Source organism: Delphinus delphis, chromosome 2 (assembly GCF_949987515.2).
Source record: "Delphinus delphis chromosome 2, mDelDel1.2, whole genome shotgun sequence".
Taxonomy (NCBI): Eukaryota; Metazoa; Chordata; class Mammalia; order Artiodactyla; family Delphinidae; genus Delphinus; species Delphinus delphis.
Genome location: NC_082684.1, coordinates 173,490,105 through 173,734,277, shown reverse-complemented (window position 1 = coordinate 173,734,277; position 244,173 = coordinate 173,490,105). Strand labels below are relative to the sequence as shown.

General features: G+C 39.8%; 3 protein-coding genes across 3 annotated transcripts in view; 2 read left to right on the top strand and 1 right to left on the bottom strand.

The window, feature by feature from the left end:
- Window positions 1–22,288: 22,288 nt before the first annotated feature.
- STAM (signal transducing adaptor molecule) lies at window positions 22,289–94,095 on the bottom strand. The gene is made up of 14 exons (XM_060006314.1): window positions 93,886–94,095; window positions 77,745–77,829; window positions 61,381–61,456; window positions 61,204–61,299; window positions 59,607–59,753; window positions 54,799–54,889; window positions 52,742–52,934; window positions 50,593–50,687; window positions 47,167–47,255; window positions 45,075–45,162; window positions 44,549–44,603; window positions 43,827–43,980; window positions 41,826–41,998; window positions 22,289–28,116 (listed from the first exon to the last, which is right to left on the bottom strand). The coding sequence occupies exons 1-14, from the start codon at window positions 93,923–93,925 to the stop codon at window positions 27,918–27,920; spliced, it is 1,581 nt and encodes a 526-aa protein (XP_059862297.1). The 5' UTR covers window positions 93,926–94,095; the 3' UTR covers window positions 22,289–27,917.
- A 16,038-nt stretch (window positions 94,096–110,133) lies between these two features.
- HACD1 (3-hydroxyacyl-CoA dehydratase 1) lies at window positions 110,134–132,151 on the top strand. Its single transcript, XM_060003787.1, is given in 8 exon segments — window positions 110,134–110,197; window positions 110,200–110,392; window positions 119,368–119,485; window positions 119,672–119,690; window positions 119,767–119,855; window positions 122,450–122,571; window positions 127,561–127,739; window positions 130,361–132,151. Coding segments are annotated over 8 exon segments (867 nt in total). The 3' UTR covers window positions 130,444–132,151.
- A 111,922-nt stretch (window positions 132,152–244,073) lies between these two features.
- The window catches only part of ST8SIA6 (ST8 alpha-N-acetyl-neuraminide alpha-2,8-sialyltransferase 6), a 142,597-nt gene continuing 142,497 nt past the window's right edge, over window positions 244,074–244,173 (top strand). The window contains exon 1 of the mRNA XM_060003786.1: window positions 244,074–244,171. Coding sequence (XP_059859769.1) covers window positions 244,074–244,171 — 98 coding nt within the window. The remainder of the gene's footprint in view (window positions 244,172–244,173) is intronic.

Sequence of the window (244,173 nt, the reverse complement as noted above, 5' to 3'; positions counted from 1 at the left end):
CCGGGGCATGAACCCGTGTCCCCTGCATCGGCAGGCGGACCCTCAACCACCGCGCCACCAGGGAAGCCCCCAATCCCCTATTTTTATATCTAAGCAAATTCAGGCAAAGAGAAAAACCCAAAATCTGAGTCTTCATCTAGGAGAATGACCCCTCATTTTTCTTCCAAGTGCTTGAAAAGGGAGTTTGGATTCACTTTGCCAGTCTCCTAACAAGACTTCTTCCTGGTACTTGAAATATTTGTTTGTTCTTGCACATTGATTGCTATGCAACACAGACCAGCATTATTTTTATTTTGCGGGTCAGGAAGCTAACATGGCGATACGAGGAACTGGTTGTCAGGACCGACACATGCAGAGTTATCTATATCTAGTCCAAAAGCAAATATCAAATATTTAAAAGACAACAGTGGTCCCCATGAATATCCCTCCTTTGCAAACCGCTTTGGAACAGCTGTGATGAGCACTCTGCTGGGTGTGGGTTGCAACAGTGAATGAGGGACAAAGGTTCCTGCCTTGAAAACGCTCACAATCCATGGAGGAAACAAACCTACGGCAACAAAAAATTAACTGAGGTCAGAAGTATAGCCTAAATGCCATGGTACCCCAGAGAACTCCCTCTCTGGGCTGTGGGAAGGGGAGGGAAAGATGATGATGAGGCCCGAAGGTGGGTGTTGGGGTGTCAGTGACATTTCAGGCAGGCAAAGAAGCAAGGAGGGAGGAATGGTGGTGAGTCCGGTGTGTATGGCAGGACCCAAGGGAAAGTGATGCTAGAAAAATCGTCTGGGGTCAGAACGTCCACGTCCCATGAAGGATTTGGGGCGTGTGTGTGTGCGTGTGTGCACACGTGTGTGTGTTAAAAAGCATTTTCTGAACAGAGGAGTCACTTGAACACCTGGAAAGGAGGGATGGTGCTGATGTGAAGGGAAGGCAGGAATGGTATTAACCTAGAGACAGGGAAGCCACCTGGGCGCCACAGAGGAGCCTGATACAGCAAGTGCAGGAGCGACGAGGAGAGTCCGGCACCCACACACGCTGACCCAACCCCTCCTACCTGCTGGCTTTGTGTCAGATGCCACCCCACCTCACCACCCGACCCCCGCGTGCATTTCTCTCAGCTTCTCTCCCCCAAGGCCCTTCGCAGAAGGGACCCCGGGGCTGCCTGGCTCTCGGGATGCACCCAGGATTCTGGGGGTGGCCCCGAGGAGTCACACCTCCTGCCCTCCCACTGCAGGGTAATCAGACAGGTGGCTCCTCCAGTGGTCAAGTTACCCTCTTTGACCTCGAATCCACTGACGTGGAACAGAAGCCCTCACAAATGAAAGAAGAGACTTGGAAGGACAGCAAGAATACGAAAGGATGGGGCAGAAAACCATCTGAGCAGCGGTTCTGTCAAGGCAACTATTTCTAATAGCATGCCATTGACATCAGTTCTCTGTATCATCCCTGACAAAATTTCTGTTTAAATGATACTAGATACAAACTAGATTTTAACCTCCTAACCCTCGGTCTTGAGTCATCTAGTGCTACAATGTATTATAATTTCTTCCACAAATTTTGCGTTTTAATAGGAATTGTGATCTGAGTAACTGAAGACAGGTGTCGAGTAAAAACAGCCTGGATCTTACCTGGACTGTAATTCCATTTATTTCCATGTACGGGAATTTGAAACTGAGACTCACTTTATATTTCTCGCCTCTAATCTTCCTCCAGTTCCTATTTTCTCTTCACCTTTACCTTCAAAGATAAGGCCAAGAGTGTTACATTCACGTGATGGGACCAGCTGTTCTCCACCACAGGGAACGCCCTGATACTAGCTGTGCTTTCCTTGAGTGGCAGGGAGTTTATGACTGTTGTCCTCTGCCCACAACGAGCCCAACTCCATGTAAAGGAAAGACTGATTGTATTACCCCTGTAACATCATGGTAGATCATGGTAGAGGCTTAGTGAGTGACTTACGCTTTGGTAGGGAGATGACACAGACACACAGGTAGGACCTAAGAAGGTGTACGGAGTGAGTTGGACAGCCCTACCCTGCCCAGGCCTCCACCCCCCTCCTCTAGCCACATCTGGATGAACAGGCATGGGGCTACAGAAGGTCCAGCCGTCTAAACGTGGCCTGGCATAACCTAGGCCAATCACTTTCTCACCCACAGGAATTTGAACTAAAAAACATGGAGAATTTGACAAGTGGAGTTAAAGGAGGCCATGATTTTGAGTCAGGATCAGAGCGGCTCAAACTGTATGTGCTAGAACCACCCCTGACATGTGGTCAAACTCAGTAACTAGCTGAATGAATGAGTGAGTGAATGAATGAATGAGTGAATGAACGAATGAGTGAATGAATGAATGAACAAATGGAAGCCAAATGGTGAGGGAATAGAGGTCAATCCAGAGAGTGAGCTGACTGGGACAGATCGATGGGGCGATACAAGCACACAAAGAAAACCAGTCCCCCAGCTGCTCGACTCTCCAGGTCACCTGTATTCTTACAAAACAGGGCTTCCATTCTTTGCAACCAAAGGGCTTGAATATAAGACAAAAAAAAAAAAGAAAAATGTGTTTATGAGCAGGGGTCAAATATCATACAGATACAATATGTAAAACTACTGGATGATTCAGAGGAGAGGATTGAAAAAAAATCAAAGTCAAGTTGATTAGAGGTGAATTTTGACCTGCATTGATTTTTCTTTTCTTTTCTTTCCTCTTTTTTTTTTTTTTTTTTTTGGTTTCACAGGGGAATTCTAAGAAACCTTTACTTTTAAAAAAAATTTTTATTGCCAGATAGTTGATTTACAATGTTGTGTTACCTTCTGCTGTACAGGAAAGTGAATCAGTTACGCATATATGTACATCCACTCTTTTTTAGATTCTTTCCCATGATATCATTTATATATGGAATCTAAAAAAAAAATGGCACAAATGAACTTATGTATCGATTTTTCTGTTGACTCAAAGCAAGATCTATATATTGTCACAGCAATCTTCTTTATATAGTATAATTGTATTTTCTCTGAAAAATAATTTTAAGAATTTTCATGATGCAGTGAGGTGGGGAGAGGGGTGGGAGAGAGAAGAAATGGATGTTTGTTCTGAAATACTATAGTTGTAGATTTAAATGTAAATTTAAGATCCAGAAAGATAGTCCACCAAACTGTTAAGAGTGATATCCCTGGGGAATGGGTGAGTTGGGGCAGAGGGGTTTTTGCGTTGTTTTTTAAATTAATATTTGCATAGTTGGAATATTTCACAAGCATAAAAATTAGAAAATAATTTTAGACTAATAAAAGTCAATTGGGGGAGCTTCCCTGGTGGCACAGTGCTTGAGAATCTGCCTGCTAATGCAGGGGACACGGGTTCGAGCCCTGGTCTGGGAGGATCCCACATGCCACGGAGCAGCTAGGCCCGTGAACCACAACTACTGAGCCTGCGCGTCTGGAGCCTGTGCTCCACAATAAGAGAGGCCGCGATAGTGAGAGGCCCACGCACCGCGATGAAGAGTGGCCCCCACTTGCCACAACTGGAGAAAGTCCTCGCACAGAAATGAAGACCCAACACAGCAAAAATAAATAAATAAGTTAATAAACTCCTACCCCCAACATCTTAAAAAAAAAAAATCAAAAAGTCAATTGGGGCTTCCCCGGTGGCACAGTTGTTGACAGTCCGCCTGCCGATGCAGGGGACGTGGGTTTGTGCCCCGGTCCGGGAAGATCCCACGTGCCGTGGAGCGGCTGGGCCCATAGCCATGGCCGCTGAGCCTGCACGTCTGGAGCCTGTGCTCCGCAACAGGAGAGGCCACAACAGTGAGAGGCCCGCGTACCACAAAAAAAAAAAAAAGTCAATTGAACAAAGAAATCCCAGCTTAATAAAAATGTTGTGCTCTATCTTTTAGAATCTTCCTTCCACAAATTTGTTTTCCCTCACTTCCAAGCAAAATGAACAAATTTCACTCCCACTTATCCCTGCAGTGGCTGTAGTTAATAGCAGTGAAATAGCCAAGAGGCAAGCAGGAGATGGGGGAATGCCCTGAAGAACTGTTTCCTCCCTGGGCAGTTAGGGTTGAATTTGAATGTCTTCTCCTGACCTCACAGGACAGTGTGAATAAGTGTAGTCTTCACCCTTCAGCCCCAGATTAAGGGTTTTAGCCTCTGTGAAACCTTTCCTTACTCTCCTTCTCCAAGTAGAAGCGAGTATTTCCTCCTGTATGTAAAATAGCTTTCAAATACTCCCACTGGAGCACTTGTCTCCCTACAATGTTTGCACACTGGTTTCCCTACAAAACTGCAAGCTCCTTGAAGGCAGAGAACATCTGCTTTCATCTTTGTACCATCATTTCTCAGCACAATGCCTGGCACACAATAGGCCCTTAGTACATACTTGGGAAAGGAAGGAATGAACAGATGAAGGGTAAGAGAAGTGGTGGGCAGCGGGGAGAATGTGCTAGGCTGTGAAAATGGCTAACTCGTCTTTCATTCCAAGAGAATGCAGTTCCTACACTGACCCTTCAGAAGGAGAAGTCATGTACTACCTGTCCCAATACAATCTGTTCACTCAGCTCATGAGTTTCAATGTCCTTGAGTGGTCCCAATGACAGCCGCCATGTCTCCTTCCTAGATAGCCATGGCTCCAAGGGATTGCAGAGCTTGTTAATCTCACGATGCGTGTTCAGAAAAGACTATGCCCCTTACAAGCATTCACAAAGACTTTATAGGTCCCAATGTTACAATGTCTTTCCCAACATTTTCCAACCCACATGCCCTCAAGAATGCATATCCATGATGAATTTGCATCGTTAATGAAGGACGTTGGAGAGGACTGTCTGGTAATTGTCTGGTCCGAGGCATAGCCTTTAATCATTTCAGGGTCCTCAGCCCTTCCAAAGTATCATTTGTCTAAATTTTCCAGAACAGAATGGGAGGCAGGGAAGTTTCCTTCATGAGGGATAGAGTAACTAGTGAGCTTGCCAAAGAAAAAGAAAGCCATGATGCCAGCATTAAGCTACTGGGGAAAAAATAATGCCACACCCCTGACTCGGAGACAAAGACAAAGGGATACAAGAGAGGGTTTACGATCACCTACCCCTTCAGCTGGGACCAGTTTATGCCAATCCTGATTCCTTCCCTTCTAAGTCCCCTGATGAGTCCACCATGCAATTGCACTGCCAGTAATTAGAAGGACACGGAGGGGGACATTTTCAAACCACCCAAATTCTTTACTTGGATTTGCACAAGACTGATTTGAAGAAATCTGTCCCTGAGTCTGCTCTTTAATGCTGGCTTTAACAACTTCCTGGTAGGAAACAGATTTGGTTTTCTGAAGCTGGGTCTGTGGTGGAAAGACTGAGTCTTGCGGTTAGAACTCACTTCCACACAGGAGTGTTGATGCAGTGTTTTTTATTTTAGTAAGCAGAAGATATCATGCTGTCCAGGGTAGCACCTGTTCTCCACACTTCCAACTGTCATTTCCTTCCTGCAGGCAGGAAGTCAAAAATTGAAAGTCTCTTAAATTGTTAGTAAGATCATTTGTAATCTCAAGTTTTGCTCATTGTTTTCGGCATTTCATTCTGTGAAACAAAATGTACAAACTGCCAGGAATGTTCTGGCATATCCGTGGCTTGTTTCCTGTGATCACGTGGTGTTGATATGCAAAAAGGCAGGGTCTGGTGGCAGTGAAACTGCTCTCGGGATCAAGCTGGATCTACGAAGAGCCCAGGGAAGAGGCAAAAGTGTGTCCCTACACTTAATTTACTGATTATTTATCATTTCCAAAGAGTATTTCCAAAATATATTACCGATCCTCATAAGATGATGTCATCAAATAAATCACCTGAAGTAAACTCAGTAAGATTATGTTACCATGTGATATAAGCCCCTTTACTAATGTTATGCTGTCATAGTCCAGACTATACAAATTCATATTATAGGGAAAGGATTAATTTCATCTCTCTGGCTATTTATAAATAAACAACTCTGTAAGAGCAAAGACGACAGCATATTCACTCTTGTAACCCTTTTAATATCTGGTATCTAGTGACTTTATGCTTCAAATTAACAAAGTGTATAGAATGTCCTTACTTTTTTTTTTTTAATAAATTTATTTATTTATTTTTGGCTTCGTTGGGTCTTTGTTGCTGCACGCGGGCTTTCTCTAGTTGTGGTGAGTGGGGGTTGCTCTTCATTGCGGTGTGTGGGCTTCTCATTGTGGCAGAGCATGGGATCTAGGCATGCGGGCTTCAGTAGTTATGGGGTGTGGGCTCAGTAGTTGTGGTGCACGGGCTTAGTTGCTCTGCGGCATGTGGGATCTTCCCGGACCAGGGCTTGAACCCATGTCCCCTGCATTGGCAGGCGGATTCTTAACCACTGCACCACCAGGGAAGCCCTAGAATGTCCTTACTTTTTAAAAGTAATGGTGCTCTCTTGTAAAATTTTTTCTATCATAATTGTCCAGATCTCAAGAAAGCAGGAAAGAAAGGAAGAACTAAAACTTCCCACTCCTGCTATATAAACACAAATTGTGTGTAGTGGTATATAAATGGGACCTAAGAATTAGAATATTAAAGAGGGGCAGGAAGTCACTTCATTCTTTACAGTAATTCTCAGCTTTTATTTTTTAAGGGACTACAATAATCTAGTTGACCTTTGAGTATTCCAAAGTGACAAATTTAAGCAAAGAAATAAAATCCATTTGAGTGTAGATATAGCCCTAATTAACTACCGCATATTCATCCCAAAGTTCACAAGAATGATTTAACCTAAATTTCCCAAATCTTCATGGTTAAGGATATGATGGTAGGTTTGCAGCACTCCAACTGTTCCTTACTTAAGATAAAATAACTTGAGAACAATGTGAGTAGATATACCCATATCTTCAGAAAGTATGCAGAAGTGACAATTATCCAGTTATTTTGGTTAATCTAGCTAGAACAAAATCTCTAAGTGGTTGGCCTAAATGCAACGTTCCCTAAATCCATTGCACGGTGCAGGTTTGTTTTGGTTTGTTTTAAGAGGATAGTTTTAAAGATATTGTGGGTTTGGAATCTTCTGACCTAAATTACCATTTAGACTATAAATGTACATAATTAATATGTCTTCTTGGACTATTTAGTTTGATAAACATTAAATGAAGTAAGTCAGCTGATCTCTTCTCTGTCAAAAGCCCCCCATTGGCTTCTCATCTCATTTAGAGTAAAAGCCCAAGGCTTTACCAGAATTTTCAAGGCCCTACCACTCAGTACATTTCTCTCTGACTTCATTTCCTATTACTCTCTCTCAATATTCTTCAAACACGCCAGGCGTCAAGGCTTCACCCAGCCCTCCTCCTTGCTGCTGTCTCCTGCAGATATCCAAAGAGCCAACTACCTCATTTTCTTTAGGTCTTTACTTAAATGACACTTTCTCAGTGAGACTGCTTATCCAAAACTCCAGTATTCTCCCTCTTCAATTTCTTATCCTTCTCCCCACTTTTTCTTTTTACTTATTAATAGCATAACGTTTATTTGACTTATTTATTACGTTAATTGTCTGTTCCCCCAACTAGAAGGTAAGTTTCTTTAGGGCAGGAATTTTTACCAGTTTTGCTCTCTGTTATATACTCATACTAGACTAGTGCTTAGCACATAGTAAGATCTCAATAATTATTCATTGAATGAGTGACATAATGAATTCACAAATGAACTGAGTGGACTCTCTATGCTAGCTACTATGCTAATGCAAGGATACAAAGATGACCAAGACATGATGCTCTCTGCCCTTACAGGCTTACGATCTGGTTGAAGAGACGGATAGAGCCACGAATCATTTCAGTACGAGTGCAATGAGAGATGCGTGTCCGAGTCATCTTCAGTGCAGAGAGGAAGGGGACGTGGTCAACCCAGAGGTTCAGATAAAGTTTCCTGAATAAAAGCAGGCACATTCTCGAGCTCAAGAAACTAGTCTAGCTAGAGAAATAGAAGATTCCTTCAAAGGTCTTAATAGAATAGACTTTTAAGTTTGCTCCAAGGTGTGACATCTGCAAGATGGTGGAATGGGAAGTCCCCAGCCCTAGTCTCCCAACAGAAACACCAGTTTAGCAACTATCCATGGACAAGAATGCCTTTGTGAGAATTCCAGAACCCAGGGAAGAGGCTACAGCACCCCAGTAGAGCATGAAAACTAAGAAAAATCACATTTAAAAGGATAAGAAGAACAGTTTCACTTCGTCTGCATTGTCCCCCAACGCCCCCCAAGCCGGCACATCAACACCAAGAAGGATCCCCTTTGGCCCATGATTTCTCTAGTGGAGAAAAGAGAGACCAAGGTGCATATCCAACTTTCCCAGCATTTCAGGGCACTCCTCAGGAGGCCCACTTCTGTCTCACCTCATGCAGAAAACTGAAGAAATTGGCACAGCTAGACCACCTGCAGACGGTTAAGAAGTTAAAAACAAGTAGGGGTTTTCAGCGGCTAGTACACACAGATCTCAGAGACGGCACCGCAGCCACACAAACGACCCCACCTGACCACAGAGCTCCACCAGCCGGCCCCATTCAACTAGAGACCCCACTAGCCAGTCCTGCCCATCACAAACCCCACAAGCACTGTTGAACTACAGACCCCAAGGACCCTGGAAGTGAACCCTCCCTGCCTGTGGATGCCAAATACCAAAATACAGAATCCCAGGATCCCAGGCCAGGCTGAGTCACACTGATGAAGTCCTTTCCCTTCTGGAGCCAGCCTGTTGAGACGGTCTTGAAATTCACAGACACCAACAAAGGATACAAACATCACCAAGAATCAGGGAAACATAACACCACCAAAGGAAACATTTACTTCTAGTTACTGACCCTAAAGAAATGGAGTTCCACAGACGGACAAAGAATTCAAACTAATCATCTTAAAAAACCCCATGGACTACAAAGAACACAGATAAACAACTAAGCAAAATCAGGAGAACACAGGAACAAAATGGGATGGAGTAACATCAGCAAGACGGCAGTATTAGAATTTCCAGTGCCCATCCTCTCCCAGAAACATCCGCTGGAACAACTATCCACCTGTAAAAATACCTTCAGAGGAGCTAAGAGCTCCAGGTGAGGGATTACAGCACCTGGATGGAGCACAGAAATAAGAAAAGAGCATTGAAGATGGCAGGAAAGATAATCACATTATGTGAAGTTACCTAAACTTGGGCAGTCCATTGGGGAAACAGACATCCTTCCCGTGGCAGGAGAATGAAGTGAGCACCCAGCTTCACTGCAGAACCCAGCACTGCCAGCTTCCACAGCCCCAGGTGGCTCCTGTGGTGTCAGGCTTCCGGTGGGCTGCTGTAAACCCAGGATCCCAGCCCATCCCAGCACTGGCACCAGACTGGCCCCCATGAACCCAGGCTCCCGGCCAGGCCCAGTGCCAGGTCTGCTATCACAGACCCAGGCTCCCAACCCACCCCAGCACCATGTTAGCTCCATGAAGCCAGGTGCCCAGCCTAGCAGCAAGCCAACACTTGCAGACCCAGACACTGGGCTCACCCCAGGTTCACACCCCAGGTTTAGCTGGCTCTGTGGAGCCAGGATCCAGGCTTGACCACAAGGACTCAGGCACCAAGCCTGCCCATCTGCTGATCCAGGCACCAGAGCTGCCAGCCCAGGGCCTCCATCAGCAAGGCCAACCACAGACAACACCAGATGGTTCACCTGGAATGTCTCACTAGTAAAGGGCGTTCCCTGCTGAAGCCAATCTGTAAAGACCGGAAGAGGTGCCTACTTCCTCAAATGCACAGAAACCAACACAAAGCCACAGGATCACTAATAATCAAGGTAACATGATTAGCTCCAGTGACTGACCCTAAAGAAAGGGAGATCTATGAACAGTCTCATAAAGAATTCAAAATAACCCTCTTAAAGCAGGGACAACTAAAGAACACTAGGAAAACAATGCATGAACAATATAAGAAGTTCAACAAAGAAACAGAAACTATTAAAAAAAATCCTAGAGTTGAAGAATAAAATGAAGTGAATAACTCAACAGAGAGCCTTGATAGCAGACTTGATCACACAATAGAAAAAGTTAGTAAACTAGGATATAGGTCATATGAAATCCTTCAGTCAGAGCAGCCCAAGAAAAAAAAATGAAAAAGAGTCAACAAATCCTCCAAGAACTGTAGGACACCATTGAGAGAAACGATCTACATTGTTGGAGTCGCAGAAGAAAAGAGGGAGAAATGACAGAAAGCTCATTGAAAGGAATAATGGCTGAGAAGTTCTCAATCTGGAGGGAGACTTGGACACCCAAGTTCATGAGGCTAACAGGTCCCAAATTTTCAATTCAAAAAGATTTTCTCCAAGATACATTATAATAAAACAGCCTAAGATCAAAGAGACAATTAAAGAAAAAGGATAAATAAATTCGTCACATATAAGGGCCCACATAAGTCCATCAGCAGATTTCTCAGCAGAAATCTTGCCAGCCAAGAGAGGGTCAGATGATATATTCAGTGTGTTGGGGAAACAAACACACAAACACAAAAACCCTGCCAAACAAGAACACTTTACCCAACAAGGCTGTCTTTCAGAAATGAAGGAAAGATCCAGACTTTCTCAAAAAACAAAATCTGAACGATTCCATCACCATTAGATCTGCCCTATAAGAAATACTAAAAGTAGTTCTTCCAAGTTTTTTTTTCATCAAGGAAAGGATGCTAATCAGTAACTTGAAAACATGAAAAGATAAAACACTGGTAAAGTATATAGTCAAATTTGAAATACTCTAATACTGTAATATGGTAGTGTGTTAATCATTTATGCTAGTATAAAGGTTAAAGTACAAAAGTATTAAAAAGACAGAGAATTCCCTGGCAGTCCAGTGGTTAGGATGCTGCGCTTTCACTGCCATGGCCCGGGTTTGATCCCTCGTCAGGAACTAAGATCCCACAAGCTGCATGGCATGGCCAAAAAAAACCACAAAAAAACTGTAGACACAATAATTTGTTAATGTATACACAATATTAAAAGAGATAAACAGTGACATCAAAAACATAAAGTGGGGGGAAGTAAAAGGGTAGAATTTCTATAAGTGATCAAACTTATCAGCTTAAAATAGACTTTTATATTTTTAAGATGTTCTACCTCATGGTAACCACAAAGCAAAATCTAACAGTAGATACAAGAAAGCTAAAGAAGAGGGAAATCAAAGCATACCACTATGGAAAATCATCAGTTCACAAAGAAATACATCAAGACATATCATGACAGCAAAACCATAGGAGTAGGAGACTATGATACTGCATTTTCAACAATGGATGTACCTTTCAGATGGCAGATGAATAATTAAACAGCAGACTTGCACAACACAATAAACTAATTTGACTTAACAGCCTATACACAATATTCCAAACCAAGAGCAGTGGAATATATACTCTTTTCAAGCATACATGGAACATTTTCTGGGATAGATCACATGCTAAGTCACAAAACAAGTCACTGCAAATTTAAGAAGACTGAAATCTTTTTTACTTTATTTTATTGCATTCTTCCATGAAATAAAACTAGAAATCAGTAACAAAAGGAAATCAGGAAAACACACAAATACATGGAAATTAAACAACACACTCTTGAACAACCACTGGGTCAAAGAAGAAGTCAAAAGGGAAATTTAAAAATATCTTGACACAAATGAAAAAAAAGAACAAAATATACCAAAGCTTAGGGGATACAGCAAAAGCAGTACTGAGAAGGAAGTTTTTAGTAACACCTACACCTACCTATAAACACCTACATTAAGAAAGATCTCATGCAACCTAACTTTACACCTCAAGTAAACAGAAGAACTAAGCTCAAAATTAGCATAAAGAAGGAGATAATAAGGACTAGAGCGGAAACTGATGAAATGAAATAAAGAATAGAAAACAATACAAAAAACAGATAAAACTAGTTTATTTTTTGAAAAGATAAACATATCAACAAACCATTAGCTGAACTAACTGAAAAAAAAGGAGAGAAAATTCAAAATCAGAAATAAAAGAGGAGTCATTACAACTGATGCCACAGAAATTAAAAAAAAAAAGGGACTATTATGAACAATGATATATCAACAAATTGGATAACTTAGAAGAAACGTTAAAAACTACCACGACCGTGTCAAGAAAAAACAGAAAGACTGAACAGATCAATAACAAATAATGAGATTGGATCAATAATCAAGAATCTCCCAACAACCAAAAAAAAAGCCCAGTACCAGAGGGCTTCATAGGTAAATTCTATCATCGAAATTTAAGAAGAATTAATACCAATCCTTCTCAAACTCTTCTAAAAATAGAAGAGAGAACACATCCAAACTCCTTTTACTAGGCCAGCATCATCTTAATAGGAGAGCCAGACAAAAACACCACAAGAAAAAAACAAAAAACTACAGGCTAATATTCCTGATGAACATGGATATAAACAATCCTCAACAAAACATTAGCAAACTTAATTCAACAACACATTAAAAGGATCATAAAGCATGACCAAGTGGGACTTATCCCTAGGATGTAAGGATAGTTCAACATATGCAAATCGATGTGACAACATCACATTAACAGAATGAAGGACCAAAAAGTAATGTCATTATTTCAATACGTGCAGAAAAAAGTATTTGACAATATTCAACACTTTTTCATGGCACTCTAAAAATTATATCAAGTATAGAAGAACTTACTTCAACACAATAGAGGCCATATATGAAAAGTCCACAGCTAACATCATACTCAGTGTGAAAAAGCAAAATTTTTCCTCTCAAATCTAGAACAAGACAACACCTGTTGAGATAGCTATTATCCAAAAAAAAATAAAATAAAATAAAATAAGGGTTGGCGAGGAGAGATATGGAAAAATTGGAATCTTTGTTTTACACTGTTGGTGGGAATGTAAAACAGTACAGCTGCTATGGAAAATAGTATGGAGCATCCTCAAAATATTAAAAATACATCTACCAGATGACCCAGCAATCCCACTTCTGGGATGGAACTGAAATCAGGATCTTGAAGAGGTATCTTCACTCCTGCATTCATTGCAGCCTTATTCATAACAGCCAAGAAATGAAAATAACCCAAGTGTCCACTAGCACCAATGGATATGGAAATTGTGGTATATATATACAACGGAATACTATTCTGCCTTAAAAAAATGAAGGAAACCCTACTCTTTGCAACAACACTGAAGACATAATAAGTGAAATAAGTCAGTCACAGAAGGACAAATGTTGCGTGATTCCTTTTATATGAGGCATCTAATATAGCCAGACACACAGAAGTAGACAATATAATGGTGGTACCAGGAGATGGAGAAATGGGAAGTTGTTGTTCAATGGGCATAAAGCTAGTTATATGAGATGGGTAAGTTCCAGCGATGGGCTCTAAAACATTGTGCCAGTAGTTAATATTAAAGTATTATGCACTTAAAAGTTTAAGAGGGTAAATCTCATATTAAGTGTTCTCACCACAAAAACAAAACCAAGGGACACAAGGACAATTCGGAGATGATGGATATGGTTATCACCTTGATTGTGGTGATGGTAACACGAGTATATATACATACGCCCAAACTCACAAAAGGGTGCACGTTAATTACGTGGGTTTTTTTGTGTGCCGGTTATTACCACAATAAAATTGAAGAAAAACTTTTGCTCCAAAACACTGAAATGACTAAAGCCTGTGCAACTCCCGAGTTGCAATATTAGCCCTTATCTCTTCTTATAGTACTGAATGCCTTACCAAATTCTACCTCGTGCTGTAGTTTTAAAGTACGTTTTCTTTCCTTACACATTCGTGACCTCCTTTAAGGCAGTGACGGGATCTTGTTGTGTTGTAGGGATCCCAATGCCACCCGCAGTTTTGATGATTCACTAGGAGGCCTCTCGGAGCTCAGCATACTGTACCCATGGCTGTAATTTATTGCACTGAAAGAACTTGAAGCAAAACCAGCAAGGGGAAAAGGCACGTAGGGGGATGTCCAGGGAAACCAGGTACAAGCTTCTAAGAGTCCTTGGTCCAGAGTCACACAGGATGAGTTTAATTCCCCCAGAAACAAGCTGTGAAAACACATGTGTAATGTTGCCAACTAGGAAGGCTCTCTAGACTCAGTGCCTGGGGTTTTTACTGGGGCTGATCATGTAGGTACGCTCTACCTGACATGTCCCCAGATTCCAGACTCCCAGAGGAAAGCAGGTGTTCAGCATAAACCACATCATTTGTGCAAATAGCTTAGGCCCAGTGAGCCACTCTTGTCAGTTGTGAGAATGGTGGGAACCCTCCTCAAATCCAAGTTCCCAAATGCCAGCCAAGGGCCAACCTTGGAAACAGGACTTTCAAAAAAATGGCAGTCAGGCCTGCTATGCCAACTTTTTTTCTGTCCACTTAGTAGTTGTTAGATCCCCCTGGTGCTCAAACATCTGCTGAATTCCATCTTCAACTTTACACTATTGTTAAAATGAGATCAAGGGGGCTTCCCTGGTGGCGCAGTGGTTGGGAGTCTGCCTGCCGATGCAGGGGACACGGGTTCGAGTCCTGGTCTGGGAAGATCCCACGTGCCGCGGAGCAACTGGGCCCGTGAGCCACAATTACTGAGCCTGCGCGTCTGGAGCCTGTGCTCCGCAACAACAGAGGCCGTGATAGTGAGAGGCCTGCGCACCGTGATGAAGAGTGATCCCCGCTTGCCACAACTAGAGAAAGCCCTTGCACAGAAATGAAGACCCAACACGGCCATAAATAAATAAATACATTAAAAAAAACGAGATCATGGGAAATAAATAAATGAAAATCTCATATATACAAAGAACTAAGTTTACATTTTAAAACTCTGCATGTGTTTTTAAAAACTTTGTCTTGCCACTCAACATGAGTTATGGGTTTTTTTTCCCTATATTACTTAAGCTTGGATAAACCAATTTTACATAAACAGCTAGCTAATCATTATAATAAATATAGAAGTGAACACAATGTAGTGGTTAAATCACCATCACAGAGGTGATGGCCCAGATATGATTTCTATTTTTAATATCTATTTGGGATCTGACCTAAGATATTGGAATTAGTCTATAGACCTTCCTCTGTATTGATAATAATACTTTGAACTTATATTACAGTCAGTAGCAAACTGCTAAGTTGATTCAGACTAGTAACAAACCTGTTAGTCTCAATAATAAAAAGAAAACTTTGAGTGACTTGACAGCTCTGCTGGTAGAATCCAGGCCTGGTGATGCCAAAGGAAGTTTTGGAAAAAGACTGAAGAAGCCTGACGTGAACCCTCATGCTTCACCACAGTGCTGCCAGAACACACTTCCCTGTGGTACGCCATGGCCCTAAAATTATGCTCTAAATAAAAGGCTTGTCTTTGAGTCTAGAAAAAAGTGGCTTAACAGGTCAACGCAATCTCCTTTACCATTTTTTTTTCCTGGAAGATGTCAATGATGCAAAATATGAAATCCTGCCTACATCATTTCCTCAATAGACTGTATTCTGTAGTATGAAGAACTCACACAGGCTGTACAGAAACCATACGGGTTCTTTGATTTCAATTTTTCCATTATGGTCAAGAACATAATCTATAAAATCTTTTCATCTTCACACCTCCTGAGCTATGATGGAAATAATGGGGCAAAAGGGTCCATCAGTGGGGTGGGCCGAGGTTAGGGGAAGCCTCGATATCTAGACTGAGGAGTTTTAAACTTATTCTATAGGACAGGGGTTCATAAAATAGCCTCTATAGATGGACTATAAATATCTATGAAGGACTTCCCTGGAGGTCCAGCGGTTAAGACTTGCCTTCCAATGCAGGGGGTGCAGGTTCGATCCCTGTTCAGGGAGCTAAAATCCCACATGCCTCGCGGCCAAAAAACCAAAACATAAAACAGAGGCAATATTGTAACAGATTCAAAAAAGACTTTAAAAAAAAAGTCCACATCAAATAAATAAATATAAATAAATAAATAAGTAAATATCTCTGAAACACCTGAAATTATATGTAACACTCTAGGTGGGAGAATTTTTCTGGGGAGAAGGTCCACAGCTTTCTTCACCTTTTCAAAGGTGACTGCGACCCCAGAACGTTTGTGAAAACTCAGGCCGAGTGTATAAGGAAACGTAGGCCAGAAGAAGGCGGCTGCAAAATGTTGTCAGCATTTTCCAAACCAGTGTGACCACAAGGACTGCTGGGGGCACTTGTTAAATTGCATGTAATTCTCTTCTCCAGGAAATTAAAATCGAACCATTTAAAAAATCTTGATGCACATTTTGATTCATTGCTTACATCTCAAAGCAATGAATCATGAAGGCAATAGTTAATCCCCAGTGTAGCATGTCAGAAAATGATCTATAACATGCCTATCCTTCAGATTCTGTGGAGACACATCCACTGCTGCTCTTTTGTTGGGCAAATCCAGAATATTCCACATATTAAGTAAATCAAAATTCTAAAAATCAATGCTTTTCAGATGTCATGGAAAACAATAAATCAGAAATTGACGGCTCTGTCACATTCTTTCCCACATAACCTGTCTGAACCCTAATCTTTCAGTTAAGTGTCTGTTATAGATTTTTCTGGATTCAATCTCAGCAGCACCACCTACTGATAATTTATTTTATTTATTTTTGGCTGCATTGGGTCTTCATTGCTGCGTGCGGGCTTTTTCCAGTTGCAGCAACCAGGGCGAACGGGAGCTACTCTTTGTTGCGGTGCGCGGGCTTCTCACTGCGGTGGCTTCTCTTGTTGTGGAGCACGGGCTCTAGGTGCGCGGGCTTCAGTAGTTGTGGCACACGGGCTCAGTAGCTGTGGCACGCTGGCTCAGTAGCTGTGGCTCGTGGGCTCTAGAGCGCAGGCTCAGTAGTTGTGGTGCACGGGCTTAGTTGCTCCGCGGCATGTGGGATCTTCCTGGACCAGGGCTCAAACCCGTGTCCCCTGCGTTGGCAGGCGGATTCTTAACCATTGCACCACCAGGGAAGCCCACCTACTGATAATTTAAATTCAGTACTTTATGTAAACTCTTAGCAATGTGACTATTAAACGATTAACTGGAAAACACCTAGAACATGTCTGGCTTTTCATAAAATATGTGATAATACAATTGATAGAGGAAAATTTTTAATATTTTTGCAAGCAGTGAATCAAATTGCATTCAATGACAATGCACGCTTCAATCATGCTATAGATCGAATACTTATGTCCCCGCAAAATTCATGTTGAAATTCGAAGCCCCAGTGTGATGGTGTCTGGAGGTGGGGTCTTTGGAAGCGATTAGGTCATGAGGGCAGAGCTCTCATGAATGGGATTAGTGCCCTTATAAGAGAGACCCCAAGGAGCTGCCTACCTCCTTCCTTCTGCCGTTAGAGGTTATAGTGAGAAGACAGCTATGAACCAGGAAGCAGGCCCTCATAAACTGAATCTGCCAGCGTCTTGACCTTGGACTTCCCAGCTTCCAGAACTGTGAGAAATAAATTTCTGTTACTTATAAGGCACCTGGTCTATGGCGTTCTGTGATAGCAGCCTGAATGGACTGAGACACATCCAGATATGTTTCTCCCATGCTGGCTGTTCTCCATTTGTCCCCCCACATGGATGTCCCCATCATTCTGTATTCCAGTTGGGTTCAGCCAATGAGCGGCCCAGCAGGAGATCCGAGGGCAGCAGGGGACACCAGGGTATTCACTCCCCTTGCGCCTCTTTCCTGCTGCTGTGCCAGTCACAGCTCTGTCCGTCTGTCCCTCCTCCAATGAGTCCAGCTCTCACTGGGCTCCGTGCATTGCTATGGAGCACTTACCCCTTTTGACTCAGGGGTCCTGACGGTAGAGGATGCCTCAACTTCCCTTGCTCATTCCCTTAGTCTTCAGTAAGTAGTTCTTTCACGAAAGTTTGTGCAGTTGACCTCCTGAGTGTAATTCGACTTCCTGGCAGGTCCCTGACAGACACAGAGCTCTCTGCAGAATCATCTTGCACACTGTAAAACTGAATTGATCATTCACTCAACACTTAAATGAATACAGTAGGAAAAATATTATTCTAGGTACAATACAGATAAAAAGATGAAAAAGATTCCATTCCGATCCTCAAGAAGCTCATATTAACATACATACAGGGGATTTGGTTTGACTAAGAACTTTTAAGGTAAATGATTCAGCATAACTATTTTAATTTCTACACATATCATTAATCTTAGGTATCAATTAAGTAGGCCTTTTGACTATCGTGTCTCCATAGTCCCCTGAAAGAATCTCACCTAGTTTACCACCATCAGATTAGAACCCTGTGGTTTATTTAAGCCATCTTAAATAAACCAGTTAGAAACATGGAACCAATTACTTCACCTGAAAATGTCTATTTGTACATTCTAATGTGGTAGTCTCACAGATATCTACCTTGGAGTCCTTATGTGGGATACACACACTCACACACACACGAGTACAAAATCCTCCCTTAGTGAGAAGACTCTGGAGAGCAGGGGCCTGCCTCATTCTCCACAGCTGCATCCAGAGTTTCCACACGGTACAGAGTGAATCAATGTTTCAATGACAAACTGATGGACAAGAGTGCAACCTTTACCTAGGTTTGATCCCCCGCTTCGCCTTCACCTGGCTGGGTGACCTTGAGCAAATTACCAAACTCTCCGCCTCAGTTTCCTCACCTCCAACGTCACCCTAGTTTAAATGAGTTATCTGAAAAGCACTTAGAGTGGTACCCATCCCACAGTAAGAACGACACAAGTGCTTGTTAAATAAATAAAATTAAAGCGATGCTGTTTTTCACATCACCTGGAGGAAGTGCAGCTGGAACAGAACTTAAGAGACATAACTCACTTTATAGATGATTAAACTGAGGACCAGGAAAAGTGAATGCAATAAGCCAGTGTAGATGTGACCAACACGGATAACCTCAACCCTAGGAAGACTCGCTCATTTACACAGTATGCTTTAGAAATAAATGGAGGAATTTTGTCCAACAAAACAAAAATCTGTTGATGTCAAAATGAACATGTAAATAACCTGTATTCATATTTTCTGATTTGTAAAAGTACTTCTACTATATTTAGTGCTGCGAAATAGGTAAAAATTTAGAAATCAGTTAGTAAACCTTGAAAACCTGGTACACATTCAAAAGTCAGCCAACTGAAGGACAAATTAATAGTTAATTTTAAAAATCAATGGAAATAATGGCATGATGGCTATGCCCACTTAACTCAGAATACAATGGTTTTCCTTAATTTTCCTTTCTTTTTTGGAAGGAGAGGGCAAGGTTGTAGGGCATATATTCTCACTATAATAAAGCAAAACGCATAATTCTTTGAATTTGAATGTGCTCACATGCTCAACTGGGATCCTTTCTGATCTAGTAGGGGGAAAGAAAGCTTTGTATCCTAGATATCCATAATTCTTATCAATCGCTTAAAAGTATAAAAGGTATTTTTTTAAGTTAGAAGTTAATAGTGACTAGCCACTCATTCTCCATCTCTAAATGACTTTGAGAGTCAGTTTTGATATAATGACTGTTTGGAAAACAAAGCTTGCTGCAGGAGAGAACACTGAGGAACAATGTGAACGAAATGCAAACTCCAGTTTGCGTGGCTTCGTGCAGGAGAAATGGTGGGGGGAAGTGCACCCGGCTAAACTGAACGCACAAAACACATGCAGGAATAGGCAAAACACACACGCGTGCACACCTCACACCACCAGCGCCCTCAGCTCACCCAGGTCTGGTGTCGCAACCTGCCCTCCGACACCAGCGGGCCCTCCGCCCACCTTCAGTCAATCCACAAACACAACCCTTCCCACACCCACTCCCACAGGCATGCCTCAGGTCTCTTTAAAGGCAAAGTGCCATATTTATTGTAATATTCATGGATCTAGAAACCATTTAACATGTAAAACAGTTAATACTGTTTATATTAGAGTTTTCTTTTTTTTGGCCATGCTGCACTGCCTGCAGGATCTTAGCTCCCCAACCAGGGATCGAACCCGTGTCCCCTGCAGTGCAAGCTCGGAGTTCAAACCACTGGACCACCAGGGAAATCCCTAAATTAGGTTCTTATTTTTACTCTTTAGTATGTCATTGCTGAAGTTTAACCAGTTTTCCCCACAAAACCTAAGGCTTTTTTAGTTTGCAGTTATGCACAGCACAGTGATTTTTAGAGCACATACGTGAATGACAGAATTTCCTGTATTCTATTATGAGCTCCAGGTCACCAAAATTACAACCATTCAAGTCCAATATACAGGAGTTATCTGCTAGACAACGTTAAGGTTGCCCTTGAATTGATTTCAAACATTATGTATAGAATCTTACATTTCTCAGACAATAGCTCTTGCTGTAAATACCCAGAAAAAAAATGAGTTATACACAGCATTTGATTAATAAGCTGTGAATTACTAGATAAAAAGAATATTTAGAAATATGACTTTCAGAACATACTACACACAGTAATTTAGATCATGCTAGTCAATTTTAATTTAATGACGCTTACCTCTTCGTCAAAAATGGAAAATAATACTTCAAAGTTTTTAATCTTAAAGTGTTTTTGACAAAACTGTTAAAAACAAATATGTTTTATGCCTAAACTCAGCTCCTTTAGCTATTAATCTATGCTTCTCTGCTTAATTTTTGAGAACAATTTCCCTGACCACTGTGAAGTATAACATACATAAAACAAACATTTAGTATAAACTGGACACTTACCCAATGTTAATGTTCCCCACTGAAAGCATAAACAGAGTCATGTTGCAAATAAAATAAAATTTGGGGGTATTTTTTTGCTTTTCAAATAGGTCCTCATAGTTAAATATATACAAGTGCTGGAAAAGAGTTAAAATAAACAATAAAATAAACTCCCGGAGTTATTCTTGAAAAAATTAGCAAGAGACAGCAAAAAAGATTCTGAAGTCAGTGACTATTCCTGCTTACAAAGGGAGAATATGACACAACCAGTGATAACAATTGGAAATTGTCTTCCCCCCCCCGAAAAAGCTTATCATCTACCTTACTGAATACTTGATATAAGCCTTTTTTATCAGATTCAGCATAAACTAATTTAGGAAAGAATTTTCTTTAATGCCAGCAGGGTATGTAATTGCCTAAAGTGCAAACAAGAAAACTAAAAAATATATATTTTACCCTTGGAATTGTTTTATATAACTATATAAAATAACAGACACATGTAACTGATTGACATACAAGAAAAAAGTTGACTAGAAAAAAACCTTTAACGGCTAATATTTATGTGTATTAACATTAATAACTTGTAACAATGTATAACGACATTTTTCTAGGCCAAATATTTGTGATGTAAAAACATGCCGTTGCTGATTGTGTACCTTATTTGGAATATTAGAAAAAGACTCACTTGGCCAGCCTCAAAGATGGAAACTGCTACTTTCCATAGTTCTCTAACATTTCAGGTAATCTGCTTACTTACTAAATAAAAGAGCCAAAGGATGGCAAGTATATAGTATGTTGGCTTCATCATCATTTTCACGTCAATAAACCCAACTCTGCCTACAAGAACATCAAAAACGGTAAAATTTCATATAGTCCAATGCTACCTCTCTCCTTCAGCTCGAAGATATGAAAACAGTATATGCTTCAGTCGTAATTATTTAATTCTTCCCCCAATGAAAGTGAAAGTACTATCAAATGAAAGTGCTTCTACTCAAAGTGCAGATGTTCCTGGTGGGGTCACTCAAACATCAACAAAAGGCTCAGGAGTTTACTAATGAACATCAGGTATCCCCAGATTACTCACAGGGAGTATACTGTTATGACCGTGTGCTGGAAACATGTTCCTGAGTTTCAGTACCTTTTCCTTTTCTGAGCTATGAGGTAACTGCAGTGGCACAGATGAGTTATCCAGGCTGAATGGCAGGGAGGCTGAGGATCTGAAGCACAAAATTTCTGCAAGCTTCAAAGGATCATGTAACAGTTACACTAACACTACAATTTATAAATAAGTAGAAGGCCCAAGAGATTGACGGAACTGCCAGGATCACATATCTAGCAAGATATTCTTTTGAGAAAAGATATATCTGGGTTAAAATCTAAATTCCTAGGGCAATGAACTGAAATTTCCACTTCATAGCAGAATAGAACTCCAATAAACTCCCATAACATAATTTAGTTCTTATTCTTTTCTTCAACCAAAAGTATTACCACATCCTTTACAAAAAACCCATGTGGTCAAAACGGACATTTTACAATGCAAATACTGAAATCTTTCATTTTATCCTGTGCCGTCTGCCATTTATAGAAATGGACTTGTTATAATGAAGCTTCTTTGGTAATTATTAAATGAATTTACCTGTATTCTTCACTACAACTTCTTCAGTCATGTTTCACAACTAAGTGTTATCATTGTATTTTTAAATTACAGAATATCAAAGATATTAAATTGAAACTTATTTTTCTCTGAGGGAAAAGGAACAAAATCCAAAACCAGTACATAGGTATTTTTTGTGTGTTTTTAGTTCTGAGGAAAATAATCATGCCGTATGGACGTTTCACATTCGGCATCTTAAATGCCTGACATAATATTACACATAATTAATCAAAAACATTCTCAATTGTTTACATATCTCTTTTTAAAGTAACAAGATATTTAATTATCCTGCACTTAAGAAACTTCATATATCCTGCCACAGAAACAATGGATTCCAAACATTTATTCTATTTTTTTAAAAGCCATTAACCAACTGAAATAATGTAAGGGCTTAAACAAGCTATTTCACAACCTGATAGTGTACATTATTGTAACTTGCATGTGTTTCTAACTTGACTGTGGGTATAAATTTTAGTTGGCCTGATTCCAATTTGGCAACCAATTCGAGGAAAATAAGTAAAAACTAGAACTTTTAAAAAGAAAGGATTTCCTTTCCTCTGAAGTGATTTCAATATCTTAATAGAAGATATGACTAAAAGGTAAAGAGAAGTCTTTTTAAACAAACATGCCAAAACGTACACATCCCAAAACAAAGTGCTATAATTGTTGATGACATTTCTAAAATACCTAAAAGCCATCCAGAGTGAATCAGGTACATTCACAAGCTTCAGAAAAGCTCATTTGGTTTTGAATGGTGGACAAGGGGAGCCAATTATTTTTTTCAAGGGCACAAATTTTCTTCAGGTACTCTGAACGCAATTTGAAAGGGAGAACACAAAACTGTACTGAGCCACGGTAGCATCAATGGCCTGAGCACACCGCCTCTTATACAGAATAACCATACTTTAGGCTAACAATGTTCATTTATATGTACAGTTTTCTGATACGAGCTTTAAAAATTTAGATTCATCCCCTGTAACCATAAGTCACATAGTTCTGACTGCAATTTGGGGGGATTAATTAATAATAAAGAGTACTATAATGAGAACAGTGCATCAAGTTAATTAAATAACATCATAAAGAAAGAAGAGGTAAATCCAGAATGTGGGACACACTATGAGACAACTGGTGTAGATCTTTAAAAAGGCGGGGAAAAAAAGAAGAGATCAATCCAGATTAATAGAGAATAAATGGACATTAAAAATGTGATATATTTCCTGGATTTTTAAAAAACTGTCCCTATAAAACAGTTTGGGGATGTTTGGTAAGAATAATATTACAGAATTACTGTTAATTTTCTTAGATGTGACAACGGTTTAGGTTATGAAGGAATATGTACTTATCCTTACAAAATACAAGATGAAATGCTTAGGTGTCTAGTTTAGTGCGAAGTCTGTAACTTTGTCTATTCACACAATAAAGTATATGTGCATATGCACATACAGACACACCTATGCACAAACATGGACACACACACACACGTATATATAAACATACATAAAGAGATAAAGCAAATGTGACAAAATGTTAATGATTAGTCAATCAGGACGAAGTGTACTCAGGTGTTCAATTCATTATTTCAATCTTTCTGTAAGTCTGAAAATTCTCAACATAAGAGTTGCTGGGAAAAGCACCACCTGTAGTATCAGATACTGACTTCAAAGGGCCAACTTAGTAACATCGTACTCCCCTCTGCTTAATCTTAACCTCTGAAACAGTGGTCTCCAAATCGGGCATATACATCCTAGGGCACAGACTAAATGAACCAGAGATACGGGAAGAAAATATTAGAATTTCTATTAATAATTTATCTCTGGCCCTGTAAGATTTCTGTTTTTGGTGTGTTTCATAATGTGCTATATGTATTAGTAGTATATGTTATTGTAGTACTAATACATATAGTATATACTATATATATACTATATACTAATACTATTAGTACTATATGTATTAGTTCTACTACAGTAGAACTTCTATAATTTGTAAATACATAGACACATTTTGAGGCTATAAACTCAAAAGGTATTTGTTACTGATGAGGGCAGCAGATCAATGAATTTGTATATACTCTTTTCTAAAACAGACATAACTTTTTTTTAAGTCTCTGAACATCAAACGATTATTAGAATCAGTTGCTTTCGTGTTTATACAAGGGCTTACCGACACAATAATTTAATCTGCAATCTTTATCAGAAACTCTTGACTCTAAAAGAAGCAGGAAACAGAGAATAATGGCAGAGGGAAGTATTAACATAAAGCTAGGGAGTTGAAAAATCAACAAAGAACAAACAATATGACCACAAGTTATCACCAATAAAATGTTAGGTTTTGTTCAATAAGGAAACCTAATATTTTAAACACTGAGATTTAAAATGCTCTAGAATATTATAAGGAAAAAATATTGCTGAAGCTAGAAAAACTTCAGGGAAAAAAATTACTAAGTATTATAATTTCAAAGGAAGACCACACTAAAAAAGAATACATAAAACTCAAGGCAGCTTTGCTTAAAAACCAGGGGGGCATGTAATTATAAACAGCATAGAAAATAATCTAGATATTTGACTAGAACACTTGATCGAACCATGATTCTAAAATAAAAGATAACTGAACATAACGTCTTTGAGAAAATATTTAGGTAAGTTTCTTTTATATATTTATTCTAAAGGGTACAAGGATTCATCAACAATGAAAAAAATTTTTTAATTAGAAAATGATATGAGTGAAGAATTTAAACTATAATTTTGTTATTAAATATTTAAAGAGTTATATAACAGGATGCTACATAATTGTTAATACAATCAGTAAGATGAGAAAAAGAAAACTAATTTTAATGTATTAAAGAAGTAAAAATTTGACCAATTATACCAATGGACCTCATTTTAGAAAATAATTATATAGTTTTTGCAGTTGCATGGTTTATCATATAGGACACTAACTTATCTTGTATAAACTTGAAGCTTGGGACTAAAGATAGTTTCATGCTAAATTATACACATGTCATATATGAAAATTGTATCTATCAGAAAAGAATGTTAGGGGTCTATTAAGCATTCTAATTACAAAAATTAAGAGGTATAGAAACAAGGTCCAGAAGTTTTTAATATAAAGAAGGGAATCTCTGGGCACAGGAAAAGGTTCATCACTGAGTAGGAGAGACAGGTAACAGTGAAGCAGGACCAGGGAGTTAGAAAAGACTGTAAAATCATGGTAAGGACATACTACATATTATTCCTACTAGGTAGGTTTAGGGCACTGATATATTGTCCATCCAACTGACTGTGGGGTTTGTTGGCTACTCAAGCTAGTAGTATATAACTGGGCTGAATTTTTCCATTCAAATGTCACTGGCTTATGGATACACAAACTTTATAAAGGAAATAAACTGAGAAGTAAAATTTGCTTCACAGAAATTCACATTATAGTTAGTTCTTTTTATAAATAATCCTTTTCCTTTTAAAAAGGGACAGCTATCTTTTAAAGAAAGATTTTACGCAAGTGCAACACATACCCTGGTTGCAGAACAAAATCACTGTGCTCCTAACTGGTCCTTTCCTATTTCCGTCCTTGCCATGTCATCTGAAAGATGGAAAATACAGTGGTTCCTTTTCAGTGGAATTTTTTCCGTCTGCTATTTTTATACCTAATAAGTGAAAACTGCAAACTAATATAGTATCAGTTTTAAGTATTCATCATTTAAATCTTTATAAAGGTAAAGAAACTTGCATATGCACTGTAATAAAGGGAGTCTTTTTTCACTTCACCATTCTTTGACTTTTACAGGGCAAAACACATACTAGAGAATATATCATTAATTTTACATCATGAAGCATATCAAAATAAAATGGGAAAAATGATACATTTGCCATTGGTAAACAGGAATTCATCAAAAGACAAAGAGAAAAATACAATATGACTTGAGACGAAGTGTATCACTTAAACTAGAGTATTCAAATTGGAATGTGAAAGAGTACAAGGTTTTGACAATGTTCATCAAAAAACAACGTATTAAAAAAATTTTAATGTAAAGTTTGAATTCAAATTTTAAAATTACTACTTGAGGGCAACGTACTCTAAACTCAGGAAAACACAACACTAGGGTGAAACACCCTAAGTTGAAGATGAGGATTTAAATTTGAACCTACCTTGCCAAAGATGGAATCATTTGCCAAAAGGAAAGCAAGTACCTGATCATAATAGTCTCAGAAAATATAAATTAAATCTTCATTTATGGTGTGACACCTGTTACTAAATCAATTCATTTACTACGATGCTCAACTCAATTTTTCAGTTGTTTAAATAATAGCACAAAACTAGGGAAATTATAAATATTTAAGGAGATTAAAATGTCAGTAGAAAACGTATTACATATGGATTAAAAGAAAAGCATTCATTCAAACTACTCCTGAATAAGAAGCCAAAATAATTCCAGTTAGAACTTTAAGAGAGAGAGCAGCCCATAAATCCCGTTTGAAAGACAAGAATAAATAAACAAACTGTTAAGCAAAGCCAGGAATCTAGATGACTTTGAAACATCCACTTACATCCATTTTAATGAAGAATTGAAGGATACACTGTGTTAAAGACATATTTAAAAGACTAGCAGTGGAATAAGACAGATGAATCAAATTTTGTTATAGCCTAAATAATTACAAGAGACTTTGAAAACGTAGTGTAATTCATGTTTTCTTTCCAGTTTCAAAGCTTCTATCCATTGCCTCTATCTTTGGTGTCACTGCCACCAATAAACACAGTATACAGCTTAGAAACCTAATTACTATCTTCAACTAGGAAAAAGTAAATTAACATTATTTCTTTAAAAGTAAGATATAAAGAATGTGGTCCAACTTAATTTTGTCTCATGGTCCCACAGTATTCTGAAATATCATGCCAAAATGTAAAAGTTTAAAAGGGAACATCATCATTTCCTATAAATGCACCAAAAATTTAGCTACTGTACGCTGGTGTGATGACAGCTAGTAGTATGCAGAGGCCACACAACGACATAACATACGTGTGTTCAGCGCACAATTACTCCAAGGAAGGTTCAGTTTAATGGGAAACTGAAACATGGACAACATAATGCCTTCATGTACATATGCTACAGCATTGTTCTCTTGCAGTTCAAAAGGACAGTGTAATTCTCTTAAATTTACACAAAACATTATGAAACATGGTAGTTGCTCATGATTAAAATAAAACAGCAATGTCAATTAAGTTAACAGTGTTAAATATATTCACATGATCACCACCGTGGTTCAAAGTGGCCACGAGTGAAGTTACACAGCGATCTATGCACACATCTGCCACAACGGTGCTTGCCAGTTTGACTTTCTGCAGACCAGGTAATTTTACGAGACAAATAATCTTGCACTGATTCTTTCATATTACGAAAGGAATTAGATGTTGTAAGTAGTTTCATTCCTCTGGGGGAGGGGGAGGGGAGGACCTCTAAAAAGTCAGTGCAAATTGAAGAGAGGTCTCCCTTCTTGAATATTGGAACTTGCTGACCAAGATACGATTCCTATAAGCTGAGGATAAACAAATCTTAAGATATCAAAGAATCTCGTAACATTGTCATCGGCGTTTAGCAGGTATTTGCCACAAAGAGGAATCCCAGCCCTACAGCAGGGCCTTCGGAGAGTACGGCTGCTGGGGCGGAGGTGGCTGGGGCAGCGCCGATGGTAAAGTATAGTTCGGCACCTGGGACAGGCTGCTCCCTGCGTTCTGGTATATGGTGACGTCGGGGGCGGCAGGAGGAGGACTATACACTGAAGCCTGGCTGGGATACGTGCCTCCTTGAACGGAAGTGCCCATCGTGCTGTGGAAGGGAAAGAACACTCGGTTAGGTCAACACTGACTTACCCAGCCGTTTAGAGATGAACAGGAAAGCTGTTCATGAAACAGTTACTCATTCATGCAACGCATTCAATAAATACTTAGTAAATAGCTTAACGTGCCAAACGCTGTTATTTGAGGCACTGGGATATCATCAAGAAGGAAGGGGGAAACGTCCCTATCATCATGGAGCTTACATTCTAACAGGATAAAAAAGATGATAAAAAAATGTATAATATGTCAAGAGGTAGTAACAAGAGGTGGTATGAAGAAACGTAAAGCATCGTGGGAGAACCCCCGAGTTCCCGGGACAAGAGATTCCTGGGTATCCAGGGTGGTCCCGGAGGCTGCTCAGACACAGCTACACTGAAGCAGAGACCTGGAAAGAGGGGGAGGGAGTGACACCGATTAGCTAGGAAAACAGGCTTTCAGGCAAGGAGAAAAGCAGGCCCTTGAGAAGAGAAAAGGCCTGGCATGTTCAAGGAGCTACAAGGAGGCCTGGACAGCCAGAGTGACGCGGCAGAAGCAGGGAGGAGGAGCCGCAGATGCAGGGCCGTGCAGACTCTGGCGTGTACTGGAGTGGGACGGAGACACACTGGCTGCTTGTGGACACAGGAGCGATGCGATGTGACTTGGCTTTAACAGGCTCACCGGGCCCAGGACAGAAGCCAGGTGACCTGACTGGGGGGCTGCTGGAATCGTCCCTGTGAGAGCCCGTCGGGCGGCTGGCGAGAGCCATGGAGGAAAGGGGAGGGAAGGGTCCAATTTTGAAGGAACTTCCATCAAAGGAAGTTTACATCATGTCTGAGGTAAAATCTTAGAACTAAGTCCTACTCTACTCTGGTACAGTAGCCATTCACTGAAAAGGAAAAGACTACAGATAAGGGCCACGGCAGATTTGGGGAGGGAGAATCAAGCACAGTTTTGGACATGTCAAGTGAGATACCTAGGAGACTGCCAAGAAATGCCAGTGAGCAGGTGGTCAGCTATGCGGGTCTGGAGCCCAGCAGAGAGGTAAGGGCTCGGAGCTCGAATTCGGGGGTCATCGGCACACACAAGCGGCGTTCAGGGTCAGGGACCTGAATGACATCCCCCAGGGAGCGACTGCAGACAGAGGAAAAAGCACTCTGCGTTTTGAGCTCTAGAGCTAGAAGTCAGGGAGATAAAGAGGCACTGGCAAAGAAGGCTGAAGAGTGGCAATAAGGCAGAAGGAAAACTAAGAGAGCACGGTCATGGCCAAGTGAAGAAAGTATTTCAAAAAGGAAGTGACCACTGGGTCTGGCCGCACGGAAATGGCTGGTCCCTAAGAGCAGTGCTGGAAGACTAGGGGAGATGAAGACCTGATATCCTCCTTTGTCTTATTCCCTGAAAACAGAGAAGCAAACAACAGAGACCTTCTATCTACTCCCACTAACACATTTACCCACTGTCTGCACCCACGGCTACATCCTGCCTCGCCTCCTGCTGGGACCGACCACCTGCCAGTGTGCTCCTGTGCAAGGTGCCCCCCACTGTGCATGGATTCCCATCCCACCGACCAGAACTCCTTCGAGCTGTCTTGATTCATGTCTCGGCTTCCTCTCTTCCCATCCCCAACCTGACAGTCGAGTTTCCACTATGTGTAAGACACCAGGATACAAAGAGAAATACGAAGAGCTTTAACAAGCAGATTTCCCCCCCACCTCTCTGTGAAAAATGTAAAACAAGCTATACAATGGGCAATTGCCTAAAATTTTCAAAATACTGCCTATTTTTAAACTTTTCTTCAATTCCTAGATTGTTTATAAATCAATGTTGGTAAATCCAATACTCTTGTACTTTGCACAAATTAAACCAATTCACTATTATAACAGATAGTCATTTGCTACTATATTCCACCAACTAATGTAACCACGTAAGTCATGCTTAAAGGCATCACCCATTATCATTCCACAAGTGTTGTGTTGTGAAATATAAAGTATTACAAGAACTCAGGTTTCACGCTATTGGTCACATCGATAAGGGTCACAACAATGCTATTGTTATCATGTTGAGACTAAGTGCTAAGCTCTGGTGCCAAAATGCCTAGTTTTGTATCTTAGCTAAATGGGACCTTAGCCGTTGCTCCCTGCCTCAATTTTCTCATCTATAAAGTGGGGATAATAGTGTAGCTACTTCATGGGTTATTACCGTCAATGAGTTAATACACATAAAGCATACAGCACGACACCTAGTGCTTACTACCCCATAAATGTTAGCTATCACTGTAATCATTCCCACTTTGTACTATATTCCTTATCTCAACTTAAAAGTTCTACCATCCACCCAGTTGTTCAAAGGTTAAAACCCAGCAATTCTCTCATATCTCTGCTCTGCACTATCTCCCCACCGTGTTACCCATAGGCAATCGTTTGCTCATCTCTAAATAACCCTTTTCTCATCCCTATCTTGTAGTTAGACACTCATCATTTCTTGCCTAATATACTAGCCCACCAGCTCCTAATCTAGTCCCTATGAATCCATCAACACTATCACCATCTGAAGCTCTTTACGGGCTTTCCCAGACAAGACCCAAGCTCCTTAACACGGTATCTCGGACCATCCATTATCCTTGTCAATAAGTCCAAGCGTCTCTCTCACCTCTCCCCCAGAGACTTTAACCCTTTAGTAACACTGCACCACTGGTAACGCCCAACATGCACCGTGCGTTTTCACTGCTCCCCATTTCATCCATTCCATGGGTACCATGCATTTCACAGCATGTCAGGTAAACAAAAGCATGAGACCCACATCTTTGTCCATGACAGACAATCATTCTTACTTTTTCCTCCAGTCTTAAGAGCATATTTTTCTTGGAAGTCTTCCCTGAACCCTGAGGCTCCTCAAGCACTCTGCACATACCTTTATTTGTAATTTGTGTTGTAACAACATACTTTGTGTGTGTTTGCCTCCATTAGCCCCTAAGAGCCTTGAGGCTCAGAAACTCCAAATCAATGGTCAACTAGTATCTGCCAAGGGAGCCAAGAATACTCAGTGGGGAAAGGATAGTCTCCTCAACAAACGGCGCTGGGAGAACCGGATAACCACACGCAGAGGAATGAAAAAGGTCCCCTGTCTTACACCGCACACGAAAATAAACTTGAAATGGAATAAAAACTTAAATTTAAGACCTGAAACTGTAAAAATCCTAGAAGAAAAGACAGGGGAAAAAGGTTGTTGAGACTAGTCTCGGCTGCGGTTTCCTGAATACACAGCAAAAACACAAGCAACAAAAGCAAAAATCAGTAAGTGGGACTACATCAAACTAAAACGCTTCTGCACAGCAAAGAAAACCATCAACAAAACCAAAAGGCAACCTATGAAATGGGAGAAAATATTTGCAAATCACATTATCTGGTAAGGAGTAAATATCCAAAATACATAAAGAACTCATACAATTCAATGGCAAAAAAACCAAAAATCCATCGCTTAAATAAATCATCACTTTGTTTTCTTGACCTCCCCCTCTGTCTCTGAATTCTTTCTGCCACAAGAAACTACCCTGGGAACCATCCTTGTTGGAGCCATCCAGGAGAATTCAGGAGGACCTTCAAGATGGCGGAGGAGTAAGACGTGGACATCACCTTCCTCCCCACAAATACATCAGAAATACACCTACATGTGAAACAACTCCTACAGAACATCTACTGAACGCTGGTAGAAGACCTCAGACCTCCCAAAAGGCAACCAACTCCCCACATACCTGGGTAGGGCAGAAGAAAAAAGAATAAACAGAGACAAAAGAATAGGGACGGGACCTGCACCACTGGGAGGGAGCTGTGAAGGAGGAAAAGTTTCCACACACTAGAAGCCCCTTCTCTGGTGGAGATGGGGGCTGGGGAGGGAGGAAGCTTCGGAGCCGCGGAGGAGAGCGCAGCCACAGGGGTGCGGAGGGCAAAGCGGAGAGATTCCCGCACAGAGGATCGGTGCCGACCAGCACTCACCAGCCGGAGAGGCTTGTCTGCTCCCCCGCCGGGGCGGGCGGGGCTGGGAGCTGAGGCTCCAGCTTCGGAGGGCAGATCTCAGGGAGAGGATTGGGGTTGGGTGCGTGAGCACAGCCTGAAGGGGGCTAGTGCGCCACAGCTAGCAGGGAGGGACTCTGGAAAAAGTCTGGAACTGCCTAAGAGGCAAGAGACCATTGTTTCGGGGTGCACAAGGGGAGGGGAATTCAGAGCACCGCCTAAACGAGCTCCAGAGATGAGCGCGAGCTGCGGCGATCAGCACAGACCCCAGAGACGGGCATGAGACGCTAAGGCTGCTGCTGCCGCCACCAAGAAGCCTGTGTGCGAGCACAGGTCAGTATCCACACCTCCCTCCCAGGAGCCTGTGCAGCCCGCCACTGCCAGGGTCCCGTGATCCAGGGACAACTTCCCCGGGAGACCACACGGCGCGCCTTAGGCTGGTGCAACGTCACGCTGGCCTCTGCCGCCGCAGGCTCGCCCCGCACTCCGTGCCCCTCCCTCCCCCCGGCCTGAGTGAGCCAGAGCCCCCAAATCAGCGGCTCCTTTAACCCCGTCCTGTCTGAGCGAAGAACAGACGACCTCCAGTGACCTACACACAGAGGTGGGACCAAATCCAAAGCTGAGTCCCAGGAGCTGTGCGAACAAAGAAGAGAAAGGGAAATCTCTGCCAGCAGCCTCAGGAGCAGCGGATTAAAATTCCACGATCAACCTGATGTACCTGCATCTGTGGAATACCTGAACAGACAACGAACCATCCCAAATTGAGGCAATGGACTTTGGGAGAAACTGCAGACTTGGGGTTTGCTGTATGCAACTGACTAGTTTCTGATTTATATGTTTATTTTAGTTTACTTTTTAGTGTTTGTTATGATTGGTGGATTTGTTTATTGGTTTGGGGGCTCTCTTCCTTTCTTTTTTATTACTTTATTTCTTTATTTTAATATTTTTTTTATTTTAATAACTTTATTTATTGTAATTTTTTTTCCTTCTTTCTTTTTTTTCCTCCCTTTTCTTCTGAGCCATGTGGCTGACAGGGTCTTGGTGTTCCAGCCGGGTGTCAGGCCTAAGCCTCTGAGGTGGGAGAGCTGAGTTCAGGAGATTGGTCCACCAGAGACCCCCCAGCCCCACGTAATGTCAACCAGTGAGAGCTCTCCCAGAGATCTCCATCTCAACATTAAGACCCAGATGCACTCAAGGACCAGCAAGCTTCAGTGCTGGACACCCCTATGCCAAACAACTAGCAAGACAGGAACATAACCCCATCCATTAGCAGAGAGGCTGCCTAAAATCATACTGAGTTCACAGACACCCAAAAACACACCACCAGATGTGGACCTGCCCACCAGAAAGACAATATCAGCCTCATCCTGCAGAACACAGGCACCAGGCCCCTCCACCAGGAAGCCTACACAAGCCACTGAACCAACCTTACCCACTGGGGGCAGACACCAAAAACAATGGGAACTACAAACCTGCAGCCTGTGAAAAGGAGACCCCAAACACAGTAAGTTAAGCAAAATGGGGAGACAAGAAATATGAAGCAGATGAAGGACCGATGTAAAAAACCACCAGACCAAACAAATGAAGAGGGAATATGCAGTCTACCTGAAAAAGAATTCAGAGTAATGATAGTAAATATGATCCAAAATCTTGGAAATAGAATGGAGAAAGTACAAGAAACATTTAACAAGGACCTAGGAGAACGAAACAGCAAACAATGATGAATAACACAATAAATGAAATTAAAAATCCTCTAGAAGGAATCAATAGCAGAATAACTGAGGCAGAAGGACGGATAAGTGACCTGGAAGATAAAATAGTGGAAATAACACTGCCACAGAGCAGAATAAAGAAAAAAGATTGAAAAGAATTAAGGACAGTCTCAGAGACCTCTGGAACAACATTAAATGCACCAACATTCAAATTACAGGGGTCCCAGAAGAAGAAGAGAAAGAGAAAGGGACTGAGAAAATATTTGAAAACATTATAGTTGAAAACTACCCTAATATGGCAGAGGAAATAGTCAATCAAGTCCAGGAAGTGCAGAGAGTCCCATACAGGATAAATCCAAGGAGAAACACACCAAGACACATACTAATCAAACTATCAAAAATTAAATACAAAGAAAAAATATTAAAAGCAGCAAGGGAAAAACAACAACATATAAGGGAATCCCCATAAGGTTAACAGCTGATCTTTCAGCAGAAACTCTGAAAGCCAGAAGGGAGTGGCAGGGCATATTTACAGTGATGAAAGGGAAGAACCTACACCAAGATTACTCTACCCAGCAAGGATCTCATTCAGATTCGAAGGAGAAATTAAAACCTTTCCAGACAAGCAAAAGAAGAGAATTCAGCACCACCAAACCAGCTTTAAAACAAATCTAAAGGAACTTCTCTAGGCAGGAAACACAAGAGAAGGAAAAGACCTACAATAACAAACCCAAAACAATTAAGAAAACAGTAATAGGAAGAAAACATATTGATAATTACCTTAAATGTAAATGGATTACATACTCCAACCAAAAGACATAGACTGGCTGAATGGATCCAAAAATAAGACCCATATATATGCTGTCTACAAGAGACCCACTTCAGACCTAGGGACACATACAGACTGAAAGTGAGGGGATGGAAAAAGATATTCCATGCAAATGGAAATCAAAAGAAAGCTGGAGTAGCAATTCTCATATCAGACAAAATAGATTTTAAAATAAAGACTATTACAAGAGACAGAGAAGGACACTACATAATGATCAAGGGATCAATGCAAGAAGATATAACAATTGTAAATATTTATGCACCCAACATGAGAGCACCTCAATACATAAGGCAAATGCTAACAGCCATAAAAGGGGAAATCGACAGTAACACAATCATAGTACGGGACTTTAACACCCTACTTTCACCAAGGGACAGATCAAACAAAATGAAAATAAATAAGGAAACACAAGATTTAAATGATACATTAAACAAGATGGACTTAATTGATATTTATAGGACATTCCATCCAAAAACTAACACACTTCCTTCCCAAGTGCTCATGGAACATTCTCCAGGATAGATCATAGCTTGGGTCACAAATCAAGCCTTGGTAAATTTAAGAAAAGTGAAATCGTATCAAGTGTTATTTCTGACCACAATGCTATGACCTTAGATATCAATTACAGGAAAAAAATCTGTAAAAAATACAAACACATGGAGGCTAAACAATACACGACTTAATAATGAAGTGATCACTGAAGAAATCAAAGAGGAAATCAAAATATACCTAGAAACAAATGATAATGAAAACATGACGGTCCAAAACCTATGGGATGCAGCAAAAGCAGTTCTATGAGGGATATTTATAGCAATACAGTCCTACCTCAAGAAACAAGAAACATCTCAAATAAACAATCTAACCTTACACCTAAAGCAATTAGAAAAGAACAAAAAAAACCCAAAGTCAGAAGAAGGAAAGAAATCACAAAGATCAGATCAGAAAAAAATGTAAAACAAATGAAGAAAACGATAACAAAGATCAATAAAACTAAAAGCTGGTTTTTGAGAAGATAAACAAAATTGATAAACCATTAGCCAGACTACCAAGATAAAAAGGCAGAAGACTCAAATCAACAGAATTAGGAATCAAAATGGAGAAATAACAACTGACACTGCAGAAATAGAAAGGATTATAAGAGCTTACTACAAGCAACTATATGCCAATAAAACAATCTGGAAGAAATGGACAAATTCTTAGAAAAGCACAACCTTCCGAGACTGAACCAGGAAGAAACAGAAAATATAAACAGACCAATCACAACCACTGAAATTGAAGCTGTGATTAAAAATCTTCCAACAAACTAATGCCCAGGACCAGATGGCTTCACAGGCGAATTCTATCAAACATTTAGAGAACAGCTAACAGCTATCCATCTCAAACTCTTCCAAAATATAGCAGAGGAAGGAACATTCCCAAACTCATTCTACAAGGCCATCATCACCCTGATACCAAAACCAGACAAAGATGTCACAAAAAAAGAAAACTACAGGCCAATATCTCTGATGAACATAGATGCAAAAATACTCAACAAAATACTAGCAAACAGAATCCAGCAGCACATTAAAAGGATCATACACCATGATCAAGTGGGGTTTATCCCAGGAATGCCAGGGTTCTTCAGTATATGCAAATCAATCAATGTGATACACCATATTAACAAACTGAAGGATAGAAACCATATGATCATCTCAATAGATGCAGAAGAAGCTTTTGACAAAATGCAGTACCTATTTATGATAAAAACTCTGCAGAAAGTAGGCATATAGGGAACGTACCTCAACATAATAAAGGCATATATGACAAACCCATAGGCAACATCATTCTCAGTGGTGAAAAACTGAAACCATTTCCACTAAGATTAGGAACAAGACAACGGTGCCCACTCTCACCACTGTTATTCAACATAGTTTTGGAAGTTTTAGCCACAGCAATCAGAAAAGAAAAAGAAATAAAAGGAATCCAAACTGGAAAAGAAGTAAAACTGTCACTGTTTTCAAATGAGATGGTAGTATACATAGAGAATCCTAAAGATGCTACCAGAAAACTACTAGAGCTAATCAATGAATTTGGTAGAATAGCAGAATACAAAATTAATGCACCAAAATCTCTTGCATTCCTATACACTAATGATGAAAAATCTGAAGGGAAATTAAGGAAACACTCCCATTTACCATTGCAATAAAAAGAATATAATACCTAGGAATAAACCTACCTAAGGAGACAAAAGACCTGTACTCAGAAAAGTATAAGACACTGATGAAAGAAATTAAAGATAATACAAACAGATGGAGAGATATAGCATGTTCTTGGATTGGAAGAATCAACATTGTGAAAATGAGTATACTAACCAAAGCAATTTACAGATTCAATGCAATCCCTATCAAACTACCAATGGCATTTTTCACAGAACTAGAACAAAAATTTCACAATTTGTATGGAAACACAAAAGGCCCCGAAGAGCCAAAGCAACCTTGAGAAAGAAAAACGGAGCTGCAAGTATCAGGCTCCCCGACTTCAATTACTATACTGCAAAGCTACAGTAATCAACGCAGTATGGTACTGGCACAATATAGATCAATGGAACAGAAAGTAAAGCCCAGAGATAAACCCACACACATATGGTCACCTTATCTTTGATAAAGGAGGCAAAAATATACAATGGAGAAAAGACAGCCTCTTCAATAAGTAGTGCTGGGAAAACTGGACAGCTACATGTAAAAGAATGAAAGTAGAACACTCCTTAACACCATACACAAAAATAAACTCAAAATGGATTAAAGACCTAAATATAAGGCCAGACACTATAAGACTCTTAGAGGAAAACATAGGCAGAACACTCTATGACATAAATCACAGCAAGATCCTTTTTGACCCACCTCGTAGAGAAATGGAAATAAAAACAAAAATAAACAAATGGGACCTAATGAAACTTAAAAGCTTTTGCACATGAAAGGAAACCATAACCAAGACAAAAAGACAACCCTCAGAATGGGAGAAAATATTTGTCAATGAAGCAACTGACAAAGAATTAATCCCTAAAATATACAAGCAGCTCATGCAGCTCAATATCAAAAAAACAAACAACCCAATCCAAAAATGGGCAGAAGACCTAAATAGACATTTCTCCAAAGAAGATATACAGATTGCCAACAAACACACGAAAGGATACTCAACATCACTAATTACTAGAGAAATGCAAATCAAAACTACAATGAGGTATCACCTCACACCGGTCAGAATGGCCATCACCAAAAATCTACAAACAATAAATGCTGGAGAGGGTGTAAAGAGAACCCTCTTGCACTGTTGGTGGGAATGTAAATTGATACAGCCACTATGGAGAACAGTATGGAGGTTCCTTAGAAAACTAAAAATAGAACTACCATATGACCCAGCAATCCCACTCCTGGGAATATACCGTGAGAAAACCATAATTCAAAAACAGCCATGTATCACTATGTTCATTGCAGCACTATTTACAATAGCTAGGACATGGAAGCAACCTAAGTGTCCATCAACAGATGAATGGATAAAGAAGATGTGGCACATGTATACAATGGAATATTGCTCAGCCATAAAAAGGGATGAAATTGAGTTATTTGTAGTGAGGTGGATGGACCTAGAGTCTGTCATACAGAGTGAAGTCAGAAAGAGAAAAACTAATACCGTATGCTAACACATATACGTGGAACCCTGAAAAAAAAAAAAGGTTCTAAAGAACCTAGGGGCAGGACAGGAATAAAGACGCAGACGTAGAGAATGGACTTGAGGGCATGGGGTGGGGGAAGGGTAAGCTGGGACGAAGTGAGAGAGTTGCATGGACATATATACACTACCAAATGTAAAATAGCTAATGGGAAGCAGCTGCATAGCACAGGAATATCAGCTCGGTGCTTTGTGACCACCCAGAGGTGTGGAATAGGGACAGTGGGAGGGAGATACAAGAGGGAGGGGATATGGGGATAGATGTATACTTATAGCTGATTCACTTTGTTATACAGCAGCAACTAACATAACAATGGAAAGCAATTATACTCCAATAAAGATGTTATAAGAAAACCAACTTAACAACCTGATTAAAAAATGGGCAGAGGACCTGAATAAACATTTTTCCAAAGAAGACATACAAATGGCCAACAGGCACATGAAAAGGCGCTCAACATCACTATCCACCAGAAAAATAAAATCAAAACCACACGGTATCACCTCACACCTGTTGCACTGGCTATGATCAAAAACACCGGAAGTAAGGACTGCTGGCGAAGATGTAGAGAAAAGAGAACATCTATGCAGTGTTGGTACAGTCAGTATGGAAAACAGTATGGAGGTTCCTCAAAAAATTAAAAATAGAGCTACCATATGATCCAGCAATGCTGCTTCTGGGCATATATCCAAAGGAACTGAAATCAGGATCTCAAAGAGGTATCTGCATTCCTATGTTCATTGCAGCATTACTCACAATAGCCAAGAAACGGGAAAAGTTAAGGGTCCGTCAAGGGATAAATGGGTAAAGAAGGTGTGAGGCAGAGGTAGAGATACACACACACATGAATAGTATTCAGCCGTGAGAAAGAAGGAAACCTTGCCCCTGTGACAGAGAAGGACAAATACCGTATGATCTCACTTATACCTACAACGTCAAACTCAGACACAGAAAACATCTGTTTAACAGATGTAAAATGAAATAACCAACAAGTAAATACGTAGCTTTGGTCACCTTAGTATCATCGTGGCCACCATCACTCAGGTAGGTCTAGAAAACTGTATCAGTACCACCATCCCCAGTTATCAGCAATATCACCCTAGGGTGACAGAAGTCTGGAAAAGTGACCACCCTAAAGCCAAAATTCTATGTAAAAGAATAAGAAATTGCCTCCTAGATACAAACTGAGGGACATGAAAAAACCTGCCTACCAAAAACGGCGGGGGGGAAAGAATTCCTCCTTGGGCTTCCCTGGTGGCGCAGTGGTTGAGAGTCCGCCTGCCGATGCAGGGGACACGGGTTCGTGCCCTGATCCGGGAAGATCCCACATGCTGCGGAGCGGCTGGGCCCGTGAGCCATGGCCGCTGAGCCTGAGCGTCCAGAGCCTGTGCTCCGCAACGGGAGAGGCCACAACAATGAGAGGCCCGCGTACCACAAAAAAAAAAAAAAAAAAAAAATTGCCTCAAAGCCTGTGTGAAGCCTTTTCAAGGTATTGAAACATATATCTCACTGGCCTAACACAGCCCTTGAAATTACCATCAAATATTTACTGAGTTCCTACCAGGTGTAAAACTCTGTGCTACATAGTGTGGCTCTAAAGGTGAAAGCTGCCACTCCAGCTCTCAAGATATGACAGTTTAGTGGAGATACAGAGGACGACACGATAACACGAGGTGCTGGGGGCCTGAGACAGCATCAGAGGAGGAACAGTGCTGGCGAGGTGCGAAGGCAAGACAAGCTTCTAGTAAAGACGAAGCTATGCTAAGAGCTGAAGAACAAGCAGCAATTAGCCCAGCGAAGAGGGCTACACGTTTCAAGGAAATGCTCTGCAAAAAGCACCTATTGAAATGTGCTCGTGTTTCTGGAGAGGTGACATTTACAGCTACAGCACGTCAGTAGCCAGGCCCTGGAACACAGCGCGGGTCCTGCACGGGGGTCTCGCATCCAAATGGCAGAAGAGGACAGAGCAGCCCCCAGCAAACAGGGGCAAGGTGCTCTGGCTCTACAGCACGTCACGGTTTAAGAACCTCCCAACAGAGAATCTCACTTACAAGGATAATTCCTCAAGGCTCTGAACTAAGAATGGATCCCAAGTAATCTCCAGTAATGAAACATCCAGAGCAGCATGTGACATGGTAACAGAGGACTAGCTGGGACAGAGGCGGCACTTCTGGCTAATACTAAAGTATCTGAGAGGTTCCTATACATACTACTCGAGTACACTGGCTAACTTCTCAGCAATACCTACCTCTACTCACTTTGATCTAATTTTAAAGCAGCATGTTATTCTCCTAATAGTTGCTCCCTACCAATTTCTATGTAAGGGTATTCGCTTTTTACCAAACTGAGACTTAAAAAAAAAGAAAAGAAAAGAAACAGAAGTCCTTGGACAGAGTTAGAGCTAACTTTTTCCTAAGCTACATGACCCAGTAGGGGGCGCTGTTTTCGTGTTGCTGCTGTTTGATGCCTGTAACAGGCTTCCGCATCACCATCCTTCTTAAGGTCACTTCAGAATACGAGATGTGACCACAAAATCATGTTTGACAATCCCCAAGCATCCCCAGAGTGTGACTCTTTGGAGGATGAACAATACAATAGTGAGGGCAGTATGGGAGCATTCTGGGCAACTCCAACATTGATAGAAAGGTCCCTAGAAATTGTACCTGTGCCACCAAGAAACTCCTGCTGTGAGTCAGAACATCATGACCTCTGGAGTTACACACTGCTGAATTCTTAAGCCTACCTATTCGATCCAAAGTGACGACTTCTGCTTAGATGCCCACTGAAGTAGAAAAGGCATTTATAAATTATGAATATATGATTATATAAATATAATCATTTACATGATAGGGGCATTCTAAGTAAATGACCAGAACAATGGGCCTGTCGTTTCATACTCAGCTACTCGCCCCATGAACCACAGGGGCGTACAGCTTCTTGTACTGTCTCTTTTCATGTGGTTTATCGTGCTGTGATATATACTAAATTCCCACACAGGGTAAAAAGAAGGGAATATTTGTCTTTAAGAGACAGCCCAGAACTATAAATTCTAAAATAATAACCACAGGAACATTCAGCTTTTATGTGAAATCTGTGTAAAGCATTAAATTATAGTTATCAAAATAAATTTAAGTTACATTGAAGTTCTTAACAAATATTATCACAGACTCAGATTAAAACAAAAGAAATTATGATGGAAGGAATATAAAAAACACAAAGCTAAAACCAGAATACAGCAGTTCAAGAACTCAATAGGACAGAGGGCTGGCATGCTGGCTAGGACTGCAGCACTGCAGGGGGTTCCTACAGAACCCACCTGCCACCACAGATGGGGCTGACCGTCTGGCATCAGTGATGACACCTACCCTGGATTTTTCTTATCCATTTTTTATGATTACAGACGACCAAGGGCACCTGAGAGTTTTAACAACACTAAAAGCAAACAAGAGCCAATGATCACATTACTTGGGGTAGGAAGCCTGAGCCTGCTGACTAGGAAGGGCTGGGCTGGCAGGCAGCACGGCTCCTTGGCTGAGAGAAGACAGCTGCTCTGGGGGAAGGCTGTAGCTCTGGGGCTGGCTCAGCTGCGCGCTCCCTGCGACCAGGTAGGCACCGCTTTGAGGAGGGCCCGGGTACACCTAGGACAGTCAGAGACAAAACACATTAGGGTCCCTCGGATTTCAACAGGCATGCATTCACTTACAAAAGAGCAACGATTACATCTCTGAAATGGTTTTCTGAGTTCCTTCTGGTGACAGGCATTTTATTTTATTTTTTTATGTAGATTTTATTTATTTATTTTTAATTGGGGTACAGTTGCTTTACGACAGGCGTTTTAAAAAGTGCTTTTCAGTGAAGTGGGCTTCTGATGATTTTTGTTTTTAGGGAAACATTAGCTAAACTCGTGTCTGTCTCCGTACAGAAGCAGTAAAGAAACTTACCTTGAAATTTTATACTAATATAATCCCTCTTTCCACGTTGATACTGTATCTCCCTAAAATGAACCCCCAAATGCTGAAGAAGTGTGTTTGAATTCACTGCATTACAGCAACAGTCTGCATTTGTTTCTAGGCATCTACACAGAGATGTATCTCCTAAGTTACAGCTTACTGAACATAGAGCAAGCTATCCTCCTAAAGCAAGGTCAGCAGACTTCTTTGTCCAGGGCCCAGACAGTAAATGGGGTGGGCTTTGTGGGCCATGTGCGCTCTGTTGAAACTACTGGGCTCTGCCCATAGAGAAAGCAGCCAGCAACGATGGAGAAACGAATGAGAACAGCTGTGTTCCAGTAAAAATTGATTTTAAAAAAGAGGTGGGAGGCTGGACTTTGCCCTTGGGCCACTGTTTGCGTACCCCTGCACCTAAAAACTATACTTGTTTTAAGCTAAAGAGATTAGTCTTAAGTGCCCCCCGAATCTTAAACACACATAATATTCTAATTTTCTGTAGTATCCATTAGATCCTTCCATTTCACATGTTTGAAAACAGAACTCCACTGTCCAGGGAGTGAGACTTGTAGCAGCTGTTAGGACAGTAACACACTCATCAGGAAACAAAACAACAATCATCTGAAGGCTGTGTTAAGCCACACGAGACTCACTACACACAGAATCCAAAAGGTCTTCATTATGGACGCAGCTAGTCCAGTCCTCACAAATACAACTGTTTGTACTTTGCGAATTGAACGTGAAGGGTTTCTCTTTGTCTGCTGGCTCACACTGGCATCAAGACTCATGGGTAGGTGTCATCCAGCCTCACGTTTCTCAGGCCTGGCTGCTCTTCTCCAGGGTTCTGGCCCCTCACTCCAGAAGTGGACTGCGTCAAAAAAAAATTCATCTGCACAAAGTTTATGCTACCCTACATGGATAAAATGTTGTGTCTAACTAACTACTCCCTATACCCTGAACTTAGTGAGTTTGTGGGAAATGGGCTCTTGAAATAGTTGCTGGGCATGACGAGAGGAAAAAGCGCTCTCTGTTGCATTACACACATTCTCATGTAAAGGAATGGAAAAAATGCAGATTAAAGAAAGTCACTATAAAACTGAAAATGGTAGATACTCACAAGAATTTAGTAATAATTAGAAATTTTACTCAGACAGACAAAAATTGTAGTTCTTAACTAGATAATTAGATATGAAGCTTTAAAAATATACAGATGTTTGGGCCTCATGCCTGGATTCAATAGGTCTGGGTAGAGTCAAAGTATCTGTTTTTTTTTTTTTAAAGCTTGACAGTGATTGATGTGCACCCCTGCAGAAAAATAATTTTTTAGAACAAGAACTATTATTATAGCTAGCATACTACAAATGTGTAGTATGTCAAGTGAAAAAATCTTTTTAACTTTATTTTTACTCCAAACATCACTTTTAGAAAGTTTCACTTTTTACAAAAACACAGCTATTCCAAATAATCTCAAATATATTTGAGAATTTAAAATGAAATACTTGCATTTTTAAAAGCTTACCTGAGAACCAGAAACACCAGATGACTGAATATAATACTGCTGATTCTGTAATTTTGCATACATGGAATACATTGGATCTTCATTCATTAACTTGGTGTACAAGGACAGGGCCTCCATCACTTTAACATTGAGCTCTGAGAGTTCTGAATGTTTTCTGAAATATACAATAATGTGACACATAACTGCTATTTAAATGATATAATGTTCTAAATAATAAGATGCATCAAAATAGCAAAAATGGCAAAGAGTGGTGTAAGTAGACATTATTAAAAATTTAACCTTGTAATGAAAAAAAAAATATCCTATAGTTTAGCTCCAAGGCAACCAAAACTGTTTCAGATTTAGGTGCTGTGCTGGAAGGACTCTAGCTTATTGTACTTGACTTTACCTCAAATATCCAGGTTTCCCTCATTAATAACAGATGGGTCATGTGTGGGCCCTGATGATGCCGCTTACAGCAAATATGATTATAATAGTTAACCCTTATTTTTAAAACAGACTAACATAATGAAAGTCAAATAAATCCTCATTTAAAAGCAGGAGTGGGGGCAGATGGGTCTAATTTTAATTCCCACATCAAGTAGAAAACAAGTGAATGAGAACGGGCATATCTTTAAAATGAAAATAAAATAAAATACAAGGCAGCTCTATTCCAATATGCAGTTTAGAGAGATCTGTGGAGAAGAAGGTACACAGTACAGACGGAGCGCATGTTCTTTTACCTGTCAATATCTTCCAGCTTCTCATCAATGAGAGGCCCCATCTGGTGACACATGGCTAAGATGACAAGATTTAAAGAAATATAAGAAAATGCAGCAAAAGAAAGCAACTCTCTGATGGATATTCATGTAGTTTAAGGAATAAAAGACCTAATTTGGAATAATAAAAATTCTATTAATTAATCTTAGCCCACAGAACCCAAGACTGATTTTCCTAGCTGTTTATAAAATCAATACTTTAGATTGACTGTATTGATCTCAGAAATTTTTAATACCAATTTTCATTTTATAACATTTTAAATGTTGAATAAAATATTTAATTTGGGTAGAAAAGTATATGAATTTGAATTCTACCAAAGGTTCAATTAAACTGCATATAAACGTGAGACTGGTCACAGAAGAGTCAGAAATGTTAACATTGTTTATATCATTTTCAATTTTATTTAAATATAAAACCACTCTGTAACAGAACACTAGATTTAATCCTAATTATTCTTTATTTGCAAGGGAAATGGAAAACAAGGTTTACCTTCAAGATGAAGTAACTCGGGAAGATCTGGTTGATCATCACTGGGATCCGTACTTTGCAACATCTGTAGCAGTTGGTCCATTTTATCCTACAGAAATTAAACTGTTACTATAAAAAGTAACAAATCATTATGCAACAATACCTTCTCACTTCATTCGTTAGATAGTGGCTAATCCTGTAATGCACAGATATGAAGACTTCAATTTCGCTTCTATGTATTTACTGTCCGTGTGTTCTCTTTACTATCATGTGAAGTCAGAGCCCTTTTGAAACGGCTACCAGAAATTCTCTTAGATGAGAAGAAATAGAGCAACATTTAAACTTACAACATGTGAGTTCTTTAATCTCTTAAGTCATGCTAGTGGACTTCTGTGTCACTTTGTTTAGGGGCAGCTGTAGTCTTGCCATGCTGACAGGTGTAACCTCTCTCTCAAGCTGGCAGTACTTGTGACTAACAGCTCCATTACTACTTCTCTACAAGGGAGAATACAGCAGCTGTTTCAGTAAGGCACAGCTCAGCTCTGGTACAGCTGTTCTTCTAAGTAGCACCAGAAGGATTTACTCTACATTCTCTTTCCACCAATGCTTCACTTTGTCATCAAAAAAAGGAGGAAGATTTATGGCTTCTCTATTCTCCTATGTGAAAGGCTGGAAGGCATCTCAAAGCAATGACTCAGATCTATTTCAGAATCTTTTGCTGTAAGACCAACAGAACTAATGAAGGCATCATTACATAAATACATCTATACATTACATTAGTAGAGATGTATCTATACGCAAGTTTTAAAAAACCAAAATATAGATCTCATGTACCAAAGAATATTACTGTAATAATTACAAACTTTTCTCCATTCATGGTTTTTACATGGTTATGCTACTGAGTATAGTTACTTAGGTAAATAATTTAAAGAGTACCAATTCTAAGCAAAGTAGTTATTTATACCAAAACAAAACTCTATACTCTGTACAGAAGGATAACAGTTTGAGAGATGAATTAATCACTAGAGAGTGAAAACGACACACGTATATTAATACACTCTTCTGAAGTCAAAAGAATTCCATATTTAGAAATGGGTATTATTTTTCAACGTAAAAGATTCACAATTTTCATTTTAAGTAGTCTAAAAAAGAAGGCACATGTCAGAAAAGTTTGCCTACAGCCAAAAAAAGGAGAGGGGAGTAAAATGAGAGTGAGGGTCAACTAATACATGGATAATTTCTCTTCTCTTTGTTTACAGAATTCTACAACCTATTTGAAATTGTCTACTATCAGAGAAATGAGGTTTCTAGATAGACCGCTAGCATGCATTTTCCAATGGAATGCTATAGCCAAACCTAACTTTCCCTGACTCCAGTACATTCTCTGGGGGCTCTCAGCACAGCTTCTACAACCCGTTTCGCTAAAACAGCGCTCTTCAAACTTTCTGCTTCTGGCTCCTCTAAAAAAAGGCTAAAAACCTACAAATCCCCTCACATAGTTTAAAGATGACATCTCATTTTTCATCATTAGTTTAAAATGTTACAAAGAATATAATTTCCAGAGCATTTAAAAATAAAAGTCACACACAACCTAGAGGGGTGGGATGGGGAGGGTGGGAGGAAGGCTCAAGAGGGAGGGGATATGGGGATATATGTATACGTATAGCTGATTCACTTTGTTATACAGCAGAAACTAACACAACATTGTAAAGCAATTATAATCTGATAAAGATGTAAAAAAAAAAGTCACACATTCTTTTGAATATACCCAAAAAGTCTCATTATGATAGTGTTTGTAATAGCAAAAAACACACAAAGAACTGAAAACAACCTAACCGTCCAACAACAGAATAATGAAGTCATGATAAGTCCATTCTACGGAATATTAAGCAGGAATTAAAATAATGAGGTACAACTATAAGCACTGACATGGTAAGAATGGGACTAGGGAGGAACTTTCCAGGAGAATCTTTGCTTCATCTGTATTTGAAGTTGTATAACAACAAAACACATGCATTAATCAAGTACTGAATTTTTTTTAAATAAGAGAAGAAAACCATTGCAACTTCAATGGTGAATTCAGTATGATGTTCTCAGGCAGGAAATCACTCACTTCATCAATGTAGGCTTGTTCCGGCTCTGGTTCTATCGTTTCTACCTGAACATCGTCACTAAATTGTACCGTCTTCTTCTCCGTTTTAACTGTAAAACATGTAACATTTATCGTTTCCTTATAAATTTAAAATTTTATTTAAAAGCACTTTAAGGAGAGAACTTGGATTTTTCTTGTATTCCCTTCAATCTGAGAAACTCAGTTTAAGGGATAATTCGGTTGCAGATTTAGGCAACCATGACAGAACATGACATTATGAAATTCTGTGAAGACTTCTTAATTTTTTCTTCTAAAGATTTTATGTTTTCCATAACAGATACTTCACTAAAAATAAGAACTGTATTTCTGGAACAAAGATTAATCACCTATTACATATGAGAGTTTAGTAAACTGCTGAACAGAAAGCAAAGTTTTACAATGGCATAAATGAATTCTGCTATTGAAAATAAATCCTCTTTTCAAATTACCAGTCCTTTCAAAGAAAAATCTCCACTTTTCCACAGGCCACGCTCTTTCAATGTAATGAATTGGGAAGTTAGCTATATATTCCCCTCACGCCACTCAGTCTTTTTTTTTAAACTAAGGGAATGACACCCAGGCCAGTGGAGAGCTTTACAAGTGGCCTTGGCAGGGATCTGAATTTTCCACTAAATCAGTCTGTATTTTTTAGTTACATTATTCTTGCAACTGAAAAGGTGGTTATTAGGGGATCTGCAAACCAGAAGCACGTATTTCTCTTGCTCAACAAAGCAATCTTTAAAAAGATTCAATGTAACATTAACCAGCAAGTATAAGGTTATGATTAACATAGTAATTAATCTTATCCAAAGTAATACTGAGAAACACATACAGCTTTAAAGGAATGAACTTCCTTTTGGGATTTTTTCATCCTGGTATCAATGTAGTCCATCAGTATTCATAAAAATTAAGAACCGGGGGATGGGAAAGGGGCAGAATTAAGGAAGGGAAATAATATTAATTAAACTATTAAATATGCTTAATGGAATATTGCATTTCCCCCAATGAAGCTCCAATACAATCCTATGAGATATGCCCATCTTGTAAATGAGGTTAGCAGTGGCTTAGAAAGATTAAGAACGCTTGCATAGGAGAAAGCTAATAAACGGCAAAGCCTGGATTTGAACGCCAATCATTCTAGCTCTATTAGCCCACACTACTGGAATCTGGCCTGTGATTTTACTCCGAGAACAAGAAGTCATATCACTTATGTATCCTATGCTATAGAATATAAATGGAAAATAGGTTAATTTCCAATATAAGGAATATAGTCATCCCACACAAGTCACCATAAAGTAAAACTCTACATACGAAACCAGTTTCAGCTGATTTCACTTTCTCATGGAAGAAAAAGAGCCATATGCTATACATATTTTTGCTTTCATATCTTGAGCTATTAACAAGCAGAAAGCTGGGACAGCACTGCATTGGCTGCTACCCATAAGAAACACATGGTAGACTTCACATCCTAACAGCTGACCATGCACAAGTTTGCAGTGCTTTTTCTCTCAGGGACTAATACTATTACTTTGTATGTATGTGTATGTTTGTGTGTATATTATGTGTATGTGTGTATAAATAATATTTTACACACACACACAGATGTGTTTATGCATATACATATATAAAATACAGTGCTTGCACGAAATCTTACTGCCTCTCCAAAACGAAAACAAGCTAAGTAGGTCAGGCACTTCTAATTGACACATTCAGTGAAATGGGCTTCTGTTTGCTGCTAAAGAACGATGCTACAAGGATCTTGCTAACACTCATTTTCCAAGCCTGAGAACTGTAACTCCACTGTATAAGCTCTGATGCTCTGGTTTCTCTTTTACATGGTCCAGAGTGAAACACATGAAAATAACTAGAATATTCATTTTAAGGCTACATTTCTATATAATGGGAAAAAAAGATGAGATGGCTACTTTATCTACCTGAGATCTTGGATCTCCTCTTGAATGGAAGTCCAAGACAATTCCATCCTTTCCAACAGCTATTTCAAGATTTTAAAAAAAACAAACCCAAACCCAAAAATCAAGCAAAATCCCCCACCACCATCAGCCCAGATTAAAAAGTTAGCACGTTATGCACTGCCATCTAAACAAGGTTCCACAGGACGTTTTCTGAGTTTACCAAAGAGAACTTTATTAAAGGAATGGGTATCACAATCTGTCTCTATAAAAGTGACACAAGACATCCCAACAATAACTAGGAGAGGGCATTACTTTATCAAAGATCTGTAACATCTGGTCTGTTATTAAAGCCTTCTCTTGAAAGAGAAGCATTTTTATGTTTTCAAAGAAAAGTGTATCTTTACTGTTAATACACAGACACTTGCACTTCATTTACTGTATAAACATTTACATAGTCTGTATTCTGGATGAGATTCAGTACAAAGAACTGTTGGAAATAAAAAGACAACTGAGACAAAGATCTTTTCTTAAAATTCCTGTAAACTAAAAATGACCAAAGCAGATCGTGATTTATAACTTTCTTTGATCTCTTCTACCTGGCATTATAGAAAGATGAGATATTTTGCCAAGATAACTGTAGCTTACCAACTTACTTACAAAAAAACTCTTAAAATTCTAACCATTTCAGTCGCTACAGAAATCTTTCTAGATTAGAACATATTTCTGTTTCCTTAAAAAGAGGAAGGTTGTGACTTAATCTTGATGCCACAAAATCATCATTATGAAGATTCATTACAGTATTGCCTAGAAATACAGTGAACCGCCTACCAATATTTCGATAGACTACTGGCAGTTACATGTCCTGCAATGATTACGCCTGCCAGTAATATCACTTTTCCTCCTTCGCCCCACTTTCTAGTCTGTTTCTCCTAGTCAGCAAAGGTTTGAAACTCAAAAAGTTATTGACATGATTCGTTATAGCTCCTTCTGAATATCTGACATGGTGGCTTAGGAAAGCTATTAAGTTGCTAAGAGGCCACTGCTTCCAAATTTGGGGCTGGACACTAGAGAAATGAGCTAACCTTTGAATAGGAAGAACTCTCTATAAGGTTACACTGCATTTGTCACCCTTTCATCAACTGATGATACCAAAAATACATAATGCATAAATTCTATAACACTTCTTAATCTGCATTTTTACAATGACATATGTATACATACATACATATATATATATGTGTGTATATATATATACATATATATATTTTTTTTTTTTCTTAAAGAAAAGTCCATAGTCTGTCTTAAGATAATCTTGGTAGACAGATGATTTCAATTCTTAGATGATTAGATGACTCCTCATAAATAATCTGACCGGGGAGCTGCATTTTTAATAAACACCTTGGCGGCACTAACTTTGGAGAGTCTCTGCTCCAGAAAGCTGAATTTTAGAGAGAACTGTGGATCATCATCCAGTGACAGGCTGGAAAATACTTACTCATTTCTGGTTCAGCAGTGAGATCCGCAGTCACAAAATTAGAGGGGAATAACCCCATGCCTTGATGGGTTTCACCCTTCCACCAGTTGGGGTCACTAAGAGAAACAAGAAAGAATGCTTTACTATAACAAAGAACTTTTATTTCTATGTATCTTTACCTTTTATAGTGTTTAACCTATATTATTACCAGATCTGAAGCTCACAACAATCCAGTGGAGGAAGTGAATGTATCATTATTACAAATTAGAGATGAGGCCTCAGAGAAGATAAGACGCTATTAAACACACAGTTCTTTCTCATATTCTGGAAGGCTGGCGAACGCTTCGAGGATCTAGTACAAGGCTCTGAACTCTCTCCCTCAAACAGAGGTCCCCACACTTGAAAACTGTCAACTTCGAATGGTTCATAGGCTCCCGCGTGAGAATCCTTTATAAGATAGACGGTAGGCTCTGAATCCAGACCTCCATTCCTAATCAGTGTTCTTTCTAGCACACATTAGGAAACTTTCCCCCCGACAAGAGAACACACATGACAGTAACACCATTTACAGCACAAAATGTTCACAAGGAACACACTCCCGGGTGCGTACCCACGCTAACCACTGGATCCCCAGCACCTAGGATAAGGAAAGCTAGCAAGTGCTCAATAAATACTTTTTGAATGAATGAATGATCAAGGTTTTGTGCAACTTCCAGCTAACCAGCTCAAACTTTACTTCATTTTCTTCCATTCAAGAAAACATATTAGTATGTAAGTGTGATACTATAAGAATAATCTTAAATGTATTTGAATTGATCTTTAAAAACCACATGCAGGGACTTCCCTGGTGGCACAGTGGATAAGACTCCATGCTCTCAATGCAGGGGGCCCAGGTTCAATCCCTGGTCAAGGAACTAGATTCCACATGCATGCCACAACCAAGAGTTCACACACCACAACTAAGGAGCCCATGTGCCGCAACTAAGAAGGCCTGGAGCCACAACTAAGGAGCCCGCCTGCCACAACTAAGGAGCCCGCGTGCTGCAACTAAGGAGCCAGTGAGCCACACTGAGGAGCCCGCCTGCTGCAACTAAGACCCGGTGCGACCAAATAAATAAATAAATAAATATTAAAACGAAAGAAACAAAAAAACCTAATGCATTTATCCAACCTCAAAAACAAAGATTTAGGCTTCCCTGGTGGTGCAGCGGTTAAGAATCCGCCTGCCAAGGCAGGAGAGACAGGTTCGAGCCCTGGTCTGGGAAGATCCCACATGCTGCACAGCAACTAAGCCCGTGCACCACAAGTACTGAGCCCGCGCGCTAGAGCCCATGAGACACAGCTACTGAGCCCGCGTGCCACAATTACTGAAGCCTGTGCACCTAGAGCCCATGCTCCGCAACAAGAGAAGCCACCGCAATGAGAAGCCCGCGCACCGCAATGAAGAGCAGCCCCTGCTTGCCACAACTAGAGAAAGCCCGCATGCAGCAACAAAGACCCAATGCAGCCAAAAATAAAAATAAACAAAATAAGTAAAAATTTATTTTAAAAAAAACTGCCAGGTCAGCTCTCCCTTTAAAAAAAATAAAGACTTAAAAAAAAAAACACTTGCAAATTTTAGCACTTCATTATGAGTAATAATCGTCAGTAACAACTAATTTTCAAGTAAACATAAAGCTGTAGTAGAAAAACAGATGCACTGTATCACCTCCCCTATGATATAACGTATATAACACCATGTAAAATGAACTTGTTCCACACTGATATGCTATTCTGTGCAAATAAATTAATTCAATATATTTTGTATTTCTTATAAATTCCATATATATACATATATATATATATTTGGTGTATTTTCTAAAATCTTAACCTTTTTTTTTTTTACTTATTTAACAATCTATATTATAAGATGGAACCAAAAATGAATAGAGTGAACTAGGCCTCCAAGACATATAAAACCCATTTAAATGATAGACGAGGAAAACTTAAGCTACAAAATACGAATCCAGACAGTATGACACAAGCAAAGCAACCGACCGTCCTACAGAAAAACTACCTGCATCAGTATTTGATTTTATTACGTTTGATAAGGCATTCAGCAAGAATAATATGAAACACAGAATATGTTATATATTTTCACATGAATGTTCAACTTAATAGTAACCATCACCTGTCATCAAGAACTGTAATAATTTCTCCAGCTTTAAAAGTAAGTTCGTTATCTTCAGCAGCTTCAAAGTCGTATATAGCACGAACTTTTCGGCCTTCGTGTTGGTGGTTAGTTAAGAGATTAGATGTACTTGGATACAAATTGGAAAGGGTGGTTGACTGCTGCCTTTGTTCCTTCAGCGACAATTCAATGGCTGGAAAATAATGGGTTTAAAAAGATCCCAAATGTTAATATACCCAGCAATCCTAAGAAGTACAAAAAGATATCTGAAGGTAAAAAGTATTCTTCTTCTAATAATGTAGAGGGAAACTACGACATATCCTGATATAATATTGAACAAAAATAATGTCATCAGTTTTATTCATTCATTCACACTGAGAGCTTAAAAAATAAACTAAAAAAAAAATGAACAGCATGATGACTATTTTTACTGAACAGGTACAATTTTAAATATTCTGGGTAATAAAAAGACATAAACTCAAATCAATTTTGTTTAATTTAGCTGCAGATATTTTATATTTTCTTTCATCTTTTCAATGTATTTCTGTAGCTTAAGTTTACCAAATAATAAACAAAATCACTTGGGAAGTCCAAAGTCCCAAGCTTGAGTCCTTCACTGGGGGCTTACTAAATAGGAGTCCCAAAGGAAGTATCTGAGAACCTACATTTTATTGTTCCAAAGGTCATTCTTAGGTAATTAGTCTAAGAACTGGAATTTGGAAATAACTATGGTAAAGTCTCACCTAACAAATCCCCCAAAATAGATTTCAAATGTGTCTGCTCTATCTCCTCCCCTAATACAGGCCATCACCATGAGTCACACAGGCTCTGTAACATAATCTTAATGAATTGACTACCCTGCTTTCAGTGCAACACATAACCCCGTCTTCCCTTCCATTTCTGTTCTAGATGAATAAAAGACCAGATGGGAAAACAAAACTTTAAAATTATCATAGAAAAATATCTTTCAGGATCCTGGGGGAGAGAAAAATATCTTAAGACATTAAAAAAAAAACCCAAAATCATAAAAGAAAAGGAAAAATTTTGACTACATGAAAATTTAAAACTTGTTTAATAAAACATGCCATTATCAAAGTTTAAATTGTAAGCCAAAACCCAAGAGTAGATATCTATAACAGGTATAACAGGCAAAAGATTAATATCCAAAATAAAGATGTTCTATACATCATTATTAGAAAAAAAAACAGAAAGAGAGACAATCAGAACAGCTAATAAATGTTCAAAAAAGGACTGAACCTCACTAGCAATCAAGAAAATAAAAATTTAAAACAATTAGGTATCATTTCAAACTCATCAGAGTCACAAAAATTAAACTCTGACAATAGCAAATGTCATGAGTCTAAAAAGAATAAGTGAATAATAAAAGCTTTCATACACTGCTGATGGAAAACGAAATACTATAACTATTTAGCAAAGTTAAAGATGTACCTACTCCATAAGCCAACAATACCACAAAACAAAATCTCTCTCTCTCACACACACACACACACACACACACACACACACAAGAGAAGGTGGACAAGGATACTCAGTGCAGCTTACTTGTTATAGTAAAAAAAAAAAATCAGAAAACCCAGCTGTCCATCAGTAGGAGGATAAATTACAGCAGATATTTATTAGTTCACTGGAATATTACACAGCAGTTAAAACAGATGAACTTGATATACATGTCTCATTATGAACAGATCTCAAACATATTGTTGCATGAAAAAAACAAGTTGTAGATGATACCTAGAGTACACTATTTATGAAAAAGAATTTGTTGGACACAAAAAAGTATTTGGTATTGTTTATGGACACATAGATAGTGTAGTAAAAACATTACAGAAACATAAACTGAACGGACATACATGATAGCAGTTGCCTCGGAAGAGGAGAGGAAAAAAGTGACACTGAAGAGAGGAACAAAGGAGAACAAGTAGATTTCAACTTTAGCTGTGAACTCCTATTTCTTTTATTTTTAAATATCTTGGGGGAAAATAAACATCAAGTAAGAGACCTATCTTCTTTCCATGATCAGGGACTTAAAAATGTACCTTTTGCTAAATCTTCTTCTTCTTTTTTGTTAGCCACAGTACCAGGATCCTTGGCTACCAGAGCTGGGCTTGCTTTTGCTTGTTCTGCAGCCTAACACACAAAAAAGGAAAATGATATTTGAAAGTTGTTCTCAAATTTTCCTACCCCCAACTAATCTAAGAACTCACAAGACCCTTCCCATCAATCCACCACAGACTTCTGAACAAGAAAGAAATCTGAACCTGAGCAGCCTCCTCTTTGAAAGGAGCCAGAGAACAGGTAGAACTGGAGAAAACAGACTGAGAGAGTTTGTTTTCTTAGGGTTAACAGTCTAGCCACACTCTCCCAGGTTTGTGTGAAGAGGTTAAACTAGAAGCAGACACTATACAAACCAGAGAAGACAGACTAGAGGAGATTTCAACAAAAAGGGGTTGAGAGTGGGAAGGAGGTGACTACTTTAAAAACAAGCAGTTTAAAAATTTTTTAAATATCTATTCAAGAGTTTTACTGTTTCCTTCCAGATCAAAAGTCAGGATGTTATCTTTAGGAATCCAGACTGATATACAGTAATACAAATGCTCATAAAATTATACTATTTTCGGGCTTCCCTGGTGGCGCAGTGGTTGAGAGTTCGCCTGCCGATGCAGAGGACACGGGTTCGTGCCCCGGTCCGGGAAGATCCCACATGCCGTGGAGCGGCTGGGCCCATGAGCCATGGCCGCTGAGCCTGCGCGTCCGGAGCCTGTGCTCCGCAATGGGAGAGGCCACAACAGTGAGAGACCCGCGTACCGCAAAAAAAATAATAATTATACTATTTTCTAAACCAAAATACTAGCAGTTAATTTTGACAATATATTACTCTACCTCTTAAACATATTTTGTATATAAGGTAGTGTACAAGTAAATAAATACATACATTGATTCACACTTACAGAATTACAAGCTTCTAAAGTCTTAATGGCTGCTGAGTTTTTGTGTGGCCATCGAGGCCAATGAGACTCCAGCCTCATTTTTCAACCACTCTATCAGTTACCAGAAACTGTTGGCGCACGCGCGCGCGCGCACACACACACACACACGCTGTGACACACGTTTGCTTCTACTCATGACGTCCTCCCCTCTGGCTCACTGTACTCCATCCACATTGTTTCCTAGTGAGATTCAACCCACCAGTCAGTGAACAGCTGAAAATCACTTTCTCAGTGAAACGTTCCTAAACCCTCTCATTAAGCCTTCCCTCCTCTGTGCCCCTCTGGTAACACTTTTAAACAAGGTATTATATGATTCGGGTAGTTAAGGACAGTTAAGGACGCAAGCTGGGGAATCAGGCTAATGGGGAGTCAGGCTAATGCGGTTCAAACCCCAGATGCACCACCTTCTAACACATGAACCCTGAGCGCCTAAAAGCCTCCTTTGGCCTCAAGTTCCTCATCTACGAAATGAGGACAACCATGGCCCACACACCACGGGCTGTCATGAGGATTAAATCAGCACACGTAGCTTCCAAAGTCAGATGCAATGAAGGCCATTCAGGGTTTAAATCACAGAGTATATAACGTTGTCTCCTGGGCTTAAAATGTATGCAGAGGTGATACATGCCATACATGTGATAACTACAGCACAAAGGGTGCTGAAGTAGGGAGTAAATAAACTCTCTACAGTTGCAAGGTTTCTACATTTTACGTGAAATAATTCGCTATTAACTCAAAATAGACTGTGACAAGTTACAAATGTATACTGTAATTCCCAAAGCCATCAATTAAGAAAAATGAAACTCTAAAAAATATTCAAATTACCAAATGCATAGCACTTAGATCACTGCCCAGTACATAGTAACAGGCAATAAATCTCAGCTCCTATTATAATTCTCTGCTTACATGTCTGTCTCCATAACCAGGCTGCATGTTCCTTGAGGGTATATGGAGCTAAATATTACAAGAGCTCATAAATGATTGTTGAGTAAATGAAAGGCAAAATATTCAACATTATAGTAAATACCGTGCTATAGTCCACTTAATATATTTATAATGTCAAACAAATACACAAGGCATTTATTTTTAGAAAAGCTGATTAGAAGAGAGCTTTTGTATTCAGTGAATAGAACTTCAAGCACTCTCAATCTGACCCACCTCTAGTTGTAAACTTCCTTAAATAAAAATGTTTTAATTATCATACACTTCTGAAAATTGAACGTATGCTTCATCAGAGGCAACCTTTATTGTTATATATGAATTTTTTTCACAATTTGTGAACTTCACAAAATAGACATATTGATCTTTTGTGGTCTGAGAAGGGATCTCTACTGGTCAAGTAGGAAGTGCAGAAACAAGCTATATTAAGCCCTACATTCCTGAACTGCTCTCTTTTCAAAGTTCCTTTCTATCATCAGGTTCCAAGTATAGCAACGCTACTTGTCTGATTAACCAGTCAAACAGTAGCAGTGCCAGCATCACTTCAACCTCAGTGTCCAAAGTCAGTGCTAAGAGAACCACAGCAGCAAGAGTTAGGTGACTCAAGTATCACTTTTCTTAATATTTTTATATTATTTTCTTCTGTACTTGGATGAAAAAATATACTTTAAAAAATTCTCGTTTCCAGAACCTTTTTTAAAAATATGCTAACAAAGGTCTAGTCTGATTAAAATGTAATAACAGCTTAAGCAACTAAGTGACTGTAAGATTTGGAGGGACTTCTGCAGTTGATCCCAGATGATAGATTTTTTTTTTAATTAAACATGAAGCTCTCTACAAATATGGTTTTCAACGAAAACCTCTTCAGAAACTACTATTAAAAACATCACCATTCTACCTCATCATAGGTTACTTTATACACATTTTACATATTTCTTGTGGTTGAAAGACAGCAACTATAACAAAATGAGCTTTCACATATTTTATAAAATCTAGATGCAAAAAAGAAAAGTAACTCTTAACTTTACTATTGCTGATCTACACCCTGAATCTTTTGAACAGGAGAGTAGTCTCACATCTACACCAATTAGTACGTAAACGCTCTTGCCAGTGTTCACTCCACTTCTTGTCCTTCGAAGCCTAGTCCGGACAGACACATATCTACTAACCTCAATATCAAACGGAAGGCAGGATCGTGTAGTGGAAGGAACACTGGACTGAGAGTCAGGAGGCCTGTGTCCTAGTTCCAGCTCTGTCAACTACTAGCTGTGGCCCTGGGCAAGTCACTTAACCATTCTGGGTCTCAGTATCCTCATCTGTAAAATGAGGGGATTAGATTAGAGGATCACTAGAGCTGTTCCCACAACTATCTGAGATTCTAGGTTAACCAAACAAAGCTACGTATCAAATGGATCAGTAACTCTTCTTCCTTCTCTTACAGGGACTGAAATGCAGTTTTGTTCCTTTGTGGACTGAAATGCAGTTTTCACCTGCACTGAAAGCTGTCCTCAAGAGTCGTGCTGCTCAAAACAGAGTCATCGGGGGGCTTGTTAAAATGGACACAATGAATCCACTGCTATGGAGGCACATTTCCACCCGTGAATGAGATGTTACAGTTCTCACCAGCTTCCAGGCGGTGATGATGATGGCCAACCAACCACACTGTAAGTAACAAGCTCTGGAACAGGTTCTCAGAATACAGAACCTGCCATTCCACTAAGCAACTACACTCTTTGGTTCTCCACAGTGAGTCTACTCTTCGATAATTAAACATTGCTTCTATTGTCAAGGATATCTTATTATAAGATATCTTGGATTATTCTGCATAAAATTATTCCTTAATTATACAGATTTAGAAATTATTCTGAGGTAGTAAAAATGAGCTATCAATTATGAATGACTACTTCTCAAAGATGTAATTTATCATTGTAAAACTATTCATAAGCCAAATTTTTTCAAATAAGAAGAAAAATATCCTCTCTTCCTTTATCTCCAAAATATATTTCTAGGTTTTCACATCTCAAGAGTACCTACATAAATTAGAAGTGCCTTGGGAAGAAAGTCTAGATAAGTCTGGATGAACCACTTCATAATTCCCTTGAAATGGTCAAAACCCTGAATGTGAGCCCTCTACAACTAAGAGTTTTCTGCTCATGCTTTCACATCACTCATTATATTCTACCCCAAGCCATACAATGGGGAAAGACAGTGCAGTAAGTTACCACACACTTTAAGCCTACTTAGTTAGCTGGGCATCCTAAAGGATGGTTACCGGAATAGAAAAGGAATAAAAGAGATAATCTTCCTTTTTTCCTCCTATATGACGTAAATTAGAGATTGAGCTCATTACATAAATAATTTTTTTTTAAGGCAAGTTAAGTCTTTCAGTCAATCATATTTATTAGGAAAAAGAAAGAAGACACGTACGTGCTGGTCAGCTCTTAAGGGGAATTTTTCTTCCCAATGACCCCCTTTTACCTCCCTACCATTTTTTAATACAGGTGCTCATAAATTTCATAATCCAAAGAACCTCTAAACACATCCTTAAATTTTAACGAAACCTGATTTTTGAGCTGTCATTCTTTGTAGATAAAATTACAGCACCAAGAGCATTTAACAAGAATGTCAGTATTACCTAATAAAGCAATTTTGTCTGTATTATTAAAATTATATTAAAAATTTTTTAATTGCAAAAACGTTAAATGAATTCATTAATAAAGAAGGAGAAACAGTGGGGAAATAGAAGTTGGAACACATTAACATTCCACTATATTTTTCTGGCAACTTTATATGCAAGATTATTAACAAAAATTCCTCTGGAGTATTAAAAACTACCTGGGTTTGGAGGAAAAACTCAAATAAACATAGCTACTTTAGAGAAACGAACTGTAGAACACACACAAATTTATATAAAATACCTGAGAGCCAATAGCTGGAAATGTAACACCTTGTTCCTTAAGGTTCTTAATCATTGCTGATATTAGACTAAGTTGTGGATCATTCTTAAATTCATCCGTCCATTCAACCATAAGAGCCTTTAATTTTTCACACACTTTAGGATGACCCTTAAAAACAGAGAAAAAAAATTAATAAAAAAGCACTAATTTCCTGGCAAATGATTTAATACAGATACCGTAAATATAAAACTTAAAAGTGTTGCAGATCTCTTTTTAAATCATAAATTATCCCTAGCTATAGATGACACATAAGAAAATACAGATAGTTACCAGAAATAAACTAGTTTTATTTCCACACTATGAAAAAAAATAGATGATACCATCACATACCTCATAACATATTAAGACATTAGATATATAGTAACTTATTCTGGAGGTCAGAAAGACAGGACTTTTCAGAGTATTTTGCAACTAAGCAAGTGTTGTCTATGAGGAAGACATAGAAAAGTTTGTTTTCTTTTTTTGCAGACCAATGAAAACTAAGTTGGAAAGAGAGAATAAATAGTACAATTCCTTTATTCCTAATTCCTGACTTTTAATGTGCATGGCTGTGTTTTTACCCAGTTACTTAATTATCTGAGGCCTGGCATGAGGTCTACTATATGCCGATATTCCTGGAAACTTCATTTCTTCAAAATAACATTTCCCCCTTAAGTATAAAATCAATATGTTCACTGTAAAATATTTGAAAAATAAAGAGTTCTTTCTCCTATACGCAACTGTTTGCTTTTTAAAGTTGTTCACGTTACTAAATACTGAGTACAAATCTTCAATTAAGGAAAATACTACATTAGAATCTCTTCATAAACCGTTGTACATTTTGATGGACATTCAGGACATCAAAAGAATGGTAAATAATTAGCACAAAATACCTAAATATAACTGAATAAAGCAGAACAGGCAAAAATTATCACATAACCATGTTCTAAAAGGAGTACAGAATTTTAAATACTTATTTATGTACTATTTCCTACTAAAATCTGGAAATACTCATTTTTTCCAAAAAACATGAAGCATTTTCCCTTTTAACACTTAAAACATTTTTTATATATAATTATCCCCCCCCAGAAAGGCCAGAAATAATTACCTTTAGAATGCATGAATTTTTACTGAGAAAACTCACATATTACTTAGTAAATTAAATTTTTTAAATTCCTTAAATTGCTGGATTTGAATTTTTAACTCTACATTCAGTTAAGTAGATGACCTCTGTGACTAAAAAAAAAAAATGGTTATAAAAACTGTGCCTAGAGTAAACTGGTACCTCTTATTCAGAGAAATACACATATTTTTCATCAGAAGAAAGGAATGGTGAAGAAAAGAGGTTAAATATATTCTAATTTGGCTTGGCCAAAACCAAATCTCCAAGTTACATAAATGTGTAGTCTCTTCAGCAAAACCTAACATGGACGTATACATGGACAGACGTAGCCTAGAAAGAGTTAAAAAAAAAAAAAAGCACAGACTAGTCCTTTGTGATTTAAAATGTGAAGAACTGAATAAAATATATGAAGAAAGAAGACAGTGCTAATTCATTTCTAGAAATAATGTGCCTTACCTTGTTTAATACGTTGCTTACTTCACTAGCAAAATCTCTTGAACATACTTCTAAGTGAAAAATTTTGCCACAATTTGATACACACGCTCCTAGAAGCTAAAAGAATAAAATAGGGAGTTAAAAGGGCTCAATTTCGGTAGACAATTTTGCGTTAGATCTTGAAATGAAACCACTCACAGTCAGAGCCTGCATAGCAACATGAGGATCTTTATGGTTCACCCTCCTCATAATAGACCGAAGACAATCTTTAGGTCTAAAAAATAAGAAATGTAACAATTAGTAGTACATTCTACTTTTTTTCCCCTTAACTATAAAAGGCAATAGACTATGATACAAAAGGGAGAATATGGTAGAGAAGTTTAATTCTTACTAATGACACAATTGAAAAACTGTACACTAAAAAGTTCCTTTAAATTTTTCAAACAAAATTAACAGGCTCTCTTCCTTAACGATCATAGATAAGGCATTCTGGGCCAATTCTAGATGGAAAGTTTTGAAAATAAAATGACAGACCAAGACTTCCACTTCCAGTCACGATGGAATAACTGGAACCAGACTTACACTCCTGTTGTAAATAATTAGAAAACTGGAAAAATATATTTAAAATACATTTGGGACATCAGGCCACAGGTAGCGCTGAATGATGATCTCTAAGAAAGAACACAAATTAGATAAACAGACGTCTGCCTCAGCTTTCTACCCAGGGGCACTTTCCAGGTAGCGAAATAGGCTTTCTGTCTAAAGGCAGTTTCTGGATCTCAGCACAGAGAAGCTGATCCCAGGAAGATGGTGGTGATCTTACTGAACTGAGGGGACAGAAATCAGAATTCCGGCAGGCTGTGGGAGCTAGAATTTGCAGGACAGAGTAGAGGAGCTATATGAAGAAAGAGTGCTAGATACCTGCATGGGTCCACTGAGGTCTGCTGCCCAACAGGCTGGACAAAAAGTGACTGAGAGCTCTACTTTGAAGGGTTCCCAAAACTCACACAGCTGTCAGAGCTCATACCAAAGTGGACAGTCCTTGCAGCAGAGCGTTTAGGCCTTGGTGATGGGGCTACACCATCCCAAAAGACTATCCTAAATCCATCCAATAACAGCTTAAAAAACAAGCCACAGAAGAATAAAATTGATCCAGGCCTAACCTCTAACAGAATCAAGTCCAATATTCTTTAACAGGAGTATGACAAAACCTGGCATTCAACAATATAAAATTCATAATACTAAGCATTCAATCAAAAATTACCAGATGTGACACGAAGTAGGAAGAAGTGACACTTAACTAGGAGAAAACTCAGTCAAATGAAAATGTGGAAATTATATAAGCTATTTTAAGTATGATCAAGGATGTACAAGGAATCATCAACATAGCAAAGGAAAGAAGTGGTATACAAAAAAGAACCCGATAAAATTTCCAGAGAAGAAAAAATATATAAAATGAACTAATTAACTAATTGGATGAAATTAACCTGATAGAAACGGAAGGATGTATCTAATAAGGGATTAATATCCAGAATATATAAAGGGGTCCTACCTCTCAACAACAAAAAAATGATAATCCAATTCAAAAATGGGCAAAAGACTCAAAACAGACATTTCTCCAAAGAAGGTATATAAATGGCCAGAAAGCACAAGAAAAACCGCTCAGCATCATTAGGGAGCTGCACATGAAATCACAGTGAGACACGATTTCACATTAAAAAGGAAGAGGCAACCAGCCGGGGATGTGGGGAAATGGGAACCTTTATGCACAGCGGTGCCCACGGCGATGCGAAACCAAACAACGTAGCCACCGTGGACAAGTCTGACAGCTTCTCACAAAGTCAGACATAAAACTGCCCCGTGACACAGGAACTCCACCACTATGTGCTGAATACGCAAATAAAAGAACTGAAAGCAGTAATTGAAGCAGACATCTGTACATCCATGCTCAGAGCAGCATTATTCACAACAGCCAAATCTCCACCAACAGACGAACGGATTAACAAAATACAATGGAATACTATTCAGCCTAAAAGAATGAAATTCTGACACATGCTACATGGGTGGACCTTGAAGACATACTTAGTGAAATAAGCCAGACACAAAAGGAGAAATATTACACGGTTCCACTTATACGTGGTACTCAAAACAGGCGAATTCATGGAGATACAAGTAAAATAGAAGTCACCAGTGGCTAAGAGAAGGGGGAAATGGACAGTTACTATTTAACTGCAGACATACAGAGCTTCCACTTGGGATGGAAGTTTAGGAAATGGACAGTTGGACACACACATACAAAAGAAAAAACAGTATCAAGTGATCTGAACAACACTGAGCCCTGGGAAAATTGGCCAGTAAGAATAATTGTCCTAAAAAATTTCTTTAAGGATTGAAAATGCAATTACTAATGATAAACAGGAAAAAAAGTCATTTTTAATAGGGAGATATTAGAATAAAAAATAAAATTTCTGTTTCTAAGGTTGTTTCACTGCCTGTTGGGAAGCTTTCCACCTAAAGAGCATGGAAAAAAGAGGGGGAAAAATTGTATTTATGGGATACCTATTATATGTCAAGCATTCAACTCATGATTCTGCAGCTCTTATTCTACTGATTTTGTATTAAAAGTGTCTAAAAGCATCATCATTAGACTGAAGAAATAATATAACATGATTTAGATTCTGCCTTTTTTACAGTTGGACTTATTTTAGGAGCCAGAATCTGTGACCTCATGCTAATTTTTGCAGTTGTGAAAAGCATGTTGACAAATACAAAATTATCATTTCAAAGCACTGGCAGAGGCCAAATTATCTAAATACCAAAATTCAAATCATTTAAAAATAATGATCCAAAGATGATTCAGCTCAGTGAATAAAACATTTTAGAAAATAATCCTCAATACTTGCTTTACCACCAAATTTTAAATGAAATTTCTGACGTATTGTTCATAAACCATACTTTTTTTTTTTTTAAAGAAAGAAATCTAAACTGTGGTGACTTTTGGAAAAGAGGATGGAGAAAGGGGCTTTGAAATGGAACTTTTTACTTTTTATTTCACTAATTTCTATACTGTTGAAATGTTTAACCACAGCCAATTTTAAAAACCAAGGCAAGGACATGTCTGGAACCAAAGCAAAGTTGGCTATTGCATCCATAAAAAGGATAATGCCCAAAAAAGCCAACTAGAATGTTTATAAGTCCTGACAAACACTTTATGTATGCCAACAAAGCAATATCTTTTTAGGTATAATAAGCTAAAAAAAAAAAAATCCCTTCAGAACTGTGTATAAAACTGGCGCTATTAAACAACAGAAGTGACCCACAAAAATCTAGTATTTAACGACCTCATTCTGTTCCGTGTTTTTTTTCAATTCAGCTTTTCAGTATTTCCACAAAACGATAAGTAAAATACAGATGTGAAAGTATATTTTTATATATTTCATTATAAATCTTACAATTCAACAAAAAATTATAGCTAAAATATTCTTTTTAAAAAGGTTTAAGAGTTATAATTGAATTTAAAGTAGGTGTCTATGGCTATTATCCTCTCAATGACAAATGAAAATGGACTACAAATATAGTGTCTGTATAATTTATCATCTATACGAGTGCCCCTCTGAGAGTGAAAGGGGGTGCTAACCAGGCGTAATACAAGAACAGCAGGCATAGAGTGAAACTATCCAAGGGAAATTGGAAGCATGGTCAGCCCAGCCAAAACTATGTTCATCCAAACATTATCTTTTTATGCATAGATCTCGGACACGTAGTTAATACAAGAGTGAGAAAAAAAGGCAGTACTTCCATCTAGTTGTGGCTTCTACTGTCTTTTCCTTGAATCCTAGACCAGACAAGAAAACAAGCTTTTCATGAATGGACACAGCTGCCTCGGCATATGTCAGCTCTGATGAACTAAAGCATCAAAGTCCGTTTCATTATTCACAACATTACTCCAGGCCACCTCAATACACTGTACTGTGGGCTTCCACGAAAAGAAAGCCTTAGGAGGGGGCTCTTCTCCACTAGACCCTCTCACTCCAGCTCCCCTCTCTCCACACCACTCTCCATCTTTCAGGTTCTATGTCTTCAACATGGCCGATGCTCAAGAAGTCATTGAACTAAATGGGAAAGACACGAATTTTCACTGTTGTACAATAATTAGTATTTAGAATAACTGAATAATCGTCATTATAAAGCTCTATTTGTTACCAACTTCTGCATCTTCCACTGAGTTTGCTTTCTATGTGGAAAATGTACATGCACTCGCAAAATCTATTTCTGAAAAATTACGTGATGAGGGGAAAATGCATAGTAAGTAGTGCTGGGAGGAGCACAGGATGTGAGGAAAGGGACTGTTGATACATACTAATGAAGCATTTTGTAAAATTACCTGCTAAGATAAAATCTGCATGTGCATTTAGAGGAGTCTACCAACAGTTTCCACCACCAACCTTTCGTAAAGGGTAGTCAAATCCTGATCTCTCTCAAAACCCTTCCCAAAACTCCATTTTGGTATTTTAAAACATTTTGTAAGACTCATCCTCTCTCTGCCTTATCTTGAGATTGGAAAACAAAAAGATAGGAGAGGTCAAGGATACAGACAAGAACAAGGAAAGAACTCTCTCTCACCCTTCCCAGTTTTCCAACCCCAAAATAACTCTCTTAACTTACTATGTGATAAATGACCATACCACAAATCACACCACTGTAAAATGTAATGGAATTGTACTGTTTGCTGAGTTTCCAAAGTAAGGATAATAAGGCAAAAATGGCAGTTAATCAATTTTCTTTGATTAGGGAGTTACTGTTGCAGAACATATTCTGCCATCTCCCAAATATGCTCAATACAGGCAATTTCTCCTCAATTACTGAAGCAAAACTGTTATGTTGAGCACCAGGTGAAGAAGATGGCTTGTATATTCAGGGCCATGTTGTTTAAAACATGTATACTCTGAGCAAGAGTCATACTCAGTGCAGGGAGATATACACACTCTGTAAGAGAAAGGGGAACTGGAATTTAAGACAGCACGTAGAGCTCACTAAATGGACAGAAGAACAAGTTTTGAAGAAAAATAAAATTGAGGGGGCTGCAAAAGAATACAGTTAAATTCAGAAAGTTAAACATGCATAGGATGTAGCTCAGATCTAGAGTTAAGAGGATCAAAGAAAACTAAAACTAATTTTGCATTCCTACAGTTCTCTTTTCAAAGAAAAATGAAATTTCAAATCTCTTTGAATAGCCCTGAGTACATTTCCAAAACTGTCACCACATTATTTACAAATGTCTATCTACTTGTAGGTATGTTGTTGTACAGTATGACAGATAAATAGCTCAGCATTCATCTCTAGTCACCAGTTAGTGAGATTACTGAAAACGTCTTTCCATTAATATATAAGGAGAAAGCCAAAAATATTCAATGATTTAGTTGGATAAAGGAGCCAATATTTGTGAGATCTTATGCTTTGTATGAGTTTTTAAAAGTTTCTTATTTAAAAATATGTCTCATCTCTACATCTTAATTGAAAAGTACTTTTGTATTATAAAGATAACAGGTTAAACTGTGATGAGATTTTATACGCTTGAGGAAATTATTACCATTGAAAAGGCAGTGAATTCAAATACTACTTATTGCACCTATTACTAAACCAATGATTTTAGATCAATCAACTTTTCAAAAAGAGGGTACCACCCCTTTATTATCCCCCTCACGGGGCCTGACAGAAGAACAATAGGACATTTTCTTTAAAGTATTGTAAATATAGAAGAAAAGCAATATAAAAAAAAGTAACAGAAATAACAGTGTATAGCACAGTTGATGAATGTGCTTGCACGGTTAACCTCTCCTCACCTTTGAGGCAGGACTGAAAAGGTACAAAGATACTAACAGTATGTTTCTAAATAGGGGCAGAAAAATTCCTGCAGTGCAAGACTATCTGGCGTATCACATCTCTGGTCCCCACCTAATCAATGTCAGTAGTAACCTCCTGTCATTGTGACAACCAAAACCATCCCTAAACCACCACTGGGCTGAGATCTACTGCTAGACAAAAGCAGCACTGTGATTCAGTAGAAAAAGATTTGAGGCTTGACAGACCTCATCTGTAAAAGGGGACTTTAATGCTTCCTGTTGAGTATGTTATTACATTACTCCCTGAATCATGCCAGGGACTTAGAGATGCTCAATGTTAGTTCTAGAAAGCACAAACATATTCTTCTGTCAAGTTACTTTTACAACATTAGCTTTCAAAGCTACTTTAGAGTGATTTAAACTTTACATTTTCTTTTTACATGCTATAAAAAGTGCTTTACTACAACTCACAATTCAGGGATATATGTGTAACTGTATTGTGGAGTGGGGAGGGGATATGTGTATGCATAACTTTTATAGGTCTTAGTACCCAGCAGGCACACACTAAAAGATATGGGACCTCAAATCTTTGTTGAACAAAGTAAAAAAAAATTTTAATTAACAGAGAATATAAACCCTCCTTGAACACTAAAGGGAGTCTAATATAGGGCGTGGTTTTCAAAAGCAAAAAGGCATTACATTAACTATAAAATAAGCTTAATATTATAAAATGTGAAAGAAATCAGAACTGAAATGAATAATAACTGTATATTCAATGGCATATTCAAAGTGCATATTTGGTTCATAATATAAATTACATAAAACACAGTCTACAGAGCGCAAGGGGGAAAAGGGCAAAACACTGAATACAAATATCAAATTCTGATTCTGAGCTTGTTAAATAGGTATTTCTTATGAGATAGCTGATGGAACATGAATATAGTCTACAAATTATGTTATTTGGCTATTTAAAGAACAAGTTCACGTGCCCGAAGGACTTCATCAGAAAAGGAGGTAAACTTCTACATACTAAATATTGAGGATTAATGGAAGTATAGATAACAGTCACTGAATACTTAAATTTAGTATGATATTTTGAGTTTCCCAGATCATATAAAACTGGAGTATATTTCAGTGAAACAGAATACAATGTAATATAACATATGGGAGAGAGAGGAATCACTAAAAACAATAAAATGGGTAATGTCTTGACTCATAATTTAAAAAAAAATTTTTTTAATAATTATTTATTTTTTGGCTGCATCGGGTCTCAGCTGTAGCACGAGGGATCTTTCATTGTGGCACGTGGGCTCTTCGTTGCAGTGCACAGGCTTCTGAAAAGGCTATACATACTATATGATCCTAATTGTATGACATTTTGGAAAAGGCGAAATTATAGAAATAGTAAAAAAAAAAAAAAAAAGAAATGAATGGTTGTCAGGGGTTCAGAGAGAGAAAGGAGAGGGATGAATTGGGGGAGTGCAGGACATTTTAAGGATGGTGAAACTACTCTGTGTGATACTGTAATAATGGATAAGTCATTATGGGCTTGTCAAAACCCATAAAACTGTATAATATAGAGTGAGCCAATGTAAACTATAGACTTTAGTTAATAATAATGTATCAATATTGGTTCATTATTTGTAACATATACCACACTAATGCAAGATGTTAATAATAGGGGAAACTGCATATAAGGGGTGGGAGCGGGTTATGGAATTCTTCGTACTATCTGCTCAATTTTTTTTTTTTTTTTTTTTTTTGCGGTACGCGGGCCTCTCACTGCTGTGGCCTCTCCCGTTGCGGAGCACAGGCTCCGGACGCACAGGCTCAGCGGCCATGGCTCACGGGCCCAGCCGCTCCGTGGCATGCGGGATCCTCCCGGACCGGGACACGAACCCGTGTCCCCTGCGTCGGCAGGCAAACTCTCAACCACTGCGCCACCAGGGAAGCCCTCAATTTTTTTCTAAACCTAAAATTGTATTAAAAAAACAGTCTATTAATTATAAAACAAAAAACGAAACCATAAAGAAAACATGAGATAATTCTACTAAAACCCTGGAGAAGGCAAGTCTCGTATAACTCAAAATTCTAAACACTGTAAGACTGATAAATTCAGCTATATAAAAATCAAAATTTTCTAAATGGAAAAAACAACAAAACAAAGTCAAAAGAATAATGGAAGGAGTTCCCTGGCGGTCCAGTGGTTAGGACTTGGCGCTTTCACTGCCAAGGCCTGGATTCGATCCCTGGTCGGGAACTAAGATCCCACAAGCTGTGTGGCGCAGCCAAAACAACAAAAAACAAAAAATAATGGAAAAATATACGCAATTCATAAAACAGACAAGATATGTCCCTAACACATCAAGGACTCCTAGAAATGAGGAAAGGATGGATACAGACAGTTCACAGAAAAGGAAGCACAAACAGCTCTTAAATACAGAAAAAGATGTTCATCCCAGAAAACGGTAAGAATGTACCTTTGACTCTGGAAGACCACCCACCTCAAGTCTCTTCACCTTTATGGAAAGGGGTCAAAGGGAGCCCCGACCACTCCTTCCCAGGACTCCAAGGTTCCTTCTGCAGAAGTCAAGACCAAGTCTTGGGCACCCAACTTTCTCTACGATCCAATAATTGAGAACTTGAGAACATATGCCTGTTATTCTTGTTTAGACAAGTCCCTACAAGAAGCTCCAGACTATCCTCTCCATCATTAAACAGCTCTGCATATCCATTACTCCCCAGCTTCTGCTATCTTTCCACTGGACCCTCTAGAAGTCACAGCCCATGATCAACAAAAGGCCCTACCCCTGGTCCTTTTGCTCTACAGAAAACTGGCTCTCCAAGGAAGATAACACTTCTCCTGCAGCCACCTCAAGTGGTAGCTTTCGGTCTTCCACGGCTCTTGTACCTCCTAAATGAAGGGTCCTCTTTGCTCCCTTTGCTACTTCAAAACCACTCTCCCTCCCTCTTTCCTAAAACAGCCGAGTTCAGATCTTCTCATTTAAAAAACCTCACTGTCCCCTCATCTTTCAATGATTTTAACTCCTGGCTCACTGCCACTCTCTCTAATGTTACTTCTGTCTTAACGGAAGTGATGCTCCCAACACCATTGGCTTTTTGACTCCACCTTATTATTAACCGTCAAGGTCTACAAACTCCATTTCATGGATTCCAACTATCATCTTCCATTTCTCTAACCCACTCACTCTCTTTATACCCACCTCTGTGCTTGCTCAGGGCGACTCACCTCTGCTCCGGCTAGCCCGTACCTTTCAAGTTCTTAGAAAGCGCCAAGTGTCCTCTACCCTGCAGCATTCACGTGAAGGCTGTTCCCTCTGCCTGGGACCTCTGCTTGCAGCTCTTTGTTTCTTCTCAACTTTAAAATCATAGTATAAATGTTATCCCTCACGCCTGTGCGTCCCTGAAAAACCTAAGTAGGTCTCCCTTTTATTCTCCACTGAAGCCCTCTGCTCACTATCTTCTTAGACCATTACCTGTTTATTTCTATCTTCCACTGGCAAACTGTTACCATAGCTGATGACAAAGGCTGTACCTGCTTTATTCACCACTCTAGACCCAAAGCATGATACCCAGCCAGTACTCACTGTTTGTCAAATAAAAGAAAAAACGACTGATACAAAAAGAATGAAATGAACTGAAGTAATTCTGTGACATTAAGAAAGTGAAAGAGACCAGGAAATCAAGATCACGCTTTACAAAAAAGCCTTTAATTTTATTCCTGCTATAACTCTTCCCCTAGTTTAAATTACATTTTAAAAAATCCTAAATATGAATCAGATTGTCATTTGTTAACTAGAAAAAACTAGAGTCCCTACAGCTGTTGTGATGATTAAATAAAATGTTTATAAGGCACTTAAACAAGAGCCGGCAGATAATAAGCAGTCAGTAAATGCTGGCTATTATCCTTAACAGACACTGAAAAGACTTTCAAGCCTAAGGCCAGTAAATGGAGGGTATGATCATTACAAGACATATGTTGGAAGAAATCTGTTTCTAGAACTGATGCTGCCCTTCCAACTTGAAGAAGTCTAGGTCAGAGATTACTCTTCCCTTAAAAAATCAGGACATATTCTATCAACCTCCAGCTAAAGGTCAGAAGTAGTCAAAGCCCGGGTCCAGGACAAGACAACATAAAGCCAATGAAAAATATTTTTAACAAACTCTTTCCCAAAGGCTTATATTTATATTTTTCACAAAATATCAGTAATGACTATCATTTTCTCCTTCTAATTCTGTACGAATAAATCAAAGACTTACTATCCAAATAGATCCCTTATCCAAGTAAAGAAAAAAGTTTATCACGTTGTCCACTCTCAGTCAACTATATTTTTGTCTAAAGCTAAACAAAGACAGTTAAGACATAAAATAATAGCACAAATTAATCTGGATGTCAATTACAGAGTTTTAACTTTAACTTTTTATTGTGGATAATCAACACCCACCCTCACATCTATTTTTTATATATGAAATTATAATCAAATCAATCAAAACTAATAGACAAAAGCTATTTATTATGGGAAGCTATGTATTATGTTAAAGAAAACTGCTACTATTATTCTGAAAGTTCTCTTGATTCTGAACAGAGACTTTTCAGTCCATCATATGACATCACTGGCTAAGTATTTTTCAGTACTTAGACGTTGGAAGAACCGCACACTAAAAATCACGTGAATATCTTTGGAAATCAGAAAAAAATTTTCAGAATTTTTAAGTCCAGCATATTCAAACATTTCAGGCTGACAGGATATGTTAGGGAATTAAGTAATTACAAATGCAGAATAGTGTATAATATGCTTATTGTCTATTACGGCAGGGAAAAGATATTCGTATTTGTGTAAAGAAACAATGGAAAGGTACAAAAGAAACAAAAGTGGTTACCTATAGAGGATGGAGGAGGAAAACAGGAACAGAAGTTAGACTTGTCAATGTTCATCTTTTTAAACTGTTTTAAATTTTGAGCCATGTGAGTATTTTTGAAACAAAAAAGTACATATTTCATAAGCATAAGTATTTCTTTAAATCAACAAACATAAATACACACGTACGTGTGGCTCAAAGAACAGTACGTTTTTTTTTAAAGAGGAAGAATTAAAGAGGGTTTTTCGAAATACTGCTGGAACCATGTTTCTGGGTCACAGTTCTCTGACCAAATGAAATTTCACAATAATTGGCTCTTCATTTCCCCTTAAAAATTGAGAATATTTCCCAAACAACCATAACTCCAAAACAGATGACTCGAAAAAAAGAAAGGAAGGGAGGGAGGGAGGGAAGAAGGAAGGAAGGAATTCTTTAAAAAGGGCCCAAAAGGATTTTTAAATATTATTTTCTTAGGGAAGAAAGACTTTAATATAAGTTACTTTATGCACTAAATAATTCTACAATATATTGCTGGTTACAAATCATTTTGTTTAAAAAAGAATCTTACTGAAATAGAAATGCTTTTCTTAAAGTTCCCTCAACTGTCCCTAAATCTGTCCTCTTAAATAGATCTGTACATTTTGTAAAATTACAGATTAATACCATATGGCAATGTTTTTTTTAAAAAAAAAAACCTAGACTGTTGCCTAGAATACAAGTAACCTGATGAACTGCATTCCCGTCCATAACGTGCCTCTACTTCAACCTGCCCTATCTACATTTGCCTCAGGAAAACTCATGTCCCCTTTTCCCTCTCACACCAATGACATGTCTCAGTCTTTTCTAAAGCACACCAGGTACCTAGAATACTTCACTGACAACCTACAATACTGGTTCAATATTCTCACGCTACCATCAGCAACCCATACTAAACATATGTATCTAGATTCCTAGACAACATAAACCAGATTTCCATGTTTTCCATATAACTAATTATGAAATAATTTTAAAAATTAAAACCAAACAGTAAGTGGTTACCAGGTTCTGGGGAAGGGGGAAATGGTAAGTTGTTTAACAGGCAGAGCTCACTTGGGGATATGATGAAAAATCTGGAGATGGACAGTGGTGATGATCCCACAACAATGTGACTGTGCTGAATGCCACAAACTTGGGTCAAAGAAAATGTTTTCATGTATGATAATGCACTTGCCTTTATAATAATGCAGTCATAAAATATTTTTATTACTTTTTTATGGAGAAAGGGAACCAGGAAGACAAAAGTACTGACGGCCCATGAAAGTCAAAATGTGGCCCTGATGCTTATTTCCTACTATGAAATCATCAAGGTACAGCAAGAAAGTGAAAATAATGAAAATACAACTGGATATGAATGTAAAACATTATTTTTAAAGAGAAATCACACACATAAGCAAATTTTGTGGGTTTGATTTTTTTAAACCCTAGTAATATTAGAATGGCATCTCAATTACTACACAATCCTTTTCAAACAATTCTTTATTAATAAGAGCTATAAAGAGATATCACATTTCCATAAACAAACAAATAAATACTTGGAAATTAACTTAATGAGAATTTAAAGGAACTAGAGAGCAAGTATTAAGGAAGAAAAAATAAGTGAAAAAGAAAAAAGGAAAAGAAGGGAAGAGGAAAGGAAAAAATATTGATTAAAAACAAACAGAGGGCTTCCCTGGTGGCTCAGTGGTTGGAAGTCCGCCTGCCAATGCAGGGGACGCGGGTTCGTGCCCCGGTCCGGGAGGATCCCACATGCCGTGGAGCGGCTGGGCCCGTGAGCCATGGCCGCTGAGCCTGCGCGCCCGGAGCCTGTGCTCTGCGGCGGGAGAGGCCACAGCAGTGAGGGGCCCGCATACCGCAAAAAAAAAAAAAACAGAACTACCTCTCATTATTTAAATTAGCAAAGCTGAAAACACTTCCTAAGTAAATTCATAGATTTAGCATAATGTCAATTTAAATCTCCAAAGTATAATGAAATACTAAGGAAAAATACTGAGAGAGAATATCTTGTCTAAAGTAAATTTGAAAAAATTAAAGAATGAGGATTATCTAAACCTACTGATACTAGATAACAACAAAAAGCAAATAGAAAACAATTACTTAAAGCTATAAATTAGTACATTTTAAGTACACAAGGACAACATGGATGGAACCTTGAAGGCATTATGCTAAGTGAAATCAGTCAGACAGAGAAAGACAAATACTATATGATCTCACTTATATATGGAATCTAATAAAATCAAACTCACAGAAACAGAGAACAGACTGGTGGTTGTCAGATGGGCAGAGGGGTGAGCAAAATGAATAAAATGGGTCAAAAGGTACAAACTTCCAGTTATAAGTAAGTTCTGAGGCTGTAATGTACAGCATGGAGAGTACAGTTACAATACTTTGTTGCACATATGAAAGTTGCTGAGAGAGTAGATCTGAACAGTTCTCATCACAGGAAAAGACAGGAAAAAAATAACAGATTATCATTTCTAGTATAATAATGTTAACATGAAGAAAAACAAATTGATCTCTTTAAATCTCCATGACACATCATACAGGATTTTTAGGTGGGTTACAACTTTATTTTTTAACTAGAAAAATATGGAATATTTCTAGTAATGAAAGGGAGTTTGTCCTTTCATTTCAAGCAATTAATCAAATTATTATAAAAAGTATCTACAAAATGAAGACTACCAAACTAAAGATAAAAAGAAAACTGATGGAGTGAAAAGAGAGAGGAGGGACTTTGCAACTGGAATGCTAGATAAAAGTTTTATCTCCAAAATACACAGGGATGGAGCTAGGTCGATACCTAGTCCTCAACAGACAAACTGTCACAAAATATCATTTTAATCAAAAAGAGGCAGGTTTGACATAAATACACTACTATGTGTAAAACTGATAGCTAGTGGGAACCTGCAGTATAGCACAGGAAGCTCAGGTCGGTGCTTTGTGATGACCTAGATGGGCAGGATGGGAGGGGATATATGTATACATATAGCTGATTCACTTCGTTGTACAGCAGAAACTAACACAACATTGTAAAGCCATTAAAAAAAAAAAAAAGAGGCAAAGGTGTATCCACTTAACCATGCACCAGATACTATTATAAACACTTTATATATATTAACTAATCTAACACTCACAACAAGCCCCCTATAAAAAGATACTTTTATTCTCTTGTAGCAAACTAGAAAAGAAAGTTACTATTTACCCACCAGTGACACAGCTAAGCAGTCAGAGCCAGGATCTGAACCCAGGCAGTCTCACTCCAAAGGCCATACTCTCAGCCGCTAAGCTATTTGCTTTCCTCTTCACAACAAAAATTCATAGACCTTTCATCCTACAAATCTAAGTCTACTAGATGTATATAAATTACTATTATACAAGGCAAAACACAAATAAGATTGGTTTTAATAGAGTGTTTTGAGGATTCAGGTTTTCGATAATGATTTTCAGTACTAGGGATACGGAAGGCCTTTGTGGAAGAAATAATATCCATAGTGGGTCTGGAAGGATATGAGACACAGAGATAGGAGATGGGAGAAGAGAATATTCGTCACTGAAGGAACACAATGACCAAAAGCATTACAATAAAGCAGAAAAGCACTGGCAGCTCAAATATTTGAGTTGAAAAGATTAGTAACTACAAAAGAAGTAAATGAAAAATAAATGATTCAGAGGCCTAAGGAGGTTACTAGACTTAACTCAGTATGGAAGACAGGGGAGTAACATGGTCAGAGTTGTCAAATGGCCACCGGCTATAAGAACTGGACAGAAAAGAGATGGAAACAGAAGGAAACGCCAGAAGGTTAATTCACTAGGCTAGGCGTGGTTAAGGATGGCTCAAGTAAAGTGGGGCCAATAGACGTAGAGAAGAAGGAACAGACACATAACACACAGTAAATACTCAAACATCAACTAAATTAAGGAACTAACCAGGCTGGAAAGGATGCAAAGACAACAAAGGGGATGGTCGAGGCCACAATCTTCGGAACCTGCCAGAGGGAGCACATTACGTACTAAAAAGGGCTTGAGTGACGGGGTGGAAAGGACTTAAACACAAACTGCCCCACCTGGTTTGACCAATGTTCAAGAACTTAACTAAGGAGACTCTATGGCATCAATATCGTGAGAGATATTATGGAGGCGTGCTGACAGAATTTGGTAAAAAGCTAAATGCAGAGGAGGGTCTGAGGCTTTAGGTGTGAATGAAAGAATAACCTTGTCATTAACAGAGACAGGGGACAAAGGAGGGAATGTAGGTTTAAAGCAAAAGGAGACATGAGTTCAGGATTCTAGATGTGAGGCCGCGGCTTATGTAGTGTGATGTTCAGAAATTATGCTGCATCCCCAATATTAGTGCTTGAGTTAGGGATTCAGAGCTAAAACTACAGATGTCACATAAAGAAATTTGAAAGCTGGGAGATTTCAAAAGAAAAAGTATCAGGTAAAAAAATGGATCAAAGAAAGTTTAAGGAACTATCTCTATTTAGAAGGGAAGGAAGAAGAGCCAGAGAAGGCACCATCAGAGAGTTAAAATTACCACCAGAAGAATCAAGCAGAATCCAGCAGTGCTCCCAAACATTCTTCACATGAAAGTACGTAAATAAAACAATATTTGTGTGGCACAAAGGGGTAAATGTGGCTACTAATAACTGGACGTTATTAGCCCAGGAATGAAGGAAACCATTACTCTGTACATCAGTAAATCCCTTTGCGGCACTGATGAGAAAGCCCTGTAGTACCAAAAAGTCTGTATGCCAGAAAGTTTACAATTCTATTTCCCTAAAACTGTCTCTCTTTCAACAGTCACTGATTAGTTGGGTCGAATGGGCACATGTGACAGAGAAGAAAAGAACACAGAAATAACCAAAAAACTTGGTAATTGAGAAATCACTGATGAATTTAAAAATCAGCGGGAATGAAAACAACCTAAATATCCATCAATAGATGAATGGATGAAGAAGATTTGGGGAATACACACACACACACACACACACACACACACACATACATATATATATATAATATTCCATTGGATATATATATCCATTGTGTGTGTGTACACACACACACACACACACACACAATGGAACACCACTCAGCCATAAAAAAGAATGAAATAACACCATTTGCGGCAACATGGATGGACCTAGAGATTATCATACTAAGTGAAGTCAGAAAGAGAAAGACAAATATCATACGATATCACTTATATGTGGAATCTAAAATATAACACTAATTAACATATCTACAAAACAGAAACAGACTCACAGACATAGAGCACAGACTTGAGTTTGCTAAGGGTGGGTGGGGGGAGGGAAGGACTAGGAGTTAGGGATGAGCAGATGTAAACTATTACATAGAGAATGGATAAGCAACAAGGTCCTCCTGTAGAACACAGGGAACTATAGTCAATACCCTGTGATAAACCACAATGGCAAAGAATATGAAAAAGAATATATGTATAACTGAATCACTTTGCTGTACAGCAGGAATTAACACAACATTGTAAATCAACTATACTTCAATAAAATTTTTTTTAAAAATCAGTGGGAAAAGTTAGATTTCAGAAGGCAATTATGGACAAGGGAGAATAATTAAAGTATCAACATTGTTACCAGTCATGTTGTTCCTCCTGGTTACAGGGAGTAACCTAAATGGGATGATTCCTCAAATCTCACTAGCAAAAACATTCTCTTTTTAAACTAAATTGTGATTGTAGTATGCTTTACCTTCTAACTCTTGTTTCATTCATGTTAATAAACAGGAAGAATAAATAAAAATCCTTTGAAACTTTGCAACACTTACCCAGTGCGAGACTGACCGACTTTATCACAAATATCCAAAATGAGGCCCCAATCCTCAGCAGTATTCATCTCACTGGTTGCTTTCTCTGTATATTATAAAAAGAAATCGCAGACACATTATTTTTAAAAATCTTTACGAGGTAAATGATTGCATTCAAATTACCAAACTGTAGTATAATCAAATATCAACAAATCACAATAGTTGTCAACACCTGGTTAATGAAATATTTAATTCCATCTTTAAAAGGAGGTAGGGCACCTTTATTACCTATCATAATTATTTTCCCCATTTATACTTCATTTGTTTGTTACTTAGTATCAAAAAAAATAGGCCACTGATTTTTTGTTATAAAAATACACCCGCAGGCGCGCACATACTCGCGTGCGCACAGATCTATCCCTTTCTGCACACAGAAAGACTAAAATAAGGAATACTTTCATTCAAATAATTCTTAGCTTTACTCGCCAGCAAAAGAGCATGACTAGGCACAGATCTCTAACAAAATGTTTCAGGTAATTAAATTAATTAACTATCTAGTTTTGCTGATTCTGTTGTTGCGGGGGGGGGGGGGGCGGTGCTGAGCAAAAGAAAACCAAGCTTTAACTGAATATGTTCCCTTAAATAAAAACTTGACAAGTTGAAAACAACAACAGAGGTATGGCAGATTGAACCAAATCACCTAATTTAATCCCTTTCTTAATTACAATAAAGGGACTTTTTTCTTCTTTAACACAAACACACAAGGATAAGGAAAACATGAGAAGCAATAACAGCAACAATATCTCAAAAGCTATAGGACAACATTGATACATGGCAAACTACTTAGAAGACCCAAGAAAGGTGAATCCTGTATTGGCAGTAAGAAAAAAAAGCTTAAGAACCAGCTCGGTGCTTTGGGACAACCTAGAAGGGTGGGATACGGAGGGTGGGAGGGAGACTCAAGATGGAGGGGATATGGGGATATATGTATGCATATGGCTGATTCACTCTAACACAGTATTGTAAAGCAATTATACCCCAGTAAAGATCTATTAAGTAAATAAATATTAAAAAATAAAAAAAGAACCAGTCTGTTGAATCCTCAGAAAATTCAAGTACTCATAGCAGAAAGAATGTCTGCAATTGAGAATGAAGAAGAAAAAGAGGACCTCCAAGTTAGCAAAATCGGTTAATGCTGTTTGAAATGTAGGTAGTCCCTACTTTGCTTCCTTACAGGCTCTAGCAATCACCTCTCCCCCTCGGAGCAAATGAGTGATGGTTTACTTTCTGCAGGTAAAGCAAATTTCTTTTCTAGACAAGGAGATACCAGGTATAGTTGAGACTTAGGCACCAAAAATAAGCAATTACTTCCATTTTCCAGTCCAGCATGTAAGGAGCTTGGAAGTATTCACTTCATCCTAACAAGTAAAACAGTAAACAAAGTGAAAAGTCAGCAACTCTTCTTAGATGCCTCAGAAGTGAGGTCACAGGGCAAACTGCTGCCCCCAAAATGAGACAAACAGATAGGTGGATATACAGAATCACAACTTAACAGAGCAGAAGCCCCTGAGCAGAAACATCTCCAGGAACCAGTACCAGGGCACAAAAATCTAAACTGAAACTGCCAAACTGCCAGAGGAGAAGTGTGCACAAGTCGGAGACTTAAAACTCCAGAGAAGCCTAGGCTTAGGGGAGCCCCACACTTTATTTATTTATTTATTTAGTTTTTTTTTTTTGCGGTACGCGGGCCTCTCACCGCTGCGGCTTCTCCCGCTGCGGAGCACAGGCTCCGGACGCGCAGGCTCAGCAGCCATGGCTCACGGGCGCAGCCGCTCCGCGGCACGTGGGACCCTCCCAGACCGGGGCACGAACCCGTGTTCCCTGCACTGGCAGGCGGACTCTCAACCACTGCGCCACCAGGGAAGCTCCCCCCACACTTTTGTGAGCTTTTTTTTTAAAATAAATTTATTTGTTTTATTCATTTATTTTTGGCTGCATTGGGTCTTCGTTGCTGCGCGTGGGCTTTCTGTAGTTGCCACGATCAGGGGCTACTCTTCATTGCTGTGCATGGGCTTCTCATTGTGGTGGCCTCTCTTGTTGCGGAGCAAGGCCTCTAGGCGTGCAGGCTTCAGTAGTTGTGGCACACAGGCTCAGTAGTTGTGGCTCGTGGGCTCTAGAGCACAGGCTCAGTAGTTGTGGTGCACGGGCTTAGGTGCTCCACAGCACATGGGATCTTCCCGGTGCAGGGCTCAAACCCTTGTCCCCTACACTGGCAGGCAGATTCTTAACCACTGCACTACCAGGGAAGCCCTTTTGTGAGTTCTACTTCCATGGGTTCTCCCAAGTTCTCAAGGTGAATATCACAGAAAATTTCTCCTATTTTTTCCAGCAGGGGGAGAGAAACTGATAATTTTGAAATACACCAGAGTATTCTCTTCTTAACAAGGCCTACTCTCAAGAGAAATAATTTTACCAGCCCCTAACTAACTAGAGTTTTATCAGAGATTAACCCACCTGGGTAAAGGGAAATCCCAACGCTAGCCTGCTCTAGCCTTCTACGTGGGAAAAGGGGAATATCCAACTCCAGCCCACTGTAGCCATCCCGTCCCAACTTAAGGGAGAGCAGCACATGAAAATTCACTCCCCGGGGCAGAGGCTCACTGAGCCCTAATCACAGGACTATCAGTACCTGATCCTCACACCACTAAAGGCTGGTGTCCCTTCATCTAGTACATCGTCTCCAGCTTCCAGCAAGCCACATTCTATAATGCAAAGACCACCGTTGGAAAAGACCAGACTAGCATCAGAACCAGACTCAGACATGACAAGGATGTTGGAATTATCAGACCAGAAATTTTAAAGACTATGATTAATATGCTAATAAGAGCTCTAATGGAAAAAGGAGGTAACATGCAAGAACAGATGGACAATGTAAGCAGAGATATGGAAATTCTAAAAAAGAATCAAAAAGAAATACTGGAGATCAAAAATAGTATAACAGAAACGAATGTCTTTGATGGGCTCATCAGCAGTCTGGACACGACTGAGGCAAGAATCTCTGAGCCTGAGGATATGTCAATAGAATTTCCAAAACTGAAAAGCAAAGAGAAAAAATGACTGGCAGGGGGGAAAAAAACTGGAACAGATTATCCAAGAATGTGGGAAACTATAAAAGCTGTAACAAAGGCATTATTGGAATACCAGAGAAGAAGGAGAAAAAGAAATAGAAGAAATATTTGAAGCAAGTATGACTCAGAATTTCCCCAAATTAATGTCAGACACCAAACCACAGGTCCAGGAAGCTCCAGGAACACCAAGCACAATACCTGTCAAACAAACCAACCTCTACACCTAGGCATATCACATTCAAACTGCAGAAAATCAAAGATAAAGAAAAAATTAAGAAGAAGCCAGCAGGAAAAAACACCTTTCCTATTCAGAAGTAAACATAATGGTTACACCTGACATCTCAGAAACTATGCAAACAAGGAGAGAATGGAATCAAACAGTGTGGAGAGAAAATAACCACCAACCTAGGATTATACACCCTGTGAAATTATTCACAAGGAAAGGAGAAATAAAGACTTTTTCATACTAAGAAACATTGAGGGAACCCGTTGATAGCAGACTGGCTTTGCAAGAAATGTTTTAAAAAGTTCTCCAAGGAGAGGATACAGGAGACATGTATACACGTGTGTGTGTATGTATTTGTGTGTGTGTGTGTGTGCAGGCGTGTGTATAAGTGAAATGAATCACAGCAAGGACACCAGGAACAAAAGAGAGAAATTAGGAATAGTTTGCTACTAGAAGGTGAGTTGTACTACCAGTGAAGTGGTACAATGTTATTTGCAAGTGGACTTGGACTAGTTGTAAATGTATATTGTAAATTCTGAAAGTAGAAAAAAAAGGATAACTGATATGCTAAAAAAGGAGAGAAAATGGAATCATATAAAATGCTCAGTTAAAACCACAAAAGGCAGGGGGGAAAGTGTAAGAAACAGGAACAAAGAACAAGGGCTACAACTAGAAAATTGTAACAGATATGGTAGATATTAGTTCAACAATATCAATAATCACTTTAAATGTTAATGGTCTAAATACAGACAGAGATTGTCAGAGTGATCAAAAGATGAAATCCAATTATATGTCATCTACAAGAACCCACTTTAAATATAAAGATACATATAGATTAAAAATAAAGGGATGGAGAAAGATATACCATGCTAACACTAATCACAAGGAAGTGGGAGTAGCTGTATTTCTGACAGAGCCAACCCTGGAGCAAGGAAAATTATCAGGGACAGAGGCATTACATAATAGTAAAGGGGTCAATTCTCAGAGAAGACAACAATCCTTAACATGCATGTGCCTAACTACAGACTGTCAAGATAACTGAAATAAAAAGTAATGGAACTGCAAAGAGAAACAGATGAAGCCACTATTATAGCTGGAGACTTCAACACCTCTCTGTCAGAAATGGACAGTTCCAGCAGACAGAAAATCAGTTTAAGGACATAGTTGAACTCAACACCACCATCAATCAACTGGATATAATTAACATCTGTAGACTATTTCATCCAACAACAGCAGAATACATTCTGCTCAAGTTCACCTGGAACGTAACAAAACAGACCATATTCTGGGCCATAAAACACACCATAACAAATTTTAAAAACTAGAAATCATACCATGTCTGCTAACAGGCTACAATGGAATTAAACTAGAAATCATTAACAAAAAGAGCTGGGAAATCCCCAAATATGTGAAGATTAAATAACACACACTTGTAAATAATACACAGGTCAAAAACCGGAGAAATATTAAAATATTATGAATTAAACAAAAATGAAAGTACAACCTATCAAATTTTGTGGGAGGCATTTGATATCAATGCTTAGTGGGAAATCTGAATTTATACATCAGAAAAGAGAATCTAAAATCTCTAACATAAACTTCCCCTTTAGGAAACTAGAAGAGGAAATTAAATCCAAAGTAAGCTAAAGGAAAAAATTTAGAGCAGAAATCAATGAAATTGAAAACAGAAAAGAGAGAAAAATCAGTACAATCAAAAATTGGTTGTTTGGAAAGATCAACGAAATTGATAGGGTAACCAAAAAAAGAATGAGAGAGAAAACACAAATTATTAACATCAGAAATGAAAGAGGGGACCTCACTACAGATTTCATGGACATAAAAAGGCTATTAAATGAATACTACTATGGGTGAAGAGCCATGAGAGAATCATGGGAGCCTCCAATCTACAGCCAGTCAGTCAGAAGCACAGGTAACCTCCTGGACTGGCACCTGAAGTGGGGAGTGAAGGCAGTCTTGTACGACTGAGCCCTTAACCTGTGGAATCTGATATTCTCCCTAAGTAAACAGATAGTGTCAGAATTGAGCTAAATATGTGGGGTATCTAGTCAGTGTTCACTGAAAACTGAAAAACTTCTTGGTGGTGTTGAATAAAAGCACATAGTAATTAACAACAACTCTATGCCCACAAATTTGATAACCTAGGAAAAAATGGGCCAAGTCCTCAAAAAACACATTTGCCAAATCACAAATAAGAAAAGACAGACAATCCGTATAGGCCTATATCCATTAAAGAAACTGAACGAGTAATCAGTAACCTTCCAAAATAGAAAGCACCAGGCATAGATAGGTTAATGGTGCATTCTACCAAACATTTAAGGAAGAAATTATACCAATTCTCTACGATCTCATCTAGAAGATAGAAGCAGAAGAAATACTTCGTAACTCATTCTATGAGGACAGTATTACCCTAGTACTAAAACCAAAGACATTAGTGGAAAAGAAAACTACAGTCCAATATCTCTCATGAAAATATCAACAGATGCAAAAATCCTCAACAAAATATTAGCAAATCCAACGCAGAAGAAAGCAACTTAGAACAAACAAGAGCCTATGTAAGAGGGAAAAAAACTTCAAAAAGAAGTAACTGTTATCTTCTGAAACAAAAACTACACCAAAGCAGAAGGCAACCTGTCTTAACTGGAGCACTGTAATGCCAAGAACAGATATGTTAAAAGACAGCACCTCCAAGATCTTCACTAATATTTACATGTTTTTTAACCTGAGATGGTTTGGGGGTAGAAAGCCTGATCCATACCAAGATTCTTACCTATAATGATAGGTCTTGGTGATGAGATAACGAAATTCCTGATCCCCTATTCCCCTCAATGCCCTGCTACCTCGTTCAACAGGCAACACTTACTTCCCCATTTTGACTTATTACTGAGAGCTGGAGGTCAGTCATAGCCAGTTTAAAAGCAGAAAATACAAATAGCCAACTCTGTCCAAATTCTTTGTAGGTTTGCAATACCTGAGCCATATCATGGTCCCAAGGGCTATAGCAACACCTACCCGTTAGTCACTGCCATGGAGAACTATCCATAGAATAAATAATAAGGCGGCAGTGGGTGATAACCAATGGGTAGTGGCAGATAGGGTACCTATGTCCAATTACCCTACCATTTTCTAAAAGCAGATTATTCACACAAATTAATTCCTGTTAAGAATTAACACAAATGTCCAAAACATCTGAGATCATGGTAAGGTGACTTATTTGCAGGAAATTACAAAAGTTGGACAGATATTCAACAAAATGGAATAAGTTTCTAGTCTAGGCCAGACCCTATCTGAAGTAGCTCAGACTCTAAAAACGGAAAATGAAACCAACAGATAGAGACCTGAATATATCACACACAAAATATCACACACAAAAAATACAAAGCTTAAAGCAAATTGAAAAAATGGTAAACACCTGGGAGGAGAGAGAATGAGTATCAGGAAAGGATTCTTAATATATTTAGAAACTAAGAGGAGAACAGGATTAAAAATAAACTCTTATTTCTATTTAAGTGAATACAGTAAAGTTATGAAAACAGAAGAGAAATATAAAGAAGAATGTAGGCTGGCTGAAATAGAGACTACTTTGTGAAAGGCAGGAAGCACTCTAAGACCCAAAATACAAAATGAGGCATCTGTATTAATTCAAGAAACACCAGAAAGCCTAGAAAATCTTGAGCAAGGAAACAATCTGATCAGAGCTGGACTTTTAAGAAAAAAATGAATCTGTTGCCAAGAAGGAAGAGGGAAAAGAAGAAAATATAATGAGAAACTTAACATTACTCTGGAAACTAAATGGGTTACTTTGAAAGCAAATGTTTAAATGCTGTTTAATTTGTTCTTGCTGGCAGGTATGCCAAGAGGGTAACTGAGTCAAACTGACCTGTTCAAGCTTCCATAATTGTAAATCCCTTGAAAATAACAATTTCTATTTTGGGTAATTCTTTCAATGTTCATGCTTTCAGCCTAAATGCTCAATAAATAAGAAATCTAATCATGTAACTGCAGTGTGAATCCATAAACGTCATAGAAACATGGACCTTTAACAGCATCTACTTCAATGGTTTTCAAATTTTACTTTTCAATGCAGAAACCCTCTACAATGTAATTCTGATGCTGACTACACAGAGTTAGCACACACTTCACAGGTTGAGGGCACAGAACTCCCCAAGTCTCCCCTCACTTCAGACACAGAAACAAGCTCCAGGGTTTCCAGCCACATGCACTTCTGACCAACTGGCTACAAATTCAGGGGTTTCCACTATCCCCTCAGGTTCGATAATTCACAGAACTCAGAAAAGCACTTATAATTAGTTTTATTATAAAAGATACAAATGACAACCAGCCAATGAAGAGAGATGCACGGGACTAGGTCTGGGAGGATCTCAAATGCAAAGCTTCTGTGCCCTCGGGACTCACCATCCTCCTGGCACATCAGTGTGTATCACCAACCAGGAAGCTCAACAGAGGTTCAGTGTCCAGAGTTTTTATTGGGGTTTCATTATGAAGGTATAGTTGATTGAATGATTGGCCACCTCCTAGAACTCAATCTCCAGGCCTCCTCCCCCTTTCTGAAGGTCTAGCTGATACCGTGTGACTCAAAGTCCCAGCCATCTTTATCAAAAGGTTAGTCTTTTTGGAGCCACCAGCCCCCATGCTGAGTCATCTCTGTAGCATAAACCAAGGTATTGTCCCAGGAACCCACCATGAGTTAGAAAGACGCTCCTATCACTCAGGAAATTCCAACGATTTACAGGTTCCCTTCCAGAAAACAGGGACAAAGATTAGTAAAATTCTTTATTATTCAACAATCTCTTTTATATAAAATATTTGTCTTAAAGGAAACCAATATGTGAAGTAAATTCAAGTGGAATTGCTCTAATTGAGGAATCCCAGAGCCCTATCCCATAAACTCCCAATACCTCTGAAGCCCAAGAAGACTGAGTGAGTCATCCTGAACAATATCCTCCAGTCTAACACTTACAGTCCACAGATTCAGCGTCCACAGGTCAAAAATAGTCAGAAAAAAAATTCCAAAAAGTTCCAAAAAGCAAAACTTGAATTTGCTGTGTGTGGGCAAATATTCACATAGCATTTACATTGTATTTACAATTATTTATATAACATTGACATTTTATTAGGGGTTACAAGTATTCTAGAGATGATTTAAAGTATATGGGAGGGGTGGGGACTTCCCTGGTGGCGCAGTGGTTAAGAATCCACCTGCCAATGCAGGGGACATGGGTTCGAGCCCTGGTCCAGGAAGATCCCACGTCGCGGAGCAAATAAGCCCGTGAGCCACAACTACTGAGCCCGCGAGCTACAACTACTGAAGCCTGCACGCCTAGAGCTTGTGCTCCACAACAAGAGAAGCCACCACAATGAGAAGCCCATGCACCGCAATGAAGAGTAGCCCCCGCTCGCCACAACTATAGAAAGCCCACACGCAGCAACGAAGACACAACGCAGCCAAAAATAAAAAATTAAAAAAATTTTAAAAGTATATGAGAGGGGAATTCCCTGGCAGCCCAGCGGTTAGGACTCCGTGCTTCTGCTGCAGGGGCCGCGAGTTTGATCCCTGGTCGGGGAACTAAGATCCCACATGCTGCGACACAGCCTAAATAAATAAATTAATTAAATAAAGTTTAAAAAAATAAAAGTATATTTGAGGATGTACGTAAGTTATATGAAAACATTATGCCATTTTATATAAGGGACTTGAACATCTGCAGTTTTGGTGTCCACGGGAGTCCTGCAGATATTGAGGGATGACTGTACTTCATCTTAGAAAAAGGAAAGCAAGTTATCACTTTGATCTGGTAGTGCGCTTAATTCATCATCCTCACTGACTGGTAGCCAAGCAGATTTTTTAAAAGCTTAGTGCATTCTTTAAAAAGAACATACTTAAATCTTAAAACCTATCACTCTGTTTAAAAATAGTTAAGCTTATTAAAACTTAACTTATTAAAAAGTAAATAGTTAACTAGAAATGACAAGCTTATGTCTGTTAAAATACAAATTGTCTATTATCATAACTAAGGATGATCTGAATTAAGGCAAACCCAGGAGTGTCTGGTACGGTCATTAACAGATATTATGCTAAACATTCTCCTATGCACAAACAGGATCAGGATCTGACTCAGACTTATATACACAGATCAGAAATGCAACCCATTTCAGAATGCTAAAATTGTTCACATTATTTATTGATGCTGCCTCAAGATCAAGAGCTATAGCAGTTCTTCTACATTGTAAAATAACAAATACTTTTTACATCAGAAAAGTATAAACTACCAGTAGCAGTTCAACATGGCTTTGTGAATAGCAAATGAATTCAAAACTATTTATTTTCTAAGACAAAAACACGGTATGTGGGAAAATAACACACACTTGCTTCTAAAGAATTCGAAGCTTCATAATGATCTCATTTTATCCTCAGATTATCCTTTTCCTTCTACCCAAAAAGAGGAGATTGAGAAATTTGCCTAGCAGTACCCAGAAAAATCACACACTGAGTCTCATTTGAATTTCAGTAGTCTTCTCAATGGATTGAAGCACTTTTTTCTGATAAGCAGCTACTTTTGATTTTCTCAAAATTTATGACTGCCAAAGATTTGGGGAGGTAAGAAATGCTGAGAGGATGACTGCCCATCACATTCAGGCTATAGGAAAAAGACTGTCATTCAATCGGTTTGGAGACATAAAAGTTCATCAAAAATGGCCAATGGAAAAAGCAAGTCTTAAAGAAATTACCCTCTTTTTGAGATCGGAATCAATTTTTCAAAAACGTTTGTTTCACCAAATATCCCTATCCCTCCTGACCACTGGAAATTCCATTGGAAGAGCAATCTGAAGCTCTTCTAACCAGAAAGGGAAGTAGGTGTCAAAGGAACAGCATGAAAGCATCTCAGAAAAGAGCACAAAATAGAAATGAAAATCTAGAAGCATTAGAAAGAAGAGCTTACAGGAGAAGTAAAATAGGTACAGAAGAAACAATGAGCACAAAATTTCTTAACCCAGTAGATATCAGACCTTTAACAGACCTGTATTCTAGATTTTTACATTTTTCTCCTGAGTATGTTTTTACAGTAACTGATTCCAGCCCTTAGAATCTGAGTAGCCTCTAAAGGTTCCGAACATACTACATGGCAGGTACTGGGCTAAGTGCTTTCCGTGCATCATCTCCTCAAAACAACCTTAATGGGGACTAATGAAGAGAAAGGTATGGCAGCTCAGAGGATCCACAGATGAAAAAGCCGTGGTGTAAAACCAACAAGGAAATATGCCTTGAGGAAAAGAGTGGAGACTGAAGAGGTAAAAAAAGGAGCCACATGCTACAAGGTCTTATATGCTATGTTGAAAAGTTCAAATTCCTGTGAAAAGCTGTAGATTCACTGAACTATTTTAATCAGAGGAGCCATATGATTACATTTACATTTTAGAAATATCACTGTCACCTGGAAAATGACTGGGTTCAGACTGCAGGCAGGGATAACAGAGCTACCGGACTCTCCTAAGAGAGCAAGCTAAACTTGCTGGGCAGTGGCGATGAGGACAGAAAGGATGGGAGGCCTGAACGGACGGACAGATGAATGGACTCAAGAGCTATCAGGAAGAGAAGCACACAGACTATGGCAGCACCAGAATCCTGGAGGGCAAGTTCAGGGTGGCTGGGACACAGCAGACAGTATATATTTGCCATGGGGATGTAGAAAATTACAACTACAGAATTTAAGAATGACTCCCAGGTTCTTGACATATCTGACTAAGTAAACTGAAGTACCAGTCATGAGAACAGAGGAAAAGCAAACTTGAGAAGAGAAATTTGAATATGAGTTTGAACATGCTGAATTGGAATATTCAACTCCAATAAAGAGAACGTCCTGTGCTTTTTAAGTGTTCCTCATAGCAACTCCTTGAGGTAGATATTTTTATCCCTATTCACACAAGTGGAAGGAAAACTCAGAGGGGTTCTGTACTTGCCTATGTCCATATTTTGCCCACTTACTAAGAGCAAATGCTGCACCTGCCATTTAAACCCAAAGCCCAAGCAAGGTTTTTCCATCACACTAAACTGCAGAAGAAGAATGTGACATTGACATTTACGAAGATGAAACTGGTTGTGGTTTGATATTGACTGGGCTAGCAACACAGACTAAAAACATGTCCAATTCTATAGGCTACGAGCCGGTCCAAAGTAGTGTGACTAGGAATGCAATGTAGTATAAAAACAAAGACATGATGATTTGGTAGAGGCAGGGTAATGATTCAAAGATGCCTCTTTGGTTTCAAATCAAGATAACTGGAACATTATAAAATAACCGCATAATGAAGGAAGAACTAGACTGGAAAGATAAGTTCAGTTTTCTGATAGATTGATTTTTTAGGTGATACTAGAACACCAAATAGATAAGCAAGACCGGAAAGATAGCAAGATATCAATAACTCATCCTTTAATAAATACTTATTGAGTGCTTACTATGTACCAGGCACTGTCCCTGAAGTACTAGGAATAGAAATGAAAAGTTCTTGTCCTTATGGAGTTTACATTCTACACAGGTGGCAATCAATCAACCAACCAATCAATCAATGTGAGGTAGCTGAGTACTATAAAGAAACAAAATGGAACAAGGACACAGAGAGGGTAAAGATGGATATTTTTTACAAAAGGTAATCAGGGAAAGCCTCTCTTAGAAACTCTTCTGAACAGAGTCTTGAAATGATGTGATGGACATCAAGACCTTCACATATACCTGGGGGAAAAATAACCTAGGCAAAGAAAACAGCACAATATAGATAGAGAGGCAGGAGTGAGCTTGGCATATTCAGACCCAAGAAGCTTAGAATGAGAGAGAGTGTTTGGAGACTGTCATCATATCAGAGACATAGGAAAGGCCAGACTATGGGCCACACTAAGGAACTTGCATTTCCCTGTAAGTGGGATCGGAAGCTCCTGGAAGGTTCTGAGCAGGTAAATGACAGTACCTAAGATTTTTAAAAGATCACTGACCTTTGTAAATGAGAACTGATTGTAAGGGGCAAGAGTAGTAGCAAAGAAGCCTTCTAGAAATCTCCTGCCACAGTCTATGAAAGAGAGAACGATGGCTGGAGTAAGATAACAGTGATGTGAGACGAAGAAGTGATGAGATTCTGGATATATTTTTAAAGTAGAGCCAGAAGATCTTGCTGATAGCATGGATATGAAGCGTGAAGGAAAAAGAAGAATCAGTGATGACTCCTAGACATTAGAGATGAGTGGCAGTAAATACCAACAGTGCCATCTACTGAAACAGGCAAGGGTGAAGGAATGAGCAGGTTTGGGGAAGAAACCAAAAACTATTATCATCTCTCTATCCCATATTAAAGATAAAGAAACTGAGGCACAGAATATCTAAGCAACTAACCCAAAGAGTCACACTGCTGGGAAGCAGCAAACCTGGTAATTGAGTTCAGGCAGTGTAGCTCCAGAGTCTGAATTCTTAGTGCAAAGCTAAATTGCCTCCTAAGACTCCAAGGGGAAAAAAAGTCTCAAAAAAGAAGTTCTAGAACTGAAGATTTGGAAGTCACAAAAAGGAGAAGCCAAAAAGACTAAAAAAGAGCTAAGCAGAAAATCAGAAAAAGTTTGGTGTCCTGGAAACCAAGTGAATAAAGTACATCAAAGAGGAATGTTAAGAGATCAACAAAGAAATGAACTAGGAATTGACTGATGGGTTTGGCAAGACAAGTCACCATGGACTCTGAAATAAAAGCTTGATGGAATGAGTTATCTTCATAATTTAAGAGTTGAACTTAGCAAGAAATATAACATCCAAAATGAGATTCATGTATTCAGTAAGTGTTTACTAAATGTTTATTAGTGCCAGAGACTGGTCTACGTGTTAGGGATACAGTAGTGAACAAACCAAACAAAAATGCCTGTCCTCATGGAGCTCACATTCTAGCAACATATTTAGGCGCTTCTTCAAAGGAAAAGTGATCACCAGTATTTTATCTCTTTATATGAAATGTTATGTGGTATATATCAGTATGTAAATTTCCAATTTACCATTTCACTTTATTGATGAATAAAGCTAAAGGCAATTAATTTTGAAGTAGTAAAACTATACGCTAATGTTAAGTGAAATATATCAAGTGAGTTAGTGGGAGTACTTTAATATCACTGACATACTCACTGACAAAGTAAGAAGAAATATTGTTAAATGTATTCTACATACTATATTCTACATGCTAGTGAAAAAGTTTAAATGGGAGTCTATTGGACTCTGTCCAAGGATGATTTGCTGGGGTCTCCGGCAGGTCTTCTTAGATAAACTTTCACGATATTTTGATACATGGATCATGAGGAGAGAATTGATCCAAACACTAAAACCTAACTTTAAGAAGTAAGCTTTTCTGGGAGTTCCCTGGCGGTCCAGTGGTTAAGACTCCACGCTTTCACTACCGAGGGTGCGTGTGGGTTCAATGGGGAACTAAGATCCCGCAAGCCACACAGCAGCGTGGCCAAAAACAAACAAACAAACAAAAGCAAAAAAAAACAAACAAAAAGTAAGCTTTTCTGGAGCAAAACAATGTTCCTACACTCAAGAAGCTTACCGTCTACAGGCCCAATGGACACGTTCTCAATTCAACAAACTTTTATTAAGCACCTACTCTGTGGCAACCAATAAAAGAGTTCAGGGGCTTAATACAAGATATAACTATCTTTAATGCGAAATAATTTGGTAAAGACAAAAAGTGTTGCAGGAGTTTTGAAAAGGGTGGAGATTACAGTAGGCTAGAGCAGTGTTTCTTAACTGGAAACTATTTTGTGCCCCCAGGGGACATCTAGCTATGTCTGGAGATGTTTTAAATCATAACTGGGGTTTCGGTGGGGAGAGGTGCCACTGGCATCTAGTGGGGACAGGTCAGGGATGCTGCTAAACAGCCTACATTGCAGAGGACAGACGCCCACGATAAAAGACATTTATCTGGTCCAAACCATCTGCAGTGACGCTGATAAGAAACCCTAGGTTAGAGTAATAAGGAAATGACTCAGGTATGAGTTGGATTCTGAGTTGACTTTTAATCATAAGTAGGTGAAGAAAGGTAGAAGAAATAATACAAGCAAAAGTATAAAAGCAAGAAGGAGCCTGTGTCTGAACTGGGTGGTGTAGGTACTGGGAAAGGTGTGACATTAAGAATCCAATGGAAATGTGGGTTCAAAAGGCAACAGGATATAAAAGTGATTGGGTAATTGGAAGCTAGATTACATACCAACATGAAAACTAGATCAAGGTGCTGGAAACAGAAGAAGAAGGTGTTAAGAAATTGTTTTACTTTAAGCCTTTGCCCTGGAAGTTAACGTGGTAAGTTACACACCTGCTTGAGGGCAGCAGCATGCTGCTTACTCATCGCTCTCTTATGTCACTGAGCAGTGTCCTGTAAACAGTGTGTGCTAACTGCCTATTAAATTAAATGTAATTTCCAAATTAGTTATTTATTAACTATTACTAGTCAGCTCTAAAGTTCCATCCACTGCTAAGATTCAGGACATTCATTTAAACTGGAACCGAAGAAAGCTATCATTTAGTCGCTGCTCACCATATAAAGGCACTGTAGGAGGCCCCGCTACACATACTATTCCACTGAACCACAAACAGAATGCGTCTTCCCTCTCTTTAAAGACAAGGATGTTGGGACTCAAAGGGCTCCAGTAACTTGCCCATGATTCCACTCTGAGCTAGGCAGCGGCAGGGATGGGACTGAACCTTTTTCTAGTCTTAACCCAAACCTTCAAGCTTCAGTGGCAGGCTGTAAATTAGAGTTAAAAAGAAGATTCAAACCTTTTATCATTAAGATATACAAAGACATGAAAAGCAACTCCATTAGGGTGTCCTTATTCTTCTTTACTCTAGCAATTAGGCACGGTATTTAACTTGCTTTCACTCCACACGTGTGCGCCCCAAATGCTAGGAGCATTCAAATCACCCCAAAATTCTCTCCCTGAAAACTCAAACTCCTGTAATTATTACCCTCAGACCAGGAAAACACACACACACACACACACACACACACACACACACACACACAAACTAACCTGTTGAATTGGTATGATCAGTACCTAAAACCGATGACTCAGAAAACCAAAAATAGACCATTTCAAATTCAGAACAAATTAGCATTTTCGGATCCCAGGTCCTCTTCCACACTTAAAGTACTGAGACCTACCCAAGGAAGGCAGCCCAGTGTCTCCGGCCCCCAATGACGTCTACACTGTTGCCAAGTATTCCATCTTAATCATTCTCTCCCAATATCTCTGACAGTCCACCCTGAACCAGAAGCTCTGTCCTCCCGCTACAGTTCTATCACAGATTTTAAAGTCCCCTAAGGAAGCCAACCTAAAACATTCCCCTAGTTCTAGATGTCTGACATGTGTCCCGGGAAACACTCTATCACAGGGCTTATCATCCTACGCTAGCGAAGACTCCCTAGCTCTCGACTCTGTCCTCCCAGAAGCACCGTCCCAGCACCAGCTCCCGCCCCAGCTGTTCCTCCGCGGCCTTCGTCACCCACCTCTCCAGCAGTTCTTTCGGAACCCACAGCCCCAGCTCAAGGCCCGTTTCCCAGGCTCTCACAGTCCCCCTTCTTTCCAAGAGGATGCGCCGAGCCCCCAACCTCCTCCAAACTCTTACAGAAAGAGCCTCAGGGAAGGGGCAGGACTCGCCCGGCCCGGGGGTCCAGACCGTCCGCCAGGTGCGGGCACAGAGGGCTCGCGGTCCGCCGGAGGTGGACAGGGGGCGGCAGAAGCACCTACCGACGTCCTGATCGAAGGGATTGGTGGCAAAGAGAGGCATCTCCACTGCGTGCTGAGGTGTCCGCAGGGACTCCCTCTCGACACCGCGGGAGTCAGGGTACGACCGAGGAAGGAAGGCTCCTCAGACAAAAACAGCGACCGAGACGGACCCCCAGGGCTCCGCGACAGCTCCTCCTCTCACCAACCCCCAGCTACCGCGGCGTCGGCGGCGGCGACAGGAGCGAAGGAGCCGCGAAGGCCCCCGGCGCGGAGCCTGTCGGGAATCTGGGCGCCCTCGGCGCCGCCTGCCCAGAACCTGCCCGGAACCTGCCCCGCCCAAACCGGCCCAACTCCAGAGCCCCCTCCGCCCGGCCCCGCTTTGATTAGCTACACGGGAGAGTGGCCGTGATGCCTGCGCTTCCTGCTTTGGCTTTGGTCGGGAACCTCCGGAGGACGGGGTCCTCCGGGCGCGCCGAAGCCGACTAGCGAGCCCAGGCGTGAATCAGAGGCTGAGTAGAAAGAAAAGGTGTCGAGACTGGGGAGAGGGGAGATCCCTTTCTCCCACCCGTTCCGTCGGTTGTCACAACTTTGTGGTCCCTGGGGAGGGGGAGGGAAGCCCCTTCACTCGAGGGCATCTAAGTAAAAGGGCTGTGAGTTCAATTCTCTGCCTGCGGTGACAAGGAACTTGCTCGGTGAAGTCATGTGAGCGGGGCGGCTTGGCCAGAGTCCCCACGAGGGGAGTGTCGGGCGCGCGGCTGCTCGTGGCGGCTGAGGCTGCGCTGGCACCTTCCCGAGAGGCCCCGAACGCCCGCTTTGGAGGCTTGGTCAAAAGCACTTCTGGCTGGGCGTTGGCACCTACTGACTGTGCACTCACTAAGCGATTACGGTGATTGGCAAAGCAGTGGCACAGCGCAAGAAGGTCTACGATACCCGCCCCCCCCGCCCCAAACCGAGCAAAAAGAGAAAACTGAAAAATGGAGCTAGCGATTGATTAGTGATTCGTAATAACTTAAACTATTTCGTCATTTTATTTATAACTTTACAAAAATATTATATCCTGTAGAAATGTTAAGCAGCATCTTCTAAAGAATTTTGCATCCCTCTTGGAAGGAACTTAGAGCATCTTGCATGTAAATTGAAGTTATGTAAGTCTACCAAAATTAGAGCACTTCCGAATGTAGCACGTAAACGTTTACAACGTGTGGACAACAGGATTGGTATTGTGGAATATGACGAGGACTTAGAAACATCCATTAAGAATGAAGTCCCATTTCTAAAAGTGAAAAATGACGATTAGAGTAGCATTTAGATACGTGTTTCTCATTGAGACAAAGATGAAAAAGAGTCAGGGATGTGGGGAATCGTACACTCATAATGTTGGATGAAATTATTACAGTCTCCCTACAAGAAATATCTGGAAGTATGTAACACAAGCTTTTAAAACCGTGAGTACCTTTGGACCCAACAATTCTACTTTTTTCAATTCATCCTAAAGACATTCTTTAAGAACGTGAACAAATATATTCATGGCAACCTTGTTTATAATATCAGAGCATTGTTAAACACGAAAATGCCCGACATTTAGGGATTGGACACACTACTTCCCTCTTGGTGCCTCAGTTTCCTCATCGGTATGAAACAGGAGTAATAATCAGGTTGTGAGAATCAAATGGATTCACACAAACGAAGCTCTTAGGTGCCCAGCATACAGCAAGTGCTAAATAAATGTAAGTAATCGTTTTAACTAGTATTCGTTCAGTAAATCATAGTACACACAATGTAAAAACTCCCCGGCTATTAAAGGTGATAATATAGATCTATATTTACATAGACAGACATCTAAATACATGAGTTTGTAAAAGCAGCTTACAAAACCATATGAGATTACAAAATACCCCCAACTTTTAAATTCTGACAGGAAATAGGTGAGAATATTCAGATGATCTCTGAATGGTAAGACATGTGATATTTTGCTCTTTAGGCACTTTATATTTTCCAGATATTTTAGTGATGATTCTATATGTCTTTCAAGAGCAGAAAAAAAGTTAACACAGCAATGTAAAAAGTGTGGTACATTAGTGCCCCCGGTTCTTAATATTTTAAGGAGCCATTACCAAAACTTGCTTGTGTTTCATTATGATGAGTATACAGTTCTTCCAAAACATCACTCTTGGTATGTGAAGCAGAGCATTCTCTCTCAAAAACCGGTTCTTGATTACTGGGCTGACAGAAACAGGTGTCTACCTCAAGTTTCCGGGCATTAGTGTCTGGGGCACATTATCATAATCGCCATGTATCAGAGCCAAATATTTATGAAGATGCATTTGGATGTGCTTTGTGCTTCGCTGAATAATTCTGTTGCCAGCGATAAGCTAGTGATCAAATTGTTCAAGCCTTGATCATCAATATGTGAGCACTGGAAATAGTGAAGTAATAACATGACTATTAGTCTTGATAGCATTATCTATGTATTCTGACCTAGAAGAATGGTTATAGCTCTTTGGGGCTTTTATCATTAATATGCTATAAATAATAAACATTTTAAATATTAGTTAACATAAAACCAAATAGAAAAAGTGCAAGTGGTTTGTATTTTGAGGTTAGCTTTCCATTATTATCCCCTGAAACATTAAATACATGAGTTTCACTTTTAGTTTTACCATAGTTTTTTAATCGTTGTAGAGACACTTTCAAGTGTTTCTGTAATATGTGTTTATGAAATTCTATGGTTAATTTAAAAATGTTAAATCCCTTTTTTTTGTTTGACTTTGAAAATTCTTCTGTCTTTAAAAACAAGACAGCAACATGCAAGTGGAGTTACTCCAGGAAAAAACTATAATTCTAAGGTTTAGGAAAAGAAATACCCTAAGAATGTTACTAACACTACTCTAGTTCACACTCTTATCATCCTTTGGATGAATTATTACATTCACCTCCTACTATGTTTTTCTCCTTTCCTACTGCTATGGACTGAATCGTGTCCCCACAGAATTCATATGTTGAAGTCCTAACCCCTAACGTGATGACATTTAGAAGTGGAGCCTTTGGTAGATAATTAGGTAATTAGGTTTATATGAGGACATGAGGTTGGGGCCCTCATGGTGGGATTAGTGCCATTATAAGAATAGACACCAGAGACCTTCCTTTTTCTCTTCTCTCTGCCATGTGAGGACACAATGAAAAGGCACCTGTATCTGCAAGCCAGGAAGAGAGAGCTCCCCAGAACCCAACCATGCTGGCACCCTGATCTCAGACTCCAGCCTCTAGAATGGTAAAAAATAAATAAATTTCTGTTGTTTCAGCTACCCAGTCTATGGTATTTTCTCATGGCAGCTGAGTTAATACACCTACCTGTCTCCAAACCATTCTCCACACCCCTGCTGGAATGATTTTTCTAAAACACAAATCTGATTATGTTATTCCTTTAAAATTCTCCTATGGTTCTTCAGTCACTCAGTCATTTACTAAATATTTATTAACTCCTTATGTGTACGAAGTACCATACTAGATGCTGGAAATATCATAGGGATAAAAGCTCTTTTATGGAGTATAGCTTATGGGAAATACAGTCATTAAAGAAATAATTAAATTCTAATTCCTTAGCATTACATCCTTACAGAACTGGCCCCTGAAAATCTCATTTTTAAATTTTATTTATTTATTTATTTTTGGCCACACTGAGTGGCATGTGGGATCGAACCCATGCCCCCTGCAGGAAGCGCAGAGTCTTAATCACTGGACTGCCAGGGAAGTCCCTCATTTTTTTAAAGTCTTTTTTCATCCCCTCTACTTTAGTCTTTCTGATGCCCCCATACTTTCCATGTCTTCAAACAAGCAATTCGTTCTGCCTTTCCTGCTCTGATTCCATGCCCTCTCTAAACCTCCACTCAATTTCAATTCCCAAAAGCCTTTCCTAACTCAGCACCTGACCTGTACTAGGCATGTAATAAGTATTTGTTAGTTGATTATTGGCCGTTTCTATCATAGCACTTAATGGTATTATATTTGTTCCAAGTGTCTTTTACTACATAAAAACCACCCAACCTTAGCGACTTAGGACAACAATAATCATTTCCTTTGCTTGCAAATCAAAAAAGTTGACAGAGCTCTGCAGGCACAGCTTGACTTTCTTCCACACAGTGTCAGCAGGGGTGGCTCAAGGCTGGGATGACTTTACACGTGGGGCTGCAGTCATTCGAAAGCTTGCACACTTACCTGTCTGGCCACTGATACTGGCAGTCCGTGGGGTCACTGGGGCTGCAGCCCAGAACACCTACAGGGAACCTCCTATGTGTCAGCATATCAGGCTGCGCATTGCAAGAGGCAGGAAGAGAAAACCTCCAGTTTCTAAGGCCTGAGCTAGGGGGCGGGCACAGCAGGGTTTCAGTCATATTCTACTGGACAAGCTGTGGCAGCATCTGCACTGACGGGGAAAGGAAATAAAATCCAACCTTCGATGGAAGGAGTATAAAAGAATTTGGGGGCCATATCTGAAAGCTGCCACACTATTATAACTTTTTACTTGTTTGTATAGCATTGGTCTGTGACTCTCTTATCTTGATATTTCCAGACTTTCCACTAAGTGTTCCATAAATATCTGTTAAATGTAGTAATAAAATATGTCACGATTAAATTGGCACACTTCTGTTACCAGCCATGGGAGAGTAACAGGATCTGGACTTACCTTTCACCACAACCAAGAGAAGGCTGGATAAAGTGTATGGAACAACTGCTTTCAGACCTAGACCAACAAACTGGGATCCCAAGGAGAAAGGGAACAAGCCCTGAGCCCTATGATTGCCGCAGCTTTCTGTCCACGGTCAGTTTCTGGACTGTGCCACAGGGAGGGGAAACCCCAAAATTACCAAAAGGGATAATAAATGACATTGTACAATGATAAAGGCATAAATTCACCAACAAGACATAATAGTATCAATTGTGTATCAACCTAAAGACAGAACTGGAAAAAAGGAAGCAAGATTTACAGAACTGATAGGAGAAATAGATACATCCATAGTTTTGTTTGCTGTTTTAATACTCCTCTCTCAGGTAAAGATAGGACAAATAGAGAATCAGTGATTACTTAGAAGACTCGAAGAACTCTCTCAACCAACCTGATCAAATTGACGTTTATGATGGCCCACCCAAACTCTGCAAGATAACATTCTTGCCAAGTAGACACAGAACAGTAACAAAGATAGACAATATGCAGGACCTTATAATGACTCAAAATAATTTAAAGGATAAAATTAAATAGATTTTGTTCCTTGACTAAAACAGAATTAACTTAGAAAGATAACAAAGATATCTGAAATTTTTCAATTTATGTAAAAATTAAACAGAACAGTTCTAAATAACCTATGTGTCAAAGAAAAATCAGAAAATATTTTGAACTGGATGAAAGTGAAAACAAATCAAAATTTGTGAGATGCAATTAAAGTGATGCTTAGAGGAATAGTTTAAGCATTAGATATTAGAAAAGAAACATCTAATGTCAATGAGCTAAGCTTCTACCTTAAGAAGATAGAAAAAGAACTCAAGTGGAAAAGAGAAATAATAAAGGTGAAACCAGAAATCAGTGAAATAAAACACAAATGATAGAGAAAATCAATAAAACCAAAATTTAATATTTAAAAAAATCAATAAAATTGATAACACTCTATCTAGATCAAAAGATAAAGAGGAAACACATAAACTGCCAGTATCAGGAATTAAAGAAGCAACATGACTATAGATCCCATAATTAAGACATTACAGAAATTAAATAATATTAAACCAAAACATTCATAAAGAAATATTCTTTTAAAAACCTTTACACCAATAAATTTGACAACATAGGCAAAAGGGGGAAAAAAATCCTTGAAAGATGTAAATGATCACAACTGGGTCAAGAAGAAACAAAACCTGAAAACATATATATATATATATATATATATCAATAACAGAAATTAAATTCCTAGTTACACTCCACAAAAATCTCTAGACCCATGAATTCAATAGTTAATTCTATCAAACTTGTAAGGAAGAAATAATATCAAACATCTACAAAATCTTTTAGAAAATACCTCAGTGGGGAACAATTTCTTAATTATTTTATGAGGCCGACATTACCCTGACACTAAAACAAAGACATTATAACAAAGCATTAAACAATATCCCTCATTAACAGAAATAATAATAATCCTTTAAAAAAGAAATTTACAGGAATATAAAGAGAATACATCATGACTAAGGAGAGAGTATCCCAGGAATATAAAGTTACTTTAGCGTTTGAAAATCAACGCAGTTGACAATACTAACAGAACGTAAGAGAAAAATCATATGAAAATCTCAATAGGTACAGAAAAATACCATTTGACATAATTCAAAAGCCTTTGTGATAAAAACAACAAACTAAGAATAGAAGAAACATTTCTCAACCTGACAAAAGGCATCTTCAAAAAACTTAGACCTAACATCGCACTCAGTGGTGAAAGAGAATGATTTTTCTATAAAAAGAAGCCATACAAGAATGCCCATTTTCACACTACTACTTAATATTATAATGATGGTCTTAGTGCTAAAGTCAAGAAAAAACATTAGAGCAATATAGGTTTCAGACTTTGCCTTTGGCCAAGATGGAATAACAGAGATTGGATTTATCATCTTGCTGGAAACAACTGAAAAAACAGACAAAATATATGAACAACAGTTGTCAGTGACCCTGGACATCAGGCAAAAAAGAGAGTTATCCCTGAGAGGTGGGACACAAATAAAGGGAGCCTTATGATTGCCCTTGTTTACTGCCTGGATAGAGTTTCCAGGCCATGGCGTAGAGCTCAGTCTCCTTGAGATGAGAAAACAGAGCTGCAGGTCCAGAGGGGCCAAGGTTGTTACGGTTTACAGGGCAGAGCACTGGAGACATGCTGGAACCCAAAAATATGCATCACCTGACAAGATAAAATACACAACGTCTGACATCTAATAAAAAATTACCAGGCTATCTACAAGAAACCTATTTTAAATACACGACTATGTCATGGTATATAAACATATACCATGCTAACACTAACCAAAAGAAAACTTGAACAGTTATATCAATGCCAGGCAAAGTTGGTTTCAGATCAAAGACTATTACCAGAAATATAGAACATCACTTTCTAATGAAAAGAGAGTCAAATAATCAAGAGAATATGAGAAAACTATACAGTTTTGCATATAGTGACAACTTCAAAGAACATAAAACAAAAACTGACAGAACTTCAAGGAAAAATAGACAACTCCATGATTATAGTTGGAAATTTCAACTCCCCTGTCTCGATAGTGATAGAAGTCAGTAAGGCTGTAGAAGCTTGAATAAAACTATCAACCAGCTTGTCTTAATTGAAACTGATAGAACACTACATCTGATGAAAGCTGATTACGTATTCTTTTTTTTGCTGTACGTGGGCCTCTCACTGTTGTGGCCTCTCCCATTGCAGAGCACAGGCTCCGGACGCACAGGCTCAGCGGCCATGGCTCACGAGCCTAGCCGCTCCATGGCATGTGGGATCTTCCCAGACCGGGGCACAAACCCGTGTCCCCTGCATTGGCAGGCGGACTCTCAACCACTGCACCACCAGGAAGCCCCCTGATTATGTATTCTTTTTAAGTGCACATAACATACTTATCAAGATAGAGAATATTCCAGGCCACAAAACAAATCTCAATAAATTTAAAAGGATTCAAGTCATAAAAAGTATGTTTTCTGAGTACAATAGAATTAAATTAAAAATAAATTACAGAAGAATATTTAAAAGTCCCCAAATATTTGGAAACTGAGGCAACACTTCTAAATAACCCATTGGTCAGAGGAGAAATAAAAATGAAAAATAAGAAGTATTGTGAATGGAATGATATTGAAAATACAACATATCAGAATTTATGGGAAGCAGTTATAGCAGTATTTAGAGGGATATTTATAATATAGCATATATACTGGGAAAAAGATCTCAAATCAATTGTCTCAGCTTTTGTTTTAAGAATCTAGAAAAAATTGCAAATGAAACCCAAAGAAAGCAGAAGAAGGGAAGCAGTAAAATCAGAGAGGAAAACAATGAAAAAGGAAACAGAAAAACAATAGGGGAAAATAAAAGGCAATAAATAAAATTGATAAAACTATAGTCGGACTGATGAGGGGAAAAAGAGAGAAAAGATACAAATTACAAATTTCAGGAATGAGAGAAGTGACGTAACTACAGATGCTACAGATATTAAAAAGATAATAAGGGAGTATTATGGCCAACTCTATAACTCTAAATTAGATAACTTAAAGGAAATGGCAAATTCCTTCAACTGCACAAACTACTAAAGCTCAGGACAGAAACAGTTAACTTGAATAGCTCTATTTCTATTAAAGAAATGTAATTTCTTGTTGAAATCCTTTAACAAAATTAACTTCGGGTCTAGATGGATTCACTGGAGATGACCAAGGGGCATGAGGAAATTGGGAAGGGATGGGTTGATGGTATATCTTCATCATTTTGATAGTGGTGGTAGTAGTTTCATGGATATATATATATCAATACTTATCAAATTGTACATTTTAAATATGTACAGATTATTTTATGTCAATTATACCTCAATAAAGCTGTTTAAAAATCACCAGGAAGAATATCCTTTGCAACAATTTATAGTTTTGATGAAACATTTTTAGACAATCACTTAAAAATATGAGTGAAGGTAAAAATGTTTGAAAACCACACCCTCAGGTCATTACCCAGCAAGATTGCCCCACCTCCCCAGGCTCTCCTAATAAATAATTCTAAAACAACTGCTTCTTCTGACTAACATGGTTTAACATGGTTTTCTTTTGAGCAGGTCGGACCAATCTGTAAAATGCAAGGGTCTATAAATAGCCTTTTCACAACAAAAGATAGTTTTATAATAAATATAAACTCCCTTGATTTATTTTAGCTCAACTCTTGACTTCCACTTTTGACCCCTTGCTTATTATAAAGATTATACATCTTCTTTAACCTAATAACTGCTAATGACTGGGTAACTGGATTAGCAATACTCAACAGTTGGTGAGGGTTTATGGTGGTTCCGCTGACTCAGTTTGCAGCTGGTGTATCATGAAGGATCTTTGAAAATGAAGACGTCACCAAGGAATCTGCTTCTCCCCAGCATTTACCATTCAAAGATTTTTCAGAGGCTTCCAGGCATGTTAAAATAAGCCACAGATTTTCAAAACAGATGACTCCAATTATGAAGGTAGCTCAAAGTTTCTGGGCACAGTGAAAAATGAATGTGCTTACTGTAAGGAAATATGTAAGAAGGAAAAAGGCAGCTTCATTCTAAAGCTCCCTTGCTATATCTGTGCCTATGTAGCAAATGTTCCCCAAAGGAGCACTTAAAATACTACTTTTTATATTGTTTAGTCTAATATAATTAATGTTTATAATAGCATATGTGTATCTTTCATTTTGTTTTCATTATCAATTTTGTAAGGTATGAAATTGTTCTTCGAGAATGAATTTCTTACTTATAATAATATGACTATAGAACAGAAGGATTTTACTTACAAAGGTTGGACTTTCAACTTTCTGCCTAGAACCACATTTGTAGGATTGATTCTATTTTAGAGGAGATGCTAGTAAGCTCTAGGTAATGACATCACTGTGCCTCACTTTTCACATCAATAAAAAATTAAATTAATCCAACATTCCTCCCAAAATACAGTGCTCAATTTATCATTTTCTAGATTAGTACCTCTGTGTTTAGAGGTTTCTCACTCTTAACATTTCAGTTCTCGTTCTCCTTGTATTTGCTTTCAGCTGTACTTCCCTTACTCACTTCAGCTGCATTTTATAAATACTCTCTTCTTGAATCTACCAGCTTTCTTCTCTCTCATATTCATTCCTATTGTGATACTTACAAATAGAAAAACTGGTTAAAATTTTTAATTGTTTTTTTCTCTTCAGTTACTGACATCACTTCCCATTAATGATATCATTGTTCTTATCCTGTTGAAATAACCACATCAAGCCTACTTAAGTTTTATCACTATATGCTAAAAACACGCATTACATATCACATTATATCACTAGCATTACTAACACGGTCACTAACACTGTCACCAACACAAATCATTAACTCTGATTTCAAGATTTGTTTTAAAGCTATGATAATCAAGACAGTATGGTACCGGTATAAGGATAGACAAATCAATCAATGGAACAAAATAGACATTTGAGAAATACTTCCATACATATATGGACATCTGATTTTTGACAAACATACAAAGGCAGTTCAGCAGAGAAAGGATAGGTTTTCAACAAATGATACTGGAACACTTGGATATCTATAAGCAAAAACATGAATTTCAATCTATATTTCACACCATATACAAAAATTAACTCAAAATGGATTACAGGCCTGAATGTAGAACTCCAAACTATTAATCTTCCACAAGAAAACTGCACAAAATATTTTGTGACCTTGGGTTAAGCAAGAGTTTTAGATATGACATCAAAGACATAATCTATCAAAGAAAAAAATTAGTAAATAGGACTTCATCAAAACAAAAGCAACTCACAAACTGGGAGAAAATATGTGCCCATGATATATCTGATAAAGGACTTGTATCCAGAATATATAAAGTACTCTTGAAACGATAAGAACACGATCGTACCACTAAGAAAATGGGCAAGAGATCTGAATAGTCTCTAAAGCAAAGAAAATACCCAATTGACAAACAAGCACATGAAAAGAAGATCAGCCCATTAGTCATTAGGGAAATGAAAATTAAAACCACAATGAGATAGCACAACGCAGCAATTAGAATACATTAACATAAAATTTCAAAGACTGACCACACCAAGTGTTGGCCAGGATGCAGAGCCACTGAAAGTCTCCTACATGGCTGGTGGGAATGTAAAACGGTACAATCCCTTTGGAAAACACTTTGGCAGGTTTTTTTACTATTTATTTATTTTTTAAATTAATTAATTTATTTTTGGCTGTGTTGGGTCTTCGTTTCTGTGCGAGAGCTTTCTCTAGTTGCGGCAAGCGGGGGCCACTCTTCGTCGTGGTACGCGGGCCTCTCACTATCGCGGCCTCTCTTGTTGGGAGCACAGGCTCCAGACGCGCAGGCTGAGTAGTTGTGGCTCACGGGCCCAGTTGCTCCGCGGCATGTGGGATCTTCCCGGACCAGGGCTCGAACCCGTGTCCCCTGCATTGGCAGGTGGATACTTAACCACTGCACCACCAGGGAAGCCCATTTTGGCAGTTTCTTAAAAGGTTAGGCATATACCAACCATGCAAGCCAGTCATTCCACTCCTAAGTATTTACCTAAGAAAAATGAAAGTATAGATCCAACAAAGACTTGTCAACGAATGTTCATTGATGCTTTATTTGTAACTGGAAAAAAACCAAATATCTAAGCATGAGTAGATAAATTATGTGGTGAACGGATAAACAAACTGTGGTATATCCATACAATAGAATACTTCCCAGCAATAAAAGAGTGAATTACTGGGGCTTCCCTGGTGGCGCAGTGGTTGAGGGTCCGCCTGCCGATGCAGGGGACACGGGTTCGTGCCCCGGTCCGGGAAGATCCCACATGCCACGGAGCGGCTGCGCCCGTGAGCCATGGCCGCTGAGCCTGCGCGTCCGGAGCCTGTGCTCCTCAACAGGAGAGGCCACAGCAGTGAGAGGCCCGCGTACCACAAAAAAAAATTAAAAATAAAAATAAAAATACAGTCGTTCATGATCAGTGGTATGCAATTCTTCCCCACAGCCAAAACACACACAAGTGTGTTAAGTAAAAGCAGAAGACAATATATAATTAGCTGCTAAAATGGATGACACATTATCAGTACAAACTAATTCTGTGGAAGAATAAGGATCCAGTATGAGCTGAAGCAATCAGCGAAAGCCACTTGAAAACACTGGTATTGAATGTAGCCTTGAAGAGTGAATGAGACTTACACAAACAGGAATGGGAAAATAGCAGTTTGGGTAGGGAGAAAAGAATGGAAGTTTGGATTAAAAGTTAGCCAGATCAGTTTACAGACAATGGACAGACCTTCTTAGCTGGGTCAGAGTATTTTGGTGACGGGCACTTCCTAAGAGATAAATGTTCGATTGGCTCCCCTGGGTTCAGGTTATAGTAGACAGCTCTGAAGCCAAGCTAACTAATCCATTTTTACCCTAAAGACAGGGCTAATGTGTAGATTGATAAAAGATGTTTTGAAAAGTGAAACAACGTTATATGTAGAAAGCTATTCCAAATCTTTTTTTGCTTTGGGGACACCTTGCTTTCAAGCAGGCTCCCACCTCAACTTTCTTTTCCCTGCCTCAAAATACCTCCATCTCCACTTCCTTCATGCCTGTCTGAGAAAGAAGGGTCCTTTCTCTTTTTGAAACCTAATTCCTCCATCTATGTTCTTAATCGCTAACCCTCTCACAACCACAGGGATCTTGCTTCATGAAATAGCCTATTTCACATAGACAATCAGCCTCTTCATATCTTATTGCCCCTTTGCTTCAACAAATAAGCAAATGAAACCCTTTTTTGGGGGACTCTGCTGTGTCTCAAGATATTTCCTTATTCATTCCCCTCTTCATGCTGAAGTTGACCACCAACCTAGCTCTGGGCTGTATCATTTCTCTCTCAGACTGAAACTCATCTCATTTCCTGCATCCCTCATACCTTCTGCATTCAGTTCACTCTGCTGCCATATTAACCCTGGGAAAGAGGTTTCTTCAGTATGATTTTCCTTCTCTCCAGTCTTCAGAAATTCACTCCTGCCTTTTAAAATAGAGTGGTTCTCAACGTGTTTCTAGTCTCGCCTGATACTTTTAAGATTTAGTCAAAGTGCACAACTCACTTATCCTCAAGCTTCTTTGTTTTTCCCACCCCCATGTTCATGGTGAGCCCTCAGCCTGCAAGATCCTCCTGCAATCTGTCTGTTGGAATCATACTCATTCTTCAAGTATTCAAAAGTGATTTTCTGAGCCCCCAGACAAGTCATTCCCATAGCACTCCGCGATTCACTTTTCAATTTCTCTTACTCTGCATTTGATGATAGAATACGGACTTTGGTGTCAGGAAGAGCATCAAAATCTCTACTTATTAGCTTCTGACCTTGGGCAAGTTTCTTAATCCCTCCAGAGTTCAACTGCCTCATTTGAAAATGTGGTTAATAATACCTATCTGTGAAGATTGTTGTATGGATTAAATCAGTGGAAGTGCCTGGCGTATGAAAGGTGGTATGTTTCTGACATTATCTTGGAATACATTTGTGTGAGTTTCTTATCCACTAAAAAGCACTGTAGGTTTTTTGAGGACAGGCCCCATTTTTCATTCATTTTGGTACCCCCTATTGGTACGTGGTATACAGTAAATTATTTACTTTTTAAAGGGACAGTTTTAGAAGTCTGTTGGCATGTAATTTACTCTTAGGATATTTCAAAGTTTTTTCCCCAAAATGTTATATTCAACTTTGTTAAAAAATATAGCCACTCTGAAAATGTTACATCTCATGTCATATTCAATGTTTTAAAGAAATAATTGGAGGAGAAACTATTAACTGTAATATACAAACTCATTCTGCCACAAAATTTGGGTTTTATGCTAAACATATCAATATTGTAAATTTTACACTTTAAAATATTTATTACGCATGACACTAAAATTGACTCTAAGTAATAATTTATATACATAAAATGCATCTGCTTTATGTGTTTAGTGTGATGAGTTTTGACAGATGTATACACCTGTGTAACACCACAATCAACAAACAGAACACTTACATTATTCCGAAAGGATTCCTGTGTCTATTCCCAGCCTGTTCTCTTTGCACACATCCCCAGCACCAGGCAACAACTTTCCTGTTTCTTGTCACTGTATATTAGATTTTCCTTTTCTAGTTTCATATAAATGAAATCATATACTAAGTAATCTTTCTGCTTTTGCTCAGCAGAGTTTTTTAGATTCATTCATGTTGCATGCTCAGTAGTTTGCACCTTTTCATTGCTGTCATATTCCATTGTATGAACATACTACCATTTGTTTATCCATTCACATGTTGATGGACATGGATTATTTTCAGTTTGGGGCAACTATGAATAAAACTGCTATGGGCTTCCTTAGTGGCGCAGTGGTTGAGAGTCCGCCTGCCGATCCAGGGTACACGGGTTTGTGCCCCGGTCTGAGAAGATCCCATATGCCACAGAGTGGCTGGGCCCGTGAGCCATGGCCGCTGAGCCTGTGCTCCGCAATGGGAGAAGCCACAGCAGTGAGAGGGCCACGTACCGCAAAAATAAAATAAAATAAAATAAAATAAAACTGCTATGAACGTTGGTGTCCAAGTCTTTGTATGGACCTATTTTCGTTGTCTTGGTTAAATACTTGGTCTATCCTTATGCCTACCCCACTGTCCTGTAAACTGTAGTTTTATACTGTTGAAAACAGATATGTATGTGTTCCAACTTCATTCTTACTACACATTTCTGTATCAATTTTAGAGTTATCTTGTCAAATTAAAAAATATTCTGCTGGGATTTGGAGAGAACTGACAATTGAACAACTTGAGTCTTCCAATTCACGAACATAGAATAGCTATTTACTTAGGTCTTCACTTTCTCTTGACAGTGGTTTATAGTGTTCAGTGTACGGGTCTTGCACGTTTTGTTAAATTTATCCCTCTATATTTCACGGTTTGGGATGCTGGTAAGCATTAGATTGTTTTACTCTAAATTTCAATTTCCAGTTGTTCATTTCTAGAATGTATGAAAGGATTGACTTTTTGTTACATTGGCCTTCTATCCTGCAACTAGTTCCAGTAGCTTTTTTGTGGATTCATTAGGCTTTTCTAATAACACAGCGGTGTCACTTGCAAATAGTTGTACTTCTTTTTCCAATGTAAATGTCTTTAAAAACAGTAGTTCATAGTTTTCATGAAATTTGAACAATTTTCAGCCAGTATTCCTTCCCCAGGCACACCTCAGACTTCCCCATCTCCCATTGTTAACATACTCCTCAAAATTATCTAAGTTTCTCAGATCAGGCTGGTAGTGCCGTCTGGGGGAGGTGCCCAGAGCCCAGATCAGGATCCGCGTGGACCAGGTCCAACTTTCGTCTCCGTGGTCTTTCGGGGGTGGTCTCCAGCCCAGGGCCAGGATCAGATTCCCGGAGGACGACCTAACAAGTAGATCGCTTCCCTTGTCCTGCGCAGAATTTCTTTCACTGGATCACCAGAGATCCGAGTTGCCCGAATGGCGCTCACACACTGATTTGGGGTGACTCAAACTGTTTCCGGCCTGTAAGTGGTTTACATGGATTTCACTTAAATCTCACAACAACCCCACAAGGTAGGTTTTAAAATTATTCCCATTGAGGAAATTGAGGCATGGAGAGATTTAGTTGCCCAAGTTCACACAGCTAATAAGACTGGTGGAGCCTGGAATTTGGGGTTTGAATTCCAGTCATCTGACTCCAGAGCCTGCCTTCTTAACTGTGTGCTTTAAGGGGAAAGAGGAAATAACTGTTAGGAGAAAGCATGTGTATCTGGAAGAAGATTTTTAAAAAAGGAGACACAGAGTGCATAACAGTGGGATACTACGTTTCTTGAGGTAAGGGCTCTTGCTAGCTTTCCACCCGTAGGTTGCCTCTGTCTGCGCAAACTTTTCTCCTTTGGTATCTTGTCACGTCCTATTTCCTCCAGTTTCCCTCTAACATCCAGCATCCCGCGCTGCAGTGCAATGAACGCCCACAGAACACTGGCTCCAGTGGAATCCACGCAGGTGGGGCACTCCTATTCCACCCCCCGCCCCATGCCTGCTCCGCCGGCTGGGAAAAGTGAAACAGTGCGAAAAGTTGGCGCTTCCTCCCCAGAAGCTCTGAAGAATGAGTCTTTGGCAGGAGGATCCCACGGCCTCTCTCCACCTCCAGAAACAATCTTACAGAAGTCTGGGCGGGGCAGGGCCACGCCAAGTCCAGGTGCGTTTCGGCTCAAGGCACTAACTAGCAAGGCGCCCGTAGTCTGCGCCAAGACGCCCGGGCTGTCTCCAAGAGGAGGCTCCCCCAGCTGGCGAGGCGGATGGGTTTCCCCGAGAGCAGAGCTTGAGCTCGCACCCAGGGGCTCCCGGGACCCCCGCGCGGCCCCTCGCCCAGGACCGGCGGCCGGGTCCCCGCGCGGCGCGCGCTCCCGCGGGCCGGGGGCGGGGCGGTGGCCCGGGACGCCCTCTCCTCCCCCTGCGGGCGGCCGGGCTGGCGGCGCCGAGGCTCCTACGCGCGGCACATGGGGCGCCTGACGGAGGCGGCGGCGGCAGCGGGCGGCGGCGCTTCAGCGGCGCGCTCGGCCGGACCCCTCCCGCTCCCCTGCCCCTCTCGTCCACGTCCCCCGGCTGCGCGGCCACCATGGCGTCCAGCGAGGAGGACGGCACCAACGGCGGCGCCTCGGAGGCCGGCGAGGAGAGGGAGGCCGCGGGCAAAAGGAGGCGCCGGGGCTTGCTGGCCACCACTTGGCTCACCTTCTACAACATCGCCATGACCGCGGGGTACGTGCGCCCCGAGGGGCCCTCCTCGCGCCGCCGCCCCTCGGCGTTCCGCGCTCCGGGCGCCGGCGGGCCGGGGGGCGCGCCCGGAGGCGGGGTGGTCGCGGCGCGGGGGCGGCGCGCGGCGCGGTGGCCGTGGGGGAGGGGCGTTGCAGCCGCCGCCGGGCTTGAATGGAGCGTGGTCGGGGGGGCCAGGGGCGCCGGGGCCCTGCTCGCGGGGCATTGCCTAATACGGTGCACGGCGTGCGCTGCGGCCGCGGGGCGCGGGCCGGAGGTTAAGTATAGACCCGGGCAGGAATGCGGGGCCGCCCCGCCGGGGAGGCGGCTCCGGCCCGGCCGCCGCGGGCGCCGCTGCTGCTGCAGCTGGAGAAACGCCGGGGTCCCGCCACCCCGGAGCCCGGAGCCGTCTGGCCGGGGGCCCAGACCTGCGTCCTCGGCCGCCGGCCCCTGGAGTGCGTCCTCGTGCCGCCGATGGTTGGGCAGAGTGTTCCTAACTGTTCGTGTCGCTACGGGGTTTTTTGCTGTTGTTGTTTTGTTTTGTTTTTTAAGTAATAGTGCTCCCGAGAGCTTCTTACTTGGGACGGTTTTCTAAAAACCCTGCCGGATCGGAGCATAGCACTCGTGTCCAGCATCTTGTTGGCTCCATGACTGATACCCCGTACTTTTATTTGTGGCTTTGAGTACGACTTACAAGTTAAGGTTACACAATGACTGTCTCTCTTCAAAGAGCTGTCACAGTGACTTGTGTAGACCGCTTTTCAAAACCGGCTGGGAAAATGCTCTTGCGTTTCTCAATGGCGTTGCCGTTTAAAAAAGTTATTTTCCCGTTATCACATGAAGTATTATTAATCTATACAAATCTGGGGAAACGTTTAATACCTTTAACTTTCTCTAGGGCTTATAGAAAAATGTGATCGATAAAGATTTAATAAATGATTTGACACAGTACTGAGTACTTATTATGTGCTTAATACCAAATACAGTTAATGAAAATATTGGTATCTATTGAGGATTCACTGTGCGCTAGGCACTGTGTCAGTCACTCTAGGTGTAGTATGTCATTTCTGGTCCTCTGCAGTCCTGTGAGGGGTGCATGATATTACATTTGATAGACTAGAAAACCGAGGCACTAATAGGTGAAGTCACTTGCTCAAGTTCCCCAAACCAGCAAGTGTCAGACTTGGATTTCGGCACAGTCTGAATCCAGAGCCGTGCTACTTCTTTCCACTTCACTAAATTTTATAATCTTGAAAGGGAAAACTAATAGGGTCAAAGCTACTGGAGAACAATGGAGTACCCACTGTGTGCTGCAGCCTTTAGATACCCTGGAGGCTGAAAATATCCTCTGTCCTCTGTGCTAGTCTCATCCAGTTAATAAACACTTTGGGGACGCCCACCATTTATTAACTGGTCTTGTGCCTTTCCTTTCCAGGCCACTCTCCCTTTTGAAGGCCGAGGTACCTTTTCAAAAAATGAAAGTCAATGCGTAACTCCAGTTTAAAGCCTTCGGTGACCCCCCCCCCCCACCCCGCATTGCCTCCACTGTTGTGGAAGGGATTTAGGCTGTCTGTCGTTCAAGGCCCTTTGCGATATCTCCCTGATTTCCTCTTTCCAGTTTTATTGCTTTTGAAGTCTACTGTAACTAACTCTGCCCTCAAACACCGTGCAGTTTTATCTTCATGGCTCTCTCCGTCTTTGCTCAGGCTGCTCATCCTTTGGGTAATAATCCCCGTGTTTCTGCTGTGACTTCTAGCCAAGCCACCTCTGAAGTTTTCTGGGTCTCTTACCCGACCTGAAGTATAATTAAATGTGCTCTCAGCTGTGTTCTCACACTTCATTCCTAACCTTCCTCCCTGGCTCAGCAAATTACTGCTTCCCCGAAAGTTGTTTGTCTCCCTGCCTATGTTGAGAAGGTCCCTTGCCAAGGGGTGGAATAGGGAGGGTGGGAGGGAGGGAGACGCAAGAGGGAAGAGATATGGGAACATATGCATATGTATAACTGATTCACTTTGTTATAAAGCAGAAACTGACACACCATTGTAAAGCAATTATACTCCAATAAAGATGTAAAAAAAAAAAGGCAAGGGGAACGGAAATGGAATAATCCATATAATTAACTCTTTGGGGGCTTTCTAAACGTGTTGAGATTTGAAGAAGGGATAGGATTTGCATATGTAGAGGGTAGATATTCCAAGTGAGATTAATTCTGGAAATAGGCATGAGATGCAAGAAAGCCTCCCGATTTAATTGGAGGGTTGGGGCAGAGGGACCCTGTTGTTTATCCATCCTCTCTATATACTGGTTTACATCTGCTAATGCAAAGGTTCTTTTGTTCATTTGCTTGTTCTGTTTTTCTCTTTTAGCAGAGCTTTGGAGGGTTTATTAATTTTTTTGTAATCGTCTTGAAAACAATCAAAATAATATTTAAGAATTAAAATTTTACATAAATGTAGAAAAGAACTTGCCTAATTCTATAAGCTTAGCATGGCCTTTCATTTTTCCTTGTTATCGCTCACGTGAGTTACTTCCTTCAGATTTTTACTCAAATCTCCATTCTCAGGGAGGCCTTCGTGGCTATCTTCATTCAAATAGCAAAAACCGCACACAGACACTCCTTATCCCCCTTGCCTGCTTAATTTTTCTCTATCGTACTTATTACCGTATAACTGTACAATGAATTCTACTGATTGGTTCTGTTGCTTATTGTCTGCGTCGTCCTGTAACAGTGTCAGCTCCGTGAAGCACTCAAGAAATATTTGTTGAGTGAATGAATGCACATTGTAGGGTATTGTAGTTACAGTATCTGCTGTGTAGGATATTCTGTTTTCACTCACTGTTTCACCAAATATTTCTACATAGTTTCCATAATTACACTCTTTCATGGTTACATAAGAGGGAATAGAGTTAAGGTACAGTAATGGACTAAATCATGCCTCTAATGATGTTTTACTTTAATTTGTTTCTCTTGAATCAGTTGTTTAGGATGAATTCCTGGAGTAGAACTACAGGATGTAATTAATTTAATTAAGTAATAATGTAGTTTAAAGGATGTGAGGATTTTTTATTGTACTTGCTCACAACAGATGCTTGACTAGGAAAGTGAGCGTTTCTCTCTCTCTCTCTCTCTCTCTCTCTCTTTCTTTCTCTCTTTTAATTCTTTTGCTTTGCTACAAACACTTTTGAAGTCCACATGTGTTAGTGCATTATCCTAGGTCAAGCGAGAGACAAAAGCTAAATATTTTAGGCCCTGTCCTTGTAGAAGTGCTACCTGGGGCATTTGTAGATTGCAATAAAAGACAGGATGAAGTAAGTGTTCCGCAGAGGTGTCAAGTCAGACAGGTAGGGAGGATCAGAGAAAGCTTTGGGCGGGGGAGGGGGACCATCGCATTCCAACTGAGCGGCGGGGATGAGGAAAGAGCAGGAGTTAGGGAACAGCTCATGCTGACGTGCGGTTGGGGTGACAGCAAGCGGGCCTGCAATGTAGGCTGGGAAAGGAAGATGGTTGGGGAACCTGGCTCACTGCACAGGCCTTACATGCCTCGCTAACACGTTTGGATTTTAACCCGTAAACAGTACAGGAAGGTGTTCATTGAAGGTTATGTTTTCACTCCTTTTTAGCTCGGTGACCTTAGGTAAGTTCCATAACCTCTCTGACCCTGGGTTTTCTCATCGGTCAGGGTAGCAAAGCAACTACTTTGCTAGGTTATTACAAGGAATTAAGAAGTAGTGGATATGAAGTGGTCGGCAGGGTGCTGGACACACAGTGGGTGTTTAGAAAGGATAATTCCTACCCCTAGTGGTGAATTTAAAAATGCACGTCATGCAGAAGGAAACTATTTAAGATATCCTCACAGTGTACGTAGTCTGCATTAGCAGAGCACCAAACCCAAGGTTCAGGCACGTACATTTCTTGAAGTGTTGAGTAACAGACATATATTTTATTCCTGAGGTAGGTGGATCCGTGTATGAACCTACCACAGCTTGTTTCTCCTTCATCCGTGGATGGACGTTTGGGTTCTTTGCAGTTTGGGGCTATGACAGATGCCGTGGTGAGCGTCTGTATGCAAGTCTTGTGTGGACACACGCTTTCATTGTCCTTGGGTAAATACCTATGAGTAGAATGGCTGGGTCATAGGGTAGCCACATTGCTGATTTCTTATAAAACTGCCAAACTTTTTTCAGAGTGGTTGTACAGTACATCCCCATGGGCAGTGAATGAGCTTTCTGGTTGCCACATATCCTCATCGGCACTTGGTGTGGTCAGTCGTCCTAATTTTATACCTTCTAAGTGGTGTATTGTGTTACTGTGATTTTAATTTGCATTTCCCTAGTGACTAATGACCCTGAGCATCTTCATGGGTTTACTTACCAGTTGTGTACCTTTTTTTGGTATAGGGTCTGTTTAAATCTTTTGCCCATTTTTTATGGGTTTGTTGTTTGATTTTCAGCTATTGAATTTTGAAAGTTCTTTATATAGTCTGGATACAAGTCCTTTATCAGATATGTGATTTCTAAATATTTTCTATCAGGTATGGCTTGCTTTTTCATTCTCTTCACAATGTCTCTCGAAGAGCAGAAGGTCCTAATCTTACCGAAGTCCAGTTTATCTGGCTTTTTTCTTTTATGAACCTTTCAGCTTAACTCTGTTGGCATGAGAGCCTTATGTGTGATAAATTGAAACACATGTTGGCTACTAAACGAGTCTGCATGTAGTCTAGGAAAGGAAGTTTAGAGTTGTCAGTGAACACCACACAGAAGTATGGATTGTATGAACGTCAAAGATCATCTCCGGGGCTTCCCTGGTGGCGCAGTGGTTGAGAGTCCGCCTGCCGATGCCGGGGACACGGGTTCGTGCCCCGGTCCGGGAAGATCCCACATGCCGCGCAGCGGCCGGGCCCGTGAGCCATGGCCGCTGAGCCTGCGCGTCCAGAGCCTGTGCTCCGCAACGGGAGAGGCCACAACAGTGAGAGGCCCGCGTACCGCAAAAAAAAAAAAAAAAAAAAAGACGCGATAAAATCAGAACATCATCATTTCTCAGTAACTGCCGAAATAATGGATGTGGATAATGACCATCGGTGCTAACATCACAACGAAGAGGGACAGCCAGAAATTTTGGGCTCCCTGGGGAAGTACGCAACACAACGGAGAAATTAACCTTGAACGTGAATCTGTCTGATCAATCCTTTAGAACTAACTACGCACTCACAGGAAATACGGAGGCCAGAAGAACATAATAAATGACATGGGGGTATCCAGTTAGCAAAACCCAGACCACAGGTAACTCTGCAGGAACCACTCAGGGTCTTCAACAGATAAACTTCACGAGAAAGAGGGGAGGAGAGATGAGGATGGATGGAAGGAGGTGAAACCTATAGATTTAAAAGAGTCATAAAACACATAGCAACTAATTGCAATGTATGAATCTTATTTCAATCATGATTTTAAAAAATTATGAGACAGTTAAGGACATTTGTATCTTGACTCTAAGTTTTGTGATTGAAGAAGTTATTGTTCAGTTCTTCACATGGGGTAGTGGTGTTTTGGTTATGTTTATGAAAAATAAACCTTTTAGAGATACATAATTAAGCATTTATGAATCATATTATAGGATGTATGAGATTTGATTCACAATAATCAGGGAGGAAGGCTTGTGGGGAAAGAAGTGAATAGAGGTTTGGATGAAACAAGACTGTTAATAAGATGATACTGGTTGAAGCAGGGCAGTGGGCAAATGGGGGTTCATCGTACCACTCATTCTCTATACCTTTGTATATGTTTGAAGTTGTAAAAAAATTTTTAAAGCGGTGTTGAAATTAAGAAAAAAAAGTATAGGTGTAGATAACCAAGTTCTTCAAAAAGCAGGTGGTCTCCAAGAAATCTGAGGAGAAAAAGAAGCCCCAGAAGGCAGCTAGAAGAGCTCCACCTTCAGTAAGATTTTTCAGGGTAATTGTAGCCATAGTGGCATGAGAAGAAGGCATTTAGTGAGTGTTAGAAGGTGTTTAGGAAGTTATGCCACATCTCTTTCGTTGCTGCAGTGTTCTGTCTCCACTTAGTAACTTAAGATTTCCTTGAGGCCAGAACTATGTCTTGTTTATCCCTAATTCCCCAGCACCTAGCACAGTACCTGTCCTGTATTGATCCTGAAGATGAATGAATGAATAAATGAATTAAGCAAGTGAGAAACCTACATGCGGAACACATGTTTATATTTTCCAAAGAGAGTGTTTTGTCAAGGACTGATAGTGTCTATTTGGGTTCATATTTAGGCAATCATTAGGTCTGGCATTTTTTTTTAAAAAAACTGTCCAAAAAAGAATTCCTAATTGTAGACACTCCTGTCGCTTTGGGAAATTTTTAAAATTACAGTTACTAAACTGACGGATAGAGGAAACCCAACGTTAGCTGAATGTAGAGCCCTCAAGAGAGACTTTGATTCTCACCCTTTGTGATTGGGTGGGTGGGGGGGGGGGGCTTAGGAAGTGAGCACGGGTTAGTTCAGATGAGTTCCTGGCCATATTTACCAAAAAACAGATGAGAGGTTAGTATAGATAGTTCCATGGTCCTTTCTAACCCCAGAGTGTTAATTTCTTTTATTTCCAACAGGTGAGTGGGGATAGTATTGTTATACTGTACTAGCTGGTACAATACTGCCACCTATGGGAAAACAGTAAAATTTGTTATACTGTTAAAATGCATGGATTTTTATATCATGCCTTTAAAAATGTAGAAAACTTGCCATCTAAATTAATCTTTTGATGAATCCTTTGGTAGGTTAACAGTTACCTCTTAAATCGGTCTTTGGTAAAAATCTGATTTGGATTTGTCTAAAAGAAAAGACAAGTATATGGGAAAATGTGAATGAAAACATTAAACTTTTTGTTTTCTTGTTAGAAGTAGTGTAAGGACTTGGAATTGAGGATAATGAAATCAGAACATTTTAAACCTGGAAGGTACCTAAAACATTATCCAGATTAGCACACTCAGATTATCCCAGCACAGGGTTGAGTGTTGGCTCTAATGCGGGATGGAACTGTGAGGTGAATCCAGTAAAAGCCATGGTGCAGTAGGAAGGGAAGAGCAGTGAGGGTTAGGCGACCTCCACCATTAACTTACTTACTCTGAGCCTTAGGGTAAGTCGCAGGATATCTCTGCATGGTGATTGTTTCGTATAAAACAGTGGCTTTCAAACTTTCTTGATAGCGTACTACTATCAGTTAAAATATTTGAGCATAACATTCTGTATAACTTTAAAAATTACTTATAATTTAAATACATGAATTATTATGATTAGCTAATATCCCAAGGCACAGTATATGCTTAGAGCCAGACCAGTACAGCAGAGTAGTTCAAGAGCGTAGACTGTGAGATGAGTGGTGAGTTGAGGTCCCAGCTGACTGGCTATAGGGCCCTTTCTGCCTATTTCCACAGCAGTGAAATAGGAGAGTAGTAGTCACTACCTCATGGGGTTATTGTGAGGAAGAAATATTAATATACTAAATATGCATATAAGACAGTGTCTGGAACATTGAAAGCATTCTGAAAGTGTACCTATCATTATCATTGTTGTTATTATCCTTAATACTTCTACATTTCAAAGGTCTTTGTGGTGGTTTCCGGCACTTGCCTGATTCCTTGTCATATCTCACTAAAGGTCATTGTTTTTAACCTCATGGTGTGCTGAGGAGAAGAGATTCTCGGGGCTGAGTGCCTCTCTGCTGTTTTCTTGCTGTTTGACTGAGTCTGCATTTTCACCCCCACTCAGTCGCTCGTTTCTTTACAGGCACCTTTAAGCCATTTGTCTATTTTATTGAGTTCTCTTTAATTAAAAAGTTTAAACTGTATAAAATTATTATAAATTTTATAGTTCATAAATTCATTTAACTAGACACTTTGGAGACCACTGTTTTCAAAAGCCTGGGGTAGCTATTCATTTCCATGGGTGTATTATTAAGGAGTTTTAAAAGTTACAGGAGACGCAACTTTTTTAAACTTCAAAGTGCTTTTGTAATTGCAAAGGAAACTGGAAAAAAACGTTACCTCTCATCAGTGACTCTTGGAGATTGAGTACCCGGGTGACAAAGGCGGTCTCCACAGGTGTAGCTTCTGTTTTTAAGTGCCATTAATTCACAGCAACTATATTTAATGTCCAAGTGTAAGTTAAAAGGGGGGAGGGGACATATGTATTTTTTCTTTTTCGAAAACAAACTTTTTTTTCAATTGAAGTATAGTCGATTCAGGTGTGCAACATAGAGATTCAGTATTTTTGTAGAATATACTCTACTTGAAGTTATTAGGACACAATGTCTATATTTCCCTGTGCTGTACAATATATCCTAGTTGCTTATTGATTTTATACATACTAGTTTGTATCTCTTAACCACCTGCTCCTGTCTTGCCCCTCCCCCCTGCTCTCGCCCCCTTGGTAACCACTAGTTTTAAAACACACTGTTTAAAAGCAGGCTTATGTCTGACCTTCTATATGTGTCCCTTCTGTGGTACCACAATTGTTTTTATTTAGAGAAAATGATAAATGTGTTAATTAATGATTCTCATTCAAAATTGTTACCTATAATTACATATAAATATATACTATATATTTGTATAAAATACATATTTATACACACACAGCTTTTTACCTCAAATTTTTATATAATTATTAAATGCTTTATAATAACTTCATTTTTGGTACAGAAACCTATTCCTTCAGTCCGTCAGTTTATCTGCTGAGACCAAAAATGCAATGCACAGTGTTTGACATTTGTATGTAGTTGATCTCGAGTATGTTCTCTTTATTCCCTTGAAGAGTCGATGTAAAAACGATGTTTGTCATTTCTTCCTATGGGTTTTTAAAATAGAATAATGAACTGAGAGCATAATAACACATACATGTTATTACTGTATAAATTATGACATTTCCTTACAGGATTCAGTGGAATTCGTTGTGACAGAATTTTATAAAATGCTTTTACTTTCTCTAGGTGGCTGGTACTAGCTATTGCCATGGTACGTTTTTATATGGAAAAAGGAACACACAAAGGTTTATATAGAAGTATTCAGAAGACACTTAAATTTTTCCAGACATTTGCCTTGCTTGAGGTAAGTTTTCAACGACGCTGTTTATCTATCACTGCCATATTTATTTGAAAATATATCAGTGGAGCAAAATTAGCCTTATTTTGCTGATCATTTACTCCCTACAGATGCATTTAAAACCAACGATGACAGGAATTTATTTTATGTTGTATGCTATTGACATGTGATTTTTTGTGTGTTTGCTTACAGATAGTCCACTGTTTAATTGGTGAGTTTTTGATTTAATTTTTATGTTTGGCATAGATGGCATTTCGGGCAGTGGTTGACTTGTTTTTTTCTTTAAGGAATTGTGCCTACTTCTGTGCTTGTGGCTGGGGTCCAAGTGAGTTCAAGAATCTTTATGGTGTGGCTCGTTACTCACAGTATAAAACCAGTAAGTGACACAACACTTCGTCTACTTGAGCCTGCGGGAAAGCTTTCTTATTAATAGGAATCCAAAGTGTTAACTGTATTTCAGGAAGCAGAACCCTTGGCCAAAGAAAGGTTGGGTTTGGATGTAAGTGTGATTGTACGTTGACTTAGTGCGTTCGTAGAATGGCTTTGAAACACCAGCAAAACCAAAAATTGGCATTTTTATAGCCATATAAATTGGGGTTTTCCAATTAAAAAAAATTTTTTTATTTTAGGCTGCGTTGGGTCTTCGTTGCTGCGCGCGGGCTTTCTCTAGTTGCAGCGAATGGGGGCTACTCTTTGTTGCGGTGCACAGGCTTCTCATTGCGGTGGCTTCTCTTGTTACGGAGCACAGGCTCTAGAAGCGCAGGCTTCAGTAGTTGTGGCGCATGGGCTCAGTAGTTGTGGCTTGCAGGCTCTAGAGCGCAGGCTCAGTAGTTGTGGCGCATGGGCTTAGTTGCTTCGTGGCATGTGGAATCTTCCCGGACCAGGGCTGCAACCCGTGTCCCCTGCATTGGCAGGCGATTCCTAACCACTGCACCAGCAGGGAAGTCCCTATCCACTCTTTTTTTTTAAGATTCTTTTCCCATATAGGCCATTACAGAGTATTGGGTAGAGTTCCCTGTGCTATACAGTAGATCCTTATTAGTTATCTATTTTATATATAGTGGTATATATGTGTCCATCCCAGTCTTCCAATTTATCCCTTTCGCCTCTTTTTTATATTACAGAAAATCTCTTCCTTGGTTTTACTGTTTAATCTTCTCCAACAGTGGTATCTCATGGGCATCTTTCCACCCATCTTTAATTAATTCAACCAGCATGTATTGAGTGCATTCTATACCCCTGGCACTGTGCTTACTTCGGGATTTACAGAAATGAATAAGTCAGTCTCAGCTGTCAGGGGTACTGACCATCGGGGAGTAGGGGGCAGCCCTACAGATGTTGAGTCACTCAACAAGTATGAATTACGCGCCTATTCTGTTCCTGACGCTGTGCCGGGAATCTGGCTATTTATAATACACGTATGGTTCCCACCTCACGGAGCCTGGAATTGGGAGAGATGGTGCACAAGTTGTTGCAGAAGTAATTGTTTGATTTTACTAGTGTTAGTGCTTTGAAACAAGAGGCCAGTGTGGATTGCAGTAACCGGCAGACTTGGCCTGACTTAGGGAGTGAAGGAAGGCTTCCCCGAGGAAGGAGTGTATCAGCTGAGTGCTGTAGATATACAAGCGTTTGGCAGACAAATCCTGATAGAAATTGGCAAGTGTTATAATACAGATATGAACACAGAACTGTGAGAACAAGGAAGGGGAGCACGTAACTGCTCAGGGTGAGAGGAAGGGGTTTGGGACAAGTTTTCCAGAGGCCGTGGTGGTTACCTGGATCTTAAAGGTGAGAGAGGGTTTTCCATGGGAAGTATTGATAAAGGGAGGAGCATTCAGGGACTTCCCTGGTGGCGCAGTGGTTAAGAATCCACCTGCCAATGCAGGGGACACGGGTTCGAGCCCTGGTCTGGGAAGATCCCACATGCCGCAGAGCAACTAAGCCCGTGCGCCACAACTACTGAGCCCGCGGGCCACAACTACTGAGGCTGCACTCTAGAGCCCACGAGCCACAACTACTGAGCCTGCGCTCTAGAGCCCGCGGGCCACAACTACTGAAGCCCACGCACCTAGAGCCCGTGCTCTGCAACAAGAGAGGCCACCGCGATGAGAAGCCCGTGCACTGCAACGAAGACCCAACACAGCCAAAAATAAATAAATAAATTTATAAAAAAATAAAAAGGGAGGAGCATTCTATTGATAATTAGAGGGAATGGCGTGTGTTAAGACACATTCAGAGCATATTCTGGAAATAATACAAAGTTTTGTGTTCCCAGAGAGAGCTGGGGGTGGGGTTGAGTCGTTGCACAAGAAGTCAAGATTTCTGAGCTCCAGCTGTAAAGATCCTTGAACATCATGCTCAGGTGGGAGGGTTTTACCCTTTCCTCCTGTTAAGCAGTGGGGAAGCCATGAAGCTTTTAAATCCCGGGACTAGCACCTTCCAATTTTGTTTCTGTTGGTTTGCTTCTGTGTTTTGCTTTTAAGAGAAAACGTCCACCTCTGAAGTGGACACTGCATAGGGGGCTGTGACAGCATTCTGCATGAGAGGTGATCAGGTCCTAAATTGACACCGTGGTAGCAGGGCTGCAGTGAGTGGGCAGATTCGGGAGTTAGTGCTGCAGTAGGATGGGTGTGATTTGACGACCAACAGAAAGTCCGAGGGTCAGATTGTTCCCAGACTGGTTTTGAGGGGCTGATGTTGTCCTGGGATGGTTGAGTTATTGGCTGGAGTGAAGGGTGAGACAGAGAACCCAATGGAAATGTGACCATTCCTGTGCTTAGAGCACATTTAAATCGCGTGTTTGTAAAGACTTATTAATGGTGACTGCATTGCGTTTTCTGTATTGCATCTGTCTAACCCTAGCTCTCTGTTATAATAAAAGGCACGTACCAAATAATAAACAGAAAATATCTTCGTGGAGAAAGAAGTTCAGGGTTAAACAACGCTGTGGCTTTCTCTGTAATTCTGCAGATCCAGAATGAGGAGAGTGTGGTGCTTTTTCTGGTCGCGTGGACGGTGACAGAGATCACTCGCTATTCCTTCTACACATTCAGTCTTCTTGACCACTTGCCATACTTCGTTAAATGGGCCAGGTGGCGACGATGTCTTGCAGTTTAGTTGCTCTCGGTCCTGCGCATGCGTGTTTTGTGTGCTGAGCTAACACAGAGAATTAAAATGTGTGTCTTAGCCCTGTGTTGCCAGGAGGCTGCTGTTTTTGAAATCAGCAGTGTTATACCTTGCATTCTAAAGGCTTAATTTAATGACCAGGCAACAATCATATTAACATATATCTTGAGTGAAAGCAATGCCAGACAAACTACGTTAGTGTCCTTAGCCTCTGAGTCGGTCATTCATTTTTCCTTGAAAGCAAGATATACATCTTTGGAATTACGTTAAATCAACTCTTGGCCAAAAATATGGCATTTTGTTTGATTGACTTAAATTTTTTTTTTTGACAACTCACAAGGTTTTTATTCTACAAAACAAAGTTAGGAAAATAAGCTAAAACACTAAAAATAAACTTTTAAAATAGGCAAGCTTTAGTAACAAAATACATATTAAAGAAATTATTTGAAACTTCCAGTGCATAGACATTATTTTAACACGACAGACTTTCATTGAATTAAATACATACTGTTCTTGTAATTGCTAAAAGTGGCCCTTACATCAATCAGTTATTGATTTAAATTACTTTAATATTCCACCTAGTATCCACAAGTTTTAGTATCTTATATGTACAGTGTCAACTTTTTTGTGTGTGTATATAGTAGCAGAGACAGACATTTTAAAAAGTCACCCTTAGAGACTTCCCTGGCGGTCCAGTGGTTAAGACTCCTTGCTTCCATTGCAGGGGGCACGGGTTTGATCCCCAGTCAGGGAACTCGGGGAACTAAGATCCTACATGCCGCATGGCACGGCCAGAACAACAACAAACAAACAAACAAAAAAGTCACCCTTATTTGAAATTGTATTGTTTGTTATGAGGACAAAATTTATATTTCAAGGGTTCTAAACATAGCCCTCCCAAAGCAACAGTTTTTAAAGCAGAAGATGTTCCGTCCTTTTTAAAGTATGCGTTCTTTGAGCAGCTGGTATTTTACAAAGTTATCATAAAAACAACTTATTATTTGTGCCCTTTGGAGAACAAATCCCAAACCAGCATAGATTTGTTCATTTCATTCTCCATGTTGCACTTAGAGTTGAAATAACAATAATAACAATGACATATGCTGTGTACCTACTGCATACCTGAGGTGCAGGTGTGAGTGCAACAAAATCTCTGTCCTCTCAAGATGGAAGGGACAGAAAATACAACAACTAACAGGTGTGAGAAATGCCAGGTGGTAAGAAATGCAGGGGAGCAGTTGTGTTAAGAAACGTCTATCCCATATATGTCTATGTAGATAGGTAAATTAGATAGATAGATACGGTAGATAAGATAGATAAGATATGTAGGTAGATAGATATATAGATAGGTATCCCACATAGGTAGAATAAAAGAATTTGACAATATCTTCATGTGTCAAAATTTTTATTAAGCTACAAAAGTAATATGCTTTCATTGTGAAAAAATCTCAAATAGTTTTAGTATATAGAATAAACATGGAAAGTTCCTGTTTGTACTCCTACGTGAGCCCCACTCCCTTTCCTTGGAGAGAGAAAGTTGGGAGTTTACCATCAGACTTTGTTTTAATAACAGCAATGTGAACACACAGATGTGAGTTTTTAAAAACATAAATAGGGGCTTCCCTGGTGGCGCAGTGGTTGAGAATCTGCCTGTTAATGCAGGGGACATGGGTTTGAGCCCTGGTCTGGGAGGATCCCACATGCCGCGGAGCAACTAGGCCCGTGAGCCATGGCCGCTGAGCCTGCGCGTCTGGAGCCTGTGCTACACAACAAGAGAGGCCGCGATAGTGAGAGGCCTGTGCACCGCGATGAAGAGTGGCCCCCGCTTGCCACAACTAGAGAAAGCCCTCGCACAGAAATGAAGACCCAACACAGCAAAAATAAATTAATTAATAAACTACCCCCAACATCTTCTTTAAAAAAAAAAAAATAAATAGGATAGGATACTTGATTTTTGTTTATATATTGGAGATCTTTTTTTAACTCAGTACAGGTCCATTTAGATCTAGCTCTCTAAATCTTAATGCTGCATAATATTCCATAGTATGACTGACTCAGTTCTATATTGCTAGAATTTAGATTATTCCCAGTTTTCTGATGCTATAAATACTGCTTTGTGATATTAAAAACAATGTAATATCCGTATTTCCATTATTTTTTAAAACTCTGATATTTGTATTAATTCATAGCTAGCTTATAAAGGTAATTCATAACTAGTGTCAGACTTGTTTTTGCTCCCCTTATACAAAAGGCCTAACATTTTTTATTAATTACTCCTTTTTAAATAACTCATATTATACATGTTCAAATATAATAAATTAGTATATATAAATAACCTAAAAGAATAAAAACCTTTTAAATTGTCTATATTCCCCCTACAAAGGATTATCACTCTTAATTATACTATATACCCTTTCAAACGTTTTTATATTCTCTAGCTCTTTTTTAGATATTTGTGGCTTACCATTTTGAATATGACAAAATACTTCAAAATTATAGTTGGAGCTTAAACGTTTCGTCTGTCATAAGAAGGTTGCACTACCATTTATAAGTGTTTGGCAAAATTGGCAGTTTGGAATGTAGCTGGATTCTAATCCCAGAATGCATCTCATGCCATTTTGAATGACCTCCGTCTTTCAGACTTCTAGCACCTTTGAAAATACTAATTCATAATATGGTCTCTTTTTATTTGCTGTATTTATAAAATTTGTTTGCGGGAGATAATGGTCTCTAATGCTTTGCCCGCCTTTTAGAATGCATTTGCATGTCTTGAATTTCTGGAAAAGTTCCAAACTCTACCATTGCATGTTTAAATTTGCTGTTAGAAATCCTTTGTCAATTGCCTTAATGTTAAGCAGGTTACTATAAAATCTTTCAACTTTGAAATGCACATGTTAACATAACACATCACGTCAGTTAAGCATAATCGTGAATAATCATGTTTCATGTCAAGAATCTTAAAGATCCCAACCAGCTGTATATTTGCCAACCCCATTAAATAACCTAAAATAACATTTATATTTATGTTCCAGTGTTGAAGCTATTCTCAAGTAAAGCTTAAAAATGGCTTCTTATTTATAGAGTTGCCCTGCTTTGATGGTTTGAATATACTTTGATTCTATTTATCTGCCAGACATGTTCCTAGAAAAGCCCACTGAATAGATAAATGCATAATGTTATGTTTTCATATTGATTTCCATTTTAATTTCAAAAATGCAGTCCCTTCAGAAAATTTTTGATGACAATTGGGAATCTGTAAGGAAACATCACGTCTCTTTCTGAATAAGTAGTTAAATCTGTCATGCTGCCATCAGAACTTAGAGAGTTGGTGACATAGAGCCTTTTCAAAGTGCAAGTAAAGTCAAATAAATTGTGTAATTGTTTCCCATTTCATTAAAAATAATCACGTCTTTAAGGCTTTAACCTAGTTTATACTTAGTGTGATATTTTTTCAGTTAAAGAACAATCTTGGGCTTCCCTGGTGGTGCAGTGGTTGGGAGTCCGCCTGCTGATTCAGGGGACACGGGTTTGTGCCCCGGTCCGGGAGGATCACACATGCTGCGGAGCGGGTGGGCCCGTGAGCCATGGCCGCTGGGCCTGCGCGTCCGGAGCCTGTGCTCCGCAACTGGAGAGGCCACAACAGTGAGAGGCCCGCGTACCGCAAAAAAAAAATTAAATAAAATAAATAAATAAAATAAAATAAAGAACAATCTTACCCCCCAAAAAATTATCTGAAAGTCACATAAAGTTAAAAAAAAAAATTTAAGAGGTTTGAATGTCTTACTTAAGGGAATATAAAATGCCCAGTTATGTACTTTTAAATTGAGGTAGGAAATCGAGGTTGGAAAAAATTGATTTAAATAATACACACAGAACTACACCAGGCTGGTGAGGAAGCAGGCCATGCACAAGGCAAGGAGGGGACACAGAGGGACAGTAGAAGGATCATTTTCTTTCTTTACCAGTTCATCTATTTTGGCAAATAATTCTGCCCCCCTCTGTCCCCTCTTGTCCTTGCATATCCTTGGCACATAGGAATAAGGGAACTCTTAAGAAATGTCATTACCTTGGGCGCTTGAGGCTGTCCTGCGGGTCCACTAGTGGACACTTGTGCAGTGTTCCTCTAACTGTAGGTGGAAGTGATGCTGGCCCCGCTCTGTGTTGGAGGATGGTCCGCAATCCAAATGAACAAACTGGGACTTGGATTTTGACTAGAACTTTCTCAGCTCTCTCTTAAGCAAGCTGACTCTTCCTTTAATGTGCAAATTCAGGAAACGACCTGTCTTCCTTGTTTTGTCATGAAAACAGTTTTAGGCAGTATGTTCCTTAGTAGTTACTGATACTTCAGGTGGTTTTATCAGTTTTCTAAAACAGTCATTCTTTTAATTAGTAACCACAAAGCGTTTTCCAAATGTCTCCAAACAACAACTTTGGCAATTTCAAGATTTAGATATAAAATTAGGATCATAACTGGTCTTTTTTAAAAACACAGCATTTGATCAACAAATGACTAGCTGCAGGGAAAAAAAAAAATCAGTATGATTCCAGGTGTCAAAGCAGTTACTTTTACAATGCCTTACAATGCTTACATTTACTTTACAATACACTATAATAGTTATAATACTTGTATACTTTATTATACTTTAAAAACTGCATCAATCAGTCACTGACTTTAAAATGTATTGTTATTTCAGTTCTATAAAGTAAGTTGACTTCTTACTTTATTAAGATCTTGCCACTTAAAATGGAAACTACTATAAGAAAAAAAAACGATGATCATTAAATTAATAAGCAAATGATTAAAGTGAAAAAAAATTAACCTTGTTACGTGAGGTTAATATAAGTATGTATAGAAAGGAGAATTTTTAAGCTTAAATAAAGTAGTAGCAAAAGAATCATGATATAAAATCCAATAATTATTCTAGAAAGTAATTGTCAGGTTTTTCTTTCTCCAGATATAATTTTTTTATCATCTTATATCCTGTTGGAGTTGCTGGTGAACTTCTTACAATATACGCTGCCTTACCATATGTGAAGAAAACAGGAATGTTCTCAATAAGACTTCCCAATAAATACAATGTCTCCTTTGACTACTATTATTTTCTTCTTATAACCATGGCCTCGTATATACCATGTAAGTATGTCTCTATTAGTATTATACTTTGATTTAGCATATGCTGTCAAAGTTTTTCAAAAGATGTCATAAGATGCCAGATTAATAAACAAGGAAAAATAATGTCTTAAAAATACATCAAAACCTCCGTTCAGTGCCACATGTATTCATAATTTGAAATAACTGAAGGGTGAGTTGTGAGAAAAAAAGGTAAGTAAATTAACACACAAATGATTGCCTTCTCAAAATCACTTAAAAATAGGCTTAGTATGATTTATGTTTTTAAAGAAAAGATAAAGCCTGCAGTGAACTCTTTGAAAGCATTTAGAATTATGTATCTGAACATGAACATTTTATCCAAGAAAATCTAAGGTCATTTCTATTCATTAAACACATACTTGGAGAGATCATCCAGGAGTACTTGTTAGTCTTATGTGTGTTGCCCTGTGTACTAGAAAATAATAAAAAAGCTGCTTTTCTTAAAATATTTTGAATAACTCAGTCTTTCCACTAATTTCTCCTCACCTTTCAATAGTTGCAATGCATTGGTGAGACTCTAGTCATTTCATTTAAATACAAAGTGGTATATTTTTAGGTCAGATTTTGATAATCACTAGCAGGAAATATGAAGATAAAGCAAAGCTGTTGTTTGCCCTCCTCAATAAAGTTAGAGACTCTGGGGTCAGTGCGGGGGGAAAGAGAAATGAGAAATGTTCATAGAATCTAAAATCGACATTGATGCAATATGAAATAATTTCATCTAAAGAGGATGAACGTAAAATTTGGCCACTTCCTTGGGACCTCCAACTTTTAAGCTTTTCCAAAATCAAAATTGCCTTGATGGTCATATAGTGATTTTATTCCCCTCATCTTCTCCCATCTCAGCCTGACTCCTCCGATTATCCACCAGGGCCAGTTCAGGAGGGCTCGGGGGTGGTGTGCCTATGACACTTGTTTCTTCCCCTGCTTTGCGCAACATCTAGTGAATGTTGGAGGTCTGGAGCAGAGCCAGACCTGTCCTATCATAGTTACAGGTTCAGGTCTTGGGTTGCCTTTTTTTCCTCACAGCCACTGAGGCATCTCTGTGGAAACCCAGGGCCCAAGAGATCATGGTTTGAAACCATCAAACCAGTAACTTGTGACTGTGCATTTTCAGGTGTCCTATGAAGACCAGCCTTTGCCAGTAGCTGCTTCTCAGTTTAGGAGGCTGTCAGTTACCTGAGAGCCCCACCTGCTGGAGGATCAGCCAGCCAGGGGGGTGTTTTCCACCTGATTATTAGTATTAGTAGTAATAGCAACTAATTCTACTTTGCTTATTAAATCCTTTGCTAATTACAAGTATAAAAGTACATTTTGAGCACTTAGTGCTCAAAAGAAGTCCTTTTAGTTCTCATTTATCAATGGGGCCATTAGAGATTAGAGAGGTTAAGTGAATTGCTTTAAAAATCGCTCAGCTAGTGAATAAGATCAAGGTTTGAACTCAAGCCCATACTTCTACTAAACTACTCAAGATGTTATAGAAGTATTTGCAAAAATCGCTTTAAGTCTATATGGCCTGAATATATTTAGGCCCTTAGGTATAATATGATGGTTACATTAATGAAGGTTGGATACCTAAAAAAAAATAAAATCTTTTATGCATGTTGGCTCCATTTGAGCTAAGTTCAAGAAGTAGTTACCACAGTTGCCTAAGCAAAATATTCAAAGCTTGTTTTGTCATTAGGTTCATTAGTTTTGGCTATTCCGTTCATCGTTTTCAGAGATATTTGTATACTTGTTTGTAGCTGATGTTAATTTGTTCATGCACCAACATTTACCCTATAACTTAAAGTACTGGTTCAAATTGGCTCAAAATCATTCTCCAAGTTTGACAGGGTGGATGACCATTTGTCTAACTGACCTAATACATATATATTTGTGTGTGTGTACCAGACCACCCTTATGCCCAGCCAAGAGGGGTTTTGCTCTGGGCCCAGTTTTAGGTAGAGGGCCGTGTCCTGGCTCACTGCTGGTCACCACTCCACACAGGACCCCCTTCCTTCAGATCACATCCTGGAAACCTGGGACCGTGGAATTTGCAACCCAGGTGGCACTGAGCACGCATCTAGACTGCATAGCTCTCTTCCCCAGTCTGTTCTCCTGGGGGTTATAGCACCGTTACCTGTGTACACATCCCTGAGATCAGGGGGCAGCTGTTTGTGAAGGGGGTGGATGCAGCTGGGCTGTGTGGCCTTGGACATCCACACAGATGTTCACGAGACCCCTCATGGTACAGGACAGCCGATGGAGTGGAGAGAAGGGGCCAGGTGGGGCAGCTTTCCGTGTGCAGCACTGTTCCGGCACGGTGTTCCGAAGAGTTATAGAATTCTAAATCAGACATGGCCTTCCAAGTCATTATGAAGAGATATTTATCAAAATATTTAAGTTTGCTGAGAAGACTGACAGGTGATGGCATTAAAATATTTAGGCATCTGGTATGTGGCCCTCCATTTGTACACTTACCCTGAACACTGTAAATATTAGGGGGTGGTAGCAACTGTATATGATGTGCTTGCTTTCAAAGGCCGCCATGTTTAAGAGGTTTCAAGTATAAAAGATTTCCAACCATAGCTTACCTTCTCTGTTTTCTTTTTTCAATTAAGTGTTTCCACAACTCTACTTTCATATGTTACGTCAGAGAAGAAAGGTGCTTCACGGAGAGGTGATTGTCGAAAAGGATGATTAAATGATCCCTACAACAAGGTGCCTTTTCCAGAATAACCAGGATTACTTGAGTCCAAGTTTTAATAATAAGAATAAACAGCTTCATGAAAGATCGCGGATTGTGTTATTTCTTCAACTATAACTTGGGACATGCGGTATTTGCCAATATTTGCCTTCAGATTGTGCCAGGTCCGTTTTCTCCAAGAACTATGCAAGTGTTTATTATCAACTCCTGGGTAGGTGATGATCATAAAAACAAATAATTGGGTGTATTACCTGGAAAAACAACTTTTGTTAGTTTTTAAACTAAAAATAAGTTCTACTAAATTTTTTTTGCAACATATGTTCAAAGCTTTTGAAATCAATATTTAGAAATTAGTTTAATGATTTAATATTATGATGCCTGCCAGTGATATTTATAAATGAAACTAAATACAGAATTATAATAACTGTTAATAATGTATTAGCATTTCTTGAACCCAAGGTCTATTTCTCTTAAGTTATAAGGTAGCATTTTTGATTAATAACAATTTTTGGAAACATAGACATAGCTTGCTATGGTAAATCTTTTGATCTAGATGAAGTAGTCATATAAAAAGCCCAAAATATTCAAGTATGTGTCACAGTTGGAAAATATTCTTTGGAAATATGTTTAGGCCACTGAAATTATACTCCTAAGCAAGTTTATTTTTATTTGAATTAATTACTCAAGGTCAAACTTTTCAATTGTAAGGATTTTAAGGGATTAGAAAGAATGTATATATATACTTGGCCTCACTTGTAAAAAAACATAGTAACATTGAATCTGATGGTAACACTGTGTCTGTTACATTCAGAACTCTGGCTGAAAAAGGCTGCTCTATACCGTGGAATCATCTAATAAAAAATCATCTTGTGACAATCCCTTTGTGGTACTTAGGTAACAAAACGTTTTAGGGTATGATCTGAAATAGACTCAGTTTATTCTGAATTCCATTGAATAGCAAAAATCTTATGGTAAAGCTTCTGTCCATGGGTTGAATAGAAAGATACACTGAAGATAATCTACTAATGCTTTAGTTCTAAAAATGTTTTAATTCTTAAAAATGTCCTTAAAATTTTCCCCCTTATATTAAGGTAAGCTGCTTTGCTGGCCTGTTTTAGAGACACTATTAAATGTGTGACTTTAAAAGAAAGGGAACTTTGGGCCTGCTGTAGATATGTAGGTGTCATTTTGGCTTTAATTATTCTGTATTCTTTGCATTTACAATCAGCATGTAACTTTTCAGAATTGCTTGTTTTGTGTTACTACCTCCTTTTCAAATGATTTCATGTGAAGATTTGTAGTGCAGAATAGTTTTGCAAACTTACATTTTAGATAACTTGATTTTTAAAAAGGTGCTATTTCTCTTATTATGTTACATTTTTAATATTTCCCTTGCAGGATTAGGTTACTAATTCTCAAAAACGCTGATGTTCATTCTGCGTTTACATGGCTTTGATCGTTTTCATCTTGAATTTTTATACGGAAGAAATTTTCAGGGACTTTTTCCTTTTGGTAACATAGTATAAGAAGCTCACATATTTATCTTGTTAGATGCCTGTCTTATGAAAAATATTTTCAATCCTTTTCCTAAAATTTGCATTAATTCAACTTGTACTCCCTACCAGCAGCTGTAATTCTTTTCTTTTCCCTTAAGTGATGGAATATCTTGAAGTAGGAATTGTGATCAACTTTAATAAAAATGAAATACGTCAAACTATTCAGGGACTATATTAATATACTCAGTGCATGCCGAAACTTTAGACTTAGTTTATCTTTTTTTTTTTTAAAGAAGATGTTGGGAGTTGGAGTTTATTAATTAATTAATTTATTTTTGCTGTATTGGGTCTTCGTTTCTGTACGAGGGCTTTCTCTAGTTGTGGCAAGCGGGGGCCACTCTTCATCGCGGTGCGCGGGCCTCTCACTATCATGACCTCTCGTTGCAGAGCACAGGCTCCAGACGCGCAGGCTCAGTAGTTGTGGCTCACGGGCCTAGTTGCTCCGCGGCATGTGGGATCCTCCCAGACCAGGGCTCGAACCTGTGTCCTCTGCATTAGCAGGCAGATTCTCAACCACTGCGCCACCAGGGAAGCCCCTAGATTTAGTTTATCTTCAGGATCTTTTGTTTCAACAAATTCTAAGCTGTCTTTTGTGTAGAAAATAAAGTGCTTAAATGGTAGTTTCATTTTAAAAAGAGAGTATTTGAAAGTCCTTTGCACTTGTCTGCTGTGACAACATTTTCTTTTGAAAATCTCCCAAAAGCGTTCCTTTGAGTAGGCAAGTCAGGCTTGAATCAAATAGACCTTGAGGGCTTCCCTGGTGGTGCAGTGGTTAAAGAATCTGCCTGCCAGTGCAGAGGACACGGGTTCGAGCCCTGGTCCAGCAGGATCCCACATGCCGCGGAGCAGCTAAACTCGTGCGCCACGACTACTGAAGCCCGCACGCCTGGAGCCTGTGCTCCGCAACAAGAGAAGCCACCGCAGTGAGAAGCCCATGCACTGCAACGAAGAATAGCCCCTGCTCGACGCAACTAGAGAAAACCTGCGCGCAGCAACGAAGACCCAATACCCTGTAATGCCTATATGGGAAAAGAATCTAAAACAGTGGATATATGTGTATGTATAACTGCATCACTTTGCTGTACACCTGAAACTAACACAACACTGTAAATCAACTATACTCCAATAGAAAAATAAAAATACATATTATTTTTTGGTTTAGGATAGTGTCTTACCCCTATATTTTTAAATGCAGTTGTTCTTAAATCCACTTAACACTTTGTGGGTTTTACTTTTTAGGATAAAGACTAGAAAAATGGGTTTCAGATCACAGCTTTTATAAGAGTGATCCTAGGACCCCAGAGTCCCTCCCTTGGAGGCTTTGTGTCAGTGGCTGTAGGGCTGAGGAATCTACATTCCTAGCAAGGTGCTGGGTAGTTTGATGCAGGCAGTTGAGTTTCCACCACCCCTTTAAGAAACACTGCCACAGAGAAATATCGGGGCGGAGGGAGATGACTTCTTACAAATGCCATATTCCGTGTACTTAATAAAACAGAAAAAAATCAGCATTCCATGTTCTATTATCTCTAACCAAAATGAACACCATAGCTTTAAGTTTATACAAATGAAAAACTCGATATTTGCATAGGGTGAGGTAGTAAGATATTTTTTATGTGCTCTTTAAAGCATATGTTATTTTATAGCCATGTAATTGGTCTGTCCATTCACTTAAGTAGTGTAGGGCAGCAAGACGGAGAACAGTAGTAAAATCCAGAGCAATAATCAGGTTTTTTTCTTGTACTGAATTTAATGATATGAAATAAATGGACATCATAGTTACAGTAAAAAACTATGCTAGGGCTTCCCTGGTGGCGCAGTGGTTGAGAGTCCGCCTGCCGATGCAGGGGACACGGGTTCGTGCCCCGGTCCGGGAAGATCCCACATGCCACGGAGTGGCTGGGCCCGTGAGCCATGGCCACTGAGCCTGCGCGTCCGGAGCCTGTGCTCCGCAACAGGAGAGGCCACAGAAGTGAGAGGCCCGCGTACTGCAAAAAAAAAAAAAAAAAAAAAAAACTATGCTAAATGATTTTAGTTCAATAGTATTGTTTATTGAACAGAACTTCTAGTCTTTTCTTTTTTGGTCAATAACCTAAACACACACACACACACTCACACACACGCACGCCTCTTAGGAATATATTCAGGATTGTGAAAAACGTATATGTTCCTGTTTTTGAGAAACATGCACAACAGAAAGTAATTATAATTTGCCTGAGTGATTTATGACTTAATCATCAGTTGACCAAAATAGATTTGTGGTTAGATGTGTATGTTCAGAAGCTAGTTTTATTGAGTATACTCTAACTGAACTTTATTAAAACCTTTACAACAGAAATTAATCTTAAGAACTGAGGAAATGGAAAGATTAATTTACATTAAATGTGCTCAGGAAGAAAAAAATGACTTAGCTTTCAGCTGGGAGAATGTTGATATTTGAGCATCAAATTTTTTTTTCAAAGCTACAACTTTGTGACTTATATGCATAAGCATTTGCTCTAAGATTAGGTATTACTTTTTTGTTTCAGTTCCAAAATCAACATATATGGGATAATTTATATAGAAACTGATTTTGTAGCATTAAAAATGTATCACATTTTAGGGGCTTCCCTAGTGGTGCAGTGGTTAAGAATCCTTCTGCCAGTGCAGGGGACATGGGTTCGAGCCCTGGCCCGGGGAGATCCCACATGCTGCAGAGCAACTGGGCCCTTGCGCCACAACTACTGAGCCTGTGCTCTAGAGCCCGTGAGCTGCAACTACTGAGCCCAAGTACCACAGCTACTGAGCCCGTGTGCCTAGAGCCCGTGCTCCGCAACAAGAGAAGCTACCGCAATGAGAAGCCCATGCATCGCAACAAGGAGTGGCCCCTGCTCTCCGGAACTAGAGAAAGCCCTCGCACAGCAACGAAGACCCAATACAGCCAAAACTAAAAACAAATAAATAAATTTTTAAAAAATGTATCACATTTTAAAAATGGAAATTAAAATTTCAGAAAGTTCAAAATTTGAGGATTTTTTTTTTTTTTTTGCAGAAGAGTTGATACTATCTGTACTAGGTAGTATGAACTAACAGTGTGATAGCAAAAGTTAGGTATGAGCATAGCTAGTGAAAAAGGCCTTTAAAAACAGGTTTTGGGCTTCCCTGGTGGCGCAGTGGTTGAGAGTCCGCCTGCCAATGCAGGCGACACGGGTTCGTGCCCCGGTCCGGGAAGATCCCACGTGCTGCGGAGCAGCTGGGCCTGTGAGCCATGGCCGCTGAGCCTGCGTGTCTGCAGCCTGTGCTCCGCAAAGGGAGAGGCCACAACAGTGAGAGGCCCGCGTACCGCAAAAAAAATAAAATAAAATAAAATAATAAAATAAAAAAATAAAAACAGGTTTTAAGAATGTTGGTTATCTCACAGGCTGTACATGTTCATAGTTACGAAGCATTTTTGGCTCTGAAAAGTTCCTAATTATTATTATGCTTATGGAATTATCTGCTTTATGTAAATGCATTCAGATAGTTTTTGAAGAAGTGGGTTTTTTTGGGGGTGTTTTTGGTTTTTTTGCGGTACGTGGGCCTCTCACTGTTGTGGCCTCTCCCGTTGCGGAGCACAGGCTCCGGACGCGCAGGCTCAGCAGCCATGGCTCACGGGCCTAGCCACTCCGCGGCATGTGGGATCTTCCCGGACCGGGGCACGAACCCGTATCCCCTGCATCGGCAGGCAGACTTCCAACCACTGCGCCACCAGGGAAGCCCTGAAGAAGTGTTTAAAAATATTTTAGATGCATATATACCTTGTGAACACTCGAGTTTGCTTATTTTTTTAATTAAAAATTTTTTTAATTAATTTTTTATTGAAGTATAGTTGATTTACAATGTTGTGTTAGTTTCAGGTGTATAGCACAGTGATTCAGATATATATATCTTTGTCAGATTCTTTTCCCTTATAGATTATTACAAAGTATTGAGTATAGTTCCTTGTGCTGTAGGTCCTTGTTGGTTATCTATTTTATATATAGTAGCGGAGTCTGCTTACTTTAAAATACGTGTTTCATTCAGTAAACATTAAAAGAAGAAAAGAAGTCATTGCCACATTCATTTTAAACTTTTATGAAATTAAGGCTGAGTTGTTTTAGTACTAATTCTAGCCTTGTAGTGAATGAAATGGATTAATTTAAAGCTATAAATATTTCTTTAGGGGTAAAATGTACATAGATTTATTTCTTGACAAATATTAACAAAATAAAATTATAAACAATACTTTTGTAGGTTATTTTTACTAGATTCTGATGGCAGGTATTTTTAAATTCATCAGCCACTTTCAGTGAAAGAATGGTGACACTTGTAACAGCTAAGAACTGGGACCTGGGAGCGAGACCTGTGCTAGATTTGGGGGGAAGTACTTAATTTTCTGAAGATTCTGAGTCCTCATCCATAAAATGGGGTAAGGAATTGTCTGAGTTGCAAATGAGATAACATCCATAACCGTGTAGCACAGAGCTTGGCAAATAGACGTAATCAGTTAATGACAATTTGCTTTTAATGGTTTTGTAACAACTATATTGTGCCAGGTGAAATTTCTGAAGTCATATCAAACCCATTTACTTCTGGGGTAGAATTTAATATCACTTCCAGAGAATTGTTTTGGTGGAATTTTCTTTTCCTGTACTTTTTCTGTTTTTATCGATTTGAACGATGGCTTCGATTTAGCTATTTTTCTTATCTTGAATTAGAAGGAGAAAGCTATAATTTCATTTAGTAGGGGAACAGTGGAGAGGAGCTACCTAGGCGTTGGTCTCTTTTAGGATATAAGTGGTATCCCGATTGACGAGCCTTTTGAAAGTGAATATTTCAAATAAGGCAGAAGCTGTAGTGAGATATTTTCCAGCCAGCCTGGCCCCCTGGCAGTGCTCACAGGAGTGGGGCGCGGGCTTTGATTCACTGACAGGAGTCCCTGGGCTGAAAGAACTATCTTTACAACAGAAGATCTTTTTAGAGAATTCTATTATGTCAGCGTATTATTAATAACTTGTATTAATAGAAGAATATAAAAGTGTTACAGGTTTCTCAAATGAAGAGTTCCTTGATCAGAATGGGATGAAATAATTTTGCTCCGAAACGCCTCGTTAATCTGCCATTGTTAGCAATAAGATGATTCTCCAAAAACCTTAAGCTCATCATAAGTCCCCATTTTAAAAAATTAGATATAAATCTCTGACATCCTAAATGGTGTGCAAAATCTAGATGGTAAATCATCTTCTCTCGTGTCTAATCTGAAGAGCTAGGTGACCACATTGGTCAGAGTTGACCGAAGGCATATGGTCCAACTGTTATGGTTTCAGATGACTCAAGTTCACGGGCTTTGGAGGGAACATTGCAGCTTCTACTGGCTGTTCAGAAAGGTCAAAATTCAAACAATACAGAATGACCTAGAGTAAAAAAGTGTAAGTTTCTCTTCACTTTTTCCCTTTGTTCCAATACTTCAGGCATTAATAACAATTTGGTATCTTTTTAGACCCTTAAAAAACACACATTTATTCTTTCTCTTCCCCTTTACACACACACACACACACACACACAAATTGTTACATAAATGGAAATAATCTAAACATGTATTATTTTGCTTGCATGTCTTGGAGATTTCACGTGTGTACATATGTATGTATGCATGCTACTTCTTAATATGTATTTCTCCATTGATGGACATTTTTGTCCATAATCTATAATCATTGATAGGGACACGAAAATAACATGAGACGGTAATGCTGACAATCGTAGTATCAATATATAACATTTACTGACATTTATTGTGTACCAGGCCATGTGTTAATTTATCTCACTTAACAAGCAAATGAGGTACACATATTATAATAAATATTTTACCATCGAAGGGTCAGGCTCAGAGAGGTTAGGGAACAGCCCCAAGTACTTTTAGACCTTTTTACGGATGTACACATGTGAGAGAGATTCCTAGGTGTAAAATTGTTAGGTTAAAGAGGACACCCGTTTTAAATTCTGATGGATACTACTGAATCGTGCTCCAAAAAACCTATGTCAGTTTAATCCCAACAGCAAGGTATGGGAGCACATATTTCTTCATATTCTTACACTAAACAGTGTAAATCTTTTCATTTTTTTCCCTTTTATATTTACTTGATTATTTCAGTTGAACGTATCTTCAGATCTTTATTGGTTATTTGTATTTTTTTCTGTGAATTGCCCTTCCCTATTGTTTGCCCACTCTTCTCTTGAATTGTTAGTCTTTTTTATTGGTATGGGACAGCATGTATGTTATTTACACGCATTCTTTGTCACGTGTGTTTCTGTCTATGGTGTGCTCATAGTTAACTTGTTTATGATGGCTTCTGTCTTATAGGAGATTTCAGTTTTTATGTACAAAATCTGCCAATATTTTCCCTGGTTTTATGTTTTGCTTAAAAAGACCTAGACATCTCAAAACCTTAAGTACAATTTCTTATTCTTCTTCGGCCTGTGTAACTTCCTTTCCATTTGAAATTTTGAGTGTTCTGCTGTAGGGTAGGGTAAGAATCTAATCATTGTGCTTTGACCCGCATGAACCTCAACTTGTAACAGCATTCACTGAACAAGATCTTCCTTCTTCTCACCGAAGCGGGGTGCGGCCTGCGTCAGTGTCAGGGGAACGTTTCATTTCCGCGTGCTCTGAATCTACGATACTGTCGTGAGACAGAGGAAGAGACTCTTGGCCTCGTCACACGCGGAGGTGATTTGTGTGTTGCGGTTCCCATTCTTTCCTCTATTTTTGTCTCCGTGTCTCTTCCAGTACAAGCATGGGTCTGTTTTCACTCTGAGATTGGAATATGTGTTTGGTGGAGGTGTGTTTCGTGTCTCAGCCCATCAGTGGCGATGCTGTGGCCCAGAAATGCCCGGGGCACTCACCTTGGCCCGTGCCACCTGTGGGAGCCCCACAGACACTCCACTGGCTGCAGCCCATCTTGTGATGGCGTGGCCAGCCCAGCCCTCGTGGTTCTCGTTATGGTTACCAAAGGCACCTCAACAGCCATCAGGGAACTTTGGCAAAACAAGATTCATGACTCAGGTCCTGGAGGGTCACAAGGACACATCCCAGGGCCACACGGCAAGGTCGTGGGGAGAGAAAGGGAGCAAACTTGGGTTCTGCCTTTACAGGAGGGAAAAGCGAGGTCACTCAAGTGCTCAGTTATCTAGGTCACCCAGGGCTTTCGAAAAGGGGAACTTCACGGATGCAGGGGGGCCTGACTTCGTCCAGTCGTGTTTCTGACACTGTGTGTATTCGAGATAGATGACTTTGAAGTAGATGCTTCAGCTATCAGAAGCTTAAGGTCAGGTACCTACATGACAATCAAAAACGCCGTACCCTACGAGATGAAATAGGAAAAATCCGTTATGATCTAATTTTGCTTATTTTTTCCCCTTGTAAGGGCAGGCCTCTGTTAGAAATGGTGTTTTGGGGGGGCATTTATGCATCTAGAGAGGAAGGAGCCACCTAGGTTCTAAAATCTCTTACCTTTTTGTAGGCGGTCTAGAAATCCTTTAGTGGGACAAACAGAATTTTAATCTAGAAATAGCCATATGGTAGAAGATTTTCTTTTTTCTTAAAGAATATGATTTAAAAATCGAGTTCCCTCCATGTAAAAATCCCCAAGATATTTTGCTAATGTGGGAAAAAGCAAGGGGGTGGACTAGTGTGTGTAAGGTGCATGTTTTGTTTAAAAAGTGGGAAGAGGAGAAACATCATATATTTGTATGTATATACAGAAACTCTAGAAAGATATCTAATAAAATACAGATGGTTTTTACCCATTGGCGACAGAGATGGGGGTGGAACTGGCCAGGTGTGGAAAAAACCTGAGAGGAGACTTCTTGCTGGTGACAATTTTAAACTTTCTAGTTTGTGAGCCACGTGAAAGTATTACCCATGTTTTTTTTTTTTTTTTTTTTAACAGGGAGTGGTCAGTAGTGAAATGCAGCAGGAATTTCAGTAAGGCGAGAATGGGAAGTGTCTATCGTGTTTCCCAATGATTTGTTAAATTATGAACTTTACCAGAACAGGTTCGTGGGTATGTGAGTGGCTGAAGCAAGACTGCGTGCTATGAATTGAAATGTGGACGAGAAGCATTTTTATTGTATATTACTGAGTGAAGAAACCACCCCAGGACTTCCCTGGCAGTCCAGTGGTTAGGACTCAGCACTTTCACTGCCGAGGGCCCGGGTTCAATCCCTGATCAGGGAACTGAGATCCAGCAAGCTTTGCAGCATGGCCAAAAAAGAAAGAAAAAAAGAAACCACCCAAAACGTAGTGGCTTAAAACAAGTCATTTTACTCTCCCACCGGCCTGAGTTGACTGGGCTCAGCTGGGCGGTTTCTTCATGTGATATCAGCCGAGGCTGGAGTCACCTGGGGACTCAACTGGGTCAGGGCATCCATGATGACTTGCACGCGTGGCTGTCACCTGGGAGCTGAGCCGGGGCTCTTAACTGGCTTTCCTGGATACGGACGTTCTGTCTGGCCTTGGCTTCTCCAGGGTAGCTGGGTGCAGAGAGACTGCGTACCCAGAGCAAGGAGGGGACGCTGTTTTCATAAAGGTGAGACTGAGAACTGGTCCAGCATCACTTGCAGCCCATTCTGTTGTTCAGGCAGACCTAGGGCCAGCCCAGAGTCAGGGGGAGGGGACATGAAGCCACCTCCTAATGGGGAGAGTGACAAATCATTTATGTCCATCTTTAAGCAGTCGCAGGAAGCCTTTGCCAGAAATTAATTACAACTGAAACATCCCCTGCACAACTCATATTAGAAAAAGTCCTAGCTGAGAGAATTACAAACTTACTTGCAGAAAATTTTAAGATTATGACTAACAAAAAATCTGCATGCCCTACCCCCTGTGGAACAAGGAGGAATGTAACGGGCAACTTAGTCCAAAACGTTTGGGTAGCTTGAAAAATTGTGTTTAGTGAGTTTTGCTTTGGAATAATGCCCTCTGCTTACCTTGACGGAAACAATAAACCATCACAGGCAATCTGCTTGTGCATTTCTCTCAGAGTACGGATAATATCCTCTACATTACCTATGTGAAGAGCATTAAAGAATTTTTTCCAAATCCTAGTGCTAGGAAATCTTTACTTTCTGTGAAGAACGGATACGATTGTTTCTTATAGTCAATGCAAAACTGATTATAAAGAACATCCGAAAAATTTACAGGTCCAATTTAATAATACTGTAGTGTACGACTTGCATACATTTGCGTTAACTACACCTTAGTGATGATTTTCTATACCAGCTAGATGTTCCATGAGGTGAATTGCTATCTATTTCTACTTTTCCAGTTTAATGTATGGTCCTTATAAATCTTCTAAAATCTTTTGTAAAATAAAATAGAGAGTACATGAATGAATAAAGGGAACAACGACAAAAACATTGTTAGGTGGATAGAGATAAGACATCTTAAATGTATACCCTTATGACTGAAAGCCAGAGTTTGTTTGGTAGGAAGGCTAGAACAGAAGAACATTGAGTCTCTAAGCATCTGAAGAAATCTCAGAGGAATTAGAAAGGGGATGCTGGAGGTCCCAAAGATACTTCATCTCTCAAAAACTCTTGGTTAGAGCTACCCTGTACTTTAAATTGAGAAAAAGAGGGATTTTCTTAATCCAATACCTAGTACCTACAAAGAGCCTACAGCAGACATACTGAAGGGTGATCTAGTGAATGTTTTCCTTCTTGTAACAGGACACGTACGTCCGCTATTACATCTTCAATTCAGCTTTGTTCTGGAGGTCCTGCCTAGTAGAATAAGGGGAGTAAAAGTATGAGGAAGAAGGAGACAAAGCTGTCGTTCTTCACCGATGATACTGCAGAAACTAAAGCAGCCAATGAAGTATTCCTGGTTATCAGGAACAGAGGAGAACGAGAGCTGGGAAAAAGATTGCAGAACTAAAAATGTAGGTGACAAAACAAAAGGGGACATACTGGCTTGTGATGGAGGCTTGTAGCCATCTCCCAAATCTGTTCTCTTTTATGGTAATTGAACCCTTGACTTACAACTTGCCACTGAGAATAAGGGTATTGCCCAGGGTCTCTTACAGCTAGGTGAGCCTGTATGACTAAGTTCTAGTCACACTAGCATGTGATGAGAAGTGGCACATGCGGCTTCCAGGAAGCATGCTCTTACTGGAGTGTGGACGCAGTGGCAGCCGTCCGTTTTGGAGCACGATGCATCTTGGAACTCCCTAGGAATAGCAGAGCAATAGGAAAAAGGAACATGGATCTCTCCCATCATGGAGCAGCCATAGGGCCGCTGGATACAACTGTGCAGTTGGACGTGACATTAGTGGGTACACGTCGCAGAGACCACAGTGTGAATATGACCCCATAGAGTGGTGCAACAGACATCAGGAAAAATGAGTATCCTGCACAACCATACACAGTATCCCAGCGTCACCTGCTCCAGGTAGGGCTACCCCGAGGAGTAAGTCTTGGGAAGCTTACACCTAGACTCTTTCAAATACTGTTACTTTGGATCTCTGCTACAGGTGCTGAACCTCCGTTACAGTTCACACAAGGTTCTAAATTGGGAAGAGGGTGCAGTGTCCTTTAGCAAAGAAAGGAAGTCAGACAGAGTAGTAGCCAAGGGGCAAGATGAATTTCACATTTGTTGAGTGAATGCTCTGTGCAAAGATCTACGGTAAGAGCTGGTGGAAGATACGTGAAGGACAGTTCCTGTCCTCCAGGAACTTAAAGTCTAGTGAGGAAAAGCCCATCTATAAACTTCAATAACTTTCGGGAATACAACCTTCAAGGAATTTATAATCTAGTAAAGAAAAATATATTTATACCAGTAATTTTAATACATGGCAGTGAAGTGTGGCTCTGAGGCAGCAATCTAGTAGGAAGAGACATTTATACCAATAATATTAAGTGGGTGCTGGAGGCATCCCTGATGTTAAGCAGAGTATAATTAGCTAGCCCCAAGTTTCCGAATCACAACGTTCATCAGTTTTCCCTTCAGATAGCCTTAAGTTATGAGACACAGTACTAATTTTTCTATTTCAGTGCCCTAAGACATCTGGCTTTCTGCAGCACGTAAGCAGTTTGCCTAGTGTATTTTAAAGAATTCTTCTTAGTAAAAGAAAGAGAAAAAAATCAATATTTTTTTTATTTGCACACAGATGAAAACATGGTGGGCCTCAAAGGAAAACAAATCTAATTTATTTTACAGTGGTTTCTAAATATTACTCCAGAGAGACTTATATTTATGGAGAGTATCAATATGACCCTTAAGAAACTTACATTATTTTGGTGGTGTTGTTCTAAACAGACTATGATAATAATAATATCCAATAAAAGAAAATGAATTTGAAAAATAACGTGTGTGTGTACTGGTTATGTGTGGGCGGGGACCAGCCACAAGTTCTGCAAGTCTTTTCTCAATATTAAGACTGTTGTTGCTGGAGTAGCAATTTGCTGTTTCAGCCCACCATGGATGTTTATTAAGGATCTATTCTGAGCAGTGCTCTGCTGGGCACTGTGGAAATGTGGTTACTAAAACAAATTCTGCATTCTCATACAGTAGGCCACTGCCCAAAAGGAGGTATAGACACACATACTCATAACTAACCAATACAGAGTACTAGGTAGAGGCCCAAGGAAGTACGAGTATGTTGGGGAGGAAACTTCTTTTGTATTAAAAAAAATTGATTTACAGAAAGGGGTGGTAGGTGGAATTTGCCTCTCAGGGTCAGGTTTGCTGACCCTGTTCTAGAAGAAGAGAGACTACAGGTGGGGATCTTCTCTTTTGGATGACAAAGGACAACCTTAGGTCGGATCCTTTTCTTCCCTGGGTAGCTCAGTTTGTTCTAAGACAGTATGTCCCCTTAGGGTACATTCCCAGCCTAAAAGTCATCGCCATGGGAATATGGGCTGTGATCATCTGTTATAGCTATTTTGGTCCATGAAAAAGGGGTCATGGAATCTATTTCTTTGCCTGTATTGGAGATATGGTAAGGAAAGAGTCCATGGTCTCATTCTCCAGCTGTTGGCCAGTCTGGCAGGAGGCTCGCTGGTCAGCATCTCAGAGTCTAAGAGCAACTCTTTACCCACATTTCTATGTACCAGGGAAAAGATGAATTCTTACTGGGTGAAGCTTAAAGGACTTCATTGGAATGATGGGCATTACGGATTGGAAACATTCCAATATGCAGAGTTAGAAGTGAGTTTGGGGCTGGGGCAGGTTTGGAAAGAGGGAGGGGGTAGTGCAAACCTATAAAACTAAGAGGCCAGAGCATGTACAACAGAACCAACAGGGACATGGTGGGCTACGTAATAAGATGCACGGCTACAAGGGCCGTTGTGTGGGTTCTTGCCCCGTGGAGAGTCATGGTCTTTATTCAGCAGACAAAGGTTGAACGTGGTGTTGACAATCCCACCTGTACTTCCTCATCGTGGGAGGAGCTGGAGGCATCAAAGATCGAAGGCTGGAGACCAATTAGGAGGCTGCTGCATTATTCCAAGCAAGAAACACTGAGAGACTTGACTGAGGGAACATGAGAGAAAAAGCGAAGGTGGATGAGACATTGGAGACCTTGTCAAGAATGACACTCCAGGGTTTGGTGCCTGGGGAGAGATGGAAGAGGAAAAAGTACACCCTCAAACGGTCCTCTGAGTTTTCAGCATGTACGTTATAAATATGATCTTATCATCTAACAGAAAAATAAAACACAGTAAGCATTGTTTATATTTCCCCCAAAGATACACATTAATGGAATCCCACATATCGGTAAATGGCAGGTCTGTTTTCCTCACCTTGCAGTCATCATCAGCATAATATTTTCCCTCGTAACTCACAGCTTGTTGCCTTAACCTTCAAAGTATATCCAGAATGCAAACATTTCCCATCTCCACTGCTGATACCACTTGGGGGTTGGCTGCCATTTTCTCTTGCCTATGTCATTACTGTAGTCTCCTAGCTATGTTCCCCAGTTCCTCCCTGGCTCCCTGTCATCTGCTCTTAACACAGCAGTCACTTATCTTTTTATAATTTAATTTTTATTTTATATTGGAGTATAGTTGATTTACAATGTTGTGTTAGTTTCAGGTGTACAGCAAAGTGGTTCAGTTATACATATACATATACCCATTCTTTTTCAGATTCTTTCCCACCTAGGTTATTAGCAGTCAGTTATCTTTAAAACAAAAGTAGGATCACGTCATCCCTCTTCTCAAACTCTTCCAGTAATTCCCCACTTCGCTTAGAGTAAAAGCAGACCTTCTAACCATAGCCTACAAACCCTCCATAACCTGCTGCCTCACTACCACCTTCTGCCTCACTTTCTTTTGCTACTTTGCTCTGGCCAAATCTGACACCTTGCCGTGCCTGTAAAATGCCACCCAGTCTCCTTTCTCAGGGCCACTGCACTTGCTGTTACCCTTCCCTTTAGGTGTTTGTCACTTTGCCGGAGCAGCCGTCCCTGACTACCATATGGTGTAGCAACCGTATTCCCTCCACTGCATTCTCCAGGCATTAGACTCCAACTTAGTTTTTTTCCATAACTCTTGACAAACTATGTATCTATATAGTTTGTGTCTCTCCCTCATAGGGACTGTAAACTCAACGTGGGCGTGATTAGTCTTTTTCTTTTCTTTCGTTACTGCATTTCCAACACCCAGAGCAACTTGGCATAGAGCAGATATTGAAATATTTATTGAATTAATGGAGTCAACAGAAGGCTGAATTCCACAAGTGTTCTGTGTTTTTTAAAATTTATTTTATTGAAGTATAGTTGATTTACAATGTTGTGTTAATTTCTGGTGTACAGCAAAGTGATTCAGATATCTATATCCATATCTATATCTATTCTTTTTCATAGTCTTTTCCATTATGGTTTATCACAGGATATTGGTTATAGTTCCCTGTGCTCTACAGTAGGACCTTGTTGTTTATTCATTCTCTATATAATATTTTGCATCTGCTCATCCCACACTCCCAATCCATCCTCCCCCTCCCCTGCCCCCTTGGCGACCACAAATCTGTGCTCTGTGTCTGTGAGTCTGTTTCTGTTCTGTAGATATGTTCATCTGTGTCATATTTTAGATTCCACATATAAGTAATATCATATGGTAGTTGTCTTTCTCTTTCTGACTTACTTCACTTAGTATGATCATCTCTAGGTCCATCCATGTTGCTGCAAATGGCATTATTTCATTCTTTTTTATGGCTGAGTAGTAGTTCATTGTATATATGTACCACATCTTTATCCATTCATCTGTCGATGGACACTTAGGTTGTTTCCACGTCTTGGCTATTGTGAATAGAGCTGCAGTGAACATAGGGGTTAGATACTCCCATTGCTAACACGTACCTTTAACATAGCATCTGATGTGTTAAGAGAAGCACCTCATTAGAAAGTTCTGGTAAACTACTTCTGGTAAATTGTAATTGCAAAAAAAAGCCTAGTCTTAACAAATCCAAAATCTACAACATCTTGGTAACCATGCTGCTTCACTGAGTTCTAGCAAACGAAAAAGCTCTGAGGTGTGGGCTTAGGTTAATGAGTGATCTGGGCATTATTTTTCAAAACAGCTCTAATCTTCAGAATTCACTCAAGCAATCACATAACAAAATTCCTTCAACAACTATCTATATACCAACACCGTGCTCTGGGCATGGAAAGATGGAAGGTTGTTCCTACCCTCAAGGGCCTTACAGGCTGTGAAATAAAAGAAAAAACAGGTCAGCCTGCAACTAAAAATGCGTGTGTCAAGTGCTTTGTGGGGTGAGGGGTAGCACAGGAGAGGGGCAGCTAACCCAGGAAACAGTCTGCAGAGGAGGCCAGGCTGGGGCTGGATTAGGCAGATTTCATGTAAATGGAAAAGACAGAACGGGGTGTCCTAGGCAGAGGCGACTGTAGCCTCAAGCGTGCAGTGCTGGGGGAGTTTGGGAAACTCCAAGTACTTCTGTGCGGCTGGTACACAGGTATCTTCTGAGAGGTGATGAACATGAGGATGGAGGTGTAGGCAGAGCCTAGATTATGAAATAGAAGGAGACACAAGACACATGTACGATGGTCATTCTGATCGGGGCACCTCGTGATAGAAAGGGGACCTGTAGGGAGGAGGGCGTCAGACAATGCATACGTGCTGTTGTATTAAAGTTTATATTTAATTCCGGGTGTTGTTTAATAGTACTTTCTCTAAAAAAGCTCTCAAGTATTATACAGTAAGTGTAAGAATAAATAACACTTTGGTTCTGATCACACATCAGTTTTGATTAATTGAATTGATAAGTTCATTACAGACGGAAAGTTACACACTTCTGTTTTATTTGTTTCAGGTAAAGTTAATGGTACAATTTGTGATTTTTAAGATTTCGAAAGTATTTCCCTTTTCTCTTTGAGAGTTCCTATTTCTGAGTCTGTACTCCTGTTTCAAGGCACGTAAATCATTTTGTCAGCTCAAGAAGGCCCTTCCACCGTCTGAGGGCGAACAGCCTTGAACTACAACTGCAAGATTTTTAGAGAAAATTCCCAGCCTTTGGAGCAGGCGCGGCAATCTCTCATGTTCTCCCAACTAATTGATGGTTAGTGGCTGCCGGGGCTCTGTGCCGGGCACTCGGAATCGTGCCAAGATCATGAGTGACGTCTGTACGGGCAGGAGACGGCCAGTGGTGGCGTGTGTCTCTAAGTGTTACCACCCCTGCTGAGGAGAATATACTCTAACAATTCAATCTGGTGGCAGTGCTGAGAAATCAGACCACTCTTTTTAGCCTTCTCTCCAAAGCCTTTGAACCCTTGAAATTTTCTGAACCACGTTGACTTTTAAACTCTTTGAACCATAAGAGACACAGGGACATGAAGTAACTTGCCCAAGGTCATCCAGCTGATAGTTGGTAGATCCATGATATAAAAGCAATCTGTTTGACACCAAAGATCATGTCCCTCTCTTCTTTTTTTATATTATGGAGCTACCAACTATGAGCTGGGTGATGCTGGGCAAGTTACTTCATGTCTCTGAACCACAATTTCCACATCCATAAAATGGAGAAATTAATATCAGCCTCAGAAGAATGTTGTACCTACCTCATCGCTTTCATCACATACCATCATTCTCTCAGTATGCTCTAGGTTGGCAAACTACTGCCTTTAAGCCAGATTGAGCCCTGTTTTTGTAAAATAAAGTTTTATGGGAATACAAAAAAGAAAAAGAGAGACACAGGGACTGAGTTTTGACACATGAATGCAATTCACGGCCATAAGCTCTCAGACTTCCTTTTCCTTGCTCTCGACCTTCTTTTGGCTGCTAGACAGGTTACCAATGTCTACCAAACATCCACCCGGTGTAACTGGCTATGGAGTAGTCAACCAATAATGCTTCTGCTTCCATATGATATCGGGTAGGGTATTTTCAAATGCTTATTGATACGATAGTTGGACACCAAAACTATGAGTTTTGCTTAGATGAAAAGATAAAGTTTAAATAAGAAGGGGCATGGCAGATAAGAAATTAGAACCGTTTTTTAAAACACTGAAATATAATTGACATATAACATTATATTATTTTCAGGTGTATAACATAATGATTCAGCCTAAGTATAACTGCAAAATGATCATCACAATAAGTCTAATTAACATCCTTATGGAAATAGAAAGAATAAAATCAGGGTTATGTGCACGGGAGCTACAGAGTTCTAACTTGGAATTTTCGCCTGACAAAGGTCTAGCTTACTTCCTACTAATTGCTTGCTAAAGTTAATTTGCAATCCTCAAACTAAAAGTCAGGGGGTAGTAGAGGAAAACTAGCTCTTTTAACTAGTGTATCCAAACGTCTCAGCAACTTACCATAAAGTCAAAAACGGATTGGTGTGCAGCTCTCTCCGAACAGTGACTTGGGGACCCAGCCTCCTTCTAGCCCTTGCCTGGGCCAGGTTTTACATATGACTCCCAAGACCAACGTGCCTGTCTGTACCCAGCTAGCACAGCAGGAGAGACACACAGATTCGCGTGTAGCAAGTTTTATGGGCCAGACGTGGCCGTGGCATTCACAGATGTTCCACTGGCAAAGACTTGGTCATGAAGCCAAAGCAAACAAAGGATGCTGGTGCCCTGGAGGTAAAGGAAACAAGCTGGTGAAGAACTTCCTTATTTCTCAAACAAACAGACATACCCCAGACTTGCTTTCACTGTAAGGTGCCTATGGGCTGGTGCCTATTTACCAAAGGGCCTTCGTTTTTATTTTTAAAAAATGTTTTTGGCGGCCCCGCCCCCAGTGCGGGGAATGGAGCCCGGGTTCCCGCGGAGCCAGAACTCCTGGCTGGGCGTCCATTCCCGCCAGCGGCTCCGACGGGAGGGCGGAGCGACCCCACGCCGCCCATTGTAGCCCCGCCCCGAGGACGGAGGCGGGAGAGCGACCACGCCTGCGCCAAGTCCACAGGCCCGTGGCGTCTTCTCCCAGCTCCTCTTAGTAGCGAGTGGCCTCCTGCAGGGCCAGTTAGCGTCACACGTGTGGTTGACCTGGATCTGGGATGGGCCAGCGCTTTGGCTTGGCTTTCTGGGATTGACCATGCGTGGCGGAGTGGACGCAGACAGGAGGTCGGTCTCCTGCGGACACGCTGGGGCTTCAGCTTCTGGGAAACACTGGGCCCCGTCCACGCAGACAGGACCCCAGTGTCTTCAGGACCTGCTGGGAGGTGCCGCCATGAGAGTGAAAGGTGAAGAAAAAATGGGGAGAAGCTTCCGGTATGTGGCTGACGGGTGAGGGGGTTCCGTTTTCAGAAGGGCCCACAGAGGAGGGGCTTGATGTGGAAAAGTGTGGATTTCAGGTAGTTCTATGTGTGGTGTAGACAGTCTCCAGTGTCTCTCTTTGGTATGTGGTATCTAGTTTACTTGGTATCATTTTTTGTTTTTGTTTTTGCGGTACGCGGGCCTCTCACTGCCGTGGCCTCACCCGTTGCGGAGCACAGGCTCCGGACGCGCAGGCTCAGCGGCCATGGCTCACGGGCCCAGCCACTCCACGGTATGTGGAATCTTGCCAGACCCGGGCACGGACCCGTGTCCCCTGCATCGGCAGGCGGACTCTCAACCACTGCACCACCGGGGAAGTCCACTTGGTATCATTTTTTAAAAAATATATTTATTTGTTTATTCGGCTGCACCCGGTCTTAGTTGTGGCAGGTGGGCTCCTTAGTTGCGGCATGTGAACTCTTAGTTGTGGTGTGCACGTGGGATCTAGTTTCCTGACCAGGGATCAAACCCCGGCCCCCTGCATTGGCAGCGCGGAGTCTTACCCACTGCGCCAGCAGGGAAGTCCCCGGCATCATTTTTTGAAGGGACTTTCCACTGTGAATGTCCTTGGTGGCTTTGTCATAAATTGACCACATCCATATCCATCTGGATTATTTCTGGGCTCTCTGTTCTGTTCTTCTGGTGCCTGTTTTTGTGCCCATTCCACACTGTTTGGGTTCCTGTAGCTTCCTAGTGTAGTTTGAAGTCTGGGGCCAGGTTGACTCCAGCTGTGCTCTCTTTTCTTAGGATTGCTTTGGCTATTTGGGGTCTGTTTTGGTTCCACACAAATGATAGGGTTGTTTGTTCTGTTTCTGTGAAAAATGCCATTTTAATTGTGTTAGAAATTGAATTGAATGTGTACACTGCTTTGGTTGCATGAACGTTTTAACAGTATTCTTCCAGTGCCTGATCACAGAATATTTCTTCTTTCAGTTTCTTTATGAGTGTCTTACAGTTTGCATTGTGCAGGTGTTTCACATCATTGTTTAAATTTACACCTGGGTATTTTGTTCTTTTCAATGCAGTTGTGAATGGGACTGTTTTCTGAATTTTTCTGATACTTCTGCTTCCTTCTTAGTGTATAGAAACGCAACTGATTTTTGTGTATTGCTTTCATATAATGCAACTTTACTCAATTCATGTATTACTTCTACCTTTTGGTGATTTGATGTGGAAAATTGTAATTTAAAAATCCCATTGTTTCTACTGTATCCCAGTTCATCCACAACACCCAAGACATAGTGACTACTAGTATTATTAAGAGGTACTGTGGAAAGATTATATGTGGATTCCTACAAGAGTAATTAGCTTAACTATTTGGGGTGAACTGAATCTGTGTAGGACTTGGCGCCTGTCATGAAGTTTGATGTCTTACCTACTTTTCTGGCCTGGTATTGACATGTTTGTTTTCAAAAGTTATTTACTTACTAATAATTTCAAACATACAGAAAACTTGCTGTCCAAGTACAATGTACTCTTTATCTAAAGTTCAGATTCCCTGGTCATCATTAATTTACCACCTTTGCCAATTTAAATGACACCTTCCATTGTGTTTTACCCCCAGAAAGGGACACTCTCCCAGGGAACACCCACATAACCCCAAATGAGAAATCATTATGGTTTTCACCTTCTAATCCAAGCCACAGGCCCACTTCCATTTTTACCACCTGTCCCAGAGCATGAAAATGTCTTTCTCCATTCTGATCCAGTTTTCTTTTCCTGGAAGTGTTCTTGAGACTTTCCGTCATTTTCACAACCTTGATGGTTTTAAAGCATACAAGGTGAGTATGATCTGGGTGACCTTCTCTGTATGGCTTCTTTCCCTCAGGATGTTTTCCATGTTCATGCGTGTTGTAACATGTAACAGTACTTCGTTCACATTTTCCATGGTGATTAAATTTATCGAGCATAACATTTACCATGTAAACCATTTAAAGTATATAGCTCTATGACATTCACTACATTAACACTGTTGTACAGATATCCTCACCATCCATCTCTTGTACTTTTTCATTTTTTCCCAGTGAAACTGCATTCATTAAACACTGACTCTCTTCAACCCTTGTCAACCACGTTCCACCTTCTGTCTCTGAGTTTCACTTCTCTGGAGGATACCTCATAGAAGTGGAATCATAAGAGTCGTCCTTTTGTGACCGGGTTATTTAACTTAGCATAATGACTTTAAGGCTCATACATGTTGTAGCATGTGTCTGACTTTCCATAGTTTTTAGGGCTGAATAATATCCCTTTGTGTATATATCACATTTTGTTTATTGATTCATCTGTCCATCCATGGACACTTGGGTTACTTCCACCTTTTGGCCGGTGTGAGAAATGCTGCTGTGGATATGGGTGTACAAACATCTATTTCACCCCCTACTTTCAGAACTTTGGGGTTCATTCCCCTGAAGTGGAATTGACGAGCATACGTTAATTTATGTTTAAGTTTTTGACGAACTGCCATACTGGTTTCCATAGCTGCTGCACCATTTTACTCTATTTCTGTGTATGTGGAGTAATAGGGAAGTGTATAGATCTGCCCTCTTTTGCTTATCCATTCACCCGCTGATGGCTATTCAAATTGTTTCTACCATTGGACCAGTGTCAACCATGCTGCTATGAATATTCGTGTACGAGTTTTTGTTTGAACACCTGTTTCCAGTTCTTTGTGGCACATATCTAGGAATGGAGTTCTTGAGCAAACTGTAATTATATTTTTATCTTCTTGAGGAAATGCCATACTGCTGTACATATTGTCTGTACCATTTTACATTTCCACACGCAATGTGCAAGGGATCCAATTTCTCTACATTGTTACCAGCATTTTTATTTGTTTGTTTCTGATTATAACCATTTATTGTAGGTGAATACAATACACACTGTGGTTTTAATTTGCATTTCCCTCACAACATGAAAGAAATATACCTAAGACAGTTTTATTAGAATCTCAAACCCCAGGATACTGCTCAGTAGACATAGCTGTTGTGTAACCAAAAACTATTAATGTTCCCCTTAAATAAATTTTAAAAACCATTAAGCACAAAAAATAGAAAAAAAAAAATTTTTAAATTCAAAGAAAATTTGAAGGGAAAAAAGCCCATAATTCCACTCTATATTTTAATATATTTGCAATCTTTTACTTATATTTGTAATTTTAAAAAGAATATTTGTAATTTTTTACTTATTTTATGAAAAATATTTGTAATTTTTTACTTATGTAATTTTCAGATTTATGTATAGCAGTTATAATTATTTAAAACAGCTATATTGTATTTCATGGAACTGATATTATTTATGTAATTTCTTCTTTTTGGATATTAATTTGATTTGATTCTAAGCCTTCTTCCTCCACCTTTATAAATAAGGCTGCAGTGAGCAAATTCTAACAGATAATATTTTCATCACTTAAATTGTTTTCTTGTAATTATGCAGTTGCATTATTGTATAAATAATTCTGAAGTGAACACATTTCAGCAGATAGTTTTTTCTTCTATTGTATTATTTCCTTGGAATAAATATCAATCAGTTACATTACTGGATTCAATAGTATGAATATTTTAATAATTCTGGATGCATTTTTTTGTTGTGTGGCTTTTTCAGATGTTTATACTAATTTAAAAAAAATTTATTGGAGTATAGTTGATTTACAATGTTGTATTAGTTTCAGGTGTACAGCAAACTGAATCTGTTATACGTATACATATATCCACTCTTATTTTTGGATTCTTTTCCTATATCAGCCATTACAGAGTATTGTGTAGAGTTCCCTGTGCTATACAGAAGGTTCTTATTAGTTATCTATTTTATATATAGTAGTGTCTATATTTCAATGCCAATCTCCCAATTTATCCGTCCCCCGCCCTTATCCCCTGGTAACCATGTTTGTTTTCTACATCTGTGGCTCTACTTCTGTTTTGTAAATAAGTTCATTTGTACCCCCTTTTTTTTAGATTCATAAGCGATATCATATGATATTTGTATTTCTGTGTCTGACTTACTTCACTCAGAATGACAGTCTCTAGGTTCATCCATGTTGCTGCAAATGGCATTATTTTGTTCTTTTCTGTTGCTGAGTAATATTCCATTGTATATATATACCACATCTTCTTTACCCATTCCTCTGTCAGTGGACATTTAGGTTGCTTCCATGTCCTGGCTATTGTAAATAGTGCTGCAGTGAACATTGGGGTGCGTGTGTCTTTTTGAATTACGGTTTTCTGCAGGTATATGCTCAGGAGTGGGATTGCTGGGTCGTATGGTAGTTGTATTTTTTGGTATTTAAGGAACCTCCACACTGTTCTCCATAGTGGCTGTATCAATTTACATTCCCACCAACAGTGCAAGAGGGTTCCTTTTTCTCCACACCCTCTCCAGCATTTATTGTTTGTAGATTTTTTGATGATGCCCATTCTGACAAGTGTGAGGTGATACCTCATTGTAGTTTTGATGTGCATTTCTCTAATAATTAGTGATGTTGAGCATCTTTTCATGTGCTTTTTGGCCATCTGTATATACTAATTTTCAGTGCTATTAATTTTACCCTTTTATTCCAGTCTCACCAGCATTTGTAAAACGTTTCCTGAAACTAACTTACTAGGTGTAAAACGGTATTGGGTTGGCCAAAAAGTTCGTTCAGTTTTGAGTGAAAATAAAAGAGACAGTTTTCATTTTCACCAAGAATTTTATTGAACAATGGCTTCACTAACTGAAGAAACTTTTTGGCCAACCCAATATTTTAGCGTTGTCTTCTGAGATGAACATTGTTTTCACTGTTTGCATCTATAAAATGCTTGATGTTTTCTTTATAAATTTGAAAGAGCTGTTTATCTGGTAGAGACATTTATCTTTGTCTATTGGTTTTGCTGCAGTTTCTTTTCCTCTCTGCTGTCTTGTGATTGTAGGTTGCCCATACCTCACTCCCCGTGGACACAAGTGCTTTTGTCTACACAAGCTGTTTCTATTTCCCTTTGTTTTTTGTTCTGTTTTTTGTTTTGGCTGCGCTGGGTCTCCATTGCTGCGCACGGGCTTTCTTTAGTTGCAGCGAGTGGTGGCTACTCTTCATCGTGGGGCGCATGCTTATTGTGGTGGCTTCTCTTGTTGGGGAGCACGGGCTCTAGGCTCACAAACTTCAGTAGTTGCGGTGCATGGGCTCAGTAGTTGTGGCACATGGGCTTAGTTGTTCTGCGGCATGTGGGATCTTCCCGGACCAGGGATCGAACCCGTGTCCCCTGCATTGGCAGGTGGATTCTCAACCACTGCACCACCAGCGAAGTCCCTCTATTTCCCTTTGTGATGTTTCACTCTAAAATTCGTAACCACAGAAATCCATGTATAGTGGGATCTATTTGAGACTTCGTGTTTTATCCCATTGGTTTGTGGTTTTGTTTTTTTTTTTTTTTTTTGCAGTACGCGGGCCTCTCACCGCTGCGGCCTCTCCCTCTGCAGAGCACAGGCTCCGGACGCGCAGGCCCAGCGGCCATGGCTCACGGGCCCAGCCGCTCCATGGCATGTGGGATCCTCCCAGACCGGGGCACGAACCCGTGTCCTCTGCATTGGCAGGCGGACTCCCAACCACTGCGCCACCAGGGAAGCCCTGGTTTGTGTATTTATCTCTGTGTCAACTCTGCACGATAGGTAGTTGAAAGATATTCTAGAGATGGGGAGACTATGTGTGTGATGAAAGGAGAGATCAATCATTTAATTTTCTGCATATAATTTTGTTTTTAGGTTGGCTTAAATCTCTCAGATAATGGCTGAGTATGGGTACAAGTGTCTGTGTGTGGGTATGTCTGTGTCAGAAAGAGGGAGAGGTGAGGAAGGACAAACAAGGTGGTGATAAATTGTGGTGGTTGGGCTAGAACTAGCGAGCTGGTAAATTGTTTGGGGTTCATGCAATAATTAGCCCACGTTTCTCTATTGAGTTCGTGGATTCCAAGCAGCTTCTGAATTGTCAGACTTGATAGAGCATTCACTTTGTATTTATTATTAGTATCTGATTTAAACAAGTCTTCCAAATGAGTCATTCATGGCAATGAACTAGATTCAGGTTCTCATATTTTCCTTAAAACAAATCAAGCAGACAACCTAGAAAGGTATTCAGATTAAGGACATGCAAAAATGCTATCAGGAAAGTAGCAGGGTGATGTTGAATACAATAATTTTGTTTTTCAGGAAGACATGGGATAAATGACTGTTTGAATAAACACTGCAATAATTGTGTGCAGAATTCATATTTTCTTAGGCTGAAAGGCAACAAAAGAATTACTTCAAGTGCAAACAAATTGATGGTTCATTTATGAGAATGCATTGAGAAGTAGAATTATAACTGCCTGAGGCTTATTTAAATTTATAATTAAGGCAATTCAGAAGGAAAGCAGTGTAGACTTGATCTACCCAATGTTGTGATCTTAAGACTCTGCAGACTTCTTGATAATATAAAACATGATTGTAGCAGAATTAGTGAACGTGTATGGAATCTGGACAGAATCCAGAATTTAGTGCAGTCCAGGGAAAAAGAATTCTTTTGTGTGGTGAATACATAGAGGCATGATACAAACTAACCTTCACCTATTTATTCTGGTTCATGGTCTGGTCATGTCCCCTGCCAGAGCTTTTCTGGGAAGCTGTAAGGAGAAAATGATTTGTTGGCCTAGCTTCTGACCTGACTTCCTTCCTCTCTGCGGGGCATCACTTTACATTTCCTTAATTGCAGGGACAGCTTGTATGGCTGGTAGTTGTTTGAATTGAGAAATGGATTTTAATGAACAACAGTTTCTTTTGCTCAGCTGGAATTGAAGTAGTCATCGACTAAATTAACAGTCACGGTCAAAGCTAAGATGACAGCTGTGTCACAGAAAGGGAAAGGTTAGGGTTTATTTTGTGCTGCTATGTTAGAATCATGCTCTTAAAATAATGGGTTTTGCAACTTCACACTTTTGAGTTACTTTGCTATTCTTTCTAAGGTACCAAATGGCTCCTTCAAGGTAGTTTTGGAACCTTCAGACATCAGGACAGGGATAGCAACCTGGCTGTGAATCATTCATGATTAATCAGATGGTAATTTATATTCATCATGTGATTTAGAGTACATAGTCTTAAGTTTTTCTTCATCATGACCAAATGTAATAAGTCATTAACATTATTCCTCTTGAACATCTAAGGATACGAAGGCAGTTAAAGGTTAAGGCAGGGCTTCCCTGGTGGCGCAGTGGTTGAGAGTCCGCCTGCCGATGCAGGGGACACGGGTTTGTGCCCGGTCCGGGAAGATCCCACATGCCACGGAGCGGCTGGGCCCGTGAGCCATGGCCGCTGAGCCTGCGCGTCCGGAGCTCTGTGCACCGAAACGGGAGAGGCCACGACAGTGAGAGGCCCACGTGCCGCAAAAAAAAAAAAAAAAAAAAAAAAAAAATTAAGGCATGTGGACCAACAGAATAAAAATCATATTCCCTAGCATTTAATTTAACAAGTAGTGTAGTTTCTACTATTTCAGTGTGCTTCACAAACCTTCCTTCAGGCATTTTGAAAGAACTTTTATTAGGCATTATGCAAATTAAAATTATTAGTATTAAGTTTGTTTTCATTTTTAGTTCATTACTTCCTACGGAATAATATTGCCCAATGCTTTTCCAGAAAACTCTTAACGATGTGTTTTAAATGCATTCCTACTCATTTACCATTTTGATAAATAGACTTAGATTTAATGTATTATATGGTTTAGTCTCTTTAAAAGCCATATAGCAGTTTTGCAATAGAAAGTGGAAATGTTGTGACTTAAGTTTAAAATGTGCCACCTTTTAGAAGGCTTGGATGAAACAAAATGAAAGAAAAATATAGTGAGAATAACGTTTATGGTGTTCCATGAGTCCCTTAAGCTACCTTCATGCCTTTTCATTCCCTTTCTTTTTGCTCCTCTGGTTGATTTCCACTGACATACCTTCAGATATGGTGATCCTGTCTTCCATTTGATCGAGACTCTGCTGTTGAACCTCTCTGTTGAATTTTTCAGTTCAGCTATTGTGTACTTCAGTGCTCTGATTTCTGTTTGGTACCTTTTAATATCTTCTGTTTCTTTGTTAAAATTCTCACTTTGTTCATGCTCTGCTCTCCCGACTTCAGTAGCAACATCATGACTGTTATTTTGAACGCTCTGTCAGACCAATCACTTATCTCCCTTTCATTAAGATCCGTTTCTGGAGACTTATTCTTCTGTTGGGAACATATTCTCCTGTTTCTTCACTTTCCTTTTCTCTCTGTGTTGGTTTCTTCACATTAAACAAAACCGTCTGCCCTCGCAGTCTTGGTAGTGTGCCCTCACGTAGGTGTTGAACTTCTCCAATCACCCAGCCCAACCTCCTGGTTACATCTTACACCTTTGTATTTGTCCAAGCTGCTGTCTTTATTTATTTATTTTTTTGCGGTACGCGGGCCTCTCACTGCTGTGGCCTCTCCCGTTGCAGAGCGCAGGCTCAGCGGCCATGGCTCACGAGCCCAGCCGCTCCGCAGCATGTGGGATCTTCCCAGACTGGGGCACGAACCCGCGTCCCCTGCATCGGCAGGCGGACTCTCAACCACTGCGCCACCAAGGAAGCCCTGCTGTCTTTATTTTTAATGGCTCCCGGGAGAATAGGATGTACCAAGACTCATCAGTGTCCCAAAGGCATGAGAGATGCCCACATACCCATTCAGGCCCTTGGGGGACTTCTAATTGCCTGCCCCTTTAGGTCCCCAATCAGGCTAATTGGAAGCCGGAGCTTCAAGCAGCAGCTGGTATTTAAGGAGGTTAAATATGTGGTTTAGACCATATCAAGGAGAAACTAGGAACTGGGTATTTTTGTCTACTCACTCTGTGCTAAGCTAGAGGGAATAGCTGCTGGGAGTGCTTGTTTATTGGGAAGGGAATAAAAGAGCATCTCATGTGCTGGAAATGTTTTTGTATCTTTATCTGGGTGATGATTAAGTAAACATAAAAAGATGCAACCCTTCACTGAGTTGAACATTTAACATTCTTTACTGAATGTATTCACACCTCAATGAAAAGGGGAAGTATTTGCTCTGGTTTATTCTATAATTCTAGAATAAAGTCAATAAGTCAAGTTGAGAACAGTGAAAAGAACAAAGGAAGGGAAGACCCATAAGTCATATTACAGCTCTCTTCAAACAGTTGAAAAGATGTTATTTGAAAAAAGGATTTGTCTTATTTTACATGTTTTTAAATTTTTTATTTAAGTATAGTTATTTACAATGTTGTGTTAGTTTCAGGTGGACAGGAAAATGACTCAGTTATACATACATATATATTTCTTCTGATCCTTTTTCCTCATACGTTGTTACAAAATACTGAGCATAGTTCCCTGTGCTATACAGTAGGTCCTTGTTGTTTATCTATTTTATATACAGTAGTGTATATATGTTAATCCCAAACTCCTGATTTATCCCCTCCCTCCCCTTTCCCCTTTGGTAACCATAAGTTTGTTTTCTATATCTGTGGGTCTATTTCTGCTTTGTATATAAGTTCATTTGTATCAATTTTTTTTTAGATTCCACATATAAGCAATATCATATGGTATTTGTCTTTGTCTGGCTTACTTCACTTAGCATGATAATCTGTAGGTCCATCCATTTTGGACCTGAATAAATGGCTGAGTAATATTTCATTGTGTGTGTGTGTGTATATATATATATATATATATATATATATACACACACACACACACACACATATATATGTGTATATACGTGTATATATATATGTATATATACGTGTGTATATATACATATATATATATACACACACATACCACATCTTTATCCATTCCTCTGTAGATGGATATTTAGTTTGCTTCCATGTCCCAGTTATTGTAAATAGTGCTGCAGTGAACATTGGGTTGCACGTATCTTTTTAAATTATGGTTTTCTCCGATATATGCCCAGGAGTGGGACTGCAGGATCATATGGTAGCTCTATTTTTAGCTTTTTAAGGAAACTTCATACTGTTCTCCATGATGGCTGCACCAATTTACATTTCCACCAACAGTGTAGGAGGGTTCCTTTCTCTCCACACCCTCTCCAGCATTTATTATTTGTAGACATTTTCATTATGGCCATTCTGACTGGTGTGAAGTGATACCTCATTGTAGTTTTGATTTGCATTTCTCTAGCAATTAGCCGTGTTGAGCAACATTTTATGTGCCGTTTTGGCCATCTGTATATCTTTGGAGAAATGTGTATTTAGATCTTCTGCCCATTTTTTGATTGGGTTGTTTGGTTTTTTTTATATTGAGTTGTATGAGCTGTTTGTATAGTTTGGAGAATAATCCCTTGTTGGTTGCATCAGTTGCAAATATTTTCTCCCATTCTGTACGTTGTCTTTTCATTTTGCTTATGGTTTCTTTTGCTGTGCAAAAGCTTTTAAGTTTAATTAGGTACCATATGTTTATTTTTGTTTTTATTTCCATTAATCCAGGATCCAGAACCAAAAAAATATTGCTGTGATTTATGTGAAAGAGTGTTCTGCCTGTTTTCCTCTAAGGAGTTTTGTAGTATCCCTTCTTAGATTTAGGTCTTTAATCCATTTTGAGCTTAATTTTGTATATGGTGTTAAAGAATGTTCTCCTTTCATACTTTTACACGTAGCTGACCATTTTCCCAGCACCACTTATTGAAGAGATTATCTTTTCTCTATTGTATATTCTTGCCTCCTTTGTTGTAGATTAACTGACCATAAATAAGTACATGGGTTTATCTCTGGGCTTTCTATCCTGTTCCATTGATCTGTGTGTCTGTTTCTGTGGTAGTAGCATGCTGTTTTGATGACTGTAGCTTTGTAATATAGTGTGAAGTCAGGGAGCTTGATTCCTCCAGCTCTGTTTTTCTTTCTCAAGATTGCTTTTGCTATTAGGGTTCTTTTGTGTTTCCATACAAATTTTTAAATTATTTGTTCTAGTTCTGTGGAAAGTGCCATTGGTAATTTGATAATGATTGCATTGAATTTGTAGATTCCCTTGGGTAGTATAGTCATTCTGACAATATTGATTCTTCCAATCCAAGAATATAGTATATCCTTCAATATATTTGTGTCATCTTTGATTTCTTTCATCAACATCTTATAGTTTTCAGAGTACAGGTCTTTTGCCTCCTTAGGTAGGTTTATTCCTAGGTATTTTATTCTCTTTGATGTGATGGTAAATGGGATTGTTTCCTTAATTTCTCTTTCTAATTTTTTTTTATTGTTAGTATATAGAAATGCAACAAATTTCTGTGTACAGTAAGTCCCCTACATATGAATGAGTTCCGTTCCGAGAACTCGTTCGTAAGTCCAATTTGTTCCTAAGTCCAACAAAGTTAGCCTAGGTACCCAACTAACACAATCGGCTATACGGTACTGTACTGTAATAGGTTTGTAATACTTTTCACACAAATAATACATAAAAAACAACAAACACAAAATATAAAGAAAACATTTTTAATCTTACAGTACAGTACCTTGAAAAGTACAATAGTCCAGTACAACAGCTGGCATACAGGGGCTGGCATCAAGTGAACAGGAAAGAAGAGTTACTGACTGGAGGAGGGAGAGGACATGGAAGATGGTAGAGCTGAAGGATTGTCAGCAATAGGAGACGGAGGGCAAGCTGCAATTTTGCTCACACCTGACGTTAATGGCACAGGTTCTGGTTCCTTGCTGGATTCGATTCTACCTACCCTCGTGAAAAAATGATCCAGTGATGTCTGGGTAATAGCTCTTTTTTGCTCATCATAGATGACGGTAGCACTGGATTGCATTCTGAGTGGCTGCTGAAACCTTCGTGTACCATTCTGTGTTCAGGTCCTGTGCCTCAAAAACTAACGGTGTCTCCTCACATAAAAAAATCCCCTTGGCATTTCCTGCGTTGTGAATCTCTTTGGTTCTTCAGTTACTTCTTCCTCTTGTCTCTCTTTGTCCTTACTCTGGGCCTCCAATTCAATCAGGTCTTCATTAGTAAGCTCCTTGTGCCGCACAGCAAGGAGTTCAGTGTTATAAGAATGAGCGATGTCTACCATCTTTTCACCTCGCTCCACTGTCTCAATTATTTTCACTTTTGTTTCCATTGTTATTGCCTGGTGCTTCTTGGCAGTACTAGCTGTATCACCACTGCTTTTACACTTGCTTCCAGACATCCTGAGCTTGAAATAAACATACTGCACGACTTTACTCTATACAGTACTGTACAGTAAAGTACACAAACGCACAAGCACTTGTAGAGGATGCACGCACCTGACAGTGTACACCAGACATGTGAACTAACTTACGTGGTTGGATATGCGAACGCAGGTTTGCATCTTTGAAAGTTCGCAACTTGAAGGTTCGTAGGTAGGGGACTTACTGTATTAATTTTGTATTCTCCAACTTTACTGAATTCATTGTTGGGCTCTAGTAGTTTTCTGGTAGAGTCTTTAGAATTTTCCATGTATAGCATCATGTCATCTGCAAACAGTGACAGTTTTACTTCATTTCCAATTTAGAGTCCTTTTATTTCTTTTTTTTCTCTGATTGATGCGGATAGGACTTCCAAAACTATGTTGAATAAAAGTGGCGAGAGTGGACATTCTTGTCTTTTCCCTGATCTTAGAGGAAATGCCTTCAGTTTTTCACCGTTGAGGACGATGTTAGCTGTGGGTTTGTCATATATGGCCTTTATTATGTTGAGGTAGGTTCCCTCTATGCCCACTTTCTGGAGAGTTTTTATCATATACAGATGTTGAATTTTGTCAAAAGCTTTCTCTGCATCCATTGAGATGATCACATGGTTTTTGTTCTTCAGTTTGTTAATGTGTTGTATCACACCGATTAATTTGCGGATGTTGAAAAATCCTTGCATCCTTGGGATAGATCTCGTTTGACCATGGTGTGTGGTCCTTTAAATGTACTGTTGCATTCGGTTTGCTGGTATTTTGTTGAGGGTGTTTGTGTCTACGTTCATCAGTGATATTGGCCCGTAATTTTCTTTTTTTGTGGTATCTTTGTCTGGTTTTGGTATCAATGTGATGGTGGCCTCATAGAATGAATTTGGGAGTGTTCCTTTCTCTGAAGTTTTTTGGAGTAGTCTCTAACTGTTTGGTAGAATTCACCTGTGAAGCCATCGGTCCTGGGCTTTTGTTGGTTGGGGGTTTTTAAGTCACAGATTCAATTTCAGTGCTTGTAATTGGTCTGTTCATATTTTCTATTTCCTCCTGATTCAGGATGGGGAGATTGTACCTTTCTAAGAATTTGTTCATTTCTTCTAGGTTGTCCATTTTATTGGTATATAGTTGCTTTTAGTAGTCTCTTATGTAATGTTTCATTATGTGGATACCCAGTAATCCTCTTAGTTACCTCATTGAAAATTTAGCTAGCCAAATTCACAAGCTGCAGTGAAACTTCCTGGTAATTTTATATGAGTAAGAGCTAAGTGAACAGACATGGTAATGGAATCTACTATATAGGCTTTGAGGGTAAAAAATGTCCTTACAATCTCTACTAACAATTGAGAAATTTAACTTAAGTTATGCACAGTAATTTTACAACAGAGAAGACTCTTGCTTTGCCTTATCAAATATTAGTACCTTACGCTGCATGATCACCAAAGGATGCACATAACTCCCCTTTCATAGTGAGGATGTAGTTTTCTATGGGAACCATTTTATCCAAATGCCTCCTGAGAGTATTGAGAAAGGACCTTAACTGCTAACAGTTTAGGTTTTAAGAAAGGTCCAAAGAGTGAAAAAGTATTAAAAGCAGAATGAATATCTCAGGTCTGATTACAGTTATCTTGTCATAGAAAAAGCTGCTGAAAGAAATAAGTGACATGATTTGAAAGTATGTCAGTAGCTTTCTGAAGATAGAGTAAAGAATAATGGGCAGATCCAAAAAAAAAGAAAAAGAAAGAAAGACCTGGAATCATTTTATTCTAGGACAGTTATTTTGGTTGATGATCCTTTTAATAAAAAATTAAAATTTTGAGACACTGTAGACAAAGGTGATCACCTGCACGATTAGGGATTATAACTTCTAAAAAGATTTTCGTGTTTAAAAAGCGTAGCAGCAACTACTGACAGCAGGAAAGAAAAAAGCAGCGTTTAGCAGATAGAGCAGGAAGTTCATGCTCAGTTGTTCTGAATTTGAAAGAAGCAACCCATGGGGACTATGTAGAGCCCCAAGATGGGATATTATCTTCGATTTTATAAGTAAGAGGTAAGAGGTGAGAGCGTGTATTAGAAAAATATATATATATATTTTTGGGGTGGTTACAGGTACAAAGAAATGAAAACTGCAGTGTAGGATAAAAAGAACAAGTGTTTTATAGAGAGGAGTTCCACTCTGTGTTGAATGTCAAGGTAAGATTTGTCTTTGACAATCACATATTAAATAATTTTAGAATGGTAATATTGAAGTTTAAAGGGAAAAAAAGAAATGGAGAGAAAATAAAAATGTGAAAGGAATAACATGCACAGTCAATTTTCCTGGCATTGTTATAATCTTGAATAAGCTGCATAAAATGTATTTGGTTTTGAAAAATGAACAGCATATCCACAGAATGGCAAAAATATTGCAAATCGTATATCTGATAAGGGACGTGTGTCCAGAATATATAAAGAATTCTTACAGCTCAACAATAAAAAGATAAATAACTCAATTAACAAATAGGCAGAGGATTTGAACAGATATTTCTCTGAAGAGGGTATGCAAATCGTTCATGGTCACATGAAGAGAAGTTTCAGCATCATTATGATTAGGGAAATGAAGATGAAAACCATAATGAGAAACCAGTTCAAACCCACCAGGATTGCTATAATTTTAAAAACAAACAATAACAAGTATTAATGAAAATATCTGGAAATCGAACTCCTCACACATTGCTGGCGGGGTTGTAAAATGGTGCAGCCACTTTGGAAAACAGCTTGGCAGTTCCTCAACATGTTAAATATAAAGTCGCCATGTGACCCAGCAATTCCACTCCTAGGTATACACCCGAGAGAAATGAAAACGATTTCTACACAAACATTTGTACACAAATGTTCACAGCAGTATCATGCCTCATAGCAAGAAGTAGAACACCCTAAATGTCTGTCAGCTGATGAATGGATAAATAAAATGAGCTGTATCCGTTCAATGGAGTATTCATGGGACATAAAAAGGAATGAAATACTGATTCACGTTGCAATGTGGATGAACCTTGAAAACATCACGCTAAGTAATAGAAACCAGTCACGAAAGACCACATGTTGTATGATTTCATTTAAGTGAAATATCCAGAGTAGGTAACTTCATAGACAGAAAGTAGATTAGTGGTGGCCAGGGGCTGGAGAGATGGGAAATGGGGAAAGCCTGCTAATGGGTATGGAGTTTCTTTTTGGGGTGATGGAAATGTTCTAAAATTAGATACTGGTGATGCTTGCACAACTTCGTGAATATACTAAAAACCATGCATTTGATATTTACTTGAAAAATGTGAATTTTATGGTACATAAAATATGTCAATAAAGCTGTTATAAAAATTGATAACAATTAAATTCAGATTATAAACACAGAATTTCTAAAGAAATGGTGCTGTTAGGTTTCTCGATTCATATATCACGTTTGCCTTCTCTTTTACTATTATGAATAACTGTACTACCTTTGTCTACTTGACTGAATCATGGAAGTGAAGTGATACTCTTCCATCTGACCAAGCTAACCTTGGTTTTGCTTTCATTCATTTATTTCTGTCCCGTTCATTAAAAATCAGGAAGGAAAATGTTCTACTTATTTGTTGAGATAAAGGAAACGTATTTCCTATTTTTCCATTTTAATTACTGTCTTTCTTTGTGTGTTCCTATGAATCTCAAATCTTCCCTCCTCCCCCGCCTAGAACATACCGTTAAAGAAAATGATTGGCTAGAGGTGGAATGGTGAAAGCATCTAGTATTATCCTGCTATTTTTACAAAACTTTTTTCACATTTAACCCTGATTGTCTACTCCATGTGTACATTTTCATATGCCATATAATTTCAGTTGCTTCAATTAATGTTGTATTAGGAATGCTTTTCCTTGTTTTGGCATAAATTTCCCGATGATTGCAGTCGGCAGAATAATCGCCACCTTCTCCTCTACTATGTCCGTATCCCAATCCTGGACCCTGTGAATGTGTCACCTTATGTGGCAAAAGGGACTTTGCAAATGTGGTTAGGTTGGGCATCTTGAGATAGGGAGATTGTCCTGGAATATCCTGGATTATCCAGGTGGGTCTGATACAATTACCATAGTCCTTTAAGGGAAAGAAGGAGGTGGGAGAATCTGAGGAGATATGACCTTGGAAGCAGAGATCAGAGTGAGCCAGGGGGCCAAGAACAAGGAATGTGGGCTACCTCTAAAAGACGGAAAAGCCAAAGAAACAGATTCTCTTCTAGAGCCTTCTTCCAATCCATTTTGGATATCTGACTTCAGAATTGAAGATAATAAACATAAGTTGTTTTTAAGCCATTCAGTGTGTGGTAATTTGTCACAGTTACGATCCGGATCTAACACAATCATCATTTAAAATTGCTTCCTGTCGTTGTCACAGTGGACCATAGCTTCCCAACTCATTTCCTTGTTTTGAAAGAGCAAGCATTCTGAAACAGCAATGACATCAGTGTAGCCAGATCTGCACGAGGAGGTTTGGTCTGTGCAGACAGAGTGGTCTGTCCACTGCCACCGTTTCTTCTCTCTGAGGGATGCTTAACAGTGAAGAGGACTACAGAGCACCTGGCCCCATTGCCATCAGAAACACTTCACTTCTCGGGTAGCATAACTCAGGTAATGTGCAGCTGGACAGTCGTGGGCCCTGAGTACAGAAACCATATTTTCTGAACCAAAAGTTGAAAGACAGAATATTGAAAATTGGGCTTTTAGGAAACTTGGAACCTGTGACTCTCAGATGTATGGCTCAGTGAGTGATGGTTTACGGTCTCTTTAGTTGGTGGATAATAGCGTAAGCATTGCAGAGGGCAGAGCTCCTTCTTTTGTGCCTTCTTAATTAAGTACCATGAGACAACGCCAAACAATTTCTTGTTGAGACACTGGACGTTTCCATTTTGTCTTTCGAAGTTAGCCTGAGTTCCAACAGATGGAAGGGCAACAGGGCAGCAGCATTTGCAATGGATGACCATGGAGAGAGACATAAACAGAAGCAGAGAACAAAGATTAAGTTCCCAACCGTGGAAAGCACAAAGCTTCCTAGAATTCAACATTTATAGGGGTAAACAAAATTCATGAGGCGAATGTTCCATTGAAGTCCATAAATTTATGGGCGGATAGGGTAGGTTAGGCCACATGAGCTATAAACTGTGATGATGGTATACACTGTCCAGTTAAACTGAGTCCATCTGACATATGTGGTGGTCTAGATCGTTGTTAATAGGCAGCATGGTGGAAATGGCAATTAGGGAAAATGGCAATGCGTTCACATGAATGACTTAATTAGTAGTATTTGCGCAAAGAGCCATTTTCAAACACTTGTTTTCTTCTTTTCATTTTCTGAGTTCTCTCGCACCGGGAATCAGAATCACTATTTTCTGTCAATCAAAGCTCCATTTTCCATCCAAATCATCATCCATGCCATTGTGCAGGGCAAAGTGCTGAGTTCCCCCAACATTTGCCCTGCATCACCACCCAAGGGCTGAGGTTCCTGACACTTTATTTTTGTGATTCCGTGCTCTACCCAGCACTTCTTCCATTCCCTGCACTGAATGTTCTGCACAGTGAAACTTGTGCTAAGAGGCTTTGACTTGCTTTCCACACGCCGGGGTGGAGGGGGATGTCAAGGGACATTGAGACTAAAGGACAGGAGAGGGCCCAGTAAACATGTTCTCTGAAGTTCAGGAGTTCGCCCAGGGCATGGCAGTGGGAGCAGCCAGCCCCAGAATAGGCAGTAAGAGGATGTGTTGTCTGTAGAGAAGTGGAAAACAAAACTGGCTAAAAGGGGAGAGAGTGCAGACAGTCCCATACAGGATAAATCCAAGGAGAAACATGCCAAGACACATATTAATCAAACTACCAAAAATTAAATACAAAGAAATAATATTAAAAGCAGCAAGGGAAAAACAACAAATAACACACAAGGGAATCCCCATTAGGTTAACAGCTGATCTTTCAGCAGAAACTCTGCAAGCCAGAAGGGAGTGGCAGGACATACTTAAAGTGATGAAAGGGAAAAACCTACAACCAAGATTACTCTACCCAGCAAGGATCTCATTCAGATTCGATGGAGACATTAAAACCTTTACAGACAACCAAAAGCTAAGAGAATTCAGTACCACCAAACCAGCTTTACAACAAATGCTAAAGGAACTTCTCTAGGCAGGAAACACAAGAGAAGGAAAACACCTACAATAGCAAACTCAAAACAATTAAGAAACTGGTAATAGGAACATACATATCGATAATTACCTTAAATGTAAATGGACTAATGCTCCCACCAAAAGACATAGACTGGCTGAATGGATCCCAAAGCAAGACCCATATATGTGCTGTCTACAAGAGACCCACTTCAGACCTAGGGACACATACAGATGGAAAGTGGGACTGAAAGTCCCTCACTGAAAGTGAGGGGATGTAAAAAGATATTCCAAGCAAATAGAAATCAAAAGAAAGCTGGAGTAGCAATTCTCATATCGGACAAAATAGATTTTAGAATAATGACTACTACAAGAGACAAAGAAGGACATTACATAATGATCATGGGATCAATCCAAGAAGAAGATATAACAATTGTAAATATTTATGCACCCAACATAGGAGCACCTCAATACATAAGGCAAATGCTAACAGCCATAAAAGGGGAAATCGACAGGAACACAATCATAGTAGGGGACTTTAACACCCCACTTTCACCAATGGACAGATCATCCAAAATAAAAATAAATAAGGAAACACAAGCTTTAAATGATACATTAAACAAGATGGACTTAATTGATAGTTTTAGGACATTCCATCCAAAAACAGCAGATTACAGTTTCTTCTCAAGTGCTCATGGAACATTCTCCAGGATAGATCATATCCTGGGTCACAAATCAAGCCTTGATAAATTTAAGAATATTGAAATCATAGCAAGTATCTTGTTCGACCACAATGCTATGAGACTAGATATCAATTGCAGGAAAAAATTGGTAAAAAATACAAACACATGGAGGCTAAACAGTACATGACTAAATAACCAAGAGATCACTGAAGAAATCAAAGACGAAATCAAAAAATACCTAGAAACAAATGATAATGAAAACACGATGACCCAAAACCTATGAGAGGCAGCAAAAGCAGTTTTAAGAGTGAAGTTTATAGCAATACAATCCTACCTCAAGAAACAAGAAACATCTCAAATAAACAACCTAACCTTACACCTAAAGCAATTAGAGAAAGAAGAGCAAAAACCCCCCAAAGTTAGCAGAAGGAAAGAAATCATAAAGATCAGATCAGCAATAAACGAAAAAGAAATAAAGGAAACAGTAGCAAAGATCAATAAAACTAAAAGCTTGTTCTTTGAGAAGATAAACAAAATTGATAAACCATTAGCCAGACTCATCAAGAAAAAAAGGGAGAACACTCAAATCAGTAGAATTAGAAGTGAAAAAGGAGAAGTAACAACTGACACTGCTGAAATACAAAGGATCATGAGAGATTACTACAAGCAACAATATGCCAATAAAATGGACAACCTGGAAGAAATGGACACATTCTTAGAAAAGCACAACCTTCTGAGAATGAACCAGGAAGAAATAGAAAATATAAACAGACCATTCACAAGCACCCAAATTGAGACTGTGATTAACAATCTTCCAGCAAACAAAAGCCCAGGACCAGATGGCTTCACAGGCAAATTCTATCAAACATTTAGAGAAGAGCTAACACCTATCCTTCTCAAACTCTTCCAAAATATAGCAGAGGGAGGAACACTCCGAAACTCATTCTGCGAGGCCACCATCACCCTGATACCAAAACCAGACTAAGATGTCACAAAGAAAGAAAACTACAGGCCAATATCTCTGATGAACATAGATGCAAAAATACTCAACAACATACTAGCAAACAGAATCCAGCAGCACATTAAAAGGATCATACAGCATGATCAAGTGGGGTTTATCCCAGGAATGCAAGGATTCTTCAATATATGCCAATCAGTCAATGTGATAAGCCATATTAACAAATTGAAGGAGAAAAACCATATGATCATCTCAATAGATGCAGAAAAAGCTTTTGACAAAATTCAACCCTCATTTATGATAAAAGCCCTCCAGAAAGTAGGCATAGAGGTGAACTTACCTCAACATAGGCATTTATGACAAACCCACGGTCAATATCGTTCCCAATGGTGAAAAACTGAAAAAGCATTTCCACTAAGATCAGGAACAAGACAAGGTTGTCCACTCTCACCACTATTATTCAACATAGTTTTGGAAGTTTTAGACACAGCAGTCAGAGAAGAGAAAGAAATAAAAAGAATCCAAATTGGAAAAGAAGGAGTAAAACTGTCACTGTTTGCAGATGACATGGTACTATACATAGAGAATCTTAAAGATGCTACCAGAAAACTACTAGAGCTAATTAATGAATTTGGTAAGGTAGCAGGATACAAAATTAATGCACCGAAATCTCTTGCATTCCTATACACTAATGATGAAAAATCTGAAAGAGAAATTAAGGAAACACTCCCATTTACCACTGCAACAAAAAGAATAAAATACCTAGGAATAAACGTACCAAAGGAGACAAAGGACCTGTATGCAGAAAACTATAAGACACTGATGAAAGAAATTAAAGATGATACAAACAGATGGAGAGATATAGCATGTTCTTGGATTGGATGAATCAACACTGTGAAAATGACTATACAACCCAAAGCAATCTACTGATTCAATGCAATCCCTATCAAACTACCAATGGCATTTTTTGCAGAACTAGAGAAAAAAATGTCACAATTTGTTTGGAAACATAAAAGACTCCAAGTAGCCAAAACAATCTTGAGAATGAAAAATGGAGCTGGAGGAATCAGGCTCCTGGACTTCAGACTATACTACAAAGCTACAGTAATCAAGACAGTATGGTACTGGTACAAAAACAGAAATATAGATCAACAGAACAGGATAGAAAGCCCAGAGAGAAACCCATGCACATATGGTCACCTTATTTTTGATAAAGGAGGCAAAAATATACAATGGAGAAAAGACAGCCTCTTCAATAAGTAGTGCTGGGAAAACTGGACAGCTACATGTAGAAGAATGAAATTAGAACACTCCCTAACATCATACACAAAAATAAACTCCAAATGGATGAAAGACCTAAATGTAAGGCCAGACACTCTAAAACTCTTAGAGGAAAACATAGGCAGAACACTCTATGACATAAATCACAGCAAGATCCTTTTTGACCCACCTCCTAGAGAAATGGAAATAAAAACAAAAATAAACAAATGGGACCTAATGAAACTTAAAAGTTTTTGCACAGCAAAGGAAACCATAAATAAGATGAAAAGGCAACCCTCAGAATGGGAGAAAATATTTGCAAATGAAGCAACTGACAAAGGATTAATCTCCAAAATATACAAGCAGCTTATGCAGCTCAATATCAAAAAAACAAAAAACCCAGTCCAAAAATGGGCAGGAGACCTAAATAGACATTTCTCCAAAGAAGATATACAGATTGCCAACAAACACATGAAATGTTGCTCAACATCACTAACCATTAGAGAAATGCAAATCAAAACTACAATGAGGTATCACCTCACACCAATCAGAATGACCATCATCAAAAAATCCACAAACAGTTAATGCTGGAGAGGGTGTGGAGAAAAGGGAACCCTCTTGTACTGTTGGTGGGAATGTAAATGGATACAAACACTATGGAGAATAGTGTGGAGATTCCGTAAAAAACTAAAAATAGAACTACCATACGACCCAGCAATCCCACTACTGGGCATATACCCTGAGAAAACCATAATTCAAAAAGAGTCATGTACCACAATGTTCATTGCAGCTCTATTTACAATAGCCAGGACATGGAAGCAACCTAGGTGTCCATTGACAGATGAATGAATAAAGAAGATGTGGCTCATATATACAATGGAATATTACTCAGCCTTAAAAAGAAACAAAATTGAGTATTTGTAGAGAGGTGGATGGACCTAGTCTGTCATACAGAGTGAAGTAAATCAGAAAGAGAAAAACAAATACCGTATGCTAGCACATATATATGGAATCTAAAAAAAAAAAAAGGTTCTGAAGAACCTAGGGGCACGAAAGGAATAAAGATGCAGAAGTAGAGAATGGACCTGAGGGCATGGGGAGGGGGAAGGGTAAGCTGGGACGAAGTGAGAGAGTGGCGTGGACATATATACACTACCAAATGTAAAATAGATAGCTAGTGGGAAGCAGCCGCGTAGCACAGGGAGATCAGCTCGGTGCTCTGTGACCACCTAGAGGGGTGGGATAGGGATGGGGGGAGGGAGATGCAAGAGAGAGGGGATATGGGGATATATGTATCCGTATAGCTGATTCACTTTGATATATAGCAGAAACTAACACAACACTGTAAAGCAATTATACTCCAATAAAGATATTTAAAAAAATAAAAAAATAACAGTAGTAGCTATGAGTTTTTTATAAGACATGTTTTTATCAAATTGAGAAAATTTCCTTCTGATACGGGGTTGCTGTTGGTTTTTATCTATGACCTTGCTCTTTTTATCTATGATCCAGTATTGACTTTTATCAAGGCCTTTTTCTTTATCTACTGAATTAATTGCATATTTTTGCTCCATAAATCTGTTAATGTAGTGAATTACACATTTATTTGCGTTTTGAATGCTAAGCCAGTTTTGAATCATGGAATAAACCTCACTTGTTATTGTAGTACTATCGTTTTTATATATTGCTAAATTTGATTTGCTTATATTTTATTAAGGATTTTTGTGTTTACATTTACAAGGAATATTAGTCTGTAGTTTTCTTGTAATGTCATTTTTAGGTTTTGTTATCAGTGTTATAGTGAGTATATAATATGAATTGGGAAATGTTCTTTCTTCCTTGTAAACTGAAAGAAATTCTGTATTTTTGTAATTACTTCTTCCTAAAAGTTCAGTAGCATTCACCAGTGAATTCTGGGCCTGGTATTTTCTTTCCAGGAAGGTTTTTTAATTAGGCATTCATTTTCTTTAACAGATATATTACTCTTTAATTTCTATTTCTTCTTGTGCTACTTTTACAAAGTTGTATTTTTGAAGGAATTTGTTCATTTCTAGGGAATTTCTCAAATTTATAGAGAAAAAGTTTTTCATAATGTCCTTTTAGTATTCCTTTTATGTCAGAGATCCAGAGTGATGTCCTTGTGTTCATTCCTGATATTTTTCTTTCTAGGGTTTATAAATTTTACTAATCTTTCAAAGGGCCAACTTTTGCTTCATTGATTTTCTCTATCATTTTTTTTTTCTATTTTAGGAGTTTCTTCTTTTATCTACTATTTCCTCCTACAGTGTTTTTGGTTTTATTTTCCTGTTCTGTTTCTAGCTTCTTCAGGTGGAAGCTTCCTAGATCATTGACTTTGAATATTTCGTTTCTAATACATGCATTTCAGTTACATAACTTTTTTCCAAGCACTAATTTTGTTCCATCCTATGGATTTTGATATGTCATATTTTTATTATTATCTAGTCTGAAACATTTTCTAATTTCCACTGTGATTTGTTCTTTGATCCATGGCTTATTGAAAAGTATGCTGCACCATTTAAAAATATTCAGGTAGTGGGAAGCAGCCGCATGGCACAGGGATATTGGCTCGGTGCTTTGTGACAGCCTGGAGGGGTGGGATAGGGAGGGTGGGAGGGAGGGAGACGCAAGAGGGAAGACATATGGGAACATATGTTTATGTATGACTGATTCACTTTGTTATAAAGCAGAAACTAACACACCACTGTAAAGCAATTATACCCCAATAAAGATGTTAAAAAAAAAAAAGAGTGGAGAAGAGGGAATTGATGGGAAATATGCTCTCAAGGTGAAAGCAAGTGAATTAAATTAATTTGCCAACTGAAAAAAAAATATTCAGGGGATTTTCTAGTTACTTTATTATTATTATTGAGTTCTGGTTTAATTTATTGGAATCAGAGAACATAGTCTTATAATTTCAGTCTTTTGAAACTTATCAGGAAATTCCTTTGAAAAAGCATATGATCTATTTTGTTAACTGTTCTCGTGCACTTGCAAAGAATGCATATTCTCCAGTTTTTGGATGCAGTATTCTGTTGACTAGCTTGAGTTAGTTAATAGCGTTGTTCAGACCTTCTACATCCTTGCTTGTTTTTTCATCTGTTTATTCTATCAATTACTAGGACGTGTGTTAAAATACTCAACTATGTTTATAAATGTTTGTGTTTCTTCTTTTACTTCTATCATTTTTCACCATGTTATTATGTATATGCAGACTTAGGATTGTTTTGTCTTTCTGGTGAATCAACCTATTTATCATTATGAAATATCCTCTTGATCTGTGTCTTGAAGTTTACTTTTTCTGATATTAATATAGGCACAATAGCTTTCTTATGACTGGTGTATGCAAGGGATTTTTTTCCCATCCTTTTACTATGGACCTGTCTTATGTTTAAATTGTATCTTTTGTAGTCAGCAATGACTGGACTCTGTTATTTATCTAGTTTAACTATTTCTTACTTTAATTAGAACATTTAGTCATTTATGTTTAACTACTGATGTAGTTAACGCCATCTTCTTACTTGTTTTCTATTTATCCCACTTGCCCTTTGTTCCTTTTTCCCCCTGTCTTCTTTTAGATTAATCAAGTAGTTTCTAGTATTACATTTTATCTCTTCTATTGGCTTTTAGCGATACCTCTTTGAATAATTTTAGGGATTACACAGAGGTTATAAAATGCAAGCTTTGCAAACTGAACATATCAAAATCCATCTGGAATACCACTTACTAGACAATGTAAGAAACCTTTGCAAACTATAATTTAACTTACTCCCCTTTGTGACTTTTATGGAATTATTGTCATATATTTGATTTTGCGCATGTTAAAAATCCCACACTACCTTATAGTTATGGTTGTTTTAAAGACGTTAAAGAAAAAATTTTGAAGCATTAAAAAGAATTTTACATCTTTACTTACATATTTACCTTTTCTGATGCTCTTCATTCCGTCTAGGCTTTTATTCAGGATCATTTCCTTCAACCCAGAGGACTTCTTTTGTATTCCTTATAGTGCAGGTGATGAATTCTCTCAGACTTTGTTTGCTTGAAAATTTGCTCATTTTGGCTACGGTGTTGAAGGACCTTTTCACTGAGTATAACAATCTAAGTTGACGGTTTTTCTTTTGGCATGTTAAAATGTCATTCCTTTGTTCTAGTTTTCATTGTTTTTGAATAGAAGTTGTTTTCTGAAATATAAAGTATCCTTTTAATCTGGATATTATTAAAGTTTTCTCTCTAGGTTTGGTTTTCTCTCTATTATGCTTTTTAGCAGTTTGGCTATTATATGCGTAGGTGTAATGTTCTTTCTTTGTCGAACAATTTTTGTTTGGGGACCTGAGATTCTTGAATCTATATAGGTTGATGTCTTCCTTCACTTTTGAAAAACTCTCTGCTATTATCTCTTCGCATGTAGCTCTGCCTTGTAATTTTCTCTGTTCTCTTCCTGGGTCTCAAATTACATGTCATTCCATAATTCTCTGAAGATCTGTTCGTGTTTTCACTTTTTTCCCCCATTGTGCTTTAGATTAGATAATTTCCATTGACCTGTTCAAGAACATTTATTCTTTTTTTTGCTGTGTCAAGTTTGTTTGTTATTAAGCCTTCCCAGTGAATTTTTCATTTTAGATATTATATTTTTTGTTATAGGATTTCTATCTGACTCCTTTTTAAGGCTTTTCATCTTATAATGGAAATTTCCTCTCATTTTGTGCACCACTCCTTTAAAGTTCTTTAGCATATTCATGATTGTTCTCTTAAAACCCTTGTCTCTAATTCTAACATCTGGGTCATCTGGGGATCTGCTTCTAGTGATCATTTTTTTTTCTGTTGATTTAAAGTCACATTTTCCAGCTCCCCTTCATATCTGTAACTTTCAATTGCATATCATTCTGTGACAAAAGAGCATTAGAGGGGGCTCCCCTGGTGGCGCAGTGGTTGAGACTCCGCCTGCTGATGCAGGGGACAGGGGTTCGTGCCCCAGCCCGGGAAGATCCCACATGCCGCGGAGCGGCTGGGCACGTGAGCCATGGCCGCTGAGCCTGCGCATCCGGAGCCTGTGCTCCACGACGGGAGAGACCACAGCAGTAAGAGGCCCGCATACCAGAAAAAAAAAAAAGAGCATTAGAGATTGAAGTAGAGAATAATTTTTTTCCAGAAAAGCCTTACCCTTTAGGGTTAGAGGTTGATTTCTTTTCTCAGCAGTCAGTGAGCAGGGTCAGGATTGCATTGCTGCTTTACTTACTTTCAGTTTATTTCTGGTGCCATTTGTTTTGAGAATGAGATCAGAACTGAAGAGTCTATTAACAGACTGCTCTCTGCCTTCCAGCCCCATTTTCATCTTCCCCAAGGTGCTGCTTACTCAGCATTATTGCTGAGGCAGGCAGGGACAGCTAGTTCTGTATCTGGAGAGCCTCTAAATTCTGCTCCACTAGACCAGCCAATGTAATCCTAGCTTCACTCACCTCTCGGCTACCCCTGTATCTCTACCACAAGTCTGAGGATGAGTGTTTCTTCAGTTCTTTTTTCATACTATATTGTTTACAAATTTATAAAGTCTGATATTTGCATTTCATGTTTTGTTCTGACTTAAAACCAGCTAGAAAACAAACTTACAGTTACCAGGGAATAAGGTGGGGGGAGGGATAAATTGGGAGATTGGGATTGACATACACACAGCTACATATATAAAATAGATAACTTATAAGAACCTACTGTATAGCACAGGGAACTCTACTCAGTACTTTGTAATGGCCTTTATGGGAAAAGAATCTAAAAAAAGAGTGGATATATATATGTGTATGTATAACTGATTCATTTTGCTGTACACCTGAAACTAAGACAACATTGCAAATCAACTATACTGCAATAAAAAAATTAAAAAAGAATACTTGCGGGCTTCCCTGGTGGTGCAGTTGTTGAGAGTCCGCCTGCCGATGCAGGGGATGCGGGTTCGTGCCCCGGTCCGGGAAGATCCCACATGCCGCGGAGCGGCTGGGCCCGTGAGCCACGGCCGCTGAGCCTGCGCGTCCGGAGCCTGTGCTCCGCAACGGGAGAGGCCGCAACAGTGAGAGGCCCGTGAACCGCAAAAAAAAAAAAAAAGAATACTTGCATAATGAGGATGTTTAGAAAATGCTCACACCACCACATGTGTTATTGGATGCATAACTGTATTAACAGAAGAAGCTTACCTGGCTACTTTGTAATCATATTTTGAAGTGATATTAAAGTGATGGCTACACATTTTGGGGGTGTGTGTGCATGAGGGTGTTTCTGTATGAGATTAGCATTTTAGTCATTGGACGCAGTGAAGCAGATTGCCCTCCCCGATGCAGGTGACCAGCATAGGTGAGCATCAGCAAATCCACTGAGAGCCTAAACGGAGCAAGAGGCAGAGGAAGGCTGGAATCACCATCCCTCTGCCTGACTGCTTAAGCTGAGGGAGGAGGGTCTTCTCCTCCCTCGGACGGGGAACTACATCTTCAGCTCTTCTGGTTCTCAGGTCTTTGGACTTGGACTGACCTGTAACACCAGCTTTCCTGAGACTCCAGCTTGCAGATAGCCGACTGTGGGACTTGCCATCTTCCATGATCACATGAGCCATTTCCTCATAAGAAAATCTATCTATATACGTACATATCTTTATCTATCTATCAGTCTATCTACCTACCTCTATCTATCTGTCTATCTATCTATCTATGTCTTATTGGTTCTGTTTCTCTGGATAACCCTGACTAATACATGGTCATTACATGTATTAGTACTAATACATGGTAATCAATAACTGATAATGAGAAGGTCCTAGAGTTACCATAGTGGAAGTGACAGAGGTAAGATGCCTGAAAAAATCAATAGAGAAGAGGTGTTCAAGGCAAATGAGAGGGGAGAGAATGGTCCAGGTGCAGCAGCGAGGAGCAAAGAGGACACTTAGCCCATCTGTACGTCCAGTGGGTCAAGAGCAAGAGGTTGAGTCCCAGTGGCCACCACTTGGAAGAGCTGGAGAGGACACAGCGTCCTCAGGGGAAAGGCGGCTTTGGGGTTCTGAGCAGGAATGGACTAGAGTCAGTTCTCCTGTAACACTTGTTCTGAAATGGGAATTTGTGCAGCACAGTTGACATGTTAGGGAACCATTTGAGTCTAAGGTGAATTGTGCATTTGCTTAGATGCAATTTCATCTGTGAGCAATACTAAGTGAAACTCAGAAGAGCTCGCCAGGGTGACTGGAGCACCCTAGGCAGACACGAAATGCACACCCTCCAGCCTCCAGCAGGGCCTCGGTTTCCCACATGCGTTAGGATCCGCCCTCACATTAGGTGTTACAAATGCCCTCTGGTTTCAGCGGGCCCTTCTCCCACTGCCTCACGACCACCCACAAGCTGCAGCCCGTCGACAGCCACTTCCACAGGCACCTGGAAGTCTTGTTCAAGGTAAAACGCCGCGTTCATTGGAACGTATATGACTTTCTTCACCATTTCACAGGTGTCAGGTTGTGCTACTGTTTTTATTCGATTCCTGTGTTTTTCTAATATGTCACTGACAAAGTTCTCGAATGTTTTGCCCCCATGCTGTTTTCCCCATAAGCTCTGTGGTTTTTATAGGGCAGTGTTTTGGGTTTGTTTGTTTGTTTTTTATTTATTTTTGGCTGCGTTGGGTCTTCGTTGTGGTGTGCAGGCTTCTCACTGCGGTGGCCTCTTCCCATTGTGGAGCACGGGCTCTAGGCATGTGGGCTTCAGTAGTTGTGGCACGTGGGCTCAGTAGTTGTGGCTCACGGGCTCTAGAGTACAGGCTCAGTAGTTGTGGTGCACGGGCTTAGGTGCTCCACGGCATGTGGGATCTTTCTGGACCAGGGCTGGAACCCGTGTCCCCTGCATTGGCAGGTGGACTCCCAACTACTGCACTGCCAGGGAAGCCCTATAGGGTGGTTTTAAATAGCACAGTGATTTTTGTTGCGTTACCGCAGACCTGTGTTTAGAGATAGGCTGCCGTTGAGTGGATTTTGCTGATGAATGGACCATATGCTCCAGAGAGCATCCTGGAAGGGTTTTGAGGAGATAAGGAGGTGCAGGAAGAGAGGACAGTAAAGGGATTATGAGAATGCAGGGTGTAAAGTGTGACCTGGGAGTCTGGAGCTGCTTGGGGATTAAACAAAAGGCAAAGGGTACAGTGGGATTAGCGCTGTGGTCTCCAGGCTCCCAGTGACAGCCAGGCTGTGAGTGTTGAAGTTGGCAGGGGGGTGGGGGAGGTCGGGTGGGTGTGGGTGGGTGACTTTCTGGGCCCCTTGTTCTTTCTGCCAAAGGAAGCAAAGAAGTGAGGAGGTGAGGGGGTCAGGGCGGGTGGGATCTCTCTGGGCACAAGGGGCTCCCTGAGAGAATCAGTACTTGAGTTTGAGTAAATTCAAGATACAAATGAGATAATACTCATTATTATATCTGTTTGGATAGGAGGAGGGGATTTAAAAGTAGGAAACGTCAAGGCCTGAAAATACAGGTGGAGTGGAGAAACTTATTCCGGTGCGAGAGGGAGAACGTAACAAAAAGAGGAGGTTGGAGACACACATAAAGAAAAATGTTTTCACAGCCTTCCCGGCTTTGCCTCAGTTTATCTTCAGTGTCTGAGCGGGAATTGTGGTGAGGAATTGGTATCATTTCTGTCAAAACTGTCAGGTACTTTATGAAATGGTTTGAGAAGGGAGGATAACTTTTTGAATAGAAAACATTCTTATTTTATTTAAAAAATAAAGTTAATGTTCTTCCAATGGAAAAGGGGGTGAAGTGCTGAAAGTAAAAGAAGAAATAAAAAATCTCATTCTCCACCAAGGAGTAGAACCACATCTAATATTTTAGTGTATTTTCCTTTGAATATTTTCAATATTCCATCTTTAATGTGAGTGGACCCCAAACTAAAAGCATGTACTAAAAGCAATAGTGCATATTCTAATTCTAATTATTTTTAAAACACTGCTTTCTGATTTTAAAAACATTCATCTCAACATAAAAGTCATGACATATAGAAAAGTATGGCAGAAAACTGAGTGCTAAGAACTCCATCACTCAGAGTTTTATGTATTTTCTGGAAGGTTATTTTACTTACAGGTTAATTTCACAGTATCCCGTGCATGGCATGCTTATCCCAGGTCTATTTATAAGTTCTACATCTGTGATTTTCAAGCTGTAGTCAGTGGGCCACCTGCATCCACAACTCCTGTGAGCTTGCTGAAATGCTGATTCTTGGGCCAGGAACCAGGACCACTTAGTTGGGATCTCCAGGGGGTGGGCCCAGGAGTTAGCATTTGATAACCTCTTCAGCTGTTTCTTACAGTAAAGTTTGGAAATATGATCTAGGTGGGGGACAATATAAAGAGAAACTTAGGTATAAATATCTGGTTATTAGCCTCTTGCAGTTAAAATTGAGCCACTGGAGTTATAGTCAAGAGTGATAACACCAAAGTTTGTTAAGCTGTGATGTGCCAGGTATTTGACATATGAAACCCCAGTTTTCCCAGGACTCTGAGTACAAATTGAATCACATTAAAGATCTTGTTTCATGCATTTGTGCCCTTACCAGCATAACAGAGTTCAGCCCTTCTCCGACCTTCCCAGGCAGGTCTGGAAGCGCGTGTTGTGTGTCCTCCGTGCCCTGGAAGCACTCACTCATTGGTGGAGCTTTAGTAATTCCACTGATATTTCTCTAATTTACTACTTCTCTTGCCTGGCCAGTTTCGCTGGTACCTGCATGCCTTAGGATTCTGCAGAGAAACAGAACAGATAGGATGTATGCACGTGTGTATAAAAAGAGATTTATTATAAGGCCTTGACTCACCCGATTAGGGAACTGGTCCCAAGATCTATACGGTGAGTCAGTGAGCGGGACGCCCAGGGGAGCCAATGGCGTAGCTCCAGGCTGAGACCGAAGGTCTGAGAATCAGGAGAACCGATGGTGTGATTCTAGTCTAAAGGCTGGCAGACTCGAGACCCAGCAAGAGCTGATGTTTCAGTTTGACCCAAAGGCAGAAAAAAGCTGATGTCTTTGTTTTAGTGAGGAGGAATTCTCTCTTCCTTGGGAGACGGTCAGCCTTTTTGTTCTATTTCAGGCCTTCGACTGATTGGAGGCGGCCCACCCACACTAGAGAGAGCAATCTGCTTTACTCAGCCTACTAATTTATTATTTTAAAAAAATTTTATTTTATATTGAAGTATAGTTGATTAACAATATTGTGTCTGTTTCAGGTGTACAACACGGTGATTCAGTTTTACATATACAAGTATCTACTTTTCAGATTCTTTTCCTATTTAGGTTATTACAGAATATTGAGCAGAGTTCCCTGTGCTATACAGTAGGTCCTTGTTGGTTGTCTACATATCAATCCCAAACTCCCAATCTATCCCCCCCCCACCCCCTTCCCCCAGTAACCATAAGTTCATTGTCTATGTCTGTGAGTCTGTTTCTGTTTTGTAAATACGTTCATTTGTATCTTTTTTTTTTTGATTCCACATATAAGCAATATCATATGGTGTTTTCTTTGTGTGACTTACTTCACTTAGTATAATCATCTCCAGGTCCATCCATATTGCTGCAAGTGGCATTACTTCATTCTTTTTAATGTGAACCTACCAATTTAAATGTTCATCTCATCAAAAACATCCCCACAGAAACATCCAGAATGATGTTTGACCAAATATGTGGGTGCCACGTGGCCCAGTCAAGTTGACACATAATTAACCATCAGGCTGTGTCTTTTCATTCAATCCAGATGGTGCATGTGGTATTATATGAATAAGTTAAATAGTTTTTATATTACAACCTAATTATTAGAGATCACACATTGTTATGTACTAAAACGCTAATTCAGGGTTTTAAAATAAAACTACACTTTCACAAGCTAAATTTAAGTATCAATACAATAATTCAGTCTAATATGAAAGGAGAGGCATTGCAGTTGGGAATATATTCTGATCCTTAAATTATTTTACTTTTTTTTTTTAATGGAAAACATTATCTTTGCCTATTTTTTTATTATTTGCTTGTGTTATTTTATTTATATGGGTTTCTTGAAAATAGCATATTCATTCATTTTTGTTAACAAATATTTACTGAGGTCTTTCCTATATGTAGTCACTGTAAGCCCTGGAGAAACTCCTGTGACAGGTATGGAATTGCAGACCAATTGGGAAACACATATTAAACAAATCATCACATAAGTAACTTCTAGTAATGCTTGTGGTCTGAAAGAAAAATGCAGGATGTGACATATAACAGGGCCTCTGTCCTAGAAATGAGGGTTTATGAAGTTGTGGAAATTTCCTCAAGCTGAGGCCATAAAGGATGATCTAGAGTTAGCTTCGTATTGGATGGAAATAAAGCTATTTCAGCAGAGGAAACAGAACATGCAAAGCTTCTGAGGTAAGAAAGAGCTCAGAGCATTTGGACTAAGAGAATTCTAAGGTGGTGGAAGCCGAGAGGAGTCCGTGTGGACCCATGCAGGCTTTGTTGACGGTTTGGGATGTTTTCTTTCTTTCTTTCTTTTTATTAATTTTTATTGGACTACAGTTGCTTTACAATGTTGTGTTAGTTTCTGCTGTAAAGCAAAGTGAATCAGTTATATATATATATATATATATATATATCAGTTATATATATCAGTTATATATATCCATATATCCAGTCTTTTTTAGATTTCCTTCCCATTTAGGTCACCACAGATCATTGAGTAGGGTTCCCTGTGCTAAACAGTAGGTTCTCCTTAGTTATCTATTTTATACATGGTAATGTGTATATGTCAATCCTAACCTCCTAATTTATCCCCCCGCCTTTCCCCCCTTGTTAACCATAAGTTTGTTCTCTATATCTGTGACTCTGTTGCTGCTTTGCCAATAAGTTCATCTGTAATGTTGTCCTAGATTCCACATATAAGTGATATTATATATTTGCTTAGTTCATCTGTAACATTGTCCTAGATTCCACATATAAGTGATATTATACATTTGCTTTTCTCTTGCTGCCCTATTTCATTCTGTATGACAATCTCCAGGTCCATCCATGTCTCTGCAAATGGCACTATTTCATTCCTTTTTATGGCTGAGTAACATTCCATTGTATATATGTGCCACCTCTTTTTTATCCATTCCTCTGTCGATGGACACTTAGGTTGCTTCCATGTCCTGGCTACTGTAAATAGTGCTGCTTGGGATGTTTTCTTAAAACACATGGGAAGCCTCTGAAGGGTTTTAGGCAGATGCTGTGATTGGATGTGCAGTTGAGAAGATCACTCTGGATGCTCCCTGGAGGTTGGACTAGGGAGAGGGGGGGAGCGGCAGTAAGGAGATGCTTTGGAAGCCATGGAAGAAGGGAAGGTAGGATGACGGCTGGACGCAGGGTGGTGGTGCTGACGGGCAGCAGTGGATACTTTCAAGGGAGTTTGAAGACACAGAATTGACAGACTTGGATGTGGATGAAGGAGAAGGAGGAATCAAATCTTACTGCCAATTTTCTAGGATCATTATCGGAGTGGGTGATTTTGCCCTTTGTTGGGAGAGGGCCCACTGGAGGGATAGCAACTTAAGGGGGAAGATTTTGAGCTTGCTCTGGACTTCGGATGTCAGCGGGATTGCCAAGTGTAGTAACATCAAATAGACAGTTTGGAGGGAAGGAGGAGGGTCTAGGCTACTGGTGTATAAATGCTTTGGTTTTGACCTGATCTGGGCAGATGAATTTTCTAGAATGAAAAATACTGCTTACAGTCCTCCACTTACTTTTCTGCCCAGCTGAGTCTATGGTGATTCCAGTCTCCAAATGGATTTTGGAAGAGAGGAACTGCTGGCACTGGAGTAGGGGGTGCAATGGAGGTGAAGAAAGGCCAGGAGTATTCTGAGTATATCAAAAGGGCACTCAGGCAGAAGAGTAGCAGCTGCCCACTGCTCTCCGTGGAGCAGAGCTTCTATCATCAAACCTGGCAAATGATCCTAAGGCAGAAATAAAGAATCTTTCCTTATTCCATTCAGTAGATCAGGCTCCTTTGGTTGCAATTCCATTGGACTTATATTAAGTTGAAATTATCTCCAGTACTAGATTTTTCTGGTGGTTTTGGTTTTTATTTTCTTCTGTTTTTGTGTGGCATATTTTAAGGGGAGTTTGGAAAGCTAGGTCAGAGGTTGCTAGACAGACATCATTTTTAACCAGTAGTCAAATTTCTTCTTTTCTTTTCTTTTGATTTGTTTAAAATTTTATTGATGTATAGTTGATTTACAGTGTTATATTAATTTCTGCTGTACAGCAAAGTGACTCAGTTATACATATATATTTTTTCATATTCTTTTCCGTTATGGTTTATCACAGGATACTGAATATAGTTCCCTGTGCTATACAGTAGGACTTTGTTGTTTATCTTATTTTCTGATTAAAGGAAATAATTTCGTATTTAGTTGATTCTGTATAACGGTATCACCACTGTCTTGTTTGGGGCATATTCTTTTTTTTTTAATTGAATAAAAGATTCAATTAAATTTTATAGTGCTTTGCAATTTTCAAAAGTTTCACACACATGATTTCTTACAATCCCATAATAACTCTTTTTTCCCCCTACACCTATATTGCCACTTCCAATTTCCCTCTCCCCACTGGCAACCACTAGTTTGTTCTCTATATCTATGAGTCTGCTTCTTACTTGTTTTATTCACTAGTTTGTTGTATTTTTTTAGATTCCACATATAAGCAATATCATACAGTATTTTTCTTTCTCTGCCTGACTTAGTTCATTTAGCATAATGCCCTCCAAGTCCATCCATGTTGCTGCAAATGGCAAAATTTCATTCCTTTTTATGACTGAGTAGTATTCCATTGTGTATGTGTATATGTATGTGTATATATATATATACCACAACTTCTTTATCCATTCATCTGTTGATGGACACTTAGGTTTCTTCCATGCCTTGGCAATTGTAAATTATGCCACTATGAAAACTGGAGTGCATGTACTTTTTCAAATTAGGGTATATTCTTTTGAATCTAATCAGAAATATATGAAAATGATACTATGTTTTAAGTAATTTCCCCAAATTTTTAAAGACAGAAAATGAAAGATAATACTTAGAACTCAACAAACTTCAGTTTTTAAAATTTCTAGTTTAATGGATCAGTGTTTAGCATGAATCAGATGTTCCGTTTTATCCCATTGGATAATTTAGAACCCAGAATAAAAAGTATAATAGTAAAATAATGGACTATTGTGTTTCCTTCAAATCAGGGAATTTGGCATTATGTTTAGGTCTTGGTATTTATAGAGCAGCAAAAGAATTCTATCCTTACCTAAGGAATAGTTATTATTGTTATTACTATCATTATTATAGTTTTTAAAAATAATGTGTTTTATTTACATTTGGCTGCATCGGGTCTTAGTTGCGGCACACAGGATCTTCGTTGAGGCATGCGAGCTCTCTGTTGTGGTGCGTGGGCTTCTCTCTAGTTGTGGTGTGCAGATTTTCTCTTCTCTGGTTGTGGTGAGTTGGCTTCAGGGCGCGTAGGCTCTGTAGTTTGTGGCACGCAGACTCTAGTTGACGTGCGCGAGCTCGGTAGTTGTGGCGCACAGGCTTAGTTGCCTTGCGTCATGTGGGACCTTAGTTCCCTGACCAGGGATGGAACCTGCGTCCCCTGCATTGTAAGGAGTATTCTTTACCACTGAACCACCAGGGAAGTCCCTATTAGTATTATTTAGGCACTTTTTCTTTCCCACATATCAAGAGTACTGAGTGTAGCTTTCAACCTAATTCATAATTAGTGTCTAAGTCAGTTGGTTGGGAGATTGCAAAAGATGGCATAGGCTGAAATGAATCAGGGTTTCCTGAACAAAAACATAGCAGACATAGTACTTTATTCATTTTTCTTGTTTCCCTGTACTCTTTAGTTTAAAACTCTTGAAAAATATATATAATTATACCATGTAAAGTATTTTGGGGCATCAATAGAACCTAAGCACTATTTTGATGAAATATCAAGTTAAGTCTTTTAGTCCAAACATAAAGCCATCTCCCTCCCTCCCTCCCTCCCTTCCTTCCTATTAACTGCTAGGCACGGAGCATTTTGTCTAAATGTATGGAGAGTCTGTAGCTGTCTACAGCATGATGTTGCCCTTAAAGGACTTAACTTCTTGTCTGAAAGGACAGACATATGTGCACCTAATAAAACAGGGTGAACTAAGAGGTGGAGTGAGCTGGGTGTGCATTAAATGGGGAAGGGGCCAAGCCCTGCATTCTAAATGGAAAGACTGGGTTCATGGTTTTGGCGGGGCCGGGAGCAGGAAAACTGGCCAGATGGAAAGGGCTCTTTAAAATCACCTGAGTGACTGGATCAAGGGATTTGCTAACAAAATTCCCAATTTGGCACTAAAAATGAGGATTTTTTTTTATAAATTTATTTTTTAAATTTATTTTTGGCTGCATTGGGTCTTCGTTGCTGCGCGCGGGCTTTCTCTAGCTGCGGAGAGCGGGGCCTACTCTTGGTTGTGGAGCACGGGCTCTAGGCGCGCAGGCTTCAGTAGTTGGGGTGCGTGGGCTCAGTAGTTGTGGTGCATGGGCTTAGTTGCTCCGTGGCATGTGGGATCTTCCTGGACCAGGGATCAAACTGTGTCCCCTGCATTGGTGGGTGGATTCTTAACCACTGTGCCACCAGGGAAGTCCCCAAAATGAGGATTTTTATGATTGAAAAATTTTATGAGTAAAATTAGAAGCCATTAAAAGCAACATTTAGGCCCAGATGACTTAACTAAGGGCCAGAATGCCTTTGTGGGTCACAGTTGCTAATGTGAATTGTACTCAGGTGAATCTGGAGCCAGCACAGACCGAGGCCCAGTCGTTTCTTCTATAAAACCAGTGCCTCTAAGTGAACCAGCTGCTGTGCTCTGAGCCTCTAACGTTTTGAGCTGTTTTCAAGTGTAGCTGCAAGTAGGGAGAATTCAGACTCCCTATTGGCAGTGGTTCACTCCGCACTGTTAGGGATTCAAGGTAAAAATGTTGTCTGGGCGAATGAGCTTGGGAAACATTGAGTAAAACAAAGTTAAGCAAGGTTTTCTACGGCAGAACCTCTCTAAGATTTTAACACCCTTATTCGGACTGTGAACTTGCAACAATATTTCCCAAGTTTATTTGTCCAGCGAACTCTTTTTCCTAGAGCATCTTCTAAGAGTTGTGTTCCACAAAATATGCTTTGGGAAACATTTTACGGGACTAATCTTTGACTATAGACTGTAGCTGGGGTAACCATATAATTTACAATATTATCCAAAGTGGGAGTGTTTGAGAATAGGCAGGGAGTTATTGGTAATTATGTTTGACAGCAAGCATAGACTGGGACTGCCTTGGGCAAACCAGGATGGATGGTCCTCCTGGATCATAGCTAATAGGGCGTGTTGCAGTGGCAAATATTAACCTCTGGACATTGCATCATAAAAGCAACAGAACATAAATAGGTTGGGTCAGTTCACATCCTCTGAGAAGCAGGTCTCAGGGTGAGCTTAGATATGCCAGAGATTTATTGGGTGACCCTCCAGGAAAGGATGCAGAGGGAGGGAGGAAGGAGGAGGGAAGAGCTTCAGACTGTGATTCAGGTCCGATCCCTGTGAAAGGACAGAGGAAGGAAGGGAAGGAGGGAGGGGGAAGAATTGGCTAGGAAGAGCCTCAGATTGTAACACAGTACTCAGAGAGACTTGATCAAACGGATGGGTCCCAAAGCAAAAGGTGTGTGTTGAAGAATTCCACCTCGGGCAGGAACGGGCTAGCTCTGGTGCCCTCGCTGTGGGAACCAGGCAGGGGAAACTTGGCTTCAGCAAAGATACCATGCCAGGTCCCAAGGGTGGCAGCTAGATGCTCCCTTCAGTAGGTTTTCTTGAAGGGGATATGAAAGGCTCATCTCTGTGGCCACCACCTAGGTTAACCTTCCAAACATCAAATACTGAATTACCATTATAACGATTTCAGTTCTATCATTTTGTCCAAGGGCAATATCCAAGGACCTTGGACCTTGGCCCAGGTCCCCACAGCCCTGTAGAAGAGGCTGACATTTCTTCATAATTGGGAAATCCCTTAGCTACTGAAAGACCCCTATCCCAAATGGGCCTATCCCAAATCATCTAAAAGCTTGGAGAAGCTTTTAGATGATTCCAGAAGATGCAATTCATCAGGTGGGGGGATTCCATCCTGGGCTTATTTGCAGTCTTGTTTCCAATGAAATGCTATTACAATAGATGTGCTGTATTGCAAAGGCAGCAGTACTGTCATCACTCCATGGTTTATGGGTGCACGGATGTTCCTGTTCTTGGTAGATTCCAGCAGACAGAGGAGAGAATTTCAGCAACTTTGAATTCAAGGCTCAAACCTTTTCTGGCCCTGACTTGACTGTTGAAACATGGCTCTTGGAGAGTTCCGTGCACTCTCTGAGACAGCGTGAGTGTATTATCAGAAGTGATGGCCTGCACAATAGATTTCTCTGTGCTCCTCTGTGGCTGCTTCTAGGTGGAGATGGATTTTGACCCAGCAGACCAAAATGGAGCATTTGTCTATGACTGTATTTCAGAAACCCAAATGATCAATTGTGATTATGCCTCTGTGACGGTTAATTCTATGTATCGACTTAGCTGGGCCACAGTACCCAGATACTTGGTCAAACTCCAGTCAGTTTGTTGCTGGGAAGGTGTTTTTAGCTGTGAGTAACATTTAACTCAGTAGTCTTGAAGTAAAGCAGATGACCCTCCAGAATGTGGGTGGGCCTCATCTAATCAGTTGAAGGCCTTAAGAGAAAAAAGACAGAGGTTTCCTGGGGAAGAGGGAATTCTGCCTCCGGACTACCTTTGGACTGAAGCTGCAATGTCACCTTTTCCCTGGGTTTTCAGCCTGCTGGTCTACCTACCCTATGAGATTTGGCGTTACCAGCCCCATGAGCCAATCCCTTAGAATAAATCTCTGTCCTTGTGTCTCTCTCACTTCCTCTTTCCCTCTCCCCCTCTCTCCCCCTCTCTCCCCCTCTCTCCCCCTCTCTCCCCCTCTCTCTCCCTCTCTCTCCCTCTCTCTCCCTCTCTCTCCCTCTCTCCCTCTCTCTCTCTCTCTCTCTCTCTCTCTCTCTCTCTCACACGCACGCACGCACGCACGCACGCACAGACTTTTGGTTCTGTTTCTCTGGAGAACCCTGCTCGTTACAGCCTCTTACTGGAGAAGAGCCATGATATGCTTCCTCCGAAATGGTGACCCATTCAAGTAGTTGGTATTTTGCTTTGAAAAGCACCCTCTGCTCTCCCACCTTGCGTATCATCCTGTTGGCGAGGGAAACAGTAAACAATAGCATTGGCAGTGGGAGAGATCACGCTCAGAGTGCCCTCGTGGAGTCCTGAGCACGTGCCTGGTGGTGTTCTAGGTACTGCCCATGTATTAACACTTCAAGGTCACATTTAACAACCCTGTGAAGCGAGCGTGACTGTTCCCATTGTACACACGAGACAACCGAGGCACAGAGAGGTTATGCAGCTTGTTCAAGGGCCACAGCTGGGAAGTGGCAGAGCCAGAGTGCCGACTGGGGGTCCTGCTCACGAGCCCGTGCGCTTACCCACTGCAGGCTATGCTTCTCGGGAGGCGCTGCACACGGCATGGAAATCCTGCTACTGCAGCTGCCGGTCTCCTCCGCTCGGCTTGGTCTCTTGGTCCGCACCCATCGAGGAGCCCCAGGCCTATTCGCTCCTCCCCACTTCTCCAGGGGCCCAGCACAGAAGCAGCACCACACGCCTGCCCTGTCCGGCTCTACCTCTCCCCGCCCCTCACAGAAAGCTGTGCTTCTGTAGTGATGAATAGATGTCACTGCACTTCTGTCCAAACCCATAGAGTGTGAAACACCAACAGTGACCCCTAATGTAAACTGTAAACCTTGGGTGAGGTGTCAGTGTAGGTTCGTCGACTGTAACCAGCGTACCCCTCTGGTGGGGTCTGTTGATGATGCGGGAGGGGCCGGGTGTAAACGGGAGCTCTCTGTGCCTTCTCACTTTCGCTGTGAACCTGAAACTGCTCTAAAAATCAAGTCTTTAAAAAAAAGACATATTGAAGCCCTAACCTCAGAACGTGGCCTTATTTGGCAATAGACTTACTGCAGATCAGTTAAGATGAGTTCATACTCAGGTAAGATGGGCCCCTGAACCAATATGACTGGTGTCCTTGTAAGAGAGGAGAACACCTGCAAATAGAAGCATGTACAGAGGGAGGATGGTGTGAAGACACACAGAAGTCGGCCATGGGACTGGAGGGATGCAGCTACCAGCCAAGGAGCACAAAGGACTGCCAGCAAACACGGGAAGCTAGAAGAGGCAAGGAAGAATGCAGCCACAGAGAGAACATGGCCCAACGCATGCCTTGATTTCAGACTTCTAGCCTCCAGACTATGAGACAATAAACTTTCTTTTAAGCCAAGAAAAAAGAAAAAAAAAAAGAGAGAGAGAGAAGAAAGGAATGCTATACTTTGATTTCTAAACCTCAGGTTCTGGAACTTTCTGGGGGGACCTCCAAATTTGTTCAGCTCTTTCTGGACCCTCTGAATGGACCTTAAAGGTGGGCAATAGCAGCTGCTTCTTCACGAAATTAATGAGGCCAACTCCCAAGGGATGGGATGCTCAGAGATTGTTTGAAAGGGATCCAGGCTCTGCAACATGAGAGAGAAATGCATTTTATTTTATTTTACTTTATCTTATTTTTGGTCTGTACATAAATACTGTTGTATTTTTTATGTTTTTTATTTTATATCTGAGTATAGTTGATTAACAATGTTGTCTTATTTTCAGGTGTACAGCAAAGTGATTGTCATACTAAGTGAAGTAAGTCAGACAGAGAAAGACAAATATCATATGCTATCGCTTATATGAGGAATCTAAAAAAAAAAATGATACAAATGAACTTATTTACAAAACAGAAACAGACTCACAGACTTAAAGAACGAACTTTTGGTTACCGGGCCCGTGGGGAGTGGGGGGGAAGGGATGGGGAAGGGATAGATTGGGAGTTTAGGACTGACATGTATACATGGCTATATTTAAAATAGATAAGCAACAAAGACCTACTGTAGAGCACAGGGAACTCCACTCAATATTCTGTAATAACCTAAATGGGAAAAGGACTTGAAAAGGAATAGATGCATGAGAAATGAATTTTAAACAGGTATCTGGATCTTCTTGTGCCTGTGAATGTCTCAGAATGTTTTAAAATGAATTAAATATAAGATTACAAAGGACACCAATAATATTTTTACCAAACTATTAAATATGGTTACCAAACTGTTGAGAAATAAATTGCAATTTAATAATATAGGTGCTTTATTATTAACATCATACCTCACATGATTTAGCAGTGAATCTCGTAGTAGAATTTCAAGGTAGTAACTAGGTTAAGTGATCTTTTGGAATCTCTGAGAACTGTTGTGATATGAAAATAGATGATATTGCAACTGGTCAGAGTCCCCAGTATTGCTAATACTATTGTTGATTGTTGCCCACATTTATACTTGATGAAAATATTAGATTTTGGTTAAAAGATAGTGAAAATAAAGATGCAGGTTTTTTTGTTTTGTTTTTGCGGTACACGGGCCTCTCACTGTTGTGGCCTCTCCCGTTGTGGAGCACAGGCTCTGGACGCGCAGGCTCAGCAGCCATGGCTCACGGGCCCAGCCGCTCCGCGGCATGTGGGATCTTCCCGGACCGGGACACGAACCCGTGTCCCCTGCATCGGCAGGCGGACTCCCAACCACTGCGCCACCAGGGAAGCCCAAGATGCAGTTTTTTTCCATGCAAGTTTCCATGTTCAGAACTATTGTTTTAAAAGTTTCCAGATACTTCTTATCTAGGTAGAGACCAAAAATTCACCTTTGCTGGTGACTTTTCTTCTTTATTCTTGAAAGGGCTGGTTGGGTGAACTCTGCCTACTCAGACGGACAGGGGCTTAATTGCTCCGCAGAAAGGATCATCCCGTACATTTTGTTGCTTGACAAAGTCTCTGCTCTAGAACTGGTTAGGTATTGGGGGGCAGAGGGGTGGAGAGAGAGGGACAACCTTACCCAGGATTCAGGGAACTTCCAGGAAGCAAAGAAACTTCAATCTCTTCTGTTCTGATTTTAAATGTGATGTGGTTAAGAGCACAGAATCTGAGCCAGACTTTTAGGTTCAAATCCCGCTTCTTTCTAGTTACTAGCTGTGTTACCTAACTTCTCCATGTCTCCGTGCTTTCATCAGAAAAATGGGGCGAAAATGAATATTTACTTCATAGCATCTCTATGAGGGTTAAATGAACAAAGCGTTGAGAACAGACCCCAACTATTCATTATTATTATTGCTTCTGTTATTAAAGGTCAATATATCAGAACCTCTTTGAGGATTGACGGGGTGCTGACTGATGTCTGCTTGGCTTGCAAGGGTACCAAAGATTTCCAGGATGGAGCTCACATCAGGGAGAGGATGTCTGGAGTCGGGACCACAGATTCCCCATGGCTCCTTGGGTACGGTGGGCTGGTTGCAGCACGACCTCTGGATGAGGCTACAAATCTCTTGCTTCTTCTGCTTGCCCGGGTGGGCTTGGGCCACAGTGGCAGAGAACATGAATGCAGATAAAATAACCACATTCATAAGAGCCCCGTGGTGAAGCACCATCAAGGGAAAGGGGTCTCTCTCATTTAAGAAAACTTACGGCTCTGGATCACCCGTGGAATCATTTAAACAGTGATCATGGCACGTGACCTTTGAAAAACTGGTAGCAACAAAAGCAATGGTGATGAAGTAAGGACTGATCAGATGGATAATTCCCTCTACCTGCTATTTGAAAGCCAGACTGGACGTTTTATTGCAGTAAGATTTTACGGAAAAAAGCCCGAATGAACTTTTTGGCCAACCCAACAGAATGAAGAAACTTCCAGAATTCTTCCACAATTCCGGGCAAGTGGGTATTTGAGTGATGAATTTGAAAATTACAGAGGTATAACCTTATCTGTTTCTGAAGGTAGCAAGATAGTCATGCTACCAAAAATATTCTTTTGATGGATATTATAATTAATTCCAATTCTATGGGTGTATATCGACTTGGAAGTGATACCCAGATTGGGAAATAAAGGAGGAATCAAATCTAAGGTTGAAAATATGCTTGAGACTTATTTTACAAATAATTTTGTATTAGCCATTGTTTTGAAATACTGCAAACCATCTTCTAGTCCTTTGCAGCAGTACCAATAGTCCAAAACTAATTCCAGTTCTCCCCTGCAACCTCCAGAAACCGATGCAGAAATTCAAAGCATAATAGATGCTTTCCAAAGCGTCAGCGAGTCATATCAGAAGGGCGAGAATCAGGAGAGGTGGGCTGAGCAAATGCATAGTCACTCATCTGACGAACGGTGCATCTGATCACGTTGGAGTTTGTCCTCCAAAGGGCGTTCTTGTTTTCAAACTCATTTTAAAGCACATGGAGAAAAGCTGTCTCTTTTTGACTAGTCTGTGAATTGCCAGCATCCTTTATGGACCTTACATGTCTACGCTGGTTAGCTGGTGATCAGTGGCTTCACCTGTGCATTTCCCCCAACAGGCTGTGTCCTCTCGCCCCACCAAGATTAAGAGGATGGCATCACATTGTAGAAAGGATGGGTATGTGGAGAAGAAAGAGACAGGTCTTGTTTACTCTGCACCACTTCGTGGCCATATCATCTGGGAAAGTTACTTACCCTCACTGGGTAAAAAATGCTGTAGCTACTCAAAGCAGGAACTGGATCAGATAATCTTAGGGTCCTTCCAAAAAAGGCTATTTCTGTACAGCTGTTAAAATTTTATACTGTATATCTGGGTATAATTATTGTCTTTTAAATTTTATTCTGGTTTTTGCATATTATGCAATGAGCATTTATTGCTAATTAAAACTATTAAAAAGAATTTGCACTATTAGTATTTACGTTTTCCCAGTTAAAAAATCGTTGAAATGTTATCATTAAACACTTAAGAAATTTTGCTGACATAACTCTGGTCTCTGTATGTTATTTTTAAATTGTACTGAAGTGTGATCTTCATCTTAAATCTTTAGCAACACTGTCAACCTGACGCTCTGGGATAGAAAAGAGGAAATTGTCTCTGGTGTTGCAAAGGTGACCAAAATTCTCATTTTGAGTTAACACTGTGAGGGTAAGCTGAGGGGTCCCACATTCCTTGTTGGTTGTGAGACAATGGGCCGTCTTCTTATTCTCTCTTTATTGCCATCTGTAAAATAAAAGTTGCTGTACAGATTAAATAATGATCACAATACATTATAGATAGCATCACTCTGTAAAAAGTAGATGTTTATTAGCATTTTGTAAGTTAACTGTGCTAACAGAAGGAAATTCTGCTCTTCAGTATTTTTTGTTTGTTTAAAAATATTTTTGTCATTTTTCAGTTACAATGTCTGACAATGAATTGCCAAACGTAAGCTATTATTTAATATGTAAAAAGTTTTAAGTTGTCTTGGGCTTCCCTGGTGGCGCAGTGGTTGAGAGTCCGCCTGCCGATGCAGGGGACACGGGTTCGTGCCCTGGTCCGGGAAGATCCCACATGCCACGGAACGGCTGGGCCCGTGAGCCATGGCCACTGAGCCTGCGCATCCGGAAAATGTTTTAAGTTGTCTTAAACTCATATCTCAATAGCACCATGTGTTTGTTTTGTTTTTATATAATTATAAATAATTTTTATTTATCTTATAATAGCAGGACATAAACATTTTCTAAGATAATTGAAAACACTTAATGAACATATGATTGACTGTCGTATTCCGTTGGATAGATATCCCATTATTTACTTAACCAGCTCCATTGTTGAATATTCTGTTTCCCAGTTGTTACTATTATAAATATTATTTTGATGAATATCTTTTTTTATTGTATAGTTGACATATAACATTATATTAATTTCAGATATACAACCTAATGATTCAATGTTTGTATTGATATATACTGTGAAATGATTACCACAGCAAGTCTAGTTAACATCTACCACCATACGTAGTTACAAATTTTTTCTTCCTGTGATGAGAACTTTTAATATCCTCTCTTAGCAACTTTAAAATATGCAATACAGTATCATTAAGTATAGTCACCATGCTGTATATTAATTACATCCCCATCACTTACTTATTTTATAACTGGAGGTTAATACCTTTTAACTGTAAGCTCAATTTTTTTTGTTTGTTAATTTTTTTAGATTCTACATATAAGTAGGATTATATGGTATTTGTCTTTTTCTGTCTGACTTATTTCACTTAGCATAATGCCCTCAAGATCCATCCATGTTGCCCACAAATGGCAAGATTTCCTTCTTTTTTAATGGCTGAATAATATTCCACTACATACATATATATGTAGTGGAATACATACATACACACGCATACATATACATGCCATATTTTCTTTTTGTTTGTTTTGTTTTTTTTGATGTGTTAATTTTTTTAAACATCTTTATTGAAGTAAAATTTCTTTACATTGTGTTAGTTGCTGCTGTATGACAAAGTGAATCAGCTGTACGTCTGCATATATCCCCATATCCCCTCCCTCTTGCGTCTCCCTCCCACCCTCCCCATCCCACCCCTCTAGGGGGTCACAAAGCACTGAGCTGATCTCCCTGTGCTATGCGGCTGCTTCCCACTAGCTATCTATTTTACATTTGGTAGTGTATATATGTCCATGCCACTCTCTCACTTCGTCCCAACTTACCCTTCCCCCTCCCTGTGTCCTCAAGTCCATTCTCTACATCTGCATCTTTATTCCTGTCCTGCCCCTAGGTTCTTCAGAACCTTTTTTTTTTATTCCATATATATGTGTTAGCATATGGTATTTGTTTTTCTCTTTCTGACTTACCTCACTCTGTAGGATAGACTCTAGGTCCATCCACCTCACTACAAATAACTCAAGTTCGTTTCTTTTTATGGCTGAGTAATATTCCATTGTATATATGTGCCACATCTTCTTTATCCATTCATCTGTCGATGGACACTTACGTTGCTTCCATCTCTTGGCTATTGTAAATAATGCTGCAATGAACATGGGGATGCATATGTCTTCTTGAGTTAGTGTTTTTTGTTTTCTTTGGATAAATACCCAGAAGTGGAATTGCTGGATCATGTGGTAGTTCTCTTTTTAAGTTTTTGAGGACCCTCCATATTGTTTTCCATAGTGACTGCCCCCAATTTACATTCCCACCCAGAGTGCACAAAGGTTTCCTTTTCTCCACATCATCTCCGACACTTGTTATTTCTTGTCTTTTTTCATAATAACCATTCTAACAGGTGTGAGGTAATAGCTTATTGTGGCTTTGATGTGTATTTCCCTGATGATTTGTGATGTTGAGCATCTTTTCATGTATCTGTTGGCCATTTGTCTGTCTTCTTTGGGAAAATGTCTATTCAGATCCTCTACCCATTTTTAATCGATTGTGGAGTTTTTTTGCTCTTAAGTTGTATGAGTTCCTTGTATATTTTGGATATTATCCCCTTATCAGCTGTATGATTTACAAATATTTTCTCCCATTCGGTAGGTTGCCTTTTCATTTCGCTGGTCGTTTCCTGTGCTGTGCAGAAGCTCCTTGTTTTGACGTAGTCCCAAGTGTTTACTTTTGCTCTGATGCTTTTGCTTTTTGCGTCTGATTCAAAAAAGTCATTGCCAAGACCGATCTGTCTATGTATCTATCATCTATCTATCTATCTGTCAGTAGATGAGCATATTCATCTAACTCTCTCACAGCTGGGCCTGCACCTGAGGTGATGTATTTTGTACCATTTCCCAGAGATTCCCAGTCTCCAGCTCTGGTAACTAACTTACCGACTGGCTGCCTTCATTCTCTGTATCAGTTTTCTCCCTCACCTGTCTGTGTTCCTTATACCACCTAGCAAACTGCTTTCACTCAAATCCTTGCCTAAGGGTCTTCTGTGGAAACCTAAACTAAGATGTCCTATAACTGCTTCCTTTTGTTTTTCAGGCTGGCCTGAGAAACCTTGGGAAGCAACTGTTTCTGTTTAGTATCACTTAGATGTCTGGGATTCCACCACACGGCCGGAGTTTAACAGTGTCCAGGAAAATCTTTCAGCTCAATTCTAGTTTGTCCACCCTTTCTTCATCCTGTCAGAGCTGGTATCAGCCTTGTTGTTGCTTAGATTGTTAGCTTGTTATTTCCTCCCTCCAGCAAGCCACTTGCTTCCACAGAAGTTGTTCACATAAATAGTTTTCTCACCAGTCCAGGCATGTATCTCTTCATGGTCACTGGGGACAGAGAGTCTGTCTCGGTCACCCACGTATTACTCAAAACTAGCTTGAAACAAGAGCCACTTATAATTTCTCACGATGCTCTGGGTTCTCTGAGCTCTGTTGAGATGCTCTTCTCTCCACTTGGTCTTGGCTGCATTCAGCTGGGAGCTCTGCTGGCTTCTTTCACATCTGGTGCCTCAGCTGGACTGGAATGTCTGGGGCTGGCTGGCCTCTCTCTCTCTCCATCTGGTGCCTCATCATGGTTATCGTCTAGCCCAAGCTTCTTTATATGGTAGCTGGCTTCCAAGAAGGTGAAAGTAGAAGCTACAAGATCTCTTAAAGCCTTGACTCAGAAGTCCCAGTGAAGTCCCATCACTTCCATTGTTTTCTCTTGGTCAAAGGAAGCCATTAGGCCAGCCCAGACTCAAGGGGGAGGGAAATAAGAGTCCACCCCTCGGTGGAAGGAATGGCATGCACGTGCACAGATGGGAGGAATCGTTGGCGCCCGTCTTAGGAAATGATGTACACGGCACTTTTTCACTTTCAGGGTGATACCATGAAACTGGTCAGCATCATGTTTCACCTCCTGTACCGGTGATGTAGCCTCACCTGGCCAGAGATTTTCTTCCCATTTTCATTGGTTCTTCCATCTACCAGTGCCAGTCCTTTCTAGATAATATGCCTCTTTACACATATTCCACAAGGCACAGCAGAACCAACAGCAGAGGTATCTCTCATGGAACAGTGTTGGTAGTACCCTTGGTAACACTTGCAATAGTACCTTTTGTCCTTAAGAGTCAAATTAATTATTTGAAAACAAAACTTTGCAAACATCTCTTCCAAATCTCTCCCAGTACCTGGAAAAACTGGCATGGCTCTTCAGGTGTTCTTGCCATATACTCCTCTTCTTGTTATTTTATAAGAGGCACGTGGAACAGGAAGTCTGAGTTGGCTATTTGCAAACTTAGCCTCCTTTTCCTAGAATTGTAATGGGTGAGAAATCTAAGAAACTTACGGTTGTGCTTTCGGAGCTGCCACTTGAAGATTGTTGGCCTTGTCCTTGGGGAGCCCTGTCAAGCAATTCTGTCTCATTATCTTCCAGAGTTTCTCCCAATGGAAAAGGACCACAGATCTTAACAGTTTGCCCTTCCTCCCCAGCCCCGCTCCTCAGAGAGTACTCGAATTAAAAACCAGCGTGAGACTAGTCTTTGGGTGAAAAGCTTTTCTTCCTCTTATTATCCTCCTTCTTTTTGTTACTTTTTTTCTGGTTCTGTTAAAAGATTGCCCTAGAGCCAAGAGAAATTGTGGACAGTGTTGTAGAGATTAAAAAGTCACAGTTTCTGGATCTTTAGTGTTAAATGAAATGAAAGTGTTTACAGTTTGCCCTCTTCTCAGCAGGGAGGTCATTACTCCGGTGACTGAAAGCTATGTCCTTTCACCTCATTTTACAGATATTTTGAAGCCTCTTTCTGCTTCTCTAAGGAACAGTTCAAGGAGCAAAGGAATTTGCATATTTAATTTGTCATGTTATAACTGTAAAATAGAACCATCTGAGGAGGTTTTCACCCTCACATTGCTATTGTTTCATCCCACATGACTTGCGCAACTAGAACAAAACACGTCTCATCTGCTGGATGGGGCAGATGCTGGGAAAATTCCAGTTAGGGGCAGAATACAGTATTCTGAGGGGAGAGCAACCCAGTGGCAGGCAAATTATTAGTTAGGGGGTCTGGCAGAGGTGTTTGAGTGCTCCGGAAGGCTAGCTGGCTCAGTGAGGGAGAGCACGGCCACAAATTTTGGAGCCCTAATTGTGGACCCTTAGAGTTAGGGAAGTCCATCACAGCTAGTAAGGCCTCCAGCCACTTCTCAGGGAGATTAGATTAAGAGGGAGATTAGAATTTTCTAACCAGTCGATTAGGAACAGCAAGGCAGGACCTTAGTCCAAAAAGAGCTAAGATTTTAGGCAGGTTTTCTAACTGGGAAATGATGTGAAGACCATTGATCAGACATGGAACACAGACATTCTTTTTTTTTTTAACTTCTTATTTTATGCTGGAGTATAGCCGATTAACTGTGTTGTGATCATTTCAGGTGCACAGCAAAGGGACCCAGCCATCCATATACATGTATCCATTCTCCCCCAGACTCCCCTCCCATGCAGGCTGTATAACATCCCTTATATGCGGAATCTAAAAAGAAATGATACAAATGAACTTATATGCAAAACAGAAACAGACTCACATATGCGGAATCTAAAAAGAAATGATACAAATGAACTTATATGCAAAACAGAAACAGACTCACAGACTGAGAGAAGGAACTTAAGGTTACCGGGGGGAAGGATGTGCGGGGAAGGGATAGTTAGGGAGTTTGGGATCGATGTGTACACGCCGCTGTATTTAAAATGGATAATGAACAAGCTCCTACTGTATAGCACAGGGAGCTCTGCTCAATGTTACGTGGAACCCAGGCATTGGAATGCTGTCAGTGGTTGGGCTAGAGCTCTTCAGATTCCGTCTACGTAAAATGCCTGCAGTGGTCATTTTGCTTCAGCCACGGGAAGGTTAAGACTTCACAGGTTAGAAGCTAAGCAAGCCTCATCCTCTCACTTTGTATTATCTCTTGCACCAACTGTGACAAGGTCTGTGAGAAATTAGGGATTGTTTTAATCCAATGTGATTTTACAAATCAAAGCCTTTCTTACTTGTGATCCATATATCCCAAAATTCTAGGTGGGGTTTTGTCTCCAGAAAAAAATTTTTTAAATGGTTTAGGTACCGAAATTCCTTTGGAGAGTCTTTGACAATGAGAGGTAGTGAATGACAGTAATGGAGAGAGGATGACAGTGACAAGGCTGGATTGTGGAGAGGGTTTGAGAGTATGGGAGAGCAGATGAGGAGGGAGAAAACCTCACATAATTCAGAGTTGCAGTGAAGGCTGGCATAGATCTGGACCACTGCATTATCCATGCCCCATATTTGCTAGCCGGTATCCATCAATCCATCATTTCCCAACTTAACTATTTATTTATTTAATTCAAGTATAGTTGATTTACAACGTTGTGTTATCATAGGATATTGAGTATAGTTCCCTGTGCTGTACAGTAGGACCTTGTTGTTTATCCATTCTCTGTATAATAGTTTGTATCTGCTAAGCCCAACCTCCCACTCCATCCCTCCCCCACCCCTCCCCATGGCAAACACAAGTCTGTTCTTTATGTCCGTGATTCTGTTTCTGTTTCATAGACAGGTTCATTTGTGTCATATTTTAGATTCCACATGCAAGTGATATCATATGGTACCAAATTAACTATTATTCACTGAATGCAGGTACTTATAGTTTTGTTACCTTAGACTTAGTGGAGAAGACAAGAATTAAATGAACTGCACAATCTGATTTTTCGCTGAGATAAATTTTAGAATTTGATAGACTGCTACAGGGAAAATTATTTCTTTTGATAGCATTTTTAAAAATTTCCTCTCAGGTGAGGAAAATGAGGTTGTGATTTCTCTGCAGCTTCATCTTTTCTGTCCTCAACTCTGTAATCACTTCAAGTCAACGAGTATATATTAGGCATCTCTTATATGCTAAATATTTTTAGCAAAGCCCAGTAAATTGATGAGTTAGCCCTTGAAAAGTCCCATTCACTGAGGGTTTATTTTGTCAAACACCAAGCTTGTTGCTTTATGTACACGTCTCATTTAATCCTCATAATAATCCTTTGAGGTATTGCTGTGCAACAAATAATCGCAAAACTTGGCAGCTTGAAATGACCATTTTATTAGGACGACAGATTCTGGGTTAAGAATTTAGACAGAGCACAGAGGGAATGGCTTGTCTGTGATGCATGAAGTCTCAGGTCTCAGCAGTGACAACATGAAATCTGGGGCTGGAATCACCTGGACGTGTCCTTACATATCTGGTAGTTGATGCTAGCTGTTGGCTGGGGCACCTACACTCGGCCTTGCTGTGTGGCCTGGGTTTCCTCAGAGCATGGTTGTCTCAGGACCTCCAAAAGTGAGTGCGCTGGCTAGCAAGGAGGAAACTGGATTGACTTTCACGAATAGCCTCCAGTGCCATGCATCACTATTTGAAATGCATTCTGTTGATTGCCAGCGAACTGCAGGTCTGCCCTGTATTCACAGAGAGGGTGCGTAGACCCCACCTCTTGAAGAGAGGGGGTCAAAGAATTTTCAAACGTGTTTGTGAACAGCTACAGGCACAGTTTTTGCTCATGCACAATAGTGTCATCAGGCTTAGGCTTGAGGTATAGGGTCTCCTTATAAAAATCAAGTCCATACACGGATGAGACTCCTCAGGTACAGTTTCTCAGGTGTGGCTCTTCAAGACTGGTTCCTCTTTATCTTAAGACCTGAGGACTGAAGAAACAAACTACCCAGGCCTTCCCTGGCAGTCCACTGGAGAGGTCTCATTCTCATTCTGCACGGAAAGACTGTATGCAAACTGGTGAACCACTCATTTTAAAACATTTTAGTGGGTATTTCATGTGAGTTTGTAAGTCTTTTGTTATGCAACATATTTAATTTATAACATTTATAACGTGTAAGAAATTAAAGGACCTGCTGATTTATTGATTGACTTGGAACATAGAACCCTATCAATGATGGTACCCTAGCTGCAAATTTGACTTTATAGTAGAAATCATTCCGAGGTCCATGGGAAGAGGCGGTTTGCTTACAAAACCAAGGACGTTTCTGTGCCTGTTCTGTGAATCTTTGCCGGCAGGGTAGCTTTCATTAGTATTCATGCCTTATTGCTTGTGTCTTTACTTTTTTCAATAAACATCTTATTTTTGAAAAATAGTTATTCAAGGCAAATGGCCAGGGATAATTTTCAGGGAAACATGCTTAAAACAAGACCTTTGATGGCCCTGAGCTGAGTCGTAATGATTACGCAGTAGGTGGCACTTTGAGTCTCTTGATAGACAGATTTCTCTCATCAGAAAAACAGCCTGTATCATAAGCATCTAACCCAAACTTCATCGACCCTTTCCATTTGTAGCAAGGACAATTTGGTGCCTAAACTTACGGCTTGCATTAAAAGCTTAGGAATCTGAGATCCATAGTTTGAAGTATACTACATCACTGTTAATATCTTTTTTTTCAAAGACTTCAAAGGAGTGCTTTTTTCTCCCCCCCTGTAATTTTTCCGGTACATAAAGTGCTTTGGGTTTGAGGTAGGAGAATTCAATTCTATAGGTAGGAGAATTCAATTCTATAGTGTATTTCCTAGATTCCTACCTGCCATGTGCAGGAAGCCACAGACAACAAAGCTGAGACAACAAAGGCTTTAGTTCAGGAAATGGATCGTCCAGTAAGAGCTGTGACAAGGACACGAACAGTCACAAATCAAGGAGGGTACCAATGACAATGGACTGTGGAGGCGTGGAGGTAGTTGCTTGCGTTCTAGGAAGATCCCATCCGATTGGCGTGGGGAGAATCAGGAAAAGTTTTCTAAAGGTGGTGAGACGTTTGGTATATAGAAACTTGAGGAAAATTGGCTTATCACACTAGCAACACACAAAAAATGGGTATCTAATACTTAGGAAACATCTTCAGCTCTACTACAGACTTAACACCCGACCAAATTTTAGGTGAATAGTAGAAGAAATATTTCCTTGGTAGAGTTACGGAAGCCCATAAATGGAATGTCCCTTTGAAGTGCTGTTGGGGAGAAAATGTCGGATTCCTCTTTCTGGATCAACTCACAACTTTGCCTGGAAGAGAGTTCGGTTGGAGTCATTGTATCTGCACCTCCAGGTGTGCAGCAGCTCAGGAGGGCACTGCCAGGTAGTCATCTTTAAGTAGCAGGTCAGCGCTGCAGTGTTTAAAAGTCGGGAAGACTGTTGCAACGCATCTCTCGGCATCCATCTTTCTACTCCCCCCTCACTTCCCAGTACTTCCAGTCATGGTAGCTTTCAGGTGTTTCTTGATCATCTGCAATTCAAGTAACGATTATCCTAGGGATGACCCTACTTCGATTGAATTTTCAAGGGAAGATGAATTCACAGTCCAAGAGAGTGTGACCTTTTTTTTCAAATATGTCATCCAGTTGAGGCAATTGCTAAGGGAAGCTTTACCGATTTCTTGAGAAACAGCTTGTAAAGAAAGCTTTAGCTCATAGATCCAAAGTAATAGAAGGATGACAGAAAAGAGAGTATGGTGCACATAAAAATGAGTAAGAACACTTGCTGGTCTTCATTTTAACAAGTCATTGACTGACAGGATATTCATGACCTTAACACTTTAAAAAGAAGGCTTAGCATGAGAGGAATAGCTTCTGTCTAAGTTCCATCTGTTGGAATAATAGGAAAAACCCAAAGGAAGACCTGAAATCTTAAGCTGTAAGATAAACAAATCTGGACAAGTCCCCAGTCTGTGTTAAGATTCCTTATTGGTTCGAAGGGAAGCTAAAATGGTTAGAAAAGTATCATGTGATGGGAAAAGGAAGGTTGAACAGGAAGCCAGAGACTCTTTTTTGCATTCATTTCCTTTGCCCCTCTTTGAGCTCAAGTTTTCTCGTTTGTAAAACAGAAATCATCTAGTGCCATAAATCTCACAAATCTCTCCCAAGGCTTTTGTTGGAATAACATCAGATAAAAAATGCAGGAGCTTCTTGGGGAAGGGCGAAGAATAAGCTAATAATCATTGCCATTTATATGCAGAATGCTTCACATATACCAGACGTAGGCTTTCAGTGTATTATCTTAGCCCCAGAACAATCTTGAGGCGGGTATATATATCACTATTCTATCGACTAGGACACTGAGGTTAAGAAATACTAAGAATTTGCATATGATCATGGCAATAGTAAATGGCAAAGCCAAAATTCTCTGACCCAATTGCTAACCAATTATATATCTGGTTTAGAACTGGAAGCATCTAATAATGGGCTACTTTGTTCAATTCTGTTTACAAGGTATGCCAGTTTTCTTATCTTTCTTTTTCATTCTAAATCATATTTCTTCATTTTATACCAGTTCCTTTCCTCAGCACCACTGAACTTTATCTTGGTCCAAACACTCCCCCACTCTCCACTCTGATAATTCTTAAACATCTTTCCAGTCTCAATTCGAACACATCACCATGAGGATGTGATACTGCACTTACCACTGTATTCCTAGCGTTAGCACAAAGCTGGTCGCCTAGTAGGTACATAGATATCCATTCAATAAAAGATTGAATGAAGGAAACAGACGCAGAGAAATGAAATGAGTGGATCAATGCCATGTGGCACAACGGACATCCAGACACCCAAATCTACTGTTCTTCCTCTTTCCCACTGGGTAAGTTTATTTCCTGTCCAAAATAATGGATTTTGAAGCTGAATACTTTAATTATCATCCATTAATTAAAACTTCAGGGATTCCCTAAATTAGCCATGCACTGTAAAAATAGAATGAGAGGGCTTCCCTGGTGGCGCAGTGGTTGAGAGTCCGCCTGCCGATGCCGGGGACGCGTGTTCGTGCCGCGGTCCGGGAAGATCCCACATGCCGTGGAGCGGCTGGGCCCGTGAGCCATGGCCGCCGAGCCTGCGCGTCCGGAGCCTGTGCTCCTCAACGGGAGAGGCCACAACAGTGAGAGGCCCGCGTACCACCAAAAAAAAAAAAAAAAAATAGAATGATAGTATTATTTTGGTTAAGAAAAAAATCATCGGACAGGAACGTGGAGAGAGCTAAAACAAGATTTGGGACAAATTAATGAGATGAGAATGAGAAGCTAGAAGCAATATGCAGATATTAGAGAGAAGGCTCAAGGCTACTTCATATTAATTTTTGCAGCATATGAGATACTTCGTGTCAACCCAGTTTGAAGAATATAAAATTCTTCCTCCTACTTAACTGTGCAATGTTCAATTTCATCTTCTTCCTGGCAGGACACAGTGCTGTGAAAATAAACAAACTGAAAGGTGAAAAAAATGCAAGAGTGAAAATTACCATGTAAAGAGAAATTTTAATAAATTACGTTTAGGTGAGCTTGTAATGCAGAGGCAGAATAAACAATTTAAGTGAAAAGAGGTATTTTTGTCTGTTAAGAAATGGGATAATTTCAAAAAGTGATGTCACCATGCCATAGCATTGATAGATGGTATTCTCCATGACAGTGGGACAATCCATTTCCTCCTTTGCCTCTTTAGTATAAAGCAATCACTATGACACCTAGTGTTTATTGAAATCGTTGACAAATGATATATGCCAGCATGAAAAGAAGTGTGTCACAACATTTATTGTATGATTTATTTTTTCAACTTAGGGCCATTTTCAAGTGGCTTGGTAACCTGAAAGTTAATCTAACATGCTCATTGTAGATGGACTGGTTCAGATGAACTTGGAATGAAAAAAAAAATGATGATGTGTGTTTTTTAAATTCTTCATGATGGAAAACTTCAAACATACACAAAAATACAGAGAATTATACAGGAACCCCCAAGTTTCATCACTCACTTTGAACAGTTATCAACTCAAGGCCCGTCATGGCCCATTTATACTCTTCTCCCTCAGTAGATTATTTTGAGACAAGTTCATTTAAAAAAAATTTATTGGAGTATAGTTGATTTATAGTGTTGTGTTAGTTTTAGGTGTACAGCAAAGTGATTCAGTTATACATATACATGTATCTATTTTTTTCATATTCTTTTCCATTAGGTTATTACAAGATATTGAGGAGAGTTCTCTGTGCTATACAGTAGGTCCTTGTTGGTTATCTATTTTATATAAAGTAGTGTGTGTACATTAATCCCAAGTTCCTAATTTATCCCTCCCACCCATGTTTCCCCTTTGGTAACTTATAAGTTTGTTTTCAAAATCTCTGAGTCTGTTTCTGTTTTGTAAATCAGTTCATTTATATCATTTAAAAAATTAGATTTCACATATGAGTGATATCATATGACATTTGTCTTTCTCTGTCTGACTTACTTCCCTTAGTATGATAATCTCTAGGTTCATCCATATTGCTGCAAATGGAATTATTTCCTTCTTTTTTATGGCTGAGTAATACTCCATTGTATATATTTACCACATCTTCTTTATCCATTCCTCTGTTGATGGATATTTAGGTTGCTTCCATGTCTTGGCTATTGTAAATAGTGCTGCAGTGAACATTGGGGTGCAGGTATCTTTTATTAAAAAATTAATTTTTTTTTTTTTTGGCTGCATTGGGTCTTCGTTCCTGTGCACGGTCTTTTCTCTAGTTGTGGACAGTGGGGGGGCTACTGTTCGTTGCAGTGCGCAGACTTCTCATTGCAGTGGCTTCTCTTGTTGTGGAGCACGGGCTCTAGGCACTTCAGTAGTTGTGGCATGCAGGCTCAGTAGTTGTGGCACGTGGGCTCTAGAGTGCAGGCTCAGTAGTTGTAGCGCATGGGCTTAGTTGCTCCACAGCATGTGGGATCTTCCTGGACCAAGGATCAAACCCGTGTCACCTGCACTGGCAGGCAGATTCTTTTTTTTTTTTTTTAATTTTTATTTTATTTATTTATTTTTACAAAATTGTGATAGTTTTATTTACATTGATCTAAATGCCTTCAATAGACCAATATTCTTTAATACACACATTATCTTAAAATTATCTTGCATATAATACAATCTAGTAGAGTTTTACTTGTAGCATAACAATAAGAGTATTATTAATTAAAGCCATTATAGGTGTTGTGATCCAATACTGAGACACAGTTTAAAATTGTATAACGAATGTCTTCTTTCAATACTGTCAGTGGTTGTATCAGTAAGGATCTGGCAGGTGGATTCTTAACCACTGCACCACCATGGAAGTCCCTCATGTATCTTTCTGAATTGTGGTTTTCTCCAGATATATGCCCAGGAGTGGGATTGCTGGATCATATGGTAGCTCTATTTTTAGTTTTTTAAGGAACCTCCATATTGTCCTCTATAGTGGTTGTACCAATTTACATTCCCACCAACACTGTTAGGAGGGTTCCCTCTTCTCCACACCCTCTTCAGCATTTATTTTTTGTAGACTTTCTTGATGACGGTCATTCTGACTGGTGTGAGGTGATACCAAACAACCCAATTAAAAAATGGACAGAACATCTAAATAGACATTTCTCCAAAGAAGACATACAGGTGGCCAAAAAGCACACGCAGTGATGCTCAACGTCACTAATTATCGGAGGAATGTAAATCAAAACTACAAGCAAGTTCATTGTTTACTGAAGCAAATCTTCCAATGTTCTTGATATTCTTTGATCCAAAAGTATGTTAGTTGCATCCCTAAAGCATAAGGAGCCTTTTAAAATACAAGCAGAACATCACTAGTAAGCCTAAAAATATTAACAATAATTTCTTAATTGTATCAACTATTCAATTAATGTTCAAATTTGTCTGAGTCATAATTTTTGTACAGTGAGTTTGTATGAATCAAGAACCAAATAAGGTCCATACATTGCAACTTGTTGATACATTTTTTAAGGTTTTTTAATCCACAGATTCCTCCTCTCTCTTTAATTGATTATAATTGATTTGTTAAGGAAACCTGTGTACTTGTCTGCTAAACTTCCCATATTCTGAAATTTTCTAATCGCATCCCAGTAGTAAATGGTTTAACATCTTTCTCTTTCTTGCATTTCCTGTAAACTGAGTAATGAGATTTAGAGCTTTGATCATTCAGGTTCAAGGTTTTGATGGTAATACTTCATGAGTGGCTTTGTGTGCTTCCATCAAAAGGCAGCTTGTCTGGTTGGCCCTCTATGATATCAATAATCATTGATCATTGCCTAGATCAGTGATCAATAATTGGTGATCATTGCCTAGATCTAGATTCCTTAACTCATTAAGGTTTGCAAATGTGGTGGTATTCTAATTTTATCACTCTCTTCATTTCTTATCTAAAATACTTTCAAATTTCCCCTCTTTGATGATTGTCCTGAGACAACTACTTGGCTTCATTTTACCCTCATCAGTTTTCAGAATAACTAATTGATTCTTTCCAAATGTGACTGCCTTCCAAATGTGACCAATGAGATTTGTTTTAGTCTCACTGCTGACGAATAGATTGAAACATGTTTGACGTGTTTCAATTCATTGCAGTTAATATTTCTTTGATGCTCAAATTGTTCCCTTTTTGGCCAGTTGAAGACTCTTCAGTGTCGTTGACATGATGTTTTAGGCTCATTTTGGCATTACAAGATATTTTAGGCTTATCTTGTACATTTCTTTCCCTAGACCAGGAATCAGCCATTTATCCAAGAAGTCCTGGTTTCTTTTCGTACAAAATAGTATTTATAGGCTATAACCTGGACTCTAGGGATGCTCTTTGCTACCTTACTGCTCTTAAGCCCTTTTAATGGACAGAAATATGACAAATATGTGCATATGTATATATTTTAAAATTTTACTAATTGTATACAGTGGTGCATTTCCAATCAAAATTTTAGATTATCGAGTTTTAACTTAATTCCTTTATTTTATTTTTTTCTCATGCTGAAAATCTTGGATCCTAACAACATTCATAGAATTACTTATTAGATTTCTCCTATAGGATATAAAATAGCTGCAGAATGTCAATACCAGGATTATTACTAACAATAGTTTAAAATTTATTTTGTTTGTTTTTAGGGTATATACCACGAGGGGTGAAGCACCAGACTGCCATATTTTAAAGTCACTTGAAATACTTCTTCTTTCTATGCTTTTACCATCAACTGGATGAACAGTTAGGCTTCATTTCATTTCGCTTGGATTTACAGGGATTGCCTTTTTTTTTTTTTTTTTTTGCGGTACACGGGCCTCTCACTGTTGTGACCTCTCCCATTGCAGAGCACAGGCTCCGGACGCGCAGGCTCAGCGGCCATGGCTCACGGGCCCAGCAGCTCCGCGGCATGTGGGATCCTCCCGGACCGGGCCACGAAGCCGTGTCCCCTGCATCGGCAGGCGGACTCTCAACCACTGCGCCACCAGAGAAGCCCTACAGGGATTGCTTTTTAAAGAAAGTTTTGAATTGTAAGTATTTACAGTTGTGCTGTATCATATGCCAGTTATAATCTACACAGTCTTCCTTGGCTGTCACTTAGTGTTAGTTTTACATATTAATATATATTCAGTGCTCACAGCCAGTCATTATGCCAATTCTTCTTCAGTCATTTGGTCGTCAGAGTCATTTTCTAGTGGATTCTTCAGGAAGGGCACGTGAGAACCACACTCTTGAGTTCTTGCATGTTCATAATAGTTTGTATATGACTTTAAACTTGAATGTCTGTCTTACTGGATATAAAATCTTGGCCACATTTTCTTAACGTTTGTGATATAAGTGTTACTCCACCATCCTGTGGCATAAAATGTTGCTATTGAGAAGTCTCATGTCACTTTATATGAACTTTCCCTAATGAGGGGCTTGGTCATTTTGCTTTGATGTCCAAAGGGTCTTTTTTCCCTTTTATTTAAGTTTGATAGATATACTAAAATATGTCTCATTTTGGCCACTCTGGATTGATTTTCCAGGGTCCTCACGTGCCCTTTAAATATATAGATTCAGATCTTCTTTATATCAGGAACGTTTTCCTGAATAATCTATTACTTTCTCTCCAGTCCTTTTTATCTTTTCCTTTATTTCATTTCTATTTTTTTTTATTTTTTAATTAATTAATTTGGCGGTACACAGGCCTCTCACTGTTGTGGCCTCTCCCGTTGCGGAGCACAGGCTCCGGACACGCAGGCTCAGTGGCCATGGCTCACGGGCCCAGCCGCTCCGTGGCATGTGGGATCTTCCCGGATCGGGGCACAAACCCACGTCCCCTGCATAGGCAGGCGGACTCTCAACCACTGCGCCACCAGGGAAGCCCCCATTTCTATTTTTAATTTTCTTCCTATTCTAGCTTCTCTTTTCTTATGATGTTGATTTGTCCTTGTGCTCTTCTTACTTTTGTGCATTTGTGAGATTATTTCTTTGTTTTCCTTCTAATTCTTAACCTCCCTCAGCCCACTTTTCAAACTTTTCTTTTGTCCAATCATCTCATTTTTCTAATCCTGACTTATGGCATTCTTCCATAGCTTCTATCATTTTCTCAAATTCTCTTGGCTCATTTGGAAATATAAGGTTCAGGTATTTATTGTTTTATGGTCATGTCTTTATGGCATGATTTTATTGTCTATAGGAATAGTTCTCTGTCCATTATTAACTTTCTTTCTTCTTAAAATAATATCACGTGGATTCAACCCCAATCACTGCTGTAGATCACGTTTGTTCTGTGCTCTTCCAGAGGAGGGTGTCTGGAATATCTTTCCTAGATCGAACGCTCTAGGGCTCCATTTTCTCTTGTCCTTTGGTGTGTTCAGCTCTTTCTGAGCTATGTTACCTCCTACCTTAGTCCGACTCTTTTCTTCCCTTTGCCCTTAGCGTCCCTGATGTGTTCCGTTTACATGCAACGCTCAGCAGTTTCTCTTCCGTCTGGGGATTTATCCTGTAGTCGCTTTAGGAAAGTGATGCTGAGTATTTGAGGGCAGAAATATCCATACCTGTCGTATCTTCACTGTGAATGTTAGCTTTTAGAATTACAACGACTTCTTTATCTTTTTAAATGCGCTGTGATCTGAGCTATCTGAGAGCTGGCAGGGCACCTGGAGCTTGCCTGCAAAGCCCCTTCATGGTTTTGGCTGTCCTTATCGGATGGACCTGAAGAGCTTCCCATGCTGAGAGGGACCTCTTCCTTTTGGGAGTGGGTACCTGATGGCAATCCGGTTTCTGGGCTGTTGGTTGGAAGCCCCTTGTCTCTCTGCTTCCTTCTGTAGTTGTCAGCACCCATCTTGTTGCTGCTACAGTTTTGACCCCTCCTGCTTATGGAAATACCTTGTCACTTTGGTTGCAGACGTTGGTTGTCTGTGGGTTTTTGTTTTGCTCTCTCAATTGTTCTGCCTATTTTTGTTGGGGGTGATTCAGGGAAACTGAAAAACTGTGATTGCCGCCACTGCTATCTTTCTGCCTCTGGGTAATTTGGGAGCAAATGCGCTGCTGTAGAGATTTTAAAACGCGTAATACCCGAGGTGAGATTTTACTTGTTTTTCTTTGTAATGGCTTTGTTCCTTTTTCCCCTTTAAACATATTAGATAATAGACATCATACTGTTTGAAAATACAATGAAAATCATTGATTGGGGTTTGGAAAATATCAGGGATCTCAGGAGAAAATGCTGTTTTGTCTGTGTTTGTAATATTATGGAATCAATTATTCCAATCCCCTTCAGAATAAATACTGAGAATTATGACCTTTTTCCTAAGCTAAGCCTCTCAGAAATTCAAGCTCACCAAATGTATGAATAATAAGCCAAGAACCACAGACTGGAGGAATTAAAAGGAAATGAACTTCCACATTTTTTTTTTTTTTTTTTTTTTGGCGGTACGCGGGCCTCTCACTGTTGTGGCCTCTCCCGTTGCGGAGCACAGGCTCTGGACATGCAGGCTCAGCGGCCATGGCTCGCGGGCCCAGCTGCTCCGCGGCATGTGGGATCTTCCCGGACCGGGGCACGAACCCGCGTCCCCTGCATCGGCAGGCGGACTCTCAACCACTGCGCCACCAGGGAAGCCCGGATACTTTTTTTTAATTGTTGAAAAGATGGATTTGAAACTTATATGAAATGTCCCTATTAGAAATGGTAGTCAGTTTCAAATTTGTTTTCTCTATTTTCTGTTCGAAATTTCAGTGGTGTTTTGACATCCATTCTTTTCATCATCTCGCCCCACTGTCTAAAATAGGGCAAGAATTTCGTTTCTGACCCATCTTAAATCTGTATGGATAAATTCCATGGCAGTCCAGTGGTTAGGACTCGGTGCTTTCACTGCCGAGGGCCCAGGTTCAATCCCTGGTCGGGGTGGGGGGGGGACTAAAATCCCACAAGCTGTGCGGGGCAGCCAAACAAACAAAAGAATCTGTACAGACAGGTTACATGGAAATATATCGTTCGATTTGGCAACATTGGCTCTGGTTCCAACAGGGGAGATTCTAGGCCAAAAGATTTTTCTTTGCAACTTTGTCATTTGGTACTTGTTCACGAGGTCTTTACTTCTCATCCCCCACTCCCTTTATAAACATGGCCACAGTTTTATACACTGCTTCCTATAGATGTGGTCGGCAAGTTCCCCAAAATACTTTTAAGACGCTCTGGCCAATTTGGAGAAGTGGATCAGAATTCATGTGGTGGACTGGCTCATTCATCCTCTTTGATACATCTCAGCTACAGCACAGCTGTCAGGACAAGGGAGTTGTAAATCTACATGTTAGCATTCACATTTGAATTAATATTAATGGACAAAGCTGTCTCTAGGGGCAGATGATACGATAAAGAATGAAGTCTGTCAACTTCAAGTCTCCATACGTTCTGGATTGAAGTCAAGGTGGAATATGCTGAGACTGCCACGAAAGCACTGAAAAGCCTGCTTCCATTTCCAGCATCCTGTCTTTGTGGAGCAGGGTTTTCTGCAGGGACAGCAACCAAACCGAGATTACCAAGTAGACGGGACATAAGAAACGCACTTCGGATGTCGCTGTCTCCCATCCACCCCAGATGGGACCATCCAGTTGCAGGAAAACAAGCTCAGGGCTCCTGCTGATTCTGCATTATGGTGAGTTGTATAATTATTTCATTTTATATTACAATGTAATAATAATAAAAGTACACAATAAAAGTAAAAAAAAAAAAGAATGTAGTCTGAGAAGCAGATGATAAAGGTAGGGTGTGAAAGTATTATTTCTGAATCAATCCAGGTTGACTGCCAACAGTGTCACCCTGTGTTGATGTTGTCCAGATTTTGCTCTTTAGAATGGCCTTACCGTGGTTTGGGTTTGGGATTTTCTAATGTTTAAAAGACCAGACGTCTCTACCTTTCCGTTAGAAAAGGCAAGAGAACAAACTCAGACCCATCAAATTGCTCGGGCAAGATTTTAGAACTTTTACTCTCATCCCTGACATCCATCGGTTTAATTGTAGCCCCAGACAGTTTCTTTTGGGCATTGAGCTAAGACAGTGCCCAGAGGCTGTGATTTCTAAATGGTCCTTGGGTTCAAAGTCATGTGGACTCAGCAGCAGTGAGCTATGCAGGCATCAATTCATCCTGCACTTTTACATGTAAAAAGGCAGCCTAAATGATGACCTCCCTAAAATCCCTAAGACAAGTCCCTATTTAGATAATGAACAATCCCTGCAGATTTCAGGAGAAACAAAAGCAGAGCACATCCAGGACTGTCTTATTTCAGTTGTGTTTAATGTGCAGTATTATACACTGATGGGCAGTAGAGAAGAAAGCTTTATTTAACTTCTCTTTTTAGCTGTTCACCACCAGAACAAGTCAAAGTGAAGCCTGTTGAGGTGACTCTCCAGGGAATTTCAAAATGTTGATCTACTCTAGGTCACATCTTTCCCCAGAGACAGCCTCACTGATGATTTGAGTAAACTTGTAGCTACCTATAGGGTATGAATAGACTGTTCCAGCCAGGTCCTATTTGGTTTAATTTATCTTTCTTTCCAGAATCTACTTAAAGTCTCTTCCCTTCCTTCCAGGTCTAAAAGTTTACTGTTAATAAGCCACTATCTCCCTAAGGCCATTAAAAACTTCCCATGTCTGATTTTGGCTTCCTGTTAGATGGTGAGCTAGGGTGGGTTGTTGGCTTTCTCTCTTCAAATCAACCTTAGGGAAACTAGAAAGGAGAAGAAATCATGGATTTGAGAAGCTAACAGAAATGGCATGAACCTTCTGGGGAGAGTGAATGAATGGTGTGGCGACTCCTGTGTGTGGATGGGGTCAAGGTGGAGGGTGAGTTGGAGGGAACAGGGTTAGTTTGAGGAGGACACTTCAGAAGCAGTAAGAGGACAGGCTGGAGAAGAGCTCTTATGTTCTGTTCTTGCTTCTTCCTCACATGACCCTGGGTCACTAGTTGATGGATCCTTCATCAGAGAAATCAACTTCATCAGAGAAACCAACGCTTCATCAGAGCGCCCAGGTCTCTAGTGCCAGGGCCTTTGGAGTAATATCAGGGCAGAGCGAAATCCTTACAGAAGTGGGGAATTTATAAAAATAGACAAGGAGTGCCAGACGCAATGTGCAACTGTCTTCACTTCTGTGCTTCTAAACCCCCAGGGCTAGTAGATTACAGCTGAGGGAGGTGAATTATCACACTGCCTGTTTTTAAAAGGAGTTTAAAGACGAATCCCTGACCAGCACAGGTGCCTCATAAAGTGCCAAGTAGGATGTATACAATAAAAAGCAAACAAGAGCAAAGCCCCTCACACCTAGATGCTAGGGTCAACTTAAGACCACCAAAGACAAAGCGAATTATACCAGTTTCTAGAGATAAACAGAAGATCGCCTACAAAGAAACAAAAAGCACACTCCTCAGTAGCAACCCTGGGTACAAGAAAACGATGGCTTAATATTTCAAAGTATTGAAGAGAAATGAACGTTGAACCCAGAATTTTATATTCAACTGTTTTGGCATTTAAACTTGAGGGTATAAATAAACATTTAAGTACTTCTCCCAAGGATGTTGTTTGTGTAACAGCAGTTCAGGACTAGTAGGGCAATTTCATGGCCTCTGGGGGCCCAGGTTCCTTCCATCATGTTGGTGAGACACCCCTTAAGGTGCTGGCCTCAACTGTTTGATCCCTGATGGCTACTCCAGCCGTCACCATTATATCCATATTTCAGCCGTCAGAAATGAAGAAGGGAAAGCCATGCCATTTCCTTTGCTTTTTACAGTTACAGCTAAAAGATGAACACATCACTTCCACTCGTATCCCATTGACTGGAACTTAGTCACGAGGTCATACCTAGCGGCCAGAGAGGCTGGGAAAGGCAGTCTTAATTCTGGCTGTATGTGAGTCCAGCCCAAAATTCAGAGGTTTTGGAACAAAATGGAAAAGGGGAAAAAGGAAAAAAATTTTTTCTGCCACCATTATATATCCCAAACCAGAAATACTCCTTTTAAGGTGGGGAAAAGACAAGAATGTCTACTAGCACCACTACTGTTTGACATAGTTCTAGCGAATGCTATTAAAAAAGAAAAAAAAGTGGTTAAGCAAGAGATGAAACTTTCATTACTATAGGTGATGTAATTTACCTAGAAAAAAACAACAGAATCAATATATAAGCTACTAGAACAGTTAAGGGATTTTAGGATGGTTGCTGGATATGTCAATTTACAAAAACCAGTGATTTTTAAATGCTTGTGTTAACGGTCTAGAAAAATACAACAAAAAATAAGGTGTGATTCTTAATTCCAATGTAATTTAAAGATACTTAGGTTTTAATAAAGAATACACAAAACCTTTTTGAGAAAAATTTTTAACTGAATAAAAGGCAGAAATAAATCTAAATAAACTTTTAATGTCAGTGGATATTAATATTATAAAGATGTCCTCCCAAATTAATTCTATAATTCTTCCCCAATTAATCTGTATATTCAAGGAATCTCAAATCAAATTCTTGGTTGAATTTATTATAAAATTTATATGAAAGATTAAGGGTCCATGAATGGCTATATTAGTCTTTAGAAAAGAGAGAAAAGAGGGGCTTCTCATCTGACCAGATATTGACATACTGTGAAACCACAGTAATTTTTTAAAATTCAAAATTTTAGAAGGCGATATTGGCATAAGAACAAGCAAGTAGATTGTTGGAATAGAATAGACAATTCAGTGACTTAATATACAATAAAGATGTTGCTAGAAATTAGTGAAAGGCTGCATCTTAGATGATATTGGGAAAACAGACTCCCCATATAAAGAAAAATGAAAATGAAACTTTCTAATACCACATGCAAGGGTGGGACTCCAGCTGGATTAAAAACCTGAATGTGAAAAGTATGCATTAAAATGTAATAGAAGATAATGTAGGAGAATATCTTCTTTTTTTAAAAAAATTATTTTATTGAAGTATAGTTGATTTACAATGTTGTGTTAATTTCTACTGTACAGTAAAGTGATTCAGTTATACATATATATATATATATATATATATATATATATACATTCTTTCTCATATTCTTTTCCATTATGGTTTATCACAGGATATTGCATATAGTTCCCTGTGCTGTACAGTAAGACCTTGTTGTTAATCCATTCTATGTATCATAGTTTGCATCTGCATCTGGGAGGGATGTGGGAAGGATGAGAGTGGGAAGGATAAACAAAGGGAATCGATAGATGAAAGGAAAGAGGGGCTGGCAGAGACCCCTACAGAAGCGTTTCTTTTGTTTTCTTCATGAAAACATTAGAATGGATGGGTCCCTCAAGGGTCCTGGCCCTGAAGGAACAGGGCACAGAACGTTTCAGTGAGGATGGGCGGGAGAGACGTTGATTTGACACAGGTGGAAGGGGGAAGGGACCACCTGAAGAGGAAACTGCTACTGATGAGAATCTCAAAGGTGAGAGTCGGATGCCAAGGAGAGCACCATCTGTCTTCCTAGTTCTGTCTGCTCTTCCATAAGGAAAGTGCATAACATTTGGATTAAAAAAAGAAAATCCAAGGCCAAGTACCAAGCCACATGGGGGCATTTTCCTCTTTGAGAAAAAGAAGCTCAAGTGGGGTACATGGTGCGGACACCCAGGCTCACTTCACCGGGGAGTTTCTGACTCCACAATTAATTGGCTCCTACTGGACTGATTTCCTCAGGTGTAATTTGTGTCCACAAGAGGCCAACCTTTAAACTCTCACAGTGCATCAAATGCGGCAGAGAAAGTGAAGTTGAAGGGGAAAAAAAGTCATCCAAATTTTACAATCATCTGTTAAATAGTGGTAAATGGTACAATACTTGCGTAATGTTTTATCTGCTTCTTCAGATTCCTCAGAAATGCTTTGTGTTTATACTTCAAAACTATTTTAAATCTTGTCTCTTAAAAACCTCCCTAAATCCTAAGATGTTACATTTTTAGAAAGCTCTAATTTATTTCTTCCTAAAGCTGTGTTTTTGTTTCTGGTTTTGCTATTGAGAATGATTGCAAATTCTAAGTCACAAACAAATGGGATAAAGTAACATGATAAAAACATTTGGAGTATGGCTGCAATAGAAAGTAAATTTAAAAACACAGTGGTTCTATAGGGTGCATCTTATACAGAGATTTAGAAATACTAAAATCGATATTATTCCACTTACTATGAATAAAGATAGGATGGATGCTTTGTCTTGAATTCAGAAAAAGATACATCTTTTAAGTGAAAGTTTCAAGGGAAGAGTTGGTATTCAAGGTAGAATTTGAAAAATGGGTAGATTTTAGGTGGAGAAAAGGGCACAAGGCAGAGGGATCCATTTGAACAAAAGACGAGGAACGATGAAAGAGGAGACATGTTTGGGAAATGGTGAGCGGTCCCATTTTTAGGTTATAAGGTGGGTTGTAACAAGAAACACCGATAAAAATACATACAAAGTGTTTGGCACTGTTCTAAATGCTTAATGTATATTAGCTTATTTCATCTGTTCACAACCCTAAGAGGAGACTTTTCAGGTGAAGACACTGAGGCTTGGAGAGAGGTGACCTGAGATCACCCAGGTAGTAAGCGACAAGCCCAGGATGCTGAACCCTGGTGTCCAGGTCCTGATAGTAACAGTGGAGTGTAGTTTGGGTGTTGACAGTAGAGTTTCATCTCAATTGGGAGGCACTTGAGAAATACTGAAGATTCGATTTTGGAACAGCAGTATGGGATGACCTACGTACAACAAGTTTAAAGAAAAATATTTGAGTAGTGGCATATAGGATAGACCAGAAGTGGAGCTAAGTGAAGTCAAGGAACCTCTTCTTTTTTTATTTTTAATTGAAGTATAGCTGATTTACAATGTTGTGTTAATTACGGCTATACAGCAAAGTGATTCAGTTTGAATCACATACATATATACATATTCTTTTTTTAAAATATTCTTTTCCATTATGGTTTATCATAGGCTATTGAATAGAGTTCCCTGTGCTATGCAGTAGGACCTTGTTGTTTATCCATCCTGTATATACCTGTTTGCATCTGCTCATCCCACACTCTCATTCCTTCCCTCCCTCTCCCCCTCCCCCTTAGCAATCACCAGTCTGTTCTCTATGCCTGTGATTTTGTTTCTGTTTCATTTGTGTCATATTTTAGATTCCACGTGTAAGTGATACTGTATGATATTCGTCTTTTACTTCACTTAGGATGATAATCTCTAGGTCCATCCATGTTGCTGCAAATGGCATCATTTCGTTCTTTTTTATGGCTGGGTAGTATTCCACTGCATATATGTACCACATCTTCTTTATCCATTCATCTGTCGATGGACATTTATGTTGTTTCCATGTCTTGGCTATTGTAAACAGTGCTGCACTGAACATATTTGAGGTGCATGTATCCTTTCAAACCATGGTTTTCTCCAGATATATGCCCGGGAGTGGGATTGCTGGATCATATGGTAGCTCTATTTTTAGTTTTCTGAGGAACCTCCATACTGTTTTCTACAGTGACTGCACCAGCTTACATTCCCACCAACAGTGTAGCAGTCAAGGAACCTCTTCTGATGTTGTACTGGGGGAAGGGGGTGACAGTGGGATGGGGTTGAAGAGGTGGGAAGGGAGGGGAAGACATTGAAGATGAAGCTGGGAAATCAAGGCTCAGCGGCCTGCCAGTGGCTTGATCTTGTCCTCACAGGGAAGAAGGAGGCCACGAGGAAGATGTGGTTTGGGAGGAGAAGCAGATAAACTTGGCAAGAAATCAAAGGGGAGCTATCCAGCAGGCTTCCAGATAGAGGACTTTTCTCCTGTTTAATAATGGGAGAGGACAATGCCCATCAAATTTAGGAGTTTGTTAAGGAGGAATGGAGCTAATCCATGTGTGCGGATGTTCCCTGAGGACCACGGTCCAGGGGAAAGGACCGAGGACTGAACATTAGGAGAAAAATGCCTGCTTTCTGCAATGTTATTGACCTTTCTTCCGCCCCCAACACCTGAGACACAAAACATACCCATGTCACTTAACAGAGCCTTTAACTGATTGTCCTGAGACTCACGTTGGGTTTAAGACAAGGTAGCATAACCAGGGCTATCGTGAAGGCCACGCTTGGTTGTTGATAATGAAACCCTCTTGTTTCTGTATGAGAATCATTCCTTTTCTGCTTCCGTCTGCGCAGTCCTCAGGTGTGGTTGGCTGTGGATTCAACGGTGCGTTTGTTTCTCCCAGTGGTGGTTCTTCATCGTTTCTCCCAGTGGTGGTTCTTTATCGTTTCTTCCAGTGGTGGTTCTTTATCGTTTCTTCCAGTGGTGGTAGCCTTTATTTCCTACTTTCTGGCTTTCCTGTTCCTGAAGGAATGCTGCTGATACTGGTGCCACAGATCTTGTCTCATTTCCTCAGTAAAAATGACATTTTTGTCTAGCTTGCCAGTGGCCTCAGAAGAAAATACTTTGCTCTCTGTGTTTGCTGCTCTAGTGAATTCCACAGATCTGGTCTTCTCATATTCAAGAAGTCACTTCGTTTTGTAAAAGCTCAAGATAGTGTGAAGTTTATTCATACTTGGAAGACACCATAAGAATGCATATTTTGCAGGTGAACTCTTAATCTGTGTTTTATATATGTCCTCTCATGTCATTCATTCTGCAAACATTTGCTGTCACCTACTTAAGTCACAGTGTGGTTCTCAGTGCCGGGGACAGAGGGTGAACAAGGCAGGTAACACCCCTGCCCTCAGGGAGCTTGGCCTTCCAAACAGAAAAACTATGGGCTTTATATATTTCCTTAAATGAAAAGCACTATTAAAAAGGACATAAGAAAAATCAGAAAGTTTAAATTTCTTAAATATCTAGAAACATAAAAATCAGTGAAGTAAGGTTAATTGGTCATTCCTGGAAAATAAAGTGTGTGAGAGCTATCATTTACTATTGTGTTTGGTGTAAATTAATTCATGTCAGTCCAATATCTGTATTGAAACATTATAAATTCTGAAAGTGTGCTTTATTAAAAATTAGCTGATCTGGGAATTCCCTGGTGGTCCAATGGTTAGGACTTGGTGCTCTCACTGCCGGGGCCCAGGTTCAAAGCCTGGTAGGGGAACTAAGATCCCACAAGCCACACGGCCAAAAAAAAAAAAAAAAAAAAAAAAAATTAGCGGATGAGGAATTTCCCTTCCCTCAGGTGTGTATTGTATGGTCTTGTTTCATAGCAGAGGAATCTTTCCTACCTGTGTTGGATGGTATTCATCTGTTCAGCTCCGCTTGAACCTGATGACTGACTATAAAAAGGTGTATTCTTAAAATGGCAACTCATCCTCATCTGTCATTTTAGAGTTTGCAATCTCGTATTAAATTTTACTTCTCTAGCCATCCTTGCTTTTAATTAAATACCTAGACATTTTTTGGAGGCACTGGCCTACATCTCTATCCCTGTATCACTGACAAATCCTTAGGTTAGACCGACTTAAAAAAAAAACCTCAGAGTAAAAATCTTTTAATTTTTAAGGTATTTTCACTGAAAATATAAGCTCCAGTCATGCCCTAATGTTTTTGTATGTATTTAACCTCTTTTCTGGAACAGATTTAAAATAATTAGGGCAAAATCAGTCCTTCCAAGGTGGAATGTAATCAGTAACTGCAGCAACATGCAGCTGACTTCAGGAAGGAGCGTGGAAAAATGTGTCCTTCCAACTCCATGGCACATGGGGTAATATCTAATGAGCACCCACGGAGACAGCAGAGATTCCTGGGTCCACAGCTGCTAATAACTTGCTTTGGGACTAGGGACTTGCTTTGGGACTAGGGAAAAATCATTTCACTTGCCACTGGCTGGGCTTTTGCAGCTGGAAGAGAAAGGATAATTAGGCTGCTATTTGGATAAAGCAGAAAAGAGAATCCCGGCTCTGCTGGCGGGGTTCCAGTAACCCAGACACAAAGCACGGTATTGGCTCCAATGACCTGAGTAACTCCTTCAAACTTATATTTTATGTGCACGTTGGAAATTTAACTGAGCAGACCAAAGTGGTCAAAGAAAACTGTTAAAGAGAAACAAAAGTGCCTGAGGAAGAAAAACAGTGAAGTTAATCGACTGCAAGGGTCAGAGTTAGTACCGCAAGCTCCTGGGAGAAACCACAAAAAGAAGACCAAGTTGTCTCAGCTCCATAATTTTAGTTATAATATAAATTTGATTAAATTTATATTTTAATTACATATCCATAAATGTCATTGAAAAGTCTTCATAGAGTTAATAAAGTGATAAAATAGCTTGCAAAACGTCAGTGATGTGGAACATGTAAGGTCCATGATCAAAGTTAGTGAAATATAAGTGTATCCTTTCTCTAACCCAGATAATCAACCTCTCAGCATCAGGTGCCTTTGAACACAGGTGGAAAATGGGACTCATTCAAATATGCAAAACATCATTAAAGGAACATTTTCCAAGGGAAAACTAATTAAGGTGGGTAAACGTATGGCTATCTCCTAATTTAAAGGTGAAATTACCATTGGCACATCATGTAGACTCTAAAAGAATAAGAATTCTAGTTTACAACGTCCGTGAGTTGGAATGGTACAGTGGTCCATGTATTTGGTCTGGAGCCATGCTAAGTCATTCCATGAATGTAAGAGAATAAGAAAATGTTCTCTTAAAGGATGGTGACTTAGAGGTGAAATATGAATATTAAGCAGGGGCCTTCCCTACCAGTGAATACTATTTCCATGTCCATATATAGCAGAATGGAAAAGACAATGACTAAAAAAAGAAAGAGTCTGTAATGAAGCGTTTTATTCATCAAGGATTTTCTTTGTTATCAGAAGTTATCAGAATGGTTTTGACTTAGAAATTTCAGTGCTGTTCTCGTGACTAGATCACAAGACCAAAAATGCTTCCAAATGGTAATTTTTCATCCCCTACTCTAGTAGAGTACAGAAGAATAAATACTTAATTTCTGTGCTATTTTCTAATCATACTAGTGCTATTTGCTAATCCCTAAAGGACTACCTTTGATTTTTCCGTAGAGACGTCCAGTTTTTCATACATGGCTTTTGGAACAAGTAGGTCTCCTGTGTGAGTGTTGGCTTTCACTGAATTGTGCTTTCCTAGGACCTCAGGATTGCTTTTTAAAAACATTGCTAGTGATCCAAGAAATCTGTTTTACCTGCAGAAAGAAATGGTGAAATGTACTGGACTGTGAATAATTTACAGTATGTTTTTAGAAAAAAAAGTAAATGTTTTATATACTTTACGGTAAATAAAACATGTATTTAGAAGAACAACATAAATACTTGATAGGTTCCTGGGTTTCTTACTTTGGAAGGCCTTTGCACAGGATGAGTTATATATTTAGATCCACAATAGTTCATGTATTTGCTTCTAATGAATATCTAACCTGGAGCGGTTTGTAAGTCACTGTGGCTTCTGTATTTCACTAGTTCCTCTAGGTGAATAGATTTTTCTTTTCCAAAGAGCTTTGCTTTCCATGCCACATTCAGTTTTTCCTTTCCCCTTTTGGTACTGGAGAAAGGAGCAAGAAGACATTTGATGTGGAGATTGGGTTAGTGAAAGGGCTGGTGGGAGCAAAGCGTGGAGAACAACGCGCAGATGTTAAGCAGGTGATGGTTAACGAGCTAAAGAAGCTATTACAGGCCGTTGTTCCCTAGTATGTAAAAATGAGGGCTATTCTCGAAGTACTAAAGAATTGCTTTCAATTTTCAGAATGATTAGCTCAGAGTGGACCACCTGCACCTTGTCTATCAATGTTCAGAAATGGAAAGGGTCCAGGTCTCTTGTTCAATATTTATTTTGCACTTATTAAAAGTTAAATTGTGGGCTTCCCTGGTGGTGCAGTGGTTGAGAGTCCGCCTGCCGATGCAGGGTACACGGGTTCGTGCCCCGGTCCGGGAAGATCCCACATGCCGCGGAGCGGCTGGGCCCGTGAGCCATGGCCGCTGAGCCTGCGTGTCTGGAGCCTGTGCTCCACAACGGGAGAGGCCACAACAGTGAGAGGCCCGCGTACCACACACACACACACAAAAAAAGTTGTTACAACTTGAGGTATAAACATAAGCACCTCAGTACTTTATAACTTTTATTTTTTTCTTCTTTTTAAAAATTTTTAGTGGAGTACGGTTGATTTACAATGTTGTGTTAGTTTCAGATGTACAGCAAAGTGAGTCAGTTATACCTGTACATGTATCCACTCTTATTTAGATTCTTTTCCCATATAGGTCATTACAGAGTATAGAGTAGAGTTCCCTGTGCTGTACAGTAAGTTCTTGGAGATAGGCAATCTACCAAAACAGCTCTGTTTTTATGATAGCACTCTTCCCTTATTGTTTTCTCCAGAAATGCCTGATGCCACCGCCCCCACCCAATTCTCTCTCCTTTACGCCTCTCACTCACAATCAGAAATTCTTTTCCTAAGTACAGTCGACCCTTGAACAACGCGGGGGTTAGAGATGCCAACCTCTGCACAGTCAAAAATCTGCATCTAACTTAAAGTCAGCCCTCCGTGTCTGAAGTTCCTCTGTTTCCTATGTTCTGCACCCAGGATTCAACCAACCTCGCATCGTGTAGTACTGTAGCATTTACTATTGAAAACACCCCACATATCAGTGGACCCGTGAAGTTCAAATTCGTGTTGTTCAAGGTAAAATAGTTTTAAGGTAAACTATAAAATATTGGGTGATCTACCTGGAGAATGTACACCACCAGGGGGCAGAAGGAGGACAAAGACACCGCCCTCCACCCCGACCCCACTGTCTCCCGGGGCCACACGGCGGGGCACAAGACCTTGGTTAGATAATCACAGCTCCTCTTATGAGAAAGGTGAGCTCGTGGCCCAAACTGGGTCCAGCCCGAGGAGTTTTCTAACTGCAGCTAATGTCAAAAGGGTCTCTTCGTGAGGCTGTAGTAAAAATGCAGCTATGGAGCTGCCTCTGACTGTGTTCCCCGTTCCCTGCTTGTGGAACAGAGTCCTCTGGCAAAAAGAGAGAAGGAAGTTTACATGCAAATGGGGAGGATTTTAGGCAGAGACAATAAAGCATGTCCAGAAGCAAGAGAAAACAAGCCGTGTTAGCCCAACGGCAGGAGGCTAAGTGTGGCGGGAGTATAAGAAGGTAAGAGGAAGCTGGGCTGGTGAGCGTGCTCCATCCCAAAGCAATAAAGGGCGGGTGTTAACACGAGGCCACCCGAAGTGAGAGGAGGGCTTGTAGGAGTTGGAGGGGCCACGTGTTTCGGGATGTGCCAGGCGGTGCTTTCGGTTGCCGGCATGTGTAATTGACATGGGCAGGGGTGGAACTGAGTGGAAGCATCTTTATCGGCTAGTTCTGGAAACATCAGGAGGACTAGAGAACAGAGCTTGGAAAATGGATATGAACCAATAGAGACCAGGAAGCAGGGACAGTCTTGCCAGGGCTTTGCAATCGATACCGTTCCTAACGGATGCCACTGCCACCATGCTGAGTAAGTTCCCCACTGTCCCTGCAGCTTGGTATGACTTCCTCAATATGTCTTGGAGGTGAGTGTGTGATGGGCCAGACCTGGATCACAGGCCCATAAGAGGCTCCTGCAATAATCTAGTTAAAGAGAGGTGGTGGTGACCAGGGTCACAGAAGTGGCAGGTGGCAGCCTGAATGGAGAGAGAAGAGTGGATTCAGGAGATGTTCATGATGTAGAACTGAAACGGTCTGTTGATCAGGGGCACGTGCGGTGGTGGTGAGGAAGAAGTGTGAAGGATGCCACGTGGTTTCTGGCTTGGGCAACTTGCTGGCTGATGGTCCCCTCCACTTAGAGAACCCAGGAGGAGGAATAGAGTCCATATTAGCTTCGTTTACCCTACTTTCCGATGAAGCAAGTCAGAGAGGTTAAGTAGCCTGCTGAGAATCACCCCCAGTGAGCGGCAGAACCAGGATACACACCAGATTGGTTTGAATAAAAACCTCATGCTCCTATTCACAATACCCAGGACATGGAAGCAACTTAAATATCCATCAACAGAGGAATAAAGAAGATGTGGTGTGCGCACACACACACACACACACACACACACACACACACACAACGGAATATTACTCAGCCATAAAAAAGAATGAAATAATGCCATTTGCAGCAACATGGATGGACCTACAGATTGTCATACTGAGTGAAGGAAGTCAGACAGAGAAAGACAAATATCATAAGATACTGCTTATATGTTGAATCTAAAAAAAGGGTACAAGCAAACTTATCTACAAAACAAAAGTAGAATTACAGATGTAGAAAACAAACTTACGGTTACCAGCAGGGAAAGGAAGGGGAGGGATAAATTGGAGATTGGGATTGACATATACACACTGCTATATATAGAATAGGTAACTAATAAGGACCTACTGGATAGCACAGGGAGCTCTATTCAATACTCTAATGGCCTATATGTGAAAAGAATCTGAAAAAGAGTGGGTATAACTATATGTATAACTGAGTCATTTTGTTGTACAGCTGAAACTAACACAGCATTGTAAATCATCTATAATCCAATAAAAATTTTTTAAAAACCCTCATGCTCTTTCTCTTATAGCAGAGTGCTCTGAGTATCAGAATAGGAGGATCAGGGAGTGATCTATTAAAATGTTAGTTCTTTATTTACATATTGTCATCTTTTCCAAAGAAGTATTTCCAATTGAAATTTTTAATGGGAAGAAGTGTTTTCATAGGAAAATAACTTGCTGAAAATTTCAGTCTGTGGCCAGTAGGCTCTAGGCTTTCATTATACTTCATTCTGCATTGTTTAGTACCTAAATCTTCTCCTTAGATTTTGTACTTGTATTACTACTGTTATCGTGCCCAGCATTTCTAAAGACCACTGGAATTTTTAGCAGTAGTTGGGTCAGCTACAGAAAAATGTCTAGATACTCTAGAATTACATGCATTTATTTAACAGATATTTATTTTGTACCTTCTGTGTGTTCTAGGCACCTGGAATGCAGGAATAGGGCAAAATAAGCAACGTCTGTGCCTTTATGAAGCTTCTCTTGTAATTAGGAGAGATTGACAATCTACAAATAAATTATTATGTATTTGGTGGTGATGAGTACTGTGGAAAACATAAAGCAAACAAAGGAGGTAAGAAGTGCTGGTCATCTGGACCTGAGGGGTAGTTCTTATTTTATTAAGGTAACATTTGATCAGACTAAAGGAAGAGGGAGTCAGCCGTGGGCATATCTGAAGGAACAGTTTTTCTGGCAGAGGGAACAGAATTGCCAGTGCAAAGGCACTGTGGCCAAATCATTTCATCTCGTGTTTCACAAGTGTATCGTGTGTACAGACGGTCCCAGGCTTAACAATGGTTTGGTTAAGATTTTTTGACTTTACAGCGGTGCAAAACCTTCGAATTCTGAGCTTTGATCTTTTTCCCAGGCTAGCGACACATGGTAGATATTCTCTCGTGACGCTGGGCAGTGCGCCCAGTCAGCCACGCGATCACGACAACCATTCTGGACCCAGACAACCATTCTGTTTTTCACTTTCAGTACAGTATTCAGTAAATTACATGAGATAGTCTACACTTTATTGTAAAACAGGCTGTGGGCTAGATGATGCTACCCAACGGTAGGCTGACCCACGTGTTCTGAGCATGTGTAAGGTGGGTGAGGCTGAGCTATGGTGTTTGGTAGGTTAGGGGTATTGGATGCATTTTTGACAGGATATTTTCAACTTAGGATGCGTTTGTCCGGGATGTGACCCTCGTGTAAGTGGGGGAAGACCTGTGTCCCCTTCATCACGCTGCAGCAGAAGAGGGCTACAAAGGAGACAGGAAGGAAGTTAGTTGAAGTTTATGCCTGATTCAAAAATATTTCTAAATATTTTCCCTCAATTTTGAATTATAAGACCATGTTCTAGAGACATGTCTGGGAGAAAGATGCCCTTAAGGATTCTGACGTGCCAGTGAAAATGAAAGCTGACTCACTTGTGCCAAAACAGCTAGAAACATTCTACTACGTCTAAAATCTACGTGAGTGTAGACAGGGATCAAACTGGTGATATAAATGAGTAGTAAGGAATAGCATTCTGCTTAATTGCTACTGACTGTAAAATCAGACTTATTGAAAAATCTAGTTTTAGAGATAGCTATAAAATCAATCCTAATGTTGAGTGCTAAATATCAAAGTAGAACAATAGATAACTTGCAGTAGATACGGGTTTTTAAACTATGGACGAAAGTGTTGAGTATTTTTACATGGTTCCATTTGGGTTCAAAGTTTTTAACTTTTTTTTTAGCGGTTGAGCAGTCAGTTGACATGTCAAGAACCTGCACAGGGTCACAGACGTGCTTCACTCAGCAAATATTTATTGAGACCTTGTCTCATTCCTGATTAGAGAGAAATTGTTTTTATTAAACAATTAATAAACCATGAGGTTGCCTTTTGATTCGTTTATTTTTTATATCATTTTCCTAGAAGCTGCTGTCAAATCCTTTTACTAAGGGTTTTTTTAAAATCTCAGAAATGTTGCTAAATTTTATTAAATGCCTCATTTTCCTTGGCTAAGATGATTGTGACTTTCCTGCAATAATCGCATAATGTGATAAATAAAATTAGATTTTCCTCGTGGTGAACCATCTTTCCATCATGAGAATAAGTGCCAGTACTTTTCTGTAAAAAAACAGACTTCATATATGTATTTGTTTTTAAAAGACTTTTTTTTTAAAGCTCTTTTAGGTTGAGAGCAAAGTTGAGAAGAAGGTACAGAGATTTCCCACATACTCCCTGCCTCTCCCATTATCAAAATCCCCCACCAGATGGTATATTTGTTACAATTGATGAACCTATATTGACACCATTATCACTCAAAGTCCAGAGTTTACATTAGGGTTCACGCTTGGTGTTGTACATTCTATGGGTTTAGTTAGACAAATGTGTAATGACATGTATCGATCATTATAGTATCACACAGAGTATGTTCACTGCCCGAAAAGCCCTCTGTGCTCTGCCTGTTCATCCTCCCTCCTCACTAACTCCTGGCAACCAGTGATCTTTTTAATGTCTTTATAGCTTTGCCTTTTCCAGAATGTCACAGAGTTGGAACCATACAGTGCTAATGGCTCTTTTAATGTAGTTCTTGAGATTTATGGTATGTTGCCTTGTTCATTCATTTTAATTGCTGAATGAGTAACTGACAAAATATTTATCATTCTCCTCCTGAAGGGCAATTAGGCAGTTTCTCCTTTCTTACTTGGTATAAAATCCTAGGTTGGAAATAGTTCCGGCTCAGAATGTTGAAGCTGTTAGTCCGTTGCCTTCTAGCTTCCTTGGCGGCGGCTGAAAGTGTAATACCAAACACATAGCGAGTGTGTGATACGCCTGGCATTCTCCTAACGTCTTTGCATAATATAGCTCATTTAAGCATTATAAAAACAGGCTGACGTAGATACTATTATTATTGTTTTAATTTATTTTTATTTTTGGCTGCGTTGGGTCTTCGTTGCTGCACGCGGGCTTTCTCCAGTTGCGGCGAGCGGGGGCTACTCTTCATTGCGGTGCACGGGCTTCTCATTGCGGTGGCTTCTATTGTTGCAGAGCACAGGCTCTAGGTGCGCGGGCTCAGTAGTTGCGGCTCGCAGGCTCAGTAGTTGTGGCTCGCGGGTTCTAGAGTGCAGGCTTAGTAGTTGTGGCGCATGGGCTTAGTTGCTCCGCGGCATGTGGGATCTTCCCGGACCAGGGCTCAAACCCGTGTCCCCTGCATTGGCAGGGGGATTCTTAACCACTGCGCCACCAGGGAAGTCCTGATACTATTATCCCCATTTGAAATAAGGAGAAATTGAGGCACAGAAAGACGAAGTGTCGTGCCCCAAATTCTGTAGCCGATGAGTAGGACCCAGGTAGTTCACCTTGAAAGTTGTTTCCTAACCACTGGATTTCATCACTTCGCATCACGGGTTAATTCCTGATCCTTGCATATGCCACGGTTTGTTATCTGGCACCCGCTGCTGAGATTTCCATATTTGTGCAGGTGTGAACTTAGTTGCTCTTTGTTTCCTGTTTTCTTCCTGGGTCGTCTGATGCCAAGGTATGTGGCCCTATTCCTGGGTCATCTCTGATGCCAGGGTATGTGGCCCTATTCCTGGGTCGTCTCTGACGCCAGGGTATGTGGTCCTATTCCTGCTGGAACCCACCTACTGCTCACTTCCATGCAACCCGAGAGGGAGCTTACAGCTCAGGCGACGACCCTTGACAGACAGACGCAAGCTGATGAATAAACGCGTCCCGTGCCTGGCCTTCAGATGGACCATTCTCAGGTGCATCTCAGATGGTTCCTTAGAGAGTGCCTGCCGGGATTAAGCGCCAGATACCCGTAGAATGGACCAACCAAATCATGGTTTCTCTTTCCACATCCCTTAGTACTGCTTCTGGGGTCACTTCTCAAATAAGCTTCTTACTTGCGAGCCTTTGCCTCGGGCTTTCCTTCAGGTGGGCAAGGTGGTGGGCAGGTCAAGAGTTGGCATCAAAAGTGGCCGTAGAAAACATGAACCACTTACCAGTCAGACAGTAGCAGGGACCCATTTGCTGGTGGTAGGTGGAGTGGGGAGCCCCCTTGACATCACAGTTACCCAGACACTCACTGCAATGGCTTGGAGCAAAGCACAGGTGAAGATGAAGCTTTCACTTAAGAGACAGGTAAGGCCTTTGAATAGTATGTGGCATGAATCACAGATGGGCTGGTTTGGGTTAATGCTTTAAGAGCTAACTGTCAACTCAGTGCAGGCTTTGAAAACTGGAGTACCTCATGGCAGGATTTAAAGAAGATATCATCGCATGCACCCCTATGTTCATAGCAGCAATAGCCAAGACGTGGAAACAGCCTAAATGTCCATCAACAGATGAATGGATAAAGAAGATGTGGTACATATACACAATGGAATACTACTCAGCCATAAAAAAGAATGAAATCATGCCATTTGCAGCAACATGTGTGCAACTGGAGATTATCCTACTAAGTGAAGTAAGTCAGAAAGAGAAAGACAAATACCAGATGATATCACTTATATGTGGAATCTCAAATATGACACAAATGAATTTATCTATGAAACAGAAACAGACTCACAGACATAGAGAACAGACTTGTGGTTGCCAAGGGGTGAGGGGTGGGGGAGGGATGGACTGGGAGTGTGGGATTAGCAGATGCAAACTAGTGTATATAGGATGGATGAACAACAAGGTCCTACTGCAGAGCACAGGGGACTATATTCAATATCCTGGGATAAACCATGATGGAAAAGAATATTTAAAAAATATATATATATGTATAACTGAGTCACTTTCTGAACAGCAAAATTAACACAACATTGTAAATCAACTCTACTTTAATAAAAAATAAAAGAAGGTGTCATCCCTTGTGGCTGCAGAACATGTTGGCCCAGGATTGAATCGTGTGGGTGGCAGAGCTACAAGGAGGATTGGATCTACAGCCTCGACAGGCTTCCTGTGCAAATGCCAAGATCATGATAGGAAAGGAGTAGGACGTTGAAACCTGAGAATCTTGAACCCCCAGGTTCCCCTAAACTCTCTGGGCTGGCAGAAGCAGTCCTCCACCCCTGCTCTGCCACCCCAGTAAGAGAGGGGAGCTTCACCTTGCCTAGATGCAGGCGAAGACCTCGAGAGAGGCAGATACCTCTCATTATAATGTTCTTCCTCCTTAAGCTCTGCCCTTGCCCCCATCATTGGCTCCAGACTACTAACCAGGGTCGACTCACAGCATGGCTTAAGCAAGAAAATACAAGTCTGTACTTCAGGAGGAAAGAGCATACATATCAAACAAATTGCAGTACCTACTGGCAGAAGCCAAGGGAGCACATTTGGGAGTGGATCTTGAAAATGCCAGAGCAGACAAGGCAGAACATACAATGGAAGAAGGGAGAATTTATTAATAAGGGAGCACTCCCCTGTGATGTGAAGTCTGGTGGGGTCTGGGTACCACTGCAGGGCACCTGTCACTCATTCTGTGCAATCTGAAAGTGCACTGTGCAACAGGGGCTGATGGAGAAACGCCAGCCCTCCTCCAGGTGGACAATTCAGTTGGTCCACATCTGTGGGTTCATGTATTGAAAATTGATCTGTATGAGGGACTTGAACATCGCATATTTTGGTATCTGTGGGATTCCTGGAACCAATCCTTCCTGGATACCGAGGGACGACTGTACTGAGACATGCTATGAGGTTCATCAGAAAACCCCTGGTATGATCCCTACATCCACAGGGGTTCCCAGTTCAGTGACGTACTTTTTTTTTTTTTTTTTACAGAAAGTATTTCTTTTTAATTTTTTTTATTGTGGTAAAAGTCACATAATGTAAAGCATACTACGTTAACCATATTTAACTGTCCAGTTCAGTGGCACTAACTGCATTCACATTGCTGTGCAGCTCCCACCATCATACAGCTCCTGAATTTTTCACCTTCCGAAACTGAAACTCTGTCCCCATTAAACACTAACTCCCCATTCCCCCTCCCCACACTATGAAGTAAGTCAGAAAAACAAATATCGTATATTAACGCATATATGTGGAATCTAGAAAAATGGTACAGATGAACTTATTTGCAAAGCAGAAATAGAGATACAGACGTAGAGAAAAAACATATGGACACCAAGGGGGGGAAAAGGGGGGTGGGATAAATTGGGAGACTGGGATTGACATATATACACTACTATATATAAAATAGGTAACTAGTGAGAACCTACTGTATAGCACAGGGAAAAAAACAGAAGGTACAGTCTGTTTGTAGGACATATATTAAGTTAACCTTAAAAATGCATTCCAATATACATTAGGTGCAGACAAATACTATTTGATTCCACTTATACGAGGCACCTAGAATAGCCAAATTCATGGAGTCAGTGATATACTTTTACACTGGCTTTCTCACCTCTGCTTTACTTTCCCAAGTTTCTCCCTCCTGATCCCAGGGATTTATTGTTTTTTTTTTTATGAATACTTATTTTTTTAAATTTTATTTTATTTATTTTTTTATACAAAAGGTTCTTATTAGTTATCCATTTTATACATATTAGTGTATACATGTCAATCCCAATCTCCCAATTCATCCCACCACCACCACCAACCCCCACCACTTTCCCCCCTTGGTGTCCATACATTTGTTCTCTACATCTGGAATACAAATTGGAAAAGAAGAAGTAAAACTGTCACTGTTTGCAGATGACATGATGATACTATACATAGAGAATCCTAAAGATGCCTCCAGAAAACTACTAGAGCTATGAATTTGGTAAAGTTGTAGGGTACAAAATTATGCACAGAAATCTCTTGCATTCCTATACACTAACAACGAAAGATCAGAAAGAGAAATTAAGGAAACAATCCCATTCACCACTGCAACAAAAAGGATAAAATACCTAGGAATAAACCTACCTAAGGAGGTAAAAGACCTGTACTCAGAAAACTATAAGATACTGATGAAAGAAATCAAAGATGACACAAACAGATGGAGAGATATACCATGTTCTTGGATTGGAAGAATCAATATTGTGAAAATGACTATACTACCCAAAGCAACCTACAGATTCAATGCAATCCCTGTCAAATTACCAGTGGCAATTTTTACAGAACTAGAACAAAAAATCTTAAAATTTGTATGTGTTCAGACTATACTACAAAGCTACAGTGATCAAGACAGTATAGTACTGGCACGAAAACAGAAATACAGATCAATAGAACAGGATAGAAAGCCCAGAGATAAACCCATGCACCTATGGTCAACTAATCTATGACAAAGGAGGCAAGGATATACAGTGGAGAAAAGACAGCCTCTTCAATAAGTGGTGCTGAGAAAACTGGATGGCTACATGTAAAAGAATGAAATTAGAACACTCCCTAACACCATACATAAAAACAAACTCAAAATGGATTAGAGGCCTAAATGTAAGACTGGACACTATAAAACTCTTAGAGGAAAACATAGGCAGAACACTCTTTGACATAAATCACAGCAAGCTCTTTTTTGATCCACCTCCTAGAGTAATGGAAATAAAAACAAAAATAAACAAATGGGATCTTATGAAACTTAAAAGCTTTTGCAAAGCAAAGGAAACTACAAACAAGACAAAAAACCCTCAGAAGGGGAGAAAATATTTGCAAATGCATCAACAGACAAAGGATTAATCTCCAAAATATATAAACAGCTCATGCAGCTCAATATTAAAAAAGCAAACAACCCAATCAAAAAATGGGAAGAAGACTTAAATAGAAATTTCTCAAAGAAGACATACAGATGGCCAAAAAGCACATGAAAAGCTGCTCAACATCACTAATTATTAGAGAAATACAAATCAAAACTACAATGAGGTATCACCTCACACTGGTCAGAATGGGCATCATCAGAAGATATACAAACAAATGCTGGAGAGGGTGTAGAGAAAAGGGAACCCTCTTGCACTGTTGGTGGGAGTGTGGATTGATACAGCCACTATGGAGAACAGTATGGAGGTTCCTTAAAAAACTAAAAATAAAATTACCATATGACCCAGCAATCCCACTACTGGGCATATACCCAGAGAAAATCATAATTGAAAAGGACACATGCACCCCAATGTTCATTGCAACACTATTTACAATAGCCAGGTCATGGGCTAAATGCCCATCGACAGACGAATGGATAAAGAAGTTGTGGTACGTATATACAATGGATTATTACTCAGCCATAAAAAGGAACAAAATTGAGTCTTTTGTAGAGATGTGGATGGATCTAGAGACTGTCATACAGAGTGAAGTAAGTCAGAAAGAGACAAACAAATATATTAACGCATGTATGTGGAACCTAGAAAAATGGTACAAATGAACTGGTTTGCAGGGCAGGAATAGAGACACAGATGTACAGAACAAACATTTGGATTTATTGTTAAACAAACTAGCTGCACAAAAGCTGCTGTCTCACCTTTGCTTTTGGAGATTAAGGAGAAAGACCTGGGTTAAGATAACCTATTATTTGGAGAATAGGTTCCTTTGATTGATCTATCGATTTTCTCCATTTTGGGTTATATTTCACAGCCTTTGGGTTTACTCTGCTTTGTTTCCCCAACATCTCGATTTGGATGCTTAACTCATTGGTTTTCCTTTTTTTTTTTTTTTTAAACTTTTTAATATGTGCATTTAAGGCTGTACATTTTCCTGCTTTCACTACAGCCCACAATTTGGTATGTTGTCTTTCATTATTGGTTTTGTCTAAATATTTTGAAAATTTGTTTAAGATGATTCTTTGACCTATGAATTATTTGAAAGCATTTTTAAGTGTGAGGACAGTTTTATTAGTCTTTCTGTTATTGGTTTCTGATTTTCCTGATTTGCGATCAAAGAGAGAATAAGATCTCTGTAATACCCATTCTTCAGGATTTGTCAGGACATGTTTGGTGGCGTAGAATGTGGCCAGTTTTCAGAGGTATTCTGGATTAGATTGAGAAGACTGTGTTTTTTCAAATTGTGTTGTTCAATCCATTTTTTTTTTCTAATTTTTTTGTCTCCTTTAGAAAAAGGTGTGTTGAATGTATCAAATTTGTTTTGCATAGTTTGAGGTTATGTTGCTGTTTGTTCTTTATAAATTCAGGATTTTTATTTTTACCTAGAGAGTTATACCTTTTATTCTGAAACGACTTTCTTTCTTTCTAATAGTACTTTCTATCTCTGTGTCTGTTTTGTCTGATATTTTTAAGCTTTCTTTTGGTTAGTATTTCTTTTGTATATCATTTTACATACTGTTATTTTCATCTTTTCTGTGCCATTTTGTTTATTTTTACCTAATCTGTGAGTTTCTTTTAACTGGTTTTATTTTATTTATTTTAATAACTGATATGTTTGAATTTATTTATACCATCTTATTATTTTTGTTGTTGTTGTTTTGTTTGTTTGTTTTTGCGGTACGTGGGCCTCTCACTGTTATGGCCTCTCCCATTGCGGAGCACAGGCTCCAGACGCGCAGGCTCAGCGGCCATGGATCACGGGCCCAGCCGCTCCGCGGCATGTGTGATCTTCCCGGACCGGGGCACGAACCTGTGTCCCCTGCATCGGCAGGCGGACTCTTAACCACTGCACCACGAGGGAAGCCCTATACCATCTTATTTTGTGCTTTATTTTTGACTTCTAGTTACTTTTTCTTCCACTCCTTTTCTGTCCTCTGTTGAATTGGATGATTTTTCTCTATTCTCTTTTCTCCCCCACTAGTTAAGAGTTATCATATTTTTACTTCATAATGGATGTCTTTTTTTTCCCAGCTTTATTGAGGTATAATTAACAAATAGAGTTGTAATATATTTAAAGTGTACAACATGATGATTTTTAATATATTTTACATTGTGAAGGATTCCCACAATTGAATTAATTAACACCTCATGTACTACAGTGGATGTCTTAACATTTAAAAAATGCATATTTGACTTAACAATGTATAAAAATAGTTACTAATTCTACTGACCTTCTAAATGGTTTAATTCTGGTAGCTCCTGTTCTTTCTTGTTATTACTGTCTGTTGTCTTCATTCAATCTCATTTTGTAGTTTCTTTCACAGATGAGTCTTCATTATTTTGTTTTATATAGTCACTGTTGGTTTGCCATTTTGCTTCTTCACCATTATTCTTCATCTCCTTTCTTCTGAGGTCAATTTCTTCTTTTCTGGAATATACCATTTACAGTGTTTTGTTTTGTTTTGTTCCCAACAAAGGTCCGTGGGTGGTAAATTTCTTCAGTCTTTTAAAACACTTTTTAGTTTATCCTCATCTTTGCATGATAGTTTAGGCAGGTATAGAATTTAAGAATGACAGTATTTCCCCTGACACTTTGAAGATTCAGTTAACTTAGGTATTTATTTTTGCTGACAGGAATATGCTGTAATCTAATTACCCTTTCTTTGTAAGTTACATATCTTTTCTCTTTGATTGCTTCTAAGACTTTTTCTTTGGGGTTCTGAAGTTTTATTACAGTGTATCTAGATTTGGATGTATTTTTAGTCATCCTGGATGGGGGCTGGTTGCCAGGGGAACCAACCACGTGATTGGAGGTCTGGAACTTTCAGTCTACCTCCAACCTCGGAAGGGGAGAGATGATAGAGGTTGAATCAATCACCAATGGCCAATCATTTGATCAATATCACCTACGTAATAAAGCCTCCATAAGAACCCAACGGGATGGGGTTTGAAGAGATTCCGAGTTGGTGAATGTGTAGAGGTTTGGGGCAGAGGGGTGCACTCAGATTGCATGGAAGCTCTGTGCTCCTTCCCACATACCTTACCTTGTGCATCTCTTCCATCTGGCTGTTCCCGAGTTACATCCTTTTATAATAAACTGGCAATTTGTAAGTAAAATGTTCCTCTGAGTTCTGTGATCTGCTCTGGCAAATTAATCAAACCTCAGGAGGGGGTTGTGGGAGCCTCTGATCTATAGCCAGTTGGTTAGAAGCACAAGAGACAACATGGACTTGCTGTTGGTGTCTGAGGTGGGCAGTTTTGTAGGCAGTCTTAACCTGTGGGATCTGATGCTGTCAGGATCTGATGCTGTCTCCGGGTAGACAGTGTCAGAATTGAGTTAACGGCTTGGCGGTGTGGAAAAAAGAACCACACACACACATTGGAGTTGGTGTCAGAATTGGATAGAGTCTAATTCCTCTCCCATTGAATATATGCTAGGCTTAGGAACTTGCATGAGCAATAGAATCCAGCAGAAGTAATGTTCTGACACTTATGAGACTAGATCCTAAGAAACTTGCAGCTTCTGCCCAGGCCTCTTAGAACATCTTTGATGGGAACTGTTGGCCACTAAGTAAGAAATCTGGCTGCCCTGAGATCACTGTGCTAGAGAGATTAAGTATGTGGGTACTCCAGCGGACAGCCTCAGCTGCACGCATCCTTTGAATCATCCCCATCAAAGGGCAAGACATGTGAGTGAAGCCACATTGAACCCTTCAGACCACATTTGACACCATGTGAAATATTAGTATCACCCAGATGAGAACTGTCTGAATTCCTGAGCCACAAAATCTTTAGGTATCATAAAATATTATTGTTTTAAACCACTAGGTGTTGGGATGGTTTGCAGTGCAGAAGTAGGTAACAGCAATATGGGTCTTCTTAAGCTTTTCTAAGGTCTTTTAATTTGTTTCAAGGTTTCCAACTCTTCATCTTTCAGTGGATAATTTTATCAGAATGGTATTCCGGATCATCGATTCTCTCTTTAGCCATGTATAATCTTGTCACTTGACCCATCCGCTGATTATTTTGATATCAGTGACTATACCATTGACCCTTGAACAATTCAGGGGTTAATCTAAGTATAACTTATGGTCGACCCTCTGTATTGGAGGTCTCTCCAGATCCTTGGATTCAACCAACCATGGATTGTGTAGGACTGTAGTATTTACAGTTGACAAATATCCATGTTTAGGTGGATCTGTGCAGTTCAAACCTCTGTTGTTCAAAGGTCAACTGCATTTTTTCCCTCATAGTTCTACTGGTTCTTTAGATAAAAGTTTACTTCATTTATCATCACTCTTTTCTCAGTGTCTTGATTCACCCTTTCATGTCCTTCATGATGGTAAACTTGCTTATTTTATGTTCTCTTTCTGATTATTGTTTAATAATCCTTCCATTAGTTGTACCTACTGAGACATATTCATGGTGAATTCCTCAAGTGTTTTGCAGTTTTTAATTTTATGCTCATTCTTAGTGAGATTCCTTTTCTTTGAGATTTTTATGGAACTAGAATAGTTAGCACTTTCCTGCCATGTTAGCAACATTAGCCAGGGACCAAGCTTTATCTTAATTTTAGGACGACTTAGGATGGGTAACATTTGGGCAAACCCAAATGAAGCAATGGTTTTAGATTGAAATTCTTTCACCCAGATCTCAGGCAGAGACAAACAATTGCATTGTGCAGGTGTGTGGGTCTTTGTTTTTCTAGTTCACATATTTAGTTTTTAACAACAAAAAAAGCTTTATGCAGGAATTCTAATTCCAACTCTGTCTCTCTGGGAACCCAGTGTGCCTCTTTCATTCCCTGCCTAGAAGTCAAAAGCAAACTTCTAGGTTACCAGGATGATAGTGTATTACAGGTGAGCTGCTTTCAGTCAGAGCACACACTTCCTGCTCTTTTTTTTCAGTATGTTCCTCATTTCTGGTAACTGGGGCTTTCCCTTTCTTTATTGAGAACTAGCTATGCATTCCTTTTTTATCATTAGATTTTATAAAACATTTCTAAGTGTTTGCAACAGGTTCAAGTATTGCTTGAATAGGTATTCTTTCTATCTTTAGCTAAAAGGTCTGAGTTTCTTTTTCCCTCCTTCTTTGGAAAATATTTACATATATATTCTCTTTTTAATCTCGTTTTTATGTGTGCAAAACAATGATTATTTCACCCTGAAAGGCAATGAAAGTAATGCACTTTTACTACATCCTTTACTCTTCTTATTTTATATTTTCCACAATCTGCCATGAACTGGAATTTTCCTTCCCAGATTTATAATATATTTATAATATTTCTGTAGCAATTTTTAAAGAAAATGTAACAGTTTTATTGTGGAATTCTATTATTTAGGCTCAATTCTATTTTTAAAATGATCTGTTGCTTATCTGAGTTCTTTCTGATTACAACTTCTTCATTGTGAACTTCTTATTTTGATTCATTTTATGATCTGATTATAGCTCAAGTTGATTTTTTACAGGATACATATAGAAATATTATATATTCTGAGTTCTTAAATATTTGAAAATTGCATGTGCTTTTATATATAAAACTATCTTAGTTGGGTATGGAATCTTGGGGGTCACATCTTTTCTGCTCAAAAACACAGTAAATATTGTTTGTTCTTTTGAGTCTAATGTTGTTGAGGGCAAGTCAGAAACAAGATTAATTTTTACCTGTTTCTTCTGTCGGGATGGTTTTAGAATTTTTTCTTTCTTTTTAAATAATCTCTGCAAGAGGATACATCATAAAGTTAATTGTTCTCTATTAAATTTCTCTGGATCCTCATGAGTTCACATAATGAGTTCAGACATTGAGAACACAAAACATCTGCGTATTTAGATGTTTCCTTATTTTGGTAAAGTTTTCTTCTATTATATCCTTAAATGTTTTAATACTTCATTTTTATGCTTTTAAAAAACAACCCCTAATCTCTACATGATATATATCTAATATCTGTCTTTGATACATATGTTTTCCTAATCAGTATATTTTCCTTGCCCCTTTCCTTTGTGTTTTCTGCAGTTTTCATCAGCCTAATCTCTGTGACACTAATTGAGATTTTTGCCACCTAAATTCTCTTCCTCAGTCTTCTAAAGGTAGTTCTAAATTCTGCAATGGTTTTTTGTGTTTTGTTTTTTACTGTCGTCAGCTCACTTTCCTTCCTATTGCCTTGCTATTTTGTCTTTCAGTTTTTCTTCTTTGGGTTCTTCTTTCATAGTGTTTATATTATATTTCGTTTCCTGGGGAGTACAAAGTGATCCTTGCTTAAATTTTCTGCAGTAAGACTTGTTTCAACATATATTTCTCATTTGCTTTTCTGTTGGTTACATTTCTTTCCATTGGTCAAATATTTTGCAGAACTTTTGCATAATTATTTTCCTGCTTACTCATCTTTGAAATAAGTTAAGACTGTTTCTTTCTGCTACTTGCCAGAAATATTATGAATGGAAAATCTTTGGCAGTTCTTCCTTTTTATTTGCCTACTTGTTGAAATTTAGTTTTGCATTAAGGACTTGCTATTGGATATTTTTGTTTCATTATTTATCTGCTTATAGTCTAGGATGTATGGAATGAAGAGGTGGGGAAGAGAAGTTGAGGAGAGAAATATGCCAGGCTTGGGTATATTATCTTAGCACACACAACACCCACTCTCCAATTTTGTTGAAACAACTGGAGTTCTAACCAGTCTTGCAAACTCTGGAATTAGGGAGGATAGTCTGGGACAGGCTAATTCGGTATAAAAACCAATGTATCAAGGGCCATTTGTTTATTGAATAGGTGCTCATTTTTCTTTAGTAAATTGACTTTAATTGTTAGCTGGAAAATTCTTTAGCAGCATCTCGCTTCAAGATTAGCAGTATCTCTAGGTCATCATTCCTAAATGGAATGGCTAGAAAGCTGCATTCCGTGAAAAGCAGAAATATTGGTCACCATGTTTCTTTTAACATGGTAGCCCTGGCCGTTCCCACTGATGGCTATCATCTTTGCTGGGTCCTACTCCCAGCCTTTGCTCTTCCAAATTGAGTGTTAGTTGGACCTTCAAAAACTTTTCCATTTCTTTTCCACAAATCTAAGTCATAAATAGGGGAGATGAGTCTTGAACTTGGTACTCTCGTCTAATTAGTTCATCTTTAGTAGGCATTCTGGGGGCTTGTGGAACGGGATTGTGGCCATTTTATAGTTTCAGGATAAATGCGGAGTTTCCATCTCTCTTTTTTGGTCCTTTATGATCTTTTAAGTGGACTTCAGGGAAAGGAGATTTAGACGTTAAGATGTTTTATATATTAACGTCTATTTTATACTGTGAATAATAACTTTATTTTTTTGTTTTATAATTTTAGTTATACTACCAATTGTGTTATATATATATATATATATCTCTCCCAAATGGAATTTGTGTATCATCCTAGGTGTTCTTATCTTTAAAGTGACTTTATACATGGAATTTCTTCAATTTTTAAAATATTCAATTAGTAACGGGAAAAATCTGTAACAAAACATATTTGAAAATGTAGCTCCCCCCCACAAGGTTGTTGCTTTCTTGAAGTTATTTCTACTTTTATTTATATCCTCTGATTTACTGAAAATATGTAGCCTTGGTTACGCTATCCTTATGAATTCCCCCCCCCCCAAGGAGTAGTTTAATATTTATGAATGTGCCATTGTCCTGCAGTCCTCACAAATCTCTAATATTACTAAAACCAATCAAGCAGCCTGAAGACATCAGAAAGCATTCTTTCTAGACAGGGAGATGAAAATGTCACCCAGATGCATGAAAAATTCTTCGGTGCATCAGTTTTCTCTGTTTCTCACAGTACTCCTTCCTTTCCCTGTATTGAACGTTTCCATTTGGGTATTCTAGTAGATATAGTAGACACTTGATATTTGGGATTTTTCATGAATCCTCCAAGCCATGCATTTGAAAATATTTAAAACCTTATACCCAAAAAGTTGAGAAACCCCAACTTCCAGGAAGATTTTCAATGACTTGGACATTTTTTATATATCAAAACTTTCCAGTATTCTTTTGGTAAGTTATTTGATGAAAGTAAAGGCACTCCTGATGACAAATAAAAAAATAACAAAGGCAAAATGAGAGGCATATGCTGGGAAAACTGGGAGAGTAAGGTAGGTTCACACACCAGATGGGGCTTCTGCACACCAGCCTGAGTTTCTGAGGGTTCAGATATTTGGGGCTGCTGGCCAAACCTATGAATGTTAAGTGACCAAATGCACATTTTCCCAGTATTGGTTCTGTGGCTGATAATATTTAAAGAATCCTGTTTTCGTCAGGTTCTTTGATCTCTCAAGGGTAAGCAAGATAATTCTTATTTTACCAACCCACGTCTTCAATGACAAACCTTGTGGTAAAGATCCCTACTGTCAGATGTTAACACTGGGCTCAGAATTCCCATTGCAAATTTACACTTGGTTTTCCAATTAAAATGGGCTTTTGCGAGTCCCCTGCTGATAGCCATTGGCTTGATAAAAAGGAACTTCATTTGCAGAAAGGGTGTTTAGGGAGCCCAGTGCAAGGCTGACTCTTCTGCTGTTGCCTTGAGCCCAGTTGTGCTGAAAATATTAAACTTTGGTAAATTAGGTGAAATTGCAGCTTCCTGGCTGATACAATAATGCCCTTTACTTTTTTTCTGGAAACCATCTTCAGCGTGAGTTGTCTGCACAGTGCTTCAGCTCTAAGAGAAAGCAAATTCAGACTATCTTCCAAATCCAGACAACCTTTCCATTTTCAAGATAATTGTGTCCTATCCCACTTATCTAATAGTGCTTGTACTTTCAAACACATAGAATTGGATTACTTTATTATTTTAGCACCAGCTGAAGATAGCATTACTTTATCATACCCATCCTCAGATAAGCGGCTGGATCCCTAAAAATGTCAGTCTTAAGGAAAAGTAGGAACTTTTCCTTTATCGATTAATACATATTTTAATAGGAATAGTGAGCTATGGAAGGAAATCCTACTTCTAGTCACGTTTATTTTCAGGTTTTAGAGCATTTTCAGAGCATTAATTCTGAGGCGTTTTATTCATTGACCAAACATTTATTGATCAACTGCTATGTGCAAAGTTCTGGTGCGTCTTCACCCAAGTATTTTAAACTGGAGTAAATGCAGAATTAGTAGAAAGGAACTAGGCAGCCTTGCATGTCTCTTCTTGATATATGCTGTGATTTCTTCTGAGATGCAATCACTGGCGACAGCTTTATTGAGCTGTCTGGGCTGCTGGCTTCTCAAAGGCTCTCACATTGGTTTTTCAGGTTAAGACCTTATGCGTCTAGGAGAGTTCAGTTGAAACATATTTTTGTTACTAAGGACACTAAAACCTTTGAAAGCACCTTTACCAAGGTCTTCGCAAGGTGGTAGAGTCCAAGGGTTGCTTTTGGAAAAATATCTACAAAAGCAGATGGAATAGTCCAGTGAGCCCCCATCTAACCACCGTGGAGTTTAGGGTTTATGGATGTTCCTCCAGGGTTCAGAGGCAGGGGCAAAACCCAGGGACGTTGCACAGTGAGCCCTGGGGCCATGCGCAGACAGAATAGCTTAGGGCCGAAAGAGGGGAGGCCCACGCCCAGATAAATAGCTGGGAAGCCAGACTGTATCACGCTGTCATGGGATCACTCTCCTCTAGTATAATACATGAGATACTGACTAATCAATGAGATGCTAACCAACATGATCCAGCCCAATATGAATTAGAGCAGGGGTCTGACAGCTTGTTCTGGAAAGGGCCGGAGAGTCAACATTTCCGGCCCTCTGATCTTTGGGACCACGACTCAATTCTGTCCTTGCAGCGCAAAAGCGGCCCTAGATCAATAAATAGAGCCACACGCGGCCATTGATAACACAGAGGAATGGGGCAGGCAGTTGGTCCAAGGAAGCTCTTCACAGAAACGGGCAGGGGACGAGTTCGGCCTGCGGGCGGTAGTTTGCCCGACCCCTAGGGACGGCCTGGCCCCCGGAAATCCATTCGCCGTCCCTCTGAATCTGCCTTCAAGCAAGGGGAGGTGCTCGGAAGTCCCTTGCAGCCTCTGCGCGTGGGACGATCCAGCAGAGCGACTACTCCGTTTTCAAAGTTTTGGAAGTGGACCCTTCCCTCCCTGTTCTTCCGCCTCTCCGAGCCCTCGCTCTCCTCCGCAGGGGCGCAGAGCCAGGTGTGGTCCGCTTGGGTGGGCTGCGTGGGCTTCGGGGAAGAGCGCGCGGCCTCCCAGGGGCAGGTGAGGGCGCAGGAAAGTTGGAGCCCAAGCAGCACGGCGTCCAGCGCCCGAGCCCCAACCTTCAGGTGACCCCGCGCGGCGGCGGCGGCGGCGGCGGCGGCGACGACGACGACGACCAGAGCCCGCAGCAGCGCCGAGCGCCTCCGGGAGGAGAGGAGGCGAGCTGGGCGCCTCGCCACCGCCAGCCGGGCTGCCACAGCGATCCGGGGCTGGGCGGGAGCCGGGGGAGAGAGCCGGGCCGCGGCGCCTACCTCTGCCCGCTGAGAGCGAGCGGGCCGGGCCGGGGGCGCGCGCCGCCGCTGCCCCTCCCCGCCGCCTTGAACGCTGGAGGTGTGCGTGGCTGCGGCGGCGGCGGCGGCAGCGGCGGCGGGAGCCGCCAGTCGGGGCCGCCCGGGCTATGCTTCGCCGGGGCAGCAGCGGCAGCGGCGGCGACGGCGGCGGCGGCGGCTGCGCCCGTGGCCCAGGATGCGGCCGGGAGGCGCGCTGCTCGCCCTGCTCGCCAGCCTCCTGCTGCTGCTGCTGCGCCTGCTCTGGTGCTTGACCGACACGCCCGCCCGCCCCAGGT

What these genes read in the sequence shown, in the direction of transcription:
- STAM (XM_060006314.1), bottom strand. Translation starts at nt 93,925, where the DNA reads ATGCCTCTCTTTGCCACCAATCCCTTCGATCAGGACGTCG. An exon ending in TTGCTATGCAGGCTCTGACT is followed by an intron (nt 61,300 to 61,380) that starts GTGAGTGGTTTC and finishes TTATTCTTTTAG; the next exon opens with CTTCTAGGAGCGTGTGTATC. An exon ending in ATTACAGTTCTTGATGACAG is followed by an intron (nt 50,688 to 52,741) that starts GTGATGGTTACT and finishes TGTTTCTCTTAG; the next exon opens with TGACCCCAACTGGTGGAAGG.